The sequence below is a fragment of the Daucus carota genome, chromosome 5 (assembly GCF_001625215.2).
Source record: "Daucus carota subsp. sativus chromosome 5, DH1 v3.0, whole genome shotgun sequence".
NCBI lineage: Eukaryota > Viridiplantae > Streptophyta > Magnoliopsida > Apiales > Apiaceae > Daucus > Daucus carota.
The window spans coordinates 37,105,135-37,380,158 of NC_030385.2; the positions used below are offsets into that span (position 1 = coordinate 37,105,135).

The 275,024-nt window shown below is 34.9% G+C and overlaps 29 protein-coding genes, 4 long non-coding RNA genes and 1 other non-coding gene across 109 annotated transcripts; 19 read left to right on the top strand and 15 right to left on the bottom strand.

Annotated features, from left to right (window-relative positions):
- Nucleotides 1-2,239: 2,239 nt before the first annotated feature.
- Nucleotides 2,240-4,578, top strand: LOC108220874 (DNA-directed RNA polymerase subunit 10-like protein). The gene is made up of 4 exons (XM_017394754.2): nucleotides 2,240-2,394; nucleotides 2,519-2,577; nucleotides 3,663-3,757; nucleotides 4,310-4,578. Exons 1-4 carry the CDS (start codon nucleotides 2,359-2,361, stop codon nucleotides 4,333-4,335), a joined length of 216 nt encoding a protein of 71 aa, XP_017250243.1. The 5' UTR covers nucleotides 2,240-2,358; the 3' UTR covers nucleotides 4,336-4,578.
- Nucleotides 4,579-5,063: 485 nt separating this feature from the next.
- On the bottom strand, nucleotides 5,064-8,182 carry LOC108221952 (RPM1-interacting protein 4). Its single transcript, XM_017395823.2, has 4 exons — nucleotides 7,991-8,182; nucleotides 6,040-6,579; nucleotides 5,508-5,702; nucleotides 5,064-5,405 (listed from the first exon to the last, which is right to left on the bottom strand). The coding sequence occupies exons 1-4, from the start codon at nucleotides 7,994-7,996 to the stop codon at nucleotides 5,352-5,354; spliced, it is 795 nt and encodes a 264-aa protein (XP_017251312.1). The 5' UTR covers nucleotides 7,997-8,182; the 3' UTR covers nucleotides 5,064-5,351.
- A 6,484-nt stretch (nucleotides 8,183-14,666) lies between these two features.
- Nucleotides 14,667-19,905, top strand: LOC108220659 (probable methionine--tRNA ligase). Of its 4 annotated transcripts, none has more exons than XM_017394483.2 (15): nucleotides 14,669-14,955; nucleotides 15,089-15,190; nucleotides 15,514-15,658; nucleotides 16,507-16,660; nucleotides 16,798-16,953; nucleotides 17,083-17,313; nucleotides 17,410-17,553; nucleotides 17,661-17,751; nucleotides 17,854-17,960; nucleotides 18,075-18,189; nucleotides 18,469-18,587; nucleotides 18,678-18,743; nucleotides 18,849-18,977; nucleotides 19,403-19,546; nucleotides 19,649-19,905. In XM_017394483.2, exons 1-15 carry the CDS (start codon nucleotides 14,805-14,807, stop codon nucleotides 19,715-19,717), a joined length of 1,923 nt encoding a protein of 640 aa, XP_017249972.1. In that variant the 5' UTR covers nucleotides 14,669-14,804; the 3' UTR covers nucleotides 19,718-19,905. The 4 variants fall into 4 exon arrangements, with proteins under 4 accessions (XP_017249974.1, XP_017249972.1, XP_017249973.1 ...); XM_017394484.2 differs by having other exon boundaries at nucleotides 15,092-15,190; XM_017394486.2 differs by having other exon boundaries at nucleotides 14,840-14,955; nucleotides 15,061-15,190.
- Nucleotides 19,906-20,580: 675 nt separating this feature from the next.
- LOC108221699 (uncharacterized) lies at nucleotides 20,581-21,522 on the top strand. Its single transcript, XR_010292506.1, has 3 exons — nucleotides 20,581-20,739; nucleotides 21,140-21,234; nucleotides 21,479-21,522. It is a non-coding gene; the product is annotated as an uncharacterized LOC108221699 (long non-coding RNA).
- Nucleotides 21,523-23,241: 1,719 nt separating this feature from the next.
- Nucleotides 23,242-23,314, bottom strand: TRNAR-CCU (transfer RNA arginine (anticodon CCU)). Its single transcript has one exon. It is a non-coding gene; the product is annotated as a tRNA-Arg (tRNA).
- Nucleotides 23,315-30,092: 6,778 nt separating this feature from the next.
- On the top strand, nucleotides 30,093-33,058 carry LOC108223289 (trans-cinnamate 4-monooxygenase). The gene is made up of 4 exons (XM_017397459.2): nucleotides 30,093-30,519; nucleotides 30,840-31,290; nucleotides 31,822-31,955; nucleotides 32,322-33,058. The coding sequence occupies exons 1-4, from the start codon at nucleotides 30,183-30,185 to the stop codon at nucleotides 32,918-32,920; spliced, it is 1,521 nt and encodes a 506-aa protein (XP_017252948.1). The 5' UTR covers nucleotides 30,093-30,182; the 3' UTR covers nucleotides 32,921-33,058.
- A 1,418-nt stretch (nucleotides 33,059-34,476) lies between these two features.
- LOC108221700 (uncharacterized) lies at nucleotides 34,477-47,897 on the bottom strand. 10 transcript variants are annotated; one of them, XM_064094340.1, is made up of 20 exons: nucleotides 46,903-47,897; nucleotides 46,211-46,270; nucleotides 45,329-45,351; nucleotides 45,007-45,188; nucleotides 44,505-44,615; nucleotides 44,349-44,379; nucleotides 43,430-43,515; nucleotides 42,925-43,020; nucleotides 42,330-42,384; nucleotides 41,644-41,746; nucleotides 39,181-39,394; nucleotides 38,539-38,704; nucleotides 38,417-38,454; nucleotides 37,301-37,373; nucleotides 37,120-37,224; nucleotides 36,971-36,996; nucleotides 35,965-36,844; nucleotides 35,803-35,873; nucleotides 35,266-35,426; nucleotides 34,477-34,724 (listed from the first exon to the last, which is right to left on the bottom strand). In XM_064094340.1, exons 2-20 carry the CDS (start codon nucleotides 46,250-46,252, stop codon nucleotides 34,716-34,718), a joined length of 2,472 nt encoding a protein of 823 aa, XP_063950410.1. In that variant the 5' UTR covers nucleotides 46,253-46,270; nucleotides 46,903-47,897; the 3' UTR covers nucleotides 34,477-34,715. The 10 variants fall into 10 exon arrangements, with proteins under 10 accessions (XP_063950410.1, XP_063950409.1, XP_063950411.1 ...); XM_064094339.1 differs by having other exon boundaries at nucleotides 39,181-39,388; nucleotides 44,505-44,621; XM_064094341.1 differs by having other exon boundaries at nucleotides 39,181-39,388; nucleotides 41,644-41,743; nucleotides 44,505-44,621; nucleotides 46,903-47,896.
- LOC135152938 (uncharacterized) lies at nucleotides 34,603-36,143 on the top strand. The gene is made up of 2 exons (XR_010292287.1): nucleotides 34,603-34,743; nucleotides 35,285-36,143. It is a non-coding gene; the product is annotated as an uncharacterized LOC135152938 (long non-coding RNA).
- Nucleotides 47,898-49,085: 1,188 nt separating the features above from the next.
- On the top strand, nucleotides 49,086-79,217 carry LOC108222846 (E3 ubiquitin-protein ligase listerin). Of its 3 annotated transcripts, none has more exons than XM_017396778.2 (16): nucleotides 49,086-49,260; nucleotides 49,355-49,469; nucleotides 53,530-53,592; nucleotides 54,368-54,445; nucleotides 55,883-55,974; nucleotides 56,600-56,702; nucleotides 58,290-58,442; nucleotides 60,819-61,435; nucleotides 62,080-62,581; nucleotides 62,813-63,339; nucleotides 64,368-65,055; nucleotides 65,856-66,558; nucleotides 67,231-68,273; nucleotides 68,349-68,801; nucleotides 69,019-69,249; nucleotides 78,631-79,217. In XM_017396778.2, the coding sequence occupies exons 1-16, from the start codon at nucleotides 49,205-49,207 to the stop codon at nucleotides 78,856-78,858; spliced, it is 5,652 nt and encodes a 1,883-aa protein (XP_017252267.1). In that variant the 5' UTR covers nucleotides 49,086-49,204; the 3' UTR covers nucleotides 78,859-79,217. The 3 variants fall into 3 exon arrangements, with proteins under 3 accessions (XP_017252267.1, XP_017252266.1, XP_017252269.1); XM_017396777.2 differs by having other exon boundaries at nucleotides 49,088-49,260; nucleotides 55,868-55,974; XM_017396780.2 differs by lacking the exons at nucleotides 49,086-49,260; nucleotides 49,355-49,469 and adding an exon at nucleotides 51,952-53,132 and having other exon boundaries at nucleotides 55,868-55,974.
- A 1,988-nt stretch (nucleotides 79,218-81,205) lies between these two features.
- LOC108221972 (uncharacterized) lies at nucleotides 81,206-86,873 on the top strand. 4 transcript variants are annotated; one of them, XM_017395842.2, is made up of 8 exons: nucleotides 81,209-83,117; nucleotides 83,207-83,282; nucleotides 83,582-84,542; nucleotides 84,624-84,794; nucleotides 84,912-85,016; nucleotides 85,188-85,376; nucleotides 85,864-86,028; nucleotides 86,213-86,873. In XM_017395842.2, the coding sequence occupies exons 3-8, from the start codon at nucleotides 84,348-84,350 to the stop codon at nucleotides 86,525-86,527; spliced, it is 1,140 nt and encodes a 379-aa protein (XP_017251331.1). In that variant the 5' UTR covers nucleotides 81,209-83,117; nucleotides 83,207-83,282; nucleotides 83,582-84,347; the 3' UTR covers nucleotides 86,528-86,873. The 4 variants fall into 4 exon arrangements, with proteins under 4 accessions (XP_063949525.1, XP_063949524.1, XP_017251331.1 ...); XM_064093455.1 differs by having other exon boundaries at nucleotides 81,206-83,481; XM_064093454.1 differs by having other exon boundaries at nucleotides 81,207-83,117; nucleotides 83,207-84,542.
- On the top strand, nucleotides 81,457-82,116 carry LOC108221701 (uncharacterized). The gene has a single exon (XM_017395563.1). It carries the CDS (start codon nucleotides 81,457-81,459, stop codon nucleotides 82,114-82,116), a length of 660 nt encoding a protein of 219 aa, XP_017251052.1.
- Nucleotides 86,874-87,077: 204 nt separating the features above from the next.
- On the bottom strand, nucleotides 87,078-90,729 carry LOC108220399 (uncharacterized). 2 transcript variants are annotated; one of them, XM_017394155.2, is made up of 9 exons: nucleotides 90,149-90,729; nucleotides 89,798-90,043; nucleotides 89,574-89,650; nucleotides 89,299-89,464; nucleotides 88,964-89,052; nucleotides 88,685-88,849; nucleotides 88,456-88,533; nucleotides 87,671-87,774; nucleotides 87,078-87,506 (listed from the first exon to the last, which is right to left on the bottom strand). In XM_017394155.2, the coding sequence occupies exons 1-9, from the start codon at nucleotides 90,339-90,341 to the stop codon at nucleotides 87,401-87,403; spliced, it is 1,224 nt and encodes a 407-aa protein (XP_017249644.1). In that variant the 5' UTR covers nucleotides 90,342-90,729; the 3' UTR covers nucleotides 87,078-87,400. The 2 variants fall into 2 exon arrangements, with proteins under 2 accessions (XP_017249644.1, XP_017249643.1); XM_017394154.2 differs by having other exon boundaries at nucleotides 89,798-90,728.
- A 3,118-nt stretch (nucleotides 90,730-93,847) lies between these two features.
- LOC108223030 (receptor-like protein kinase FERONIA) lies at nucleotides 93,848-97,421 on the bottom strand. The gene is made up of 2 exons (XM_017397075.2): nucleotides 97,154-97,421; nucleotides 93,848-96,868 (listed from the first exon to the last, which is right to left on the bottom strand). The coding sequence occupies exon 2, from the start codon at nucleotides 96,790-96,792 to the stop codon at nucleotides 94,123-94,125; it is 2,670 nt and encodes an 889-aa protein (XP_017252564.1). The 5' UTR covers nucleotides 96,793-96,868; nucleotides 97,154-97,421; the 3' UTR covers nucleotides 93,848-94,122.
- A 21,507-nt stretch (nucleotides 97,422-118,928) lies between these two features.
- On the top strand, nucleotides 118,929-123,887 carry LOC108220698 (protein DETOXIFICATION 53). Of its 2 annotated transcripts, XM_064094782.1 has the most exons (3): nucleotides 118,929-119,369; nucleotides 122,493-123,495; nucleotides 123,595-123,887. In XM_064094782.1, the coding sequence occupies exons 1-3, from the start codon at nucleotides 119,187-119,189 to the stop codon at nucleotides 123,882-123,884; spliced, it is 1,476 nt and encodes a 491-aa protein (XP_063950852.1). In that variant the 5' UTR covers nucleotides 118,929-119,186; the 3' UTR covers nucleotides 123,885-123,887. The 2 variants fall into 2 exon arrangements, with proteins under 2 accessions (XP_063950852.1, XP_017250030.1); XM_017394541.2 differs by having other exon boundaries at nucleotides 122,493-123,887.
- LOC108220699 (protein MAIN-LIKE 1) lies at nucleotides 123,738-128,871 on the bottom strand. 3 transcript variants are annotated; one of them, XM_017394542.2, is made up of 8 exons: nucleotides 128,608-128,866; nucleotides 127,018-127,632; nucleotides 126,659-126,799; nucleotides 126,332-126,460; nucleotides 125,957-126,190; nucleotides 125,587-125,875; nucleotides 125,388-125,467; nucleotides 123,738-123,880 (listed from the first exon to the last, which is right to left on the bottom strand). In XM_017394542.2, the coding sequence occupies exons 1-7, from the start codon at nucleotides 128,656-128,658 to the stop codon at nucleotides 125,460-125,462; spliced, it is 1,467 nt and encodes a 488-aa protein (XP_017250031.1). In that variant the 5' UTR covers nucleotides 128,659-128,866; the 3' UTR covers nucleotides 123,738-123,880; nucleotides 125,388-125,459. The 3 variants fall into 3 exon arrangements, with proteins under 3 accessions (XP_017250031.1, XP_017250034.1, XP_017250032.1); XM_017394543.2 differs by lacking the exon at nucleotides 123,738-123,880 and adding an exon at nucleotides 124,138-125,164; XM_017394545.2 differs by lacking the exon at nucleotides 126,332-126,460 and having other exon boundaries at nucleotides 128,608-128,871.
- A 32,529-nt stretch (nucleotides 128,872-161,400) lies between these two features.
- LOC108223826 (uncharacterized) lies at nucleotides 161,401-169,610 on the top strand. Of its 31 annotated transcripts, none has more exons than XR_010292455.1 (11): nucleotides 161,401-161,621; nucleotides 161,709-162,652; nucleotides 162,759-163,039; nucleotides 163,644-163,741; nucleotides 164,653-164,724; nucleotides 165,467-165,572; nucleotides 165,978-166,089; nucleotides 167,430-167,517; nucleotides 167,690-167,818; nucleotides 168,445-168,617; nucleotides 169,200-169,457. XR_010292455.1 is itself a non-coding variant. In XM_064094565.1 (7 exons), the coding sequence occupies exons 2-7, from the start codon at nucleotides 162,576-162,578 to the stop codon at nucleotides 165,709-165,711; spliced, it is 666 nt and encodes a 221-aa protein (XP_063950635.1). In that variant the 5' UTR covers nucleotides 161,401-161,621; nucleotides 161,709-162,575; the 3' UTR covers nucleotides 165,712-165,971. The 31 variants fall into 31 exon arrangements, 3 of the variants coding, with proteins under 3 accessions (XP_063950635.1, XP_063950638.1, XP_063950637.1); XR_010292456.1 differs by having other exon boundaries at nucleotides 165,978-166,079; XR_010292458.1 differs by having other exon boundaries at nucleotides 165,985-166,089.
- A 3,916-nt stretch (nucleotides 169,611-173,526) lies between these two features.
- Nucleotides 173,527-174,685, top strand: LOC108220812 (RING-H2 finger protein ATL74). The gene has a single exon (XM_017394672.2). The coding sequence runs from the start codon at nucleotides 173,927-173,929 to the stop codon at nucleotides 174,503-174,505; it is 579 nt and encodes a 192-aa protein (XP_017250161.1). The 5' UTR covers nucleotides 173,527-173,926; the 3' UTR covers nucleotides 174,506-174,685.
- Nucleotides 174,686-174,916: 231 nt separating this feature from the next.
- Nucleotides 174,917-178,025, top strand: LOC135152690 (uncharacterized). The gene is made up of 3 exons (XR_010292088.1): nucleotides 174,917-176,669; nucleotides 176,778-176,856; nucleotides 177,299-178,025. It is a non-coding gene; the product is annotated as an uncharacterized LOC135152690 (long non-coding RNA).
- Nucleotides 178,026-178,863: 838 nt separating this feature from the next.
- LOC108220360 (transcription repressor OFP1) lies at nucleotides 178,864-180,342 on the bottom strand. Its single transcript, XM_017394104.2, has one exon. It carries the CDS (start codon nucleotides 180,105-180,107, stop codon nucleotides 179,004-179,006), a length of 1,104 nt encoding a protein of 367 aa, XP_017249593.1. The 5' UTR covers nucleotides 180,108-180,342; the 3' UTR covers nucleotides 178,864-179,003.
- A 3,388-nt stretch (nucleotides 180,343-183,730) lies between these two features.
- Nucleotides 183,731-186,405, bottom strand: LOC108220433 (uncharacterized). Of its 16 annotated transcripts, none has more exons than XM_017394204.2 (7): nucleotides 186,271-186,405; nucleotides 185,717-185,841; nucleotides 185,585-185,635; nucleotides 185,310-185,497; nucleotides 184,580-184,777; nucleotides 184,327-184,386; nucleotides 183,731-184,121 (listed from the first exon to the last, which is right to left on the bottom strand). In XM_017394204.2, the coding sequence occupies exons 4-7, from the start codon at nucleotides 185,358-185,360 to the stop codon at nucleotides 183,999-184,001; spliced, it is 432 nt and encodes a 143-aa protein (XP_017249693.1). In that variant the 5' UTR covers nucleotides 185,361-185,497; nucleotides 185,585-185,635; nucleotides 185,717-185,841; nucleotides 186,271-186,405; the 3' UTR covers nucleotides 183,731-183,998. The 16 variants fall into 16 exon arrangements, with proteins under 16 accessions (XP_017249693.1, XP_063949505.1, XP_063949502.1 ...); XM_064093435.1 differs by having other exon boundaries at nucleotides 185,585-185,651; XM_064093432.1 differs by having other exon boundaries at nucleotides 186,166-186,316.
- Nucleotides 186,406-190,557: 4,152 nt separating this feature from the next.
- Nucleotides 190,558-191,055, top strand: LOC108222089 (uncharacterized). Its single transcript, XM_017395983.2, has one exon. It carries the CDS (start codon nucleotides 190,558-190,560, stop codon nucleotides 191,053-191,055), a length of 498 nt encoding a protein of 165 aa, XP_017251472.1.
- Nucleotides 191,056-194,142: 3,087 nt separating this feature from the next.
- On the top strand, nucleotides 194,143-198,101 carry LOC108223001 (alpha-ketoglutarate-dependent dioxygenase abh1). Of its 3 annotated transcripts, none has more exons than XM_017397028.2 (4): nucleotides 194,143-194,402; nucleotides 196,652-197,109; nucleotides 197,247-197,588; nucleotides 197,730-198,101. In XM_017397028.2, exons 2-4 carry the CDS (start codon nucleotides 196,993-196,995, stop codon nucleotides 198,003-198,005), a joined length of 735 nt encoding a protein of 244 aa, XP_017252517.1. In that variant the 5' UTR covers nucleotides 194,143-194,402; nucleotides 196,652-196,992; the 3' UTR covers nucleotides 198,006-198,101. The 3 variants fall into 3 exon arrangements, with proteins under 3 accessions (XP_017252517.1, XP_017252518.1, XP_017252516.1); XM_017397029.2 differs by having other exon boundaries at nucleotides 196,686-197,109; XM_017397027.2 differs by having other exon boundaries at nucleotides 194,143-197,109.
- A 211-nt stretch (nucleotides 198,102-198,312) lies between these two features.
- On the bottom strand, nucleotides 198,313-204,975 carry LOC108223000 (TOM1-like protein 6). 2 transcript variants are annotated; one of them, XM_017397025.2, is made up of 9 exons: nucleotides 204,600-204,975; nucleotides 204,034-204,112; nucleotides 203,566-203,664; nucleotides 202,081-202,194; nucleotides 200,909-201,072; nucleotides 200,710-200,791; nucleotides 200,553-200,638; nucleotides 200,086-200,364; nucleotides 198,313-199,784 (listed from the first exon to the last, which is right to left on the bottom strand). In XM_017397025.2, the coding sequence occupies exons 1-9, from the start codon at nucleotides 204,740-204,742 to the stop codon at nucleotides 198,653-198,655; spliced, it is 2,178 nt and encodes a 725-aa protein (XP_017252514.1). In that variant the 5' UTR covers nucleotides 204,743-204,975; the 3' UTR covers nucleotides 198,313-198,652. The 2 variants fall into 2 exon arrangements, with proteins under 2 accessions (XP_017252514.1, XP_017252515.1); XM_017397026.2 differs by lacking the exon at nucleotides 204,600-204,975 and adding an exon at nucleotides 204,205-204,409.
- Nucleotides 204,976-208,761: 3,786 nt separating this feature from the next.
- On the bottom strand, nucleotides 208,762-209,428 carry LOC108221703 (senescence associated gene 20). Its single transcript, XM_017395565.2, has one exon. The coding sequence runs from the start codon at nucleotides 209,345-209,347 to the stop codon at nucleotides 208,877-208,879; it is 471 nt and encodes a 156-aa protein (XP_017251054.1). The 5' UTR covers nucleotides 209,348-209,428; the 3' UTR covers nucleotides 208,762-208,876.
- Nucleotides 209,429-211,085: 1,657 nt separating this feature from the next.
- LOC108220970 (short-chain dehydrogenase reductase 2a) lies at nucleotides 211,086-212,857 on the bottom strand. Of its 3 annotated transcripts, XM_064094768.1 has the most exons (4): nucleotides 212,674-212,857; nucleotides 211,807-212,565; nucleotides 211,563-211,615; nucleotides 211,086-211,476 (listed from the first exon to the last, which is right to left on the bottom strand). In XM_064094768.1, exons 1-4 carry the CDS (start codon nucleotides 212,757-212,759, stop codon nucleotides 211,442-211,444), a joined length of 933 nt encoding a protein of 310 aa, XP_063950838.1. In that variant the 5' UTR covers nucleotides 212,760-212,857; the 3' UTR covers nucleotides 211,086-211,441. The 3 variants fall into 3 exon arrangements, with proteins under 3 accessions (XP_063950838.1, XP_017250361.1, XP_017250362.1); XM_017394872.2 differs by lacking the exon at nucleotides 211,563-211,615 and having other exon boundaries at nucleotides 211,086-211,562; XM_017394873.2 differs by lacking the exon at nucleotides 211,086-211,476 and having other exon boundaries at nucleotides 211,605-212,565; nucleotides 212,674-212,856.
- Nucleotides 212,858-219,279: 6,422 nt separating this feature from the next.
- LOC108220590 (uncharacterized) lies at nucleotides 219,280-225,834 on the top strand. Its single transcript, XM_017394392.2, has 4 exons — nucleotides 219,280-219,609; nucleotides 221,568-221,637; nucleotides 221,743-221,823; nucleotides 225,513-225,834. Exons 1-3 carry the CDS (start codon nucleotides 219,427-219,429, stop codon nucleotides 221,790-221,792), a joined length of 303 nt encoding a protein of 100 aa, XP_017249881.1. The 5' UTR covers nucleotides 219,280-219,426; the 3' UTR covers nucleotides 221,793-221,823; nucleotides 225,513-225,834.
- Nucleotides 225,835-226,602: 768 nt separating this feature from the next.
- On the top strand, nucleotides 226,603-231,792 carry LOC108223788 (F-box/LRR-repeat protein 3). Its single transcript, XM_017398209.2, has 8 exons — nucleotides 226,603-228,415; nucleotides 228,802-228,927; nucleotides 229,204-229,302; nucleotides 229,386-229,779; nucleotides 229,863-229,992; nucleotides 230,444-230,738; nucleotides 230,828-231,079; nucleotides 231,322-231,792. The coding sequence occupies exons 1-8, from the start codon at nucleotides 227,771-227,773 to the stop codon at nucleotides 231,370-231,372; spliced, it is 1,992 nt and encodes a 663-aa protein (XP_017253698.1). The 5' UTR covers nucleotides 226,603-227,770; the 3' UTR covers nucleotides 231,373-231,792.
- A 73-nt stretch (nucleotides 231,793-231,865) lies between these two features.
- On the bottom strand, nucleotides 231,866-233,291 carry LOC108221078 (CASP-like protein 4B1). Its single transcript, XM_017394979.2, has 3 exons — nucleotides 232,548-233,291; nucleotides 232,316-232,451; nucleotides 231,866-232,200 (listed from the first exon to the last, which is right to left on the bottom strand). The coding sequence occupies exons 1-3, from the start codon at nucleotides 232,979-232,981 to the stop codon at nucleotides 232,009-232,011; spliced, it is 762 nt and encodes a 253-aa protein (XP_017250468.2). The 5' UTR covers nucleotides 232,982-233,291; the 3' UTR covers nucleotides 231,866-232,008.
- LOC108221077 (probable protein phosphatase 2C 65) lies at nucleotides 232,756-235,943 on the top strand. Of its 2 annotated transcripts, none has more exons than XM_017394978.2 (6): nucleotides 232,756-232,890; nucleotides 233,836-234,075; nucleotides 234,284-234,592; nucleotides 234,689-234,806; nucleotides 234,905-235,128; nucleotides 235,284-235,943. In XM_017394978.2, the coding sequence occupies exons 2-6, from the start codon at nucleotides 233,857-233,859 to the stop codon at nucleotides 235,740-235,742; spliced, it is 1,329 nt and encodes a 442-aa protein (XP_017250467.1). In that variant the 5' UTR covers nucleotides 232,756-232,890; nucleotides 233,836-233,856; the 3' UTR covers nucleotides 235,743-235,943. The 2 variants fall into 2 exon arrangements, with proteins under 2 accessions (XP_017250467.1, XP_017250466.1); XM_017394977.2 differs by lacking the exon at nucleotides 232,756-232,890 and adding an exon at nucleotides 233,315-233,656.
- An 89-nt stretch (nucleotides 235,944-236,032) lies between these two features.
- LOC108222477 (aldose reductase) lies at nucleotides 236,033-238,992 on the bottom strand. Its single transcript, XM_017396399.2, has 8 exons — nucleotides 238,805-238,992; nucleotides 238,611-238,661; nucleotides 237,762-237,835; nucleotides 237,327-237,414; nucleotides 237,031-237,237; nucleotides 236,864-236,935; nucleotides 236,447-236,686; nucleotides 236,033-236,297 (listed from the first exon to the last, which is right to left on the bottom strand). The coding sequence occupies exons 1-8, from the start codon at nucleotides 238,937-238,939 to the stop codon at nucleotides 236,208-236,210; spliced, it is 957 nt and encodes a 318-aa protein (XP_017251888.1). The 5' UTR covers nucleotides 238,940-238,992; the 3' UTR covers nucleotides 236,033-236,207.
- Nucleotides 238,993-241,724: 2,732 nt separating this feature from the next.
- On the bottom strand, nucleotides 241,725-244,307 carry LOC108219868 (patellin-6). Its single transcript, XM_017393420.2, has 4 exons — nucleotides 243,274-244,307; nucleotides 243,027-243,151; nucleotides 242,760-242,901; nucleotides 241,725-242,236 (listed from the first exon to the last, which is right to left on the bottom strand). The coding sequence occupies exons 1-4, from the start codon at nucleotides 244,003-244,005 to the stop codon at nucleotides 241,973-241,975; spliced, it is 1,263 nt and encodes a 420-aa protein (XP_017248909.1). The 5' UTR covers nucleotides 244,006-244,307; the 3' UTR covers nucleotides 241,725-241,972.
- Nucleotides 244,308-256,846: 12,539 nt separating this feature from the next.
- LOC108223676 (uncharacterized) lies at nucleotides 256,847-263,768 on the top strand. Of its 4 annotated transcripts, none has more exons than XM_017398046.2 (11): nucleotides 256,847-257,033; nucleotides 258,437-258,616; nucleotides 258,799-258,977; nucleotides 260,204-260,770; nucleotides 260,876-260,953; nucleotides 261,424-261,748; nucleotides 261,833-262,032; nucleotides 262,390-262,466; nucleotides 262,867-262,968; nucleotides 263,214-263,400; nucleotides 263,495-263,768. In XM_017398046.2, the coding sequence occupies exons 2-11, from the start codon at nucleotides 258,445-258,447 to the stop codon at nucleotides 263,582-263,584; spliced, it is 1,977 nt and encodes a 658-aa protein (XP_017253535.1). In that variant the 5' UTR covers nucleotides 256,847-257,033; nucleotides 258,437-258,444; the 3' UTR covers nucleotides 263,585-263,768. The 4 variants fall into 4 exon arrangements, with proteins under 4 accessions (XP_017253535.1, XP_017253536.1, XP_063949753.1 ...); XM_017398047.2 differs by having other exon boundaries at nucleotides 256,862-257,136; XM_064093683.1 differs by lacking the exon at nucleotides 256,847-257,033 and adding an exon at nucleotides 257,662-257,861.
- Nucleotides 263,769-266,232: 2,464 nt separating this feature from the next.
- LOC108219812 (PRA1 family protein B4) lies at nucleotides 266,233-267,262 on the top strand. Its single transcript, XM_017393338.2, has one exon. It carries the CDS (start codon nucleotides 266,403-266,405, stop codon nucleotides 267,057-267,059), a length of 657 nt encoding a protein of 218 aa, XP_017248827.1. The 5' UTR covers nucleotides 266,233-266,402; the 3' UTR covers nucleotides 267,060-267,262.
- Nucleotides 267,263-272,662: 5,400 nt separating this feature from the next.
- On the bottom strand, nucleotides 272,663-273,278 carry LOC108222380 (uncharacterized). Its single transcript, XR_001806959.2, has 2 exons — nucleotides 272,941-273,278; nucleotides 272,663-272,816 (listed from the first exon to the last, which is right to left on the bottom strand). It is a non-coding gene; the product is annotated as an uncharacterized LOC108222380 (long non-coding RNA).
- Between the last annotated feature and the right edge of the window lie 1,746 nt (nucleotides 273,279-275,024).

The following is a 275,024-nucleotide window of genomic DNA, read 5'->3' on the forward strand; positions in this document are numbered from 1 at the left end:
CAGATGCTTCTGCATACCAGAACAAGTGCATTCAAAATTGGGATGACATATGTACTTTATTTGCCTCCGATAGAGCCACTGGTGATGGTGCAGAGCAGTTTGAGGAGTCAGCTACTGCCATGGAGCTAGAAAATGACATTAGCACTGCTGAGACGGGTTCGGGAGAATCAAACAAGAGACAGAAAAGAGATCGGTTAGCTGATGCTGTTACCAGTTTTGCAGAGTCATTTAAAGAATATGTGAGCAAAGCAAAAGAGCCTCCAAGACCCACGTGCAAAGAAATATATGAGGTCGTATCTGAAGTTATTGGTATTACGGATGATCAAGCTATGAGGGCTGTCAAGAGATTCGTGAATGGCAAAGTTGATGAGTTTGAAATGCTTAAAAATTTGCCGGATAATGAGAAAAAGCGAAGCTGGATCATGTTGCTTATTAGTGACTCATAGTATTTAGGCGTATTTTTAAAATTGTGTAAAAGACTATTTCATTGAATAGTACTAATTTGATGTATTTTTAATTTGAAGTTTCAAATGAAATTCTAGTAATTCCCAAACACCATTGGAATTTGAAATTCAGGATTTGAAATTCTTGTACTTACCAAACAGGATATTTGAATTTGAAATTCTGGATTTGAAATCTAGGAATTAAAATTCATTATTTGAAATGAAATATATGAATCCAAACGCACTCTTAGGGAATTTATCGGAAATATGACTTCAAACAAACAATTTACAAAAATACGGTCCCAAAAATTTCATTGTGTTTTTACTCTTTTACTTACAGTTTTGTTGTTCCAGTTTTACTGAACTACTATGTTTTATTTCTTCTCCTCATCTTCGGGAGGATACACCATACCATGTCAAGGTCTTATTCTCACATCTTTATTTTCATCCAGAGTCTTAGTTTCCTCCTCGTCTTCAGCCGGCAACGCTCCGCCGTCGATCTTGTCTTGAAATATCGTCGATTGGCCATACCTTTCTATTCTCAATTTTGAGATCTTTAGTCCTCGATTTGTGACTTTCTATGGCGGTTGAAGATGGATATATCTTGAATATGGCGGGCGAGGTAAACGGAGTGTCGTTGGAGACGTTGATGGTGCAGAGTTGATGGAGATGGTGGAGATGTCGTAGAGATGAAGTTAGTGGTAAAGGAGTGTGGTTGTTTTTAATTGATTTTGATATTGTTTTTAATTGATTTTGTGGTTATTTCTGTGATATTAGTATTTGCCTCGTAGAGACACTCATTTTTCGACTTTTGCAACCACTTGCAATTAGATGTAACTTTCAACCGAGTTTTTCAAAATTGCATTTGTAGTTGCATATATAGTTGCTAGCAGTTGCAGTTACAGATATAGTTGCATATGCAGCCACCGTTTTTTTTGCAAAAATTTTCAGGAACATAGTATTTTTGCAATTTGTTTTAAAAAATGATAGTATTTTTGCAAATTTTTTTTAAAACTTGGTTATTTATGAAAAAACCCACAAATTTATTAATTAAAAACATCAATACCATCGGTATTATTAAAATTATGAAATGATTGATTTTGATATAAATTCTCGATTTACCATCAATAATTTCAAGTCTATGCAAATAAAAAATAATATTTGTATTTGATTCATGCACCAATTTGCTAACCTGCAAATTATCTCCCTCAAGACCAATTTAGAAAAAGTATAAATTACTTATATTCATATCTACTCTTATGAAAGAAAACTTCCAAAAGTTCAACAATCTGTTAATCACTACTATTTCAAAAAAAAAATGTTAATCTGATAAAATATATATCACACAACACTGATTATCATGCTTATTTATTTTAAATAATGTTTTTCTAAAAAACCCAACATCTTTTTGAAGAATGAATATTATTACATTTGTCATTTTAATGCTTTAATAAATATTATTTAAAAGAGTATAAAAATAATTGGTATAATACCAGAAATAAAAATTATTATTTTGAAAAACCCATCAAGATTATAAAATCTATCAAAAGAATTCTTTTTTCTAAATTTCTTTTTTTTATACATAATTATTATTGTATAAGGATATTGATAAAATAAATTCAAAGTTTCACAATCCATACTCCTCTGCTGAGTTAATAAATATGCTAAGATGAATTTTTGTCTATAAAATATAAACATCAAATAATTTTTAAACTAAAAATAACATGAATAAATTGTTTCTTTTTTTAACTTGACAAATGTAGAAAATGATTTTGTCTTGGGCCGGCATCTTCGCAGATACTGGGCTCGATCACTCTCTCAGGCCTGTATAACCCATTTATATGCATAAATATAGGGCACCTGTTTCTCAGTAAGACGCGAGAAGCAAAGCTATTAGGAGAATTATAAGAAGAAGATGATTATACCAGTTCGTTGTTTCACCTGTGGCAAGGTACTCGTAAATATTGGTACTTTTTTGTTTTGATTTTCGATTATGTTTCATTACCCTATTTTAATTAGGGTTTATAATGTTTATAATTAGGGTTTTAATGAAAGTTTGTTACTTTGGATTACAGGTGATTGGAAACAAATGGGATACGTATCTTGATCTTCTCCAGGCTGATTATGAAGAAGGGTTAGTCTCCTTTACAACTTTTCACAAGTTTATGTGATTGTGTATACGCGTGTGTTGTTTTTATCTTGAAGGTGTTTATAAATGTTTATATGCGTGTATTGTTTATAAATGTACGTATATATAAAGTATATATGTTTTGTGCTGAGTGCTAATAGTAAGTGGTGTTTTTAAACAATGGTTTGGGAATTATGGTCTTATTTATGGTAATTGTTCGGGCTTTCAACTTCTGTGGTTACTGAATTATGGACATGCATCGTGCTTTTTATCCTGTTTTTTTTTGGCAATTGTCATTTTTTCCCCTTTCCAACCACAATAGCATAAGTTTTCAAATTGCAATAATGATGTTAAAATGTTAGTTTTTGTAATCATGTTTATCATTATGAGCTAGTGGTGGAAGTATAGCGTTTAGTTTGCATTAACTTGGATGGAATAAAATGAGGAGAGGATGGAAAGGGAAATAATAAAGAAGTTTTATGTAGAAAGAAGAAAGCATGAGACAATAGTGACTAAATATGAGTGAGTTTAATTCTCTTATGATGAATGTTGTAGGGAAACAACTTGAAGAAGTGGAATGAGCATTCCTTGCAGAATATGTGGGTTAAATTTGTAGTTCAAATAGTTGGGATGGAATTATTGAAGTAATGAAAATTATAGACATTTTCTCTAATCACCCTACAAATTTCATTCCATTCCATCCAAGTGAAGGGTCCTTTATATTGATAAAGAATAGAGCTGAGAATTGAATTTTGGTGGTTGAGATGGAAGTTTTTTGGAAAATTCATGAGATAATTGGAGATAAGAGCTAACAAAAGGAAAATTAGTAATAAAGGGAGCAGAGTTTCCAGGAGCCAATAAGGTGTAATACAGCACTGCCTTGTTTTCTACAAGTGTATACTGCTGTATGGATGATGAATCACATTTTGCCTTTTCTTTTTGCAATTTTCTTTTTACTTGGTTTCTTTTCTTTACCATATCGAAGAATGTCAAGACTCAAGATCAACATATGTGAAAGCCCAAGCTAATTATGCACTTTGTCGAGATGTGTAGATGCGGTCAGTAGTTTATTTTTCTTTTTTCTCTTTCAGAGATGCTCTTGATGCACTTGGTTTGGTTCGCTACTGCTGTAGGAGAATGCTGATGACTCATGTTGACCTCATTGAGAAGCTTCTGAACTACAATAGTAAGCTCCTTTTTTCTATATCTGACTGGGTATGCCAACCATGAGTTTGTTTATATCAGTTTTATGGGCCTCTATTACCATATTTTGCAAGATAGGCACCCATTCTTTTCTACATGTATAAATAATGTTGTTTGAGATTACCTGGGTGGCAGCAGCAGTTGAAACGCTCCCTCAAGGAAAGTGTTTCGTGAGTAGGGGGCAAATTTGGTAAACCTTATGATTTGGTGTGCCAAACGACTGATAATATTTCAAAATACAGAGAGCTAGACGCTGTATCTTTAATAGACTTTTGGCAAACTTTTAAAAGATAAATAAAAAATATATATAATATTTGTGATCAAGCTGGTGGCTCTGATTTACGATATATCTTTTCTTAGTGCAGTGAGCCTCTCATTCAGTTTCATGTAGTGACAACTGTTGTCTCGGTATTAGGAGTGGTTAGATGGGATAAGCCTCAATAGCTGCTGTTTATTTGATTTGTTATCATATTCTGTTAATTTGCACCTTCTGCTTGTTTTTTGGTTTATTTACTGACATGGAAATTTTTTGCAGCTCTAGAGAAATCCGAGGGAAGCTGAGCCTGAATTTCTGGTGGCAGTTGGATTCTGTGGAGCTTTTGAATTTGTGATGGAAAATATTGAAGGACTAACTAGTAACTGCTGCTGTAAAACTGTTATAAGATGATGCTTCTGTGACGATTGTGTAAACAATTTATGAAATATTTGAATATTGTGTGCTGGCCCGTTTATCTGAACATTTTCTTTTGTAGTTGATGTATGGAATTTTATACCCTTTGCTTGCAATGATAATGCAGTTGTCTATATGTTCTTCCGTACCTGACAATTGAGTATGATGCCATACCTCTATTATATGCATATTATTTTAGGTAAATTGCCAGATTTATTATATCCAATCTTAAGTAGTCTCCTGGGCTGTGTCTCAGAAGTGTGTTCTTCGAGTTATGTGATGGAAGTTGAATATCTATTTGATATAATATTCTCATGCCTCAACCTGTTCAAGAAATTGAGCTCATTTTCTCTTTTCCAGAAAAATTTAGCATTAGGTTTCTTGTCCTTATGGAAACTATGGTTATGGTATCAAGTTTTCTCGTGGAAAGTTGGAAACTATTGTCATATAAGGGGTTGAGGGATTCAAAGAGACAGAATTTTCCAGGCGAGGCCACCCAGCTCAAAAGCAATGATTAGAGAAAAAGTGTTTTCTATAGGAGCCGGGATGAGGTGCTTAATGTCGAACTATCAAATCATTAAACCATTGTAATTTATACAAGCTGCGTAAGGACGATATATGAAAGCATACAAAAACTCAAAAACTCATTTACTTGTTACCCACAGAGGGGTACAATCAAACGTAAGAAGGAAGGAAATATAAAAGCATACAAAAACTCATTTACTTGTTAACAGATAGAGGGGTCCTTGTCAGGGACGTTTTAACTGGCAGATGTTTTCCGACGGTTAAATAAATATCTAGTGTCCAGGATCAAACAAATATAATGGATGCAAAGTCTGCTTCCGTACACAGAAACTTCATTCACTGCAATTTAAGCGGAACAAACAGCTTGCTTGAAGCACATATTTCAGGAAACTGCTCTTGACTTTCTAAAGCATGGAAACCAGCTCCTCCAAGAGAACTGGAAAAAAAAATAATAATATAAATGTTTATGAGTAAGCACCATGCATCATTGCAAAGAACTGAAGTCATGTTTGTAGACTAGTTATCTTATGCAGTGAACCTTTTTTTTGTTGTAATTAATTTGCTTCCGTTTATCAGCATAAGCTCGTCCTGCAGGACCTGTGTTTGTGCCTGATACTGCGGTGGAGCTTGCGTTCCTTTCCTGCCGCACTTTGTTAAATTTTTCGGTGAAATTGTCGGAAGGGTTATATTCATCCCACTCACCAAAGCGTGGAACTGCAGCTCCTTTATCAGGCTGAAAATTGAAATAGGAAACAGAAGATCGATCATAAAGCTTGAATGGAAAAGAAAAAAAATCGATTAAGAATAATGAGTCTCTTTATTGGTATGATGGTGTTCAAGTATCAGAACTCAACTTCCCACAAATTGTTTATAGATAGTTCAGTACTACTTATATTTGGAGACACAAAAATCATTCTACAAGTCCCCAGGCTCTTTGAGATAAAGCCAGGGCAGAGATTTAGCTAAATTAAGCTATATAAAAAGCATATATAACTAATTATTAATAGAAATATTAGAATAATTTTTTGGTAGTTCTATTAAGACATCATCAAAATAAAGTGGAAACTTACGGATTCAACTCCTGTAGACACTGGCTTCATTCTGGATCTTTCAGTTGTCCCATGGCCACTATCATTTAAATGCTTACTTTCCCAAGAAGAACCACTACCTTTTCCAATTAGCTTTGCCTGGTATTGTGGATCGAGTGGTGATTGGTTGACACGGTGCTCTGATCCCGCATTTTGCTTTCTGGGTCGACCAGAACCTTGTAATGATCCATTGCCTATGCGGTTCTGATTTGTTGAACCAGTACCACCATTTTGACGGCCAACGTTATTATCACGTCGAGGACCACCACCACTTTCACTGCTTGAATGGATGTCAAGTGTTTTTGGTCTAACTGCTTTCCTACCTACTGGTTCTTTTGGTGCATTTTTAACTGCTGCAGGTGTCACTTGAGCTGTAGGGAACATGCCAGGATTCTGCATGGGGTCATTTGGATTTATCATCTTCGCACCATTTTTACCTTTCCTAGCCTTCTCAAAGTATACCGTGTAAGGAACATTATCCTCACTATCCCAGTTGCCGAACTTTGGTACAACTGGACGTTGCTGCAACCAACAAGATAGCAAGTTATCCTTCCAATTATTTAGTCCAAAAGGCTCTTGCTACTATTAAGAAATGATTGTCTGATAATCTTTGCCGAATGACATTGACTTAAACTGCGATATAGATCCTCTGCTATTCTTTATCCATGGCTATTTATGCGTTGGCTATGTATAATCAGATACTATTTGACAAGCATTTCAGAAATTATTGTAATGTACTCGTTGAGGCAAAAGTCAATGGTATCAGAAATGATTAAAATTTACACAGTCAAGGTGGGCAGCTAACGAATATAACCCATCTCCGAGGACTTGAGGTATATACCAGACCTCCCGTTCATTTAGGCCTCTAAACAAGTGACTTTTTAGTTTCTATGATATACAGAAAGGATGAAATTAAACGAAGCTTTAATCTGGGATTGTGCTAATTTTTTACTTGAAGATGAATTTTTCCTTCTATTTATCTTACTTTCTTTGTCTGCTATAGTGCTATTTCAGAACCTAAAGTTCAATATGACAAAAAATTAAGTTCTCTGTTTGAAGAATCCCCAATCCCCCTTGGTTTGCATTTGAAGAACTTCTTGAAGTCAAGTTCTTCGACATTGCCTACGCCCACACAAATCTATCAATTTCAACACTAAGAACAAGATAAAACAGATTACTGGGGATCTTGGACACAATTTTTATTCTTGTCAATCTACACATCCGCTAATACACTAAACAATCACTTTGACCTTCTCATAAATGACCCGGCGCATATGCAAAAACTTCTGCTCTCAGAAGATGCAATCAAATATCTCAGGGGCATACTTCTTGCCTTAATAGTTACTGATAGACTACTGATTCAAAAAATATATCTCCAATTCAGACAAACACAAGGCACAAATAGCTAGAGTCAGATGTCGAAACCAGTCACTACTTTAATAACTTTACGCCATATCAATTAGCCTAAAGCAGAGCTAGTAAATCTCAAGACACTCAAATTAACTAGTTCCTCTTTGCAACTAACAAGATCTATTTAGCACAAAAAAAAAAAAAAAAAAAAAAACTAACAAGATCTAAGACCAGAAGACCATATAGGCCTGATCGAAAAGAAATTTTCAAGAAACCTCCACGTTATTTGGCATTCCAAACTTACAACTCGAGTATGATCATGATCACCAAAATTCCAAACCAAACTTCAACATGACAAAATCAATGACTCCATACAGTAACTTTACAGTCACGATAACTCCGAATTAAACACGAATTAGTTGACATGCATTGACATAGTTAATACGTAATAGACTAATAGTAGTATACAAAATCACACAAAAACCTCAATGAATCAGAACAATCCCACGAAGCGACCTGGCATGCAAAGATTATATATTTCCCTTTGCATTGTATACTAAGCTGAAGTATAGAAATAACTTACTGCCATTTAGTTACACCAACTGAAATGAACAGAATCGGAGCTTCCACAAATGAGTTCTTCAAGAAAATCCAACGCTTTTGAGATGGAATCACCAGAAGTTGAACTTTGCTTAGGCTAAAAGACCACACACGCTTCTTTCACAAAGAATCAGAAGAGAGAGACAGAGTAAGAGGTTATGTAAAGAAATGAGCAATGACTAATGACCCGGTCCAGCAGCTTATATGTTGACTATTCGCCAACCTTTTTTTTCTCAAACACAGCAGTGCAGTTTACTTATTTTCGACTCGCTTGCCTCGTAATTTCTTTATTTTATACTACTTATAAGCTTCTTATTTGCTTGTTGCCGCTGGACATTTGCAATATATTACAAATAATAAACTTTTGTTTCAATGATATATCCCTTTTATAGCGAATACCAAAATTTTTGACAAAACAATTACTCCCTCTGTCCCATTTAATTGTATACGTTTCTTTTTAACTGCTCGACACGCATTTCAATGTTCTTATAAAATATAGTTCCGTAACTTATTTTTGAGATTTTTTTTTCTGTATAAAAATATAACATCCAAACTTTAATTTAGAAAAAGAAAATTTTTAAAAAAAAGTACACAACTACACTTTACAGGAGCATTAAAGTCCGTGCCGCGTCCCCGTCCCCCAATGTATAGGGACGGAGGGAGTATATCATTAAATTTATGGGATGTACTTATGTCTTTTTTAACTAAATAAAATATTGAGAGAATTGTTTAGACTCGTCCGTACAAATGGATGAAATTCGTTGACTACGACTCCCAGCTCCAGACAATTTTTGTATTGACTTTGAATTTTACAAACTTTGTGAGTGGAATTTATGGGTAGAAGAAGAGAATAAAACTTTCTAAGATCAAGCTTTAAATAAATGATATTTTTAGTATGTGCCATTAACACGCGTTAAGGATTATATTTTTTATCTAGCTAGTTCAAAATTTATGATTGAAAAATATTTTCATGCATACAGAAAAGTCATGATCATTAATGAAATAAGAGTCAATATAAATTTATCATCTAACTAAAAAGTATTTTAAGTACTCTAAATTATTGGCGTGTGTTCATCAATATATCTATACTATACTATAATAAGCCAACATGGGTATAATTTGTAGTCCTATGTTTTAGTTATATTTTTTGGTTTGGTACTCTCCTTTTGGTACTACAAGTCTACAAATGTGGAGTCAAACAGTTTCAAATACTAAAAACACTCCAAACAATACCTTATCATATAATATTTCATTAAAAAATTATAATGATGTTATAAATAAAATTATAAATAATAATTTTGAATATCTTTTTTTAACAAAAAGTTTTATATAACTCTTTTTAATTTTAACGTGTTCTATATCAATATAAACACCCCACATTACATAACTCTTTCTAATTCTAATCTTAAAATTTTTGTTGTCAAAAAAATCAAGATTACATAATTATGTTGAAATTCGATTGATTAGATTAGTGAATCTTTCAAATGTATTACAAGATCGTCTATGTTTGAAAAAAATATGACTATAATAAGTCAACATGGGTATAATTTGTAATCCTATGTTTTAGTTATATTTTTTGGTTTGTAACTACAAGTCTACAAATGTGGAGTCAAACAGTTTCAAATACTAAAAACACTTCAAACAATACCTTATCATATAATATTTCATTAAAAAATTATAATGATGTTATAAATAAAATTATAAATAATAATTTTGAATATCTTTTTGGGAAATCTACAAAACTACCTACCTTTTCTTTAATTATTTACAAATATACTACCTTCCAGAATTCTTTTTGAAAATACCTTTTCATAAAATCTTTTTTTCAAAAATACTGTTTGCAACTTTTGCAACCTCATCTGCAACTCCAGGCGGCGCCAGCCGTGTTGCAACCTCTTTTGCAACTTCATATGCAACCAAATTCCTGATTTCAAGTTCCAGTTTTCGAATGTCGTTTTCGACCTCATTTTCGGAATCGATATATATATATATATATATATATATATATATATATATATATATATATATATATATATATATATCGATTCCGAAAATGAGGTCGAAAACGACATTCGAAAACTGGAACTTGAAATCAGGATTTGTAATTGCATATATGGTTGCATATGGTTGTATTCAGTTGATTCTATTGTAATCTAACGGCCCCGCCAGGGGCACACCATACATCTGTTGTTACTTACAGTTTTCAGTTGCATTTAGTTGCAACTGAGGTTGCAAATGAAGTTTCAAAAGTTGCAACTGCAGTTGCAACTTTTGCAACTGCAGTTGCAACCTCAGTTGCAACTTTTGCAACCTCGTTGCAAAAGTTGCAACTGCAGTTGCAACTTTTGCAACTTCATTTGCAACCTCAGTTGCAACTTTTGCAACCTCATTTGCAACTTTTGCAACTTACAGTTTTCAGTTGAACTAGTTGCAATTGCAGTTGCAACTGTTGCAACTTTCCATTTTTATTTGCAACTTTTGCAACCTCATTTGCAACTTTTGCAACCTCATTTCCATTTTTATTTGCAACTTTTGCAACCTCATTTGCAACTTTTACGGCTGCGCCGCCCAAGGTTGCAAATGAGGTTGCAAAGGTTGCAAATCGTATTTTTGAAAAAAAAATTTTATGGAAAGGTATTTTTAAAAACAATGAAAAAGATGGTAGTATTTTTAAAAAAATAATTTTATAGATGGGTATTTTTAAAAAGATCCCTATCTTTTTTTAACAAAAAGTTTTATATAACTCTTTTTAACTTTAACGTGTTCTATATCAATATAAACACCACACATTACATAACTCTTTCTAATTCTAATCTTAAAATTTTTGTTGTCAAAAAAATCAAGATTACAGAATTATGTTGAAATTCGATTGATTAGATTATTGAATCTTTCAAATGTATTACAAGATCGTCTATGTTTGGAAAAGATATGAATTTTCTGATTTTTTAAATTTTTAAATCTACATGTACTAAATTCGAATTAAATGTATTATATATATATATATATAGGATATATATATATATATATATATATATATATATATATATATATATATATATATATATTTGTTAGGGTTTGTCAATTTTCAAGTAATCGAGAGAAAATATAGTCAGTTGAATAATATAATTTAATTAAATTCAATCTATTAATATTAAAATACTAATAAAATGACGTTAAAATTTAAATTATAAATAATAAATTAGGAACTACATATCCGCCCGTGCGAAACTATAATAAGCCAACATGGGTATAATTTGTAGTCCTATGTTTTAGTTACATTTTTTGGTTTGTAACTACAAGTCTACAAATGTGGAGTCAAACAGTTTCAAATACTAAAAACACTCCAAACAATACCTTATCATATAATATTTCATTAAAAAATTATAATGATGTTATAAATAAAATTATGAATAATAATTTTGATTATCTTTTTTTAACAAAAAGTTTTATATAACTATTTTTAACTTTAACGTGTTCTATATCAATATAAACACCACACATTACATAACTCTTTCTAATTCTAATCTTAAAATTTTTGTTGTCAAAAAAAACAAGATTACAGAATTATGTTGAAATTCGATTGATTAGATTACTGAATCTTTCAAATGTATTACAAGTCGTCTATGTTTGGAAAAGATATGAATTTTCTGATTTTTTTAATTTTTAAATCTACATGTACTAAATTCGAATTAAATGTATTATATATATATATATAGGATATATATATATATATATATATATATATATATATATATGTTAGGGTTTGTCAATTTTCAAGTAATCGAGAGAAAATATAGTCAGTTGAATAATATAATTTAATTAAATTCAATCTATTAATATTAAAATACTAATAAAATGACGTTAAAATTTAAATTATAAATAATAAATTAGGAACTACATATCCGCCCGTGCTTTGCACGGGAGTATTATATAATCCACTAAATACAAGGCGCATGGTCTAAGCATTATTTTTTATTTACATTTACATTCCACCAACATTTTATGTTGGTCAAATTCCAACGACAATAATAAACATGTATATTGTCTTACGACAATTAGCTGGAATATATTAACAATGCAGAAGTGTTAAAATAGTTTGTACCCAACACAACCGACGTGAGTTGCACTTTGGTTTCGAATATTTGACTATGTGCCGCCTGTAAATATATGTTGTGATTTGATTTATTCTTTGCAGATAAAACTACTTTCTAATTTATTCCATTGAAATATATCTGTAAAAATCAGAACTCAAATGAACTATCGAATTAGGATTTATCAGAATTTCGTTGTTGATAAATTGAAGATGTATAACTAAATCAAAATGTAATTGATCGGTAAAATATATCTTATGGATTAATTAATATTTTTAATAAATTGAGAATTTTCGGTCTAAATGATAAAGTGGACTGTACTTCTCATTTTCTGAATAGTTTTATTTTTACTTTCAGTGGCATAATGTTGCCATATGAATTATATATTTTTTTGACAGCACATATGAAATCCATATTCCTCATAATTAAATTTAATTGCTTACCCGTAGCATGTTAAGAGTCCTAGTTTTATTATTTATTTTTTTTGAAAATAAGAGTCCTAGTTTTATTTATTTATTTAATTTTTTTTTTGAAAATGAGAATAAATCTCAACGAGAATCGGCAATTCACCGTGATAATTCTTTCATTCAAGAAAGTTTATTATCTAACCGTCGGACATGCAAGATGACCGGGGAAATTTAGACAATAAAACTTTAATGTCCGAAAAAAAACCCGGCCTTCTTCGAAAAATCCTGAAAATAAAACAAGAGAAACAAAAAGAATATAAGTCGATATATTTAACAGATTACATCAAAATATTCCCACAATCATGATAACTCATGATTGAGACAATTAAGCTCTTAATTAAGGCATAATAATAAAATATTAATATCCTTAATTAAGACACAATTAACGCCCTCAAATAAGGCTCAATTAACGCCCTCAATAAAGAGGCACAATTTACGCCCTCAATAATTGAGACACAATTTACGCCCTCAATAAAGAGGCATAATTAACGAGGCACAATTACCGCCCTCAATTAAGGAATAATTAGCGCGCTTTCCTTTCTGAAACCGGGTCCCGTCCTGAAACCGGGTCCCGTCCTGAAACCGCCGTCACTGCCACCATCGGCCACCACCGCTATGCTATCGATCAAGATGCCTCGTCGTATACGAAGCGAACAACGAAGCGTATCATATGTAACATGAAAAATCGCCAAAAACAACAAAAACCAAACAAAACACATGGATTAAACAAACAAACAAATACACACAAACAAACAAGATTAAAATCAACACCTTTCGCAATTTCACTCAAAATCATGAGAAAAAGAAAGAATATTGTAAATAATTGTAATAGAAGGGCATACCATTTGAGCCATGAGGAACCCTATAGGATTTGAAAGTCGAAGCAGCATCATGTGACAAACCCATCTTCTTAATTACTCCTCTCTCTCTCGATCTTTTTATGCTAAACGCGGAGAGAAATTTTGATTGGTGTGATAGTTGTATACTATGCAGGGAGTCCACCATCAGTCGCCAAACATACTTAGTCATAGTTTTATTTTAATCTGCATTTAGTTTATATACTGTATCTCTATAAAAGCAACCTCAAAATCGGTGGTTACGTTTTTGTGTGATATTTTTTCGTTTCTAAACGATCTTTTTTGTGTGATGTCAGATGTGTACGGGATAATTAGGCCTGACAATTTGACACGTGACACGCTAACACGAAACGAAACGACACAAAAAAAATGGATATGGGTTTTGATTTTCGATACACGAAGCACGAAAGTACACGAACACAAAATTACACGATAGATTTCGTGTCGGATATGGGTTTTCATTTGGGGTACACGAAATACACGAAAGTACACGAAATATTTGTAGATAATATTTATTATATATATGTTATGATATATTAAATATATAATTGAGTAAAAAGTATATATTTATATGTATGTGTGGATATATATTGTAGATGCATTAACAAATTTATAGAGAATCGTATACATATATAAATATATCATTCACATTTAATAAATTTATAAAGGAAAATATATATTAAATCCATTTTTTGATTAAAAATATATTAATATTTTTATATATAATATACACGAAACGATTCGGATCGGATACGGGTTTCAAATTAGGTACACGAAATTAATAACGGGCGGATACGGGTTTCACCTTCGAGTACACGAAACACGAAAATACACGAAACGAAAGTATACGAAACGAAACGATTGCCACCCCTAGGGATAATATGACCCTGTTCGCTGACACTGCTTATGATAGTTTTTTATAAAAAAAACGGGGATTAGGCTTGTTTTGACTCATTTGCGTAAAAAATTAAAATTACTCGTAAAAAGTTGAGAACGTTAGTTTTTTTAGGATTTAATATTTTTAATCACTTATAAATCTTAATTCATATTTAACTTCTGTTTATTTTTTTATTTTGAGCGAGAAACACTTTTTTAAAATTCAACCGACAAATGTTATGCTTTCAAAACATACTCAACATAAAAAAAATGGCAACATTCGTGGACCCAAACCCAAAACCTCAACCGACCCGATAAAAGCTTTATAAAAGGGCCGGAATGAGCCGTAAAAGCCCAGAGACGCCGAGATAAGTGAAAGCAGAGCTCGTGATAAAACGGCCCCTTAGGTTTGAGTTGGTACGTGACAAAGCGTGCCAATTTTTTGGCTCCTTGTATCTAAGCTATTTGATCATATTCCCCTACAGAAAAAAAAAACAGTAATATAGATGAAATTTAGTAGATGCAAGGGGAATCACATTCCATTTGGCATTGGCAGAGTTGATAGATTGTGCCTAAAAAAAGAAGCTTTAATGGTTAGTGGAAACTCAACTTGCATGCTGATGCTGACTCAGACACTCAGTGTTCTCTGCTTCAGGAGTAAGTCTTATTTTTCCATTCATTTAATTTTAACAAGTGTAATATCAATATTCCACTATAGTTCAAGACTTCCCTTAGTTTCAAATTTCAAATAACTGTGATTAGAACACTTGCATGGAATTCTTGGTTGTAGAAGACATGAAGAAGGTACCTATTCCAGGGAAAAGAAACATGCTGATTACCAGTGCTTTGCCTTATGTCAATAATGTCCCTCATCTCGGCAACATCATTGGCTGTAAGTTTCACTCTTTGTTTTGCTTATATCCAATACCTTTATTTGGGAAATTTTTGAAAATTCAGTGATTTTATTTAATGGCTGTTAACAAAAATATGAACTTTCGCAAATGAAAGTAATTCTGGATTTTGGGATTTTGATTTTATGGATTGTTTGGAAAAAGGGAACCAGCAAAAGTTTAAAGACACAGAATTTTAATCTGTATGCTAAACAGTAGCCAGTTTGAAGATGTTCCTGTTTTGTAATACTAATATGTAGGAGTGAGATATCAATTTTTCAATAGTTTCTCCGAACTTGATAGTGTATGTTTTCTTCGTCTTCAGGTGTTCTTAGTGCTGATGTTTTTGCTCGCTTTTGCCGGCTCCGTGGCTACAATGTCCTATACATATGTGGGACTGATGAATATGGGACAGCTACAGAGACAAAAGCCATGGAAGAAGGTTTAACCCCAAAGGAGATATGCGAAAAGTACAAGTTCTTTCCTCGGCTCCTGTTCCAAATCAATTTATAATCAGCCTATTTTCTGTTAAAATTAATAATATTTATTTAAAAGCATACTATTAGCTACTTAGTACTCGGGAAAGAAAATATATTAGCTTAAATTATTAGCAAACATTGTTCGATTTGCCAGTCATAGTAAGATAAGAATCTTTATGATTATGTCATTTGTAAGGTAATGTGTTTAGGTTACATTCTGTCCCCTGGACTCTTCTTAACATTAAATACTCTGCAGTTTTAACTGGATGATAATCAAAACAGAATTTTCCTTTACAACATGTTTACAGTATCAAGGAGTTTGCAAAATGGCTAAATCATACTCCCTCCGTCCCCCTCAATTGTTTACATTGGAGGGGGACACGGAGACCAAAACAATGTATGAAAAATGAGTAAAGTTAGATGAAAAATGGGTAAAGTGGTGGGACCTACCAATATTTAATAGTAGATTTGAGATAGTGGAGGAAAGTAGTGGGTGTAATAGTAGTTTTTATTGTTAAATATGAGATAGTAGAAGAAGATAGTGGGTGTAATGATGGGAAAAACTTACTATTTATAGTAATGTAAAGAAATGAGAGGGACATTCCAAAATAGTAACTGTAAAGAAATGAGAGGGACAGAGGGAGTAAGGTGTTAGTAATTTAAAAAAAAGTTTACACTTGAATTATGTCAAAATACACTTTTCGTGGTTATAATTTACAAATATGCTCCTAACGATTTTTATTTCTGATGAGTAGTGCGCGTGCATTTGGTTGACAATTCAAATGATCGTGTAAGAGCTGATCCTTAACTTGTATGTAATGTTCGCTTATATAATGTAGATACCATGCTATACACAAAGATATATACAATTGGTTCGACATAAGCTTTGATGAATTTGGACGTACATCAACACCTCAGCAAACTGGAATCTGCCAAGCAATATTTACAAAATTGTTTAAAAATAGGTGGATTTCAGAAAATACGATGCAGCAGGTACATTATTATATTGTGCTAAAGCTTGTAACACATCCATGTATCTTTGTTGTTCTTTATTCCTGTTATTAAAAAGTTCATTTCATTGTGACATAATCTTTATCTCTGTATTTTATGATGTTTTCAAATCAATACAGCCCTTTTGTGACACTTGTCAACGCTTCTTAGCTGACCGGTTTGTCGAGGGTACCTGTCCAAAGCCAGATTGCAGTTATGATTCTGCTAGGGGAGATCAATGTGAAAAGTGTGGAAAACTATTGAATCCAGCTGAACTGAAGAACCCAAGATGCAAGGTAAATCACCTGATCAACCTTATGGCATTATCACATATCATAATGAGGATTAGATGTTGAAAGATTTTAATGTGTTGTTTGGCCATTCCAGCTATTTTATTATCATTCGTAAAAGTTGCTTTCCAACAGGTCTGTCGGGCTACTCCGCGAATCAGAGACACTGATCATTTGTTCCTAGAGCTGCCATTGCTGAAAGATATATTAGTCAAGTACATCAACAAGATGTCAGTTGAAGGATCCTGGAGTGAGAATGCTCTTAAGGCTACACAAGCATGGCTTAAAGAAGGACTTAAGCCTCGATGCATTACTAGAGACCTCAAGTGGGGAGTTCCAGTTCCCCATGAAAAATATGAAGATAAGGTTAGATCAAATAAACTTTTACCATTTCCTTGTTTTGATCTCATTTATCGTTATTAATTTGAAGAAATTTTAACATACATGATTAAATAATTATAGGTTTTTTATGTGTGGTATGATGCCCCTATTGGATATATATCAATTACTTCATGTCATACGAGTGAATGGGAAAAATGGTGGAAAAATCCTGAAAATGTCGAGCTGTATCAATTTATGGGGAAGGATAACGTACCATTTCACACTGTAAGATATTTCATCGCGGGCAATGCCTTTTGCAGGTGTGAGTATTCGTGTGTAGCTGATGTACACAAACTTAAGTTTATGGAAATATATACATGTCCCTTCTTCAGGTAATGTTTCCTTCTACACTTCTTGGAACCGGAGAAAATTGGACCTTAATGAAGAGCATTAGTGTGACAGAATATTTGAACTATGAATCAGGTGTTGGTTTTACGTAAATACTACACTATGGTTGTTGAACCAGACTACTGAGTTATTTGAAAGTCAATTACTCAATTAAATATTTGAATTATAATTGTGCAGGAAAGTTTTCAAAGAGTAAAGGGGTAGGAGTGTTTGGGAATGATGCTAAAGATACAAAAATTCCATCTGAGGTTTGGCGATATTACCTACTAACTAATAGGCCTGAGGTATGTTCATGTGTTTTTGTTACCCTACAAATGATGGTTAACTGTATTTCTATAATGATTTGCCAATAAGTGACTTGTTGATATAAAATATTTACATGTATATACTACAACTAGGCCTCAGATACACTATTTACATGGAAGGACTTGCAAGCAAAACTGAACTCAGAGTTGCTGAATAATCTGGGAAATTTTGTGAATCGAGTCTTGTCCTTCATTGCTAAGCCCAAAGGTTTGTCACGTGTTTTTTGCAATAATCTAGATGCATGTCATTCAAATGCTTCACCGCCAAAATTTAAAGATTATTAACATTAAATTACAAATGGTCTAAGAGCATTCCAGAGGAACTTTAAAGAGCTTGATGGAACAAACACCGTTTATAGAACTGTGATACTGACATGCGCTAAGATATCAATTAGACATTATCTTATGCCATTTCAACATTTATTTATATTGCATATATGCCTCGACTTGGTTACCAACTTATTAACTTTCTGCTATCCGTGGACAGGACGGGGATATGGGTCAATAGTCCCAGATGCTCCTGGTGCAGAAACTCATTGCCCGACAAAGGCACTTGCAGAAAGAGTTGGTAAATATGTTGAGCAATACATGGATGACATGGAGAAGGTAATAGTAAACCTTGAGTGATGAATTCTTGCTTGATTATAGCCAAATTAAAAGCAAGTGCTCATACAGCATTGTTTTGACGTGATCTAGATCAAATTAAAGCAAGGACTTAAAACTGGAATGAGCATATCAAGTGAAGGAAACGCTTATCTGCAAGTAAGTCTTTCTGTAAGCTGTTTTTTCATTTCAGCTATATGAGAAAAGTAATGATTATTTCTATCAATTTGAAACATCTACATATTTTCCAATCTGTGTATGTAGAATACTGAATTCTGGAAGCTGTACAAGGAAGATGAAAGTTCATGTGCAATTGTTATAAGAACATCAGTTGGGCTGGTCTATTTGATAGCATGCTTGTTAGAACCGTTTATGCCATCATTTACTATGGAGGTAACAAACCATCAAATCTTTCAGAGTTACATAAAAATCACCTCAATTAGCCTTGTCGCATTCCTGTGTAATATAATGGTGTTTAAGTGTACTAAATCGTATCCATTTTATCCCTCTGACTAGACAATCTCCCCTACATGCTTAAAATTCTTTTTTTCACAAGGCAGACAGGATTTAGACAAAGCCCTCGACTGATACTTACACACATGACTACGACCATAAAGACTCGATTTCAATATATTGTTAACAAATAGAAGAGAAGGGTATGCTGCAGGGACAGGCACTTAGAAGTTCACATGATTGCATCAATAAAGTCCACTTAAATTCTTAAGCGCGCCAGAGTTGACTTGACATTATAGTAATCTTCTTCAACTTGAGATTACTATAGTAATCTTCCTCAGAGATCTTTCTGAATGGTAATACAGGTATTCAAGCAGCTGAACTTGCCTCCTAAGAAAGTATTTTCACTTTCTGACAAAGATGGCGATTTAGGACAAGTGAGCAGACCATGGGAATTCTTGCCTGCTGGTCATGTTATCGGAACTCCTGCTCCTTTATTCAAAGAACTGGTACTAAAATGAATAAATCTATTTCATATTTCTTGCAAGGTTTGGTTGCTCTATTTCTGCATGTTCCATTAGCTATTATCTGTTAAACTTTTTTTTGTGTAGACAAATGAAGAAGTTGAGCATTTTAGCAGGAAATTTGCTGGATCTCAAGCTACCAGGGCTGCAACATAAATCTATGCCTTTGTGGACTGTGATAAATTGGTCATACTTTGTGTATTTGTCATCTTGCACATATTATTCTAGAACCATGAATTTCTTTTTTCCAAATTAGCCTGCTAATTATCAATGATTATACATCACTAGTTTGCATTTCACAATAGATTAATTAATCTCATAATATCAAGGGAGTGTTTTAGACATGATTCTGAAGCCGAAGATCTTCATACATGTTTCAAAAACATCTTTCTATATTAGTTTGCAGTCAGCACAATACATTACAACTATTTCTTTCGTCCCACTAATTTTTATAATTTTTTTTATCGCTTGACACGTATTTTAATACAGTTTTGTAACCTGTTTAAAAAAAAATCTCTTCAGTAAAAATTTAAATATAAAATTTTATTCATAACAAAAATCAAGATAACGTTTATAACTTTTAGTTCATCTAATCAAATTGATAAATTATAACGATTAAGTCTCAAATTGATTTGAATCATTATATTGAATTTTTAAATATATTTCTATCTAACATAGTATTAAAAATTTAAGGCTCAAATCAATCGAAAGTATAATATTACACGAAATAATTTATTAAAATTATATATCTATAATTATCGTCACGACTCACGACAAGCATCTATTTCATCAAAATTAATGGATAAAAAAATTATGTATGCGAAGCACCCACGTATTACTGGTAAATATAAATAAATATTTTACGAATATATTTATTTAGTAAAAGAATTAACCTACTTTTATATTTCATTATATTTTCGAGAGTGCCATCAGCAGGCCGAATTGTGAACCGTTGATATAAGGTCTCAAATGTCAAAATCCAACGGCCCAGAAAACACCGTGAGCAAGTACAAAATTGATTTGGTAATTGCAATTACAAAATAACAAAAATATACATCTTGCAGCTTCTCGATTCTTCTGCACGTTGTTATATATTTTCTCCATTATACGAACGCACCCATCTTCTTCATCTCTGCTATTGTTTTAGCTCCAGCTTTAATCTCTCTCTAATTCAACAGGTACTCTCTCTCTCTCTCCCAGTATATATTGTTTTTGATATATTGATCAATTTATTTTTTTCACAAATTGATTGTCTTTTATCTATGCAAATTTGTTACAGGCTCTTAAAGCTGTTGTAGATTGAGTTTTAATTCCGGGCTCTGTTCAAGAATCAAGAATGTCTCATATCCTTTATGATATGTTTCTTTCCTCTGATTTTAGATCACCCTTTTCTTTTTCGCAGAAAAAAAATAATTAGGGTTTAATTAGGGTTATAAAACAATTATGGGGAAAGATTGAATTTTTATCTTATTCATGAGCAAGATGGGAAGTTCTTGCTCATGATGAATTGAATTTGCGTTTAAATAATTGTGTATATGTGATTGTTTGGTCCTTAATTTTATTGCACGGGGAAATCAGAGGGACAGAGACCGTGAAAGGGCTCAAGCTAGAGCGGGCAACAAGGGCAAGCAAGTGAAAGATGATGGATTAACCCCTGAACAAAGAAGAGAGAGGTGAGAATTTGGTCTTGCCTTATACGTATGCACATTTGTTTATGATTGATTACAGAAATTTAAATTTCACGTAGATTTGTACCAGAGCCAAATTTTGTGTAGATATGTACTTGAACCTCGACTTCTCGTTGCTGGGAAGGGTATATTTTATTTTGTTCAAAACTTTTGTGTGTGGTTGTGTAGTTTCTGTGTGTTAGTAATGATGGTAATGTGGGCGGCTTGATGTGGTGGTTTGTGTGTGCAGGGATGCGAAGGCACTTCAAGAAAAGCTAGCGAAAAAGGCAGCACAAGGTGGAGGAAACAACAATGGAGGAGGTGATTTAGGTAAAATTAACAAGAAGAAATGAACAGGTGTATGACTTTGATGGATTGGACAATGTTGGATTTATAGATCAGATATGGGTTTGGGATGTGAAGGATCATAGTTTTGTGTTGTGCTAATTACATGTGATTGGGGTGTAACAAAAGGAGCTGTGTTTATTAACTTTGTACTCTAAACCCTTATTTGATATATCGAATTTTCTATGGTGTGCCCATGGGCACACAATAGTCACTAACTCCCATGAAAATACTAGCTTTTGATTGGTGGATGGATAATAAATGTTGATGGCCCCCCTGCATTTACACCAATTCCACCAATCAAAAGAAGCCATTTTCATGAGAGTTCGTGCTTATTGTGTGCCCTTGGGCACACATTAGAAAAACCGTTGATATATAATAATGCAACTTCCATGTTTACTAAATTCTTGTTTTAGATTAGTTGTGTTTTTTGTTTTCACTTTCCGTGCTTATAATGGTTTGTAGACTTTGTGTTCTCACTTTCTGGGTTTATAATGATTTGTAGACCTACTAATATGCTCTAGATGATTATTAACACAATGTACTGATGCCTTTATTTCTAATATGCAATCAACATTACAATGTCGCGATCAAAATAATATTGTCATAGAATATGTGGTCTTGGTTGGTGTGGGGGTTGATGTTAGGTTCTTGATTGGAATGTGGTTTTGGTTGGTGTGGGTGTTGATGTTAGGTTCCTCATTCAATTGTGTAAACAAGTCCATCCATTGAGTTGGATGCTAGGACTTGTAATACTAGAGTCCCTTTCAGTAATTATGGAGGCAAACAGTTCAAATAAGCTCGATTCAGGACAGAATTTAAACTTCAGGTCCAAACCAAAAAATTAGTCATTTGGTTTCTTGCCAGGTTCAAGTGCACTGAAATCATGATTTTGGTATGGAATGCATGTGCTACTAGTGCTACTAGCAAAGTTTAGATAAGAAGATACACATTGAATCTGGTAACAGCTAACTGAAAGAGAGAAAGCAAGGAAATGCTAGAATTGTAAGTGACAAACTAAGGTTCCATATAAAAAATGTAATTATATAAGAAGAAAGAAAATTGTATAAAATGAAATGACAGAGGAATTTGAAAGATTGCAAACTTTTTATATTAAAGGGTCGTAGAAAATAGAATGAATGAATAAATGGAATGAGCATTTCATGCAAATTTTTTATATCAAATGACTGTAGAAACTACGACAAGTAGATGGAAGAATCATTTTTTTTTCAAATATGTGAAATATTTGGTTTAATTAGCTTGAAATGAAATGGAAGAAATTTTATTTTTATAATTTCTCTTAAATAAGAATATATATGATTCTATTACCATCACGAAACGAAATGGAAGAAGGGATTATTTTCTCATTTTCCCTCAAATAAGAGTATAAATTTGGTTTTATTACCTTCAATTAACACAGAGTATCGTAATTTATGTCGAGGTAAACATACGATGAACAGACAATTTAGCATTCTTTTCAAATTGTGAGTTTTGAAAAATAAAAATTTGGCTTTATTACTTATTCAAATATAATATATAAGTATAAATTGAATTAATAAAATATTAAAATTACAAATATATTTTCATCCTTATTAAGATAAAAATATAGAATTTTCATTCCATTTTTATTTTTCTTATACATACACTCATACAAAAAATGTTTTCATACGCGCCAGGTAGGGGTCGAACCTACGACCTTCTGCTTAGGAAACAGACGCTCTATCCACTGAGCTACAGGCGCACAACAATATGTGGTACATTGCAATATAATCTATTAACCTTAAAGAACTCCAGAGATCAGAATGGTGAACTCGAAATTGCCCCGCCCAGCTTTATTCATACTCCTCGGGGCTCGTTTGGTTCGTGAGTTTCTGAAATCAGGTATGGGGTTTATTCTTTCCAAACCCATACCTAGTGTTTGATTGAGAAAAATAAAATTTGAAACTCATACCTAAAACCCCCAAGATATGGGTGTTTGATACCCAAGTGGGAAGGTGGGTATGAGATAGAGGTATGAGCTATATTCATTTTTTATTTTTTTGTCTCTCTTTAAGTAATGAAATTAATGTTTGATACAAAATTAAATCAATGATGTAAAAATATAAGACAATAATAATTTTATTAATATTTTTAATTAATATATATTAATAACTTATTTTTTAAAAAAGTTGCATATATTGATTTCAGCACTTAACCAAACACATGATATCATATATCATACCTTAAACCCATACTAGTTTAACCCGAATCCTCATTCCAACCCGATACCACTCCTCGAGCTAAACGATCCTTCAGTCTCAATTATTTGTTTATATATAATTATTTGTTTATATATAATTTGAGCATGGAGAAAAAGGGTAAAGTGGTCGGACCCATTGATATTTACTCCCTCCTTCCAATTATAATAGTCCATTTTGTACAAATCACACATATTTAAAAAATATTAAATGTGATATGTTGTTATCATTGTCAAACGTTGATTATACAAAAATACTACTAAATTTTCATTTATTTTGTTAAAAGTCAACATAATTTGCATTGTAAATCATGAAAATTGTGTGAAGTAAATGTAAAGAGTTGGATAGTGCGATGAGAAGGATACCGTAAGGAAATGGTTAGGAGAGAGGGTAACTGATCATATTTAGAAGTAAGAGATTTGGGTGTTTTAGTGGTTTGACCATTTTCAATCCCCTAATGTTAGTTTTTGATAATTGGCGGGGATTAAAATAGAAGTTTGGACTCAAAAAGCTAATTTTGAAGAGTTTCTTAGGTTGGAAGTTTTGGTATACGTCATAAAAAGCTCATCAAATACCTATTTATCAAACAGTTTTACAAAAAATCGTTTATTCAATACGCTAGTCAAAATATTTATTTCAATAACATCCGATAGTCAAAACATTTATTTCAATCAACAAATCAAAATATCTAATTCAATCCGCTAGCGCCTAAGCGCTAATTCCTAACAATACCATTCTTCAGAAAAAAGAAAAATATGCGACTGTCTATCAAGCCGGGGCGAATGTCTAAAGGAGACCTCTATTCTTAATTTTATGGGCTTTTTTTATTCATAACTACGTTTTCAATCTTATTTCCAAAAATACTACCTTATCCAATCTTATTTTCAAAAATACTACCTTCTCTAAAATATTTTCAAAAATACTGTGGTTGCATATGCAACCATATATGCAACTACAAATCCTGATTTCAAGTTTCAGATTTCAAATGTCATTTTCGACCTCATCGTTGGAGTCGATATATATATATATATATATATATATATATATATATATATATATATATATATATATATATATATATATATATATATATGCAACCTCATATGCAACTAAATGAAACTGAAAACTGTAAGTTCCAACTGAAGTATGGGTGCCCCTGGCGGGGCCATTAGATTGCAATAGAATCAACTGAATGCAACCTCATATTCAACTAAATGCAACCTCATATGCAACTAAATGCAACTGAAAACTGTAAGTTCCAACTGAAGTATGGGTGCCCCTGGCGGGGCCATTAGATTGCAATAGAATCAACTGAATGCAACCTCATATGCAACTAAATGCAACTGAAAACTGTAAGTTGCAACGGATGTATGGTGTGCCCCTGGCGGGGCCATTAGATTGCAATAGAATCAACTGAATACAACCATATGCAACTATATATGCAACTGAATTCCTGATTTCGAGTTCCAGTTTTCAAATGTCATTTTCGACCTCATATTTGGATCCATATATATATATATATATATATATATATATATATATATATATATATATCGACTCCAATGATGAGGTCGAAAATGACATTTGAAAACTGAAACTTGAAATCATGATTTGTAGTTGCATATATGGTTGCATATGCAACCACCGTATTTTTGGAAAATATTTTCAAAAAGGTAGTATTTTTGAAAATATTTTAGAGATTTGAAAATAAGATTGGATAAGGTAGTATTTTTGAAAATAAGATTGAAAAAACAATATACAAGATAATTCCCCTAATTTTAATCATCAATATTTATTATTATTCTAATTTTAGAACTTCGTTAAAATTGTTGAGGACACTATATTTAGGAATATACTAACTATTCATATTTTGTGAATGAAACTTTTTATACTCCTCACGATTATTTTATAGCCGTTTAAATTTTTTCCATAAACTCGGAGGAGCTTTGGGTTGATAGTTTTAAAAAAAGTTATTTAAATAAAATTACAATTGCTATATTTTTATTTTGAATAAAAGAAGTTTTAAATATACTAATGTTGTAGAGTCAAAACTTGGGAAAATTGGTATCCCGCCCCACCCTCTAAAAAAACCTTTAACATTTTTGTAGAGAGATCTAAGTTAACACTTCTGTTCATTTTGTTAGGAATCATGCTAATAGGGTAGCTCATGAATTTGCTCGTTTACCCTGGTTAGTTAATTGCCATACTGATTTTATGTCTCTCCCTTCTTGTTTGGAAGAGGCTGTTTGCGAGATTCTTTAGTTTAATGGAAATTTCCTTTCAAAAAAAAAAACATTATCTAATATCATTAAATTGCAATTTTTCCGGGTCTCATCTCTATACGTCATATTATCATGTGCTTATCGATTCAAAGTAATGGTATGTTAAATTTATATAAATTATAAAAACCAAGTGGTACTTTATTAAATTTATACTATCAATTATAAAATCAAGTGGTGTCATGACTTGACCAAGTGCTAAAGCTGCACTACGACAGCTGTAATTCGAGTCGGGCGCTCGCTCGGCTTGAACTCGTTTAAGTAAACTCGATTCGACTTGTTTAGTTAAAGGAGCCGAGCTCGGGCAAAAGTTCCGACGCATTTAATTAAACGAGCCGGATCGACTCGACTCATGAAATTAAACGAGCCGAGTTTGGGTAGAGGTTTAGGCTCGATTAAGTGTAAAATTAAATGAGCCGCTCTCCCGACTCGCTAAAACCGGCTCGTTTAGTTAAATGAGCCGGCCCGACTCGACTCGTGAAATTAAACGAGTCGAGTTCGGGTAGGGATTTAGGCTCGATTAGTTAAACGAGCCGGCTCAACTCGGCTCGATTAACTTCGACTCGAATTACGCCCGGCTCGAAACTCAGCTCGCTCGGTCCGAATTACACCCTTACAGGCTTACACACTACTATAGAAGTGGTTGCTGTATGAATGAATAAACTATTGCCCAAACTTTAATGCACGGTGGGAAGCCGGTGAGTTGTCAAAAATGGGTTATTGTGTGCGGTCGTGGTTTTACAATGTCCATAAGTCCACTGTCTATCTGTGCAAATTGGACCTGGCCAATGCAAACGTGTACAAATTGTTACTTTAGCAACCAGCTTGGTATATACAACATGTGTGTACCTGTCAAAACATAAATTAAGGTAATTGCTTAATTTCTTTATCTTAAGATGAGAGATAGTGGGATACTATTATTGTGTCTATTTATTATTATTTTCGTATATTGGTTTACAAAACTTTATTGAAAAAGTAGAAATTATTAATGTTAGATTAGATTTTAATAAATCAGACGGAATTAAAAAAATTCTTAGAGTTGCTATAGAAAGAAAAGTCAAAAGGTGGACTTTTGGGGAAAAGCCAAAACAAAATTAAACGAGGCACAGAAAAGGGTTAAAATATTGAGGTGAGTAGCCGTTTCATCTTACGTATATATAATGTGAACCACTTGATTGTGTTGGTTTTGGACTCACCAAACCCACTCTCCTCACGTCTTACCTACCCCATATTTCCTCCAAAATCCAACTAACATTTTTGTGATGCATATGATGTATTCATGTATGTAATTAATATATGCCACATCAAATTTCCTAAATTATATCTATACTAGTTGATAAACCGCGCGTTGCGGCGGCCTATTAAAATTATATCAATGATTTAATATTAATATTCGTAGAGTATAATAATTTTGTGGCTATTTATAAAGAGTATATTCATGATTTAATATTTGTAGAATAAAATAAATTTTATATTATAAAAATCTTGATGTAATACCAATACTAATATATAAAATTGCGAAATTGGATTATAATTCATGGTGAAAAAATGAAAATAAATTTCTACACGTAATTAACAATTTAAAACACGACGAATCTTAATTTTATTTGTGCTATTTTTTTTTTTTGAAAAGTAATCATGTTCTTACATTGTCAACTTCCTCAAAGTTTTTGGATTGATTGTGCATCCATGAAATAGCGGTCTATAACTACTCTTGCGTGTAACAACCTTTATTTTTTAATATTGTATAAACAACTTTGACTTAAAAGTTGTTTGAACGGAGTAAACAGATAATGCATGAATAATATTTTCTTGTATACAAAGTAAATCATATGAAAATTAACAACAAACATGTCCGATTAACAAAACAAATATTATAACAGAATAACCAACAAACATACATTACTAATAGTTAATTTATTGATATCATCCATCAATATCAAGTCAAGGCTATATTCTTCTCCCGTGTTTAGATTTGTCGACTTTCACATAGCGGTCTATACCTTTGCTTGCAACAACCTTTATTTTTTAATACCGTATAAACAACCTTCACTTATCGTTGCAGAAGAACAACATCACCGAGCTAGAAATCGAGCAAGAGAACTATCACCAGAGAGATGTAGGGTTGTGGTATTGAGAGAGAGAGTAGATGGTGTTTAGATGATCCAAAACTCTACAACCTATAACCTATAGGGGTATTTATAGGTGCGGAGTGACTTGTGTGCTACTCTTTCCCATAATTAAATAATCAGAAACAAAATCAGATTAAAACTTTCAAACTGTTATATTCCATAAATAATTTGAAACAAAATCAGATTTTGAAACTTGCTTCCAATATATCCAAAACTTGCTTCTAATATATCCGAAATTAAAAAAGGTAGTTATATCGCTTCCCCTTTATATAGAAACAAAATCAGATTAAAATTTTCAAGCTACTATATTTCATAAATAATCTGAAATAAAATCAGATTCTGAAATCGAAACGAAAAAAGGTAATTCTAATTTTTGATATTTTTTATCCAAAAATTCCAGAAAATCTTCTCGAAACTTGCTTCTAATATATCCGAAATTTAAAAAGGTAGTTTTTTTTGAAAAGGTAGTTATATCGCTTCTCCTTTATATAGAAACAAAATCAGATTAAAATTTTCAAGCTACTATATTTCATAAATAATCTGAAATAAAATCAGATTCTGAAACCGAAACTAAAAAAGGTAATTCTAATTTTTAATATTTTCCATCCAAAAATTCCAGAAAATTAGAAAAATAGAACGGAGCGATGTGAGATGCGCCACCTACACGCCCCTCGCTTCTCCTTTATATAAGTATATTGATTTTGTCTCAAAACTAACATTAACTCTTTGTTCAAGTGATTTTTTGCTATTAAATTAATATTAATAATTATTATATTATCTTGCAAGATTTAAATAAAAAAAATCAGAAGACTGATATTTTAATAATTTTTCATAAACTTAACATAATTAATAAATTTTAATAAACTATAGTTATTTTGATTTTGAGTAAAATGTGAGCTCTAAGTAGAAATGTAGGATATATTTATACACCAACTCATCGTAGAAAGCGTACCAAATCTGTTATATTATAAATATGAATATATTATAATAAAATTTAAATATTTATTTATACATCATTAACAAATTTTAAAAATAATATAAATTCTAGTTTAATATATAGGATTGTTCAAAGATAATATAAAAAATTTCCTTGTAGGAGAGAATACAACATTTTATATGATTTTAAAATATAATTTATTTATTTTTTTGACAGAATTTGCAGTTAAAATACATGAGAAAACCAACAATACTTTCAATTTATAAATAAATATGCATAAGTTATTCGATCTAAATCCCAAGATACAAACAAAACAAAAGAAAAACTACTCTCTCCGTCTCAATTTATAAGTCTCTTCTGTAAAAAAAATTTGTCCCAAAATACTTTTCCCTCTCTTTTTTCAATAGAAATTTATCTATATATTAATTGTGACCTTTTTGAAACTCAACATTATTCTCATTTCTCAATACACTAAATCCTTATATTTATTGTGATTTTTTTGAAACTCAACTCTATTCTCATTTATCAATGCACTAATTAATGTTAAATGAGATAAAATTATATCCAACCAACTTTTTTCTTAATATGTGTGTTTATTTCAAAATGGACCTATAAATTGAGACGGAGGAGTACTCAATTCCTAACAACAACAAAAAAAAAGACTTGTATAATGTGTGCCTGTAAGTGCGAAAATTTTTGTATTTAGATCTATGATGTATTTGCAGGGATCCACCACTTTTGAGAAATAAGAACAGTACAAAAAATTTCGTGCTTAGCATAGGCACGGCACACATTAAAAAATCGAAACGAAAATTCATAAGCCATACTACTATTATCATCTCTCTCTTTTGAAAATTAACGCCGTCTCACCAACTCCCTCCCTTACCTAACTCACCAATCTCCCAACTCTTCACATGTATATAAACACATCTCCCATCTACCACAGCATTCAGGAACATATAAACAAACACACATAAAAAAATATAGTAACTATTCATTCCCATCTCAAAACATAAAATAGCCAATGATGGATTTTCTCTTGTTGGAGAAGGCCCTGCTGGGCTTGTTTATTGCAACTATTGTAGCCATCACTATTTCTAAGCTGAGGGGGAAGAAGCTGAAGCTGCCTCCTGGGCCTCTACCAGTTCCTGTGTTTGGTAACTGGTTGCAAGTTGGGGATGATCTTAATCATAGGAACCTGGTGGACTATGCCAAGAAGTTCGGTGAAGTGTTTCTCTTACGTATGGGACAGAGGAACCTGGTGGTTGTGTCTTCCCCTGACTTGGCTAAAGATGTGTTGCATACTCAGGGTGTTGAGTTTGGATCACGCACTCGTAACGTTGTTTTCGATATCTTTACAGGTTTCTTACACAACACTTAATTTTATGGTTTTTCTAGTGTGTGATCACTTTTTAGTTAGGTTGCAGATTTTAATTTTATTAAAGACCTGCGTGTACAAAAATCTTCACCAATTAAAATTTTTCACTTAAGCAGTGAGAAAGAACCTTAATTTTATGAATTTATGTTTTTTGGTTATCTGTGATTAACCTATGATATAATTCAATGCTCCTTGTGAATTTTGTAATATGTTTGGTACACAGTGATTCGGGTTAGAACAATTTATAAATGGGAACAGAGAGATTGATTTATATTTAATGATTTTTGAAATTGAATTGCATAGGCAAGGGACAAGATATGGTGTTCACAGTGTATGGTGAGCATTGGAGGAAGATGAGGAGAATCATGACAGTTCCATTTTTCACCAACAAAGTTGTACAGCAGTACCGGTTCGGGTGGGAGGATGAGGCTGCCCGTGTTGTTGCTGATGTTAAGGCCAATCCGGAGGCGGCTACGAATGGGACTGTGTTGAGGAAGCGATTGCAGTTGCTCATGTATAACAATATGTACCGAATTATGTTTGATAGGAGGTTTGAGAGCGAAGATGATCCTTTGTTCTTGAAGCTTAAGGCATTGAATGGGGAGCGTAGTAGGCTTGCTCAGAGCTTTGATTACAATTACGGAGATTTTATCCCTATTCTTCGTCCTTTCTTGAGAGGCTATCTCAAACTCTGCCAGGAAATTAAGGACAAGAGGTTGAAGCTCTTTAAGGATTATTTCGTCGATGAGAGGAAGTAAGTTCTAGTAATTTACTATTACTGCACACACAACAATTTTCTTTTATATGTTAGTCATACAGCTTTGTTACTGCTAGAATGTTAAGTCTAATTTACCTTACAATTATTGTTTTGGGCTTAAGCTGTATATAGAATATGTACTTCTTGAAATCATTCCCGCATATAGCCCTTCCTGTCGGAACTTGTCTCAGTATTCCACAACTTAAGTATGCCCTGGTGTTCAGTGTTCACTCCTCATTATGAAACTGCAAAATTTAGAATTTTAGGCACCCACTGTCTCTCTAACAAGTCATTTAGAATACCAAAGATGTCTCTGTTTAGTCCGCAGATGATGCTTTTAGATAAAGGGGAGTAACCGCTCCAGATAAAATTGGTTCAAATACTGTGTTGGGTCTAACTTGCTATGCTCTTGTGAATAATTTAGTGTCTGGAAATCAATTTTAGCAAGTTCTACTACAACTTCTGCCTTACCATTCTTTACCAAATTATCGTAAATCTAATGTTTGTCTCTTTGTGAAAATGTTACAGGAAGTTTGAAAGCATTAAGAGAGTAGATAACAACAGCTTGAAGTGTGCCATGGATCACATCTTAGAAGCTCAGCAGAAAGGAGAGATCAACGAGGACAATGTCCTGTACATTGTTGAGAACATCAATGTTGCTGGTAAGTTTGCTTCTTTTGATATTAGAATTCTGTGTTTTCTCTTTGATGGTGTTTCCGAAAGAACTGGTTGATTTAGACAAGAAGTGCACACAAGGCAAAACAACACTTTACCCTCACTTATTCAAAGGTCGATGTTGTTACAAAAGCAGAGATGTACTTCCAATCCTATACAGTCAGAATATCATGATGAGCTATATGTATTTAAAATATTCCGTGTTTTAAGAGATTTTTACACATTGTCGACAACCCACTTGTTTACCACTTCAAGAAAGAAGCAACAGAGTTTCGTTATTTTTACTTGCATTATTTTGAAGCTATTCACTGATTTAATACTAATTAGTATCCATTCATTTTATACTATAACAGCAATTGAAACAACACTATGGTCAATTGAATGGGGAATTGCGGAACTAGTAAATCACCCTGAAATCCAGAAGAAGCTGAGGGATGAGATGGACTCCGTGCTTGGGGTTGGAGTGCAAATCTGTGAGCCAGACATCCACAAGCTCCCCTACCTTGAAGCTGTGATCAAAGAGACTCTTCGACTCAGAATGGCCATTCCTCTGTTAGTCCCTCACATGAACCTTCATGAAGCAAAGCTCGGGGGTTATGACATCCCGGCAGAGAGCAAAATCTTGGTGAATGCATGGTGGCTCGCCAACAATCCCGCTCAGTGGAAAAACCCGGAAGAGTTTAGGCCAGAGAGGTTCTTGGAAGAAGAAAGAAAAGTGGAGGCCAACGGAAATGATTTCAGGTACCTCCCATTCGGCGTTGGAAGGAGAAGCTGCCCTGGAATCATCCTTGCATTGCCTATTCTCGGTATCACAATCGGACGTTTGGTTCAGAATTTTGAGCTCTTGCCTCCTCCTGGACAGTCCAAGATCGACACAGCAGAGAAAGGAGGACAGTTCAGTCTACACATTTTGAAGCACTCCACCATTGTCTGCAAGCCAAGATCATTTTGATGATATTTGTTTCTTCTCAAGTTTACTTTTCGATTGTCAAACTGGGTGGCCTTGTTTAACATTTTGCTACAACTTCTTAATAATTTGTGTTGTAAAAATCTATGAATTTCTAAAGTGGATGTTTAATTAAAGTTACAACTGTCTCTCTATCTCCTTCACTCTCAAGCACAAATTGTTTAATTCGAGTAGATCTTTAATTAAGTTTTTGACACTTTAAGCATATCTAGTGGCAACTAGTATATTATTATGCGTTCTTTTCATGGAGTATATCTAGATATGTATGCCACGGAGAGCTGACAAGTTCAAAAGCTTTTTTTTTTTGCCTTTTCTTGTAGAGAATTAGACTATTCTAAATATGCAATCTAAGAGAGAATTAAACTATTTTAATATGCATTCTAGAAACTTAAGTGTGTAATTAGTCACCAACTAGCTACTGATGGTTAAGACAATGACTAATCGTAAAGTAAGTATAATGCAACTGTACAAGTGGTTGGGGTTTGGTGAGTTGTCAACTACAAGTGAGGGTAAAGTTTTATCTGGATTGACAGAGTCCGCCTTTCGATATCATCCATCTATTTTGAGAAAATAAAATAGTAGAGTACATTATGTCCTGTATCGTGAGTAAGACTTAGACGGCTTAGAATACACAGTTTTAAAAACTATCATTTCTTATACTGAAATTTCAATTTCGTTATGTTATGTGTATTCTCGTTTAAACATAATAAAAATGCGAGGAAAACGGTCATTTTATCAACATCTTCTTCCTCAAATCCAAATGATCATCTTCCTCTTAAATTCATACCACAATGAAAGTGGTATTTTATTAAGATAGCAAGTGATAATTTTTGAAGTTGAGTATGACACAGACACTGAGTAAATTTCTAATTATAATAGGTACTAAACGTTTCTATTTGATTGAATACTTATCCCCTTATTCTAAAATAATAATTACTTTAACATTTTATATTCCCTACGTCCCAAAATACTTTTTGCACCCACATGATTCCACACATTATTTTTCAAAATTTCTTTTTCTGAATAAAAAAATAGATATTAAATTTTTATTCACAAAAAAAAAATTAGAAAAATAATGTATCGAAATATGTTTTATTTACATCTCAAGTTACGTCAAAGAGACGCTTATTTTAGGACGTAGGGAGTATATAATTTCAGGTGAAAAACTATAATTAAAAACGATTTTTGATAAGAAAAAGTAGATAGATGAGAAACTGGTTGGCAAATTCAGAAAACTCTTTTTCGAATATTATTTTTAATTCAAAATTATTTTTATTATATTATTTTATATATTGTGCTCTATTATGGCCAATCTTATCCAGGCATCCAGAGTTCTAGTAAACGACAGATCATCATCTCCAGGGCCTTGGGTCAGCAAATCAAGTGATTCCTTGAGCTGGCTGCCTGCAATTTCCTGCAGAAACTTGCAAGTTCTCAGGGAACCAAGAGTTCAAGGGTTTTTAGACTTGGATCAGAAATTATTCTGCACTTGTGAGTTGTGACCCAGGATGAATATTATTATAATGTATTAATTGCCATACTCGAAGTAAATTGGCAACAAGTTAAAAAAATATAGTGGTCACAAGTGTGGCGCACAAGTTTGATTGCTGGTATCATACTATTCTAACACAGTAATTGATCGACTAAATTTACTCTGCCTTCGCCATTCTAGCAGTTGCCCGGCAGGGAGGGAACATAATGTTTCTGCAGTAGATTTCTCGATAGATAAGCTCAACTCATGAGCAATAACAGCTGAAAGTGCTCTTCTTTAGCAACTGCATCAGTTTTCCTGGAAGAAAAATTTAGAGGTTAGCCCTTTGTTTCCGAACATGTTTCTACCTTATTCCCTTGTTCCACACTAATCAGTAAGACAGAACATTCTAGATAACCATACTAGACATGCTATTTTCTGGTTGCTGCAAACTTATTTCTAAAAAATATCATTAAGCATTTCGGCATTCAGGAAACATATCCAATAATTTCCTAAATATTGCTTGACCTCAATTCACAGACTAGAAGAAAAGAAAATTAAGATTTCACAAAATTTACTCTCTCTTGAATAACTATTATGAAAACAAATACACAGAACAAAAACAGATTAGCCATTCTACCAGAAAAGTTACTTTCTCTTGAATAATAATGGTCGTTATTTTGCTGTTCTAACAGAAAAGTGTATATGTGAATCTATTGTCAAACCTAGTTTTGTTCTCACGGTGATAGCTGATAGGTTGGTAATGTAAATATATATGATTTGCGTGTCGAAGATAATTTGGAACATGTACATGCTTCAATAGAAGTCCCTTATCTATTATAAGTAAAGCAATGTGTACCTTGTTCCCAATCCCCCAGTTGGATGCTTCCTTTAGCACATGCACAGACAGAAGTTGAATTGCAAAGCTTTCAAGCACCATCCCCTGCGAAGATGAATCGGTGATGTTCTTTTTCTTCATACTCTCCATATTTCTCTCTTTGGGTACTGACTCTTCTATATCTGTGTATAAATGATAGAAGATACACTTAAAGTTGAACCACAACCACAAAAGGATTAATAATCACACTCACTCCATATATACAAAGACTAATGCTCCGTTTGGTTGGAATGATAGAATGAAAGTGTGGATATCATTTATAATAAAGTTTGTGCAGAAATTGACTGGAAAGGAGAATAAAGCAGATATAAATTATCAAAATGGTGGGTTTGACCTCTAGTTTAAATTGGTAGGAAAGAAAAAAAGGGGGAAGAAATGAAGATTTTGAATATTTATCCACAACATAGTATAAATTTCATTCCATTACTACCCAAGTTCATTCCTTCCAACCAAATGGAGCACAAGAGAACACAAAAGAAATATCAGAACAGTATCAACCTTCACATTTGTTTTGAGATAAATGAGTTTGGACATTCTTATGATAGCTGGAGACAGTATCATCCTCCTTCCTAAAATAGAAAAAGACTTGTATATATCAAGCTTACGGGTCAAAATGATGATTTAAAATTGTAAAAGAGTCCAAATGTCAATGAAGCTTACATTTGCCCCTCAAGATCACTCTCAGTACTGTCCGGTGCCTCCAAGATCTTAATTGATGATACATATTCTGCTTGTTCTGGAAAACATGTTTCTCTCAGACACTCCATTTCTTGACTTTTATCTTTTCCAACATTAAAATGACTGCAACTATCTCCAGCATCCAAGTCATCCCCAGCATTTTTATTCTCTGAGGACAAACAATTACTCCCATCACAAGCATCTTCGTGATGCTCAGGTTTGCCAGTACTGGGCTCTGAGAGTTCCAACTCATTTTGCCTATTTAGGCAATTTCTTTCACACTGTGGAATCTCATCCCGACAAACAATACCCCTGACAGGATACCTAGTATTACCTCCTACACCAAATACTGGAGATGAAGTTGACTTGACTGACCTGGAGCTAGTTTTGGTGAGGAAACTGGTTTCACTAGAGTGCTTACAATTTTTAGGTTTGCAGCATTCCAGTTTCTCCAAGCAAAAGGGAGAACGTTTAGCTTGAAAATCACCACAAGGACTTTCAGAAAATGATGTGGCATCGACTTGTATTTCGGGGACCGAATCTACATTATAAAGATCTTCATTCCATTGCTGGAAACTTGAGGGCTGACTATCTTCAAAACCTGAAGTTTGGCAAAAAGATCCCAAACCTGAAATTTTACTGCCAGTAACATCTTCATCCTCAAACAGCCATTTCTCATGTGGACCTTTTCTTTTCTGGAAATTCGCTGTTGGTATTGGACAATTTTCTGATTCCTGCTTTTTGCAGTCTAATTCATGGCAATATCTATTCCTCCTAACTGGGCTGCGATATTCTGAGCCATGTGCTCTAGTTTTTTTTCCCAATAAATCAAACTGCGGGATACCACTTGATTTGTACCAACCTGCAAAGAAAATAAAATGGGGAGATTGTTGGAAAAATTCTACAGATTTGATTAGTTGTGTGTGTGTGTGTGTGTGTGTTGGGGGGGAGGGGGGGGGGGGGGGGGGGGTCATGAGAAGATGCATACCTGAACTGGATGAGCAGAAATCTTCACTGTCGAAGTTTTTAAAAAGTTACACAAAAGAAATGAGATCAGCTCAAATGGCAAAAAAAATAATGAATCATATATAACTATGGAATAAAGCAAGTCACAGAAATGTTCATGAAAACTATAACCTCAGAAAACTCAGATTCTCTCTTTCATCTTCACTTTCAAAGGAAGACCAAGCTGGTTGGTTGATTACCGATCTAACAGAAGTAGTTCTCTGCAGATTTGGAAACCTGAGACATACAAATTCCATGAGACAACGTTGAAGTTACACATAATACACTATTACACTCCACAGAAGTGATTTACCAGGTTCCTTTTGGATTAGTAAAGTCAGGATGATTTTCAGGTAGTTGGTGCTTGGCATAAGGAGTTATTGGATCTGATTAGTCAGGAAGAGAAGAGAATAAATGTCAGAAGAGGGATGTACCAAAGTTATCCAAATACTATAATTATTGTTAGTAAAATGATAACTGATACAGTCATTACATGTATATGACATGTAATGGCGAAAAGTCACGTTATTTTCAGCTACTCCCAATCTCTAGATCTTAATAATAATTTTCACAAACAATTTCAACACAGATGTAACATGCATACTGGGGATGTATGTAACAGAGCTTCACCCTAATTCAATTTAGGGATTCTTTTCTATGAATAAATTTAATTTAGGCATTTGACTTAATTGAGTGAAGCTAACAGATAAAATTACGCATGCACTCCCCTATCCCACTTCTAGTCACCCAAATTTTGACCCAGATCAAACCTCATAATCAATTCATTCATTTAAAAAGGAAGAGGCAACTTTTCCTTTTTCATTTTTCTACTTTATTATTTGCCAAGTCACTGACTGGAAAAATAAAAATAAGGCTATGGACATAGGAATAGACACAGCTAATGCAAAAGCCTTCTGCACTGATATGAACTTATATTTATATAGCAAGAAGAGATGCTACGATATTCTACAATATGCAAACTGCATACACTGACAGTTTCTTGCCTCAAGTGGAAAGAAATAGAAGGTACAAGAGACTTGTTATAAACACTGAAAGACCAATAGTCAGTTATCATCTTGTCACTTGTAAATGAAAGAGCAAAAATTTTGCAACATACTGGACCTGAGCTTTCTTTTTCATTTAATGAGGAGGGAGTCAGGTGTACCCTCACTTCACCGGTGAGCTAACATTCTAAACAAGGATGTAAAGTAGAAAAAATATCACCCAAGGCTTCATACTTCCTAAGTTAGGTATAGATGTTTCCTTTTTGATATGCCAAATAATTTAGATGTTGCAACACTGTCTTTTTCTTTTTTACTAGAAAGTGAATTTTGCAACGGAGAAGATACAGAAATAACAAGAATTAGCAACTTAAACACTAATTTATAAATTAGAAATCAAAAGTTTCAAGTTTTCTGAAAGAACGCACCGAAGTTATCGAATATATGCATTCCCCCTGTGCACCCCCTGTACATGAATAGCAGCTTCATCTAGACGTGAAAGTGCATACATTTAATAAAAGGCAAATAGGGCAGAATTACTAACAGATACCTGCTCGTATTTATGCTAGTGCCTTGAAATGCAAAGTCATTCTCTACATGATTTTCGAAATTGAAATAATCTGGAGAGTTTGAATTTCTTTGATAAGGCCGGGTCTTCCAAGATGATTGACACTTCCTCTTAAAAAGGAAGTCATTGTCTGGTAAGGTACAGCTCTCTGGCAATAAAGGGAATGGTAAATAATGTCTGTAAGAGCTAACGGCCAATTCAGAAATTGACTTAAAGTATCTGCAATATTGTTATTAGCTGTTGCTTAATCAACAAACAAGAATATGCGCTTAATACACAAATGAGTAATGACCACTATGACCATAGAGATTATAGGTTAGAAAAAAAATCATTATCTATGATCTAGCACCTAGTTTGGCCTTGAACATGAATGAGATACTAGAAGTTTTACTGACATTCAAGGTCACTATTTTGATCATATTTTTGCAGGACAGAATTTGACACAGCAGGCTAGGTAAGTTGTGACACAGACATCACTCATGCAGAAGGCTTCACTTGTTCAATATTCTAAAACCAATAGAAATGAACTTTTATAATTCTCTGAGGAAGTAGAAATAGCTACAGGAGAAAATACATGACTTTATTTAACACATATTAATCAGTAGAAAGAAGTTTGAACTCTACCATCCCACATCTTATCATTTCCGTATTCATTGTTGAAGATGTATTCAGTTCCAACGATATTATTTGAATAGGAACCCTTATCGATAATCTGTAAGCGCCCTTTGCCTGTCACTTTCTCGTGTTCAAAGTAACTAAAGGAATCCATCATTAAGCTTGAAGGTAACTTGCTTCCATGGTACGAAATGTCATCATCTTCACCCATATAGTCCTGCATCTAAATCACAATAAACATGTAAAGAAAGCTTAAAAGAAGTAGCATAACCAGTCCGATAGGATATTATTAAGACAGCCAAATTGATTATAAGAAGATTAGCTTTTGCCTATATATCATTGGCTTTGTGTTTTATAATGTTCAACTGTAGAAATCATTAAAATCATGCATGCACCCAAGGCCGCTACATAAAACAGTAAAACAGAGTCCTGAGAATTAGTTATTTTACAGTTTATGTGATCTGGTGACAACACTGACATAAGAAAGGGTACTTATATGTTCTTATATGGTATGCATTAGCTCCAGCTGATAAGTACATAAAAACTTAATGTAGATTCTACATAAGCTAGATGTATATATGCAAGTGCAAGAATATTCCCAATAAAGTCAGTTAGTTACCATATAAGCAAGACAAATGAAAACAGTATGCCAAAAGAAACAACCAGTACACAGTCTTGAGAATTAATTATTTTACAGTTCATGTGATCAGTGATCTAGTGATAACACTGACATAAAAAAGGGTTCTTATATGTTCTAATATGTTACTCCCTCCGTCCCGGTGGGTAGTATGCGTTCACTGATTGCACGCAAAGTATAGTTTCATAATGTTTTTTTCAATTATTTTTTTTTTAATAAAAGTTCAAACATCAAACTTCTATTCAGTAAAAAAAATATTACGGAACTATACTTTAAAGGAGCTTTGAAAAACGTGACAAAAAGTAACGTATACAATTGAATGGGACAGAGGGAGTATGCGTTAGCTCCAGCTGATGAGTACATATAAACTTAATGCACAGTCCACATCAGTTAAATGTATATATCCAAGGGCAAGTATATCCCCATTAAAGTCAGGTAGCTGCCATATAAGCAGATGAATAGAAACATGATGCTCAATGAAACAATTATTACACACACTCCATTTACCTGAGTACTAGAATCTTATAAGACCCCTTTACTCTATTGATATACAAATGTGCAAGACCTAACTAACATCATCCTTTCACACAAAAGGGAATTCAATAATTATGATCATCCGGAGCCTAGAAGGACTATTTACAAGGAGCAAGCATCTGTTGGTCTCATAACTATTCGCATTATTCATAAGCTCTTTCCAAACTCTCCTACATTATCGCCTCTTCTACATGACAGATAATTACTTTTACATTAAAAAAAAAAAAATTCTAGTTGTAATATCGAATTTTTATTTCACTTAGTGCAATCCAGTTTCATTACTTCCCCAGAACTAGTCACATGTATACAAGTGAACTATTTTTCCAACCTTGCAATAATATTACGTTTTAGGTCTTACAACACTAAATAGCTTAAATCTAGTGCGACCCAATCAGGCAATAGTGATGAAATACCAAACACTAAAATTGTTTTGTAGATCAAACGTGTAAACATCACTGACCTGTTCAGTCCATCAAAAGATAAATTGTAGGACAATGGTAGCGCTACAGAAAAACCATTTAGAAAAGGAGGTTTTAGACAAAGCTTGCACTTCGCTGAATCATGAAAAAGGTTGAAATCATTCCTATTGACTTTCTTCTCTAATTATATTCTAAATCCCAAACACCTCAATTTTAGATTGATATTTCTCTTGCAATTAACAATCACGTACATGGCTAGCAAAAGAAGAAAGAAGCAACTATAGCTATACTTGACTAGCATAGCTGTGATGGAAAGATCTGCTGAAAGTTTGAGACAGCATGGTGCAAACGTCATAAATCCTTTTTCAAATCCCAGTTATATATAAACTGGATATCTACACTGAAACATAAGATAACAGTGTTACAAATTCCAGAACTATATAGTATATATAATAGAATTTCATGTAATTTTTTATTAATATAACCCAGCTCTTGGTACTAGTAATTTTCTAAAATTATTTTTAAAAAAAAAATTTGAGTAAATTTTAGTGTAATGATCTCTCCACAAGGTTAACATCCTATCGTTATTTAAAACAATACTTACTGAGACTCTTCTAAAGATAATAGAAAATTAAAGACTTTTGAGTTTCTAGCAGCAACATCAAAAATAAAGATTTATTTCTCTCGTGCAAAGTGCAGCTTTAACGTTTCCTAGAGTGTCTAGTGTTTGAGTAACATGCAAATAACACCCTTGCAAGATCATCCGTCATAGAAAAGTTTCCTAGTAATAAATGTTGCAACGAATTTGATGCATACTGAAAAGTAGCCACAGAATGGGGGGAGAAACTGTAATGTAAACAACGAATATTACATAGTACTCACCGCTTCTGCTCCAAAGTCATCCTGCCTGCTCATAAAGTTTTTAGCTGAATGAGTATTTTCTGTAACTCTTGATGACAATGAGCAACCATAGGGGAAGTCTCTGCTACACAATATTTTTAGAAGATCTCATTGATACATGAATTTGAGGTTTTTCAGCTAATAAATTTAGATCACTGCAACTAACAACAAAAGTAATTTAGATCTTAGAGTGAACTTTGGGAGATCTATAGTTCGCATCAAATATATGTATTGTCACCTCTTTGTAGGTGTAATTTTATTGCTCAGATATTACAACAAATCGTTCTTGGTTCACTAATAAGAAGAGACGTACGTGTGTGTGTGTGTGTGTGAGTGCACTTCCTATTTTTTTTTCATTTTTCCCAAAAGTGCCCTGCCCCAGTAGGCAATAATTACAGTGTTGTATTGTGTATAATACTTCATTTTTGGTTCAGAAGCTTTGCAGAATCATTGAGTATACTTATTTTGAATAAACGTTACTTTTCTTCTCAGCATCATATAGTATGCGGTGATCTAATAAATATGTATCCAAACAAACCGGCTATCAGAGCCAATGTCAACCATTGGCCGTCGGGCATATTTTCACAATACCCATATCAACAGATGAAGCAACAGAAGCAAGACTTGGTAAGTTGTAATACACATTTCTAATATCTCCACATATTTACCTGATAGGCCGGTGTGGTGAATGAACCGGTGTTTCCATTCCAACTTTACCTAGACCTTAAACCAAAAAACAGAGTTAGAATCTCATCCGTTAAAACCACTTGCAAGCATCTACAGTATTTCTACAAAGATGAGAAAAGCACAAATATAACAATCTTATTATCATGTTTTCTAGAAATTACAATCAAACCAACTGGAAAAAAAAGTGCATAGTATGCTGTTGAAGGCAATCAGAATCTAGAAGGCTAAGGCAATAATATTTAGAAACAAAGATTTTTTTTTTTATCAGAATTTTTTTCATTCAATACATAAGACCATCAGAATTTAGTTTAAGAATATTTATTTTCTTTTTGTCATAAGGTAGTTTAAGAAATATTTATTCCACTTGTACTAAGTTATATCTGGATTCTGGCTCATGGTGAGAGCATGCAGCAGCGGTTCTAATAAGTTTAAAAATCTAACTGATTTAAAATCATAGAATGGGCTCTGCTTTAGGAAAAGTGCACTTCGATTAATTTTTTAAGATAGTCTCAGAACCCTCAACACAGTCTCTGGAGGGACAAAAGCATCAAAGAAATCAACGATATGAAACTTTACCTTCGACGGAAAAAGCAACATGAGTTTCATGTAGCGAATCTCCTTCTAAATTGCTATTAGGTCCATCATCACCAAGTAAATCAAGAACAGATAGCCCTGGGTAAAGAAACAAATTATTTATATAATACTTTCCTAGGAATATTTGATACATATTTTACAAAACCAGTCATCAAATTTATGTAAAGAACCATACAGGGAAAAAAGAATTTCACTGATCAAAGTAACAACCAAGATAACAGAAAAGGATATAAACTGAAACAATTGAATATATAGTTATATATTATATATTCGTATAACTTGGATATTACTAAGTACCAACAGATGATCGGTCCAAATTTACAAGATCAGTCATCGAATTTGGTTGGACCAATTATAGCAGAAAACAGAATAGATAACCTGAACCAATTGTATGGTATATAAATTATATAGCTCAGACATAAATATATATATATACAAGAAGCTAGTAAAGTTCAGAATTAAATCTTCTGAGTTTCCTGGAACTCACGCAGGTCATTAGGCATCTCTAATGATTCGGCTTTTCCACTTCCACTTGAATCTTTGTCGTGACTGCCTTGAAAATTCATAGATGCCCTAAATGCAACAGATATAGTAAATTAGTAATTTTCAAAATCACAGCAAAGAGTAGAAAGAATATATGTCCTTACAATAAATGTTAGATATTTGACATATATGTTCTGCAGATCCACATAACTTTAAACGTATAATTACTAGTAAATTAAGGCTCTAGTAGAATGCCATTAAGAATTTGTTGAGTAGGAAACACAATGGAAAGTTGCTAACCAGAAGTGTGCAAAAGATTAGTGCATGCTGATGAGGATAAAGACAAAACTACCATTTTTACCGTTTTTTCGACGCAAATACCACTTTCTGCAAAAATGGCCAAAAATACCATCCTGATACGCATTTTGATATAGGGTAAAACTTGTTACACATTCCACAATAGGGTATCACTGTGTTACCCTTTCTCAGAATGGGTAACTAGCTAAACATTTTATTTTTTTGAACCCATTACGCATTCTGAAACAGGGTATCATGTGTTACCCATTCTCAGAATGGGTAACTAACTGGATAATTTTTTTTTATTTTCTTAAATAGAAATAGTTGAACGCATCCTGTGCATCATCACTTCCGGTTGTTCTTTTCTTGCACAAAATCTTCTAATTTGTGTTGATGATTAGAAAGGAGCAGCTTAAGCAGTGTACAAGTGGGGAAACATGGGTAGTTCAAGTCAGACTAGCAATACCCATTCTGTAATTGGGTAATGGGCTGGTAGTTTTGGCCACCAAATTGAAAAGTGGTATTTTGGTATAAATTTATGAGAAGTGTGGTAAATATGTCATTTTTTCTGCTGATGACCAAACAGTCTCACATGATGGACTTGTAGTACACTGTCAGACACTTGCCTTTCTGGGTCCACTGTCTTCAATTGGTAGGCTGGTGATGAATGATTTAACATGAACAAGCACACAACATCCCAACTTAGAACTTTCGGAGGAGAAGTAATAGTAGATAGCTCACTAGTCTCATTAAAGAATTGATGCTACTTTAAGGAAACGTACACTCTCCTCCACTTTCAGTCCGATCAGCTGAAGCTACTTGCGAAGTATGCATCTTTGGGAGCTCTGGTGTAGTCCGAGAGTCCAAAGTCAAAATGTTGCCATCCAAGATGTCTTTTGCTTACATGATTAAGATAAAAGGAATTCAGGTAAAACCTCTTTTAAGATTACAGTCTGTTGAACTATACTGACTGTATAATAACTCCATTAATAGTGGATAACAGGAAACTTCAAGAGCAAGGGATCCTTCATTAAATACATAAAATAACCAAATATGTTATCCTACATTATACCAACTTCTTAAAAAACTCAAGTTTCTACCGAGAGGGGGAGAGGGAGGGATCCATGGACAATGCTTTATCCCTTCTCAAAGAAGTGTGTATGCACTTTTCATGTGGAAAGAATAATATGAATCTTATTGTAGTGCTACCTATAAAAAGAGGTGCAAAATTATGTGAAGAGGCAGAAACTTTTAGTAAACATCAAAAGGATAGACTGCATATACCATCGTGGAAAGAAGATCTATGTTCCTGATCAACAGTTTTCAGATCTCTCAAACTAAGGATATCCAATGATTGACTATTTGTAGAACGTTGAGTGCATGTATTTGTTATGTCAGAAGAACCATCTTTCCAGGCTGACTCTTGGTGCTGCTGTTGCTTTCTTTGCTCAAAATACTGCTTTTGCCTAAAAAATCAAATAATTCAGGAATTACTGTCAGATGGGAGAAAATGAATCCTAAACTATTCCAAAACTTTAGACATAGAGAGAGCTTCTAGCATCAATTTTTCAGTTAAATAAAGACTAGAATAAAGGCATTTTGGTACCTCTTGTGCGTTGATTTCCTTGACTACAATTTCCTCATCCAAGTCAATTTAAGGATTGCATGGAAACAATGAAATGGAAGGATGATTAATCCATATATGAACCAAGAAATTAAACATGATCTCAGGAAATGCAGCATACAGCACTGTAATTTACAGTTCATACTGTTGCCTATGCACATTCTTTTAAGAAGATATTCGAAAAAGTGTGATTTATTGATTACTGAAATTATGAAATGAGTGATAAGGTAAAAGAATAAAAATAACTGCAAAAAGTGAAAGAAAGAAAAGTTCATATATTTTTCTAGCGTCTAGCCAACCAATCAAGCTGCGGCAGTTTGCTCTTAAAATGAAAAGGAAAAAATGCTTTGTATTCTGGAAATATTCTCATCCTAATTAGAAGCTTAAAATTGTTTAAAAAAATAAGCTAAGCGATACTGATGGTAGTAACGCCTAAAATATCCTCTGGGGTGTCTGCTCTCTTGCATACCAACCAGTCGGACAACTAAACTCCCATTCAGCCTCTGATATATTAAGGCTCTAAGGTCTCCATTTATTATTATATACGGTTAGTTTCATAATTGTCTCGCAAACAGGCCATAATGGTTACATAAGTTATTCTATTCTATTCATTATCTTTGTTTGTAGCCGTGTTGCTCACCAAACTAGTTACTGTAGATATTCTAAAGTTTCAACAAGTTTAGTTGTCCGAGCAGTAACTTGCTAGTTGCTAGTAGCCAAAACAAACATGAAAAAACAATAAAGAAACACATTGGCAGTAGAAAAACATGAACAGTATTTAAGGTTTAAAGCAATCGCTAAAATGCAATTTTAATTTGTTAACGATATAACAGCTCATAACAAAGAAAATCGTAGAAAGACTACCGCTGTCACTTTCCGTCTTGATCCTCCCATCCACTGCAACATTATGAGATATAAATTCCTCTGCAGCAAATAACAGTATGAACTGTAATTCTTCACCACATCTCTAGAGGAGCAAACAAAGAGCATAAAAATATGATATGCTCCTTATATATCATACATAGTAGTAAATTCGAAAATCATAGGGAACTGATGCTTTTAATCACAGTCATGCCTCTTTACTACCAGTGCTGCAATCTGTCACTGCATTTCTGAAGTTCACCTAGAAAATACGCCTTGACCTAAATTTATTGACAAAATCCAAAGGATAACAGCACCATTTCCGATACTCTAGCCATAATTTTTGTTGAAGAAAAATGTAGCAGATAACAAAAAATCGACAATTATATTGCAAAAAACACAAATGCAATGATGCTTAAAACTAGATAACATATTGATGCAGAAATATTTGAAATTATAATGTTCGGTGCAATTCCGAAATAATCATATTGCAGCACTAGCAGTAAAGAGTCATAATCACTAGTACAAGTCGAACCGTTGTTTATACCTAGCAATTTCTCAGTATAGACTCGGAATGTGCAATTAGATCCTAAACTCAGTTCTTTTACATTTTCATATACATGCATATATTTTGTTTTCGATTAGACAATTCATCGAACAGTATCAAGGCGCGACATAACTAGCGAATAACGCACCAAAATCAGGTTCCAGATCAATCAGCAATTACGGTGGAAATTTGAAATTTTAAAACAGCATTTACGCTCAAGATGATTGATATAAATTTAGGCTAGCGTACGGTTGAATAGCAAACTTGAATTGCAGTGAAACAGCATGAAAATGCGTCGGTTCAGTGTCTCCGAATATATTGTAAACAGGGGAGAACCTGGAGAAAAAAATGTAAAATTACCATAATTTTAACATAGTTGTATAAAAATATCCCGTTTTAAAATTATTCTCAAAATTATTATTTTTTTGATAATGAGTAACTAATTCATTCATATTTATTGTCTATGTCTATGGTTTTTTGGCGAGTCGATAACTAATGGTAATGTTGTCATCTATAGTTCTTTGACGAGTGATAATTGATGATAAAATGATAATGTTGATCATTATTTATGTTATATTGAGCGTGATATATAGACACTCTAGTACAAACTCATTATGGTAAAAATGTACAAATCAGTGATTATGACAATATTATTCGGTTATTATCAGTTTTTAATTCAAGAAATATATACATATATCTGATCACGTCACCATCATTATCACATCCAATCACCGCCACCATTCATTTTAATTTCTGGCTATCGCTTCCGATCACCAACGATTTCATCGATAGAAAGGCAATAACTGATCTATTCATAACTATATAAGGTGGAGCAGCGATGATGTTGGGGTGGGTGCGGCGTCAGGGATTGGCGATGACGAAGGAGGTGAGGCAACCATGAGTTGCAGTGATCTGGTAGCAGCAAAGCATACAATAGGTTGGTTGGATGGATTTGAATGGCCGATAATCATCAAATATAACTCCAGCAATCATTAAAATATACTCGTGGGTGGGGGTTTAGTGATTAGATTCAAATATTCCGTAATTGTTTATATATTTGTATCATAAATAGTTTATATATGAGTTCTGGCATATATACACACATACAAAATAACATGTCCAATATGTTATACTTATCTGGTATTTCAATTTGACAAAGGTGTGCCAATTATGTTCAAGAAGGAGAGGGTGTTAGATAATACCGAAGGCGGGGTCCACTCCATCGGAATCGAGAGATTAGAGTTGTCATGTGCTACAAGTAATACTAGTATAGCAATTCTCATGAACTGAATATTTGGGTGGAATTTAATTTCAAAAGTGGGTTTGGGTTTGAAAAAATTAGACCAATATAAAATAAAACTGTTATAATTCTTGTTTTTAAAGGTGTGTGATATGTGTGTGTATATTGCCACTACATAAGTCTGACCTTGTTGTTGGCATGCTCGTAAACAATTTTGTAGGTTGCTTGTAATTGATTTTCTAATATGTTTTTAATTGATTATGTGGTTATTTTGTGATATTAATCTTGGCCACAAGACAACTTATTTTTCGATCCTTATAACTGCTTGCAAGTTGCAACTTATTGTGTAACTAAATATAATTATAATAGATTTTCTTAAATTTGCATTTGTAGTTGCGTATGTGGTTGTTAGCAGTTATATATACGAGTGCAAATATAACTCTCTATTTTTGCATTTTTTAAAAAAATGATGATATTTTTATAATTTTTATTTGGAAATTATAACTTTTGCAAATTTTTGAAAAAATTACAATATTCTTACAAAAAACTTTATATACTTAGATATCGGAAAATAATGTAAAATACACCACACCGCTCTAATCTACTTGCGAAAAATTATATTCATTAACCGTTTTGAAACATAAATAAAAATTCATTTACGAGTGAAGTGGATACTCGTTAAATTATTTTCACCCTGTTTACCGATTAATAAATTGTCTCGCCGCTTTAAAATATACTCCCTCCGTCACTCTGATTTCTAATTTTCTATACACTTTTCTTTTCGGGATGTCCCATTTAATTCTACACATTTCAAAACTTTCCCAAAATAGTAATTTTTATAATATAAAAACCCCAACCACCCACTACTTCCATCTACTTTTTCAAATCTATCAATTAAATATGCATGGTCCCACCACTTTACCTACTTTTCTTTGTCTTTCTTATTACTTTACACTATTTTATACAATTTTTTTTAATCTTCGTATCGTATACATCTCATAGGAACGGAGGGAGTATAAAATATAAAAATAATAAAAATTAATTTAATAATATGCATATATCCACCACGACTCCACGAGCCTATATAATCCCTGTACATTTGATTCGGCCCGAGTTTTCTTCGATTTTGAAATTAAACCCTAGGTCTGCCTATTCGCAACAAAAGCATCTCGTTTTCTTCGATTCAGCTAGAAATTAGTAAATTATAACCATGGGGAAACAGAAAGGAGACGCAGCTAGAAGCAAGGCACGCCCCTCTAGCAGCAGGTACATTTAAATTCGTTCTCTTACTTGTGAGAATCAATTGAAATTGTATTGATTTATTGGCTTGTTTGTGTTAATATGTATTGATTGTTTTTAGTATGGCTGCTTCGCTTTTGCCAACTGCCGGTGCATCTGTTGGATTTGGAGGTTATGTAGGTGCCACACGGCTCGATACTTCTGCGTCGAATCAGCAAGCTGGGGTTCCTCTGGTGGTATGTCATTTTTCTAAATGTAATTGTAGTATTCGACAACAGTTAGTTAATCAGTCAAGCATAAATGCCTTCGTAAATCGTAAGTAAATATTTAACAGTTAAAACATACCGGATTTGATACTTTGTTTGCTAGTTTCTATTTGTCATATTCGAAATATTTTAGTTATTTCTTTAGGGTTTTAGTTTTTGCTATTTTGAAAAGAGAAGTGTAGATCATTTCACCTCTTTTATGTTCGTAACTGAGTTCAAATAGAAACTCACTTAAATGCATCATTCGGACATAGTATGAATCCTGATACAGAATGGCTAGAATTTTCTAATTTCTCCTTTAAGTGCTGAGGGTTTGTTCGATAAAACTTAAAGCTGAACAATTATCTGCTGATTTATCAAGTGCTTCTGAATCCTTATACCATATATATGAGAACGGTGTTGAATAAATAAGTTGCAAATATGCTGTCTAAAACATCTGGATCACGCTAATATACATCTTAGTCCCCAAAAAATAAGAACAAAATCTGGTCATAGCGAACACCAGCAGCAGACTCACGGAGCATGTACATGGTTTTATTGAGATCTAGAGTCTTAATTCCAGAAGTTGTTTTCTCTTTCTAATACCAACTGTGATTAAGTTTGAAATAAGTATCGTGAGAGTAATGTTTGCCCCTGAAACACGAGCTCCTCTACGTTGAATGATTTCAGATAATAAATGAGAACTTGGAGTGTTCATGAAAGCTTTAGTGGGCTTGCTGAAGATGAAGAGGAAGTCACAGGCAGCTCCTTCAAATGATTGATCTTGTGATTTTTAGTGGGCTCACTGAAGATGAAGAGGAAGTCGCATGCAGCTCCTTCAAATTATTGATCTTGTGATTTTCGATCGATAAGCTTTTTTGCGCAGTTCAACTCACTAGACAATCTCGACGCAGCATTAGAAACCTAGTAATTACTATATTACTTCGAGGAGGGAGGTATATGCAATAGACTTGAATTATCTTAACTATAATCATCCAACATAAGTTAACCAAGGGATGTCCTTTAATAGTTGAGAGGTTTTAGGAGTTTTCCTAGCAATTATCGGGTGCCATACCAGAGAAAAAGCGGTAGATGATTCTGGTTAATGGGCATACATGATTCCTTCTTTTAACCCTTCCGCTGAAATACTTTAGTCATCACTCGGTAGCTGTTCACATATGCTTTTAAGGCTAGATTTGAAATCTAGATATAATTTGCCTCATTTAACAGAAAAGAGCCGGAGATGTGAATTGTTGCTATTATAATAATGAGAAACTCAGAAGTAAGCTATGAAGCAAAATTTTTAGAGAGAAAACATAAAGTCCAGTTGAGAGAAATAAAGTGCCTTGAAGTTACATAGATAGATTATTTGAAGCTGGGAGTTTAGAGTAGCAAGTTAAAATAAATCAAATTTGAGTGCAATCCAACTGCTAAAATAACGTGTCTTAGATCTAAATACCGTATCAACTCTCCTGTCTTATTCATGAGGTGATCTGATTGCCGGCAAGGCTGACAACTAGACTAAGTTACAGGATACTATGAAGGCAAAACCTTCAGAGGTACAACATGAGAATGGTAATGGTATCAATATATCATGCTTCTTTGTGAGAAACATTTCTATCTCAAGCACTGCGGCACAAACCCGGATTTTTATGGTAAATTGTGATTTGAGCAAGGCAAAGATAGAGAAGCCACAAGTTATCAAAAAATATTAGGTGAACAGCATGAGAAAAGTGTTGAATGTTTGAGCCATGATATATAAGGGGTGTTAAAAGGAAGATCCATTCTCAAGCCGGATAAGATGGGAATATAGTATATTTCCATATATATATATATATATGTGCTCATGATCAAATAGAAATCACTCTTAAAATAAAAACTAAAAACCACTATTTACACTCTTGTAATTACTAAATGCACTCAACCAAAATACACCCACCTGGTGGCCACCTAGATCTGCCCCAATCAAATCTCACCCAGGCCAACAACACTACCACCCACCCACCGCCATCATCTGCAACAACCTTGTCTCTCCCTCTCCTCGTCATCACTATCTTCGCTCTCTCTCCACCATCACCAACTCCGTCTTCTCTCCGTCATCACCACCTCCGTCCTTTCCCTCCCCCTCCCCTGATCATTTTTCGACGATCTCTCTCCCTTAATCACGTGAACGTCTAGATTCTGTCATATATTATAATGTTGTTAAAGTTTTGATATACCCGTTGATATATTTACAAAAACTGATGATTTCTGCTGTACAAATTAGTGATATGCGCTTCAGAAATTAGTGATATTTACTTTAGAATTTAGTGATTTGTGCTGCAAAACTTGGTGAAAACTCCCAGAAATTGGGGAAATCTGCAGTTATGTACTTGTATTTGATTCTGGTGGCGGTGGTGGCGGTGGAGATGGTGGAGGTGGCGGTGGAGATGAAGGTGAGGACGACGGAGATGGAGGTGACGCAGCTGGAGGTGGAGGATAAGATGAAGAAGGAGAAGGTGGAGGTCGGTTGGATTCGTTGGTTGTGGATACGGTGGAGGCGGACATGGAGGGGGTGGCGGCATGAAGTTGCTGGAAGCGAAGATGGAGGCAGGCTGGGTTGAAGGAGAAGGTGGGGTTGTGAGAGAATTTAGTGATATTATCTTTAGAATTTAATGACATTCGAGCTGGGTTTTTAGTTTTTAGAATAAGGAGGTTTGTAGTGGAGTAATACTCTCTCTCTATATATATCATAGATAGGTGCACTAATTTTTGAATATACATGTTCTTAAGAGATAAAGATGATATGATTTAAAGGCTTGGAATTTGTTAGGCCATAGTAGCAGTGCCGTGGAAGGTGCAAATTTGAAAGAGCATGATATTTTACTAAAGGCGGGGATCTAAAAGATTACAATTAAGCACAATTGTTTTTGTTTGCGACAATCACAACTTAGTACAGATAAATTTAATGTTTAATTATATGTACTTATCTTGTTTAAACAAATTTGTTTCGGGTTTATATAGTTGAAAACATAGTAGTACAGGGAATAACTTTCATGACATAACTTAGCTCAAGTCAGACAAGTTCAGAAATATTGCTTAGGTGGATCCAGGGAAGCTGGGGATAAGCTATGGTTTGAAAATAAAATAAAATACATATACGGGTTTATTTTTCTGGAGAAATTAGATGGTCGCCACTAGTTTCTGTTTTTGGTCTTTTTAGCCGTTCTTCACGAAATCCCGACATTAAGTGTGTTTTTACTTCCCATTTCGGAACCTAAGCAAGACAGCAGCTTTGGGGCTTGAAAATCTTTTGGCTTAATGCTTGTAAGAATCTTAGTAATGGAAGTTATGATACTGCCTTTCGAGTGAACTGGATGGAATATGCAGGGCTGATAATGTACAATTACTGTAAGCTGCATTTGGAGTTGATCACTTAAACTATCATGTTACCACAGATTTTCTAAGAGTAGAAGCTATTCATTTGCAGAAGATCGTTCACATTGAGTTTTGGTATCCAGGAGCATTGCCCTTAGTTTCTACTGTATGCATTTACGTGTTTAATACAGGAGGTGCACTTGGTGTCAGCAGATTACTGACCTAGAAAAGGAGCAGTATAGGAGAAAGCAATGCAACTTGTGGACAGATTCAGTTACCTTTTCCCAGAATCACACGGTAGGATACCTCTTAGGCTATTGATCAACTGAAATTGTAGGGAAGATCTAAACCCTCTCCCATCTGACTTTACAAGCACTTTGTTAGGCCCTTCATTAGAGTAGAACATAATCAATGCTTTTGATTAAAGATTTCAAAATGAAGGATATCTTGATCTTGAATATCTGGAGGATTTGGAGTTATTTGTGCATTTTGTCAGTTACAAATCAAATTAGCAACTATGCTAATGTTAAAACTGACTCATATCATTTAATTTATGGCAAAACACAAGTTTACTTCTGCAGAAGACAAAACTTTTTGAAATGACATTTTTGTTCTCTAACTACTTCGATAAATTCAGTCAGAGGCTATATATGTTTATATAATCAAATTGAATGCTAGATGATTGAAACTGCAGGATATTGACAGTGAAGTGGCTCAACACCTGAGGAGGCTTGCGAGGAAAGACCCCACAACTAAGGTAATTTATGTGAATTTCTGGTGGAATTTCTTTTTCCTCGCAAGTCGATTTTTATAATAAGCTCATGCCTTCCGTTTTACATAGAAGAAGTCTTTTCTTTATATTTTTTGGATTTTGATTTATTATTAATGTTGTATGAAAGCGAGAACTTTCTGAGCTCCACATTTTATGTTAATATAAACAAGTTTTTGGGCTTTAGTGTCTACGGTCTACCTATTATGTGGGCCTTGTCTGGATTATTTGCCTCAAGTCTTCCCATGAGAAGGTGTATTTATTTTGTGACATCCTCAGAGAAACTAAATTATTTGATATGGGATGTGGGGAGTATTAAACATGATAGCAAACCTCAAACATCTTAGGTATTGACACACATCTACATGAAAAGGCTATGATCTTAAGTTGCAAGTACCTAGTGTAATCTACTTAATTTAGTTTTCATGTTTATCATCCACCAGTTTACAGTAATCAAGGTTTATCTGTCTATGCATGTACAAAATAAACCTGCTAATTTATAGTGGTCTTTAGGCTCATTCTACAAGTAGTTGGGATCGTTACAAGTTTAACCTGTGATCAACCGTAGATTCTGACATGTATATTCTTTGGATGGACACATTGTATCTTGGATTTGTAATTCCCGCAGCTTCTTCACCATGTTTGTTGTTCCTAAATATTGCATTTAAGTTAGCAGTCTTAAGTGAATCATATATGCATTCTATGTTGCATGTGTGTCAGGGACCTATGTTTTTTTTAAACTCTGACTTGCTTGCTTCCACAGCTTAAAGCATTAACCTCTCTTTCGAGGCTGATGCAGAAGAAATCTCCAGAGGAAGTGTCCCCGATTATTCCACAGTGGGTATGTTATACATAACTGCATTTGCTCCTGTGCTCAATATAATCCCATTATTCCATATAGAGTCTCATTGATCCTCAGAATCTGATATGACTTTTCTTATCACTGCAAGTATTATGATTGTATAGAGTCTCATTGATCCTCAGAATCTGGAATGAAAAAGATTCATGATAACTAGAACAGGAATTACTTTGGGGTCATAGTGTTTGTTGGGGTTTAACTATTCTACTAGGGGGGTTTTTTGGGCTTACCCTAAGAAACAGATTTCTATTCGGATTTTGGAGGTGTTATCCTTCTACTGTCTTCCCTTATCATTGCTTTCTGCTATACTCTTTCTACTCTAATAGACAAAAGTAGTAAAACTAGATTGTTCTTTTTTACATTGTTTTCTCGTTAGTATTTAGTATTTACATTCTTCTGAATCTTGTTTCCTATCTCTTCGTACTTCCTTTGTGTTAAATGATTTACCTATATGCTGCTTGTTTTAATTGCTATGTTATGGCGTTAATCATTTTAAATCAGGTTTTTACTTTACTTCTAATGATTTTGACTATTAATGAAGTCTAAAGATAAACTACTTACGTAGTAATTTTTTTAATTTCAGAACCAGTTGTATAAGGTACAACTTCAAACCTGCTTTTTTGACATGTTACAGTTTCTTTCTCACTTTGATACAACATTTTTTAATAGACCTGATTGCCATTATATTTATAGTATACAAACAATAACTTTGATATCATTATCGAAAATTGAAAGAAAACTACTTCCTTATCCTTGTAGAGGCAGATAGACTTTGGTCATATTACTTGATAGTGTAACTATTTCTAATTATGAGTAGGTATCTGCAAGCCTAGTAACCTGATGTGCAATGAGTAGACATAACTGTGACATTATGGTTGACTGTCCCTTCATCAGATCATGTTGTGGCGAGTCTTTCATTTATAACTATGCCTACATTATCTATGCACTACTCTTTGGTTCCTCGTATTTGTGGAGTATGTATAATCTGGTGCTGTAATGATGTCATGGCAGTTTCTTAGTGCAGTCATGGTTTTATTATTGTGTGCAGATATATTATTGCTAAGTAGTACTTGCACTAAGATATATTTGGTACATAAAAGTTATACCTGGTATTCCATGCCCCACAATGACGACATATAGGCACCATATCTCTATATAATTGTGAATGTCCTATTGAGCTGCAGTTGTGTAGCACCCTAACATGCATGCTATATGTGAAAGTGGGAATATATTATGGAAACATTATGAAAGCAAGAAGAGGCTTTATGTGAATGCGGTGCTCTGTACTGTACTTTAAGCAAGTTTTACATATATGATTCTTGTTATGTAGAAGGGACAACATGTGGAAATATCTACACTTAATCATCCATTTATCTGGAAATCGCTGACATATTAACCATACAGACACTTGTGATTCAGGCATTTGAATACAAAAAGCTGCTTCTAGACTATAATAGAGAGGTTCGCCGAGCAACTCATGACACCATGGCTAATCTTGTCACTGTTGTGGGGTTAGCTTTTTTTCTTTTGTATCTATATTATGTGGTAATAATGTGATCTTTGATTGAATTGCTTTTCGATACTGGCACATGACTGCACAAAGATGCCTTTTTTTTCTTCTGCTAACATACTTATATAATGCGAATGAGATTTTTTTTCCCCTTATAACTGAATTATTCATTTGTAATATTTAATTATCTATGTAGAGGCCAATTGGGGGCAACACAAATATTCTAAACTATTTCCTGTAATTTTATTATCTTTTGTACTTGCTAAGGTTCTTTCCGGGGGTACGTAAATGTGTATTCTGAATTGATACTTGCTCAACTTTTAGAAGACTTGCTAACAGGACACTGTTTTTTTTATAATGAGAAAACATAGGAACATCCATCTTACCCTGCTCAGTGTAAGTTTTGTGTAGTATTGTTTTAACTGCTTGCAACTGGTCCATGTTTGAAAGCTTATTTTTTTTTATTTTGATATAGGTGCTAAATAGAAAGTTTAGTGCATCAATCTACTGTTAATTCCTCTAAAAAATCTTGAAATACGCATCTCTTAGTATGCAAGTAAAGTATTGTCTTGGTCTCTTTGGTTTACGTGTCTGTGTTTTTGTATGTATATATATTATCTTTTCAGGAGAGGTTTAGCTCCACATCTGAAGTCTCTTATGGGACCATGGTGGTTGTCTCAGTTTGACCCTGTTAATGATGTTTCCCAAGCTGCAAAACAGTCGCTACAGGTTATTTGTTCTCTCTTTAACTGAAAGAGTAATGGTTCGTCTCCACCAAGGGGTATAATTTAAGTATCATAAGTAAAGCTATCAATGTAGTTGGGACTTGATTTGTGTTAAGGATTGAAATGCTTAGTCCCCTTAAGTGATATAATGGAACATTTAATCGTTCTTTTGCAGGATAATATTTTTTTTCCTATTAACCGATCAACTTTATATAGGATAGCCTCCATCCATGGAGAAAATTGCTTAAACTGTTTGCTTGGTGTAGCAGTTGCACCCTCTCATCAATCAGTATCAGCATCTGGTTAAAACCCATCAAAGCTGATCTTCGCATTCTCTTTTGACACAATATATGTGCTCAGGGACTATATTATTGGCCAGAAAGTACTGAGGTCTTTGGTGCATCTTCTTTCTTACATATCTGGTGCATCTTTTTTGTCTTTCTCCAGCATCAAATATAAATTTTGGAGCTTCTCCTGCAAAAACATGCCATCTGCGTGCCTAACATGTCAATCTGTATTTTGTATTTGTTCAAAGCATCAAACCATAGTTACTTGGCTCCCTTCTTTAGACGACACATGATCATCCTGATCTTTGTATGCTGGCACCAGAGTCTGATTATGAAAATAAACATAAAAAAACAGGCGTCAATTGTCTTCTTATAAAGTCCCTCTTTCCTCTCATCTCGCAAGTGACAGATGTCAAACTGCGTGATCTTTGAAGACTGGTGAACACAATTTCTATCCAAAAGTCAGCTCTTTGTGTCACCGTACCAAATCCATTTCCTCTCTTTTTCCCATATATCAGCTGCTCCTTGGTGGTTGTAAAAAATAGTAACATCAGAGATTAGATTTTCTGATGTGACAACAGATTTTTAACTCCTCTTCCTTACATTTTCCACATTTCTCAAGTAATAATCTTTATATTAATTCCCCATTTTTTTCAACTTTCTTTTACCCGTTACTTTCCCCCTACTTTTTATTATAAGTACAAAGCCTTTGGGTTTGAAATTAAAGAAAAGAGTGCAAGTCACAGTTGTTGAATAGATAGATACTTACACAGCATGTGTACTATAACCTTCGATGGGTGTTCCAAGAACGCAAATTTTTGGAGATTAAACTTGCCAATTCTAGCGTATCCTTGCAGTTTAATTGAATGTTAAAGAAATGCAGCGACTTTGTCGGGCGGTGCATATGAATCCTAGTTTTCGCTGTTAATTTAACTGGTTAAACAGTTATTATGCAACCAACTGAAGAAAATTTCTGGATAAATTTAGGATATATAATAGCACATTGATTTATTTACATAAAGATATTTTTTGTTCCAAGTCTTGTTTCCTGCTTTCAACCGTCAAATCAAAAGCATTGCCAATAAATTTCAAGCATAGTTATTTCTTTCTACTCGTCTGGCCATTTGCTTCCCTATCAAGCACAAATCACTGACAGTCTCGCAAGCTAGCATTATAAGTTTGACTAATTATATTAAAGCTCATTTTCTCTTCAACAATAGATTGCATTGTTTTTATACTTATTCGTGTACATATCTGTTAAAATGTTGTACACTAAAAGCTGGAAATCGTATAATATGAAACAGGCAGCGTTCCCAGCACAAGAAAAAAGGCTAGATGCTTTGGTGTTATGTACGGCTGAAGTTTTTATGTATTTAGACGATGTTCTTAAACTCACTCCAAAGACTATGTTTGATAAAGAAGTTGCTTCTGATGAGGCGGAAGAGATACACCATCAGGTTCGCTTAATAGATTCATAAACCTTCTTCATAATATTTTTACTTTGATGATCTTTGTTGTGCGAACTCCTTGCATCTATCTGTAAGATGAGTACTTGTTTCATGTTGTATAGGAAATAAATGTGTCAAATCTAGAGCCAAGTTTTAGTAATCAGAAGCTAGTGTTTACTTCAGTTTTATTTGAATATATTTCCTTCCGATTCGGGGTTGTGGAATATTTTATGGTGGCAACTAGTGCATTTGTGGGAATAGTTTCTTGTTCTGTGACAGCAGATCTGGGAAGAAAGAGTAACCATAGAATGAACCGTAGTATTAAGTGATTAGCTGATTAAAGGTATATTGGGAACAAGCTAAAGCTACCCAAGTAAGTTTAAACAGAAAGTGTACCAAGTTAATAGACAGTTGGACATAGTATTTTATGCATTCTTATTTGTTGGTACTTGCTAAACATTTGTTGGTACTTGCTAAACAATGTTGTCTTTAACAAATAAATTGGATGGACCTAAATAAATATGAATTGTTGTGGAATAATATCAAAAGGATCTTATAGTAACAAGTTGTTTCGAGGCCTTAGATTACATTGACAATTGGAGGTTGAAGTTCATGTTGAAACCAAACATTCTTAAACTACACAATATTCTATACAATCTTATTTTTTTATACTTGCAAAAAAATATTGTCCATGTTAATAAATTATATGAACATGAATGTTGGATGACTTTTAATGAATTAAAACCCAAAGGATAATTTAGTAACAAGTTGTCTCAAAAGATTACATCGATGACACAAGCTATAAACAGATCGGATCACCCTAAATCCATATCCTAATCCATTTGGTTTTATCGGATTCGGATCAGACCGGATCGACTTCATATTTTTGAAAGGCCAATGCATATCTGATCCATTTATATTATCAGATCGGATTTCGGATATTCATTTAATAATTATTTATTTATAATGTTGAATATAAAAAGTAAAAAATTTCAAATATATAATTTTGAAATATACTACTCCCTCCGTCCTAACCATTTCTTTACAGTTTCCTTTTTGGGATGTCTCATCCAATTCTTTACATTTCAAAATTTACTAAAAATAGTCAATGGGTCCCACCACTTTCCCACTTTTCCTCCCCTTTCACACTACTTTTACACCACTATCTCCTTTTTATACATTAAAAATCTACGGGTCCCGCGATTTCACCCACTTTTCTTTCATTTTTTCACTTCTTTTTTCATACTTCTTAACCTCCGTGTCTCAACCAAACGTAAAGGATTGGCTGGGACGGAGGGACTACTATATTAGTGACTAGAAGGTTATTGGTTATCGTCATTATTCAACTAAAGCAAATCATAAAAATATGAAAGTGATTTACAAAATCTAAAAATTTAAACTAAATAGATTTATAGATGGAGAAAAGTCTTTTCGGAGGAGTTTTATTTGAGTAATAAAATATTTTTCTTGATATTTATATGTAAGATATTAGAGGTATATGTGTAATTTGAGTTTAAGATACTCCCTTTGTCTCATTTTAGATGTCTCTTTTTCAAAAAAAAAATTGATTTCCTTAAATACTTGGTTTTTGCTTTTCCTAGCGTAATTTTTCAAATATTTTTATATCATTAATTTCTAGTTTTTGAGTGATTTGAACATAATAACGACTCAACTCAATTTAATAAAATATGAGAGGTAGTCAAAGAAAAAAATTATTTTTTCTCAACATAATAGACTTGTTTGACTTTTTAATAGTCAAATTGACCGAACTTTGGCCACACATAAAACCTCACTCTTTTATGGTTTTTAAAAATGAAAAATACAAAATGATTAGATCAAATATTCGTTTGAATGATATATACCCAAAAGTTTCATAGTTAAATAATATATGTAATTGTTGGGAAAAATTTGGTCAATGACCAAGTCAAGTTGAAACATGACTGTTATTCTAACATAGAGTCAATACCTAGCTAATTATTTTTCTAAATATGTGGTTTCTTAAAATAGACATCCAAAATAGGACGGAAGTAGTATATTTGGTATATAAGTATTAAATATTTTATAAATGTTAATTTTTTGTACAAAATAATGATTGTATGGGATCATAGACATATCAGATCGACCTAAATCCATACCCGATCCATTAAATAGTCTGATCACCCTAGTCGGATCCAATTATTTTTCAACGAATCAATATTCATTTAAACAGGCTCGGATAGGATATCCGATCCATTTACAGGCCCCACAGCCACACCCATATTGCTTCATGTCCTTCAATTTTCAATAATTAATGTAATGTAATTGGAGTATCAGCTCTTACTAGGGTACAAAGTATATATTGTTTGTGTTAAATATATTACCTATTTTTAACCAATTTTCTTGCAGGTGATTTCATCAGCACTACTTTCACTGGCGACCCTTATCGATGTTCTGTTGAGTCCTGAAGCAAAACATTCTTCAAAAGCTAAAGAAAAAACAATTTATTGTGCTCAAAAACTACTTGTTACTCATAAATGTTTTATCGGGTTCTTAAAATCAGCAAACCCTGCTACACGATCATCTACATATACCGTGTTGAGTAGTTACATAAAAAACATTCCCCAGGTTTTTGATGAAGAAAATATAAATAATATTTCCGGAAGTATATTTGGTGCTTTCCAGGAGAAAAATCCAGCTTGTCATTCAGCAATGTGGGATGCTGTATTACAGTATTTACAAAAGTTTCCAGATAGTTGGACTCCTATAAATCAGAAGAACGTACTAAATCAGCTAAGCAATTTTCTTAAGAACGGGTGTTTTGGGTCCCAGCAGGTTTCTTATCCAGTTTTAGTTCTACTTTTAGATTTTCTGCCTCCGAAGGCAATCCAGGGTGAGAAGTTCTTTCTCAATTTTTTCCAGAATCTTTGGGCAGGAAATAGTTTATCCCACTCCCTGAATGCATGGGTTGCACTTCTCTCAGCAATTAGAGAATGCTGCCTCTGGTTAATAAAGAATGCGTCAAGGTTGGATACATTATGCTTTCTTCCATTTATATATATCTCTTTCTTTTCTTTCTTGTATCTTTTTCCTGCTGAAATACACTTTTAACCCTGAAGTACTTGTATTACCATAATGTTATATTTTACCGTAGTGGTATTATTTAAATTTCGAAATTAGGCAGTCCACATCGACTAGAATAGCTCTATATATCTTTTCAACAAAAAAGGGCTGTAATCTGCAATTGTGCATTAAACTATTAAATCCTTGCATGCCAGCACTTATAATGTGTCATGTTCTGGCTTAAATTAACTTTATGTAGCTTTTAAGGTGAGCAATTTTTTTTTTTCTAGCTTTTAAACATGTATTGCTTCAGGCCTTGTGCTATTGGATCATGGTCCATCTAGCACAATATTATATGTTCACAAGTAATTATTTTTGTTCTGGAATCAACTAAATGTTCACAGAGTTCTGAGTTTTGCCCGGATAAGTGGGCAGACTAAAAAATGTTAATCAACCTAGAGGTTTTAGTTGTTCATGCTCCTGTAGTACGATGTGCTAAATTTTAGGTTTTGGAATAGCCCAAGAAAAACTATATATATGTAAATTTACTTTACATAATGTTAAAAGTTTTTTTGACTTATTCTGTGTGTCTTTCCTTTAATTCTAGATTTTGTGGTGATGGAGCAGATGCCATTAATCATTTCCAATATACTATCTTTGAAAAGATTTTTCTGAAGCTTTTTTGGCATGATTATCTGAACTTCATAAATGCAAACTATCCCGGAAGACTCATCTCCAGAGATTCCACGGAATTAGTCGGATCTATCAAGGACAATCCTGACAAAAACATTATTGAAGTTCTGGACAGAAACTATCCAAACTATCCAATGGGTTTTCAGGAAGAGTGGGGGAAATGCATAGTTGAAATTCTTTCAGGTTTATATTCATTAAAGATTGATCTTCTCGTGTCCTTTTGTGCAACATTTGAAGAGAACTGCATCTATATCTTTAAGCAAACAGCATCAAATAAAAGCCCTGGAAGTTTGGAACGAGTAAACCAGTTTTTGTTGCTGGTGGATGAACATGCAGCACAAAAAGGTGAGAGTTGGCCCTTAGATCATTTAGTGGGACCCATGCTAGCTAAGTCTTTGCCGCTCATCAAATCCCTCGTAAGCTGCTAAACTTTGAATTTTTCACAGCATGTTATTCTTCTACTTCCTAGTTTCTTACGTAAAATTATATTTCCCTGCGTGTGTCTGTTTATTGATTTAAATTGGGCCTGTGTGGAGTCTGAGAAGCTCTTTTTAGTATAGATCAAATTTTCTTGCTGTTTATAGCGTTTTCCAACGCCCCTAATTTGTAATGTAACCTTACTAATGGTTCATATGGTGTTACTTCAGGACTCTCCGAGTACCGTGTACCTTGTTGAGGCTGCAGTCTCCATATTTGGATCACGCCAGATAGTTCAAAAACTTCTTTCTGCTGACGAACATACTTGTGGTCATCAATCTAAAGCAAGCAGCAAAGAACTGGATTTGGATCAGTTTCTGCGATTTTTTGAAGAGAACTTTGTTGCCTGGTGCTTGCAGGAAAGTAGTTACTCTACAAGTGCTCGCTTAGATCTCCTTCTGGCATTGCTCGATAATGAATGTTTAACTCAGCAATGGGATGTTATTATAAGGCATGCAGCAAGTTTTAGTCATGTTGAATCTGGTACTCATACTCAGGATTCCAAGCACATTGCTGTGTTGGCCTTGCTTCTAGAGAAAACTAATCAGACAATTAAAAAGAGGAAACTGGGAGTAGAATTGATCAGTCATCCAGGACCGCAACCTGATTATTGGCATCATCAGCTTCTAGATGCAACTGCCATCACAGTTGCACGCTCATGTCCTCCTTTTGGAAGTTCCGACCCTCGATTTTTATGGCAAGTAAACTTTAGCTGTTTCTGATTGTTTTGCATTATTAATATGATTGGCATTAACGCTGTCTTCCAGAGTTTTATTTATGATACATAAGAAAAGAAAGAGAAAAGATTTAACTTCTTTAACTTGTTCCTGAGTGATATTTTGAGAAGGAATGAAAAGAAACCAAAACAGTTAGAAAAGATTTCCTTATATAGATGCCCAGAAAGTTTTTTCCTTACTTTTGTTAAGATTTAGAGAGAAGAGAATAATCAGTTTTCCATTCTTTTTTTCTTTCCCCTGAACTAGGGAACACAGGCTAAGCTGTTCTAAATAAAACCAAATAAATTGTGTTGAATCACTGATTTCTTAATCTATAATATATTGGTGCTGAATGAGCAAGTTCTTTTAAACAATTGTCTGCATAAAAATGTGTAGGGACTAATATTTACAAGTATAGTACTTCCCTGTAGTAATTCAAGTTCTTTAATTTAATATTGCAAGTTACTAATGTTATATTAAACCAGATAGAGATTGTTGGTTTACTATGAATTGTTCTTGAAATTCCAAAACCCACAGGTCTGGGCAAGTACCAGGCTTTAATGTTCTTCAAAATTATTCATTTCAGTTCTGGCATTGATTAATTGAATCTGAACTCTAAATTAAAATTTAATGTATAACCTATAGAAAGATTAGAAGTATTACCGTCAAGAGGTATCTTGAACAGACACCAGCCTCTTTCCGTCCCCAGTACTTTAATATTACTAGAGTTCCTGATTCTAGTAAGTAAATAATGGAGGTTATTTGTTCAATCAACACGATTATTTCAACTCCAATGACATATATTCAGGGACTCCGTAGCATCTAGTAAATGAGGAATGTATTAGAAGTAATGTATAAATTGATTTGTTATGTTGTTTTTTGTTGTTGGCAATTTAGAGCTAATGCAGATATGTTTCATTTTGCTAGAACAAGCTTTTAGATGTAAGTTCATCAGTTGATTTTTTATTTTTAAATCACCTGATCTTTTATTTTGTTTACAATGCCACAGTGCTGTTCTTGGTGATTCAATAGTGGGCGATCGAACCATCTTTGTGGCAAGAGATACATCATTCTTGATATATAATGAGCTTCTTAGGAAGCTGCTCTCATTTATCGGAGATTCTAGCTTTATATCTGTTAGGGATGTACGTAAATTGTTAATTGCTGAAGAATGTGATTTTAAACATGGATTTGAATCTTCAGAGGATGTGCTTGCAATGGCTCAATTCTCTTTAGATGTTCTTGAAGGTAGCTTCTTCGGCTTAAGTATTTTTACAGAGGAAAGTGAGCTAGTTTCAAGCATTTTAGCTGCTATCCTTGTGATTGATTTCGAAAGTAGCTTAGCAGCAGTATTTCGTGAGGAGCAAAATGATGAATCAAAGCAAGAACTCAATGCCAGACTAAGTTTCTGTCAGCGTGTGCATGCTTTTCGGTGCAAGGTAGAGAAACAGTTCTGCAGAAGCCTAAGCATTAATAACAAGAAGCGTTTAGAAAGTGTTTTGGTTCAATTCGTCATGGGTTCATTGTTTGAAGAAGTAATGTTAGAGATTGATCAGATTGCACTGTTATGCTGCGTCTGGATACTTGAAATTCTGGAAATTCTCTCTCAAGATCAAGCGGAGGAGCAATATATATTAGACCAGTTTTTAAATGAGGGTAATATTGGGTCTCTGCAGATCTTACCTGTAAATTTACAAGTAAGTTTCTTCAGCATGTGCAAACAAATTGTCTATTGATGTGAGTTGAATATGCAAGAGGACAACATCATCGAATAGCAGGGATATTTATCATATTTGTTAGTAGCTACTTAAGTTCTTTAAGATTTACATGTATTACTTGAGTTGGGTGTTGTATATCTAAGTTGCAGAGGCAGTTGCTTCTTTTAGGACAATGATCTTATTAACACACACACACACACACACTGCTGTTGCATGATCTGTAATACCTTATGATGGCAAATCAGACCGTCTGCAATTATTAAAGACATTTCAAAATGTCACTTCTTAATATGTATAAAGTTTACAACTTGAACAATGATTTTAAATGTCATGAGAAAATAAATGAAATTTTTTGAAGTATATGCTGTAAAATATGGCTTTCATATATTATTTATCAGTTGGGACTAAGTGCTTTACATATTCAACTGCTCAGTTTATACCTAATTCCTTTATTTCTACAACACTCACAGTCTCACACACACGCACACACAGAGATATATGTATATGTCTATAAGCACATGAAAGTGTCATAGTTTGTCATGTAGAGTGTTTCAGCATTGTTCCGTTGGTTTACTTTAGTTTGTAGTCCTTTCTGCATGTGGTTGTGCAGTTCTGTGTGTAGGGTAAGGTCGACGAATATTTTTCATTTTCTGCTACAACACTTATGGTGAGTATGGCTTTAATTTCTTGTGGCGTTTGTTTGGTTGAATATATAAAGATCATGAATATTGCTGGTTTTAAAATCAGGACTGCTGACTTGTGCTATGTTGATTGTGCAGGAACTCAAGAATCTAAAGTTTATTGCTCTAGTTGAACAACTCATAAACAAATTGGGTTTTGATAGAGTTTTTGCAGCGCAAATTTCACCAACTTTGCCTCAAAGTGTTGAACTGACCGTCAAAGTCATGTCACCTGAAACACATCACCAACGTGCGTGGCTTGCTGCCCAAATGTTATGCACGTGGAAATGGCCAGGTGGTAGTGTCTTGAGCTCGTTCTTTCCTCAGTTAACTGCCTACGCAGAGCATGATAATAATTCCTCGGGGGGTTATCTGTTGGATTCCATAGTTGACATTTTGCTTGATGGCGCTCTTTCCCAAGAAGGCATCTGTGAATCAAGTGCATGTGATGTATTGGCTGCTTCATGTGAAGAATTTGAGAGTATCAGTGAGCCCCATTTGAAAGCTCTTGTTTCGTTGTTTAACACCCTTTTTGAAAAGAATATATGGGGTGCAGAAAAGGCTGCATTTTACTTTAAAGTACTCGTGGATAGACTTTCCATTGGCGGATCAGTGAATCTGCATTGCTTAAAAATACTTCCCCCAATTATAGGTATCATTATAATCCCACAATGCATGTTTTGTGATGAATCCAGTGTTGGTGTCAAATCTGATTCTTTCGATGGCATTCAACTTCATAACACGGTTGAGGATTGGCTCCAAAAGACCTTGTCTTTGACTTCTTTAACTGCATGGCAAACAGGTACAAGAAATTCATGCGTTTTACTTGTAAATACAAAACCTTTTTTGTGATATTTCAAGAATGTTTACTAGCATGTGAAATCTCCAATAAAAATAACAAAGATGTAAAAGATAATCCTCTGCAAGTTTGTAACTGTGTATTGTCCTGCCTCATGCACGGTAAAGTTTAAGAAAGAAGAATGTATTGCAGTTTTGATAGAGAATCGTTGCAGAAGTGTGTCCAGTGGTATGTACAAGTACTGTTGGAAGAGTTAGAAAAACAAAGCAATTTATTTCAAGACTACTTAATTTATTAATCAATATCCATATTTGACGTAGATATGTTATCTACACTTTTTATGTTTGGTCATAGACTACCTAATTTATTAATTAGTATCCAGATTTTTTCCCTCTTGAAAGGTATGCTTTTGATGTTTCTGCGAAGTATAATGTTCGATACAATGCTGCATCATGAATGCATGCTTCCTACTGCAGTGTGGCCATTGTTTTATTTAGATGTCCAATTTAAAGCAGCTATCAGTAATTTCATGTGGAATTTGTAAACTACCTAGATGGAATTAACTTGAGTCCGTTCATTTATTCTACTCAGAAGTGTGACTCCAGCTTTATGGGCTGAATCTTTTTCTAATGCAAAATCTTACCTTGCCATCCCATTTATTTTATATTGTTGTAGATATGGACGACTGGCTTCAGCTAGTTATATCCTGTTACCCCTTGAAAAACGTTGGAGGAACTCGACCCTTGAAACCTGTGAGAGATATTAGCTCTGTGGAGAGAGCTCTCCTAGTTGAATTATTTAGAAAGCTGCGGCATATGGTTAGTGCGTCACCTGCAACAAAGAAGCTGCCAATGGTGCAGATGTCATTGTCAAAGTTAATAGTGGTTTTAGTGGGATACTGCTGGAATGAACTTAAAGAAGATGATTGGGAGTTTTTGTTGTATCAGTGTAGATTGTGGATTGAAGCATTGGTTGTGATGATGGAGGAGATGTCTGAGGATGTAGATGATGCCATCACAAATCAATCTGATTCTAACAACTTGGAAGTTATTATAGAGAAACTTAAGCAAGCTGTTTCACTTGTAAAACTTTCTGCTACGAAATATGCAAGGAACGCACTGGTCTCATTCTCTATCTTTTGTAGGCTTGTTAAACTACACATGACAGGAGATTTAGATGCCTCGACAACCTTAAAAAGTGATAAATGGGACCTCACTATGCACCGTATATACGAAGGTATACTTCGTATATTCTTTTCAACCGGTGTTGCAGAGGCCATTGCAAGTTCATATCATTATGAAGCTTCATTAATCATAGCTTCGGCTCGGCTTGTTCATCCTCACTTCTGGGAGCTAGTTGCCTCCCATGTTGTTGATTCCTCTCCACATTCTAGAGATAGAGCTGTTAAGTCAGTAGAAATGTGGGGGCTGAGTAAAGGACCCATAAGCTCATTGTATGCGATTCTGTTCTCCTCTAAACCAGTTTCTTGCCTACAGTTTGCTGCTTATGTCATGCTCTCATCTGACACTGTCTTACACATGGCTTTTGTCAAAGAGAACCCATCACCTCCAGTTGATGAAGGTACAACCGATACCCATGACAACACTCATCTTACGTCATCTTCAGAAGATAATGATCTCTTGAGAGAGGAAATTTCTTTCATGTTAATAGGATCACCCCGTGACATTCTTGATAGCGATTTGATGTCAGAAAAACGGGTAATTGTATTACAAAGTTTTCTCTCTCTTTCATTAGTTATTATTAGGCATATACTGATTTCTTCAACTTTACAGGTGAATGTGTTTCTTGCTTGGTCTTTGTTTCTTTCATATTTATTGTCCTTACCATCATCATCTCCGGCTAGAGAGCGATTGGTTCAACATATAAAAGATTTTGCTCATCCAGCTATATTAGATTGTCTCTTCCATCATATTCCTTTAGAGTCCTGTATGCCTCGTGGCCTCAAAAAGAAAGAACTCTCTGCTGTGTTATCAAGTATTGGACCTGCAGCAGCAAGTGCCATCACCACAGGGTCAGCTATGTCAGGTGTGGAATTGCTCTGGCCCTTGGGGCCAGAAACAATGGCAAAACTTGCTTGTACAGTATTTGGATTGATGCTTTGTATTCTTCCAGCTTATGTAAGGGAGTGGTTTGGTAATATACGCAATCGCTCTACATTAAATGCAGTAGAGTCTTTTACAAGAGTTTGGTGTAGTCCTCCCCTCATAACAAATGAGCTTTCTCAGGTGTGTGGCTTGGTTTGAATCTCGTAATCAACAAATCCCGATGTTCTATATTTAATATAACTTATAAGGTTTTGCTTGTTCTAACTAAATTGTTTTTGCAATCATTTGATTTTCAACAACAAAATCCTATTATATATAGAACTGCCCAAAGGGCATGTGAAGCATTCAATTTTGTGATGCCAATTATTCTTATTTACATTTTCATTCTTATTTGCAGATCAACAAGGCCAACTATTCTGATGAGAATTTTTCGGTGGTTGTAAACAAATCAGCGAATGAGGTGGTTGCTACCTATAAAAAGGATGAAACAGGAATGGATCTAGTAATTCGCCTTCCTGATTCCTACCCATTAAAATTGGTGATTGTTAACTGTACGAGGAGCCTTGGCATAAGTGAAGCAAAACAGAGGAAATGGGAGATGTCAATGATGTCATTCGTTCAAAACCAGGTATTTTATACCAGCCACTACTTCATTTCATCTATATCTTTTATAGATCATTAAGCTTCTATGCTTTGAGTAGAAATATAGACACTTCTTCAAAGAGAGAGGTACGAAGACTCCTTTTCTGGTTTCCAAATACCCTACTTTTATTGTCTGTAAATTGTATTGTTTTAGCATAACTTACTTTTTCCTTAAAATCTTTAAACTATTCCTCTAATATGTTATCAGTATCAAGTTGTGAACTAATTAGAATAATTGACAAATACACCGTCTTTATTAGTTTATTACAGTTGGTTACATTCACCTGTTCTAGAAGATTAAGGCCCCTAATGCCTACCTGATCCGCACATGTGTAGTCTGCTCCAATCAAACTATTTAATTTAAACCCTTTCTATAATTATTTTTAGAGCTCTACTCAATCTCATCTCTCCCTTAGCTTTCTTTCTTTCAATTCTGTCTGCTCTGCCTTTTGCGACACACACACACAAATATATATATATATATATATATATATATATAGGGTGAGGTTCAAATTAGAACCAATATTATAATTAGAACTTAGGACCACACACATCCATTAGATGAATATGATTTGAATGGCCATGATCAACCTAGCTATATAAATTACAAGCTATTTAAGATACCTTACCTTATATATAGATCATTATTACAAATCATAATAATCATTAACTATTTACTTAAAATAATAATTAATTAATATTTATGCATGCAAAATCAAACCTACAACAACATGTGATTCTCAATCAATTTTAATAATAAAATATCACAAAACACCAGTTTTTGTTGCAGTACAAAACACGAGATTCTGCTGCAGTAAATATCGAGCTCATATAATATTACAAAACACGAGATTCTGCTACATTACATTACTTGCTCATATAATATTATAAAACACGAGAATCCTGCTGCAGTATATATCTAACTCATATAATATTACAAAACAAGATATTCTGCTGCAGTACATAAAATAATAATAAATAAAACCAAAACATACACATTCCGGCTCTTCGTATGTTGGAGTTCTGTTGCAGTATATGTAGATAATAGTGTTACAAAATCAAATAGATATATTCGATTTATTCATATATCTCGATTCTGCAGCAGTATATAAATTAATCTGTATGTATATATCACTTTATCACACGAGATATATAATTTAAAAATCAAATATATTTTTTTTGTTAGGATGATCAAATATGGTTAGTTTCATTAAAATTAAGAATGTGCATTAATTTAATACATGTATATTTAAACCTATACTAATTTAAAACACATTTAGGTTACTTTCATCTAATGACTATTAACGTGGTTCTAAGTAACTAAGTTTAAGCGGTTCTATCTGGAACTTGACCCTATATATATATATATATATATATATATATATATATATATATATAGAGAGAGAGAGAGAGAGAGAGAGAGAGAGAGAGAGAGAGATGATAGTGATCAAATACACACCAATTCTTAAATACAAACTAAAAATTAGTTTCTCAATCACTGTTTACAACTACAGGAATCACTCGTTTATACTTAATTAATCATTATTTATACAGTGCAATCAACAATTTTTATTTTTCATAATTAAGAAAATCTACCTGTGTTAATTATTGGTGGTCGAATATTGATGATCAATTGTAGTTATAAGGTCCATGATGGTAATAAGTGATGAGAAGATGGGTGTGAAGGTGGTAATTAGTCATTAGTTGTGGTAAGTTAAAGTGGCAAGCGGCGGTGGCTATTAGTGATGGTAGGCAATGGTGGCAAGTCATAAAAGATGCTGGTAATGATGGTAGGAGGTCCATTATTGTAGTACGGGTGAATATGATGATCATATATGTTGTATATATATCTATGTATATATTTATAATTGAGATATATATTATAACTTAAGGGTTATGTTCCTCTTAGAACCCTTAGCCTAAGAACCCATGGAACTCTTACCCTTATTTCTAGTATTAATTAGGGTTCTACAATAGAACTACATATGCAAAAAAATCTTGTTTATTGTATTATATTTTAAAATTATTTTTGACACACACAACAATGCAAAAAACATTTATTTAGATTTAGATCCTAAAAATCTATTTAAAATTTAGAGTTCTGTAGCAAAATCTTAGTGGTTCTAAGGTTCTATTAAGAATTGGTTCTCTCTTGAGCGCGATCCTATAACTTATATATAAACGAGTGATTTCTATAGTTAAAAATAGTGATTAAAAATTGGTCAGGGACTGGTTTGTAATTTGGAGGCTAATTTGGTTTGTATTGGAGTAAGACTCTCTCTTTATACACACACACACACACACACACAGATATATATAATATATATATATATATATATATATATATATATATAGAGAGAGAGAGAGAGAGAGAGAGAGAGAGAGAGAGAGAGAGTCCTACTCCAATAGAAACCAAATTAGCCTAAAAACTAAAAACCAGTTTCTGGAAAGTTTTTTATCACTATTTTTAACTAAAGAAATCACTAATTTGTACATAACATATCACTAATTTGTATATAGCATATCTCACGAATATAAATATATATATGTACATATATGCAACGTATATGACCATCATCTTCACCCAAATCGTAATAATGGACCTCTTACCACCATTACCAGACGTTTCCATGACTTGCCACCATTGTCTATCATCACCAATAGTCACATACACTTTTCATCATAGCTTACAAAACTAACGACTACTTCCCATCATCATACAACTTCTCTTGCGGCTTCCTACCGCCAAGAACCTTCCTACGGATGAAATTGATCATCTATAATCGATTATCAATAGTTTAGATAAGTAGATTTTCTCAATTTTGATAATAAAAATCGCTGTTTACATACTATATAAAAACAGTGATTAGTGCAGTATAAATTAGTGGTACCCGTAGTTATAAATAGTGGTAGGGAAACTGGTTTCTAGTTTTTATTTTAAGAGTGGTTTCTATTTGATCATCAGCCTATATATATATATATATATATATATATATATATATATATATAGGGTCTTGCTCAAATGAGAACCCCAATTAATGTGAGATATGAGATCTAATCTCAGCCACACTTATTTATTCCCTAATTAAATCACAACCACACGTTTAAACTTTTATTTTACAATTCATTTCCTTCATTCTAACTCCCAACACCACCTAACATTGCCATCACGCACAGCCAGCCACCCCCCCCCAAAACCCGGATCTTCTCTCTCTCTCTCTCTCTCTCTCTCTCTCTCTCTCTCTCTCTCTCTCTCTCCCCGCTGTACGTCGCGACTCCGTCCCACCCGCGACTTCCAGCACCGCGGCGGTGGATCACCACCTCCTCATCTCTCTCGCGCCGCTGCGTCTTTTCTTCCGCCTCCCTCCTCCATCTTTTCCGGCGAACTCACACACGTATACACATACATACCTTCCTTCGTTTTATTTTCTTTTTATCTCCTCGATTGAAAATCAGATCTGAAAAACTCCATTGGTGTATAACAGGATTTGTAAACGGTGGTGGTTTAAGTTTCAGTGATTTCACTTTTGTTTTTTTATGATCTGGTGGTAATTTTGGTGATGGTAATTTGTATTTTAGTGATTCTAATTTTGGTGGTGATTTTCATTTTTTCAGCACTGATTTTATTTTTCCAGCAGTGATTTTATTTTGTAGTTGGTGGGTTTTCGGATTTAGGGGGTGGTGGTGGTTGTTTGTAGATGGTGGTGGTGTGGTGATTTTAATTTTCTGTTGTTGATTTTTGATTTTCTGGCGGTGATTTTTAGTTTTCCGATGGTGATTTTATATTTTCTGGTGGTGATTTTATGTTTGCCGGTGGTGATTTTATGGTGGTCGCCGGAGGTGGTGGTGGTTGCCGGAGGTGGTGGTGGTGGTCAGCAGTGGTTGAAAGTGATGGGTAGTTGAATTAAAAAATGATGAAATAATAAAATATTAAATGAATAGTGGGAGATGAATATAATGTATTTAAATGAGTGGCTGAGATTAGATCTCATATCTCACCATAAGAGTGGTTCTCATTTGAGCAAGACCCTATATATATATATATATATATATATATATATATATGCGTGTATACACACACACACACACATATACATACCTAAATTCATCGGGTTTCAGTTCGGTACACATAGGATCTAAGTCCAAAATATTGGGTTCGTTAATATCTACTTGGGTCGGAATGGATCGGATCAGATTGTTTTGCCATCCCTAAGTCCAACGGGAAAAAAGCGCCAGACGAGAAAAACCCTAAAATGAGTCGGTTTTCCGCTGGATGACACTGTAGCTCTCCTGCATATACATCAAAGAGCTAGGGTTAAACCATCCATCGTTTTTTTTCCACTGATAGTATGCCCTGACATTCGATTGTCAGGGACCCGGACCCATCTAAATGCTTGTTTATCTTAATCTAATGGATATGTATATGGGTAAAGTTCTAATTTGAAGATTGGACCTAATTTGAACCTAACCCTATATATATTATGTGTATTTAATGTTTAGTTGCGGGAACAAAAGCCAGATTTTTATCACAGGAGAGGGTTGCCTTTACCATCTATGTTTATCTATAACACCCCCTGTCCATGTGGGGCAATTTTTGTAAACACATGTTCTTTTGAAGGTCTTAGGTGGATTACGAAGCCCCAATTATAGAAAAGATATGAAGTGGTCTAGAAACAAATCAGAGATGATTTTGTATTATGAGAATATGGCAAGGACTTTGGATTTAATATTGGGTAATTATAATTTTTTTTTAATGTTTAGGAGTTACAGGAAAATCAGATCTGAAAAACTCCATTGGTGTATAACAGGATTTGTAAACGGTGGTGGTTTAAGTTTCAGTGATTTCACTTTTGTTTTTTTATGATCTGGTGGTAATTTTGGTGATGGTAATTTGTATTTTAGTGATTCTAATTTTGGTGGTGATTTTCATTTTTTCAGCACTGATTTTATTTTTCCAGCAGTGATTTTATTTTGTAGTTGGTGGGTTTTCGGATTTAGGGGGTGGTGGTGGTTGTTTGTAGATGGTGGTGGTGTGGTGATTTTAATTTTCTGTTGTTGATTTTTGATTTTCTGGCGGTGATTTTTAGTTTTCCGATGGTGATTTTATATTTTCTGGTGGTGATTTTATGTTTGCCGGTGGTGATTTTATGGTGGTCGCCGGAGGTGGTGGTGGTTGCCGGAGGTGGTGGTGGTGGTCAGCAGTGGTTGAAAGTGATGGGTAGTTGAATTAAAAAATGATGAAATAATAAAATATTAAATGAATAGTGGGAGATGAATATAATGTATTTAAATGAGTGGCTGAGATTAGATCTCATATCTCACCATAAGAGTGGTTCTCATTTGAGCAAGACCCTATATATATATATGCGTGTATACACACACACACACACATATACATACCTAAATTCATCGGGTTTCAGTTCGGTACACATAGGATCTAAGTCCAAAATATTGGGTTCGTTAATATCTACTTGGGTCGGAATGGATCGGATCAGATTGTTTTGCCATCCCTAAGTCCAACGGGAAAAAAGCGCCAGACGAGAAAAACCCTAAAATGAGTCGGTTTTCCGCTGGATGACACTGTAGCTCTCCTGCATATACATCAAAGAGCTAGGGTTAAACCATCCATCGTTTTTTTTCCACTGATAGTATGCCCTGACATTCGATTGTCAGGGACCCGGACCCATCTAAATGCTTGTTTATCTTAATCTAATGGATATGTATATGGGTAAAGTTCTAATTTGAAGATTGGACCTAATTTGAACCTAACCCTATATATATTATGTGTATTTAATGTTTAGTTGCGGGAACAAAAGCCAGATTTTTATCACAGGAGAGGGTTGCCTTTACCATCTATGTTTATCTATAACACCCCCTGTCCATGTGGGGCAATTTTTGTAAACACATGTTCTTTTGAAGGTCTTAGGTGGATTACGAAGCCCCAATTATAGAAAAGATATGAAGTGGTCTAGAAACAAATCAGAGATGATTTTGTATTATGAGAATATGGCAAGGACTTTGGATTTAATATTGGGTAATTATAATTTTTTTTTAATGTTTAGGAGTTACAGGAAAATCAGATCTGAAAAACTCCATTGGTGTATAACAGGATTTGTAAACGGTGGTGGTTTAAGTTTCAGTGATTTCACTTTTGTTTTTTTATGATCTGGTGGTAATTTTGGTGATGGTAATTTGTATTTTAGTGATTCTAATTTTGGTGGTGATTTTCATTTTTTCAGCACTGATTTTATTTTTCCAGCAGTGATTTTATTTTGTAGTTGGTGGGTTTTCGGATTTAGGGGGTGGTGGTGGTTGTTTGTAGATGGTGGTGGTGTGGTGATTTTAATTTTCTGTTGTTGATTTTTGATTTTCTGGCGGTGATTTTTAGTTTTCCGATGGTGATTTTATATTTTCTGGTGGTGATTTTATGTTTGCCGGTGGTGATTTTATGGTGGTCGCCGGAGGTGGTGGTGGTTGCCGGAGGTGGTGGTGGTGGTCAGCAGTGGTTGAAAGTGATGGGTAGTTGAATTAAAAAATGATGAAATAATAAAATATTAAATGAATAGTGGGAGATGAATATAATGTATTTAAATGAGTGGCTGAGATTAGATCTCATATCTCACCATAAGAGTGGTTCTCATTTGAGCAAGACCCTATATATATATATATATATATATATATATATATATATATATGCGTGTATACACACACACACACATATACATACCTAAATTCATCGGGTTTCAGTTCGGTACACATAGGATCTAAGTCCAAAATATTGGGTTCGTTAATATCTACTTGGGTCGGAATGGATCGGATCAGATTGTTTTGCCATCCCTAAGTCCAACGGGAAAAAAGCGCCAGACGAGAAAAACCCTAAAATGAGTCGGTTTTCCGCTGGATGACACTGTAGCTCTCCTGCATATACATCAAAGAGCTAGGGTTAAACCATCCATCGTTTTTTTTCCACTGATAGTATGCCCTGACATTCGATTGTCAGGGACCCGGACCCATCTAAATGCTTGTTTATCTTAATCTAATGGATATGTATATGGGTAAAGTTCTAATTTGAAGATTGGACCTAATTTGAACCTAACCCTATATATATTATGTGTATTTAATGTTTAGTTGCGGGAACAAAAGCCAGATTTTTATCACAGGAGAGGGTTGCCTTTACCATCTATGTTTATCTATAACACCCCCTGTCCATGTGGGGCAATTTTTGTAAACACATGTTCTTTTGAAGGTCTTAGGTGGATTACGAAGCCCCAATTATAGAAAAGATATGAAGTGGTCTAGAAACAAATCAGAGATGATTTTGTATTATGAGAATATGGCAAGGACTTTGGATTTAATATTGGGTAATTATAATTTTTTTTTAATGTTTAGGAGTTACAGGAAAATCAGATCTGAAAAACTCCATTGGTGTATAACAGGATTTGTAAACGGTGGTGGTTTAAGTTTCAGTGATTTCACTTTTGTTTTTTTATGATCTGGTGGTAATTTTGGTGATGGTAATTTGTATTTTAGTGATTCTAATTTTGGTGGTGATTTTCATTTTTTCAGCACTGATTTTATTTTTCCAGCAGTGATTTTATTTTGTAGTTGGTGGGTTTTCGGATTTAGGGGGTGGTGGTGGTTGTTTGTAGATGGTGGTGGTGTGGTGATTTTAATTTTCTGTTGTTGATTTTTGATTTTCTGGCGGTGATTTTTAGTTTTCCGATGGTGATTTTATATTTTCTGGTGGTGATTTTATGTTTGCCGGTGGTGATTTTATGGTGGTCGCCGGAGGTGGTGGTGGTTGCCGGAGGTGGTGGTGGTGGTCAGCAGTGGTTGAAAGTGATGGGTAGTTGAATTAAAAAATGATGAAATAATAAAATATTAAATGAATAGTGGGAGATGAATATAATGTATTTAAATGAGTGGCTGAGATTAGATCTCATATCTCACCATAAGAGTGGTTCTCATTTGAGCAAGACCCTATATATATATATATATATATATATATATATATATATATATATATATATATATATATATATATATATATATATGCGTGTATACACACACACACACATATACATACCTAAATTCATCGGGTTTCAGTTCGGTACACATAGGATCTAAGTCCAAAATATTGGGTTCGTTAATATCTACTTGGGTCGGAATGGATCGGATCAGATTGTTTTGCCATCCCTAAGTCCAACGGGAAAAAAGCGCCAGACGAGAAAAACCCTAAAATGAGTCGGTTTTCCGCTGGATGACACTGTAGCTCTCCTGCATATACATCAAAGAGCTAGGGTTAAACCATCCATCGTTTTTTTTCCACTGATAGTATGCCCTGACATTCGATTGTCAGGGACCCGGACCCATCTAAATGCTTGTTTATCTTAATCTAATGGATATGTATATGGGTAAAGTTCTAATTTGAAGATTGGACCTAATTTGAACCTAACCCTATATATATTATGTGTATTTAATGTTTAGTTGCGGGAACAAAAGCCAGATTTTTATCACAGGAGAGGGTTGCCTTTACCATCTATGTTTATCTATAACACCCCCTGTCCATGTGGGGCAATTTTTGTAAACACATGTTCTTTTGAAGGTCTTAGGTGGATTACGAAGCCCCAATTATAGAAAAGATATGAAGTGGTCTAGAAACAAATCAGAGATGATTTTGTATTATGAGAATATGGCAAGGACTTTGGATTTAATATTGGGTAATTATAATTTTTTTTTAATGTTTAGGAGTTACAGGAATAAAAGCCAGACTTTTGAGTTTGACAAGAATATTTTGTGGAGGCGGCATTAGTTTATAATAGATAAGAGTGTGTTTGATCTTGGTTCTTGTTTTTGTCATTCATTCAAGTTACTTAAATCATATTTGTTCTTCTTGAGTCAATATTTGTGAGCCTTCTATTTAACAATGTGTTATGTTACTTTATTCAATTTTTTTTGTTCAATAACCAGAAGAATGGCTAAAGTGAATATCTTTTTTTTAATATATGAATCTTTTAGGATATTTTTTTTGTAAATATTAAATTTCAAATCAAGCTAAATGTGCCCAGGCCGAGCTCAAACTCTTTTGCTTATTGAACGCATTTCCATGTTTAAGCTCCTGTTCATATAGTAAACGGACCGAGCTTTTTGTCTATACAAAAAAAAATGAAGAAAAAAAAGGATTGATGTATAATTTTTTTGATTTAGCCAAGAACTATTGTTGTTGTATAATTGTTTCCTCTATAGCTATCTTGTAATTAGCACATGCAGTGTGTGTTTCCCGTTGATATACCTCTTGTTTTGATTGGATTAGTCAGAATTCATAGATTTACCTGAATTTAGATACTAAACTATTCCTAAATGACAGAATGGAGCTTTGGCGGAAGCAATACGTATATGGAAGAGCAATTTTGACAAGGAATTTGAAGGTGTCGAGGAGTGCCCTATCTGTTACAGCGTTGTTCACACTTCTGACCATAACCTCCCTCGTCTTGCTTGTAGAACTTGCAAGCACAAGTTTCATTCAGCTTGTCTATACAAGTGGTTTTCAACTTCCCACAAGTCAACTTGCCCACTGTGCCAGTCTCCATTTTAATCTTTTGAGGAAGGATGGGAACTATGCAAGTGAGGAAATCCTTCATAATTTTGGCAGCAAAATACATATATGTTTCTTTATGTTTAGGCGGTACTGTGGGGGTGTGTAATGTGTACATGTCTTAGGATATAAACATATCATTACAATCGAGGGTAAATATGTTTGGCTCATTGAAATGTAGGATCAGTCTTCTGTTAATGAGATTTGATAGAAACCACATGTTACAGACCTGTGTTACAGATTTTGCACCCATTTAAGTTATTTTACATCAAAGTACCTGCTGAAACTGTCAGTTGATCCTAGTTCAACTGAACATTCTGGCAAACATAATATTCAAATATTGAAGAAATTTAGAATTACCCATGATTCGTCATCAATTGATGACCTATACTCATATTTGATTATGTATTCCTATTGTTTGGGTAAATTTGTATACGAGAATGCGAATGGGATATGAGAACGTATGCTATAGAAATTGGGGAATTGGTGTTGCTGAGACTGAAACATGAGTGTAGCCAGGCAAGCATTTCTCGGCTAATTAGTAAGTAATATTGATTCTAACTTCTGATGAAGGCTGTTTCATTTTCATCGGCTTGTCTGATCCATTTGTAGTTTTCTGAGTTAAATTTTGATTATATAACTAGTTTTATTGTGTGGCGATTGATACCTGTATATATTTATATAAGTTTATTTACTAATTTTTAGTCATGTTTAATAATGTAGTATACATTCATCAACACTTGTAATTATATATTTTATTGGGCCTTTGGGCATACTGATTATGAAAAATGTATTAAATTGCTCGTACAAGTAAGAAATTGGGGGAATATGCTAAAATCGTGGGATTCTTTTCTTTGCTTTGGGGATAGATTATGAGTAAAATGTTAAAATCACGGGATCCATTAGTTGGTGAAATGAAGGTGGTATGAAAAATTGAAAATAATGGGTTGACTAGTTTTTATAATACAGAGATTTATTATATTTAGAAAATTCTGAAATATTAAACTTGACAGAAAGGAATGGGATGAAAAGATTCTAATTATATCGCAACTAATATGTAACAATTGTGCCTTCAGTTTACCTCAATCAATTATGCTTTAACTGAGAAAAAGCTAATATAAAGATTTGATTCTTATTTTCATCGGATCACATATGTCGTAAAATTGAGTATCCATTTACGGTAGAAAAACTCGGGAAGAGAAAATTTGGTCTTTTTTAGAAAATAGTGTAAGGATAAAAATATTTATCTAATATAAATTGTTATTATGAAGTGTTTTTGATTTATAGAGGTAACTAATATTCATAATGTTCTATATATATATAATTTAAATTGAATTAAAACATTTTAATTGAATTATGCCATTTTTATTTTCATTCAAGTTCTGTAATTTAAATATTTGAGAAAATTCAGCATGTTATTTGATTAGATTATAATTTTTCTAAGTCAGAGTACATAAAGAAATTAAAATACTCTAGTAATAAAGAGGCAACCGGCAGGAGCTCAACCATGTTCCTGTGACTTGTGAGTATGATTCTTGGGCCGACCTTTCCCAGCCAATAGTTGAATGTGTATATATAGTATAATAAATACGTTCCCATTACAACGCAACACGGAGAGTGATAGAGAGAAAGAAACAAGCTGACACCACATTTCCCCAACCGAATCCGTGTTGTACACTTCATTAGCGTCGCTTCCTCCTTTCTCCATTATTTTGCTTTATACATACATATGCTTTCTCTTAATTTAAACATTAATTATTACTTAGTATAGAAATTTTAATTTAATATTTATTTACTCCAATCTTTCTAATGTTTTCTGTAAATTCAAGTTTACCCGCCTCAATAAATAAATAAAGATAAAGTGGACTACAATCTACAACGTACTTAGCACAATGTTGTAGAAAATGGAAATCAAACTGAATCGAAAAAATTGAAGTAAGATAATTATAAAATAATTAGATTAATTAAAATTTATTTAAGATTAATTAAGTCATTAAAATTTTAACTGATTTGACCCGTACTGAACATATTTTTATAACAATGCTTACGCAAGAAGTGCACTTAGAACCAAAATTCTGGCAAGTACCTCATCAGTCATCAGTCTGGCCACATGAGTGAATATTGTAAACAAAGATGTATGGCCCGTGAGCCGGACTCGAATATTCTGATGCCGTCTAGGTGAATTTAAAATAAATATTTTTGATTAAAATAGAAAAATGTAATAAAAATTAGAAGTAAGTTAAGACAATTAAGTGTCTGGGCAATAAGAAGAAATCTTAAAACAAAAGTTATCGAGTTTTTCTAAGTGCTTCTTGATTTTTTACACAAACGGTACAAATAGATGCTTCTCAGAAGCCCGACTTTTAAGCCGGAAACAAACACCCCCTCTAACCTAGTCCAGACAAACAAATCTCTCATAAATAATTTTCATGAATTATTGTTTTTACTTCTAGATATACTGGATATTTAATAGATATCGAAAATCTTAATGAGCTTCCCCACAGACTGTATAAATAAAAGCGAGCAGAACCTTTCACAACAGATATTATTATTGTCGACAGATCTTCAAGTTCCACCGTACCAGATATTGCTAGAGGAATGGAAGGAGGAGTCGAAGAAGGCTCAAACCCCAAGACTCACCCCACTCAAAACGACGCCGTCCCCCGCTCCTCCAAGCGAAAAACCTCGAAACGAAGACCAATCTGCATCTGCATCGCCACCACACTCGCCATCCTCATCCTCCTCATCCTAATCATCACCATCCTCGCCCTCACCGTCTACAAAGCCAAGCGCCCCGTCATCACCGTCTCCTCCGTCTCCCTCAACGACTTCGATTTCGACGTCGACTTGCCGCTCAAAATCCACCTCAACCTCAGCCTCGACGTTGACTTGACCGTCAAGAACCCCAACAAAGTCGCCTTCCGCTACACAAACACCTCCGCATTGCTCAAATTCGAGGACAACGTCATCGGCGAGGTCCCCTTGCCAGCTGGCAAGATCAAGGCCAGCGGATTTACGCCGTTGAATTTGACGCTCACGGTTATGGCCGATAGGCTGTTATCCGATTCGGATGTTTATTCGGACGTGTTTAAATCAGGCACGCTTCCGGTGTCGACGACGACGAGGATCAAAGGGCGTGTGAGGATATTGCATTTGTTTGATATTCATGTGGTTTCGTATAGTTATTGCGATATTAATATTGGTATTTTGAGTAGGAGTATACAGAATCAGACTTGTCAGTATAAGACCAAATTATGATTTTTATATTTATTGTTCATTTTTGTGAGGTCTTTTATAGTTATCTACTGTGTTTTGAGTGTTACATGATGATGATTATTGTTCTTTCTTGTTTCTTTGTGTGTCGTAAATTACACGAGTTAGCATAAGGACTTGATTGGATCGGATCATACATACTCCCTCCGTCCCAGTCAATAGTATACATTGGGGGACGGGGGCGCGGCACGGACTTTAATGCTTCAATATAGTATAGTTCTGTAAATTATTTTTAAAATTTTCTTTTTCTGTATAAAAGTATAACATTTATACTTTTATACAAAAAAAGAAAATCTTAAAAATAAATTGTACAACTATGTTTTATAAGTGTCTTAAAAAGCGTGTCGAGCAGTGAAAAAGAAACGTATACAATTGACTGGGACAGAGGGAGTATCATTTTTAGGAAACCTATTCTTCGGGAGGAATGTTCAAACGTGGTTACCAGATTACATTAGATAACAATGGTATTAACTGTATTATTCAGCTATGAAACTTTAAGCCATTAGTACATATGGCAAGTATTAGTAAGAAATTGAGAGAAGAAAAATTACCCTGTTACTTTGTTGTGTATTCATTCGTCTACTTCAAGTAGCAGTAGCCTTTAATTCCAGAGTTTCCAGATTATTTTCTTGCTAAATTTATATTGTCATCAGTCAGGTCTTTAAATCTGTTGAAGGAGGTTTTGAATGATTGGTTTTAGTTTGTAGTTGGGATTATTTTTTCCAATTATGAAAACTAACAACTCAATTGTCAAAATTGTGTTTACTTGCAACTTAAATGCTTGTTACTCAAAGTCAAGATTTATCAAACTTTAGCTTGTCACCATCACTTTCCACATTTTTTCTTTCCTCAGGTCACTTTCGTTGGATACATGCGTTCCCTAGTGTCTTTCTTGTTTTAGTACAGTAGTAGTACCTAAGCAGGCTTGCTGGGATTCTCGGCATAATGATGAAGCTTTGATTTCTTGAAATTTGAAAATTTGACGGGTATGTATGTTTGTCTGTCTTGTATTTCTGATTCTCAGATGAATTGTACCCTCAAATTTCGGAGAGTGATATTGTCTGTCTATGTTTAGGTGAACTGTTAGGTAAAGGCTCAGTCCTGTAGAGAGTGCTGTACTGCTCTCTTTCCCCAGCATTGTCTTCTTCGCTGTGAGTATAGTCTGAGTCTTTTTCATCCAGGTCATATAAGTTCCATTAGCTAAGCTCAACGCAGATAGGGTTGACATCAGTATGTATAATTGTGAATTGTTGCGAGAACAATTTTCCAGACCTCGAGTACACTTGTATAAATAATATACCAGTCATCCTCACCAAATTGAAAATTAAAGATGACATCTTTACTGCTTTGGTAACGACCACTGTCTTATAATTTGAAGATAACTTTGAGCTTCTCAGTGGTTAATATTGTGAAAATGTGATTGCCCCCCATCTGGGTGTTTCCCTTTCAGTTGAAGAACATGGCTTCATGGCTAGTGTTTCCGCGGTCAGTACTCTGTCTAGGGAAGCATGTACTGCAAGGTGCAAGCTGGGTTTACACGAAAGAGGCAAAGGAGCAGAAATCAGCACAATAGAAACAGCACAGTGGTTCGTGTACATCCGTTAGAAGGAAAGGAAGGCATGAAGAGGACAAGCTTGATAATCTTTTAGTTGTTGAACTAGCAGCACAGGCAGTTCAGTTGCCATGCCAGCAGCAACAGAGACAGAAAAAAAGATCGTCAACCAGGTCCGAGACAGACAGACATAACTGAACTACGACACAGAAGAGAAGATGATGACTACAAGTAGCCCAGCATTTCGCGAAACTGCTCCTAATGCTAGAAGAAGTATACAGTTCATAGGTTAAACCAAGAACAGTTTGAATTGCTTGTTAATTATTCAGATAATAATTTTAATTATATTAAGACGCGTTTATATAATGTTTTATAACTATAATAACCGTCAACTACGTTCACAATAACATATGATCAGTCTTGTGTGTCATATGTTGTTTCTCCATGGAAAAAGGAGATGTTAGCTAATTATAGCAAGAGCAAGTTGAGGTTCATTTGCAAACATCAATCTGTCTCTCTCTTACTCTGACTCTCTCTCTCTCTCTCTTCTCCTCCTTCCAATTCCTGGTGGTGCTATATTGTCTGGCGAACTGCTGCTGCTGTTGTTTTTTCATGGTGGTGGTGGTGGTGGTCGCGGTGAACGTGTAAATAGAGAACAAGGCGAATGGCATACAGAAGAAAGCAAGGGATAACGAGGGCGTCTACATTCAAGGAAGATTTAAACAATCCTCCTTTGTATAGAGACACAATAAGTAATGCTACCACCTCCTCATCTCCCTCTCCTTTCGTCAGTCCTCGGGCCATCAGATCTGCCTCTCGTCTCGGCTCTTCACACCATTCCCGATCATCTTCTCTGCCGGTACTATACAAACATATGTATCTGTTTACAAAAACTACTGCACTTTGTTCATAATCAACCCTAACTAGTGATATGTGATAGGGCCTTGGTACCTATGATTTTACGTCGCTGAAAACAACAAATGATCAAGATGTGCTCTGGGGGGTTCTGACAAGGAATGCTAGATCATTTCTTGATGAAAACAACATGTCTGATCAATTTGGGAGGCGTAATCAGAAGCCTTATACTCCTATTTATACTACAAATGACCAGGTGAATCATTTTTCTATTTTCTGTTATTAACATAAGCAATTTCATCACTGCCTTCTGTTTCTTTTACCATATCCTTATATATATGTTCCCGTCTCCCCCTTTCTTGTCGGATCTCAGTTTTATCACCCGCATAAACCAGTTGAGAGCTCGAGACCAATGGACAATACTGCTCTTCGGAAAGGCTTGGATGCACTCACATCCACCACTGGAAATGCCGTGGAGGTAAATTTTGGAAGCTGTTAGGTCACATGTTTCAAGAGATTTTCTTTAGCTGGAAGTTATTCATGTTTCTGTCATATTTCTAGTTGTTCCGTTGGGCTAACAGAGCTATCCACTTTTAGTTCCTGATGTCAGGAAACATAAACAGTGTCTTTCCTGGATCTCTGTTTACAGGAACGTCGAAGTATGGTGAAAAATAAAACTTCAGACATCCTTCCAGATACACGAAAATTGCAGATTAGAACAGGAACCAATCAAGATAAAAGTAGTCCTGCACCTGGTATGGCACTGCCAGAACCTCCGAACTCTGCAAAACCACGAATGCAGTCGAACCCGCAGACTCAACTCAAGGCATCTCGCGACGTAAGGTTTGCCAATGTGCAATTATGCTTCTAGCCCCAATCCCCATCCTATTTATAATCCAAATAATTCTGCATAGATCTATACTATACTGTTTTATTAAACCTAAACATGCACCCCGGGTCACATACTCAGGGAGTCAGGGTTACCTGATGCACCCTGTACGGTATGCCACTGCACCCCGTATCAGATACTCGGATACTCACTTTTAATCCCAACAATAAACTTTCTGATTACAATTCGTACCTAAATAAAAGGGACTGATGTTAATATTCACTTCTGCACAAATAAAACTTTTCAACTTTCTTGTTTTAGATACTTATGTTATGCATGTGAATTAAATGCAAGAAAGTCCAATACATGTATACCTGCATCTCCACACCTGTAACCTTGCTTCATAGCAAATCCTATATTCAGTCATCTTGAGAACCACCAGTTTTCTTCTCCTTGCTCGATAAAATGCATTATTAGGATTTAATTTGGCTTATAGGTGGCATTGGCGACAACTGCCAAGGCAAAGCTACTACTTCGAGAGCTAAAAACTGCCAAAGCAGATTTAGCCGATGCTAAACAACGGTGTTCTCAGCTAGAAGAAGAAAACAAAATCCTTCGAGAGGCTTATGGAAAGGATGATCATCCTGCAGATGATGAAATGGTATATGCAATACCTAAATGCTTTACAAATTATATTTTAGTGCTTGTTTATAGTATACTATATTACGAGGAGATGACAAAATGGTATGTATTTTGCATGATTCATTATGCTTGTCAGATGAGTTGTTAACTGATGTCTTGTGTTATCAATAATATTGAAGATGGTATCTACATTTCAATCTCAGATTCGTGTTCAGCTCGAGACTCTTTTGTCGGAAAAGGCTCGTTTGGTCCATGAGAATTCTGCATTTGCTCGTGAGAACCACCACTTAAGGGAAATTGTTGAATATCACCAACTCACAATGCAGGATCTTGAGTATCTTGATGAGGAAATCGACGAGGTTACAGAGAGTTACCCCCTACCTGATGTCTCCAGGATTTTCTCTGTACCCCCATCATCAAATGGATCCCCAGCTCCTGAGAAATCATCATCTAGAAGCTCTGCAGTTGTTGAGGAAGACTTGCTTGCTCCTCCCCCAGTGCAAACCAAATCTTCATAACCTAAAATGATTCCTGCTCCAGACTCAGCCCCGGCCTATCTTTAAAACTGAACAGAAGCAATTTTCCCGGACACCAAGCAATAGGAGATGTTCCAAAGAGTTAACCCTCACCCAAAAACTGCAACAGAGCGAAGTTGTTCTTTTTATCTGTAGAATTTAAGTTGTGTAGTGTAGTATATCTTCGGGGGGATGGAGTGTGCTTGACTTTTTTCAGCTGGTTCATCTTGAAAAAATCATGCAAGTAATGGTCTTTGTTAGCCTTGTATATCTGTAGTTTGTTCTTAAGATAAATTTTTTACGTCGATAATTAAAGAATAGAGACAGAAAGTCTTTCTCTCTTGCAGAATTCGAAATTTAAGGGGGTGTATTGAATCAGAATCTGAAAACCTTTGAAGGCTAATGAGTGCCTTTGTCAACTAATGCTTCTTTAAAAGCATAATCTTCAACAAGTGACAAATTCTTGTACTAACAGTTCATGAAATATATGAAACTCCTCTTATCTTTCATTTGTAAACACTTCTTAACAATTTTTCAACAAAGCCAGGGCCTCTGTACGAAATTAATATAGTGGATAGTAAAACTGAAGAAGTGTTTACAATCAGGATATAATTAACTGAAGCAAATTACAATCTCAAAGCACACTACCTATGGAATAACATATATACACACTTGACCTCATAATACAAGTACAAGGACTGACATTGACAGATAGCCTGACTCCTGCAATTTACTAAGCAAACTACAGTCGACTATCCGTGAAACTAAGAATATTTGTACAACATGTCGTGTGACTGCATGATGAAGTTTAGGAAGGAGTGATTCTAAGGAAGCCAACTGAAGGATAAAAAGTTCTTCAGGATCGGAAACTGGCAATCAGAAAAGTTGAAAAAATAGGCTTGTGGATCCATCGGCAAATGATCTAAGGTCTGAAGATTTCACCACAGCCCTGCATAGGGGACATGTTCTTTCTCTCTCAAACCTGGAAAAGAACAGTCCGGTTACACTACACAACCTTTAAAGATTGAAGGTACATTATCAAGTAACCACTCATTAGTACATTAGCATTATCATTACCAAGTAACATAAATATGTATATTATCATTTAAAGATTAAAGGTGCAGTTTACAAAGCTGTAAAACTAACCACTCAGACACACAGTCTTCGCAAAATATGTGTTTACAGCGTAGTAAGATTGGGGCAAGCATCTTTTCCTGACAGATAGCACACAAATCTCCAGCTGCACTGACCTGCATTCAGTATTAATAGTCAGCATAAATGCATCAATAAGTTGTCATTTTGCCTTCAAAAGCGGATTCTACAATTACACAAGTAAGGGTTAACAACCACTGTTTTCGATACCAAATAATAAAATTTCCTCCTCTCCTTCAAGTAAAGTTAAATATATGAGTGTTCATAACTTATGAGTAAAGTAAATCTAATCCTGTTTTGAAAAGAAAAAAAAAGAATTGTAGAGAAGTACTTAGATGGACCAAACAGAAGATTCATGTTATAGAAAAAGGTGATCAAGTTGATAAACCTGTTCTGAAAGGAAAAAAAGCTAGAGAGTGGTACTTTGATGGAGCAAACAGATGTACAGGTATAAGCTCGGCGGTTAAGGCTTAAGACGGAGGCCGTATGACCATTAGGGTAGATTCTCAGTGACTGCATATCAGTTATCTAATAGTCTAAGAACAACTATGTGGTCTTTAAAGTACATAGCATCCTCTGACAGGACTTGGTCGTAAATCATCTGCACCGTTTCCATAAGAACTGAAATGACATACTGCTTTGCAGCTATGATCTAGCATTAACAGATTGATAATGTATAAAGAATTGCAGTATTATACAGTAGTAAACTAGATAAGAAAGTAGCAATCAGTTTCTGGGAACCAGTATAGGTGGTCTTCTGCATCGACACAATAGCATACCTGGTCAGATGTTGCATTGGTTCCATACTTGATCTCTGTATGAGACAAAGCTTTTAAAGAAGCAAAGAAATTTTGAACCTGAAGAATACCATAGGAGGATGCAGTAAAAATTATACTTCAGTCATTTCCCAAATTGTTATTTTTCAGATTGAGTGTAATCCATCAAAGGGTGAAACAGTGTTAATAGAGAAGATCAGTCAATAATATTAACATACACAGAGAATCATACCTTCTCAGGAATTGATGTGAGTTTAAAAATCAAATACAGCCCAGTAATCAGAGATGAAAAGAGGCTTCCAAATTCCTTGTTATAAAAGAAACGATACCAAACTGGAGTGGGCAGTAGTGAACGGTATAGCAGCAGAGAATACTCAACAAGAGTTAGCAGTTGACCCTAAAAAACATTTGACAGTTAGAATGAAACTGGTTACATGCAGAGGTAAATGGCTGTGTGACCTTAGGTAATTTTACTTTTAGCATGTGGTTTTACTGGTCTATATCGCCTCACCTGTTCACGATAGTTTCTTCCACTGCTATTTTTGTAGTACATCAATATGCCACACTTAAAAACCATTGCTGCCTGACGGACCAACGTATCTGAAACAAAACAAAATTTCTGATATCATATCAAGTCAGCGACAGATAATAAGGTGTAGTAATAGATCGTTAAGGTTCTGAAATTATTATCATATACGATCCTATCTGTTGAACACTTGGACATATGAGATGCATCGCCACAAGGTGATCACAAGCTACGAAGTACCCAAACACTTGAACTTAATTAGAATGAACTGTATTAGTCTAACAGCAAAATCCTGATGTCTACAATAACATAAAACGCACCATTTACCACGATGATGAAAATAGCTTGCCAAAAGGGTGGTATAGCTTTTGGTGGAATCATGACTAACAAATGCAAAAGGTCAGTCAGATACCACCAATATACGCTTATCACATGAAGAGTGAACACAAGAGAGAGGCCAAAGAGAATTGAACGCCTCCTTTCTCCCTGCAGATCATAGCTAGGTGTAAGAGTACTATATCAGAATTTGACAGATTGGAGGACTTACAGTAAAAATGGTTCTCTGAATGTGGAGGCACACTAATAGCTACTGCACCTTTAGAGCTGTCTGCTTTTGTAGAATATCGTTTGACTTGAACATGAAGGCTGCAACCCAAATTGTAATAACAAAGCCTGCAAGTCATTTTGGTACAGTCAAAAACCAATAGCTTACTGTAAACAACCATGAGCATCTACATATAAACTTTTAGCTAGAGAACTTATTCGTGTTAAAAATATGTGAAAATCAGTTGCGTATTTCCAAAGAAAAGAAAAGAACACCTTGCAAATGCTGGCGAATGAATACAAGCAACAAAAGAAAAGAGAATGGAAGTAGTTGCTCCATCCACCTCGCGGCTTGCTGTAAATCATATCTCTGATAAAAAGCAGAATCTCTATTATGATAAAAGGGAGCAGCTGCAGCAGCAGCATTGCGTTCTGCATTATGACTTTCATCTGGAGACAGATGATCAGGCTCTGGGGATGAACTATGAGTCGGGGAATGTGTTTGATTCTCCTCCTGCTCACCTGTTGCACCAATAATTCTAATAGAAACCTCCTCCTGACTACTACTACTAATGTCGTGACTACTACTACTACTATTGCTACTAATGTTGTTATTGTTGTTGCTACCTGACCAAGATTCATGTAGGCCTTGCGCATCACTAGAATGTGGATGATCATGAGTGTGAAGAACACCGGAAAATTCTAAAAGTGACGAAAGGGGGGAATGTAAAAAATTGGAAGCAGTAGCAAACCCGAAGTTAGAAGACGACGAAGAAGAAGAAGAAGAAGGGCAGTCTGAATTACGAGGAGAGCTTTCCATAATCAGGCAGAGGTTATCCAATTAATCATGTAAACAAAAGCACATAATCAAGCAAATCAAACAATTAGGTGATAAAAGACGATACATTTATAAAATATTTGAATGGATAAAGAATTGGCTCCATGAGTACCAAACATTTTTTCAATGATAACAACAGAGAACTGGCTCTTCAGAAAGGAAGGAGCCTAACCACTTTTTTGTTATTTACATGTGATTGCAATATAATACACAAGTCAACAAATATTATTCACAGAAAAGAATATCAAACTATACCAAACTCGAGCCGAAAATAATTGTATCAATCATCAGGGATCATGTTTATGCATGAAGAAACGTGTATAGGATGGACGCGTTGATTATATGGAGGTGAAAGATAACGGTGATGACAGGGATGGAAGGAGCGAACCTATTGATTTTCTTTAGACAAGACAGAGAGCCTGCTCACAAATTTAGGGAGATACTCCTCCGTTTTAAAATATAGCACATACCTCTAAATCTTTTGTCCGTTTAGCTAAAATTATTATTTTTAAAATTTTTTTGTCTGAATTATAATATCAATCATATACTTTTATTCAAAAAAAGAAATTTTATAAAATAATGATTTTAACTATGCAGTCAAAGCACTTAGAATTATTTTAAAATTAGGATTTAGAATATTTTTTTAAAAAAATTCAGTTTATACAAGTTTCAAATAATTTCAAAATGATAATTTAATCTGAAGCCTTAATAAAGCAACAAATAAGTGAGCTATATTAATCTAGGCCTGTTACATCTGAACAATGGAAGTCATGAGATATCCGTGCAGTGGCGGATGCTAGAGCCCCCTAACCTCGAAAAAATAGTGTATATTTTTTATTCAGCCCCCGCTGAATTATTCATGTCAATATAATCTAGGTTACTTAGAGCGAGTTCAAGATATGCCTTACAACATGTCCTAAATCATAATTTAGGACATTTGATAAAAAATGGTTAATTCAACATAAGGCATGCTTAGTTGTGCCTAAAAAATAAGGCATTTGTTAGATCTTCTAATGTTTTAAGACACCAATAGGACATTGTTGGAGTACTCATTTGCTTCAAATGCCTTCAATTTTAATTTAGGACATCAATTTAAGGCACTCTTGGACTTGCTCTTGTAAGAGCAACTCCAATGCACCCACTCCTTACCTATATTTAGTCTACATGGACAATATTTGAGGATTGAGAACAAAAAACACAACTCCAACGCAACTCCCTATCCCTCATTTATTTTAGGTGAGAGAAATTTCAACCCCTTATTTGAGGGATGAAAAAGCAAACCCCTATATTCTCCATGTCATCACCAGCTCATATATCCTCTTGTTTTTCTGTCATTTACCATTGCAATTTCTCTCTCTATTTCAGTTGCATATGTGAATTTGAAATATAGGGGATCAATATAGGGAATACCATTGGAGCAAAACAACTTTTTGGTCCCCTATATTTTTGGTCACCTCTCTCTTCTTGCTATATCCTATATATTATAATAAATTCTTATACATACTCTCTTTCTCTCTTTGCTTTGGACTTTCTCTTAGTCTAAAGAGAGTCTGATTAACAAATACATTCAAACATACACTTTGAAAGAAATAGCGAATAGCCATGTCACTTGGAACCGGTTTCTTACGCTTTTTCGGAGGCCTACAACTATTATGTGGCGTAAAAAATCGCTATTCTATAAGTCAACTTTTTTTTTTCGACGCCGCTGCTTACTACTGTATTTATGTTAATGCACTCTGAGCAACGTTCTCTTTGAGACCTTTTTAATCGATCAATACTTGCAACCAATCCATTACAATTTCACTTACTTCCAAATTTGAGCCCCCTAAATTTTATTCCTGGTTCCGCCACTGTATCCGTGGTTTATTAAATTTAGTGCTATATTTGAAGGGTAGTGTGGTTGAATATTTTATGTTTATTAATTTTAGAAGAGCGATTAGGATTTGGATTTTTTTTTGTCCTATTAATTTTCGAGAGTAGCCGGAACTGGAGTCTGGTGTAGGAACCTTTCTTCATATTTTACCAGAAAGGGAATGACTGGTGTTCAACTCCCAAGTGGTTACGCGCAAAATGGAAGCATTAAATCAACTTCAAAAGTGTTGTATCTGAAAGTTTTTGCTGATTGCTGTACTGCCTTTTTCAAGGAAACTCATTAAAAACATGCGGTGCTTGCTTAAGCTGATGATCTGCATTTTACATGTATCTTTGATGTTTTTAGTCAACAAGTGACTATGAAAGGATTCCGCAACCAGATCACTAGTAGGAAATAAGTATTAATTTTTACTTATCTAAAGCCTAAAGGGGAAGACTATTAAGTGACAATAAAAGATTTTAAGTTTTTTTTTGAAAAAAAAAGTTTTCTCAAGAATATTTTTATGTCTTGAGATTTCTGCCATTTTGGGCCATTTCTGCTGAGCAAGTGGATAATATTACATATCATTTGGTCCTTGCTAACATGCCTTGTGCCTATTTGATAAAGAAGTGCTGAATATATAATATTCATTAAATCAAGGATATGGTTCCTTGACAGATGAGAGGTTTTTTGCAAGCTGTAACCAGCCATGAGCCAACAACCCTTCATAAGCGGAAGAAAGGGTGACCTAGAGAGACTGTTAATGCTTCGCTTACCTTCTTTTACCTATACAAACTTGAGATTTCGCTTCAGGATGCCTAGGGTTTGAGTTTGCACCAAGTTGATCGCTTCAATTACATTTACTTACCTTTAAGTTCAATCTACTTACATTTAAGCTTTCGACTCCTTGTACTTATTCCAGCCGCCCATCAAATGCCTAGTCTTATTAAGAAAATTTGAATCTTAATGCCAAAGCTGGCGGTGTGATTGCAACATAAGAAGTGTGTGGTCATGGTAGTTTGTGGTTAACAAGCTATGGAGGGTTTAAACTTACTCACAGTTCATCTCCAGTTGAGACTTGAGACTAAGTTGTCTCAGTTTGAGTCGATGCTTGTTATTTTATTTTTTTGCAATACTACTTTACATTCTGCAGTAAATCTGTGGATAAATTCAGTACTTTTGCTCTAATAGGCATGCATCGCTCAGATAGAGAGGTGATTCCTCAGAGAGTGCAGCTTAGGATTTTAGTATTTGTGTTACAAGGTTGTAAGGTGAGGCTGGAATAGATAAAATAAGCATTACCTAAAACACACGACTTTCTGGTGAGCCAACACAGCTCCATGTGGTGCCCTTCCTCTTCTTCCCCAACTCATATCTAGTCACACATAAGTTGTCAACTTTATAGCTGGCCGGCCGCACCACCTATTCAACTTACAGCTGTCTGAATCAAACAAATATCAGATTGCAAATTCATATCACAATTATAACTTAACAAAATTTTCTTTGTTTGGAACAGCCATATGCTGTTCCTACATATACAAACATGCCAACAAATACTTCTCTTATCTGCACCAAATATGGACTACTACAACAGATCATACAATTACAGCAGAAAATACATATTAACACCGTGATATTCAACTTCAAAATTAAATAATTTTAGATAGACAGATTGTGAGTCCTCATAAGAAACCAAGAAAAAGAATATTGTGTTTCACTTGAATGTAATAGTAGATACAAATTGCAGTACGTAATTGAGAAAAACCATATGAAGATATTTAAATTACTGTTTGGGTGAAATAATATATAAAACAAGGAGTGATTTTTACGGCTAACATGCCCTATTAAGCACAATGCCATACCGCCAATAAGTCATCAAGCCATAGCAAGTGTTAATAGGAATTAGTAAACTCAACGTCCTTTTGGGTTCATGATCTGAGAGAAAACAGCACTTGGCGTCAAGCCATCTGAGTCTTCACTTGCTAAGCTCTGGCCGCCAATGCTCATAGACATCCCGGTACTTCTTGAATCTGTTACATTTCCGTCAAAGCCCAGGGATGAATCAGGATCCTTCTTTCCTTTACTAATCACATCAAATGTTCCCTCTTCCATGTCCATGCCAACAAAACCTTTACCACTCTCCTCCGCACTCTCTTGAAGCTGCAGGGCAAACTCAAGGTTCCACAGGACATCACCCATTGATGGTCTGTCAATTCCCTGATCCCCTACACACTTGACCGCTGTCTCTGTTACCTTCTTTAAACACTCGGGAGCAATCTTCCCCTTTAGATATGGATCAATGATCTGATCAAGATTACCTTTCTGATAGCAATGGAAAGCCCACTCTGCCAAACTCACTTGCTCCTTTGGAAGTGTCGGGTTCAAAGCAGGACGGGCACACAAAATCTCGAACAGCACAACTCCGAATGAGTAAACATCGGATTTTTCAGTCAGTTGCTGCCGCCGGAAGTACTCCGGATCAAGATACCCAAAACTACCTTTCACTACTGTACTGACATGTGTGTGATCCAATGTAGGACCTGTTTTTGACAATCCAAAATCAGAAACCTTTGCAACCCACTTCTCATCCAAGAGGATGTTTGTTGTCTTAACATCACGGTGGATAATAGTATGTTTGGCACCAGTGTGAAGATAATGCAAACCACGAGCAGAACCAATGCAGATTTCAAGCCTCTGCTTCCATGGCAAAGGTGGCTTTTGAGTCTTGTAGAGGTGCTCACGGAGGGTTCCATAAGCCATATAATCATACACAAGGATCATTTCAGAGTTTTCTTCACAATAACCAATCAATGAAACTAGGTGCCTGTGTCGTAGTTTTGAGAGCAATTCAATCTCAGTCTGAAATTCGTGCACCCCTTGCCCGGATAGTGCATTACCACGCTTGATTGCAACCATAGTTGTACCACCATCAATCTCACCCTTGTACACTTTGCCAAACCCTCCTACACCAAGGATCAGTGCTTCATCAAAATTTTTAGTTGCAGCCTTGATCTCAGCAAAAGAAAAGTGTCGACAAAGGGTTGAAGGTAAGGAGGATGCATAGCTTCCTGTGGTAGTTGTCTTTGAGCCTGAGGAATGTGAATTTCCATAAAGCGAAAGAGGGAGCCACCCGGAGGGTCCATCACTTGCACTTGAATCCTTCCTCTGCCTATGCCGTCGAGCAAGAAAACAAACAAGTAAACCAACAATAAGTAATACAGCAATGGTACCCCCAATGCTGCCACCAATCACGGCGCTCTTATTTGAATCACCCGACCTAGATGAAGATCGACGTGGTGATGGATCAATTCTTTCTTGTTCTGGCGCTGGGATGGGATTGGGACCTGCAAGAATTCCAGTGGTACCATTTATCTTGAATATCTCAACCCCATTAAGAATTGCATCATTGTAATTAGATTTTGCTTTAAGATTTGGATGCAACGCAAGCCAGAGATCCTGCTGCGGAGGCCCAGCTGGAACCAGTACCACAAAATCCTTGTATATCGGAACTCCATTGCTTGTAGTCCAACCAACCACATCTGCATCACCGTCTGCAGTTTTATTATTAATTAAGATTTCAAATACCCTCTGGTTGATCTTGGTTACGTCTGCAGAAACCTCACAAAAATGAAGCCTAATAAGGTAATTAAATCCTGAATCAACTGAGAAGACCCAAGTTAAATTGTAACCAGCGTTAATGTGCTGGTCCGGACCCATAGTTCTAGCTGTTTTATAGATATCCACTGGCGCTACATAAGTTGGCATGTCTGATGGGTATTTAATCGTCATGTTTGAATCAGCAGTCTGCGAAACCCCGGATGCTGCCCCAAATATGTAAAGCATATCATCGTACCAGGACCTAAAGAGACCAGTATCACTTGAGGGAGAAATGGCATTTCCTCCAACATTAAGCCGATAAACATTCTCGATAGCAGTGAAATTATCAATGCTGAACTGGCTGTTTAGCCCCACTATACCGGCTTCATCAGTAGAATATATGTCAGGATGTGACACGACCTCAATACCATTCACAAATGCATAAGAGTCAGGAGTATCTGAAGCCGGAGTGAAGGTAATGTTGACCATTGTGGATGCAACATTTACAGAATACTCTTTGACAATAAAATCATAATTAAGAGCTTCAGTGGTTTGTGCTGCACTAAAGTTCTTGAGAAGGGTAAATTGGCCACAGGACACCGAGAAAATGGCTTTTGAGGCATTCAAACCTCCGTAAGATGCTGGATAGAAATGGAGGCGGACAAATTTTCTCCCAGAAGCCACAGGTATGCTGTAGGTGAACTCCGACTGGAACACTCGAGCAGTCATGTAAGGGATCTCAGGCACAGAGGGCCTCTGAGTGTCAGCAGGCGATGTCGAGGACTTGGCACCTGCCAGCACAAACTTTGACCCATTATCCGTGGTCCATTGTCGACCATCAACCGTCTCAGAAGGACCCCCACAGTTGACAAGATTATTATCAGCTGGGAGATAATCTGCAGCTGAAATCTCGCCTATAACACAGGCAAGCAATAGGAAACCGAGAACTAATCGAAAATCGTGAAACTGACTGGAACTCCTCATTAAAGACAGCTATCTATCTATATATCAATCAACAGAGAATAATGCTTCCAGAAAGAGAGAAAAACATATGGAGGGTCTGCAAATTGAGCAATAACAACAGATATCAATCTCAAAACATCTCGAAAGTCAATCAAGACTCGCATAAACCAAGACCTAAGGAATGCTCAAGTAAAGAGGCCATAGTACTAAGAAAATTCATCAATTAATAGATACAACACATACAACAGATTTAAAGCAAAAAAGTAAAAGACACTTGATTTAAGCAAGGAATGTATACCATAAACAAAACTAATAAGTAGATCTCCGAGAAATTGAAAGCAAATAAGGAAGGATTAAAGAGCTAGAAGTAAAGATAAATTACCTTCCAAAGGAGGGCAAGTAATGAGCAGATCCAACAAGTTAGAAATGATGCCACCTTTTGCTAAAAACCCACCCACCCCCTTGAAGTAGAGAGAACAGAGTCAAAGGGAGAGAGAAATATGAGAGAGAGAGAGAGAGAGAGAGAGATTTGGCAGGCACAATTGAATAAGTGTAAATTGTATGTATGAATGAAATCCTTAATAGGTACCAGTTGTCTGGTTTGGCACATGATAACTAGTGCTATGTTATTACATTTTTTTTTACGTGCGAACTGCGAAGTTACCATACTACTTCTAGTTTGAAGACATGAATTACCTGTAATGATGATTGTGATTGGCTATAGTACTGCCACCATTCACATTGTTAGCAATTTTATATTTTCGTAGTATTATTGATGACAGGAAAATGTGCTCTAATAATTATAACGAATGAATGAATAGAGTTAATGATAAAGATTATACAAATAACCATATTTTCAATATATGTTTTTTTTGTCGCATTATAACTATTTTTTTTTGTTGAATTAAATTTTTTTCTAAAATTTATTGGATAAATATATTAATATCAACAACTAGATAAATTTTAATTTTTGTTTTTGAACTCCGTGAAAAAGCAAACATACATGTGTATTCTGAATTAAACTTATTGTGTGTGCGACCAAAATATCGAAACTTCATAAGATATATATTATAATGAAGATATTCGTTTTCTTTAATATCCGATGAGCGGCTGATTAGCATGAAACAAACAAAAACTGATTTTACTGGAGAAAAAATTAAGTCAGACAAACTTTATTTAAAATCCTAGTACAACGAAGCAACGCGTTTGGGCTCTCCTGTACTCGTTAATCCAACTGTCTAGGTACTCACTTTATCCTTCGCACTCGGTTAGTGGGCCCAAACAGCTTCGCTTCATGGACTCACCGACCCATGATTGCTGCTATATAAAATACAGAGACCATAAAGAAGAAAATGTAAAAACGTAACAAGATGTAGCAAAATTCACAACTAGGGACGAAGCTACATAGGGCCAGAAGGGGCCATGGCCCCCCTAGGGTTTCCATAGTATTGTAATTTTTATTATATAATTTTGAAAAAAATTGTATTTTATCTATATATTTATATAAATATAAAAATTTGGCCCCCCTCAAAAAATATCTGTTCGCTTCTAAAAAATATTTAACATTGTAAAATAAAGTTTTAACTTAGATTTTTCTAATTTATTGTATTAGACCAAATTTAAAAATAAAAATAAACAAAAATATGGATATATATACAATTATACTAATTTAAAAGGAAAGATCGTAAAATGTGATATGTGATAAATATAAATGTCAATATGGTTCTTTTTTAAAAATAAGAATCTTTGGTGGAGGTCTTATCCAAAAAACTTATACCTCACTTCACTTCTTCATTTTCATAGAATAGTTAGTCCTCGTGCATTATAAATTTATTATTTAATATTAATATTGATCTACTCATCTTCAATTTAAATTCATCATCCAGGTAATATTTTTACTTATTTAAATTATAACTTGTCGTCTTCTAAATAAGTATAATATTTTTTTTAAGTATAATAAACATTTTTTTTGAAAAGGAGTAAGTATAATAAACATAATATTTAGTTTTTGAGATATTGTCAAAATACAATTTCATATAATGTGTGTTACCTGCTAATTAAAGATTACTATAACTTAGAGTTATTATGATGAGTTTCCTGACCATTTATACTTAAATATATTTAAAGAGAAATAGCTAAATATTTTTGTTGACACTATTATAAATTTGATTTCCTGATTTAAAAGAACGCAAAACTCTACTATAATTTTTTTACTAGTATTTTTGTATTTATTTTATAATGAATATTTTTGATGAAAAATTTTACTGTATGGAAGAAAATTTTTTTTGGCCCCCCTTACACACGTTTGCTGGCTTCGTCCCTGTTCACAACCGTAATGACGTCACACATGACAAAAAATTCACTCGTAATGACGGGATCATATTGAAAATATTAGAGAATTTTATCCGGTGTACATGATAAACAGGTTGAGAATGACAGTAAACCAAGTAGCTTTTTAAAAACAGTGATGCTATTCTCTCCCTCACACACCTTTTTTTAAAAAAAAATTTACATTACTCCACCAGTATTTTAAAACGCATATAAAATATAGTTTCGTAATTTTATTTTGAAATTTTTTTTTTTGATATAAAAATTTAGATAGTAAATATTTATTCAGAATAAGAAAAATTTCAAAATAATTTATCAAATTATATTTCATAAGAGTATTATAATGCATGACGAGCCCCCGTCCTCCAATACAAACAATTGAGGGTGACAGAGAAAGTATTATTTTGGTTTTCTTAAATTTCAAGGTTTAATTTTAATTAAAGCAAGTCCAATAGGTTACCTAAATGAGCTCCTACACTCATTTAGGTTACGTATGAAAAAAATGGCACTCCTAAATCACTAGCACATCCCCAAATCTACTGGCCATTATCTAAAAGGTAAACTCTAGTCACTATCTATTTAATATTTATGAATAACACATTCATTTCTCTCCTCTTTATTTATTTATTATTTTCCTCAAACTTATTATTAATATAATAATTGGAAATGAAAATAGAATTTATCATTAGAGTTAACACTAAAAATAGATTATCTAAATCATTAAGTTACCTAAATCATTAGGACTATGTGACTCATTATTTTATACGGTTAATAATGAGATAAGTAATTTATTGGACCGGCTAAACTTGTGCCAAAGAGGCAAAAGACATTAGACAAGACACTCAATCTCAACTGCGATCGGTAACAAAGTCCAACTAAAAGCCCAACAACATATGGGCTTCCAAGAGATGCTGCAAAAAATTGTGCCAAAAATGGCCCAAACCATCTTACAAAGAGTCGTGCATTTGATTGATTTTACAGGAGACTTTCAACGCCCTTCTTGAGCGTAGCGACTAGCGAGCATGATCCACTAAAATGAGTAAAATTAATCCTAACGGGCTTACTGAAATCTAAAGGCTAATTAGTCATTAGCAATGATTATCCCATTGCTAATCGAACATGACAAGAACTCAATGATCGTTGTTCACCAAATCTGTAACATGCCATCTCTCTTTTGATTACTGTCTTAATTCCTGTTTAATTTCATAGACAAAAACTGAAGTCAAAGGAATGGAATGCTAGCATTGTCGAGCCCGAGCCGTTCCCGATACTATTCAACTAATCAACTAATTATCTTAGTTTAATCTCCTAGTTATATACTCCCTCTGTTTTTTTTTATATGACGCTTTGACTTTTGGCACACACTTTTAAGTGCTTTGACCGGGTAGTTAAAAATACTATTTTTTAAATTTTTTTTTTCTGAATAATAATATATAATCAAAACTTTTATTCAGAAAAAGAAAATTTTAAAAATAATATTTTTAACTACTCGGTCAAAGCACTTAAAAGTGTGTGCCAAAAGTCAAAGCGTCATATAAAAAAAAACAGAGGGAGTATATTAATTTGTCCATTATATTCTCCTAAGAAACATCTCAAATCATTGCTATCTAAAAAAAAGACAATGTACTTGATGTTTGCCTAATTATCCTCAACTCAATGTCCGGATGCTGCTATTCAACTATACTGCAATAATAAACATGTATCATATATAAATGCCTCACCCGCACTCGAGATAACAAAGAGACCGTTTCCAGAAAATGACCCCGACACGATGGATACGAGTTCAAAAATCGGGCATCTTCACATCTCTCTGGTCCTATGAGAAACATTGATGCACGTCAAAAAAGTACTTGTATGGTTAAATTCATTGCTTCACGTCATACACACACAGAATCGCATTCACAGCACATATTATAAACATAACCAGTACTAGAAACTGCAGTTAATTGAAGTTAACCAAACAAACAGATCTAAAGCAGCAGCAAGCACATTAGCATAACTCCGGCCTGGTGTCCATGTGATGACACTATTATTGGTTAATTCGGCATCTTTGCCGGTTAATTTACAATGTTATCGATTAATTAACCAAGTAATTAATAATTAATAATATATAAAAAGTTGTCTTTCCACTGTCCTATACATTGTTTGATTAGAGTGGAGTGCTAAACATGCATGCATATCATTTATATATGTCTCCTTATTTATGGTAGGTTTTTCTTGTATTGAACGAGAAGCGTGTTTATATTAACTCTGTTCTGCATTAGAGTAGTATATAAGAAGTACTGCATTGTCATAAAGGCCGAGTCGGCGTTAGTTTAATCGCAAATTAGTTGCTTAAAAGGTGAGATTAACTAGAAAGGTACTACGTTAATTATAGCATCAAGCTTTGAACAAAAGTGATTAGGCATAAACTATATTTGTGGGCAGATGGGTTGATAATTGATCGCATAAGCAGCGAGGTGCGCAACGCACTATACATACACACCCCCAAATTTATTGGAATATACTTTCGTTAGATTCTTTCGATGGACCTCACAAAATATCGACGATTATACTTATTTGTCGAATCATGGATTTGAATCATTTGACACTCATATCCAACGATATGAAGATGTTCTTTCAGAAACGGCCTCTTAATTCTGAAGTCATTTTTCGGAAACAACTTCTTAATTCTGAAGAACGTCTTTCAAAAACAGTCTCTTTAACTCTTTTGATTAATTACCACATTCGTATGAAACATTTCAGAAATCTAAATGCTCAATTTTAACTTTGGATTAAATATAGCCGTACAATAAGTGTGTCTTTATTCCAACTTTAGGTCTGTAATGGTGCAACTGAAGTTGAAGAGGCAAGTAGGAAAAAACCCATGGACCACTTTTATGTATCGCGCGAGTAAGCTGATTTAAAGGTGACAAAAAAGACGGTAGATAAAAAGTATTCTAAAAGGTAACACACATATTTGGGGGTTTGCTGGTGGTCACCTGCATGAGCGGCCTTTTGACATGGCAAACTAAGGTAGCCAACTAATCACTTAAGAAATAACAAAAAAACGCGTATGCAACAGTGGCACGATTAAATCACTTATTAGTTACTAGTATTCAAAATTTAAAATTATTTAAAAATGAAAATGAATTTTTAATTATTCGCCTGAATTTAGTTTATTAGTGATTTATAACTTATTACATATAAACTAGTTTAAATCAAATATTGTAAATTACCTTTTAAGATGATTCCATATGTTTATCAAGTTAAATATCAAATTTAAAATAAATCAATGGAGTAATATTGAATTCCAACTTATAATTTATAAGTTAAAAATAATTAGAGCATCTCTAACAGGCTCCAAATCATTTTTTTTATAATATCACACATATGTGACTGCGAGTAAGTTAAAATTGATGATTTCTACACAGTTTTCTACACTTCTCTTTTTATATTTTAGTCTTATTTGAGATAAAAATGGCCATAAAACTGGTGAGGAGTAAATAGTTTAAACGTTATCTGTATTATATTATTAAAATCAAAATATTAAAATTTGGTCCATGCGTTGTTGGGTCATTGTTCTCATTAATTTATAATATATTTTATTCTAATACATCTGGATCTGGGACAAGGGATGATATACTCTAAAAGACTTGAACTATCCAACTATTTTCATTATTACAATAATGTTAGCATACATATCAAATCTAAAACCTTGTTAATTTTGAATTTACGATTTCTCTTAACATACAAAATAAGTTAATAAGACCATACTCTTTATCGCAAAAGTATTCACACTGTCCTGTTTACGGCTAGTTTATTTACAAATAAAATATAAAACCATGTATCAGTTCGATTCACTGCAGAGTGATCTAATCAAAAACTTATGTTGAATGGGAATCGACTAACTTCATAGTTTGTGTAATGAATACTATCTTTGTCGTCAAAGTGTCTAATCACTCAACTAATTACATCCCTTAGCTAGATTGTTAATAATTCATATATTGTCATGAGATAGGATGCACGGGAAAACTATACAGGTTCCTGGCTTTGTGCATGTGGCCCTGGTGTGTTTCAAAGTTGCAAATAAAAGAAACAGCAGCGCATGGGCATTTTACTTAACAAGTTGCATATACTGTAATATCGTGTTGGTGCCTGTCTTCCTAAGCTTCAACCATTTTCCTTTACTTGATTGGAAGCTCTGTAATGATGCATGTATCTATCTCATCTTTGTATCTTTAAGTATTAATAATAAATAATGTTTGTGTTTGGTGATTAACGATGAAATAAATAAATAACTAAAAAAAATATTAAAGATAGGAGTGAAGTTTTTTTAAAAAAAATAAGTGACTCCAAAATTATCGTAAAAATTTTTAAAAAAAATTGGATATATATACATGAGAGAATGTAAAAAAGCAAACCTTTTATTTTGTCAAATGAAGTATGACCAACGACTAAGAAGGTTAAGAAATGGAAGGAGGAAGGAGAAAAAATCAAATTTAGTTCAATTTCTTTCATATTCATTTTGTTAAAAGAGAGCGGTTGGTCATTTGAGCTTTGAATGGCTTTTACGGGTGGGATCAAATCAGTTAATTTCTTTTGATTTACTATTATTTTTTTAATTATACTTTTTATTTGGGTCTATTCTTCAAAATTTTAATTTTGTGATAAAACAATTGAGATGAGTCAATGACAAATTAGCCGGATACAATTTAGTTTTTGTTATATCCAATACCTACATTTATTTACGTTATGTAAGTAAGGATCGTATGAATTGATCTCAGATCAATGGTATGAGTGCAAAAAATTTTATCTTACTGATTTTAAATATTATCTTGGATATGTGTAATATTTGTCTTTTATTATTGGTTATATATGTCGTAATATGTTTAAATAATATATAAATATATGATAAATGTATAAAATTATATATTATACATGTAATATTATATATAAAATATTTTGGTCGGGTTCGAATATACTAGATAATTCAATCCGAATTTTTCAAATAAAAATTTAAAATCAGGCCCGAAATATAAAAATTCTGAATCTGGTTCGTAATATTGGAGCAGTTCAGGGTCGTGTCGTCACCTCTAAATCACACATTGGCCAGCTTCCAATCTTCCACCACTCGCGTAAATTCCCATGTCTGGAATTAATCCTACAGCAACTGTTAGAAGAATTACTGAAAGGGCATGCTGGTCATTGATCAAGATCATTGATTATTCTCCGGGTATGGACACATGTCGTGAAGCACCCAACATTGGCTCTCTGTGCAAACCGCATTGAAAGCAAATCTTGTGAATGAACTATAATAGTTTTCACGCACACGTGTCATATTATATTACTTCTGAATTTGCATGATGGAGATCAAGACATATTCCTGTTTATTTAGTTTATTTTGAATTGGAATTACCCCATACTCTGCATAATATTTTCTAGGAGTATCTACAACTGTTTTTGACTAATCATCAATATACTTATATAAACGAGAAGCGAGGAGCGTGTAGGTGGCGCCTCTCACATCACTCCGTTCTATTTTTTTAATTTTCTGCAATTTTTGGATGAAAAATATCAAAAATTAGAACTACCTTTTTTAGTTTCGGGTATATTAGAAGTAAGTTTCAGAATCTGATTTTGTTTCAGATTATTTATGGAATATAGTAGTTGAAAGTTTTAATCTGATTTTGTTTTAGATTATTTAATTATGGGAAAGAATAGCACAGAAGTCTCTCTACACATATAAATACTTCTATAGATTGTAGGGTTTTGGATCATCTAAACACAATATCCTCTCTCTCAATGCCACAACTCTACCTCTCTCTGGTGATAGTTGTCTTGCTTGATTTCTAACTCGGTGGTGCCGCTTTTTTGCAACGATAAATGAAGGCTGTTTATAGAGTATTAAAAATCAATATACTTATATAAACGAGAAGCGAGGAGCGTGTAGGTGGCGCCTCTCACATCACTCCGTTCTATTTTTTTAATTTTCTGCAATTTTTGGATGAAAAATATCAAAAATTAGAACTACCTTTTTTAGTTTCGGATATATTAGAAGTAAGTTTCAGAATCTGATTTTGTTTCAGATTATTTATGGAATATAGTAGTTGAAAGTTTTAATCTGATTTTGTTTTAGATTATTTAATTATGGGAAAGAATAGCACAGAAGTCTCTCTACACATATAAATACTTCTATAGATTGTAGGGTTTTGGATCATCTAAACACAATATCCTCTCTCTCAATGCCACAACTCTACCTCTCTCTGGTGATAGTTGTCTTGCTTGATTTCTAACTCGGTGATGCCGCTTTTTTGCAACGATAAATGAAGGCTGTTTATAGAGTATTAAAAAAATAAAGGTTGTTGCAAGTAGATCGCTATAGTCTTGCCATGATATTGATTGATGATATCAATAAATTAGCTATTAGTGATGTATGCTTGTTAGTTATTCTTTTATAATAATATTTGTTTTGTTCATCGGACATGTTTGTTGTTGTTAATTTTTATATGATTTACTTTGTATAGAGGAAAATATAGTGGAGAAGCGAGGGGCATGTAGGTGGCGCCTCTCAAATCGCTCAGATTTATTTTTCTAATTTTCTGGAATTTTTGGATAAAAATATCAAAAATTAGAACTACTTTTTTTAGTTTCGAGTATATTAGAAGCATTCAGAATCTGATTTTGTTTCACATTATTTACGGAATATAGTAGCTTGAAAGTTTTAATCTGATTTTGTTTCATATTATTTAATTATGGAAAAGAGTAGCACACAAGTCTCTCTGTACCTATAAATACCCCTATAGATCGTAAGGTTTTGGATTATCTAAACACAACCTCCTCTCTCTTAACACTACAACTTCACGGATTTAAGTTAGAAGTCGTTTGGTTGACAGGAATTTATCCGGCTATTCAAAATACCTGGGAAGTGATGACCTACCTGTTATGGATCAAAAATCGAGGGGTGAGCTTCGTGCTTTCTGACTGATCTCGCGAGTCGGAACTCAGACGGGTCCTCACGAGGTGCCTACGTATCTTCAGCGGGGTGAAGAATCAAGTCAAAAAACGTATTCTATTTTGGAGGGGTAGAGCCCTTTATATAGATGTCTCAGGGTTAGAGACTGATTAGAAGTAGGATCCCTGGTGTTAGAGTCCTAGTAGAAATAGGTATTTGAGTCAGAGATAGGATAGGACTGATCTCTGATCCTTATCTTGAGCTACTGGAGGTTATCTAGGACTCTAGATAGTTATCCACGAAATTCAGAGTTCTTGTAGAACTCTCGGAGTCCTGGACTCGTCACTCAGACTCCTAGTAGGACTAGGATTCGAGTTCTGGGCCCTGACCGGGCTGGGGGCTCGTGCCTTGAGTTTGGGCAGCCCATGTTTCTCAAACATGAATGCCCAACGGGCTTTTTATAACCTCAATCTGCTAGCCACGAATTTTGGGCGATAAACCCAGAATCCGGGCCTTATATTTTGGCCTTTAATCAGACCCGGGCTCAAAATCACCCAATAATTTTTAGGGCCAATTTCAGACCCATATCATTTGCCCCCCAACTTTGGATAAGTTTCATAGAAACTTTTCTAAAGTTTTAGAGCATTTTCAATCAATTCTCGAGCCTATTCTGAGTAAGGACAGCCATCTAGGCCGATTCTGGACCTTCCTTAGTCGATCCGAGGCATTTTGGGGGTACATCAAGTGTTCTGGGGCGCTTTTTAAGCGTTTTCCGGGCGCTTCCAGGGCGCTAGACCTCGCCCAGGTCGATTTAGGACGCTCAGGGCGTCCAGGTCGACGCTGGCGGCAACTCGGGCGCACCTAGGGCGCTCAGGGGCGCTCGACCTCGCTCAGGTCGATTTAGGGCGCTCAGGGCGTCCAGGTCGACGCTGGCGCGCAACTCGGGCGCACCTCGGGCGCTCAGGGGCGCTCGACCTCGCCCAGGTCGATTTAGGGCGGATTGGACGCCCAGGTCGATGCTGGCGCGCAGCTCGGGCGCTCATAGGCGCTCGACCTCGCCCAGGTCGACGCTCGCGCGCACCTTGGGCGCTTATGGGCGCTCACGGGCGTTAGGTGTTTTTTGACACCCAAGTTAGTTGTCGACCTCACCCAGGTCGATTTAGGGAATCCTTGGTGCCCAGGTCGACGCTGGTGAGGTCCTCAGGCGCACCTCGGGCGCTCTTGGCGCTCCTGGGGCGCTCATAGGGCGCTCCCATGGCGCTTCTAGGGCGCTCTCGGGCGTTAGGTGTTTTTTGACACCTAAGTCGATTGTCGACCTCACCCAGGTCGATTTAGGGCGTTTTGGGTGCCCAGGTCGACGGTGGTGAGGTCCTCAGGCGCACCTCGGGCGCTCTTGGCGCTCCTGGGGCGCTCATAGGGCGCTCCCAGGGCGCTTCTCGGGCGCTCTCGGGCGTTGGGGGTTTTTTTAACACCCAAGTCGATTGTCGACCTCACCCAGATCGATTTAGGGCATCCTTGGTGCCCAGGTCGACGCTGGTGAGGTCCTCAGGCGCACCTCGGGCGCTCTTGGCGCTCCTGGGGCGCTCATAGGGCGCTCCCAGGGCGCTTCTCGGGCGCTCTCGGGCGTCAGGTGTTTTTTAACACCTAAGTCGATTGTCGACCTCACCCAGGTCGATTTAGGGCATTTTAGGTGCCCAGGTCGACGGTGGTGAGGTCCTCAGGCGCACCTCGGGCGCTCTTGGCGCTCCTGGGGCGCTCATAGGGCGCTCCCCGGGCGCTTCTCGGGCGCTCTCGGGTGTTAGGTGTTTTTTAACACCTAAGTCGATTGTCGACCTCACCCAGGTCGATTTAGGGCATCCTTGGTGCCCAGGTCGACGCTGGTGAGGTCCTCAGGCGCACCTCGGGCGCTCTTGGCGCTCCTGGGGCCCTCATAGGGCGCTCCCAGGGCGCTTCTAGGGCGCTCTCGGGCGTTAGGTGTTTTTTGACACCTAAGTCGATTGTCGACCTCACCCAGGTCGATTTAGGGCGTTTTGGGTGCCCAGGTCGACGGTGGTGAGGTCCTCAGGCGCACCTCGGGCGCTCTTGGCGCTCCTAGGGCGCTCATAGGGCGCTCCCAGGGCGCTTCTCGGGCGCTCTCGGGCGTTAGGGGTTTTTTAACACCCAATGTTAATTGTCGACCTCACCCAGGTCGATTTAGGGCATCCTTGGTGCCCAGGTCGACGCTGGTGAGGTCCTCAGGCGCACCTCGGGCGCTCTTGGCGCTCCTGGGGCGCTCATAGGGCGCTCCCAGGGCGCTTCTCGGGCGCTCTCGGGCGTTAGGTGTTTTTTTTACACCCAGGACTTTTCTCGGGTCTACCCCATTATTCACGACTTAACTTATTTCTTGTTTTTGTTTTGCAGCTGCCACAAGAATCAGTGAGCAGAATGCGCCTCTCCAAGAGGAGACGGGTCGGATGAAGCGGCATAGGTTGGCTAAAGACCCTCGGGTCCCTCGGGAGTTGCCTGCCTTCCTTCAACCCCATTCGGCAGAAGGAGGATCATCTAGTCAGCCTCGGGCTTCCAATTCTGAAGCCTTTAAACCGGCCTGAGGTTTTCGAAGGACTGATTCGGTGCTGGGATCGACTGTTCATGCTTCTGATTGGTCCCTTCACTCTATTACCCCTGCCGACTACCAGGATGTGGTGCTACAGTCGGAGATCGAGGGGATTGATGGCTTTGGCTCTCAAGCCCTTGCTAGTGTGAGTGTTCTTACAAACTTATTGTTTAGGTTCTCCGAGTCTTTCTTAACCCGTTTATCTACTTGTCTCAGGCCAATGCTCAATTCCAGGCTGCCCTCCATCAGGCTAAAGCTTGGAAAAAACAAGCTGAGAGCCACAAGAAGGCTAAGGAATCCTTGGAGGAGGGCATGGAGGCCCTTCGAATCAAGGATGCGGAAAAAGACGAGATTGTGGCTAAGACTCAATCGGAGCTAGTGGAAGCTCGAAGCGAGCTAGCCGAGGCTCGAAAGGGAAAGAATGCTATCATCGACGACTATATGGACTCTGATGAGTTCAAGAATCTGCTGGAGAAGCACAATGAGACCACCTCTGCCGAGGATTAAAGTAACGGGTGGAATGAGGCTGTTCATTTCATTCATGAGGATCATCCAGACCTATTCCATCCTAAATGGGATTACCTCTGTCCCATGAGGATTGTTCTTGACTCTCCTAGTCCTATTGAAGAGGAAGTCGAAGATTTGGGTGTCATTGAAAAGCATCCGGCTGGGGAGTCCGGGTCTGCAGATAGCTCGGAGGCTGATTCCGAGTCTGATGAGTAGGATTTATTAAGGACCCTGCGTGGTCTACTTATTTAGACTTATCTAGCCTTAACTTGTAGTATTAGACTTGTCTAGTCTTAACTCGTAGTATCGGACTTATCAAGCCTTAGCTTGTAATTTTCACTCAATCAATGTTAATCGTAACTTATTTATGGTTGAATTCATGTTCCGGGTTGATCCGTTCATGGTAAGTAAACAAAAACTCAAGGAAAACATTAGAAGCATGAGATATGGAGCAATCCATAAGAAATTTTATTGAATCTATAGTAGAAGAGATAAACAACTAAAATCAACTAAGTTATAAACTAACTGGCATGGTCTATCTGACCTTATTCAATGGTCATCTACTTGCTAAGATAATCAAATATAATAAATCTTCAAGTTGGTGGCATGCCAACTCCTTGGAAACTCAACTCCATCCAGGGTCTGAAGCTTGTACGAGCCGCGACCAATAACATCCTTCACCTGATACGGACCTTCCCAGTTTGGGGCCATCTTTCCCTTGGGACCAACTCCTGAGGCCTCAGCTTTCCTTAGGACTAAATCCCCTTTTCTGAAGAATCGTTCCTTGACTCGGAGATTATAGTAATAGGAAGCTCGTTTTTGGCTCTCAACGATCCTGGCGTTAGCCTCATCACGGACCTCATCGATCATGTCGAGTGCGAGTCTCATTCCTTCCTCATTGGCTTCGGGCTCATACTGCTGGACCCTGGGGGAGGTATGAGTTATCTCAAGTGGCACCACGGCTTCAGCCCCGTAAGCTAACTGGAACGGGGTTGCTCCTGTGGAGACCTTGCAGGTTGTTCGATATGCCCATAGTATAGGGAGAATCTCTTCAGCCCAAGACCCATGCGCTTTCTCGACTCTTTTCTTTAGCCCATCAAGGATTATCCTGTTGGCTACTTCAGCTTGCCCATTGGCTTGAGGATGGGCAACCGAAGTGAATCGTAGCTCAATGCTATAGTCGTTACAGTATCCCACAAACTCTGGATTGTTGAACTGGGCTCCATTGTCAGTAACCAAGACTCAGGGTATGCCATACCTGCATATGACGTTTTCCCAGAAGAACTGAGCAACTTGCTTGGTGGTTATCTTGGCCAGGGGTTTGGCCTCAATCCACTTGGTAAAGTAGTCAATAGCCACTATCAAAAACTTCCTTTGAGCACTGGCGAGTGGAAACGGCCCTAGGATGTCCATCCCCCACATAGCAAAGGGAATCGGGGAGTTAATGGATGTCAGCATCTCTGGGGGCTGGCGCACAACAGGTGCAAATCTCTGACAACGATCGCATCTCTTAACATAATCCTTCGCATCCTTCAGCATATTTGGCCAGAAGAACCCAAGGCGAGTAATTTTGTGAGCCAAGGCTCTCCCGCCTAGGTGCTGGCCACAGATTCCTTCATGGACCTCTTTCAAGGCTTCCCGGGCCTCATCCGGCCTTAAACACTTCAAATAAGGTATAACAAAAGATTTCTTATAGAGAATCCCTTCAATGAGTGCATACTTTAAAGCTCTTACTTGTAGTTTTCGTGCTTCCCCAGCATCAGGTGGTAGATGTCCAGTTTCGAGATACGTTTTGACCTCATCGATCCAAGTGGCACCCGTGTCGATTGGGGCTACCAGCTTGGCATTGATACTTGGGGTTTTCAAAACCTGATAGTAAACACTTCCCGAGCACACCTCATTCTCTGAGGATGCAAACTGGGATAAGGCATCAGCCTTTGTATTCTCTTCCCTAGGTATATGTTCCACCAAACATTCTTTAAATTGCGTCATCTGGGCTTTCACAATCCTTAAGTATTTCAGCATTTTTTCTTCTCGTGCCTCAAATTCTCCATTAACCTGTGACACCACAAGTCTTGAGTCCCCACATACTTTCAGGTTTTTAACCCTCAGGGTTCTCGCCAATCCCAATCCAGCTATAAGGGCCTCATACTCAGCTTCATTGTTGGTAGTTGGAAAGTCTAACTTGATCGCGTACTCGACCGTGAAGCCATCCGGGCTTCGGAGCACCAGCCCTGCCCCACTATTTTTTGTTTTTGAAGCTCCGTCAAAAAATAGTAACCAATACTCTTTAGGTTTCTCCTCTTCTTTGGGTTCCTCTACCATACTCTCCTGCCCCCCGACTTCCTTGTTGTCAATGGTGCATTCAACGAGGAAGTCAGCCAGAGCTTGAGCCTTGATTGCCACCCGTGGTTTGTATCGAATTTCAAATTCCCCAAGCTCTACTGCCCATTTGATTAATCTCCCACTAGCCTTCGGGCTATGCATTATGTTCCTAAGGGGCTGGTCTGTCAAGACTTCAATTTTGTGAGCCTAGAAGTAAGGCCTCAGCTTTCTTGAAGCTGTAATCATGGCTAAGGCAAACTTCTCAATCACAGAATAGTTGAGCTCCGCTCCATGCAAAATCTTACTAACATAGTAGACGGGTTTCTGGATTTTTCGATCCTCACGAACCAAGACCGCACTCAGTGCTTTCTCAGAGACAGCCAAGTAGACATATAATGTTTCTCCATCCACGGGCTTTGATAAGAGTGGTGGCTCTGCCATGTACTTCTTCAAATGCTCAAAGGCCTCTTGGCTCTCACTTGTCCATTCAAAATCTTTAACTTTCTTCAAAGCCTTAAAGAAGGGCAAGCACTTATCCCCGGACTTCGAGATGAAACGTCCTAGTGCCGCGATTCTTCCTGTTAGCTTTTGAACATCCTTTATAGACTTAGGCGGCTCCATATCAAGGATGGCCTTTATCTTGTCGGGGTTGGCCTCAATCCCACGTTTTGAGACCATCAGACCCAAAAATTTTCCAGACCCAACTCCAAAGGCACACTTGGCTGGATTCAACATCATCTTATGTGTCCTCAGGACTTCAAAAGCCTCTCTCAGGTGTTCAAGGTGATCAGCTTTGTTCAAGCTCTTCACTAGCATATCATCAAAGACCTCCATGGTTTTTCCAATCAGATGTTTGAACATCTTATTTGCCAGGCGTTGATATGTGGCTCCTGCATTCTTTAAACCAAACGCCATAACCAAATAACAAAAGATACCAAAATCAGTGATGAATGATACCTTAGGAATGTCGTCCTTATTCATTCAGATCTGGTTGTATCCACTAAAGCCATCCATAAAGCTCAACATCTCGTGCCCAGCTGTAGCATCGATCAGAGTATCTATTCTTGGGAGAGGAAAACAGTCCTTAGGACAAGCATCATTCAAATCTGTGAAGTCTACACACATCCTCCACTTTCCATTAGCTTTCTTGACCATGACTGGGTTGGCTAGCCATTCTGGGAATTGGATTTCCTCTATAAAACCTGCTTCCAAAAGCTTATCGACCTCCTGTTTTATGGCTTCCTGCCTCTCAGGGGCAAAACTTCTCTTCTTTTGTTTCACGGGTTTTCTATCTGGGCTTACGTTAAGCGTGTGTGTCATAAAGAGGGGATCAATCCCTGGCATATCGGCTGCGGTCCAAGCAAACACATCCCGGTTGTTCCTCAAGAATTTCACAAATTCGGATTTCATATCCTCGGGGAGCGACGCCCCTACATAGGTCACCTTCTCGGGCTCATCTGGGTATAGGGAGAAGGGAACCAAGTCCTCAGCAGGCTTTCCTCTCCTTTCCTCTTCCTCTCGGACATCCAAGTCCTCAATTGGGAGAACTTGCCCCCCGGTCCCTCCAGATTTCAGAGCCCCCACATAACAACTTCTAGCCATTTTTTGATCTCCTATCTCTTCTCCCACCCCATTCTTGGTAGGGAATTTGATCTTCAAGTGGTAGGTGGATGGGATTGCTTTAAAAGCATGTATCCCAGTCCTCCCAAGGATAGCATTGTAGGTTGATGAAGCCTTAACGACCAAAAAATTCAGCATACATGTGGCCTGTCTAGGCTCGGTGCCCATTGTCACGGGTAGTTGGATCATACCTTCAATCTTTGTCTCCACGTTATTAAAGCCGTATATAGGCATATCTGAAGGTGTCAATTGCGAATCAGAATATCCCATCTTCTCATATGCATCATGAAATAAGATATCTACTGAGGCTCCACTGTCAACGAGTACCCTTTTTACAGAAGAGTTTCCAATCACCGGGGTGATTACCAAAGGATCATCATGGGGAAATTTAACTCTGTCAAGATCTAAATTGTCGAATGCTAAAGCAAACTCAATTTTTGCCCTCTTCGGGGGCTCTCCAACAATGTACATCACTTCACGAGCATAAGCTTTTCGTGAGTTACTAGATAGGCCTGCTGCGGTCGGTCCTCCAGAGATTACATTGATCACAGGCCCTCTAGGCTGGTTTCTCTTATTCCTATCATCGTTGTCTCTTCCACGGTTGTCATTGTCACGGGGATTCTTGTCCGTATCCCTAGTATACCTGGACAGCTTGCCTTTTCGGATCAAAAACTCGATCTCATCCTTCAACTGCCGACAATCATCGGTCTTATGTCCTGTATCCTTATGAAACCTGCAGTACAAGTCCTTGTTCCTCTTTTCGGGGTCAGTCCTGATAGGCTTCGGCCATCGAACACTTTCATCTTTCTCAATTTCCATCAGGATCTGACTCCTAGGGGCATTCAGCCTTGCATACTCAGTGAACCTCGGTCCTGCTTTCTTTTTGGTGGGGGACTTATCACCATCCCCTGTCTTTCAATACTTATTATCCGCGTTGTACTCGGTGTCGTTTCCACGTTTCTTTGGGTTCGAGGTCGGTCCCTGGTTATTCTGAGATTTCTTCAGGCTTTCCTCAGCCTTGATATACTTCCCGGCCCTCTCCTGGAGCTCATTCATATTTTCAGGGGCCCTCTTGGCTAGTGATCGGCGGAAATTATCATCCGTGGTTCCTTGCTGTAGGGCAATCATGGCTACTTTCTGGTCTAAATCCGGGACCTTGAGCGCCTCCTTAGTGAACCTATTCATATAGTCTCTGAGGGATTCGTTCCTGCCTTGATGAAGGTTCATCAACGAGGCTGAACTCTTAGCGTGGGTCTTGCTCCCAATAAACTGGCCTATGAAAGCTCGGCTCAAATCTCCAAACGAGGATATAGAGTTAGGGGGTAGTCGACTATACCAGTGTTGTGCCATCCCACTCAAAGTTTGGGGAAAGGCTCGACACTTAATGGCCTCCGTGACTGGTTGCAACAGCAATGCATTCATGAAAGTTCGTACATGATTCGCGGGGTCACCCGTTCCATCATACGCCTTAATTGTGGGCAACTTGAACTTTCGAGAAATCCTTGCTGCCATGATCTCCTCGGTGAATGGGGGGATCGGGTTATCTGGATCACCTGCAGCCAACAAGTGAATTCTATTCATACCTGCGTTCTGAGGGTTTTCAGTTTGTTGCCGAGGTTCGGGTGGTGGCTGCCTGGTCTGGTGTGCCGCCCTGTCTCTTCTCAACTGAGCTATCTCCTGTTCATAAGCTCGAATCCTGGCTTCGTACTCCTGGTCCGTGGGTCGACGGGACTCGGGGTTATTCGGCCTGGTGTTGTGCTGGGAGCCTCGGCTCTGGTTTCCGTCTCTCCTCCTTCGTGGGGGAATATCATAGTCCCTCTCCGAATCTTCAAACGAGTCGTCCGTATAAACTACATACTCATCTGTTGGTCCTCTTGTGGTCGTCACAACGGTTGAGTAATGAGTCCCATGATCAGTGGCTGTGGCCACAACATTAGTCATAGGGGGCAGCGTGCCAAAAATCATAGGAATCGAGGTTTGAGCAGCGGTGGTTGTGCCACTGCTAGCAAGGGTCAACGTGACTGGTGGTGTGGTGGTGATGGGATTTGAGGTTCCAGCGGTGACCTGAGACAAGGGTGGATCCTGGGTTGCGGTGTTGTCTCCGTTTGAAGGTGCATGAATTTCTGAGCGTAATCTGGTGGACACCATGGTTGTTGTCTTCTTCCCACAGACGGCGCCAAATGTTATGGATCAAAAATCGAGGGGTGAGCTTCGTGCTTTCTGACTGATCTCGCGAGTCGGAACTCAGACGGGTCCTCACGAGGTGCCTACGTATCTTCAGCGGGGTGAAGAATCAAGTCAAAAAACGTAGTTCTATTTTGGAGGGGTAGAGCCCTTTATATAGATGTCTCAGGGTTAGAGACTGATTAGAAGTAGGATCCCTGGTGTTAGAGTCCTAGTAGAAATAGGTATTTGAGTCAGAGATAGGATAGGACTGATCTCTGATCCTTATCTTGAGCTACTGGAGGTTATCTAGGACTCTAGATAGTTATCCACGAAATTCAGAGTTCTTGTAGAACTCTCGGAGTCCTGGACTCGTAACTCAGACTCCTAGTAGGACTAGGATTCGAGTTCTGGGCCCTGACCGGGCTGGGGGCTCGTGCCTTGAGTTTGGGCAGCCCATGTTTCTCAAACATGAATGCCCAACGGGCTTTTTATAACCTCAATCTGCTAGCCACGAATTTTGGGCGATAAACCCAGAATCCGGGCCTTATATTTTGGCCTTTAATCAGACCCGGGCTCAAAATCACCCAATAATTTTTAGGGCCAATTTCAGACCCATATCACTACCCAGTTGTTTGGTTTACCAAATACATGTGAAATATAATTCACCTGGAAGTTCTAATACCTACATTATACAGGAAGTAACTTACCCACTCCCTCCTTGGTAAGTCACACTTCCTGGATCAATTTAGATTTTATTTATATGTAATATACAAGTAAAAATACATAACCTATATCAAAATAATAAAATAATATATTAAATAATTATAATTACTTAATTTTTAACTATTATATCCTAATAAATTATTATTTTATACATAATAATAATAATAATAATTATTATTATTATTTATTTTATCCTAATAAATTATTATGTGTATGCATAATAATAATAATAGTTAGTTAACTAGATTTAATTTTTTATTATTATTATGTTTAACTGGGAATATTTTTGTTGAATTATACTTCTTCACCCTATAAAAATATTGAATATGTTCTTTTAGTTTAATAATTTTATATATGAATTTTTATATAAAATATATCGTAGAACAATATTATAATGAAAAAAAAGGAATTTAGAGAAAATATTATTCAATTTATTTTTGTGATAAATAAAAAGTTACAGTAATTATTTAAAATGTATTAAGCAATAAATTTTCAATTTAGTTAAACAATACCATGGAAGTACAAAATTCTCTTTCTTTCAACCAAACAAGTTTGCTGGACTTCCCAGGATGTTTCAGTGGAAGGGAAGTATAACTTTCTTAGGTAAGTTAATTCCCCAATGCAACCAAACAAGCACTTAGATATTTAAGTTAGGTATTTTTGTGCACAATCAATTCAAAAAAATTGGCGGAAGGTGACAATGTAAGAAAATGATTACTTTTCAAAAAAACACAAATAAAAGTAAGATTCGTCGTGTTTTAAATTGTTAATTACCTATTTAAATTTATTTTCATTTTTTCACCATGAATTATAGCTGAATTTTGCAATTTTATATATTAGTATTGGTATTACATCAAGATTTTTATAATACAAAATTTATTTTATCCTATAAATATTAATTTTGAAACATTAATATAGTTTTTATAAACAGTCACAAAATTATTACGAATATTAATATTAAATCACTAATATAATATTTATAGAACGTCGTAACGCGCGGCTTCTCAACTAGTAAAGTATCATTGCTTTCATAATATTTGTTACAATAATTGTAATATATTATCAAATATAACAAGATTGGCTAAACCTTTAGACATAAAAAATGTGCGGTCGGAGTGAATACTATTTTACATGAAAACTATAATTTTTTATTTATATTATTTATCCAATTTTAAATTTTTAACGAATGATTTAGGACATTGTAAATGCTCTAATAATGATATATGTTTCTGTATAAGGAGATCATCTCGATTAGTATTTCAAATTCTCCAAATCATTTATATTCGTTTGTATGCAATATCAGGAGACATATTAATCTATTAAAAAGTCACAAAATAAATTATAGGAGACCCATATTAACGTATAAGAACTCATGCAATTCAACAATTCAGTTTCAACGTCTCCAATTACATTAGCCGCAGTTTGTTATTTTGGTAAAGTATTGTATTTCAAATAAATATCACTATAATTGTTGGATAGCAGAACTTCCTTACGTGTCTTTTGATTAATTAATACGAAGAGATTAACCGTAAACTTTTAATAAGAATTTATCATGGGTGGAATGTTGTGATTTAAATAAATAATAAAGGAGTATAATTTATTGTAGCCGAAGTCATCGGACAAAAATGTTGTGAACACTAAATGTAATTAACCCAAAAAACCTTACAAAAACACGCTTGGTTACCTTCTTTTAGAGCATCTCCAACCATATAAAACCCTTGGCTAAAAGGTGAGTTGGCTTACTTAAAATAAAAAAATTTAGTCTAACAGCTCCAAAAACTCAACTCCAACCATGCTCACCTGTTGTCTATAAATTTAGCCAACCTCCTATGGATGGCTAAATTTGTCGAACCTCTACAGGTCTGTAAAATCTGTAGGAAGATTGTACATCATTTATTATCATATTGAACTGATATATTCTATTTTAACAATTTAAAATATTAATAACATACTATTTTTAAATTATAGCCAACCAATATAGCCAGTACCATTGAAGCAAAATGTCTTACAGGTTCAACAAATTTTACATAATGTCTTACAGGTCCAATTTAGCCAACGATTATAGCCAACGCCGTTGGAGATGCTCTTATATCATAATTATGTTTAATTTACAAAAGAACAATTTTAGGTATCTCAAAATAACTGAGAAATGTCATTAAATAATGAGTAAGATTTTCTGGAGGATAAGATTCGGAACACCTATTGTAGTCTCCAACAATTTGTTTTACAAAACAAAATATCTAAAAATTTAGTGGGAATTCGAATTTCTATATACACATAAATCATCCATCTAAATTAGTCGTCTGTTACATTATTTGGATCATAATTTGAGATACATAACATTATTTTATATATGTACAACAAGTGGCTGCTAATCACAATATTAGTTTAATTACTTACTGTGTGTGTCAGTTTGATGAATAGATGAAGCACTCAATGAGCAAGCGCATAAATTAAGTACTTTCAAAGCTAATAATAATAAAAAGCTATAATTTTATCACTCCAATATTAAACAAGCAGATGATCCATAGTAATTGATTGTTAAAACAATTTGTCCGTCATTTATTTATGATGAGAAGGAAAAAATCTGGAATGGATGTTTGAATCCCAAATGGGCTCATGACTCATTACATATAACAAATCTATTATATTTTTATTATAAAAAATCGTGAATAGTTTCCTGTAATAATCGATCGACAAGACTGAACCAAAAGTCCAAAACCAGAACTCGCGATAAGATGTACAATTATACTTGGGATATATGTCTCTGTCAAAAAAAAAAAAATTACCTGGGATATATGTCAACAAAGAGAAGGGAATAAATCAAATAAAAAGGGCCGTACATTCTCATAGAATAAAAAAGGTACTAAAAACCTAAAGTATATACAGAGTATGTGTACGCATCAAGTAATAATAATAGTAATGCTTTATAAATATACAAAGCCGAACGAATGCCTAGGGATGTGTATTTATTTACAACAAGTTCTTCCATGCTCCCATGCGTTGTTCCTCTTTGTTGTTTCAGTGCCACACACCACCAAACACACCCTTCAACTTTTTAAGGTTTCCATTCCTGCAGCTAATTAACACACACACGTACACACAGTGGGACACTCAATTGTGTGAACCCTGTATATTCGCCTCTAGATGTTAATCTTGAGATTAAGGCATCATCTAATCTTGTTAAACCCACAATATTGTCGTTGATCCGCTTTGTCCATGTGCGTTATGGATGAATCTCGAGGCGTTGCTAATAATGACACCGCTATTTTATCCAGTCAAGTACTTGGTATAGAGGCTGCTGCTTTTCAACAAGAAATTTCTAAACCAGCAGAAGATGACGATGAAGAAGCTCACAATAAACCTCTCTGTGGTGTTTTCCGTCGAGTCCTGCTCAATGAGGTTCGTTTTGTTTATCTTTTTTTACATGCCGCGTGTAAATAATAAGTTTGAGCGAGAATCGAATTCAGGACTCGAGAATTGTAGGCTAAGTTTGTGTTTATATTGATATATATCTTACCATCTCTTTTGACATGATTTAAGGAGAATAATTTATAATGATGTTGGATAAAGAACTTCCTAATCAGAATAGTCCAAGCAATGTGAAAATCTTGTTTCTAAAATCTCCACCTCTCCTGTTTATTGGAGTATAAATTACGCTCAAGAATTTGAAGTTAGCGGAAATAAAGAACATATATCTTTATACATGGTAATTATTGATTTAGTGATAATTCATAATAACATAAGTAAAAATTAGTATTCCCTTTATATATATCATATGATTGAAAAAATTATTAAACAGATAAAATATACATAATTTATTTTTATATATTATTTTCAGTTTTTTAAAATAAAAAATTAATTTTAGTCAAAAAATAATCATTTTAATCATCAAAAATAAACAATTAAAAAGTATGTATACAGTCATCAACGTTCTATACATTCTTTTGCTACAAGTACAAAAGGTTAGTGCAGGACACTATCTGTTTTGGTCCATGATGTGATTGTTAGATATACGAGGAGGTTTTGATTTTGACCAAAAATCAAGCATGTTTCGGAAGTTTTGATCGTCATTTCTGGAAACTCTTACTCGTCCTTTCGTTTTTATATGTCTGATTAAAGCATGTTCAACTTCAGCTGTGACCAAATCTTAACTTTCCTTCCCCATTTTGCATTTACCATTTCGAGTTCATGTGTTTCAATATTTTATAGGGTTGTTATTTTGTTTTATACTCCCTCGCTCAGTCCTGTTTTGCTTGGTTTCTATAAATTTCATCTTTCATTCAATGAAAATAAAAAAATTGTTAACAAAAAATTTATATTATTTTTAAATCTATCATATAAGTTATAAGTTATCATATTAATAACTAATAACAGTTTTTTGAATAAAAATAAAGAAATGAGGAAATATTATATATGAAAGTTGTAATAAAACACTTATTATATATGAAAGTTGTAATAAAACAGCTACTGCTGAGTTCCCTTATTTAGCGCAAGAAATTAATGTCTATCCTGGCAATTTTCTTCACCCGTATGCAGTATTACTTACGTTTGGTTCATGGAGAGTAGTTGCATATATATAAATATAGTTACAGATTGAGTGGATACAAAATTCTAGTATAGCTGATAGAACCAAGTACCAACCCTATAAGTTTTTTTTAAAGAATCGGCACACGATTGATGATATTTCATAAAGTCAATCTGTTTAAACTCATTTCTAAATTACCTCACATTTCTTTTCCTTCTTTTTTAGGAAAAAAACACATTTTTAAATTGCCACATTCCTAAATACGAAAGGGTTATCGAATTCAGATTTTTCAGTTATAAACACAATTATATGGGGTTCAACTCATTACTCATATGTTAGATCGAATTTTGTCAAAAATATTTTACTATTTTCACTATATATACTCTCGAAACATACTTATTCGCTAGTGTGTAATACTATATATTTATTAGTCAAATATTCATGTTAAACTGAATTTAAAACTATAATAAATAATACTTGTATATACTCTGTTCGTTCCTGATTAAATGTTTATCATAATTTTCTGTAAGTAAAATCAATTAATATTTGATTAAATATTAAAAATATTTATTTATTATTTTAGATACTCAAAATTATATTTTAAAATAGGTCAGATATAATTTTTCATAATATATCTTTTTTAATTTATATACAAATTTCCACTCAAAGGTCAATTAAACTAGCAAAGTGAGAATGATTGTATATTTATGTATATTATATTGTATAGATTGGAGCAGCCGTTGTAATAACAGTATTAACAACATTCGAGTAGCCTTTCTACTAACAGTGTTTGTCTGAGTGGATGTTGATGAATCTTAAGGTATTTCCATAAAAACAACTCCCACTAGATATCTTTTTCCACGTTCTTATTAAACACACATATTATAGTATAATATAACCATGTACTTGGTTAAATATGCATGTAATTAAATATCAGAGTCTGGACCATCTTTTCAGTGTTGGAAAAGATTCTCAGAAAGGTTTGCTCCCGGACCACAATGCTTCATCATAGTTGTTGCTACAGGACTTGCGAAAAGTTGACAAGAAAGATTAAAACTTCGCTTACTCTAATGCACTTTGATCAATTAGTAGTATCTTAAATATTTTAAGTTTGCTAGCTTTTGTGGTTAGGTGTAATCAATATTTTGATCCAACTTAGGAGGCGCTTAGTGCAGAGGTAGGATGATCAATAATATGCAGCAAAGACTAAGTTAAGCTTGAGTCGTAATTTGTGTAGACTTTAGATCAGAAATTAAAACTATTTCTATCTTGGGTCCAGGTCCCTAGCATATGTATGCTGGGACCTGTTAAAAAACATACAGGTTCCTGGCCGTTGGATGAATATCCAACGGCCAGAATTAAAACAAAATTTTAATATGTTCATCGTATTTTTAGCGCTGGACGGGACAAACCCATTTTTCCAACGTACAACGCTTTTTTAGCGCTGGACAGGGTTTCTCCTATCAAGCGCTAAAAAAGCGCTGGACATACTAAAACTTAGTTTTAATCCTGGCCGCCGCCGGATATTCATCCAACAGCCAGGAACCTATGCGTTTTTTAACAAGTCCCCAGCATATGTATACTAGGGACCTAGACCCTTCTATCTTTAAACTTAAAAATACCTACTTTTGCAATAAGTTAGAAATTGAATAAAAACCAGAAACAGAATAAAATTTGGAAATAAGTCAGAAACTGATTTAAAACCAGAAGTTAGTTTGATTTTTCAAAAAAAAAAAAATTTTGCAAAAGTTACTCATAAGTCATAAGTTACCAGTAAATCATTTTAACTTTAGGTTTAAATCATTAATAAGTTAAAAATATTTAAACAAACATTTTAAACTCTCAACTTATCACAATCAATTTAGTTCATAAGTCATAATTTTAAACTCGGCCAAACATGCTCACAACATCTCATGGTCTTTTAGTTTATAACAGTAGATAATAGATTATTACACCAGTGACAACTGAAATTACATTCTGTGTTTGTGGTGGTTTAGGTTGCAGAGGAAATGATAAGGCTGGGAAAAATATCATTTCCAGCGGCAATGACAACTCTATTTATGTTCTCCAAGTCCATAATATCGATGATGTACTTGGGTCACATGGGCAAAGTTGAGTTGGCTGGTGGCTCTCTTGCTATTAGTTTTGCTAACATAACTGGCTATTCTATCATGAAAGGCCTTTGCATGGGCATGGACCCTATTTGTTGCCAGGCTTATGGTGCCAAAAGATGGTCACTGGTTAGCCAAACTTACCTCAGAACTTTCCTCCTACTCTTGTTCACCACCATTCCCATCTCCTTGTTATGGCTAAATGTTGAGCTTCTGTTTAAATACTTGGGTCAGGACCGTGCCATTACCAAAGTCGCCAAAGTGTACCTGCTCTTCTCTCTTCCAGAACTTCTAGCCCATTGCAATCTGCATCCTTTGCGATCTTTTTTAAGGACACAAGGCTTGACTTCTCCGGCTACCATGGTTGCTACCATTGCTACACTCCTGCATTATCCAGCCACATACTTCCTTGTTACATATATGAATCTTGGTATAAAAGGGATTGCATTAGCTTCTGTCCTTCACGCCTATAACATGAACATTGGCTTGATCATCTATCTCATTGCGTCCAAAGTGTCTATAAAACCTTGGGTAGGGGCTACTGTGGTCTCAATGTTTCAAGGATGGCGTCCCCTGTTAAGCTTAGCAATACCAAGTGCTTGTTCTGTTTGCTTAGAGTGGTGGTGGTACGAGATCATCCTTTTCTTGAGTGGCTTGATGAGCAATCCGGAATCCAGTGTGGCTGCAATGGGAATCCTGATCCAGACAACTGGTACAATTTATGTATTCCCTTATGCTCTCAGCTTAGGCACCTCCCAGCGTGTTGGTTATGAGCTAGGCGCAGGACAGCCTGCACGTGCACGCTGGGCTGCAACAGTTGGTGTTGGTGTCGGGCTTACTTTAGGCTGCTCCATATTCGGATTAGCCATAGCATTAAGATCAGTTTGGGGTAAAATCTATACTAATGATCCACAAATTCTTGATTTAATTAAAATTGCACTTCCTTTATTGGGTATGGCTGAAATCGGGAATGCTCCACAAACTGCAGCAAGCGGAGCTCTCACAGGATCAGCACGTCCTAAAATGGGCATACGAATAAACCTGGCAGCATTCTATTTGATTGGTTTACCAGCAGTAGTAGTTATATCATTCAAGATGAAGATCGGTTTCAAAGGACTCTGGATGGGGCTGGTTCTGTCGCAAGCAGCGTGTCTGATAATGATGGTATACACATTGATGCAAACTGACTGGAAGCATCAAGCCAAGAGGGCTGAGGACCTAACTGTGGCTGCGGGACAAGGACACGATGAAGATACCGGAACAGATCTTGTTCCCTAGCAACCAATTAACACATCAATCACTTTAGCACAATTACTAATTACTTGAGATACAGTAGCAAAACCATTTATTTGTGTAAATCAATTTTATTAGTCATATAGGGGGAAGGGGGTAAATTAAAGTTTAATCAGGAAAACTTGTGCTTAAGGAAAAGATTAGTAGCAAAGAAGATAGCCAAAATTCAATCTTATTCTTTTAATGTTGAGATTGAGTGAAAAAAATGTATAGACTTTGTTTATTAACAATTATTATCATTATTAAATGTCATCGGGTTATTCCATTAATATTGAAGTGTACAAAAGTAGAGATCATAATATGAGTTAAAACCCCAATGTATAAAGTTGCATAATTCAGCTAATCCAAAATTGGAATGAATTCAGACTGAAATATATAAGAAATTAATCGATCAATAAGACAATAACTGAACTGATACCCTGATAGTGGTTTTTAAATTTAAATTTCTCTACTACTTAATCTGCTGTAAACATCACACCAGATGACTCACGAAACCAAATTTGTTGAAGGGTGTTTCTGTTACTCGTAGACTAGTTTCAAGTCTTGTTAACTGTTGTCCGCATCAGAAGAAAAAAAGGAGCTTCGTGGTTATCACAATGTCCACCTAGTCACTACTCACTACAAGAATAGATAGTTCAGGATTTCAGGCAAAAGATATGCTCGGCAACTCACATGGTGGCTGCATCCTACATTAAAGACCATTGAGATTGTTGTTTTGGGAGCGGGGTTGAATATGACACTCTATGTTTATGAGTTCAAAACCTTGAGAAAAACTAGTAGCGAAAACACAAACACAATTTAATATCAACAAAGAAGTTTTGTTAATTTGGTGTTTTTGATGTGTACTAAAATACTCTGAGACTTGAGAAATGCAGCTGCTTCAGCTTTCGTTCTCTATTTAAGAATATATAAAAAAAATTGCTTCTAACTTCTAAGTATGTTCAGATTAACAAGAAGATACAAGAGGTCCTACATGTACACAACTACACATACTATTAGCTTTTCAACAAGTATTTCCTCATCTAGAAAGACACTAAGAGTTAAGGTTTTATAAGAAGACTGTCCTCATATCCTACTGATAACCTGCTCCAGTTGCCAGACTAGAGATCTTCCACTCTAAAAAACTGAAGGTCCATTCCATATGAAAACCTTTTACAGAGATTACAAGGCCTTCTAAAATCTCCAAGACACTGATATCTTATATACCTCCATTCGGAGTTTCGCACATCCAAATATCAAGCAGATAACCACTACCTAGACAATACCTATATAATATTGACAGCATATATAATTAAATGTGGAAACAAAAGCAAATCATATTTTAAAATAGTATAAATTTGTAATACTAATAATTATAGACTCTTATTGGCTTTTGCATGTTCGAGCATGCATTCAAAAAAATGAAGAAAAACTATGCTGCATGAAGGACAAAAATGTAATTTGATTAAGAACTACAAAGTAATGTAAAAAGGCAACTGAGTAACTTACGCAATTGTCAGTCATTAAGAATCTGTACTGGAGCTACGTCAAATAAGGTGAGAAGTAAAAAATAGTCTTTCCTTAACTGCCTGCAAAAATCAATGCAAACACATGGACGAGTAGAACAATCAAAGAACTATTCCCTCTCAAGCAATTGTACAAAGTTGTTAATCACGCATAGTTGGTTGTTTCTTTTGTTTGCAGTTACCTGTGGTTTGTTCCTCAGTATTCGTGTGAAGTGAATCATCTATTACAAGCCTTTGCAGACGTTCCTCAAAACACAAAGCTGCTGAATGTGCTGAACGTAAATGAAGGTTCTCTTTTCTTAATTCCTCCACTTCCTTTCTCAACTCTGCATTCTGCTCATGTACATTTGAGTATACCAGAAGTTGTTTCTTCAAATATTTAATTTTATTAATGAGTTCAGCATTCTTCTTCAGTATATTATTTGAATCTTCCCGACCATGATCTGTACTATCCAAGATATCCTCCTCATCCTTCAGATTAGAAAAACTGACAGAGATTAACATTTTCTGATATAATATAAGAAGAAGAGGTCAATGAACAAGACTACTCACGCTAGAAAGAATTATCGTCGAAGTTACTTGTGCTACACATGAACTCTTTTCTTGCTCTTTCTTTTCCTCATGGTGTGATTGGTCACGCGATTTGGCACTATCTATTGAGACTATTGATGCCCTTGATTGCTTTGAAATACCTTCACAAGTCTCATCCACTAATTCCATATCTGATTCACTTCTCCTTTCAACCACCATGTGCTCAGATTCATATCTACTGCTAATGTGATTCCCCTGTTAACCGAAATAATGACTTCAAGTATATTATAACACATTGAGGCCATTTATATAGTCAACGCTGTATCAATTGTTCAATAGAAGGCTTAAATAATATTTTACATCAGAACTTAATTAGTGAGTTTAAAGAAGACTCACATTATGGACTGAAACATTCGGAAAAGGGGAATCTTGGATATTTATATCTACACTTTCAGGTCGTCTTGATATTTCTTGAATTATATCAATTTTAGACTCCTCGGAAGTGATTTTAAGTTCCCACACTACCTAATGAGGGAAAATTTGTTAGCAAACAACTTTGTAATGACAATCCCAATTTATGATCAACAAGCATTAAGTAATGAAAATGCTGAATCATGGTTGACAAAATATTATGCAGTTGACGACATTTATAAGTTCTGAAACCCACCATTCTTAGACATATAAAATACCTTAAAGAGACTACTCTATTTCATTGTAATTTACCTGATTAATGTTGAGTTCTTGAAACATTAAACTAAACCCTTCCCGCAATGAGGACTTAATATTTCCCCACCGGCATACACGAGGAAATGTGAAGACAGACAGTAGAGGCCGAGCAAGATCAATGTGCTCATAAGACCATACCTGAACATAATCACACATAAGTTAAATAATAAATAAGACTGCAAGTTAGACATAACATGTACATACAAGGTACTCCTAGGACTTCAAGAAAGAAACAGAATTGTTTGAGTATTGCTGGACCACAGAGCATCTAAGTTCTTACACAAGTTTATCAACAATTAATTTTAAAGCCTGGGAAGCAATTAAATGATATAAAGAAGAACTGTCGGAAGTCTTACTTGGAGAAATATAAGGCAGCCTCCTAGGCATTGTGCATTTGTCTCTTTCCTTTTATTTAACCAATATACCATATCCTCAAGAACAGCTGCTCCCCAAGCAAAACTACTTACTTTATCCAAATCATTGAGGAAATAGAGGTAACGCGAATCTACTTTACCGTTTGCGTTTGGAAAAAGAAATATGCCAAATGTATATAACAAAAATGACCTGATGAAATCTTCATTATCTGCTTCGCCAAGGGAGACAAGTCTATCCTCGATTGATGCTACTGAGATTCTCCTGTTCCATAGTGCAGCACCATATTCACTCTCTAACTTTATAAAAGGCGTATCTTCTTTAAGAACTACAGGTTCGCCTAACACACGTAATCCTAAAATCAGCGCCACGTCCTTTAGAGTCATCTTAATTTCTCCAGGAAGAAGAACAAAAGCTTGCTTCCTACAACTCCACCTATCCATTAACTCTACTAAAAGGTTTCTCCTTAGCATTTTATTACTTATGCGAAGTAGATTGCCAAATCCCATTCTTGTCACGGCATTTCTCTGATTAGCCGTCAGTTTGTGTACTCTTTTTACAAAGGCAGGCAAGGAAAATTTAGTATTAAAGTTCCTGGCCTGCGAAAAGAAGAATTTTCAAATCAAGAAACTTTTCAGTTATAGAATGACAATATGACATTCAAAAGAATCATGTATATGCTGACGATCAATATTCCACAATGAAAAAAATGTAGCAATATTTTGCTTTTTTTCCCCATTAAATTACTCCCTCCGTCCCTTTTTATCTGTCCATTTTGGAAAAAAAAACACATACCAAGGAATAATTGATTGTATGAACTTTTTCATTAAATACCTCTAATTAATATCTTGAAAATGGTGGAATACCCCTACTTTATGTCTTGAAAACATGAATTCAACCAAGTTTTAAATAAGTCAAGCCTTGAAAATTGAAATTATGGAGATATATTTGAAAAACTATCATTAAATTAGTTTTGAAAGTATAAATGGACAGATAAATAGGGACAAATTTTTACTTCTAAAGTGGACAGATAAATAGGGACGGAGGGAGTAAGTGATATTGGCATAATTAATTAATATAGAGGCTCTCCGTGCTCTAATTTATGGTAATTACTAATAATTAAGCTCGAGAAATAACCATTCATACGCATCATGTTTCTACACCTGCAATGCGTTATGCACTAGTGGAAACTAGAGATTAATGGGGAAAATATAGAGCTAATTTATTAATTTCCTAAATTTCATTCCCAAAATATTAATCTCTTCGTCCCAAATTAGTAGTCACTTTGACTTTTTACACGTATTTTAAGGTAAATCATGATCCAACAAAACATAACTAGTGTTTAATCACATTCCTACTTCCGCAATTTAGACTGCTGAGAAAAACAAGCACAGTATTTTGTACAGCGCATATAGGTTAGGTTAGGTAACACACCACACTTTCATGAGACAATACAAAACAACATTTCTCCCAAAAAATATAATAAGTTAATACCTCAAGCAAACTAAAAAATAGGGATGACCCAGAAGCGAAAATAGAGACACAAGATACATACAAGCTTGTAAATAAATCACCTCTTTTGGGAGAATGGAAGATCTTCTAGTCGATTTTCTCGGCGTATCCATCGCAAACCTTGCGTTTTGTAAAACCCCAGTCGAAGAAAGAAACAATGATATGATGTAAATTTGCTGAGTGTGTTTGTAGTGATGGGTGTGCTAGTGGAGATCAAGGAGCAGAGAGAGAAGATATTTGGTGTTTTTTTCGGATTTTGATATATATATATGTGGGGGAATATGAGAGGCTTGTTTCAGAAGCTTTGTGTATAATATAGGGCGCCAAATTGGATTTTTGGGTTTTCGAATATTTAAGTCGCGCCATGAAGTACGCTGTACAAGGAAGTGAATATATGGAACAAACTTTATTTAATTGTCTCGAAACTTTTCAGAAAATACGGCAACATTTTTCCTTTCAGGGAAAATACGGTAATTTTTTTTGCTTAAGTTCATCACTTCTTAGTTGTCCAACTTATTTATAAAATCTTATTATAAATACTAGCTTATAACCCGTGCAATGCACGGGCAGTTAACATATTTGTTATTTTATTATATATATTTTAAAGTTACCTAATTTTATTGTAAAAATAAAATTATGATAGAATAACATGGTTTAATAAATTTTTTACTTAACAGTTGGATAAATTCTTCATAGTTAAGTCCGTCAAATGGCTAATTGAAAATTAGGTCGAACATATATATTTTAATGAGAATGTTAAAATATTTTCTTTTACATGTTATAATTTAAGGTGGCCTATAAACTCAGATATAAACTAATCAATCAACCTTTGATATTTAGTTAATAATAATTAATAATATGGTATAAAACATACGCATGAACCAAATACCTCCCCATCATACTAACCTAAATTTGATGTTTTGGTTTAATTGATAATAAAAAATATACTATAACATGTTATAAATTTAAGAGCTCCGTGGGTCGAATACCAAACGATTCACCAAACTCAACTAACTGACCAACCAAGTGAATTTTTATTTTTGGCTTTAATAGTGTAATAATATATAGTATATGACAGATTTGTAATATTTCTTTTAATATGAGATCATTAGAGTATTTAAAAATAATGTTATTAATGTATTTTGGTTGAATAATATCACATGTTATTTATTAATAATTATCTTTAATGATATTATATTTTTATATATATGGCGCCCGTGTTGATTGTAAAAACTCGGTTTTTTTAGTTAGAAAATCTAAAAAAGATAAAGCGTTTTGATTAAAAAGACAATTACTATGTTGCTCGATATTATTTTAGAAGATTGATTTTTTTTTATCTAAAAAATATATAAAAGATAATTTATTTTAGTTAAAAAGAATAATTGGTTATATATATAGATAGGCCCGTACTTCGGCCCAAGTACCGACCGCCCGACCAATATAATAATACTCCCTCTATTTTTTATTATTTGACTTTTAGACTTTTGGCACACATCTTTACGTATAAATATGTCGCCCATGTCCGTATTAATTGTAAAAGATTAATTTTTTAGTTGGAAAATTTATAAAAAGATAATATATTTTAGTTAAAAAAGTAATTACCATGTTTCTCAATGTTATTTTAGAAGATTGAGTTTTTTAGTCAAAAATATAAAAAAGTAATATATTTCAATTAAAAGGATTATCTGGTTATATAGATAGGCCCCTACTATGGCCCAAATTAAAAAGAATAATTGGTTATATAGATAAACCCAGAATAATTGGTTATATAGATAGGCCCGTATTTTGACCCAAGTACTGACCTACCAAACTTTTAATGTTTCAGTTTTAAAAGGATTATTATTAATTGGTTATATAAATAGGCCCGTACTTTGACCCAAATTAAAAAGAATAATTATTTATATAAATAGGCCCAGAATAATTGGTTATATAGATAGGCCCGTATTTTGGCCCAAGTACCGACCGACCGACCAAACTTTTAATGTTTCGGCTTTAATAGTATAGTATATATATATATATATATATATATATATATATATATATTCTATTTAAAATATAATTTTCCGTGTTTAAAATTAAAATAAAATCTCAATTTTTGGAGAAAAAATGATCGATTTAATCATTAAAAGTAAAAAATACACTACGAAAAGAACAGAAAACATAAAGAAACCATCTGAAAAACATACTCAGTGAAGGTCTCAACTTCACCTCAAAGACAATAAGCATATCTTTATATTTATATAAAGGAGGTTCCCAGCAGGTGACGTGTCATGCTTGAGAGACCTTCTTTTCAATTCTCTTTTTTTCTGAATTTTAACAGTTTAATAATTAAATATTTTTTTTAAAGCTGGACAATATAAAGGGCAACTGAAAAGATAAATTGCCCCTTATTATATTTGTGTCTATTTAGTATCCCTTCTTCACCAGCCACGATCGCCGGGCGAAACTCATCGGACCAACGAAGCGCACTTGCACCAGTCTAGCCCTGAAGGTCGTCCTGGCATCACTCCGGAAAAAGAGAGTCCAAGAGGGTCGTCTCGCTCTCGCCACCCGCTCGATTCCAATCATTCTAGCTTCTGCGTAACTAGGGTTTAGCAATGGGTCTGTGAACATCACAAACGTCACCGTTTTGGACAATCCATCCCCCTTCCCAAACCCTTCCGCTTCGAAATCTCCTACGAGTGTCTCATCCCCCTCCAATATGGTAATTAACTGATTTTCAATTCATCAAAGAAAAAGCTGTTTATATTATTGGTTTGGATTGTAGATGATGGTTAATTAGAAGATCTGTTAGCTTACTGTGACTATAAGTAATTGAAATTGTTGTTGAGTTGCGATATCTGAGTAAGTTAGATACTTATACTGTTTAATTAGGTATATAGTGTTTATTAATTTGGTGATTCTTTGACGGGTGTTTCTGATTTTTGAGTTTCTTGGTGTCTCTGGCAGTCTGGCTTGTGGGTCTTTTTGTGTTCTTGAAATTTGCTTTTGAATGGATTTTGTGAAAGATCTTGGCTTTATTTATTTGTGGCGAATTTTTTGGATCCGGGTTTGCTTTGGAGTTGTGTAATTGTCAGTTTGGTGATTGATAGTACACGGGTTTCGTTAATTGAGCTGGTTGGAATTGATATTTGATGTGCTGGATGTAATTGAAATTGGTTATACAATGTTTGACACTGTTGCTTTTTTCCAAACAGAGGAAGCTTTTGGTGAAGCTATATGTCAAGCAGTGGGTCTTGGTTTGATCAAGTCTGGCAACAAAGTGTTCTCACCTTTAAGGTCTGGTGCACGTTCTTTAGTATCATGTTCATATGATTAACACTTTGTATTCTTCTAGAATATTAAAGAACAGGACACAACTGAATAGTCTTTTGGTGTACATAACTCAACTTTCAACTTAAACAAACAAAAAAAACAAAATGAGAACTCGCAATATGAGAAAAATAATTTGGAGAAATATAAGACATGTTAAATAAACTTATAAACCTCTTGAGATCCTCCTTCCTTTATATAGATACCGGAACCATTCATATTAACTGTGTATCTAACCTGCAAATTGTGATGAAGCAGAATCTGGATTCTTGTGGTGAAAGGACTACGTGATGATGTTAACGCATGAATATGAAGACCATGTTGATTATTGACCGTCTCCATAGCCCTGAAATGAAAAATATTAGATTAAAAAAAACATGGAAAAGAACAACAAAATCCTAACGAACAAAGAAAAATCTATTTAATTTGTCAATCCTAAACTTTAATATCCACCTTGAGTTTTTGATTACCATATTCACCTCTAGAGCTATTTTAATGTAAATTGATTTGTTGCCTTTCGCTCGTATCATTATAATTTGAAATAAGGAAGTAAAATGGCACGGTTATTATGACTGTGAACGATGTAATGTCAGCAAAACTGATTGTGCTACAAGTCTGATTGATTTTAGATTTCATGTTTTGTGCTCCCCCGCAATATGTGTCTGTTAGTCAGTATCTTAGATCTATATTGGCTTCCAATTATAAGATTTTACTTTAGAAAATCGACTCAACATTTTCTTTTTGCTCTCTGATGAGTTTGGTTTTGCATGTTTTTGGCTTAAGGCTAAGCATCAAGTGTCTATATGTGCATTGTGTAATAGAAGTTTATGCTCATTTGAACATAGGAGGCCTCTTTTAAACTACAAGATTCTGCTGCTCTGCTTCAGAATGGATCACAAGTATACAACACAATTAGTATCTCAGGCTCCTACAAAGGGTTAGTATCTTCAGGCACTATATTGGTTTCTTTAGTCTTTGTTTTGATTCTTTAAGTGTACTTCTAAACACATTATTGCTCTTGGTGCATTATCAAGATTGTGCCCTCTTCTATTAATGCATACAAATGTTTAACTGTTTTGACCTTTTGTTGTGCAGATAAATCATTTTCAGTCAAGTTTGTATAATTTATGTTCAAGTCAGAGTAGTCAACTTATTATGATATATAAAAGAAGGAAAAACATTTAGAGGTTTAGCCTAACTCATTTCCTTCTATTATCTGTTGCAAAGAACACAAGATTTCATGAATTATGGAGAAAATACGTCTTTGATGAATAAAATAGTCTTTTTCAAGATAAGTTGCTGGAATTGCCATTATTTAGCTTGTATCCTACTATAAAACATTACGTTATAAATTAGAAGTGGTCAGAACTTTCGGGTTCTTAGGTACATTTGATTTGTGGTTTTAGGATTTCTTTTCAAAAAAAGGCACGCACAATCTTTGTATATAAATATGTTTGCATATGGTATATGGACGGGAAGGTGATGCTTATTAATATGATATGCAAGAGAAAATTTTTGTAGTTCGCTACACTCTACACATTCGGTATAATTTCTAGTAGTTAGAAGTATTACTTGAAAATTATTGATCTTATAAGTTCATGTTTTCTCTTTAAACTTTGGACATAGCTTGCAGCAGAGACAGAATCTTCTCTGAAATTATTGATCTCATAAGTTCATGTTTTCTCTTTAGACTTTGGACATAGCTCGCTGCTGAAACATCTTACGGACATAAGCCAGAGGTACAATGATGCAGCTGTTGACAACAGAGTTCTAAAAGCTAATATCGAGACCATCACAGCTAAGGTATAGCTGAGCATCTTGCTTTTGACTGCAAGTTGAGGTCTGAAACCTACAACAGTACTCTATGTGGTTTCTCATGTTATTTATTAGTGCATACAAAGCTGCCTAAAAGGTTTCCTTTGCCATAAAAATTGTAAAGGCTTGTAGGTTGCATTGGAAGCTGTTTCTCTATTGTTTTTTTTTGGCATGTGTATTACAGGCGAAGATGGCTGAAGAGACTGTTGCCATCGTATTCTGGGGGCCCGTCTGACACATCAGCTGATACTATTCAAGATGTTCTAAAACAACACTTCTATCAGCCTGCTCCTATGAGTCACTTGCATGCTCAAGATCAGAGAGCCCAGAATGGTTTACTACTGGTTCCACCTGTAAATAATTCACAAAAGCATTCTGCATCAGGCATTGTTGAAGGAAACAAGATAGAAAGAACTTCTTCAATGCAGAGAGTGGCTAGCTTGGAGCATCTTCAGAAGGGTATCCGTGGAGTTGTAAGCTCATCTGAGACCCTGGCCAGTGGTAAGCAGTAGAAGGTAGCCAAGAGACCTTGAAATGTGAGGATTAGCCAGAGGGGGTATCCGTGGAGTTGTAAGCTCATCTGAGACCCTGGCCAGTGGTAAGCAGTAGAAGGTAGCCAAGAGACCTTGAAATGTGAGGATTAGCCAGAGGTGCTGGTGTGCTTCTATTTCAGCTACATCTGTTGATTCATAGTAATAGAAATCCTCTTATCTCATCATAAATTAATGCTCTGTTGTCTTGTGGATACAAAACTATTTCCCCAACTTGGACTATGTGTAGTTGCTGATAAGAATAGCATCTTCCTCAGATTAATGATTTGAACTCTTTTCCAGGGCTAGCTCTACTTACAGGCCATTTAGGCGACCGCCTAAGGCCCCCAAATTTTTGAGACCCCAAAAATTTAATATTATCTATATATATAAGTATTCTTATGTGGGAAAAAAAATGAAAAATGAAAATTAATATATAGATCCAGGAAAAAGATTGTGATATAAATAATAATTTATATATGATCGTTCTTTTCTTATAAAATAATAAATATAGTTAGTTGTATTTAGTTTTTGTGCTTACATAACGGTTGTTCTACTTATATCTGTAATCTAATAAATGTCAATTAATAATTATTTTCTTGAAAATGTAATGTAAATACATGTCGTTGTCAAATTATTTAATGCTATGTATATAGAAACAATGTGTTGGCTGCTAATAGAAAAAGTATTTTGAGATCGTTTTAGTCCTATGAAAAAATATTACGAAGAGAAGACCTGATTCTATCATATACTTCCTCCATTCCTTTTTATTAGTCGTTCTGACTTTGTGCACGTAATTTAAGATGTACAAAAAACATACTTGTACGTGTTATTTTTCAAATTTCCTTATAAAAGTCTAACATCTATATTTTTATTCAGAAAAAGAAAATTTGAAAAATAATGAATAGAAATACGTTTTTCTTACACCTCAAAATACGTACAAAAAGTCAAAGCGACTAATAAAAAGGAACGGAGGGAGTATTATTGATTGATTTTAATTTTACATGTAGTTGTATATATTAGGTAATTTTATTTTGTAATGTTTAAATGATGTATCAATATTTTTATTAATATAAAATTTACTTTTCGAAAAATTAAGGCCTCATTTTTTAGTTTCGCCTAAGGCCCCAAAAATGTCTTGAGCCGGCCCTGCTCTTTTCTTTGGGATTTCACTTTCAAGCTTTTACCCGGTCCTTTTAATTTGCTTAGTTGGGTAGGCATGCATGCATTTACATAAATTTTACTTTGCTAAAATATTTTACATTTTATAATTTTCTCACTAGCGCGAAGCGTGTTTTCCACTTTACAAAAAAAAAAAAATTTCTTATATTTCAACTAAAATTACAGGATAAAAGGATTCAAAAACTATAGATCATAAAAATCTTCTAGAATGTCTTATATTCTAACTTTTTCTCAATCGCGAGGAGCGTGTTTTTTTCACTAGTTCAACACAAAATAACACTGATTAGATTAAACAAATAAAATACTGTGGCTCAAACCAATCCATCATCAAATTATGGTAAACAATCTGTTTATCTGAAACCTCAGCATGTTAAAGGAACAGATTTTAAATATACAATTTGAAAGACTTTTGGTTTTTGTTCATTTTATTTTGAACTTTCATTTTTTATTGTTTATTAAGTAGGTGTTTGGCACGGGCTTATAAGCTCAGCTTCTGAATTATAAGTTAAAAGCACTTATTTGTACCGTTTGTGTAAGAAGTCAAGAAGTACTTAAAAAAAGCTACGATTACTAGTTTTTGTCTCACGGCTTCTACTTATTTCTCAAACACTTTTATCACTTATAAGTCTTAACTTGTTTCTAAATTCTACTTCATTTTTTTATTTTAAGCAATAAGCACTTATTTTAAAAAGTGATATCCATCAAAAAATCCATAAAAAAAAAAGTACATACAAAAAAAATCAAAGCAAAAAGTTGAAAAAAAGTTGATTTTGTTATTGATCGACTCGGTTCATTGACAACTCAAACTCGACTCGGTCGTTAACTGTTAGATATAATTGATGATTACTAATATTCTTAAAGTTTGTTTTAGAACAGGAATCATCAGAGTTTAATCTGGAAGCTGATCAGAGTTTAGTAAAGTCTGACAGAGTTTAGTAAAGTCTGACAGAGTTTGATAAAGTCTGACCAGAGTTTACATAGTCAAGATTCATCAGAGTTTACACGTGGAAAGAGCTCAGAAGCGGATATACTTCAAGGAAGGATAGAAGCGGAGGAGTGATTTACTGGCTATGGAAACTAAACAGAAAACTGGAGCAATCTTTGATTGATAGAATTCATAGCAGATTTATAGGATATCAAATCAGAGATTGATTTTGTTACTGTGTCTATATAAACACAGATTAGGGTTACTCTAGATGAGTTGAGTTATCAAGTATATTGTTAAGAACCCTAGCAGCTCTTAGTGATACATTATAAATCACTGAGAGAGTCTTTGTAACTATTAAAGCTTTGTGAATATAAGAGTTTATTACTTTCAATCTCTTATATTGTCTTACTGTGTTACAGATTGTGATCACTATATCAGATTATATAGTGAGTTTATAGGACCTAACAAGTGGTATCAGAGCCAGCTCTGTTAAGATTACTACAGTGAGATCTTAAACACAATCATGTCTGAAAAATCACAAGCTTCATCCTTTAGAGTTCCAATCCTTAAGGCATCTGAATATCCAGTCTGGAAAGAAAGAATGATAATATTCTTAGACTCTGTTGATCCAGAATACCTTGACAGGATCTTTGATGGACCACATATGCCCACCAAGCTCTCTGTTGGGATTGCAGATGAACCTCAGAAGATGGTCCCAAAAGAAAAGAAAGATTACACCCCTGAGGACATCTTGTCAATTGGTAAAGACTCTAAGGTAAAACACCTTCTGCACAGTGCCCTTGATAATGCAATGTCAAATAGGGTGATTGGGTGCAAAACTGCTAAACAAATCTGGGATGCTCTAGAAACCAGATGTCAGGGAACTCAGGCCATAAAGAAAAACAGAAAAACAATCCTTACACAGGAGTATGAGCACTTTGACTCAAAATCTGGTGAGTCCTTGACAGATCTGTATGACAGATTTGTCAAACTGTTGAATGACTTATCTCTGGTAAACAAGGAATATGATCTTGAAGACTCAAATCTCAAATTCCTTCTGGCTCTTCCTGAAAAATGGGATTTGAAAGTCACCACAATAAGAGACAATCTTGATCTTGGAGAAATGTCTCTTGATGATGTTTATGGAAGACTGAAGACTCATGAACTTGAAATGGAGCAAAGGAGCAAACGTCATGGAGGAAAATCAAAGTCTGTTGCTCTGAAAGTTCAAGAGGAAGCTGCTAAGAGCAAAGGAAAAGCTCATGTCACAAAGTCTGACATTGAGTCATCAAACTCTGATGACTTGTTATTTTACACCAACTATGAGAAAGATTGTAGAAGGGGGGGGGTTGAATACAATCTTTTACAAATTTAAAAGATTCAAGAACAATACACTAAGAACACAATAAACAGGAAAACACCAAGTATTAAAAATACGGGTGGATTGAATGATCCACCCGTGAGATTTTATATAGAAGAATCTGTGGATTGTTTTACAATTCGCACAGCTGCTGGTTCATCACTCAAAACAAGTTCTAACTCTCAGATTTTTCTCTCAAGTAATTTGAACAAGTTCAACTGATGCTACTAACTTGGTTATATACTCCAAGTTTTACAAAGCTTTTAGCTAGATTACAAAATGCACTCTAATCTAAAAACAATGCTGCACAACTTTGTCTTATGCATGCTTTCTGAGATGTCTTCATCTTTGACCATCATCTTGATTTGATCCAGATTGCACTGCATGAGATAAGTATGTTTCTGCTTCTTCTTTATTTTCCTAATTAGGCTTCCATGTCTATTTTAGTGTAATTCGATCCATGTGATTTGTCAAACTTAAGCTCTAGTCACTTTCAACTGCTCTTTGCTTCATCAGTTGAAAGATTCTGGTTGCTTTCAACTGCTATTGACTTTATCAGTTGAATGCCTGGCTCATCAGTTGAATGAATTACAAACTCCATCAGTTGAATGCTGTTCCAATCTCATCAGTTGAATTCCTCAGCATTATCCGTTGAATACTTTGTCTTCAGTTGAATGCTTGATTTTCATCAGTTGAAACATCATCCAGTCTTATCAGTTGAACAGTTACATCTCATCAGTTGAATATCCTTCACTTAGATAAAATTACATGGCATTGGATATTTACAATTAGCCATCCTATTCTACCCATCCGTTGATAATTCCCAAGGACAAGAAATGTAACAATTACAACTGAAATTTGATAAAGATTCTAAGTAAGACATGTTACAAAATGTTTATGTTATCATCAAAAATTATTGATTCCTAACAATCTCCCCCAATTTATGACTGGAGAAGATGCAGACATAAATTCTACACTTGATGATAACAAAACATTAATAAAATAAAATGCAGAATTTAAATACAAGAGTTAGAAAAGATTACAGATGATTATGCTCCTCTAGACTGAGCAGTTACTTGTTCCTAGAAGATCTTCTTCTTCTGGACTTAAGTTTTTCTTCAAGAATATTAATCTGCTTCTGAAAGATCCTGTAGAACCATTCTTCATCACTATCTTGTCTGTTGAGCTTGGATTGAAGAGTCTTCAGAGTATTCAAGCTAGCAACCTTGAGTTGATCTTTAGGTCTGAAAAATCTCCTAACACCTTGATTGTCCCTAAATTCCATGACTGGAGTAGGTTCATGATGAATTTTCTTTCCAGTGTAGGGAATTTTCAGCCTTCTTTGTAGACTAGCATCTGAGTTCCATTCCTTCCTGATCTCAAGGATTCTCTTTAGTACCATTTGCTTGGCAGGTGGTGTAAATCCTCCAGTCCTCTTCATAGATCCATATATTTTTGTTAGAGAACTGAATCCCTCAGAATCCAGAACTCTGTGAAGAGGCCAGATGACATCACCCTTGTTTTTGTAAGAGAATACCAATCTTTCAGGTAACTTTGAAGTTGCTTCTATTCCTCTCACTTCTTGAAGATCATCCAGCTCCAGCTCCAACTCAGAAATTTCTTCAATGTTAGCAATGATCAGATAGTCATCAGGATTTTCAGGTTCTTTTGGAGGTTTAGGAGGGTTAGCCATCCTCTTAGCCACAGACTTGACTTTCTTCTTTGGCTTGGAAGATTCTTGAACAAGAAAAGCTGGAATTGGGATATCTTCCAAGTCAATTGGCTCCTCCTTTGGCATTATTGGCTCATCATGGAAGTTGACATCTGGATGTACTACTGTGGTGTCCTTGATTGGAGAAGAAGGCTTTGAGATAGGCTTTTCTGGTACTTCTTCTCTTCTCTTGGCTGCCTCAGGCATCTTAGTCTTAGATTTGACTCTCTTTTTCTTTGGAGAAGATTCAAGAGGCAATCCTTTCTCATTTAAAAGCTCAGCTGTCAACTCCTCTTCCAGCTCAATAGCATACCTTTCATCCACCTCTATTTGGTTCAAAGAGAGTTGGGATTCAAACTCCTCTTTTTCACATTCTCTGGCCACCTCTTCAGCTTTTGCAAATGAGTAGTGAGGATGGCCAGTTCCAATAAACAGTTTCTGGCCTTCTCTGTGGATGATGGCAAAATGAGCTTTTAAGGCCACATCTGCACAATCTTTATAACTTTTGATTTCTTGGCCCAAAAGCTTGTATTCATTTTTGTCAGGCCTGGCTAGTGGAAAGTAGATTGAGCTTGAGTCTTTTCCAGGCCTGGAGTAACCACAATTGTTTGGAAACAGAATTGGCTTGAACTCATTCAAAAATGATGGCTCACCCTTTTCTGTCTTGGAGGGAATAACAATCTCAGGTGTAATTACCCTGAGAATTGTGGTTGTGGTTGGAAAAGAGATTTGAGCTGTGGTTGCTGTAGAAGATGTAGATGATTTCTTGCCCAGTTGAGCCACTCTCTTTGCAATGGAGTCCAATTCTTTCATCCTTTCAATCTTTTGCTTTTCCCTTTCAGTGTGGAAAAGAGGAGGAATTTGACTGATTAATTCTGCAGGAGTTGGTAATTCTTTCTCCCCCTTTTTGTTAGCAGCAAGTGTAAGGGATGGACTGGGAAGAGAAGCACCAGAGGCAAGAAGAAGATGTTGAAGGAGTCCAGTCTGAATTCTTTGATGCTGCAACATCTCATCCATTCTAGAGTTTAAGATATATACATTGCCTTCCAGAGCTTCTACTTGCTTTTCCAATTGCAGTTGTTTTTGCTCAGAACCATAAAGAGCTGATTTGACCTGAGCTGGAAGCTTTTCATCAATTTGTCTGGTCAGATCAGTCTTAACAGAGGCAATGAGAGAATTGAGATGCTCTATCTCTTTCTGAAAGTGGAGAGATTGATATTTGTGAAGCTTGAGGTTTTCCAGAGCTTGACTGGCAATGGTGGCAGAGATGGCTTGAGAGGAGGATGAGCTTCCAGGTTGTGATTGAAGAAGAGTGGAGGCTTGCCTTTCCAGCTCCATGCTAACAACAATTGCATTTGCAGATTGCATGGAGAGCCATGAAGGTAGAGAAGTTGTAGGTTGTTCACCAAGAGATTCCTCAAGAGCATCATTGAGGTCTTCATCACTATCATCATAATGAAATTCATCCCCAGCATTGGCAGGCAGAGCTGTGAGTGCCTCCTTTGCTCTAAGCATTGAAGATGTAGTGTGAATCAGATTGAGGTGCCTCTCAGCTGCTTGATTGTCCAATCTGGCAAAGTCTTGAATGGAGGACATCCCATGAGTAAAAGTCTCAGGGTCTAGTGAAACACCATCCAATATGGATCTGTATTCAGCTTGAAACTCTTGTTCACTAAACCCTTCATTGACACCTGCATTTCTCTCAATTTCTCTCTTTTCTTGCATCAAGGGCTCCCCTTGGCTCACCACACAACTCACCTCTCCCTCACTTACCCTTACTAAAGGGTCACTCTTATTCTCTCCTTTTTCCTGGCTAGAAGAAAATGCCAGACTCTCCACACCCTCTCCTTTTGCCAGCTCACTAGGCTGCCTCTCCACTCCATAGCTCACTCCACTCAATCCTAAAAGTGTTTGTGCTACCATGTGATCAACTGCTGTAGAAAGAGGTAAATTAATTGAAGTAGCAGCAGTTGTCAACTGATGAGAGACATCAGTTGAAACATGAGTAGAAGAGGCATTCAACTGATGAGCGCTGTTAAGCAGATCAGTTGAAGGACAAACACTTGTCAACTGATGAGGGAGATCAGTTGAAGAAAATAAAGAAATAGGTTTAGAAGCTGTGATAGTTGAGTCTGTGGTGATTGATTTTAAAGGAAAATCCACAGAACACACTGTCACAGAAGAAGGAAATGGAAGAGAAAGATCCAACAAATCATCAAAATGATGATGATCAATCTCAGATGGGGGCTTCTCCATGAAGTCCAAAGATGGAGAATTTACAAGTGTGGTGTGAATTAATTCCACATCCACAGAAGAGGTTGGGGATTGTGTTTGAGGAGTAGAAATGGTAAGATCACAAATATGGGTGATTTGTTGAGATGAAGAAGGGGGCTGTGACTCCACATTTATTGGAGTCACATCAATCTGACTTTGAGAAGTTAAAGGCATAAAATCCAGAATGGATGCCTGTGTGTGTGCAGAGTGCTTCAATTTTTCACTTCTCAGCTTCTTTCTCCCATAAGCTTTTATTGGTGAAGAAGTGGTGTCCCTCCCCCTTTTTGACTGTGTCCCTGGTTGAGGACTATTTTCAATAGCAACATCCTTTTGGGAGGATGCTGCTAGGGATGAGTTTAATTCCATATTAACATCTACAGTCTTTTGGGAGACTGCAGAGTGGCTTGGCTGGTTAACACACATCTCTCCATCCTTATTCTTAGGGCTTCTTTTATGTTCACCCTTTCCCTCCCCCTCACAACCTCCAATCACACTCCCCTCAGGTTTGTGTTTCTTGGATTTTACAACAGATGTCTTTTGGGAGGCATCTGAGGTTGGTTTAGAAGACTTGTTCTTAGAAGGTTTTGCCACTTGTGTGGACTGTTGATGGGCCTCTTCAACAGCCCTGATGGCAGAAAGCAAAGAAGGTGAGGGTTGAGAAAGAGTAGTAGGAAAGCCATGTACCTCTTTGTGCTTTCCAGCCTCCATTGTTGGCAGGTACACCACCTCCAAGGAAGGATATAAATTCATCCTAAAGAGGTCTTTAAAGACTCTCTTTTCCTGCACAAAACTGGGAAGCTTGGCTTCCTTGTTAGTAATAACTAGCTTATCATTGAGATGATTAGCTAGCATCATAAGAAATCTGACATAATAAATATTCCTAGGTCTATCAGTTTTATCACCTAGTTTCTCCCCAATTTCTTGGATCATCAAACCACCAAAGTTGAAATATTCATTAGTCAGGTACATGTAAAGCATTTGTAAAATCTGAGAAGTAAGAGCATTAAAATTACTGATTTTACCAGAAAATGCCTTAATAAAAGCATCACATAAATAGCTCCATTCTCTCCTAAGACCCCTCCTTTCTATTTTACCTAAGGCATCAGTTGGTAAAACATAATTCATAGCATAAAGTAAATTAACCAACTGAACATCACTAGGCAAAGATAAAACAGTATCTTCAGGAATCTTAAAGCATGCTTTCATAATATCAGCATTAACAGCATGAGTTTCATTTTTAATAGAGAAGGTTAGAGTTTCATTCTCACTATTAAACTCTGCAGAGGTCCACATCTCCTCCACTATTTCATGGTAAATGATGGGAGCTTCAGTCATAGCATAAGAGAGCTGGCTTGACTTGATGAACTCCATCATCCTGTGATACTCCTTCTCCTCCACAGCCTTGGTATCCACAAATGATGCAAAGTTGTTCTTCTCATAAATAAACCCACTTGGTGCAGTATACTTCTTCATTGGTGCCATTGCAGTTACAGAGAAAGCTTGAAGAGAAATTAGAACTTGTTTTTGCACAGAGAGAGAAGAGAGCTTTGAGAATTCGAAAGAGTGAGATGAAAAGAAATGAAAATGAATTAAAACACTTAAATACTTTCTCAGAAAATTGCTGTGATTGGCTGAGAAATTACCGTTGAGAAGAAATTACTCTTATTTATCTCTACAAAAATTACACACACGATCGTGTGTATAAAGTAGGTGAGAGACAAAAGAAGTTTCAACGGCTCAGATCTGATAATACTTTCAACGGATGAAATAAGCGCCTCTTTAAACTTCCTATTCAACTGATGAAGATCAGTTGAAGGCGTCCTCAACTGGTGTCATCAGTTGAATGAAAAACAACGCAAGAGGATATTGTTTCAAGCATCAGTTGAAACAATTTCACTAGTTCATCAGTTGAAATATTATAGACTTTTATCCAGAATTATAATTAATTTAATTTTGATAAATTAGAATTAATCAAATTCTGGCTGCCAAATTACAGAAAAATTCAGTCTAAATTAGGAGAAATTTAACATACCTAATTTACTTACCAACCTTGTGAATGTGGATTCATCAAGAGGCTTTGTGAAAATATCTGCAATCTGTTCTTCACTTGGAACAAAATGCATTTCAACAGTACCAGCCATCACATGTTCTCTTATGAAGTGGTATTTGATGTCAATGTGCTTGGTTCTTGAGTGTTGTACTGGATTTTCAGTTATAGCAATAGCACTGGTGTTGTCACAAAATATTGGGATTTTTGAGAGATTTAATCCATAATCAAGTAATTGATTTCTCATCCACAATAATTGTGCACAACAGCTTCCAGCTGCAATGTACTCAGCCTCAGCTGTAGAGGTTGATACAGAATTTTGCTTTTTGCTAAACCAAGAAATCAATCTGTCACCAAGAAATTGACAGGTGCCTGTTGTACTTTTTCTATCAATTTTGCATCCTGCAAAATCAGCATCTGAATATCCAATTAGATCAAATCCAGAGTCTTTAGGGTACCAAATACCAAGATTTGGTGTTCCCTTAAGATATCTGAATATTCTTTTTATAGCAATAAGATGTGATTCTTTAGGATCAGATTGAAATCTAGCACAGAGACATGTAGAAAACATAATATCTGGTCTACTAGCTGTCAAATATAAAAGAGAACCAACCATGCCTCTATAATTAGAGATGTCCACAGATTTCTCATTAGGACTTAATTCTAATTTAGTGGCTGTTGGCATGGGAGTCTTGGCTTCTTTGCAATCCAATAAATCAAACTTTTTAAGTAGATCATAAATGTACTTAGTTTGATTTATGAATATACCTTCCTTTACTTGTTTAACTTGTAAACCAAGAAAGTAGGTGAGCTCTCCCATCATGCTCATTTCATACTGACTTTTCATTAGATTAGCAAACTTCTTGCAAAGTTTCTCATCTGTAGAACCAAAGATTATATCATCTACATAAATTTGAACCAGAATAAAGGCACCATTTACATTTCTGTAAAATAGTGTTTTATCCACAGTTCCTCTGGAAAAATGATTGTCTAACAAGAATTGAGACAGAGTGTCATACCATGCCCTTGGTGCTTGCTTTAGTCCATAGAGTGCTTTTAATAACAAGTAAACATACTCTGGAAATTCTGGATCTTCAAAACCAGGAGGCTGACTGACATATATCTCCTCTTCCAGTTCACCATTTAGAAAAGCACTCTTGACATCCATTTGATAAACTTTAAAGTTTGCATGAGCAGCATAGGCTAGGAAGATTCTTATTGCTTCTAGTCTTGCAACTGGTGCAAAGGTCTCATCAAAATCAATTCCTTCAGACTGAGAATATCCCTTAGCAACAAGCCTTGCCTTGTTTCTGGTGACAACTCCATTCTCATCCACCTTGTTTCTGAATACCCACCTTGTTCCTACAATAGTTCTGTTTTTAGGTTTGGGTACCAGCTTCCATACATTGTTTCTCTCAAATTGATTTAATTCTTCTTGCATAGCAAGAACCCAATCAGCATCTTTGAGAGCATCTTCTATGACTTTAGGTTCATCCTGTGAAAGAAATGCACTGTACAAACACTCATCTTGAGTTGCTCTTCTTGTTTGTACAGATGCATTTGCATCTCCAATAATTAGCTCAAAAGGGTGATCCCTTGTCCACTTTCTTTGTGGTGGAAGTGATTGTCTTGATGATGTGGCTTCATTATTGAAGTTCAGGTTTCCATGTTGGAAAGCTCCCCCTAAATTTGACATCTCATTATTTCTAGACTGATTGAAACTTTGAGATATTCTTTCAACTGATGATCCTTGAGGTGTTTCAACTGATCCCTCCAATGTAGTTTCAACTGATGCTTCAGTTGAATTTCCAATTACAGTTGTTTCTTGCACCAGAGAGTCATCAGTTGGAATATTAATTCCAGGATTAATTCCAACATTTTGAATAATGTCATCATCATCATCACTGTCATACAGATCACCTTCACCTTCATTTTCAAATCTGAGATTATCATGAAATCCTTCATCTGAGAATCCTTGAATCTTCTTATCATCAAAAACCACATGGATTGATTCCATAACAATGTTGGTTCTCAGATTATATACTCTAAATGATTTTCCATCAGAGTATCCAACAAAAATAGCTTCATCTGCCTTGGCCTCAAATTTTCCAAGAGTTTCACCTTGATTTCTTAGAACATAACACTTGCATCCAAACACATGAAGAAAGCTAATTGTTGGCTTCTTTCCTTTGAAGAGTTGAAAGGGAGTTAGATTATGAGGTTTGGTAATTAGTGAAATGTTTTGAGTGAAGCAAGCAGTGTTCACAGCTTCAGCCCAAAAATAGGTTGGAAGTTGAGCTTCATTAATCATGGTTCTTGCAGCCTCAATAAGAGTTCTATTCTTCCTTTCAACAACACCATTTTGTTGTGGAGTTCTTGGTGCAGAGAACTCATGAATAATTCCCTCTTCTTCACAAAATTCTTTCATCACAGAGTTCTTGAATTCTGTCCCATTGTCACTTCTTATCCTTCCAATTTTGACATCTGGATTGTTGTTTAATGCCTTGATATGATTGATGATGATTTTCCCAGCTTCATCCTTAGAATGCAGGAAGAAAGTCCAAGTGAATTTTGAAAAATCATCAACAATCACTAGGCAATATTTCTTCTTTGAAATAGACATGATGTTGACTGGTCCAAACAAATCCATATGCAAGAGCTGAAGGGGTTTCACAATTGATGAAAGAGTCTTGCTTTTGAAAGAGCTTCTCTTTTGCTTTCCTAGCTGACAGGCTCCACAAAGTCCATCTTTTGAGAACTCCAGCTTTGGTAGACCTCTTACCAAGTCCTTCTTTACTAACTCATTCAAGGTTTTGAAATTTAGATGAGACAATCTCTTATGCCATAGCCAACTGTCATCTGAGCTTGCTTTGCTGAGAAGGCAAGTGATAGATTCAGACTTGACAGAATTGAAGTCAGCTACATACACATTTCCTTTTCTTTGTCCAATCAGAACCACATTGTTGTCATCTCCTTTGGTGACAACACAGGCTGCAGGAGTGAAATTGACTTTGTAACCTTTGTCACAGAGCTGACTGATGCTAAGCAAGTTGTGCTTAAGACCAGACACCAATGCAACTTCATCAATGATGACATTCTCTTTTGCAATCAAGCCATATCCCATAGTATATCCTTTGCTGTCATCTCCAAAGGTAATGCTAGGGCCAGCTTTCTCCACAAACTTTGTGAGCAGGGAGGAATCACCAGTCATGTGCCTGGAGCATCCACTATCCAAGTACCACAAATTCTTCTTGTGGTTTCCCTGCACACATTTTAGAAACAGATCAAGTTGATTTTGGTACCCAAATTGCTTTGGGTCCAGATTTGTTAGTCTTAGCAGCCTTTTCCACTTTCTCAACCTTTTCCTTGGATTGAATTGGTTCAATCTTTGGTTTTGGTTGAGAAGTTGGAATATCAACTCTGTTTTCAAACACAGGCCTTTGAGACATGCATAAATTGTTCATTCCATGCAAATTTGAATGAAATTGAGGCATGTTAAAGGCATTAAAATAAGGATTAAACATATATGGCATGTTAGGCTGAGAATAAGGATTGTGAGGCAATAAACCAGGCATCATATTCATAGCAGATAAATTCATGTGAGGAACAGATGTCATAGGAATAGGCAAAGACAAATTAGGAGCAATCACAGTTTTACAATTGGCAGATAAATGATTTACACTACCACACTTGCTGCAGGTTTTCCTAAGAGCACTAGCATTGGGAGTGTAATTGGTGTGCTTGTTAACTCCTATTTTGCCATTTCTATTTCCTTTCTTCTTTTTAGTCTCCTCAGATTTATGCTCACTAGTATCCAACTTCTTCTTGTTCTTGTTACTGGAATTAAGAGTGTTATTAATACTATCACTGGTCTCAGAAGAACTATTCTCACCTTTAACAAAATTCTTTTTAACAGGACCATATTTCTTGTTAAGCTTCTTGAGAACACTCTTGTCAACTGATGAGTTTTTGTTCAACTGATGACTCTCATCAGTTGAGACTTTGCCTTTCAACTGATGATCATCATCAGTATTCTCATCACCTGAACTGTTCTCAGATATCTCAAGCACTTTCTTACTCCTTTTCCACTCATTCTCTACAAAGGTCTCTCTACCTTGCATGTTGATGATATTGGTGGAAACATTCCTACCAGATTTCCATTTGGCAATAATCTCTTGTTCCTTATCAAGCTGCTTTCTTATGATCTCTTCTCTTTTCAGAACAACCAAGAGATCATCCTTGGCTGTCTGACACTCAATTTTCAGCTTCTCAAACTCAATAAATTGAGCTTCTAAAACACTGTTTCTATCACTAAGAAAGGTGTTAGCTTCCTTAATTCTACTATTTTCCTTAGTGAGAGATTTTAAAGAAACATGCAAATGATACAATTCTGTAGACATTTCATTAATGGTAGCATTGCATTCATCTTTAGTTAACTCAACTAGGTTTGTAGTGAATACCTGACTACTGCTTCCAGTGTTTTCTTCTTGATCTGTGGAGTTGGCCATTAGAGCTAGATTGACAAACTCCTCCTCTTCATCAGAATCATCTCCAGCTGCCCAATCATCCTTTGTGATGAATGCTCTTTCCTTTTGTTTGAGAAGTTCATAATATTTCTTTTTGTAGTCAATGTTTTCACTTGACTTCTTCTCAACTTTAGGCTTTCTGCACTCATTTGCAAAGTGACCTGCATTCCCACAATTGAAGCACTTGAATTTTGATCTGTCTACCATGCTTCTATCAGACTTGGGATTGCCTTTAAAAGATTTTGCAGAATTAAAATTCTTTTTGAATTTCAGTTTGGAGAATCTTCTTGACAGGAAGGCTAGATGTTCATCAATTCCATCACTTTCTTCACCAGAATCAGCTACTTCTTTCTCCTTTCTTCTTCCTTTGCTTGACTCTGAGCTCTCCTCTTTGACCAACTTCTCAGTTTCTTCAACTTGAGACTTTCCCTTGTCCTTGACAGTATCCTCCAGAGATGCAACCAGAGCCACAGATGAATGTCCTTTCTTTTGGCTTTTCTCAATTTCTTCATCTTGCTCCATTTCAAGCTCATAAGTTTTTAAGGTTCCATACAGTCTCTCCAGAGTATAGTCTTTAAACTCTTGTGTATTTCTGAGAGAGACTGTCATGGGCTTCCATTCTTTAGGAAGGGCTCTTAAGAACTTCAAGTTTGAGTCTTTAACTTGATATACTCTTCCAAAGAGCTTTAGACCATTTAACAGTTTTTGAAATCTGTTAAATGTATCACTCAAACTTTCACCAGCCTTGAAATGGAATGACTCATATTGTTGAATCAGAAGCTGCATTTTGTTCTCTCTCACTTGCTCATTTCCTTCACAGATGGTCCTGATGGTGTCCCAAACTTCTTTGGCACTTGTGCAGCTAATAACACTATCAATCATTTCTTGATCCAAACCATTGAACAGAAGGTTCATGGTTTTCTTGTCCTTGTGCACTTCTTCAGTATCTTCTTGAGAATATTCATGAATAGGTTTTGGAATCATCTTACCTACCATGTCTTCACCATCAGCTCCCATACTTGTGCAGACCTTCATGGGGACATGAGGTCCTTTTTCAATGCAGTTCACATAGCTTTCATCAATGGACAACAGATGCAGATGCATTCTCACTTTCCAGTGAAAATAGTTGTCTTTGTCAAGAACAGGAATCTTCACTCCAGCATCCTTCTTTCCCATCTTTCTCTAGCAGTGTTGATCTTTTTCCCTGTTTGTTGGGAACCTGGCTCTGATACCAATTGTTATTTTACACCAACTATGAGAAAGATTGTAGAAGGGGGGGGGGGGGTTGAATACAATCTTTTACAAATTTAAAAGATTCAAGAACAATACACTAAGAACACAATAAACAGGAAAACACCAAGTATTAAAAATACGGGTGGATTGAATGATCCACCCGTGAGATTTTATATAGAAGAATCTGTGGATTGTTTTACAATTCGCACAGCTGCTGGTTCATCACTCAAAACAAGTTCTAACTCTCAGATTTTTCTCTCAAGTAATTTGAACAAGTTCAACTGATGCTACTAACTTGGTTATATACTCCAAGTTTTACAAAGCTTTTAGCTAGATTACAAAATGCACTCTAATCTAAAAACAATGCTGCACAACTTTGTCTTATGCATGCTTTCTGAGATGTCTTCATCTTTGACCATCATCTTGATTTGATCCAGATTGCACTGCATGAGATAAGTATGTTTCTGCTTCTTCTTTATTTTCCTAATTAGGCTTCCATGTCTATTTTAGTGTAATTCGATCCATGTGATTTGTCAGACTTAAGCTCTAGTCACTTTCAACTGCTCTTTGCTTCATCAGTTGAAAGATTCTGGTTGCTTTCAACTGCTATTGACTTTATCAGTTGAATGCCTGGCTCATCAGTTGAATGAATTACAAACTCCATCAGTTGAATGCTGTTCCAATCTCATCAGTTGAATTCCTCAGCATTATCCGTTGAATACTTTGTCTTCAGTTGAATGCTTGATTTTCATCAGTTGAAACATCATCCAGTCTTATCAGTTGAACAGTTACATCTCATCAGTTGAATATCCTTCACTTAGATAAAATTACATGGCATTGGATATTTACAATTAGCCATCCTATTCTACCCATCCGTTGATAATTCCCAAGGACAAGAAATGTAACAATTACAACTGAAATTTGATAAAGATTCTAAGTAAGACATGTTACAAAATGTTTATGTTATCATCAAAAATTATTGATTCCTAACATGACTCAAACTCTGATGTTCCCTCAGACTCTGAAGAAAGTGATGATGAGATGATGCAGTTAGCAGCATTGATGGTGAAAAGCTTCAAGAAGTTGGCCTACAAAAAGTTCAACAAAGGCAAAAGTTTTTCAAGGAAAGACAGAAACTCTGACAGAGTTTATGACAAGAAGAACTTTAAGAAGAATGAGGGCAAAGAAGGAAAAGCTGGAAAAGCTGACAAGTATACCTGTTTCAACTGTGGTGAAAAGGGACACTTTGCATCTGAATGCAAGAAAGCCAAGAAGGAAAAAGAAAAGGCCTTTATCACCAAGAAAGGAAACTGGACAGATACATCTGATTCAGAAGAAGAAGTCAATTATGCTCTGATGGCAAACACTGACAACAACTCTGAATCTCCTGCTAAGGTACCTCATTCTACTCTTGCTTTTGATACTGAAGATATAACTGAGTTAAGATTGTTTCTTAAAACTTTGCATATCAGCTTTAGAGATCAGACTTTAGAAAATGAAAGATTAAAATCTGAAACTCTGAGTGTAAAGAAAAGGAATGATTTTCTAGAAAAAGAATTAGTTCAGATGTTGGAAGTTCAGAAAGAAAGAGATGATGCTGTCATTGTCAAAGATGAATTATTAAAGAGGTATGCATCTCTTCAATCAGAACTTGCTAAGGAAAGGGAAATCATTAAGACATGGACTAATTCAGGCAAAACTACTCAGGATATCTTAGGTAGTGGAAACTGGAAGAAGGGACTAGGTTACACTGATAACTCAGAAGCTGAGTCATCAAAAACAGAGTTTGTTAAAACTCAAAAACCTAAGGTTAAACCGGTTAAATTTGTTGCTGAATCCTCTAAGTCTAAACAGAATAGACCAAAATCAGAGATTAACAACAATTTAAAATCTGATAAGCCCAAACAGGTTAACATAGGACTGATGACTCAGAAACAGCTTAAACATAAGCTTAAAGGGGTAAAGTCTGATGACAAAAACAGAGAGCCTAGGAAAAATAGAAATGGCAAGATTGGAATAGACAAGAGTAATAACTACATGCCTATTCCAAATGCATCTAGGAAGACATGCCATAACTGTGGGAATACTAATCATCTTGCTAATTTTTGCAGGAAGAACAAGGACATTAACTCTTTACCTACAAAGTCTGGAGTTAGAAAAAGTAGTATTAGATATAAACCACAAGATCCATGTTTTCATTGTGGTAGTTTATGGCATTCTATTTATACTTGCAAAGAATATCATAGTTTGTATTATGATTATTATCAATTGAAACCTTCTTTAAAGATTAATAAAAACTCTGCAAGTACAAACTCTGTTTCTAGTACAAACTCTGTTGCAAAGTCTGTTAGCTCAAACTCTGATAATAATAAATATTCCGCTGCAAAAGCTAACAAACTTAATAAGGCCAAAGGATCCAAGCAAGTCTGGGTCCTTAAAACTAACAATTAGTGGTCTTTGTGATTGCAGGGCAACAGGAAGAATATTCTAGTCTTGGACAGTGGATGTTCAGGACACATGACTGGAAATAAGTCCCTGCTGTCAGAGTTTGTGGAGAAGGCTGGCCCAAGTGTTTCTTATGGAGATGGCAACATAGGAAGGACTCTGGGATATGGCAACATCAATCTTGGAAATGTCATCATATCAAATGTAGCTCTTGTTCAAGGGCTGAAACACAATTTACTCTCTGTCAGTCAGATCTGTGACAGAGGATATCATGTTGATTTCTATGGAAAACACAGTGAGATAGTAAGCAAGTCAACAGGCAAAGTGGCAGTGACTGCTCACAGACATGGGAATATTTATGAAATCCACTTGCCTACAAACTCTGAAGGAAAAGCAATTTGCTTGTCTACAAGGATCTCTGCAGAAGAAAGTTGGAAGTGGCATAAGAAGCTCTCACATCTGAATTTCAACTCTATAAATGAGCTCATAAAGAAAAAGCTTGTGAGAGGACTCCCTGAATCACTACTCACATCTGATGGATTATGTGATTCATGTCAAAAGGCCAAGCAGAGAAAGACATCCTTCAAGAGTAAGACTGAATTCTCAATAAAGAAACCATATCATCTTCTACATGTTGATCTATTTGGACCAGTTAATGTACCATCCATTGCAAGGAAGAAATATGCTCTTGTCATTGTTGATGAGTATACCAGATACACTTGGGTATATTTTCTTCACTCTAAAGATGAAACAGCCTTGCATCTGATGGATCATGTGACACAACTGGACCATGGATCTGAAGACAAAGTGAAAATCATTAGAAGTGATAATGGAACTGAGTTCAGAAATTCAACAATGGAAGAGTTCTGCAAAGAAAGAGGTGTAGTGCAACAATTCTCTGCACCTGGAACACCACATCAAAATGGTGTAGTTGAAAGGAAAAACAGGACTCTTATAGAAGCTGCCAGAACTATGCTTGATGAGGCTAAATTGCCTACTTATTTCTGGGCAGAAGCTGTTCAAACAGCTTGTTTCACTCAAAATGCAACCTTGATTAATAAGCATGGCAAGACCCCATATGAGATGGTGAAGAAAAAGAAGCCAAATCTGAAATATTTTCATATATTTGGGTGCAAATGCTTTGTCTTGAAGACTCATCCAGAACAGCTTACCAAGTTTGATTTAAAAGCTGATGAAGGCATTTTTGTAGGTTACCCTCTGATAACTAAGGCCTTCAGAGTCTACAATCTCAGAACCAAAGTGATCATGGAATCCATACATGTGTCATTTGATGACAAGAAAATTATTGGCTTAACAGATATGGATGATCATGAAAAACTGCATTTTGAAAATGAAGAAATATTCTCTGATTCGATAAACTCTGATGAACAGTCAAACTCTGACTGTGAACAAGATACAGCAAACTCTGATGAAAATTTACAAGTTCATGATGATGAAGCACTTGCTGAGGGGGAGCATCAGAATGTTTCAGACTCTTCCCAAGATTCCTCAGAGAATGCTGACTCAAACTCATCAGAGAATACTGATTCAAACTCTGATAGCACAAATGCAGGGGGAGCTACAGAGAATAATCAACAGAATCAAGAGAGCATGGATCAAGGGGGAGGATCCAATGATGAAAATGGTCAACTTCCACATGCTAGGAAGTGGACAAAATCTCACACACCTGATTTAATAATTGGAAATCCAGAAGCAGGTGTGCAAACAAGGACAGCTACAGCAAATGAGTGTTTACATCATTGCTTTCTGTCTCAAACTGAACCAAAGAAAGTGGAGGAAGCTCTTCAAGATGCTGACTGGATTCAAGCCATGCAAGAGGAGCTAAATGAGTTTGAGAGAAACAAAGTATGGACCCTAGTACCAAGACCTAAAGACAGATCCATAGTTGGTACAAAATGGGTGTTCAGAAACAAAACTGACAGTGAGGGTGTCATTACAAGGAATAAAGCAAGGCTTGTGGCAAAAGAGTATTCACAACAGGAAGGTATTGATTATGATGAGACATTTGCTCCAGTTGCAAGATTGGAGGCAATCAGAATCTTTCTGGCCTATGCTGCTCACAAGAAATTCAAGGTATTTCAGATGGATGTCAAAAGTGCTTTTCTAAATGGGAAACTGGATGAAGAGGTATATGTTGAACAACCTCCAGGCTTTGTGGATCCAAAGCATCCAGACTATGTCTATAGATTGGACAAGGCACTTTATGGACTAAAGCAGGCTCCAAGGGCATGGTATGAAACTCTGGCTCAATTTCTTCTTGAAAATGGATTTACTAGAGGTACCATAGATAAAACCTTATTTTATTTGAATCATGGTAATGATCTGCTTTTAGTTCAAATCTATGTTGATGACATTATTTTTGGCTCCACTAATGCTAAACTCTGTCAAAGATTTGCCAAGCTCATGCAGTCCAGATACCAAATGAGCATGATGGGGGAACTCAGTTATTTTCTGGGTTTACAAGTCAAACAGACTGAAGATGGGATTTTTATAAATCAAGCCAAGTATACCAGAAATCTTTTGAAGAAATTTGGTATGCAAGACAGTTCAGCTGCAACTACTCCTATGGCAACAGCAACAAAACTGGACAAAGATACTGGTGCATCAGTGGATATCACAAACTATAGAGGAATGATTGGATCTTTGCTTTATCTGACTGCAAGTAGACCAGACATTATGTATGCCACATGTCTATGTGCAAGATTTCAGGCAGATCCAAGAGAGCCTCATCTGATTGCAGTAAAGAGGATATTCAGATATCTCAAGGGAACCACATCATTGGGATTATGGTATCCTAGAGAATCAGATTTTAGTCTAATTGGATACTCTGATGCAGATTTTGCAGGTTGCAAAATTGACAGAAAAAGCACAAGTGGGAGTTGTCAATTTCTAGGAGGAAGACTAGTTTCTTGGTACAGCAAGAAGCAGAAGTCTATTTCAACATCAACAGCAGAGTCAGAGTATATAGCTGCAGGCAGCTGCTGTGCTCAGATTCTTTGGATGAAGAATCAACTGTTGGACTATGGGTTATCCTTTTCTAAAATTCCTATTTATTGTGATAACCAAAGTGCTATTGCTATGACAGGAAATCCAGTTCAACATTCTCTGACAAAGCACATCAGTATAAGATATCATTTTATAAGGGAGCATGTGGAGGAAGGAACCATTGAACTTCACTTTGTTCCCACAGAACAGCAGCTAGCAGACATATTCACCAAACCACTAAGTGAAGCAACCTTCACTAGACTGGTGAATGAGCTAGGAATGATATCAGGAACTGAGTAAACATACTGGTCAGATCTTTCAAATTACCATATGTATTGCTCACAAATTTGCCATGCTATACTCTGATTGTTAAAATCTGATGACATTCTCTGATGATATACTCTGTGTGCTATACTCTGATGATATTCTCTGATCGTCATTCTCTGACGATATACTCTGATGTTTGTAAACTCTGAATCTTGATTAATGATTTCATTTTTATTTCTCTGAGAAACAAACCTGTGAAGATACTATGAAGCATGATATGTATTAGTAATCATGAATCTCAGTTCAGTTCTTTAATCTTGATCTCAATTTTGTGCTACTACTTAACACTATATGCATATTGATATCATTGAGACTCTATTACTTCACATATCTTAATTATAAGTGAGACTGACTAATTTGCATTTTCTCTCAGTAAATTAGACAGTGATTATAAACTCTGATGATATGTATACCCCTGCAAATTAGCATGGTACTCCTTTGAGATCTTAGATGTCTATATGACAGTGACTGGGAAGACCCAAACACTTACTGGTATTAAGTAATTGTCAAGATTTTGTAATCTATGGTGACCAGTCACAATCTCTGATTACTGGAGAAATACTGTTGCAAAAATAATATTTAAAGGTCGTGATTCATTTGCACTGAAAAGCGTCCTTGAAAAAAAAAAAAAAAAAAAAAGGGGTTGGGTTATTTTCTATATTTCTCCATCAGAGTATATCTTTTGTCTATGTCTTGAGAGTTTAAATAAATTATTCTTGTCTACCTTATAATTACGAAATTGTGAAATTTCCTAGTCTCTGATTTAATATGTTAAATCACACACATATTGTCCCAAGCACATTATTGAGCTATGGATTTTGTGACAAACTCTGATTTTCTGATGAATGTTCTAAAAATCATGTCTTTATTCTGAGGTACTTAGAAATTTCTTTTCTTTGATGTAAATCTCAGAGTTTAAAATTCGAGAGATTTAATCTTGATTTTTAAATCTTGTACATTTCAGGAGTACAAATATTCAGAGAATATGAAGGGAGTATTTCAAACGGGTGTATTGTTAGTGGGTTTACCTCAAAAACATTTTAATAGGAGAACGTGTAATCAGCATTTATAACAGCCATGTTTTACTGCGCTCATGATTATTACTCTCTTTTCTCCATCCCACTAACTCTTATCTACCAGTTAAAATCTGACAGGTGTCCAAGTGAACAAAGAGACATGCGTGTACAGATACACAAAATCTGAAGGGTTTATCACATCAGATTTTATTGCTCATTATTCTCTTATACACTCAATCCCTACACACACTCTCTTCACAAACTCTTATTCTCTTCTCTCCGAAATTCAAATCTTCTCACATACATTTTCTCAAACACTTTTCTCTACTCACAAACTCTGTTCTAATGGCGACCTCAGCTTTTACTTTTGCAGGTGTTGAATTTGTTCCCAACAATCATGCTGCCATCCTTGACATCACTGATGTTCCAAGTGATTATCATCCTTTTCAGCAACTCTTAGCTCAAAGTGTCCTGGCCACAGCCCTTACCGCTCCTGCCAGACTCTCAGGAAGCCAAATCATAAATTTTTGGAGGACGGGTAAATATGATAATGGTGGTGCTGATGGATCTCCATCAATTGTATTTTCATATGAAGGGGAGGAGTATTTTGTTACTCCAGCCACAGTCAGAACAGCATTTAACCTGCCAGAGCATGCTGCGTACATTACAAATGGAGATGCTAATCTCAGAACAATGATGATTGATTTGGGGTACTACGACTCTTTGGATAAACTGGGTCAATTAAAGCGTCCAGGACTCAGGAAGGAGTGGAGTTTTTTCTTTGATTGCATTACCAGGGCTTTCCAGAAGAAATCTACAAACTGGGATGCTATTCCAATGGACATGCTGCAGATTGGGTATTCTCTGATCTATTCTACTAATTTCGATTTTGGTAGATTAGTGATTAGAAATATTGGTGAAAGAATGCATGAAAATCGTCAGATTATATATTTTTCAAGATTTTGCCAATTGTTGTTTAATGCCACTGTTGGAGAAGTGGCTTTTGAAGCTGCAGATGAGATGAAACCTTTTAAACTTCATAAAAGGGTTTTCAAAGATCTCATATCTAAAGATGAGAAGAGATCAGTACTCAGGCCTCTACAAATTCCAGCTCCATTAATAGCTAGGATGAATATGCCACCAGTACACCAACAACCGCAACCACAAACTCCAGTCTCTCCTACAAACCCCAAACAACCCAGAACTTCTGCATCTAAGTCAAAAAGGGCTGCAAAGTCTGATGCAGCCCCTTCTACTGCAAAAAGAACAAGAACCTCTGTTGCCACACATGTTCTGAAACCAAACACTGATGAGCAGACAAACACTGATGAGCCAGTAAACTCTGAGGCTCATTTAAACTCTGAGGCTCATTTAAACTCTGACCCTCAACTAAACTCTGAGACTCCTGTCCACTCTGAAGCTGCTACTCTTCCAAAGCAGAAAAGAAGAAGACTGGTTGCAGCTTATGACTATGATGATCTTGAACCTGCACATGCTGTAAACTCTGAACCTACTCCTACAACAGCCTCTGTGCCTGCTCAAGCCAGTCCTCAGAAGCCAGCCAGATTCAAGAAGAGGGCTCAAAAGCCTGCCAGAGCAAAAGTCCCAATCACTGAGATCACCGACTTCACAGTTGAGGAAGACCACACACCATCAACTCCAGTTGCTGAACATTCTCAAGCTCTGATGGTGCTTCCTATCCAAGCTGTTCCTCTCACATCTCCTACATCATCTACTTCATCCTCTGAAGTAGATGAAGAAATTATTTGCAAGGAGCCAACCACATCTGAAGCTGGAGCAAACATATCTGATCCCCATACTCCATTATCTGATCATGGACCCTCCATTCCAATTCCTACTTCTCCAATGAAAATTCCAGAGGGTGCCATAGTTCATGATACAGCTCCAGACAACTACAGGTCTGATGTAGTTGATGAATCTGACAGGGTAGCTATGGAAGCTCTACAGTCTCTTGCTCAGACTGGTGAAAAGTCTATCAAATCACAGTCTGAAGCTAAAGAAAAATCTGCTCAAGATACTGTGGAGAAAGTTGCTGATCCTGTTCCTGATGATGACAAAGCAAACTCTGATGCTGATACTGAGGATCATGATAGTTCAGATACTGATAAGGATGAACATGATGGAGTTCCTCTGACACAACAAAAGTGGGAGTCTACTAGCCAGTACAATGCAAGACTACAAACTCTGACTACAGACTCTGAGCCACTTCCCAGGGATCTTCAAGTTGATCCTCCAAATGAGGTCTGGGATAAACTCTGATTGAGCCATCAACATTCTCTGGAGCCAACTAAAGCTGAAGAATTCTTATCCATGGCAGAGAATAAAATTTCAAACTCTGATGTTCTGTCAAGCCTCAAAGGCACAATTCTTTATCTGAAGACATTTCATCCTGCTCATGCCCAGACATCTAAATCAATAGATGGTCTAAGAACAGAGGTGGCTAATGTCAAGGAGACAAATGAGTTGGAGAAGAAAAGAACTATAATACCTCTGAGAGATAATGTTCAGAAGCTGGTGTCTTCCCATGAATCTCTGGACAAGAGGATAACTATCATTGAATCAACTCAGGAGAAGATGTCCAAACAGCTTGAAGCCATTCAATCTTCACTTTCTCTGATCACATCCATACTGATTCCTGATGAGGATGATGTCAAAAAGGGGGAGAGAGTAGCTCAAGTCAAATGCAAGTCTACTACTCAAACTCTGAAGAGGAAGAAGAAGGATGATGATGATGATGCTGATGATTTCACAAAGCACAAGAGATTTCAAGCAGGGACTGGTGGAAGAGTTTCAAACTCTGACAGTCAGAAGCAATCTAAGCAAAGCACAAAGTCTGCTCCAACACATAATTTCACATCTGGATCTAAGCAAAGACCAGTGATTGGATCAGACAAACCCATGACTGATGAAGAGCTTGCTAGATTGATCTTTGAACAAGAAAATCCAGAAGCTAATTTGGATTTGGAGTTGATTGCTGCAGAGGAAGCTGAGCTGAAAAAGGAACATGTTGAAGCTATAAACTCTGGAAAGATCCAAAAGCCTGCAAAGTCAACTGCCAAACCAAAAGAAAAGGGGATATTGATTAAGGAATCTACTGTTGCTGATCAGAGTTTACCAGTCAAAAAGGTATACTCTGAAGATGAATATACTTCCAAGGGCAAAAGCAAAGTAGATGAACATCTGGAGAAAGGCTGGGATAAGAAGAAATATACAACCTCTGACAAGGAATATTAACCTCTGACAAAGCTCAAGTTAATAAGGATGCAAAGACAGACACAACCTCTGACAAAGCTCAAGCTGTGTTTAAACCAACAACTACTCCACTGGCTGGATTTGCAAAGCCTACTCTGATGACTGAGATAAGCTTTGAAAAGGGCTCAATTCAACCAATCTCTCATCGTAAGGCAGGAAGAGATAAAGGAGGGCTGGGATCCAAATATGAAAAATTTGATCAGAATATAGGATCAAGACCAGATGACCCCTCATCTCTCTGTGCTCCCAAGACTGGAGTATTGCAAGACAAAATGGATAAATTAGATTCAGTCCAGTTGGTGAAGAATGACAGAGGAGATAATGTTCTTATCTACTTCATGTCTGATGGAACAGTGTTTAGAGTACTTGAAGCAGATCTCTATGCTAAACACTGGGAAGAATTGAGATATGTCTCACACATATTTCTTGTAAAGAACAAGTCATGCCAACACATCTCCAACCTGCTCAAGGATCAAATCAGAAGAAAGATGGGTATTACAGGAAACAAAAATGCTGGACCTTTCATTCCTAAATACTTCAATCATAAGGGACAGCTGGTTGAGATGAAGAGAAATTCAGCAAAGATTGAAACAATAGGTGGAATCAGAACTCTTGCATTTAATGAAGAGTCTGATAAAGCTTACAATATCAGGCTGGATAGAGACTTGAAGAAGAACAAGATTTATGATCTCAGAGCTGCAATTTATCAAACTGGAGTTTCAGATCCAGAGCTGAGAGAGATCAAGAGACAAATGACTACAGTGCTTGAAGAAGCTGAAAGAGAACTCCTCAGAGGGTATCTACAGACAGCAAATGGTGTCTATGCAGCTAAGGAGTAAAGTATCTGTAAGTTTTTAAAAGTTTTCTGTTATATAGTTAAACTCTGTTGCATTTGACTTAAATGTTTTGACATCATCAATTATCTGTTAACTTGCACATAATGTATTTATGCACAAGTTGGGGGAGATTGTTAGATATAATTGATGATTACTAATATTCTTAAAGTTTGTTTTAGAACAGGAATCATCAGAGTTTAATCTGGAAGCTGATCAGAGTTTAGTAAAGTCTGACAGAGTTTAGTAAAGTCTGACAGAGTTTGATAAAGTCTGACCAGAGTTTACATAGTCAAGATTCATCAGAGTTTACACGTGGAAAGAGCTCAGAAGCGGATATACTTCAAGGAAGGATAGAAGCGGAGGAGTGATTTACTGGCTATGGAAACTAAACAGAAAACTGGAGCAATCTTTGATTGATAGAATTCATAGCAGATTTATAGGATATCAAATCAGAGATTGATTTTGTTACTGTGTCTATATAAACACAGATTAGGGTTACTCTAGATGAGTTGAGTTATCAAGTATATTGTTAAGAACCCTAGCAGCTCTTAGTGATACATTATAAATCACTGAGAGAGTCTTTGTAACTATTAAAGCTTTGTGAATATAAGAGTTTATTACTTTCAATCTCTTATATTGTCTTACTGTGTTACAGATTGTGATCACTATATCAGATTATATAGTGAGTTTATAGGACCTAACATTAACGAACTCGAGTTCGAACCAAGAAAAAAGGATAGTTAAGATAATCGAGTTTGGCTCGACTCGGTAAAAAAAACTCGATTCGAACTCAGTAAAATTCGACCCGGCACGGTTCGGTTACAATGCTATCAACCTATATTCAAATCTATCACTGATCATATATATTTATACTCTACAAAATTATAGCAAATTTATTATTATCATTTTATAACAATATATTTATAAATAAATATATAGATGATAATAAATTATTTTTTCTTAGCCAATTAGTGTAATCAATTTATTGTTGCACAATATATTACAAGCTAGATAACTTTTAATCTACTTTATATATATTATAGCAGAACAGGTACTTGTCAAACCTGCATCCTGAGCAAATAAATTACCTGATTCCGAAGCAAGAATATAGCCTCCAAGCCTGTCCGAGCCTAGATTCGCCAGCCCAAAAATCCAGCCTGCCCAATTCTGATATCTCCTCCTAAGCAAACCTCGTCGACTATCAGCCTTTCCCAGCGTCAGCTCGACGCTGCACAAGACTAGCATACTACAATAGGTTCGTTCCAGGAATCTGATATATTCTGCAACACGTCGTCTGAATTATCTGTGTTTCTCATCTCTATTATTGGTCTGTACAATCCAGAATTGAAAGCACCTGTTATTTGCCATTGCTTTGCACAGTCTTTGAATTCAAGCGCTTGGGGTTGTGATCGGCCATATCAATTGTGACGGTTCGTAAGTATATACCTTTTCTTGATTTGTGGGTTGAGCCAGTATTATATGCACTTGTACTCCTGCAGGTTATATTTTGGGTGTTTGATGCAAGTGATGATCGGGTTTGGTTTGGTTGTGAAAATGTCTTCCGCTGGTATCATTATATATAAAGGTCGTCAAAAATCAGACCCAATATTGCACACACTCTTGTTTGGTCATAGATATTTTTGTGTTCTGCCTTAATTTATTGTCAAGATATTGGTGGTGTTTGATGCGAGTGATCATTGTTTTTAGTTTGGTATTGAGAGTTTTTCCGCTGGTATAGTTATAGAGGTTGTCAATCTGGAAGTGGTTTTGGTTAAGCATGTTGATGGTAAAAATGAGAAATCAGAGGTCTCATCACTTGTCCCCTTCTCTCCTATTGTCTTTAAGTCCACCATTTTTTACAATTTGGGGTCTCCTGCCTGCAATTTAGTGTTGCTTATAACGAATGCCCACTAAATTTTAACTTACAAGGTTCCTAATTTGCAAACACCTTTTCATGTGTAAGATAGGTTCTCTATGAGTTCCAAGAGAATTGATGTCTATCTCACACATATGTGTAACCTTTTACAGGGTTATTAATGGTCCTTCTTAACAGGATTGATGCTGTTGGTGGCCTCAGGGGCTAAGCTAGAGTAATTCTCTGAAATTCTAAAAGTCATTTTGGATTAATCACTATTGGTTAACCGCCATTGCTCATGTAACTTGTGTATTCCCTTTCTGGTCTGATCGATGATCCCACCAAGCTCCCAAAATGGAATTTTGTTGGATCTTGGATTTCGCCAATCTCTTACATTTGTTCTGCTTACTACCATTTTTATGCATTGCAAGGTTCGTGCCTTCCTGAATGCATACCTTGTTGTTGCACAGCTTTTTTCTTTGTGCTACCTGTAATTATCAGATTATATAGGCCAAAAAAATCAGTTTGAAATTACAGTTATACCCATGATATGCTGGACGATCAGTGTTCTCAATCATATTGGATGGAATTCCTTCAGCTGTTGATTATTCTTGTACAGCCTATTGGATCGTCTCAGTTTTTGATTGCATCGTCAAGGTATATATGTCTTCTCCGGTTGGCGCTTACACTACCTTGTATATCTGTACACACTGGTGTCCTTGTTCGATGCACCAGGTGTTTGAGTATGAATACCCAGAGGATCAAAATAAAGTTAGATTTCCAGAATTTGCTTAGACCTTCGTGCGCACTAACCATTGGTACTCTATTTACATTGTTTTGTGCTGCACTTCTAATACCTTATTACTGTCACCATTTTTCAGGATAGTATTGCTTGTATATTTTTATTTGTGGGATCATTTGTTAGCTGAAGGATTTTAAGTTGTATGCAATCTAATGTGCGGGGATGGGATTATGACCAGGTTATTTATAAGTCGTTAAAGCTGTTTGAAAGCGACTGAACTTTTAGATAGATGCATCCTTGGGGTTTTATAATTGTGTTGGCTTATATTGATATTGACAGATATGTGAAAGAAGATACAAACTATCTGCTGTAGATCTATAATCTGATGAAATAGAGCTTTCTCATTTTCTACTGAATTTGAGACTTCTGATATCTCTTTTATCGAAACAAGATGTCAATCTATCTTTTATGAGCTTCATGTAGTTGTTTGTAATTTTGCAGAGGAGTTCATTATTTCTGAGGTTAGTACGCTTATGTGTTCTAATCAGTATACAAATATGAGATTGCTTTGCAGAATATGAACAAGATATATATCAATAGTGCAGCAGCATAAAGCCTTTATCGACCAAAATGTTTTGTCAGGTTACTATTTAGTTCATCCTTGAAATTACTGTTTCCAGATGATTACAAGAATGAAGGGGATGTGCTACACTGCTACCAGATGAAATCTAAATCAGGACATGCTAATAAAAATGGTCCTCTCATTACTATTATCAAGGTAATTGTCATGTTATATATTACTACATATATGGTTTCCTGTTCCTAGCGATTACATGTTTAGAGCCTTGGTGGAAATTAACATATTTTATTATTATTGGTGTCCAAAGATAGAGTAGATGATCTCATTATAACTTCTCCAGTTGTACATAGTAGAAATAATAAGACCAATTACCATCTCACTAGGATATTAGTAACATAACAAAAAGAAATTGGTAGTTTAGTTTGCTTAAAAGTTCTTCTACCAATAATATACGCTCGATAACCTCTATCTTCTCACCTCCAAAGTCTATTTCTGATTATCTGTATAAAGTATAATGTTAGAGAAGGCTGGAGCCTTTCTGCCAAGCTGGGACTTGCTCATCTTTTCTTGAAAATAAAACGTCGCTAATTATCACGGTTTCGTCTTCATTCCCTGATCTTGTCAGGAATACAATATATTTACATTTTATGGGTCTTTTTATTAATTTCTTTAGATGATTGCATGTGCCAATATAGGGATCACAATTGCTTCCTCATGTGTTTCTTTATCTGATGTCAACCACTTCTTGGTGAGGTAGGTTGAAAAGAAAATTCACTTAAAAACTGAAAACTATATCTGATGGTTATTAAAGTAATGCAATATTAATATATGGTATATGCTGGTTAGCTTGTGATTATAGGCATGTCCTTTGCTATTTTAATGCATTTATACTTATTCTTGTTTAAGGTGCATATATGCATGATCTTTACAAACTCTAATGCAGTATATGTGAAGAACGTGTGGATAATGTATATAACTTGAATAGAAGCCACTGAGTTGGGGTTTTCTATGTTATGTTTAATTGGGTACGGGTCCATTATTTAATGTTACTTCTTCGGTTAAATATTTGTAAAGACTGTGACTGAGAGCTTTGAACTCACATCTCAAAGCTTAGATCGACAAAGCTTTGTATCTTCTTCCGATCAGAACTCCTCTATCATGTCGGTGCCAATTCTTCTGAGGTAAAACCCAAATTCTTTTTTTCCTCCTCCTGATTGTTTGGTCATCAGGTTTATTATTTTTGGGGTCTTGAATATCTCTTGCACTTGCCTTTTAATTTGATATGGGGTGTGTGAAAATTAGCTTTCTTGATGTTTAGGAGTCTGTTTAAAAGGAATGAATTGCTCAGATCTTAGTTTGCCGTATATGGAGGCTCCCACAGTGTCACTCTAGGTTAGATTATGAATTGAGGTGGTAACCGCTTTCAGGGTTCTATCAGCTTGCCCTGCAATTTGATTTGGGGTTAATAAGGGTAAAATGTTAGCATGTGATGGCTTTACGTGTACGTGTATGCAGTGGCATGCGCTTAAATATGAGTTTAATAGTTCTTGAATGATTTGATCGAGTGAGTTCCAAGTTCTGCTACTCCTACAAATATTTATATTCATATCACACAGTGTGTTACTCTTTTGTGGAGAATTTTATATAATAGCAGTTCAAATTCTTTCCAACTCCGCAATTTTGTTTTTGCATAGGTAGTTTCTTTTTGTTTGTGTTAATTTATCAGTCCTCAAGCAATATAAGTATCCATTCAGAAGGGGTAACCACATATTGGTAAGTCAAGTTCACTTTATTTTGTCTAAACCATTTTAATGTTAACTTGCACAAAAGAAATTATAATGAAAAACAAACAACCTGGTTTGGACTTGTAGTGTACAAGATTAACTGGTGAAGCCAATAATTATCGGTCCATTTCCTATACAGGTCATGTGCGATACCTACACACCAGCTCATGAACCAATTCTTGCAAACAAGAGATGTAATGCGGCTAAGATTTTGAGCCACCCTGATTTGCAGCTGAAGTTCCTTGGTATGCTTTTAAATTCTCAGTTTTCCATATTTATCTTTAACAGTCTAAACTGAAATTCTTATTTTCCAGGATTTGTATTTGTTCTAAAAATGTTACTTTTATAATAGGTTCGGTATTGAACAAGAATACACCCTATTGAAGAAAGAGGTCAACTGCTTTAATTTGTGCCAGCCTAAAATCTAAATAGTTATTTCTGCCGATTAGCTTAGTCTAAAATATAAATATTGTATATTTACCAACTTACAGTCTAAGATTCAACACTCATATGCCTAAGCTATATTTTGAAGAATGTTACAACACTCATACTCCTACGCTATATTTTGAAGATAGCTTACCATTGCTTTTTACCTGTCTAACTCTTCCTTTTGTTTGGTATTTTATTTGTTGGCACCTGCAAAATTGGAGAGTTTAGAATCATTTCGTGTGAAGCAGGAGTGAGGAGCTAAACACAAGCTATAAAAATTGCAGCTCAACTTTCCAAGGGATTCCTCCGCCCCACTCTTACCTGTTAGTAAAGGTCTTATAAAACCTTTTTTCTTATAACACAAAACCAAATAGACTGGGAAGACCGTGATAATTTTTCTGCGCTCTTTTATTGAAAAAATAATGCCAAGAGGCAGTTGATTAATAACTCAGTTCTAGACTTTTAGCTCTTGATTTGGATTAGTGTTGGCCAATGAGGCTTAGATACCATGCTCTGAATGGGTTACACCGCTGTTCACTTCTAAGAGGGTGTTGTACTTGCATTAACTGAAAATACTTCACTTGGAAGGTTAATATGCTTGTAATAGTTAGTATTTATGTCTCACTTTTTCCCACTTTATAGTACTTGTAAAAGTAGAGTATATAAATTCTTGAAGCTCTGACCCATCTCAAATTCTTGAAGAAATCTCCTTGAGTTAGGTATTTTATATACAAGATCAACCCATTACTATAAATTCTGTATCTTATATGTAATGCCTCAACTTTTATTGTTCAAGTAATCCCAGTTTAGAGCTTGTATGAGAATGCATGTTGTACTTTTTGCTTGTGAATCTCTGCTATAGTAGTTCAATCAAGATTCTAAGGGTTTAATGCTTTTGTGCTTTAAATTCTTTGTTTTTCTGTCTTTTTGTTGTTGGCTTGTGATTATGATTTATGGGTCTTTGTTTTTGTTATTATTGATGTTATTTACTAGCCCGCGTGGATATTTTTTATGTTGAATATGCTCTGGGAAGTGGAATTGTTTATGAGTTGTTTCTTGTTTTGTATATAGTTTTTGAATATTCACATGAAGGGACTGAGAACTGATATAATGTCTCAATTTTATAATATGACTTTGACTTAATTTTGGATCTGATGATTGATATAATTGTACCATAACAATGACTTGTGAAAAGATTTGGTGAATTTGAGTGGACCTTGGCTGTCCCGATTAGTTGATGAAGTTGTCACAAACTTGTGTGATGTTAATTTTAATTTTTACTGATGCGCTATGAAGTTGGAGTTTGTACGGTATATGTTTTACATGATCATGTTTAGACAAGCGGTGTTGCAGAATAGTGTTGATCTGCTACTTCTCCCTATTATTAATCTATGATGTTGCCACTATGAAAATAAAATTATTTTAGTTGGATTAAATTTCAAAGGTTCAAACGGTTAGCATTTGGTGCAAAATTTCAAATTTCTATGTTGTTGGCAAATACCTCTGACTTGTTGATAACACAAAGGGAGGATGCAACACTTCCACCAATCATGAGTTGGTTATCGTCCCGAATTTTTTAAATTCTCAGTCTTCCATATTTATCTTTAAGGCCAAGCTGAAATTCTTATTTTCCAGGGCTTGTGTTTGTTCTAAAAATGTCATTTTTGTAATAGGTTCGGTATTGAGCAAGAATACACCCTGTTGAAGAAAGAGGTCAACTGGCCTATTGGGTGGCCTATCGAAGGATGTCTAGGACGGCAGGTTAGCTTATATTTATCTTTAGGTTCAATATCTTGTATGCTTCTATCAATAAATTGCCACAGTCCTTAAATTGTCATGATCCCTGTATGCTACAATTAAATTAAACTAATGAAAAATTCCTATCTTTAGGTAGATTTTGCTAATTCTTAGTTTAATTATGTGGTTACATCAGGGTCCTTACAACTGTGGTATTGGTGCTGATAAAGCTTTTGGACGGGACATAGTTGATGCTCATTACAAAGCATGTCTATAGGCTGGTATTAACATAAGCGGCATAAATGGGGAGCTTATGCCTGGACAGGTAAATTTAACCTCTTGCAACCTTGTTGCTTCTCTAACACTCCAGCCTAAAGGTTAGAACTTCTATCAGCAACTATAAAACTGAACTGGTAAATTGCCACAGCTTTCTTTCACACACTAAAACCTTTCCCTTAACAACGGCGCTGAACACTTCTAATGGATTGTCAAAATATTATAGCACTTTAATCTAATCTAAGAAAAGTTCGGCACAAAAAGACCCATTCAGGGATTTAGAACCAAATCAAACCACCACAGTTATTGGTATGTATTCATTTTTGCTACTATTTTCAGTTCAAATTGAAAAGGAACCCTATTGTCAGTTGTCAGGGACAAGGGCAGATCCTCTATTTAGCAAAATTGCAGTCTCTTCTTCCTCAGACCTACCAGTTACGTAATGATTTGAGCCAAACAAATTATCTGATACTATTTATATCCCTGAACCCAAAATTCAGTGGGTGGTGAAACTTAAGGAAAAAAATAACCCCCACATAACTTAAACATTTTTACCTTGCAAACAATGTGAGGATTCCTACCGCAAGTGGTTTATTAGTACCACTGTGTGATGTAGTAAAATTGGCAATATCATCTTATTTCTTATGTGATAGATATAAATCTTTTTCAATTCAGATATTGCTTCTGATCTTCGCGCCAAGTGGTGGGATAACAGCCGTTCATCCATGGCGAAAGAATACATAAACATCTTCAGTGGGATCAACTAAAACATCTGCTTCAATCTGGAAAGGAGAAGGTGCATGTTTCCTTGGTAATACAATCTTTTCATGGTCAGGCCAGAGTGAGAGGTGAGAATCCAGAATGATAATATTATTTCACAATATTTTAAGATATGTTATAAAATAAATTATAACTTTTTATAAGTTATTGTTAAAAAAGAAATTTCGAATGAAATTTTAATATTTAAACATTTATACAAAAAGATTTTTCTAAAAACCAATTATTAATGAAATTATATTTTATACACATTTTAAAATATGTGTCAAATAATGGGAAATTTTTTTAAAAAAATGGGAGGGACGTAACACACACACACACACTAAATTATACCTATCCTAATTTTATATACCTTAAAGGGACAAGAAAATGTTAGAAAAAGAAAACGTAAATGTGAGTGAAGGTATTTGAATATGATCCATAATACTACTTAAGGTCTCATTACCACTAAACTAAATAAATATCATAAACAAATTATAGTAGGTTGGATAGTAGCTGTACATTCACATACCAACTATGTGTCACACTTATTTAGAAGAAAATGATTATAATTTATTTACAAATTTTATCTGGTTCTGAAGGCCTGAGTTATGCATAAACCAAGAACTGTTGTGGATACAATATGACATGTTTGTACCTTGATGTATGTCCAGGAAAAATATCTGCTGGTCTGTTTCTGTCTGAGCACATGCAAACCTCCACCTCGACAAGACTCCATAACTACAAATGACAATTAATCTGAAACAAACTATGTGTAAAGTAGGCAGAAAAGGAAGGTCCGTAATCTTCAATATTCTCAGTACGCGAAATGAAGTTCTGTTACTGTTATATTCCAAGGGGCACAAAGAAGTGTCCTCAAGTTCAATTTCAAAAGATTTAAAAGCAACACATAACATGTTTTTGTTTTGCCTTTTCCTGGGGACCACTGATCAGTTCCACTGAAGGAATGTGCTCACACTTCATCTTAAAATGAAATCCAGGGTAATAGCAGGTTGGTTCATAACAACCTAACAATGTTGCTACAACATAGCAGTTTTGGCAGAGGTGCGCCTTTCTTCTGAGCATACTTTGTATTGGGTACATGGGGAAATTTCACAAATCTTCGGCATAATTTAAAAAAAATGGAATAAACAATATTTCGTCGACTGTAACACACGAACATTTTAGACTAGCGCCCCGTGCCTTGCACGGGCTATTATGCTAGTATTAAAAGTAAATCTCAAGCTATATGATACATATTGATGGTTATTATCATAAAGTGTTTATTACCGTTTATATAAAATTTGCACTGTAATATTAGTTTTAAATTAATTTTTTCTTTAAATATTTTTTACTTAATTCAATATATTTTTGACGTTGTGATATACAAAACTTTGTTCAAATATCACACTCCGTAGAAACTGGTGTCATTTTTAAATGTGTTATAAGTAGGATTGAGAAAAAACCGAATTGGAATCGAAAAATCGAACCGAACCGTATAAGTTCGGTCTGGTTCGGTTCCACTTTTTTATAATTTCGGTCTATTTGATTTTTCGTCCGGATCGAATTAAATTTCAATTTGGTCAAATCAGTTTTAAAAAAATTCGATTCTGAACCAAACCGACCGAATGTTCAGTCTTAAATACAATTAACAAACGGACACCAAGTCTGGGCTCCTCTTATAGACGTCGGGCCATTATGAATTCAAGCAAGACCCTTGCTGAATTAAGTAAACCCTCCCATCATTATGGGCGACATAGTTGCATTTAAATAGAGCCAACTTTTGTGAAATCTGGGTCCAAGAAGCTTGATAGCTTGACCTGGAGTGGTCAAGACCCTAGTGTGTGATAAAATATACAGAAATTTTCATGCGTCAATGATCATTTTTTATTTGCATCATAATTTTCATATTTAACAATCTTTATAATATATAGTTGACATCCTTTATCTAAAAAAAAAAATTAATTGTTAGTGTGTTACTCTCACTAAAATCACTAGGAAGACCCGAATATATATAAGATTTTCTTCCAATTTTTTTTTATTAGATGAATGACTTTTATTGATTTCAATTTTATCAATAATGATGGACCACGTATATGAACAAAAAAATTTACCAATTAAAATCATCGAAATAAAAAGTACTGGTGCCCACACTTTTTACTAAGATGATAAATTTTGATACGAAATTATCACATACTCCCTCCGTCCCATTTAATTTTATAATATAAAAACCCCACTCACCCACTACTTTCAACTACTTTTCCAAATATATCAATTATATATTGATGGGTCCCACTACTTTACCCATTTTTCTTTCTCTTTCTTCCTACATTACATTACTTTATACACTTTTCTTAGTATTCGTGCCCAATCCATATGTATACAATTCCGAGAGACGGAGGGAGTAATTAAAATGTGCTCGTCAGTGCACTCCAACATACCTACAAGTCTACAATGTAAAATTTACTCCCTCCGTCTCTAAATACTTTTCTTGTTTGTAGTTTTCACGTTTGCCAACACACACTTTTGATTGTTAATATCTTCAATTTCTTATTAGCATTAAATATAAAAACTTCACTGTATTAAAGTACTCGTGAATACGAATCCAACAAGATCACTCACGACTATATTTAGTCTTATAAATTAAATGTAAATTAGTAATCTGTCTCATGTTATGAACAGTACCGATATCACAAATAAGAAATGAAAAAAGAAACGGAAGGAATAACAAAGAGATCGATATATTATTAACTTGTAAAATATCAACATCGCATGATTACATTTGGACTAGTTTTACCGGTGTCCAATTTAAGAAAAAGACTGGACTGATTGATTAGTCAATACAAACCGAACCATTATCAGCTAAGAATACATGCACATCTTTTGACTAATGCCTACTTCCTCCCACCCGTTTTTCTTTTTTCTTAAAACTTTGAATATAGTTTCCTCGCACGATATTTTTTGCACGATATTTTTAAGTGTTATACCGAGCTGGTTGATATCATATTTGTAGACGAAAGACAAATTTTAAACCAGGAACATCAATATTTGGTGTAGTCCACCTCCACCACATGAAATACATACTACTCCATCTGTCACTGTCCCTTTCATCTGTTCACAATAATTTTTTGACACGTTTCTTAAAACTTATTTTGAAGTATAATTTCATAATATATTTTTAAAATTATTTTTCTTAAATAAAAATTTGATATTTAAACTTTCATTCAAAACAAGAATTTTCTTTTTAAAAAAAATATAAAACTATACTTCATGAGAGTCTCAAAATACATGCAAACAGTGAACATAAACAACTCCTCGAGGAAGTATAAGTCTGTAAGTAAACAACATAGTCATTTCATGCAAAGCTAGTGAAGGAACGGTAAGTGACCAATTTTTTGTACTCAAGAGTGTTTTGGTGTCCATATTTAACACGAGAATCGGGTGTGTTAAGGAGTCGAACTCAAGTATTCTATCAACTTGAATTTTAATATTAAATATAAATTTTTTAATAACTAATTCAATTTCTAAAATGCAAAAACTTTATATTAATGACAATTTTAACAAAAATCGTTATTTATGTTTCTTATTATTATTATATAATTAAATTCAAAATTTATTAATAATAGGGTAATATAAAAATTGTGGAAAATAATGTACAAAAGTTGAGAAGTAAATATTTAATCATAAAAAATAACTGAGTAATGAATTAGTCATTATCTATTTATAAAAATAAAAAATGAATCCTAAATATCATATTTTTCAAAATTATAATATAATGTGTTAGAAGATTTTCTTGACTACGATACAAAATCCTAACATGACTGACAAGAAAGCGGAATTATCAATATCTTAAAATAAAAGAGGAGGTGACTACGGTTTGATCATGGTCCCGTTTCTTCCAAATTATATTGTACAACGACCGTTCATTTTGTTCAACTTGGAACCAATCCAAAAGGTTCCAAAACTTCTTACATAAGTAATCAATTGTACAAGTTAAGTACAGTACAAAAACTTATCAAAAACCAAAAAAATCTCAAAGATTGATTGAAATACAAAGAATTTGATAAGTGCTAGATATGGTTGATGTGGTCTGATTCTTGGAGAATCGGCAGAAGCTAGAAAACCTCTTACCATACCAGCAAAAAGGCTGATAGCAATTGCTTTAGGGGTCGTTTGGTTCATGGGTATGTGGAATCAGGTATGGGGTTTGTCCATTCCAAACCCATACCTGGTGTTTGGTTGGTGAAAATATAATCTCAAACCCATACCTTAAACCCCCAAGGTATGAGTTTTTGATACCTAGGTGGGGAGGTGGGTATAAGATGGGGGTATGGGTATTCATTTTTGATTTTTTTTTGTCTCTATTTAAGTAATCAAATATTAATGTTTTATACAAAATTAAATCAATGATGCAAAAATATATAACAATAATAATTTTATTAATTTTTTCAATTAATATAAATTAATAACTTATTTTTTACAAATATTGCATATATTGATTCCAGCACTCAACCAAACACATGATATCAGATATGATACCTCAAACCTATACCAGCTTAACCCGATTCCTCATTTCGAACCAAACGACCCCTTATAGGTATAAAAAAAAGTTGGGTATATGCCACTTGGCTCCAAAAGTGATCAACTCTTAAAGATTTTTGTGCACCAGTACCTATCAACTTCATTTTCCTTTTTTCTTGATCAACATAATTACACTGATCTTTTCATATCAGAAGGTAATCCCCACCAACTAAAATAATTGTAACTACAAATTCCACAATCACTCTTATGTGTGACTTGTTTTTTTTACCTATATACAGCTGGAGATAACTTTTTATAAGTGTGTGTTGAAAAAGAGTTGATTTTGGACTAGGTACTGAGATTTTATAATTAATTAATACTAATCCGGGATTTAATGATGGTTGTTTAGCCAGAGCTGTCATAGTTCTAAATCTTAGTTGCACCTTTTATTGATTTTAAAGAATCTGCTGGCACTGAAGCATCTATATAAATATCTTCAGCAGGGCATAACTGCAGAACAAGAATACAGCTCAATTCACTTCTATATACATCTATCTCTTTCTGTTAACAAATTTTCAGCACACAGTTTTGTTGTTTTATATACTTTGTTAGGTTTTGGATCGATAAGTTTCGTAGTGTCACAAGGAAAAGGACCATTTCTTGACTTAAAAGCTCGAATATTGCAGCCCGGAAAAATTCCCTGATCCTTTGAACAAGTTACCATTTCTTCTTCTTATCCAACACCCAAAAGAAAGATGCCCTTGAATGTCTTTTTCTAGCTGGAATCTTCACAACACAATATTAGCTTCACCTCAAAACACGAGGGGAACCGAAAACATCAAAAAATTTCTCTTTTGTCTGTGAAAAATCTCCGAAAAAAATGGTTCATGCACGCCGCCTTCTTGTTGGTGCTGAGCAAAGCATGGCACCAGCCAGTGGCAATTATACTGAACAAAAGCATTACATCAACGAGGTGAAATTCGACACGAATATGGTGGTGATACTGGCTGTTTTACTATGTGCGCTATTATGTGCGCTGGGACTGAACTCAATTATTCGTTTCGTGCTACGTTGTACTCATAGGTTTGGCACTGAGACACCGCAACAAGCTGCAGCTCGGCTGGCTACTACAGGAGTAAAAAAGCGGACTCTCAGAAAAATTCCGATAGCAATTTATGGATCAGAAGTGAAGTTATCAGCCACCGAGTGTCCTATTTGTCTAGCGGAATTTTTAGAAGGAGAGAAAGTTCGAGTTCTGCCAAAGTGCAACCACGGTTTTCATGTCAAGTGCATAGACACTTGGCTGGAGTCCCATTCATCGTGCCCGAATTGTCGTCATTCGTTGCTTGAGCGTTCAACGTCGCGTGTTGCTGATGAAAGTTCTGTGGTCCAGCCTCCGGAAAATAACAGCTCCGGCCAGCAGCAACCTAGTGCTCTTACTGTAGTGACACAAGTATAAGGATTTAACGTGTGTGACAACATTATATATAAGTAATCTAGACACTTGAGTTGAGTGTAGGAGTTCAATTGTTCAAAGCCTCAATGAAAATTAATTGTGGCTGTTTCAGATGACATAGTAGTGCAGAGGAGGATCATAGTGTCTTGATTAATAATATCAACACGAGATTATTTCACTCCAGTTTTAATTTCTTCATTTTAGTTCATTTGTTTAAAATTTAAGTGTTACGATATACTCTCTCTGTTTTGAAATATAAGTCGTTTGACTTTTTTGCACGTATTTCTAAGTCTTTTGACCACATGCTAAAAATTATTATTTTCGAAATTTTCTTTTTTTGAATAAAAATATGTGATCGATACTATTATTCAGAAAAGGAAAATTCCAAAAATAATAATTTTAAGCATGCGGTCAAAAAACTTAAAAATACGTGCAAAAAAGTCAAACGACCTATATTTCAAAACGGATGGAGTAATTATTAACAATATTGAATTAGTCTACTATTAATCTAGACACTTGCTATTTTTTTGCTAATTAAAAGGTAATGTCTTCCTCCTGGTCCAAACCAGACACCTCGAAACCATCTGCTTATCAGTGTTGGCACCTGGTTACAGGATAGTGGTTTTTGGTGATGTTACTTGGTCAAAGCTTAACAGAACACATGACTGGAAGCTTATGTGTGCATGCCTTGTAAATTATTGGGAGAATGACAAAGCCCAGAGGCCAGATTTTAAGTTGTTCTTGTTCACTTCCCCTGTTTTTTTCCAGAAGGTTCAGAATACCAAGCCATGTGCCACACAGCAGTGCTGTGGCCGTCTCCTATTCAAGTATTCAACTATGCAAGTAATGCTCGACTTCTGAAATTATTTTGGGGCCATCTACTGCACTCTCGGGCGCAATTACTTGTCTATTACTCGTTTTCGCCACAGGGTTACTCGTCTGATCACTGCACAAAACGTTGCTGAAATAGTCCGAGAAATGTGTGGGCATGGCCTATTACTTATTACCTATCCCAGGTTTCCCATATGCGCCATACTGTGCTACTTTGGTCCTTGTAAAACTTCTCTCGATTATGGCACTTTGTTGGTCTGCTGTAAACTGTTTACCAAGGCAGATTACCACTTTAAGCAGTTCCGCACTTGGCTAGCTTTCAGGAGTGAAAATGCTATAAAATTAACAAGAATTGGAAGATTAGAGAGCAACACACTGCAAAATTTAGTTAGGTTCTGGGGAAAAAAAATCTATCTATACTGTGCTATAATAACAAAAATGGGTTAGGATCAGGTTAAAAAGAAAAATGCTACATGCACATAATTGGATACAGAAATATTCACTCACAGAATGAGTATGTGTCAACTTGTGATTGAAATGGGCCCTCTGCACATGCATTAATAGCACCAATTAAAACTCTCCACCTAGATTGCCATGTCATTTTGTGTAAAATTATGTACCCAATTTTGTGCATGTAGCACTACTCGGTTAAAAATTTGCTGTTTGTTGATAATTTTATATATTTACATAATTTGATTTATAATATAAAAATTAATACCTTTAATATGATTTGATGGTGAAATCTATGATTCTATGACAGCCAAAAATTGAAAATTTTTAAATTCATCAAGTAATTTTTCAGGAACAAAAGCTGCTCTTGATTTAATGCCGGAGCCTTAAGTTGTTAACAACTACGGTGCAGCACCAACAACATATATCTTAAATTTTTTTATAATTTACATACAATGTTTTATATTAATCATGGTGCAATGTTTTAGAATAAAAAATTAAAATTAACTAATAAATTTTATAAACGATGATTACTTTTTCATCCACCTATGTAATGTTATTATCGAAATTTACAAAGTTTGTTTGAACATGCATGTTTTGAGGCAGAGGTGTAGTAAATATTTGATTTTATCTTCTGATTCTTTGCATGAATATGGGCTCATTGCTGCTGCCGCATAATTTAGTTCTAACTGAGATACTGACGCGAGTACCTATTGAATCTCTTTTATGTTTCCTCTCTGTTTGTAAATTATGGAAGCTTACAATTATCGACCCCTCGTTAGTAAAATCTCATATGAATCGCACTTCCCAAAACCCCACTGATGAAAATCAAACGTTGATTGGTGCCTTTGCATCTGGCAAAGCCTATATTCTGAAAGTAACAGAGGTAACACACCCGATTTTGGTTCTGACCTTGTTTTCTTTTTTGTTCTCAATCAATTTTTTTTAGATTTACTGCTTGCTTAATTTCACGTGGTTTAAGCTATATATGTAGGTAATGGACGTGGTATATTTTTCCTATGATATTACAAGTGCTGATACCTTCTCGGAAATGGTGAAGGAACTAGAGATTGGTTCAGCTGATTCTGGTATCAGGTATGGGTTTTGTTCATTTCAAACCCATACCTGGTGTTTGGTTGTCTATTTTTATAATCTGATATCCATACCTCCCACCTGGAATCAGATTTGATACCCTAGAGGGAGGTGGGTATGAGAGACGGGTATGAGGTATCAAATGAAAATTTTATTAATAATTTTTATTTATAGTTAAAGACCATCTCAAAACACATAAATTAAATATGATATTTTTTAATTTGAATATACTTATTTTTATTTACTATTAATTAATAATATTAGTAATTATTAATTATTTATTTTCATTTCAGTACATAAATTATTTATTTTCATTCCAGTACTAAACCAAACACAAGATATCAAGAATGATTCCTCAACCCCATACCAGCTTAACCCGATTCCTGATTCCAAACCCATACCGTCTCATGAACCAAACGACAGCTGATAGGGATTCAAGTGAAAATCACAGATGAAGATGTGGAACTTCCAACTTGGTTCAAAACTTCCTATTTAAATTGCACAGAGGTTCAATTGCAACGGAAGCGATGACGGAGATTGTACTGTACCATCCTCCACCCTTTCTATTCCCTCTTCCAAATTATTTCATGTTTCTCTTTAACTAGTGATTGGACTTAAGGTCACTGCAATTTGTTTTTCAACTTTACTAGTTAGAATTGAATCGATTTCTTCTTCATCTGAGTTGATTGTATTGAATGTTTGAGCGAACCTCAATTGTAAAAATGCTACACATAAACCTAATGTATTTGATCTAAAAGCAGAACTTTGATCAGTTGGATGTGTGTTGGCTAAACAGTAAGTCCAGTATGTATAATTTTTTAATAAAGAAAACTAGTACTCCAGTACGTATACAAAGGTTGCTCCAATAAACTTTTTAGTAGGCAATCTTTTAAGTTTAATTAATATCGTTATGTTTTTCGTAAATTCTGGTAACTACGTTTAAGGATGCAGCCTGACAAAACTTGTAAATCTGTACAAGCAGGCAGCCGCACTATAATTAGACGTTCAGATAATTGCAGCCAGCTTATTCTAGAAAAAAAAACCATAAAGGCATGGAATAACTTGAGTATGGCAAAGCAGTTCCAAGCTTTAACAATAATCCAAGACAAAGAATAGACAAGCAACAACTAAATGTATAAATTATCATTGTCTGCATATAGTAAGATTTTCTTTTTACTAGTAAGAATTGTGTGTGTCTCTAGCATTTCTCTTGGGGCATATATTACTACTTTATTTTGCTTTCTTAAAGCCCCAACCATCACCGGATTTCACGCAATTTGTCTGGTCGCCCAAACATTTCTTTATGGTTTCGTTGAATGTTAGAAGGTTAGTCCCTTGTTGCGGCTAAGTGATGAGCCTGACCGACACATAATTAAATGCTATACAGTTGATATATTAACCATTGTGGCTAAGTAATCTCAGATTCTTCATCCTTCTATTCCGAAGTGAGAGTATAATTAATAGGTTTGCAGTTTATGCAATAAAATTCCAATCAATACCACGATGTTACCTACAATAGTATTACCTCAGATATATCCTTTTCCTAATATTTTAAGATTTTAGGAGAACTGTTAATTTTCACGACTTTTGCTAAATTCAACTTTCAAGTTTATGACTGGTTTGCAGCTTCTTTACATTGACTGAAATGAAAAGAACTGAAGATAGTGACTGGAGAAAAACCAGAAAAATGCTAAAATCTGAAAAATGCTGTCAAGAGAGTAAAGAGTCCTTTTCCGGACAGAAGTTTTGTCAGTCATCTCTGCACGTGTGAAGAGCAAAGCATTCTGGTCCCTTTTGAATTTGTGTACCATATTCCCCATTCTCTGTGTATTGATGTTCTCCTTATCTTCGGCTAGCATTTCTGTGAATAGATTTTTAATAAGTGTTATGATAACTCTGATTAATATGCAATTCTTTTGAACCTTGTTCTACTCTTAAAATCCACCACAATAATTACTAACTGTTATTAGGAAACAAAGAAACACCCATCTTTAACTGCATAGTTTTATTATAATTACAGTTGAAGATTTTATGTACAATTTTACAGAAAAGCTGAAACCTCAGATACTGATTAAGTGAACATGAAGAAGCCTTAAGCAAAGACTCTTATTCTTATACCTAGATATATCTAAGAATCTCTGGTTATATGCTTCATATCAGCAATCTCAAACCATACTTGCTTGAATGCTTTGATGATGAGGCCATGATATTGATCAGAATTGAGTGATAGATAACATGCAAGAAGATCTTCCAAGTCTTTTGTTGTTCTTATATTGTTCTCAGTTATCATCTCCATCATTGAATCCTTAAAATCTTTGTGAGGGTCTTGAGTTGTCTTCACAACTGCAAAACTCTCCGCCAAGCTCCTCCTTGCTCCGCCAAGTGATGCACTTTTTCGGTGATGGCCTTGAAGAAATCTTTTGCTTGCTGTTCTTGGAGAATCAGTCTTCAGTTTCACACCTGTCGAGTTAGTATTGAATGACAACTTTTTAACAGAATTTACACTCTTTTGCTCTTTGTAAAAAGAGTGTGAAATGCTTTCATCATTTGTAGCTGAGATCATCCTGATCTTGGACACTTCTTCATCATTTTTCTTAACTTTGTTGATCTTGGTAATAATGGGCTTGAGCTCAAACTGCAGAATTGGATCAAAGTTTTCACATTTAGAATCTTTGCTCATCGTCATGCCAATGGGAATGTCACTTTTGGCTCTGCAGTGACAAGAAGACACCATTTTATGAAATGGCTTGTCTTCCTTTTCTGACCACAATTCAGGAAAAACAGAATAATCATCCTCAGAATAGCTGCTTTCGACAAGAGGATCATTCTGGCAATCCTCATGGCTGGCTCTGCAGCTACAATCAGTAGAAACTGGGGCGCTTAAAAGGAGCCTCGGGGATGTTGATCTGATTGATCGCCTCTTCTTCCTGTTACTGCCTCTCTTTCTTGATGACCTTCTTGGTGAGTCTGAATGTTGAGAAGCCGAATTTTTATCTGGAGTTGGTGGAAGGTCTCTTGTGATATGGTAAGACTTTCTTTGCGATGCGGCCGCAGCCCCTCCAGAAGATGATGATAATGATGAGTAGTATGCTGGAGACTTGGTTTTGGCATGATTATTTTTCTTGAGTTTTTGCATGGAGTTTGGGCTCTTGGTTGTCCTGGTAGAGTATTTGAGCTTGTAAAACCAGGCATTTGGAATCATGTCTGACAACTTGAACTTATATTTGCCCATCAAAACTCCCTGTTTTGTGAGGGCTGAATTGAGTTGGAGAATATAGACACTGCTCTCTGTCTCTTTTGTGTAATTTTCTCCAAGAGCTGGGAGTATCTTTGTAAGATGGAGGATGAACTTTATGGTCTTTTATGGGGCAGGGGTGGGGTCACAATGGAAGAAAACTTTGACAAGGAAGCAAAAGATGAAAAGAGAATGGTGGATCTCAAGTGCGGGAGAGGCTTCATCTTTTTAACCCAGTGAAATTCGGATTCTAGTAATGCATGATAATGTTGTCACGCTTTTGATCCAAAAAATCATGCACGGTAAGAAAAAGAAACGGCTCTGTCTTCTCTTTCCAAGTCATGCACGGTAAAAAAGGAAACGATTCTGTCTTTCTAAAAAGACTAATCATGTAACTCGTTACTCGTTTATCTTCCATCTCCATCTCGATCTAATCGTGCGGTATATGTCAAATTGCAACAGCAATGATTATTATTTTCGTAGAGATAAAAAAGCAGTGATTACTGCTGTGATGATCAAACATGCACCAAATCTATCTTTAATGAACTTAATAAATTGGTAATTAGCTGGAATCCTGAAAACTTTATGGAAAATAATTATTCTCCATTCAATAAAAATAATGTGTAAAGAAAGGCCCCATGAAGCACAGTTTGATTCCTTCTCATTTACAATGACCCAACTGGACTCTTTCTTTTTCTCCTTTTCTGCTTCCTGAGATTGAGCTTAATGTACAGAAAGCTCTTATTATACAACTGTGAAACTTACTATTATTTCTCCTAATCAAACAGTGCTGTCATATTCTAAGCAAATGGAGACCTGCCAGTTCCTCTTATAATTTAGCTGATTGGCTTGTGTTTAACTCTGGATATGACCATTGGTCTTGTTTTAACTGTTGCAAGAATGTCTTCTTTCTTTAGTGATACATGATCATCTATCTTTACTCTCCCCACTCCACCCCCTCCCCAGAATATATATGTTTTACTATTTCTGTAGGCCAATTACATATGTAGGAGTTGATATTTCAGTGCCTAAATTTTCATCTCAATTAATGTGTTAAACAGTTGTACACATGTTCTACGCGATTACAAGATAGGGGTGCTCACTGGATCTGGTTACACTTTCGGATTTAGTGAAATTTTCTTATACGTAGCTCCCATGTACTCTTAAAAATCTGCAAAATTTGCTTCAAGCTTCTGCAGAAAATATTTCAGATCCAAATTTTATGATATCCTGGTTCCAGAGCTAGCTCTATGTGATAGAGATTAAGGTATCGTTTATAAAAGTTGGCGAAACTGACAATCTTCTGGCGCTTAATCATTTCAAGTTAATAATGAAGGAATGACTACTAGTACATGATAGTGAAATGACTAGAGACTCTAAACAATCCGAACACCTAAAAGATGAATAGCTTTATATTCTTTCACACCGCATACACTGATTGATAGTAATGTAGATAAGGCGGTGATGTTCAACCTTGCTTCTGCGACAAGTTGTTCGGATGATGAGATAAATGTTGTTGAAATATAACATAAGATCCGTTTGGGCCTTCGTCTAACACCTTAAGATTTTAGATGAACCGGTTCTCAATATGATATCATATCTCTGGTTTGAAGGCCCAAAAATGGTTTTGACGTCTTAGACAGTTGATTTTTGGTATCAAGCGAGATTACAAAAATTAAGCTGTGAATTAGTTGAAGTAATAACAAGAATGGAAAAGGTAATGATTAAGGACTTGAAGAAAAAGTATCCAGTATGTGACTTGGACGCTAATGGAATGTTGCTTTCATCATTTTCACAAATGGTTATTTGCACAGAGAAATTGTCGACTATAAATGCAAATTCCTTTTCAAACTCATAATGTTAAACGACTTCCTACTGGCTCTCGAAAACTATACGAAATTGCATTTGCATGTCCAAACAAATTGGTTAAAGGGCTTGCACGTCTACCCCAGTCTTCAATTTAATGGAAACTCCGTATACTTGTTTATTTTTTAGTTGTCAAGCTATTTTCTGGTCCCCAAAAGATCCAAGCTCTAGATATGCAAATCCACCTTTTGTTTTATGCCCCAGCACAATACATGTGATCTACAATAGCAGAGTACTTGAAACTGTGATTTTAATTCCAATTTCCAAACCAAGCTTTAGACTTCATCTCAAACTTAAGTCCAAGTTGTAAATTTTTCTGTCGAACGTAGTCGAGTGTTGCAGTGCAAACAGAATCAGATGGCTATAGAAAATGGCTGCTTTGTGTAAACAAGGCTAGTCATAGTTTAAGGTTCAGATTTGATCATAAAACTCAAAACACAGAGTTTGCTTAAATCCTGGTAATCGATTGGTCCCCTAGTTATCGAGTTGGAACATAACTCGTATAAGTCAGAGGTGCAGTCTGGTCTATTCGCACGTACTATGGGGACCAAACAATATACACATTTTTATTGTAAATTTACACGCAATGAATCTGATAGCGAAACCTTTGTCTGCAAGGAAAGCAGCGGTGGATTGGTACAGTAACAGTTTGTTTAGTGGTGTCTGAAGTGCATCATGATTCACATGCTTGCTTTTATGATTATAAATCAGTTGCTCAGAACAGAATGAGATAACAAAGGCTTTAAACTTACAATTACTAGTGCACAATAGGTTTCTAAATTAGTGAAGTGCCTGGTTGAGGGTGTTGGCTGGTTCGCGTTGCCTTGTGAGACTTATTGTCCGTCTTAGTGTAGTGTAGGTGATGCAGAAGTTAATCTTGGGGTTGTCGTATAATTGTTAATGCTGAAGGAAATTATAACTTTATTGGAGCAAGTAGGGAACCGACCAGAAATTAAGGTGCGCGGATTGGTTAAAACTGAAACATAACCTGGAATAGGTTGTCTGATGGTCCCAAATCAACTAAGTTCTTGAATGTCACATGCAAAATGACTAGTGGAGTTGGACTCGTTGTGTACAATCTAGTACCTCTATTGCGAATGGTGTGAGTGGTGCTGGTTATAATGGATCTACCTAGCCAGCTTGTTCATATTTACCAAGCCACGAGCTCCAACATATGATAACTGCCTGTATGCTTGGAAGCCGTACCACCAAAATGTGCTTCTGAATACTCGCGACAAAGTATAATCTTTGTTCAGCTTGTGCCAATGCATGACTCGACAACGTGCCATCACAAGGTACAGGACACGGACGAGAGGCTTAATTTGGAACAACATATGCACTGACCTCCATATCGGCATGAATATAGGTCATAGACTCATATTAGAAGATTATTGTCTTTGAGATGATTTTGAGGCCACACATTTTTCGATGAATTCAGTGCTTGAATCTACTTCTGGAATAATTCAAGTTCAGCAGAATACCAAGAACTGCTATTCTGATAAGTTAAGGAATTTGTCGTTCATCAATTCCAGTTCTCAGAAAACTGAAATCACGAACCCAGGTTACCTATTAATTGGAACATTTGGAGTCTGTTGCATCATCCAATTCTTTTATCTTCCATTTCGAATTTTCTAGATATACCTTTTGACTGTAAGTGGATTTTATGTCAAATTTTAGAGCCAAGTCTGAAACAATTAGATTTGCAGTATATGTGTGTAACAGTGTCATATTTTTCTCCAAAATAGCTTTACAAGTACAAAAATGATACACAATCTTGTTTCAAAATACATGAGAAAATATTTAAGTAGTACAACATAATTATCTCTATGATATGGATATATTATCATGAACTTTGCATCTGATATATAATTTACAAATTGCCAGCTTTCAAGTTTTTCTACATGATATATTCACATGCAAAACTAAAAAAGCAGTCAAAATGGATCATCTGGCTGATTATCATGAGCAAATTTGGTCATCCTGTTTTTTGCATTTTTAAGATGCAGAAAGCCTGATCGTTGCTCACTTCACATCTGCTTTGGGGGAATTACATGCATGGAGGATGGTACATATGTCATTTGATTCTATCAAGTGTTCTGCGTTTAGAAGAATCATAGGACCATATTCGAAGACTATTCTCTTACACTGCAAAAGATAACGAAATGATAATCAGATGATTTTGAAAAAGAAAATGTGAATAAGGTATAAGATGATGCAGGCACATATGAGCTGGGAAATATTTCAGAATTCTAAAAAGCCTGGAAAAATTATTTAATAAATGTTTCAGGGATGCTTTTACATGGAAAAAAAAAAAACCAACACAAGTCAACAAATTATAGATTATTTCAACCTTTTTCTCATAGCCCTTCACAGCTTGACATGCTTTCAAGAGTACTTCGATTATATCCAACTGCAAGAAAATCAAAACGAGGGATGTTTTAATAATAAGCTTCTAAGAGTGATCATATACCGATATACTTGTAGAGATAACTAAAAGACACATATACTGGCTATCAACAAGCTCAAAGTTGGCAAATAATAGCTTTTTAAATTCCTTACAACAGATTTGAAAATACTCAAGTGCATTGATTGCAGAAACATACCTCAGTATCAGGATCTTTCAATTTTATCAAAGCTTCTGCAATGGTATACTGGCAAAGGTCACAACTGTTTTTAGGAATATGCTGAGATATGAGAGCTATTTGCTTGCAGAGGCCCATTTCCCGACAAAAATCTCTTGGTTGTATGGAGGAAATCTCCACAAAGAAAAGAGGAATATAATGATGTACCAATACAAGGCACTGCCAGAAGACAGACCAAACAACAAAGAAATTTAGGGTCAGAATAAAAAGTTTCTCCATTTTGTACCAAGATAAAGTTATATCTAATCTGCATTTTGGTTTGAAAAATGCACTAATTGCATCACCATTCCTGCCAAATTCTCACTTATATGGATCTTTATTTGAATTTTCGGCAACAGCTTTATATCATGTTAAAATATAATAAAGAAAAAGGGACTTCTTTGCAGACTGTGAGATAAAATTCTAGCATTCACATGAAGGAAAATATCTCAGAGGTTAATATGTTATGCCCTGAGCATTCTGACCCCTGAATAAACTCTTATAGGCAGAATACAACAGTGGCTTCTATAATCAATTATTGGTTCTAGGAGAAGTCCCCCAAATTGTGACTGTTTTAATACATGAAATTGTTAAGAACATTGTGCACACATGACAACTAAGCTCATTTTTGCTGAGAACTTGATAACCTAACAAGTCTATAATGTGGTTTTCCAAAAACAAAAATAGTGTTTGCATCTACCAGTCAAATTACCTCTTTCTTAAACATATGCAACTTCGAGCAAGAGAAGTAAAGTATGTCCATGATCTCTGCTTGTGTTTTGTTTGCATTAAGGTAAGTCAGTGCATCAGCAGTAAATTCTTCACACAATTTACAAACATCCCGTTTCTTGTCTAATTCTTTGTCATTTTCCGTGTCAAGGTTATTTACCTGAAAAAATTCTGCAATTAAGCCTTCGTGAGTGTTTCTGTTTAACAAAATTGGACAAAGAACTCTGACTTGAATCAAGAACTGTCTTAAGTATTGACCTTTTTTCCCAACTTAATTATAGGTACTTGTCAGAAATTAGGCAGGGCACCCTATGGATTAAAGCAACTAATAACAATCAGTTTTTCAAATTCAGATATCAGAAAGAATAACAAAAGTGAATCTGAAATTACCTGAATTCAAAGAAATCTGATCAGTTACTCTAGTTAAGATACTACTGGTCTGCAATTCTCTACAATTACCAGACCAACTACTTCCCAAGATGAAGAGGAACACTAGCCCAGCTCACACACCCATGCTGCAAGAACTAATAATCAGTCAACGATAAGAGGGGAACACAAAGCATAAAATATCAAAGAAACTTCAAAATTTCTAATGAAACAACTTTAACTGATTGCCATAACGTCCTACTAGTGCTACGGTGAAGATCAGTAATAGGTCGCATCTAATCCTCAGAAATTCCTGATTTCAATCACGCAATAGTTTATTCGTTCATGTCATTTATGCCCCTTCTGCTTATTTTGACCTAATGATTTAGATACATGGAGATCATATCTAGCAGTAATTGTGAAAAAGAAGCTTCATAATTCAATGATCTGAAGCAAGCACATAATACACATACAATTTGGCTGCAGAAAAAGCTCTCGATGTTCCACTTTTTGACAAAGTTGATAACAGAGAGTACAAATCCTGAAAATCAAGTTACTAAAAAGTGAAAAGAGAATACCTTATGTTACAGTTGCTGCGGATTCTATAAGTAATATGATATGATGGTCTTTCAGAGGACGATGGAGGAAGAAAAAAGAAAGATTAATGAACTTTTCTATATAAAAAATGGGTCCAGGTCCCTGGCAGCCGTATGCCAGGGACCGGTTATATAACCCACTGTTTCCTGGCCGTTGGATGCATATCCAGCGGCCAGGATCGTATTAAATTTTTAGTATGTCCAGCGCTTTTTTAGCGTTGGACGGGGATTCCTCGTCCAGCGCTAAAAAAGCGCTGGACATGGGAATCCCCGTCCAGCGCTAAAAAAGCGCTGGACATATTAAAATTGTAGTATGATCCTGGCCGCTGGATATGCATCCAACGGTCGAGAAACTGGTTGTTGTTTAACGTGTCCACAGCAGCCGGCTGTTGTGGACCGTTACCCATAAAAAATAATAGGATTTGGAGTTGGAGTGGATAAAAAGATACAAATTAAAAATGAGGTCGTTGAAGCATGTTAGGTGCAGTTTGAACGCTAGTTAGAGGTATATTCTCCGATTGATTTTATTGTTAGTCTGCCAGACATGAGCCAACCAGTCATCAAAAACACCAAAATTTCAGTCGTATGACTGACTATAAACCAGAGTTGCACAAAATATGCCGATTTATAATCAATTATATCATGACATTTGATATTCAAATGTTTCTGGTTCGACTTTTTTAGAGGTCAGCCTGATTTGATACAGTTCTGGACTCTGAGAATGTGCTCAAGATCGTTTTTGACTTCAAACTTAAACCTATATTCAAAAATGAGTTCAGATTTACTAACTTGTTTTATATTTCAGGACCAAATGGAAACAAACTTATAATAACATAATTTTTTTTTTTTTTGATAATGAGAATAAATCTCAACGAATATGACTCGGCAATTCACCGTGATAATTCTTTCATTCAAGAAAGCTTATTATCTAACCGTCGGACATGCAAGATGACCGGGGAAATTTAGACAATAAAACTTTAATGTCCGAAAAGAAAACCGGTCTTCTTTCAAGAATCCTGAAAATTAAACAAGGAAAACAAGAAAAATATAAGTCAATATATAAAACAGATTATATCAAATATTTCCACAATCATGATAACTCATAACTGAGACAATTAAACTCTCAATTAAGGCACAATTAATAAAATATTAACGTCCTTAATTAAGACACAATTAACACCCTTAATTAAGGCTTAATTAACGCCATCAATTAGGAGGCACAATTTACGCCCTCAATGGCACAATTAAGGCCCTCATTAAGAGGCACAATAAAACGTCCTCAATTAAGGCACAATTAACGCCTTCCTTTTTGAAAACGGATCCCGTACTGATCCCGAAGCCTCTGTCGCCGCCATCCTCGGCCACCACCGCTATGCTATCTCTCTCGTACATGACCGCTTCGATCAAAATTGAGAAAAGAGTATACCAAGAATAAGCATGAGCAGATTCATGACTGCGTCGAGAGCTGGAGGAGTGATTTTATTCGGGAGTCCAAAACAGATTTAACATAACTAAATCCAAAAAACTAAACAAACACATCAAAATTGCCAAGAACAAGCATTCTATACCCAAACAAGGTGCAGTTTAAAATACATACATAGCCAAAAATCAAGAACTATAAAGAACTAACACACAATCTATTACCTAGGATTATCAAAAACAGAAAAACAAAATGCAAAATCAAAGGGTGTCCAAGATCTGACACAAAAACAAGTCTTGACACTGAAGGGAACCAAAATCAATGAGATTAATCTCTCTAAAAGAAGAAGAGATCGTAAATAATAATAAAAAATAATTTACATTTGTAGTGCAATAGGAGCAGATAAAAAGAGGAACGGACTCACCGGGCAGGCTTCAGACTATAATATGATGGCTGATCGGATGATGGAGACGATGGGAAAATCGATCAACGAATCCCGAAAATCATAGTTGGAAAGATGAGTCAGTTGTTTTTGATTGTGAGTGAGAGAGAGGATACGATACCATACACAAAGTCTCAGTTTTATAATAACATAACTTTGATATCAGAAAAACAAAATATTTACTAATTCACTTAGCATAGCAGCAGATTACTCGTGATTACCAGTTTTGATTTAATTATATGAATTTATGTTGTGTCATGGAAGAAAAGTTGTTCCGTCTATCCTCAGTTGTGAAGTAGTGATCAATTTCAACTTATCTACGCCATGTTCTTCCTGCATATCATTTTTTTAGTCTTCTGAGACTTTACTGGTTTTCACTTCTTTAACTTCCTCTACCTCTCTATCCTCTTTAATGTCAGTTTTTTATACATTAGCTTTATCCCAGTGAGTCAGTGACAATGTATTCTCAACAACTAAACAATAACAATCCACAAAAGAACAATTCGAACGAATAATTAAAAATAATAGTAAAACCCGACATTGTGAATATTCGATTGGGCTGGACTCCTGTCAATCAGTGTCAATGATTATTTATTACGAGACAAGAGAATGAATCACAAACAGGAAATGATTTCCCAAATTATTCCTACTTAACTTCTGAAATGATACTACTCCAACATAAAATGACCCACCTGGCTAGAACTTTGGTTTTCACTATTGGGCTTGCAGTATTGGACTATTGGAAACGAGGTGGGGTCTTTTCCTTAACAGTCAGCACAGCATATCATATCGACTTGTAGTACAATTTAAGTGTGTTTTTATTTTTGAAAAAATCTAATCAATCTGATTTAATGCAGTTTAAGGCCCGTGGAATTCATCAGGTCTGTCTTCCATTATAATTAGCAAACTCAAAAGCTCAGCTTAAGAGTCAAGACCAGACCTCTCCCTCTCCAGTCTTGTCATTTTTCGGATTTGTACTGTAAAATGTTATCTCCGACACAACTTGAAACCTGAATCGAATCCAAAGTCTTTTGTGATACAGTTTAAGTAAAGAAATGCAAAGATCAAAATGCTGTCAAAAATGCTTTGTACGAATAAAACTAGGCGCAAGGCGTCAAGGGCAAAACACACAGATACACAATGAATGAAGTGATCCAGACCCCTCCACTGTGTTAAATTCAGACACACAATGATATGCACACACTTTAATTCAATGGACATTCATTATGAAGAGGGGCCGTGGGAGAACGGTACTATGGACCACAGCAATAGTGTACACCATACGAACATGTCACCCCCGTTTTAATTTCCCTAACCAACTAGGCAACCACCCATGTGCAGAGCTTCTTAACTTTCCATGTTTTTTGCTTACATTTTATCTGCAATTTATTTATTACATCTCATTTATCAACTTCATCATATCAATCTGAATAAAAGAACAACATATAAGTCGATACATACTACTAGTACTGATCTAAATATGAAATGAAGGAATGTTAAAACTAAACGACTTATTACTGGTTCTTGAGATGCTAAAATTAGTCATTGTTGTGTCTTAACTTAGTTGCCATATCAACACGTACTTGTAGTTGTAGGTAGGGTTCGTCGTGAATGGTCATTATCATGAATGTGAAACAAATTTAAAAATTCAAAGTACCATTTTATAATTATAGCGATGTTAGGATATTGCTGCACTTTTTCTACTTGGTTCTGCAATGGCCTGCACTAGTATTCCTGCTTACCTACCCTCGACATCATATGTGCTCATTATAATTTGTTAAAAAGAAAATATCAGTACTTACAGGTGTGCTTTTAAGATGAAGTAATAATTAAGAGGCATCACAAGGTTAATTACACTGGTCCCCAACATCAGCAGCTGATTCTAATATTTGAAGACCATCTGCGATTGTAGCGTAGATTAGCCCTTCCTGATTCCGCCACTTACTGTTGTGTAGTATGCAGTATATATGTCGTGGCCAGTGTCGCCAACTGATCAATAGTGAACATCGTATATAAATTACTAGCTAAGCTAGGCTCCTCTGGCAAATCAGTAACTTGATTCATATTAAGCAACATTTAGAATTTAAATTCTATATTTTTAACTGCTGTAGTTATTAAAATTAATATCAGATATACCTATTACTATCATGATCCCTTGCACAGTCCATGTAGAATGACCCACACTCTCTGTCACCAAAGGGCTAATACAGTCAATTACTCTTGTAGAGGAACCGAGGAAGAACGAAGAAATACTGAAATCAAAAGAATAAAATACGAGAGGAATATTATTTTAATATCATTATTAGTTACTTAAATGCATGAATAAGTTATCAACAAGCCCCCAACCCTCTCATTATATATCTTAGATCACTAAGGTACACAACTTTGTCTCGAAACCAAATTGAAGATGTTGAGAACAAGCCAGCCAGATTATCAACTCAAACAAGATGACAAGCTGTTCACCAAGCTTGTCTCCAAAGAAACCTCCATTGCAAATCCATCTTTCAGAGGTGTCTCAGTGGCTGTTCCTTTCAACTGGGAAACTCAGCCCGGAACTCCCAAGCACAAACTCTTCCCTGACCACTCTTCTCTTCCCCCTACTCTCACTCCCCCTCCTTCTTACTACTTCCAAAACTCTACAAGTTCTTCGAAAAAGCACTCCAAGGCCAAACTACTCAACATTCTGTTCCTCAGGATGATTCATCTCAGGAAAGGTACTACTCAGATCACAATGTCACCTACTAGTCCATCCCCGTCTTCTTCGTCGTTGTCATCTTCATCGATAGAGTCCAAGGTTAACAGCAAACGAAAGCGGCTTTTAAGCATGGGATCAGTGTTGGATGATGATTTTCATGTCTCTGTTCCGCGATCTGTGTCCAAGTCATTGTTGTGTTTCAGATCATGATTGAGTTGTAAAGGTAATGATTCGAGAGGGAATCAGAACTACATGTTGATGATCTCAACTCATGAAAATGAATAGAAATATTGTCGTCTTAATTTGTGTTGGAGAGTGTAGTACGTAGTAATATCTGTGGTAGACTAGTAGGTACGTAGTAAGCTTTCATGTTCAAGGATTCCACAGTGAAAGTCAACTACGTGCCAAGAATGCAAGGTATCTCACCTGTAATCTATGCAAGCATATAAATATTGCACCTCTTCAAACAATTTCTCCTTTCTAAATTAATATTTCATTACACGGATGACAGATTAGGAGGAGACGTTAATATCATGTGTCTGTTTGTCTGTTTGTTTATGAGAAGGAGGAGTTTAAAAGTAACTTATGTTTTTTTGTTAGTTTTTGTTTTATAACTTCTAGTTTTTTTCCAAATAATTTAAATTTATAAGTCTTAACTTACTTTTATATAATGCCGGTAAGGTACCTTTGTTCTTTGTTTCCAAGTATAGACATAGTTTATCAATCGGATAAGGAAAGAGGAAAGAGGGCTACTACCTCCTTTTGTCCCGAGATCTATATAAATAATAAATTATGCGACACTAATCTCGATCGATCTGTACAAAATTATTTATATAGCCCTGTTCTAAATTCTATTGGTATACTCGCTCTATTGATCCAGAGGAAGGAAGGTTCTCCTTGTATTCAATACTCCTGCAGTTACATGTACCTCATCAGTACAATTCAGTCATCTGCACAACCACCTGTATGGCTGTATGCACCTAGCTGCTGCTGTTTTGTGCAATGTGTATAACCTTTTCTTTTTCTTTATAAAACAGTGACTATTGCCCTCTTTGTGAATATAATATAATATATTTGTTTTCTATCTTTCTTTTATAATATTAAATCATATTCAAAATTAGATACTTCAGATCATAATTGACATCTCCAAGCTTTGAGAGCTAAATACAGAGATTTCTTCAAAAATAAGTTTTCTATTGAATGGACTGCGAAACGATAGGCTTTCTAATTTTTGTTTTAGGGGTCATTTGTTAAATCTGAATAGTATTTTTTGAACGAATGAAATTCTGAACCAATAACAAATCTCGACGATAAAGAGATGATGTTGTTTGTTAGTGCAGCTTTTATTTTTTCTGAATGACACCACTTATTACTTTAAATTATTTATTTAAATGTTTGGATAAAAGATTATTATTATTTATTCTGATAATTGTGCATTATTTAATCGGTTCATTTATTTTCTAGAATCTCAACACAAAATTTTATACATAAATTAACTTATTTATTTGTAATTATCTTACATTACTTTCGTGTGAATTAAATAAATTATTTCAATAAGTGCATGTAATTTATGAAAAATGATATATATGTATTAGTAAAAAAATTTATTTAAGCAATTATGAATATTGATTATAACCTCAAAAGATTATATATGTAAACTTATGAAAATAGTCACAGACAGATTCTAGCAACAAAAGCCCGTATCACGACTGGATGGTTCAGTTAAATATTTTAACATCTTTCGTCCAGATGAATTTGGGGGTCGTCCAGATAAATGATGTTTTGAACAAACGATCAGGATGATTAAAACTCACTCATTCAGTCCAACTTGACTCGTTCACCTCATATTTAATACAGTTTTGCTATCTCAGGAAGCAAGAATAATCAGAAATGAAATCAAACGTAATCATAAATAAGACATGAGTATCTGGATATCTACTTTCTCTCGCAGGAAATAAATATATATATTTTATTTTATAATTTATGTAACTCATATTATTCTCACGCTTGCTTGAAATTTACGGAGATATATATAATGTGATTTGCCACCATATATATGTTAGTTCATAAATTGTATATTTGAAATTCTTATAAAAAAAATACATGAAATAGATTCTTAAATCATATAAATCAAAGTCAAATGACGTGAGATATAAATGATCAAAGTTCAATCATAAAATATATTACACTGATTTTAACTCAATTTACATGATTCAAATGTCTATCTATGTATTCTTCTAATAAATATTTTAAATATATAATTTGTTATATAATTTGAAATCAATTTTATTAAACATGAGGATATTATTATATGTGAAAAAATAAAAGAATTATCACAAATGAAAATAAAAAAATGTGATATTACTATTCACAAAAACCGAATATAGAGTATTATCATACTATAGAGCAGATAATATGAATAAAAAGTTAAAATAAAACTTAAAATTTAATGCATTTTTTGTCTCCAAATAGGTCAAACAAAAAAAAGGGTATATTCAATTGCGATTTAAAAAAAATAAATATTCGTGAAATTAGAAGATATTTAACTCATATTTTAAAAAATGTATCACGATGTTGGGGTATTCAATTGAGATTTTAAATTATATCACAAAATTTGGTGGTATTCAATTAGAATATTAAATTATACTTAGAAATCAAATGATATTAATTGAGATAGTTTAAAATCCATCAAAATGAAATTCAAGTGCCGAAGGATTTCATAGATTGTTTAGTGTATTTTAAAAATTTTACTCCTCCTTCTGTCCCATTGGATTGTATACAGTTTCCTTTTTGGGACGTACCATCAATTGTATACATACCAAAAATAATAAGTTTTTATAATATAAAAACTTAACTACACCCATTACTTTCTTCCACTACACCCACTTTATAACTTAAATATTAGTAAGTCCCGCCACTTTACTCACACTAAACTCATTTTACACATTAAATATTAATCGGACCCACCACTTCACCCACTTTTCTTACTTTTCATCACTAAATTACATTTTTTCTTAACCTCCGTGTCACTCGTGTACTACTCACCGGTGAGTAAAATTTTGAACGGTTTTTCTATGGTGTGCCCAAGGGCACACACTAAGCACTAAAACTTATAAATTTGGGAGATTTTGATTGGCTTACACTCTTTAATAATGATGGCCCCCCTTGCATTTACAACAACCACACCAATCAAATCCCTCCAATTTTATAAATGTTAGTGCTTAGCATGTGCCCTTGGGCACACACTAGACAAACCCAATTTTGAAATATTTTCCTTAAATCCAAGAGAATCTATGTCGACTCCATAATATTTCAACGAAATCCACAGAGTCAAAATCAAAATCTGATCCAATTCATTAAAATCCCAGTATTCGAGTAGCAAATCGGCACACCACAGGAAAGCAGCAATGAAGTAGTAACTCAAGCGCTTCTGCTTCTTAATCTTGAATTGGTTTATACAGTGCAAGCCAAAGTATGTTTAAAAGAAATGACACCATTAAGACTTTGTTTAGTGCCGTAGACATCAAACATCTCCACCGGGCAAACTTCAATCGCAGGTTTTAAAACTTCTCTCACACTTGTCAATTACCGTCTTATAATTCCTTTTACAAAAGATGCTCGCTAATTAAATAATCATTTCCTTGTCTCAACCCCTTAAGCTAGCTCGTTGTTAGAACTTCTCTCACATGTATCTGCACCCTGCCTCTTTTACCATCGATGTAGAATAACCCAGCAAAGTTGAGCATGCGAAACAATGTTGTGCACAATAACTGATGGAATGTAATGATCCTTAGATTGGTCGCCTAGCATGGTATCAGATTTCAGTCTCGTGGGAGACTAAACTCAATATTTTTATATTTATTAAGGACACAACAAATTATGCCCAAATATGGGTGTGCGTGAATCCAAAACGGGTTTTCGAGTGAGGAGAAGTGTTAGAATATAATGATCCTTGTAAAAAGCTTTTTCTTAATACCTTGAGGTTTCATGAGAATGCAGAGGCACATTTTAAGAGCAAGTCCAAAAGATCTCATGTTCCTAAGTTATAATTAGATGAATAGAAGAAAAATTGTGCTCCAACAATTATCCTTAAGAGCAAGTCCAAGAGATGTCTTATATGATGTCTTAAGTAGTAATTTAGGACATTTGATAAAACAAGTTGATCCAACAATATCCCAATGTCTCAGGGATGCCTTATATCACTAGGACAACCTCTTGCCTTATTTTGAAGGCATTTCTTTCCTTGCCATATCCCATATTTTATAAAAAATTATTATACAGACTATTTTCTCTTTCTGCTTTGTATTGTCCTTTAATTAATGAAAGAAAATATTTAAAAATAAAATATTAAATATATAGTGAGGATTGTTGGAGTTGAAGTTAGTTAGATATGTCCTAGACTACTAAGACATAATTTGTTATATTATATTTAAGGTTTGAACTGGGACATTGTTGGACTTGCTCTAAATTAGGACAAGTCCAATAGTGTCCTAGTGCGGATCCTGGTGATTTGTGATCACTATTTTATATGTCAGCTCAATAACAATCGCTATATTCAGTACTCATCATCATCATCATCATCATATTTGAACTAGTAAATGAGAAGTAGAGGAGATAAAAAAAATGTAGGGATATTAAAATAGTGGGAATCAAGAGTGTAAAAATGAAGAAAATTAAATTTTTTATTCTAGAAAAACAGATAGATAATGGCTAGTGGTTACATAAAAATAGGGGATGACCAATAATTTCGAGGATGTCATAGTGATATAGGGAATCACTGTGATACTTTTGGAACACCATTTTATGTCACATTCCCTATATCTGAGCTTAGGAGCTCATACAGGTAATATTGTTGGACTTGGTTTAAGGAAGCTATCTCTTGTCTTAAACTTATAGTTCATAATAAAATATTGCAAACGCCTCACTTTCTCTCTATTGTACATTGATTGAAGTACTTTTAATAATAAAATATCAAATAAGGAATAAGAATAGAAGGAACATTCTTGGAGATAAAACTAGTTGTCTATGTCCTAAGTCACTGGGTTCCATTAGTCTATTTAGTATTTATATTTAAGAAATGAGATGGGATACCATTGGACTTCCAACAATGGTAAACAATCTTGGCTTAATACGCTGGTGCTAAAAAATCAAAAGCCGTGCATGGTCATTAAGCAGTCGCGCAAGTTTCAAATGTGTCATACTGTCATTTGTGTGGTATTTTGAGTTTCAATTTGGGATTATTGTATTGCAGACCGATGTTTCAGATATCGTGTTATTGGGCATTTATTACAGCAGTAAACAGCTAGCATGATGTGGTTTTTTTTTGTGTAAATGTATAATTTCCTGGGCTGTAATACAACATTGAGGAACATTATAAATTGGCATAGTAATAGTTGTTTTCTTGCTTATATGTTGCATCTATGTTATGCAAAATGCTCCAGGATTCAAGTTCTTTATGTTGCTTTATGATGATCTAAATCGGAGATATGTACTGTTGATGGTTGGTATTGTTAAGCTTCTTTCTTTTCAATTCATGATTTGCCTCAGTCTCAATGCTTATTATCTGTTACTTGTAGTCTTGTAGGGTTTCTTTTCTTTTTGGAAACTTTACTTGTAGTCTTTATAGTTACAAATCTATAGTGCGCCCAGAAAAGTCTATGTTGGTGATGAAATTCCAGTCTTAAATGTAATATATTGTTAACTAAGTAAAGGCTTTTGTGATGTGATTAATTTCGCTGCTTTTGTTAGATAATTAGATGAATAGCTAATAACTCATATGTTGATTTTGAAACTACGGACGATAAAGAAACTTCCTCCATGCTTATTTTTAAATCAAAAAGGAGGACCAGGGTTGACTTGAAAACCCAGGCTGAGAAGAAGTCCTCTTCGAAATCAGTGGTTGCTGCAAATTCTTATAGCCAAGAGGATTAAAAGTCCCTTTCAATAAGTGATCTGGAGAAACATCCGACTCGTCCAAAGAGACTTCAGGATGAGGATCCAGAGCCAAAAAAACACGTGAGGCGGTATGTGCCTCCAGCAAGCAGTAATCCAAAGTTTACGAGCGCAAAACAATCAACAGGTCATGCTGAGAAGCAAACTGTCATCAGCCCATTTGATATTTGTACCTGTTATAGCAGAAAACCTTTGATGGGTGAAACCATTATACCTGCAAGGAACATCGGAAACCACATTAATACTGTAACAAGAGAGATATTGCAGCCTGGAATGGTTCTTCTTACAAACTACATCTCCTTGCCTGAACAGGTACTGTCAGGCATATCTTAAAACTTCCAAGTTATATTTTAGTGTATTATGCATAGATGACCATATATTTTTGTCTTATAGTTTAATTTCCTAAAATCTTATGATGCTGACTCCTTTTTTATTTTTAATTGTTGTAGGTGAACATCATCAGTAGGTGCCGTGAATTAGGCCTTGGTCCAGGGGGATTTCACCAACCTGGTTACCAAGATGGAGCAAAACTCCGCCTACAAACGATGTGTCTTGGTAAAAGGTGGGATCCTGAGACAAAATATGAAGAGCATGCTCTAGGCAATGTCCCTAAAACACTTGGTATTCCTGATGAATTTGTTTTATTAGTCAAGAAAGCACTTACTGATGCTCAGCTCCTGATCAAGAAGAATGAGAAATTGAGGGATGTAGAGGAGATGCTTCCTGGGATGTCTCCTGACGTATGCATAGTCAACTTTTATACAACTAATGGAAAACTTGGTCTCCATCAGGTTAGAACTTATTTGGCTACTTATTATCATCATAATCATCATCATATTTTGAATAAAATTAACTAGTGAAATATTCAATGGTTTGCTTATAATGGATGAAAAGAAATGTGTTCCACTATAAAATCTATCTTTACGGTTCAGGATCGTGATGAAAGTAAAGACAGCCTTCGCAAAGGTCTGCCTGTTGTTTCCTTCTCTGTTGGGGACTCGGCAGAATTCTTATATGGAGATGAACGGGATATTAGCAAGGCTGAGAGCATATTGCTAAAATCAGGAGATGTGTTGATATTCGGTGGCAAGTCTCGACACATATATCATGGTGTTACATCTATCAACCCAAATACAGCTCCTCGAGCTTTGTTGAAGGAGACAAACCTCCGTCCCGGTCGTCTTAATCTTACTTTCAGGCAGTTCTGATGAACTGTTAAGCTGTCCTGTTGCAACCCTGCCTTATGTAATTGCAGTGTCTGCAAGTATGAACTTAAATACAAGTTAATAGTGCATTCCTCGTAATTTGAGTCAATTTCGTTCAAAATATCAAAATCCAAACGCAAAACGTCAAATTATTACACAAATTCCGGAGGTGGACTTGCAAAGTACTCATACTAATGCACGCATGCTCAATTTTACTCTACTTTCGTAACCCTGTGCATTGTGCAGGTTTCATTCTACATTACCAAAATGCAAATCACTAGAGTAAATTCAGTACAGACGAATACGACCATTTCCACAACCAAGCATGGAGACTGGATTAAAATGTTATAGAAATATCTTCAACATATAACAAAGTACAAGTTCCACCCACAATCAAATGTCATACTATTTGTACAGTTCTCCGTCAGCGAATACTAATTATATAAAACCAAGTCACCATACAAAACAATGCCTCCGAAATATTAAGCTAAAAACACAGGAAGTTGGCCACTCTTATCTACCAGATCGGGTTGCTGCAACCCGATGTTGAAAAGCAAACAATAAAAGGTAATACCTATCGTTACACCATATTGACGATGTTCACATTGCAAACAAACGAGATAGCTGCTGTAGGAAGAGGATAATACATATCACTTCCATCCACCTCCCATACTTTGAGTAGTTCCTGATAAACTCGGGGATGTGTTGTTTGTCTTGGACCTTCCATCTCCATTTCCAAGCACATTTAGATCCTCAAACAATCTGTATGTAGGAACAAAGGTTTTTTGTCCTCCTGCAGAAGCATTGCCTGTTGGCCCCAAGCTCGATTGTCCGTCCCTAGCAATATTTGACCCATTAGCCGAGTTTACATGTTGCAATGATCCAGCACCTTGCATAGGCCTATAAGCTGTCGTATTTACTTGTTGTCTTGGATTTGTGTAATAACCAGGAGTTGCTGCCCATGGTGGGGGAGGATAGGCAGAAGAATATTGGGAAGATTGAGCTTGTGGTTGTTGTGGTTTCCCTTGTGTTTGAAATTGGGTTTGTTGAGGTTGCCTTTGTGTTTGAAATTGTGGTTGTTGAGGTTGACCATGTGTTTGGTATTGTGGTTGTTGAGGTTGACTATGTGTTTGGTATTGTGGTTGTTGAGGTTGACTATGTGTTTGATACTGTGCTTGTTGAGGTTGACCTTGACCAGGTGGATAGCCAGGAGAAAACTGGGGAGACTGAGCCTGTGCTTGATATTGAGGTTGACCCAGTGGATAGCCAGGAGAAAACTGGGAAGACTGAAATTGAGGTTGTTGAGTTTGACCAGTTGGATAGCCAGAAGAAAACTGGGGAGACTGAACTTGTGGTTGATATTGTGCTTGCCTGGGTTGACCCTGAGCCTGAGATGGTGGTTGCTGCTGAGGTAGAGGCTGTTGATGGAGCTGTGCTTGTTGCTGAATCTGAGGCTGGGGCTGAGCCCATGGAGCAACATAACTGCTAAAGGCTACCTTCCCCTGGTTCCCAGTATATGTTTGCGGGGCATAGGGGCTTCCTTGGCCATTAGGTGAAACAGGTGCTTGCTGCATGTTTTGCGTAGTAGATGAATCCGGAGCGGGAGGAGGAGTGTCAGTAGTTGACAAGGCGAGGCTCAAAAAGTCAATCATGTCTTGCTCCTTTGTGGTCTTTACAGGAACAGGAGGATCAGATACAACCAATGCATTGCTCAATGAAGGTTCAGTTTCACTAGCTCCAGCAAATGTGCTTTGTGATGTGGCTGACTGAGTTTTAGAATGCCTGAAGTAATAAAACATATAATCATCAAACTATTCTGTATATTTCATACATGATACTAAAACAAAAGCTTTGCATATTTGTCTGTTTAAAATTACTGTAACTATTCTGTATGTTTTCTAATCAATAGTTATTCATATATACATGTTCGTGTCATGCATATAAATATGCTTTCATCTGTTACTAGAGAACAATGACATGTAAAGTTTAGACGAAGTATAAGAAAAGAATTTTATGATAAAGATCCAAGTGGTACACATTTCATTGCACTGCATTGTATGATTGTGAAACGTGTTAGACTAACCTTCTAGCTAATTGCGCAAATTCATCTTCTTCTTCCTCTTCTTCAGCAGCAGCATTTATCACCACAGTTGAAGGTGCAGAGGGTGCAGCAGGTGGAGAAGAGCTAAATTTTTTACCGTCGTCGACTTTGAGGCTGGAACTAGGTACTTCGGTTAACTGAGGTTTAGGGCTCATCACTTGAGCTGGCAACGGGAGCCCAGCAGCTATGGCATCATGTTTAGCAAGCTCATTTTGTATGCAATCATTTAATTCCAGTCCTTTGGCTAGAAGTTCTTCGTCACTGCCAGTACCAAAATAAATTTATTCAGATATAATTGTGTCAAGTAAGAGCAGCATTTAAACATTTTAATTGTAATTGAGAACTAGAAAGCCTTTTCCAGCTTCCATGGTGTAATAAAGATGAACAAATAAAGGGCCAGAAACGAGTTGGAATATCAAACAACAGATAATATAACGATAGGAACTTGCCTAGTAGTAGTCAACATCTGCATTAACTTCTTATGATTGGAACGGCACCGCTCAACTAGATCAACAATCACTTCATCCTTTATGGCCTATAAGCAAATAGAGAGATAATATTAAGCAACCTAAAAACGTAAGTAAACGGAAAGTATGCTGTACATACCATGCGGTCATTTGGATCCACAGCCTGCAGCATGGCAGATAAAAGATCCAGAACTTCTTGCATTGAATTTATGCTTGACAAACTTAAGTTAAAAAAAACAAAATTAGAAAGAGGTAGGGTATAGTGTTTAAAACAAAATTAGAAAGTGGGGTATAGCACAGCGGAGTATTCGCAACATGTATAATGAGTTAATAGTTACCTTAAAGTTTCTATTTCAGATGCCATAGCTTCATCAAGCCTTGTTGAAGAATTGCTTGGCATCCCATAACCTGCATGTGCATGTCCAACTGTTGAATGTGTTACAGGAGGCGTAAAAATCAGGGCTGAATCAGATGCACGTTGGGGAAATTCAACACCACCACGCTGCCACAATTAACACATACAAAATTAGTCATCATATGGAACATCCTCTGTATATACCTTTTGGCTAAAACAGATGGAAATAAATTCTTCAGACTGCCTTGTTACTAACAAATCAGTAAGGAAATTAATTTTATTTAAACCATATGGAAGATGCTTCATTCTATGGGAAAAGAACTGAAAGAGTGATAATTGAGAGTAGAGAGTGGTCATAATTGGTGTCAAGAGGAGTATAAAACTAGAAGCTGGACTATATATTAACTTTAGTACCGGAATTAAATTTTTAGTTGGTCACCTAACATGGTAATGGGGCTCCGCATACTGAGTGGTCGCAAGTTCAAGTCCCCTTACCCCCAATAATCTAAAAAATGCAACTTGAAAACTAAGTTTATGCTTATGGGCTCCTAATGACATACTCTTCAGTCCCGAGAGCGAGGGAAAAGTTAAAAAAGATATAAGATCCATTTAATGACTTGCCAAATTCCTCATGTCAAAAGGAGATTTCCACAAAAACTGTCATTTTCAGTAGTTCTCTCTTTAACACAAAACATGGAAATCATGCATCTAGATATTAACTGTTAAGAATACTTCACATGTGTTAGGCTCAAATTCTAACACTTCATTTATAATAGTGTAGATGCCAAATTTACTCAAGTTGGATCTAGCAAGACAGCAAAGACCAAATTATTTCCATAGACTTAATTTGGACACTTGTGTTGATATGTAGATCAGAAACTGGGCTCACAGTGGTTCACCCTTTAGCACAAGAGAACTCTGACATACATAATACAAATCAGATATAGGGTTTTAGGAGAGATATTAGCAATTGCAATACAGGATCCATTCCAGAGCTTTTCGTAAGTTTACAACTTACTATCTCTCATGATTGACCAAACTTATATTAGACTGAACTAAAGTGTTTGATAGTTTTAGAGTTAGAATTCAGAGTTTCCCAGCAAAAAATAAGTGTCAACCATGCAATTAACTGTAATCACACATAAATTCACCAACCCTTAGTTCTTCGTATGCCCAGTAATATTGAGGATATCTTCCTCCAGCTCCACCAAATGCTTGTTGCCAAGAGTCCAGCAACACCAAGATCTTCTCCCTGACACTCATGTTTGTCTGCAAAAACCATTCACAAATTTATTTATTAATTTTATGGTACGGATATAGCAAATATCAGGTATACCATATATATACAGTAAACAAATTTATATGAAGGCGAATATGACCAAGGTGGCGAACAATAGGGTATCGGTCTGCCTTGTTGACTCTTGACAAGGTTGACAAGGACCCGACGATAATTAGACCTCTGACATGGACAGTATCAAAATCACTCCAAAGTACGCAGCTCTGCTCAATAAATTATATCCCAATCACTACCAAGTACCCCAAGTGGGCTCATTTATAGAGAAAGAGAAACAATGGGGAGGCATTTAATTCCATTCTTTAGGCCTCAGTATATATTACTGAAAAGAATCATCACAACACGCCTACTCAATTGGAATTAAGAAAATTCTGCCATACTTCGTATTTTATACATAGAATTGATTAATGGTATTGGTTGTTGACATGTTTACAGACATTTTTGTGTTTAGAATGTTCAACCTTTATTTATTTTAGTTCTAACATTTTGAAGATAGTTGTGCAAAAAATAAGTTAAGTTTATTTTTGTGTTATTAATAGGTTAAATTATTTTGTCTTAATATTTGAAATTAGTACTCTATTAGTATAAATAATAAGGAATATTACTTCGCACTTTTACTAACAGTATGTTTTTCTTGCTTAGTCATATGATCAGACAGTTATCGTCGTCTTAAATTCTTAATAGATCTTACAGAATCTATTGTTTCTACGGCAGTACTAACAACCAAATTACCCTCTTGTGCTTATCTTATATAGAAAATATAATCCTCTATAACTTTCTAAATAACTAGACCCTAAATATAAGAATTATATGTATCAAGTTTCTCTACACTACATCTACAGTCTTAAATTAATTAACAACACATGAAAATTTCCCTTTGTTTTAGCCCCTTTCCCATCATTTTCTTCATAAAATTTCAACGATGATAAAGCTTTTGCCGCTAAAATAACATAGTTCAGCTTGATTGCCCTCCATATAATCACTACATCCTTACATCGGAGTTCAAGAGATGAGGCATATCTTGGCTTTTCATATATTCATTCAAATAGCTTGCAGTCATTTTATCAAGCCAAGCAGACAAATAGTATGCTGAGATGCATATATACTTATCACAAATTATCGCACACAAAAGGTTGACTGTTTAAGGAAAGAGATCAAACCGGAGATGCTTTGTACCTACATACAAAACTAGAAATACAGCTAAATAAAAAGACTAATGGTAAAGAAGAGAAGAAAAACTCAAGTGATTAGCAAAAGAGATTATTGGAGCCTAAACATCTTAAAAACATATAGTTGATGGAAAATATCAAGCAACTTCTTGCTTGTCAATGTAATGGGAAACTTGCCTTCTTCTTTACAATCTTAATCATGTCCTGCAGTATATTCCTCTCGACAATTTGGGAATGCACAGGATCACCACAGTTCTTCACCATTGTCTCCAAAAGCTAAATCGCATACAAAAAAGTATTAGAAACTACTAGTGACACGGACATGTTCTGTGTTGTAGTGATCTAAATCACTGTGGATCAGAAATTAGCGTGTTATAAAGGCAGTGCATCTAAATATGTAATACGGTTGGTGACCAGTTACATGTATGTAGAACCTCAAATCTCCTCAGCTGTCTCGCTCTTAATTAATAGACCAAGTATATATCAAATTATCCTGGGAATTGACTTATAACTCATTTTATAAACCATGGTATTACTTTTAGATACTAGTGAACAGCAAAGAAATTGTTGCCCAATAGCACAACAGATACGCGTTAGTAAAGGATTGCTAAACGACACAGTATTGAATGCATTCAGGAAAGATACCGTCAAGGCAAGTAGGTGAACATGAGAATTCTTGTGTTGCAACCTTTTCTTCAAAGCTTTGACAATATCTTTTGCTAGCCTGTCAAGGTTACAACATCAACATATTATTACACAATTCAATCGTAGCTGCGGTCACATATCCGACAATCAAATCAGCAATTTAAAAAATACCAAATTCGAACAACACAATTCCGGTCAGGACAAAATTATCACCAATTCTCATCACCATCAACAAACCCAATAAGCAACACACTCAACCCTGTCTATATATATACATATAACATAAATCCAAAAGATTCAATTATCATCAAGAACCAATTCATCTATATATATACACATAACATCAATTATCATCAAGAACCAAGAAAAAAATTAAAAACCCAATTCAAAGCATGCATGCACACACACATACGCATCTCTGTATCCACACATATCAACCACAAAGCAATACCCATGTATAAAAAAACCCAACTTTTCTTGTTCTTGTTTATTTTTTCTTGAAAAGTCAATATAAAAATCAATTACACACAAGAAAAAAAAAGGGGAAATTGGTGTAAAGTACAAACCAATGATTGAGATTGATGGCATCACAAATATCAATATTCAAGGTCCAATCTGGGCCGTTAAGAAATTCACTTGTAGCTTTCTCAACACGAACAGAAGCTGAATTTGCAGAAGATGAGGACGCAGCAGATGGATACATCATCATCTCTCCTCAAAATAAAATACCCAGAAACAAAATCTTGATTTATGTTCAATATATAGATATATAGATACAAGGCTGTGTGTATAGGTGTAAAGACAAGAGTTACTATGGTCTGGATGGATAATCAAGAACACAAGATTACTAGGAAGAGAGAAAGAAAGAGGACTTTTGTTTCCAGTTTCCCAGAAAAATAGAAAAGGAGCTTAAAAAGACAAATTGATATAAATAAAGCTGTTTAATAAATTCTTCATGGAAATTAAATTAGTAGAGTATTGAACAATAGAGGGCGGTTTTTTACTTTCTGTTTTTATGTTACTAGCCTTTAACCCGTGCGAAGTACGGGCGGATGTATAGTTCATAAGTTATTATTTATAATTTAAATTTTAACATCATTTTATTAGTATTTTAGTATTAATGGATTGAATTTTAATTAAATTATATTATTCAACTGACTATATTTTCTCCCGATTACTTGAAAATGGTCAAACCCTAATATGTGTGTGTGTGTTAGGATTTTAGTACATTTAATCTGAATTTAGTATACGTAGATTTAAAAATAAAAAAAAAATCAGAAAAATCAAATCTTTTCCAAACATAGCCGATCGTGTAATACTTTTGAAAAATTCAGTAATCTAATCAATCGAATTTCAACGTAATTTTGTAATCTTGGTTTTTTTGACAACAAATAACTTTTTTTTTTGAAAGAGACAACAAATAACTTTTAAAATTAGAGTTAGAAAGGGTTATGTAATGGTTCGTGTCTATATTGAAATAGAACACGTTAAAATTAAAAAGAGTTATATGAAGGTTCTTATTAAAAAAAGATATTCAAAATTGTATATTTATAATTTTATTTATAACATCATTATAATTTTTTTAATGAAATATTATATGATAATGAATTGTTATCAGTGTTTTTATTATTTGAAACTGTTTAACAATATAATACAAATAGACTTCACATTTGTAGACTTCTGGTACCAAAAACAGAGTACTAAACCTAAATATAATAGACTCCACATTTGTAGACAAAAAATAATAGACTCCACATTTGTAGACTTGTAGTACCAAAAGGAGAGTACCAAACCAAAAAATATAACTAAAAAGTTGGACTACAAATTATACCATGTTGGCTTATTATAGTATAGTAATGGTATAGATTCTTCTCAAATTTCTATACGACTCTAGGCCTCAATTTTTCCTAGTTTTGGCTGTGTATCGAATTGAACATAGAGTCCAGTACTCAGCTTTGTTTGGTAAATTTTCTTGAGCCAAGTTATTAAATTTACTAGCTTATTTACTTCTGATATTTATTATTTTGTTATTTATATTTTAATATATATAGTATTAAATCTTTATATAGTATATATGTGATCTATAATATATTATATATATGATTGTTAAAATGAATATTTAAGTTTAATATGAGAATTTAACTTTATAAATAAATATAAGAAACAAGTTTTATCATATTTTTTTAATAATAAATATATTATAAGAAAATTATTCATAAATTTGAGTCAAGTATAACGAAATCAAGTTTTAATATATTATTATTTAATAATAAATATTAAATATTAAATATTAGAGAAAACAAATTATGTATATGAGCTTTGTATTGCAAATATTGCTTACAATTTGTGTTAAATTGAGATGTATATCAGGTTTTCAGAATTTAGTTTCTCAATATCAAATTGATATACATAAAAAAATTTCAATAATTTCATTCGAGAACGGTGATTATATCATAAAAATTAGAAGTTGATTCAAAGCTTAATACTTAACATGATATTAATATAAATTTAGTTATTTAAATTTACTGTCCTGATCTGATTTATCTAATTTATAAATTGAAACATCGTGCGAGAGATATTATGTATTATTACCATAGAAAGGAAATTTTCTCCGTAGAGGTTGTGCACAAGCTTTAGTGATGCTGAAATGATGATGTGCAAGCAATGTAGTGCCGATTATTAGGTTGACAACGAAACATGCGCCTACTATTGTAGACCAAATGCTATTTTTAGGATATAATTATCAATAATTTCGAGATTAATGGCCCGGGTATGGTGTTTGCTTTAAATTATTTGCCACGATTATTCATGTAATTACCCACTAATTAGGTTTTGGTGCTGGTTGCTATCCACTGATAAAGAACTGATTCTATTTGAGCCATGCCTTTTCTGTTATAGGTAAAATAAAGACTTTTCTTTTTTACTTTAGAATATAACACTCTGTAAAATCATTAATCAATTCTTTGTGCTATTATTATAAGACTTGTAGTTTCGGTCGAAGCCAATTGTTTTGTCTTAGAATCACTTCAAAACATATGCACGACTTTGACTACTACAGTATTAAAATATAGGCACGACTTTGACTGTTGACCATTCTCGAAGGCTTGTATTGCTATGTTTTTTTCCTGGCAAAGAACGAAAGAATAGTCTGCTAGAATAATTTGTTCAATGTATAAAAATATCAGATATTTAAGTAATACTTCGCAGACGGCTTTAATTATTTCTCTACATAACTAATCAGGAGTTCATTTAATAAAAATAGTGTTCATGTTTTAGTTTTTTTAACAAGAAAGAATCTTTCAATGACCAACCAAATCAGAGGTCAGAATTGAGTGTATACTATCACGAGTGCTATTAGCGAAAATACACAACCTCGCCATGAAGAAAGGCACCGTTTATAGATCACTTGGATGGCATGGACGTGAGAGAATATATTTATTTTTATTATTTTAATAATCTCATTCCAATTATTTTAAAAAAAAATCAAACTCACCACCTATTTTAAATGGAATGTTCAGTCCACTTTTCATGAAGTTTCTATATAATCTTCATCATAAACGATAGACTTACTCATATTTCATTGTTATTTTCTTGTACTTTTTTTTTTTCTAAAAATTTGTTTATAATTTGTTATTTCATTTTCTTCTATCTAAATTAACGCAATAGAAGAACCCTGTTAAGTGAAGAAATTAAACACTTGCAATTTGAAATCACAAGTCTAATTTATGTAGATGGCATTTGAGCTGAGGTCTGTGAAGCTTGAGCAGCCATCGACGATCAGTTTCCACAAGGATATGAGACCATTTATTCCTCTTAATCCAAATTAAAACCTCATCATGCTCGTGATCTCTACAAACTTTGGTCGTGCACGACCGGATCACTTGGCCATCACAATATCGAGTAGAGCTCTAATTCGAGTCGGGCGGCTCGCGAGCTCGCCCGGCTCGAACTCGTTTAACTAGACTCGACTTGGTTCGTTTAGTTAAATGAGCCGAATTCAGGCAAAAATTTTGGCTCGTTTAATTAAACGAGCCGGCTCGGCTCGACTCGTGAAATTAAACGAGTTGAGTTCGGGTAGAGGTTGAGCCTCGATTAAGTGTAAAATTAAACGAGCGAGAGTTGAGTTCGGGTAGAGGTTGAGCCTCGATTAAGTGTAAAATTAAACGAGCCAGCTCGCTCGACTCGATAAAATCGGCTCGTTTAGCTAAACGAGCGGGCTCGGCTCGACTCGTGAAATTAAACGAGTCGAGTTCGGGCAAGGATTTAGGCTCGATTAGTTAACCGAGCTGGTTCAGCTCGGCTCGAACGTCCGGTTCAAAACTCGACTCGCTCGGTCTGAATTACACCCCTAATATCCTAATATCGAGACATATTTTCAGTTTAAAAAATTGCTCCATCAACATTAATCTTAATCATATCATGTTAGGGACGTACAGGCTTTGTCCAACCCATTTAAGAGCGGGATTGATCACCATGACGATCACATAAAATAGAATTAGAATCGAGAAAAAGAAAATCAAACCATGAGTTCATTTGCTGGCATCCGCTCCATATTAGATAAAAGATTATAATTATTCTCTGACAATTTTTTTTTCTTCTTTTAGAAAGACGGAGATTCTTTTTCTTTCTTTTTAAGTAGAAATGGAGCTTCTATTTGAAACAAGTGAACTCTCTATGGAGATCATACGAACGACATGCAAAAAAAAAAAAATTAAAATGACGACCATGTCATCAAAGGCAATATATTTCAGTCTGTTTTCGTGTTCCACCGATTTAATTTGGTTCTTATTCAAGCAGTTCTGAACAAAGAGTAACCCCGATATTAAGACATGTACATATGAATTCACATGGCTAGCACAAGTGCTGGCAAGGATCGCTTGAAGAGGTCCCTGGGCTGGCTTCGCCACAGGGTCGAACTCGAGCCACGGCGTCGAACCATCCTACTCAATGGTCGCAACTCTCTGACAGTGAGCCAAGTGTTGAAATACTCCCTGAACTGAGTGATTGCACCATTGTTCAAGCTCCACACATGCACCCAATACACACTTGCACCTTCATAGCCTTCAACAATCACACGATCACCAATACCACTAATACTGCGAGGCTCGAATTCGAACTCATTATAAGTTGATTCTCCCGTGAGCACCCGCATCATGTGATGACAATTCGGCGGTCCATGGAACCACCATTCCAGGTCATTTCCCACAACTTCGGTGACTTTTTTAGTGTCGCCGCTCGCCAATGCCTTGTAAAGTCCATCGACGGTCGCCACATTTATTTTCTCCGAATCGGATACCGGCGACATAGCATCCATTCGGGAAAATAAATTAGTTGATTACGGAAGGCCGAATGTCAAAATTGTGCATGTCAGTGATCTATTTATAGTTAAAAATACAAGATGAGGAGCGTACGAATAGACCCAACTCTTGTTTATATTTGATGTGCGATTCATTTAATAATCATGCAATATCTTAGCTAGCCAGTTGAATTACACCTTGGTTGCTGGAGAAAACATATATAGGCTAAACACAAATGACAAATACTTATATTGTCATATATTGTGTGCAGGAGCACGTAGCTATCGGGAGAATAAATTAGAGAGAGATTTTAAAAGGAAACACAGTTTTTTGCTCGGCGACAAATCGATTTCGAGACTAGTGGTTATGAGCGGTTGATAAATCCAAAATTAAATTGCAAATTCTACGTAACGGCCAGATTAATTGGCGTAGATTGGTTGTAATCGCACTTCTTAAGTGAGAGTGATTTGTGACTAGTTATTCTTGTTTCACTTATAACACCTAGAAGGCCAGAGGAATACTTGAGTTTATTCTTTAGCATCTGCCCTTAGTGTTCTGCATATTCATTCGGTATTAATGTTGAATGACGTGTTTTGTGTATTGGTGCCGAAGGTTTATATTATTACAGGCGAATCTGCTTTCCATAATAATTTGGTTGGCTCGGTCCGGATAGAAATCCACTTGATTTTCGGTAGGATTCTCCTGCTTTGTTGGATCCATCTGATGGTCATTGTTTTACTCTCCAATTTTCATAGAGTTAACCGTTAGTCCGTTACTACTAGGTTCGGCATCTTACGGTAATCAAAAAGTGAATTTTGATGTTGATTAGAACTTATATTATAATGATAACTTTAAAATAATATCAATTATTCAAGAGTGAATTTTGATGTTGATTAGAACTTATATTATAATGATAACTTTAAAATAATATCAATTATTCAAGAGCCTGTTTTTAAATGTTGTTTGAAAAATTGGTATGTTGTGAGAAAAAATGTTGTAATTGTTTGATGTGTTTTTATATATTTGGCATAACTATAACTTAAAAAACATAATATTTTTGATGAGTTCTGGTAGTGAAATTTATAATAATTTCTCATAAAAAGTGAAAACAACATAATTCCAAACAATACTAAACAACTTTTAATAAAAAAATTGTTGTTGCTACAACATTGTCAAATAATATCTAGATATAACTATATTTCACTCATTCAATTTTTTTATACTGTTTTATACTCTGTTTTGTTTGTTAATATTATTTTAAATATTGAATTTTTTATTTACATCCTTATTTGTCACTCATAATAAGATTTTATATTTGCCATCAACTAAAATACTTTATTATTTTACATTCTTCTTTAAGATTATATAAAAAAATTACTTGAATACTATATTATAGATAAATCATCGTTTTTAGCATATCAGGTGGACTTGCTCTTTATCACTCTGGTAGGAGGTAAGTTTATACAGTAGTTGTCATGAATCATGAATATCATGGAACATCGTTTCATGTAAATTATTGTGTAGCTTGCAGAGTATTAATGTTACACATCCTTATTTCCAGTTTCTACTTATCGGCCTTTTTGTTGGTTTTTCGTCAAATGAAATTGTATGATCACGATATTTCTTTAAACTCTTACACAAAATAACCAAGTACGGACGAGATCATGTTGGAAGTTCCGAAAACTGTTTTAGCATTAAGAAATTATATGTTGGCTAGAGTGTTTTGCCAAGATATAATATGTAAACCTCATAACAAGAAGAAAAGGAGATAATTTTTAATTTCGCAATAAGGGGGCAAAAAAAAAAAAAAAAAGAGGCAGTTTATAACCATTCGGTTATGGTAAATCTAATGTGAACTTTGAAACCAGTATCTTTGCCAGTTGGCTATGTTGGAGTAGAAAAAACATCACGACCAACTCTGTTTGACTTTGTTTGTCCTTGACAGCTAGCTGATTCGTTCCTCAAGTTGTTACTAGTCCAAGGTCAACTGGTTCACCATTTTCAAATGAATAAACTCCACTTTCTCCGATATTCATTTTTCAAACTGCCCGACTGTCTTTCCAACCAAAAGTACTGTACTCCCCTTCGTATATACAATAATGCCTTAGTTTTCAACCTTCCCATGAGTCTACCCAACATGGCCTCTCTAACACCACAACACCATTGTACTTGAGAAAATTAATTATTGAAAATGATATCAAGCTCAGTCTCACGAGAGATTCAGATTCAAACCTGCACTTGAGAGGACTATTATGAATGCTCTTGACCATAAGATCCTATAATAACTGCGATTTGAACTGAATGATCATTAATAAATCATCAACTACATGCTACACTTGATTACAAAATAATTAATCCAATGAAAAAAATTGATGAACCACCTGATCTACCACCACTATCTCACTACTACAAACCAACACAATTCCTGGAAGAAGTAACTCCCCCATCTACAACAAGATTATGACCACTAACATACCTCGATTCATCACTCGCAAGATAAAGAGCTGCCTCCGCTATATCTCTCGCTCTCAAAGTCGGACCCTTCAAATTAGCCAACCCCTTCACAAACTCCTCCATCTCCTCCACTTGTTTCTCACTCGGCCCCGTCCCGAAATTCATCCCCATCTCCTCATCCTCATCGTCATGACTCCATGCACCCACGAGCATCGACGTCGCCACTCCAAACGGAGAAATACAATTCACCCGAATCCCATACCTCCCCAATTCACACGCGGTATTCTTCGTCAATCCAACAATAGCATGTTTCGAAGCGGTGTAGGCGTGAGGGCCGAGACCTCCCATCACCCCCGCAACGCTAGCTGTCGATATAATGCAGCCTCCGCCTCGGGGAATCATCACGCGGGCCGCATGCTTCATCCCCAAGGCAACGCCTCTCACGTTCACGTTCATCACGTGATCGAATTCTTCTATATCGAAATTAACGATGCTCTTGTGCTTGGATTGGTTTCCAAGCACTCCGGCGTTGTTGAAAATGATATCGAGACGCCCGTATCGGGTGATGGTGGAGTCAATCAAGTTCGCGATATCTTCTTCGATGCTGACGTTACAATGTACGTAAGTAGCCGAATGCGGTAGCGTATCGGCGAGAGCGTTTCCGAGAGTATCCTCGACATCGGCTATGATGACTTTAGCACCGTGTTTGGCGAAGAGTCTCACGGTTGCCTCGCCGATACCTTTAGCACCTCCCGTCACAATTGCTACCTTTCCTTCCAACCTATACAAGAAATTTAAAATTATTTCGAGAAATTTAAAATTGAAGCAAAATATTTAGTTTAATATGCGGCGAGTTTATGCCGTTTTTCTTTGTAGTGTAAGTACGTACCTTTTGTGAGATCTCTGGGAATAGCTATCCATTCTCGAAAGACGAATGTCTTGAAGTGTTTTCTCCGGCACGACTTGAGCAGTCATGTTTAGACTTATAAGCAAAATATGTAGATGTGTATATGTTTATAATGTATAAACACAAAGAGGGAGATTTGAAGAAGCGATGGTGTTGATAAGAGAGGGCAGAGGTATATATAGTGAAGGCGGTGGGGTTAACAAATGAATTTTTAAATCTTCCTGGACTACAAGGAAGAGCAAGTTTGACCATTGAAGTGAAACTTTTGCGCACACGTCTGCGAAACTGAGACCGAGATGTGAATATATGATGCACACGGAATTGTTTTCTACCCTGCCTGGTCCGTGCATGCGAATGCCATATTCTTCGTTTTACCAAAAGGTTGGTTTGTCCGAATCTTAAATTAATCATCGAGTTTATATTATATATATTTATATATATTATAAATAACTTAATTCAAATTTAGAAATAGATACAAAATAGAAATTATAAAATTCATATTTTTCTTTTCATGGTTTTTCCAATACAATTCAACTTCAACCTAATTTAATAACCTATCGAACTTACTTTTATTAATATATTCTAATATCTCATAACTCATTTATAATATAATTCATCTAAATAAAAAAAGAAAAATCTTTAAAATAAGTTACAAAACTACAATTTTAAAAAGTATTAAAACCTGTATCGCGTCCCCGTACCCCCAATGTATACTATTGGCTGGGATAGAGGGAGTAATAATACTCATTTTTGAATTAGGATTTCTTTTATAACCTATTTATTTAGTTTATTAATCTCATATAGTCAAGTTTGCTTCCAATTTATTTAAAATTTGTGAAAATTAAATATATTTTGGTAATAATAATGTTCTAGTAAAGCGATATATATATATATCTATATCAACTTCAACTGATCACTTGATTGTCACTTCATGAAATATGAAAATATAAATTATTGAATAATATCATCTATTTAACGTTTGTTAGATTCGATTGTTTATATACTACGTTTATTCAATTCTACTCCCTCCATCCCATTTTAAGTGTCCATTTTGCCAAAAAAAATTTTCCCAAAATATGTGTCATACTCTTTAACCCATGTAAATTTTTACTACTTCCAATATAGTATTAAATACAACCAACAACCCTTTCCTAAATTCATTAATGCATTCATGTTGGTAATATGAATGTATAGTATAATTTGAAGTGAAGAAAGGTCAAATACACGGTATTCAAGTAGGAGTGATGCTATACGTAATTAATATTTATAAAAACCAAGGTGAATAGATGTGTGAAGATAATGATAAAAACATCACATTAATTGTTTCTTAAGATGTGTGAAATTTGCAAAGTGGACACTTAAAATGGGATGGAGGGAGTATTATTTTTTAAAATATTATATGGATTTTCACAAATGGACTTAAAAACATTACTCCCTCCGTCCGAGCTATTTGTATACAAATGGTTGGGACACAGAGACCAAAAAATTATGTAAGAAATGAGTAAAATTGGATGAAAAGTGGGTATAGCGGTGGGACCCATTTATATTTAATAATAGATTTGACTTTTGGATAGTTAAGGAAAATAGTGGGTGTAATAGTGTTTATATTATTATAGAATGGAAATAGTGGAAGAAAGAAATTGGTGTAATAATATTTTATATTATAAAAGTTTAATACTTTTGGAATATATATAATTGGTGGGATGTCCAAAAAAGGAAATTATATACAATTCACCGGGACGGAGAGAGTACTGGATGTATGCGTAAAGTTGATTAGAGAGCATTCCGAAATGAGTACCCTGTAAAATCAGAGCAACCACAAATAACATGTTAAATCAATCATTGATATCTTCTCATCGGAGACAAAGATGAATCCCTTCACCCAGGACTTCAGCTGATGGACAAAATTTGATGGAGCCTAAACAGTTTATAAACAAAGTCAAAGACTTTCTAGAGTATTTAACTCTAATGCAAATCTTGTGGTAAATAAAATAAGTTTGTGTAACTGCTTCCTCTAGGCTCAAATACTAAGAAGCCTATGCCAAATATTTAATTATTTATACATAAAAAAACCAGTATTATCTGGCTTCACGTATACTCTCACCCGAATTAAGATCTCCCCTGGATTTTTAGAATTTTTTGCTTCACCATTGGATATTGTTTAATAAGCTAGATTCTCGTGCTTCTGTGCTACAGACTGGATCCCTGTTTGTACTGAGCGAGTTTGTTGAAAAGAAGGACGTGTCTATTTATTTATGCATTGACAGAGAGCGTATTTGAAAAAAACTTGTTGCTAGAGAGAATTTGCTGGATTGTTGCATGCATTCAGACGCTATCTAAAATACGATCTCGCGTTCCACATGGGTGAGTAATCAGAATATCGATGTTGAGATTTGGAGTATATAATGCAGTTGGATATGTACATATCTCCTACTTAGTTGGACCTGCAACAAGGAGGGAGTACATAAATTTATACGGCTTGATTTGGACTACAACTGTCTTGCCAAATTAATAATCGTTTGGAGTTGAATTTTTGATGAAATGATGGAGTCTCGCATTTGTTTAAGGCCATTTGTGGTGACTTTGCATGATAGTACATAGATCTAAAATATAATTAACTTTTTTCTATCAATTAATTTCGATAAATCCAAGTTGATATTTAGCTAAGGCGGCAATTTTTTTTAATAAGTTCAATGTCACACATTCACGTAACTAAATACAGACAATTTCTGTAAATTTGAGGTATCAAATTTGATATTTTTTATTATTATGATATTATCGTTATTGGCAGTGTTCTAAAAGTCGGCGATTAATCGGGATTAATCGCCGATTAATCGCTGTTCGGTCGGCCACCGTCTCGATTAAGCGTTAATCGGTGAAAAAATCGTTTTTTGTGAAAATCGGGATTAATCGGTCAAAAGTCGGGATTAATCGGAAAAAGTCGGTCAAAAATCGGTGAATTTAAAAAAATTAAAAATAAAAAATAAAAAAATCTTAAAATTCTAAAATTTAATTTTAAATAAAACAAAAGGCACGGAAATGACAAAACACATAAATTAAAGTTGTTTTATTACCTTTCACTCTTTCAATATTAACTTTAAACTCTAATTACATAAATTTGCAATATCTTCCTTCGCAGATTCAATCAAATTATGTATATAAAGGCATGTTTTGTGTTATAAAAAATCATTAATCTTTTGATTTTATATGACTATAAATTTATACTATATATAATTATATTAATATATATTATTTAAAAAATAATATTAAATTGATTACGATTAATGATCCGATTAATCACTCCGATTAATCTCCGATTATCCGATTAATCGCTAGACGGTGCCTTCACCGATTAAGTCCGATTCCCGCTTTTTACAACACTGGTTATTGGTAGTTATTTACTCTTACGTTGAATGTGATTAATGACCACTTTTGTGGCTAATATTATTATCTAGAAGGAAAATGTATCCCAAGAATTTTCTCAAAATTTTTTCATTTCACTTGTCATCTTTTTATTGGATATTCAGTCATTAAATAGACATGGTTTTACTTAAACTATATTTGTGTGCAGTGGCGGAACCAGGAGTAATAGTTAGGGGGGCTGAAATATTTTTTCATCTGTACTTGCATAAATAGCTTACTCGATATATATCATCATACTATCATGCATCTCTCATCCTATCACGCTAATAAGTCTTGATCGTTTTATAGCAGAAAAATTTCTCTCAACAATAGCAATGACAACAGGTAAAACTAGAGCTAACTCAACCAGAAGATAAACTAAGAGATAAGCAGTATGTCCGTGTGTCTTAACCGTCATGACATAAAGATTTCTTATACTTTGAAGTCCGGATTAATCTTTATCCGCTCTCACATCATAGATAAACTTGTCTAACTCATTTGATAACAACTCCAGGTCTAGTAAAGAGATATCCTTTGGATAAAATTGTGCAAGGCAAAAAATTAATTCCTAGGATCCAAAGAGCAAATATAAAATAGTAGCTCTATGTTAGGCTAGTGTCAATTAATTCCTATAAAATTAATTCCTAGGATCCAAAGAGCAAATCATTAGTAATTGCGAAGAAAACTTTCATCAAAAGAACTCTAGGGTAGTGTCAATGTGTGCATATGACTTATGAGAGGCTGAGAGCATGTCCAAAAGATTATTCATATGGGCTCTTTAGCCTAAATTTGAAGAATATAGAGATGAAATGAACTCTAACAAACTCCTAGCAGATATAGATAGAGAGCGCATGTAGGGAATATTGTTGGAGATATTATGTAATTTACTTCTTAAATAGTTAAGAGTTGATTGTTTATATTATTTTTAGAGAAAAGTTAAGGAGTTTGTATAAAATATTTCTCTATGACATTTATAATTCAGCGGGGGCTAAAAAAAATTATACTAACATCACACTAATTCAGCAGGGGCTGAAAAAAAATATACATTGTTTTTTCGAGGTTAGGGGGGCTCTAGCATCCCCTCTGGTTCCGCCACTGTTTGTGTGTTAGAGTGCTAGACAATTGATTTTACATTAAGGTACATTGACAACTGTTTTCGTCGGTCCTCACTCCTCACCACTTGCGTCTAGCAGTAAATTAGTAATCCTGCTGCGTCCTCCTTTGTGTTTGTGAATAGAGGGAAGAAGCAAGGAAGGAAACTATTGAATGAATCTTTATAAGATTCGGGAGCCGTTTGAGCACGGTTGGATAGCTCAGTGGTTAAGAGCTTATCCTCTGTCGTCTCAGGTCCTGGTTCGACCCTGGCTCACCTCGAGAGTTTCGTAGAACAGATACTCATTTGTAAGAGCAACTCCAATGCACACCAGCTCATATCTCCTCTTATTTTTCTGTTATTTATTAGTGCAATCTTTCTCTCTTCTTGAGTTGTATATATAGATTTAAAATACAGGGGAATTGCATTGGGCTTGCTCTAAGAGGGGTGTATTGGATTGAGATTTTAAAGCATTTTTTTGCATTCATGAAATCCGAGGGTATTCGATTGGGATTGTTTGAAATCCATTAAAATCTTGAGGTATTCAATTGGGATTTCAAATTATGCTATAAAATTTGGTGGTATTCAATTGGGATTTTAAATTATGCTTTAAAATCCGATGGTATTCAATTGGCATTGTTTAAAATCCATTAAAATCTGATGATATTCAAATGCTGATGGATTTTTTTTCATTTCATAAAATGATGGATTTTGTGGTATTCTTCAGTGTGTTTTAAGTTTTTTGAAATCCCACCAAAATCAATGGGATTTTGAAGCATTGTACCTAAATCCCATCAACTCTACGACATTTTATCAAGAATCAGCACAAAATCAAAATCTCATACAATCCATTAAAATCTATAGACCAAAAACAATCTATTAAAATCCCAATCGAATACACCCCGTAAGGCTATAAGCCATATTTGTAAAAAAAAAAAAGGTGATTTCTTTCTTAAAGTAAGTGAATCAGAAGTTAGAAGTAAATAAGTTAAGAAAGTGTTTGGAAAAAAACACAAACTCTGAGAGGGAAGTTAGCATTCTCATCTTCTTGAAAAAGCTTCTACTTATTTACACAAATAAAATAAGAAAAACAGAAGTCAGAAAATAGTTTCGCCTCCTCCAAAACAAACAGCACGTCAGTAATAGTACGTACTCCGTGTGGAAGTCGTACTTTTAAGGTTGAACAGAAAGCAAAAATTTATGAGTATGAGTTAGAGTACTACTATATTCTGAGTCAATATTCCACGGTCAATGTTCACATTTAAGGATTCCGATCAAGACTTTTGCCTCTGTTTTTCCCGGAATTCATACATGTACCTGCCTTAACTCCTGTGGGCCGTGGCTTCTTTGCTCCTTCTCCAGCTTTGCCTCCTTTGTGGATCTCATAGCTATAAATCTTTTTCCTGTTTCCATACCAGTATCCACATACTTCAATTTTTAATATTTGATTAATTTTTTATAAATTAGATCAAGTTATCTAAGTATATATTTGGAATTAATTCGAATATTTTGAAAAAAAATTAAAATTACTAAACAGATTCAAAAACTCTGAGTTTTTACGGATTATCATAACGAATTCAAATATGTATCATGTTAAAAAAATCATTTACACCCAATCCAAATTCGATAAAATAAATAGATACTCCTCCCGTCTAATTCAATTGTATACGTTATTTTTTGACATGTTTTTTAAGATTCTTTTAAAATAATGTTGCATAATATTTTTTAAATTATTTTTTTCTTAATGATACTTAACTTTTATCAAAATTTTTTTTAACAGAGTGAACGTACACAATTCAATTCAGCGAGCAATACAGGTTTACACCCCTCCAAATCCGATCCATTAACCCGGATATGACAGCGACTGTAGTTCGGTAATCATGAACTAACACCTGGCAAGTAGGCCAATATTATATATTGGCCCAACGCCCTAATCTACCAAGGCCCACACACTAGATACATCATTGACTCTTTACAACCCTTAAATCAGTAACCAGATTTCCCATTGTACTTGGCCTGTATCTGAGGTGGACATGGCCCATCAAGAAGCCCCACAAGAATTTAAAATTGTGTTCTACTATACAACTAGAACCAGAATCACGTCACCAAACACAGACAAACAACAAAAGACAAAACTCAACTCAGCTTTGCTTTCCTCGGCTTCCCGAGTTGTATGTAGTATTGTATCTACAGCTTCAAAAGTGGTAGACAAGCATTAGGGTCAGACCCATATAGAAAGAATGGGAGAGAGTAGTAGTAGCAGTGAGAGGAAGAGCTTGGCTCTGTCTCAGGTTGTCTCAGATTGTGTGAGACGTTGGTTTCAAGAAACACTTAAAGAAGCAAAATCAGGGGATCTTTCTATGCAAGTCTTGGTTTCTCAGATGTATAATACTGGTTATGGTGTTCCTATGGATGCCCAGAAGGTCTATTTTATATCCTCAGTTTCAAAATTAAATTATTTATTCACATATGGTTCTTGGTCGTGTCAATTTGCCTTCTGTTTTCTATTTGCTGATGCTTATTGGTAGGTGGTTTATATATTCATATATATGTAGTTATGTACTTCGAAATGATATGGGTTGATTGTGATGGGAATATGTGATATGCTAGTAACTTTTTACCCTTTTCTGTTGTTATGGTTCTCTATAATTGAGTATGAAAACAACACACTATAGTTTTGAGAAGTTAGGGCTGTATCAAGATTGTGCGTTTCTCAACATACTATAGTTTAAAGATGTTAATGCACAGTTGTACCTCATAGGGGAGGGGTGAATAGGCATTGATAGCTGACCAAATGAGACCTATGTTACGACTTATGTGGACTCGGCTAAAAGTGTCCCACATCTATACGTGTTCTGTTGTCGGACTAGGCAATTGAAAATTTTACATGTTTTTGGCCTAAAATAAGTGTAGGAGGGTCCATACCCATGTACGAGTGTCCGACATTGGTACTCGGAGGCAAGATGAAGAGTCGGGATAACATAGAATGAGGCTATTTAGGATAGTTTATACTGTATTACCTAACAAACCCAACAATCTTCCCCTGCATAGATCGGGCTCGAGATTAACTGAATTTTGCCTCTATCGCATGTGACCTGCCCATGATGCAAGTGCCCTCCTAGCTTTTTACAGGTCCATTCTGGAAGCCCATATCATAAAAACCTAAGCTCTTATACCCACTTGTTTGGGTGCACAAACGTACTTTGACTCCACAATAGACTGAGTGATTACGGGTCAAGTCCACTCAGATATGATTTTTAGAAACCTCATAAAGGGTCTCATTCCTAGTGGAGAATCCAACCCTTTTTCACAACCTAAAAGTTAGAAACCACACAGTCATAAAGATTCAAATGAAATTTGAACCTTTCATAGCTATATAAACTTTCATAGCTAAAAGTCTATAACCAGCTTTATCTAAGTTGCATAATAAAATTTGAGTTTAGGATTCATAATATTGAACCTATATATACAATAAGTTAATAAAAGTTTATCCCATAATCTTTTACTATGGTTGCTTTACTATGATTCAATGTTCGTTAACAATGCTATGGAAAATGCACAAGCTCGAATAGGGATCATTAGTGCATCGACCTTAGAGGTTTCTATAAATTCCGGACTTATACGCAATTAATTGGTCCAATAAAATATTCTCGATGTTTCATTATATAACTATTTTCGATAAAATAAAAGAATTGCGTAGATTCTACAGTATGTAATCTACATAATCTTAAATGATACAGTTTTTACAGCACATACTATTTATATTTCTGAAGAAATCAAATATATTATTTGAATTAATATGACAACTAGAGTTTAGATCATGACTTGCCTTGGTGTGTGGAAAATTAATCTTGAAATGAATTGTCACGTGCCGAATACAGTTATAAAAATAAATCATGATTCCTCTTTATTTTCCCTTCCCCGATCCCCTGTTTCCATTTTCTTTAATGAACTCTATATTTATGTTTTTAGATCTCTCTTCTTTTTTTCTTTTTGAATTTAGCTGGTCTCTTTTTTCTTTTATTCTGTCTCTTTTCTTCTGTATTATGCTTTTTTGTTTGTTACTTAATCATTTGACCTCCTCGATTTTTCATAAAAGCAAGCTGAACCTATAATTAAAGTCTTTTTTCCCACTTACTTGAAGGTTTTTATTTACTTGTTGACAACCTTGAACTCATTAAAAACATCAAGTCAAGAATGTTAATATTTTCTTTAACTATTTTGGATATATAAATCAAATTTCGAAAAAGTACCAGATATTACAGATATAATTTCTGCGCCTTCTTATCACTGCAATAAGTTTTGCGCTATTTTAAGTCCTTACTTTCTTTTACTCTCAAGAATATTGTTAGTTATAATATTTTTATACTCTGTTAATCAGGCAAAATTATGGATGACAAGAGCTTCTAGAGTTAGATCTTCAGTTTGGAAAGTTAGCAATAAGCGCCCTGGTAATCTTAATATCTTCCTCTGTAATATTGCCAGTACATGGCCGCACATACATGGTTATATGTTTGTTTGTAAAGTGTTTAACCACCTTTGACTGTACTTTTCAGGTTACAATGCAAGTGATTCTGATTCCGAAGATTTGTTAGAGGATTCTTGAGCACTATTGAGCACAAAATCCTTTTCATGAAGTAAGTTAAGTTTTCACCTTAGAGTAGGCTATTGAAGTACATTTACTTCATTTGCTCTTTGTTTCCTTATAATTTTATTCTTTTGCCTCGACATGTCCGTGTCCATGCGGCTTTGGTATTTTCATCGCCAATTTGCAAACAAAACTGTGAATTGTGTTGCCGTTCTCACTAGACAGCTGACACACTTTACTTTATTAGGTTCAATGCAGTATTATGGGTTTTGATATTGTAGAATCACATGTAGGAAGACTATATTGATGTGTCTGTGTCTTGTCAAATATCTTATATTGCTCTCTTTTGCGCTAACAAGTGTCCAAGTAAAAGCTTCTCCAGGATTCCTTTAAATGCTTTTTGTAAAACATAAGTCTTCTCTTATGTTTGCTCGTCATAAAATATTCATTGTGGAAGAGCGAGAAGGCCTCATCATGTCCTCTTAAGTCTTAAAATCATGAGATATTGAGATATGCTGATGCAGTTTTATACATTTTCATTATGAGTGTTTTGTCAATAGGACTGTGTACTAGAAAAACAGTATATGCACTTAGAGTATGATACGTTTAGGAAAGGTTTTGGAAACGCTTTTTCTGGCTTGGCGCTTGTCGCTTTTTGAAGAACATGAGTTTGAAATTGGAGAACACAACAATACAAAATTCGATTGAAGAGTGGATTTTGCTTAGATTTCAATCATCCCACTTCAAATCAGCCAATTTTTATATACATATACATATACAATATATATACTATACATACATAGGCTAGTGACCTATAAATTATTGAGAAAACACACCCTCACCTAATCACATCTAACAATTAAGAGTAGTTTACATATGTATATAATTCTCAAGATTGAAGCTGTCTCATAATTTACATTATATATGTGTGTGTAAAATGTGTGTATATAATTATCAAATTCATGATTTCTTGTAAAAGACTAAAAGTGAATCAACCTAGATCTGATATGACATCATATCTGGCGCACATATGGCAAAAACTAATGAATTCTGTTAAAAGTCGAATATTTAACAGTTGTGAATTTGTTTCGGTATTCAGTGGTGCGATTGCAAGTTATGATTAATCTAGTAATGTGATTGTAAGCTTTTTCTCTTGGTAAGCTACTTGTAAGATAGTGTTCGCTTCATTGATAAAATGGAGCATTAACCCCATATGGAAAGCACACACAAAAAAAAAGTTTATGTTACAATTATAATAGAAGTCAAATACTTTCCAAAAAAAAAAAACTGTAGAATTGTAGTGTAAGAGAAGTCTTGGGCTTTAGTAATAGAATTGTTAAAATAGACATAAAAAGAATACATATATAGAAATATGTGGTTAAAATGACACTATATGTGAAAATCCTTGTGTAAATTAAAAAATATAAGTAAACAGGAAAAAGACGTATATAGAATTTCATTATAATAGGATTTTAAATAATTTGAGTGGGGGTCGGGGGGGGGGGGGGGGGGGGGGGGGAACCTGTATAGGTTAATAGGAGTCTCGGTCTGTAATAATAAGATATAATAAATATATATATATATATACACATACATACATATATATATATATATAGGGTCCTACTCTGGTACAAACCATCTTAGCGTACAAACTACAAACTAAAATTAAAAAGTCTCTAAATCAAATCGAAATATAGCACATATGGTATGGAAATTGATCGTTGCGAGATGAACAAAAATACAGTGAAGTCGGATTTCAAAAAAAGTTCACCGATTAACGGGAAAATTCAAATTAAAAACGGAGGGGAATCTGCGGATCATGTGTGACAGGGTGTATATTAACTGGTGTTTGGTTGCCCCTGCGGGGCCATTGGATTAGATTCATCCAAGGGCTTATATTGAGTTTGTAGTTTGTACACTAACTTAGTTTGTATTTGAGCACTTCCCTATATATATATATATAAAAAGAAAATATAGATAGAATTATATGGTTAGGAATTTAGGGTGAAACCAGATTTGGTACTGTGAGGCACTGTTAAAAGAGGGTTTAGCTTGCTAAAACGAGTATAGATTCATCTTGAATTTGCAAATATGATAGTTTTAAGAAGTTTCGGTCCATCTAGACATGTAAACGCTTGTACAGGCTAGTAGCATGATCTACAATGCTGCTGATCTGTTATTGGCTTATTGCCACGCTCAATAACTTAGATAGTCACAGTATTGGACCATTTCCTATTTATTGAAGACTATATATATCTGCTATCAGGCTAAATTTGTGGGAAAACCTATGAGTTGAGGCTCAGAAGAATAATAAGAAAGGCATTTCTCACACCAAAGACTAAACACCGTCAATAATAGTTTAATAAGCACATCTAATAAATGTCTAGCATGTAGAGTATTACTTGCTTGAACTAAATACATCAATTATGGGAGAGAGGCTGTGAGTAAATGTGGTGGAATGTGCAACTGTCCTGTTTTTCCTATATATTGGTTACTGCTTTATGTGCGGGAGTAATTTACTTGCTATTTCTATCACTGATAAGCTTCTTGCAGTGTACTGTGACACTTTCTCTATATTTGACATATTAGCCTGTTGTAGTCCATATAATACACCATCATTATTAGTCATGATTTTTTTGTAATATTTTAATCTCTTAAGACTCAAATCGTGCACGTTAAAGAAACATGAATTCAGGCACTGACAATGACTCAAATAATACCCAAAGAATGAAGATGTGGTTTTAGCAGCAGACTCGTATGCTTCTATGAGTATAGGCGACTTTTTTGCAGTTTAACCTTGAGGGCTGTCCTGCATATTCCTCCAGGATTTAATTGGTGCTTGTAATTATTCATTCTACACTCTGTCCTTATTCAGTTAGTGGCTAGCTGACATGCATAAGAATATTAGTTTAATCTTGAGATATTTTTATCAACTAAATCCATACAGAAAATATGACTAAAATAGTACTTACATGACATTGCATTTGCCGTGAACATTTAGTCATTGTTTTCTAAAGGGATTCCAGTTGCCACTATCCGAAAACCTAAATGTGTGTAGTTTTAAAATAAGTTTCGGATTGTGGATGATTTGGCAATGCATAGCAGCGTGCCTTATAAAAGCTCGGTAAAGCCACAGTTGTGTTTGTGTCATCTATGCAAGTGACTGGTCTGAAACCCTTGACAAGAAAACAAAAAAATCTGTCAAGAGTCATTCTGTAAGTCAATGTCAGTGTAAAGTTCACTCAGAACAGTTGAAACATTATCTGTCTAAACGTGTAGTAGTAAATTTTAAAGAGTGTATTCAAGCATTAAATGAGCTACCTATATGTTGAGGCCTTGAGGGCTTTGATTGTGCTGCAACAAATGCATGATGGTAGGAAAGAACTGGACCAGTTGCCTACATACGTGGCGATACTAATAACTTCTTGTGTTGCATTTGCTACCTGTGAGACTCATCATACCGCCAGAGTACCTGGTATACAAGGGACACAATAGAAGAACATAATCTTGAACAATGTCTATTGTCTCCACCTAGCATAACAGCTATGCTAATAATCGAATTTGCTGATGGTGACTTGGACTTCTATTCTTATATTTGAAATTGTCAAAATGTCTGTAAGCTTAAATTGTTAAGTTGGGATTATGATTTGAGCAACGAGAAAAATAAACTTAATTGTGTTCACAGGTTTTGGGTGCCCTTGATAGTTTTGATCTCATCACTCTTTGAATGATTTGCAGGTCTTTGCTGCATTCTCAACAATCGGATCAATCCTGCCAGTAAAGAAAGACCTTGAATTCTTGATACTTGTCTTTAGAAGTTCGTTGTTTTATCAGATAAGTAGAATTTCCTTTCCATCTCAATGCTGTCACTGAATTAATGTAAAGGGTGTTTCCCCACTAATAGAGTTGGGAATTCTGGAACAGGTACACAACAGGTGACATCGATCAGTGATTAGAAATCTTATTAAAAATATTTCTCAATTTGCTACACGGCTCACATATTGCTGATATTAATTGGGCGGTTTATGTGTATACATGAGGTTTATTATTATTATTATTATTAGTGTGAGCGGAACTAATCATATCAACAGGATTTGAGGAAAATTTTGAAAATATAGTTTTGGTTATGTATTTATAATCACCTTTCTTTTACAGACTATAAAGTAATTCATTAATATAAGATCATATAGTATTTACAAAAGTAATGAAGATTAAACGGAACATAAGAAATAAACCAAATCGCCTTGTAGAAATGAATAATGCACGAATCATCATGCATCAGATTATTCCAATTCCCGCTGTCAAAAAAAAAAAGAAGAAGATTATTCCAATTCCCCATTTATTCCCCTGACATGTGATTAGATAATTTAGATGATAAATCTATGTCACAGAAATTGTTTACGGTGAGATTTGTTTAAACAACACTCTCATCCGTAAGCATCAGAAATTGAGGAAACGCCCATGATAGCGCGGAAATTTATATTCATCCATAAAATATTTACACAGGAAAACGATGAATGAAACAGAGAAGATGCCGTCCCCAAAAATAGCCCACCAGAGTATTGCTGACTGGGAAAATTGTTTGTTAAATTTAAAAGTCATTTTTTCAAATAATAGTAGTTTTTATTTATTTTTTCTCAGATTTTTTCAAGTTTTATGAAAAACTGTCATGTATTTCATCAAAATAATTTTCTATTTTATAACTCAAAATATGTAAGAATTAAAGAAATTAATAAATAATTATCTTATTTATATAATAAATATTTTTTTTAATATTTATAAAAGAACACTTTTTTAACAGCTTTTTTTTTTTAATAGCACACACCCCAAACGAAACCTTACAACCAAACAATATATTACTATTTTTAGTCAAATTTGCGTTGCCTTTACAAAGTATTGTGAACCACCCACCATATGCTCACAGGCTACAGCTCACAGCTCACCACACACAACATAAAAATAATATATGTGCTTGTACGTATATACTCATTACCACGCACATATATCACATAAAGTCAATTCCGTTCTTATCAGGTACAACCAGGACGACCATTTAGACCAATTAATAAGTACGGCCCTGCGTCACCCATTACAATTCCGCAACATTTCTATCTATATATATATTTTTCCTTTTGTCTAAATTTCTCAGCATATTATTTTATTCTTATTCTTTTTATAATATAGCAATAGCACTAAACCAAACTAAAGTTTATATATTATTATACTTTACTTTATTACCTAATATGCGTGCGATCTTTACCTAAATTCTTTGATGCAGAATACCAATTTTTAGAATACTTTATCTTTCAAATTGCTATTTATTTATTAAAATTTAAGTATTTTATTTAATTAAAACATATAAAAATACGTAAAAGGGAGGGTTCGTACATGCCGCACTCAGTTATGTCCTTCCTCACATAATTTCTCCACCAAATGAAAGGAGTCTTCGTTGTGAGTTGTGACCCATGTCCCCATGACAATGACCTACCCTTTTTCCAATTATACCCCTATATCCCTCTATATTTACAAGTTATACCATTCATTGCTGTACTTATGTGTACTATCTTATCATCATTATTACCTCAATGCCCTTTTAATTAAATTAATACCCTCTTTTTTGTTCTTGTGAAGATTCTAAAAGAGGGCAATATTGTAATTTTAGTCAAGAAATCATGATTTGACCAAACATTGAGGAAAAGCAAGAGGGGCAGAATGGTGATTTTATATTCTTCTTCCTCCCTCACTCAGTTATCAGCTCCACAAATCTGTAGTCTTCTCCTGTGAACTGTTACTTCACAATAAACCTTACATCTCTCTACCTAAATTTCGAAGCTCTTATAATATATTAACACACATATCACCTCTTCGATAATTAACAAATTTGGAGTCATATATACATATACAGTTGAGTTCTATTTATATCTTTGTGTTCTTAGATTACACAATTTGAACATCTGGGCCACTTCAAAACCCATAAAGACTTAAACTTTGAAGCAATGAAGAGGCAAAGAGCAAGCCCAGAATCAAATCTTGATTTTTTTGGTTCTGTTTCTGAGGAACTCGTTTTCTTGATTCTTGATCATTTACAAGACAGCCCATTTGACTCAAAGTCCTTCTCTCTTGTCTGCAAATCATTTCACAAGCTTGAATCTTTACACAGAAAGACCCTTAAGCCTCTTCATTCAAAGCATCTTCCCAAGATTTTGAATAGATATCCTTGCATTACTGATCTTGATTTGTCTCTATGTCCACGTATCACTGATGAATCTCTCATGGGTATAGCTTTAATTTACAAGAAAATGTTGAGGTCAATCAATCTTTCAAGATCAAAGTCTTTTACTCATCTGGGCTTGTCCAGTTTGGTCAAGAATTGCAGTAGTTTGGTTGATATTGATTTGTCTAATGCTGAGGATTTGAAAGACTCGAGCTTGGCTGCTTTAGCTGAGGCCAAGAATTTAGAGAGGCTGTGTTTGGCTAGGTGTAAATTGATTACTGATATAGGGATTGGATGTGTTGCTGTTGGGTGTAGGAATTTGAGGTTTCTTAGCTTGAGATGGTGTTTGGGTGTTGGGGATTTAGGGGTTGGTTTGATTGCTGTTAAGTGTAAGGAGATGCAGAGCTTGGATTTATCTTACTTGCCGGTAATTAATGATTTTAGTTCTTTAGCTTATGAATGTTTTTGTGTGTGTTAAACTTTATTAGTATCATGCTTAGTAATGGGTCACCTTATGTGTATATTTAGATGCAATTATCATATCAAGATGTTGTTACCTATGTTCTGTCGGATTCGGTGATATTGCACAAATAGTAATTCTATGTTTGTTAAGAGAAGATCAGTGAAAGTTTTATATATGCGTAAAAAATGAGCTTGTGATTAAAATTATAATAAGAAAAAGTTGGATCGAAGGATATATACTTATGTGCTAAACTACTGCCAGTATCTAATACGTCATTATGTAAGTAAAATATCATGTCTGTCCGATCTTGATATTCTGTAATAGTGGTCGCTTTTTTCCTTCTGTTGCAGATCACAGAGAAATGCCTCCAGCAAGTTGTGAAATTAGAACATCTGGAGCATTTGGTTTTAGAAGGATGCATCGCAATTGATGACGACAGCCTTGCAGACCTTCAACTTGGATTCAAAGCAATTAAGGTAAGCTTATTAGTAAAAAGGGCTTCATTTACTTGCGCTATTGCCAACATGAATTAATTGCACAACAAATTAATAATTGGAAGCTGAACCAGGCATGATATAGCTCAAGCGACAAGTTTCGTTACATGTATTTCAATTTCAATTTCAATCATATATATGATGTGTTTTACTATATGTACTTTTCTATTACTCTAGATATTATGGGAACATCCTAGATATAATCTATTTGCCAATTCTCTTGACTGTTTGTTAAGACATCTTTGTTTTCTGTGACAGAACCTGAATATATCAAGCTGTGAGAATGTAAGTCATGTTGGTTTGAAGTCGCTCATCATTGAACCTTTACAACAGCTGAATTTAGCTTATGGCTCTCCCGTAAGTTTTTAAACTCTTTATCTTTTACTGTAGGAGTAATTGATTTATTCTCAGCTTATACATTTGTTTGGTTGGTGGTTCAGGTGACTCTTGCTCTTGCAAAGAGTTTGCAAAAATGTTCCACGCTGCAGTCAGTCAAATTAGATGGTTGTCAGATTACACCTTGTGGACTTAAAGCCATTGGAAATTGGTGTGCTTCACTGAAGGAACTAAGTTTAAGTAAATGCATGGGAGTGACAGATGAAGGTCTCTCATCTATTGTAACAACACACAAAGACATAAGGAAACTAGACATTACATGCTGCCGCAAAATAACTCACAGATCCATTGTCCAAATCACAAATTCTTGCTCCTCCCTTACCTCATTCAGGATGGAGTCATGCACCCTAGTTCCAAGAGAATCTTTTGTTTTGATTGGACAGCGTTGCCATTTTCTCGAGGAACTTGACCTTACAGATAATGAAGTCGATGATGAAGGTTGGGCTTTTGTTTATTGCAGTGAATGACACATTGAAGCATATGCATTTTGGCAGAGTGCTCATTTTATATGTCTTTTGCAGGGTTGAAATCCATCTCAAGGTGTTCAAAACTGTCCAGCTTAAAGCTAGGAATATGTCTCAACATAACTGATTATGGGCTTTCACATATTGGCATGAGTTGCTCAAAACTTACAGAACTTGATTTATACAGGTTATCACTTGCAGCCATAATTTTCACAGGTTAATATTTACTTTAGTCACTAGTCTGTACCATTGTTAGTAATATATAAAATCCAATCTACCATTTTTAAAATCGAAAGACTTGTGATGATATGACAATGGATCTGTAGTATATATTTTATCACTGCAAATCGTCTTCATTTGAAACTTGTATAACATATCTTCAAGTTTGAAAAACTAACATAACTACACTAAGCAAAGCTGTCAGAGAGAGGCATTCTTTACGCCAAGAAAGAGACCAGAAAAGTTTTTTCATTGCAAATTTATAATGTGAATTCACTATACCCCTCAGCACGTTGTATGATTCATTATAGTTGTGTTTTTTTTTTTGAACAGAATTCACTTTCACGCGGATTCATACAGTTGTTTTGGTTACTCTATCTTTACCTAATTGATTTAAATCACCTCTATTTTCATTTCAGGTGTGCTGCAATAACAGATAAGGGCATCTTAGCAATTTCTGATGGCTGTAGTAATCTTCGAATGATTAATATAGCCTATTGTAATGATATCACAGACATCTCCTTGATATCAATGTCTAAGTGTTCAAAGATGCACACCTTTGAAAGTCGAGGATGCCCTCTTATTACATCTTTAGGTCTAGCAGCTCTAGCTGTGGGATGCAAACAACTCACAAAGCTAGACCTAAAGAAGTGTTACCGTATTGATGACTTGGGAATGGTTCCGCTTGCTCACTTCTGTCAAAACTTGCGACAGGTAAACGTGTTCACCAGTCTGGTCCACACAAGACCTGCTTTAGAAAATAATCCTGCAATCCAACAATTGTTTTATTTGTATACTTGCAGATAAATTTGTCATACAGTTCTGTTACTGATGTTGGGCTCTTGACATTAGCGAGCTTAAGCTGTCTGCAAAGCTTAACCATATTACATGTCAAGGGTTTGACCCCAAGTAGATTAAGTGCTGCACTCCTGGCATGTGGAGGGCTGACAAAAGTGAAGCTCCATGCATCCATCAACTCATTGTTACCACTACCTTTCTTTAGATATCTAGAAGCCCGTGGATGTTCCTTCCAGTGGAGAGATAAAGAATTCCAGGTATATCTTTCTTTCACTGGCATAACTTTCATTTATCCCCTGACTTTGGTTCCTTGATGAGAAGGTTGACTTGATTGATGGCTCAAATGATATAAATCCACGTAAAATATTCCAAAGAAATCACTTGTATGCATTTATTGTGGGGCCATGTTCTGTGAATAATGAATTGGAGGACCTATACTCTATTTAAAGCGCAAGGACGGTATTAGTAACTTCTGAAACTTTTCGTATATGGTTGACAGGCTGAGCTGGACCCAAAGTGTTGGAAACTAGTACGAGATGACACGGAATAGAAGTTTCTAAGCTTTGGTAAAAGACCAATCCAACTCTTATTTGCTGCACACAGACTACTAAAATGATAGACAGCCAACTTTTTAAGCCCTAATCAGCTGAGCTGTTACTGTTGACGTGCCCAAGACAGAAGAAAGGTACAAGGTTCTACATTTTCCAAGTCCTAGGTGAATTGTAGCGATAAGATAAAAAACAGAGGAATATTTCTTCTTAGCGGCTTTCATGTAACAGATCCTGTTAAATTTTGGAATGAGTTTTCTTTTCCTATAGCATCTAGGACTAAGCTTTAAATATGAGGTGTAAATGGAGCTCGGAAGTATGGCTACTTACATACTCTTAATATGTAATGACTTTGAGTGGAATGAATGATGATGTATGTATGTATAATTTGTTTTCTTGGTTATAAACATCTTTTGTATAAATGGATTCCTCAGAAGTGTATATACATCCTACATCAATCGATCAAATTAGGCTGTACAAAGCGACATCATGCAATGTGTATGAGATCAATATATCATATCTGTCAAATATAACAATTGTAGGATACAAGGGAGCTCATACTTGAGAGCATTGTACATAAGACATACAAAGTGTAGGCAATGTATCTGCCAAAAAGCAGTTGAGAAGAAATGACATGTTTAGATATAAGAATAGGTACAGAGTTTGTATCCAGATACAAGGGCTGCAAGTGCAAGTGCGAAGAATGCCAAGAAAGCCATGCTAATGGCTGAAGATGAGGAGTCTGTGAATATCGTGTCTGATCCTTCTCTCATCCTGTTTGTCAATGGCACTGCCGCGGATGCTGCTGACATCAACAGGTACGCCATAATCTGCATTTTTATAAGTGAAATGATATCAAAATGTGCTAGCCAGAGTTAAACAACTGCTTCAACAAGACGCTACTCGTCTTGAAACGACAAACAAACGTGTATATATTCTATGAACCTGATCACCAATGAAATTAAGGACCACCAGCATTCGAGGAGAAAGATATTCTTTCCCAGTACGAAGCTCCTGAACTTGTCTGGCAACTTGTGCTCCTGTATACAGTGTCGACAAGATAGCTATCGCAAGAAGGTACCTGTAATGTACTTAACAGATCAATACATATGCAACAATCATTCATCCATGTATCTACAATTGATACATATGAGATTGAATAGAGAGGGAGAATTACTGATATTCTTCATAATTGTCAAAGTTCTCCCAACCGCCATGTTTATTACAGGCCATGACAAGGAATGAAACCAAAGAAAACAACAAGGCGATTCCTCGTAACGCCCATGACGCTCTCTTCAACTTATCATCTCTATTCCACTTGTTCACAATCGCCGCCACCCCAAATCCATCATGTACTGCTCTCTGGTTCTCGAGATCAGCAGACACCGGTGCTGGACCAGCTGCCTGAGCCTGCATCGGTTGCGATGCACCAGCCTTTTCCTGAGGCGCCTCTTCTAAATTCGACATCAGCTTGTTGCTCAAACACAATACACTCTCATTGATCAAACAAAACACTCCTGGTAAGAATTTATTGATTGCAAGTTTCTTTAGTAAGCAATAATTAAATGCAAATGTGGTGATGATCCTGTAATTGCAGTTGTAAGCTGGCATGCGTCCAAGGTAACAAATGTTGGTAAATAAATGGTCAGAAAAAAATATCTAAGTGTATATATAGAATTAAATGAGAGGCTCTGATGCATAATTAGTTGGCTATACGTACTAACTAACTTCGGTTGATGCGGTCATAGGTTGTCTGCCTACCAGTACAATGTTCTATATATAAGTTGAATCAAGAATTATTAGCTTTTTATAAAAATTATTTACAATCAATTTAACATTAATATTGCATAACTGTCATTGGTAAACAAAATATAGCAAAATTTTGTTTTGTTTAATTATATTTTAGCCCTCACACTTAGAATTTTCTAGACTACTCAGACCACTTGGATCCTAGATATGATCAAGCATATGTAACAGGAGAGCATAAATTAGTATATGTTTGAGAATTTGAGATTATTTGACATAAGTTAGAGATGGGTGTCATATAATCAAAAGCTATAAATAATACAAAGAAATGAGAATTAGCAAAGCAAATAGAAATGAGGGAGAGAAATGTATTTACCTTAGAAAGGGGAAGAGAAAAAACAGGAAAGAGATAGGCCATTTTGAAAACAAAGAATTTGTTGTCATGGCCTATCTGTTACCTAATGAATCTCTCTTTTGACCCTTCAATTTTGATTCCAGTTGCATGATCAACATTTCCATGATCTAAACATAAAGATATAGGTACAAGATTTGTATGTTTACTGCTTGTCCATAATTTTGTATTTTTCGAATAGTTGTGATCTTCATTTCTTGTAGCAAGAAATCCTCAAATTAGCTGCCTTTTTTCGAAAATATTAAATTTTGGCTGGTGAATCCATCTGGGGTCTTATTGTTTTTGAAATTTGTTTTGCTGTCCTCAGACACCAATAAATCTGAGGAAAATGGGTGCATGTTGTTCATGTCAAATTGGAGTTGAAAGAGTTGATGGGTACCCGGTTGGGAACCACAAATTGGGAAAAAGAGAGATTCATGGTGACAGTGATGTTGCCTATGGAGACTATGGGGCAAGAGTGAGGGTAAAAGGGTCCTCTAAATATGTGTCCATGTTTTCTCAACAAGGTACAAAGGGAAATAATCAAGATGCTATGACAGTGTGGGAGGTAATGTCACATTATCAATCTCTTTTCATAATGTAGCAATCCATGTGTATTTCTGTATTCACTATATTGTGGAGAAAAGAGGTTCAAGTTTTAAGGATCTGTCAATAGTCGAGGTTTTTATTAGAGAATGTATGATCAGGACAAATATAATACGGAATATCTATGGCGAATTTTTGATGTTCTTTTTGATTTTTTTTCCTTCTCCCAGAACTTTGTAGGTCATAAAGATGCAACATTTTGTGGTGTGTTTGATGGACATGGTCCGGTAGGTCACAAAGTGGCACAGAATGTGCGCGATAATTTACCCTCAAAGCTTTCATCAACTTTGAAGCGAACCATAATCAATGATCTTAGCAGCAATAACTCTGATGTTAACGATGTTCAACATGATCCTCTCTATAATTCGGTTAAGCAAAGTATAATTCAGTCCTTTAGAGGTATGGATGAGGATCTTGACATTCATGATGTAATTGACACCTTTTCTAGTGGCACAACAGCAGTGACGGCGCTCAGAAAGGTATGAGTTAGTATCTGCGCAATCCTTAGTGATGAGGTCTAGAGTGCATATATTGGTGAATTTTGTCATTTATTTTTTTTGTTTTGAATCTTCCAGGGTAGGCATTTATTGGTTGCAAACTTGGGGGATTCTCGTGCAGTTCTTTGCACAAGAGACAACAAAGATGAAATGATCCCTGTCCAACTCACCGTGGACTTGAAACCAAATCTTCCAGGTAGGTTTAGTAACTTCACCTTTTCAATTTGATCAAGAATGAAATACTTATGTCAGAATTTCAGATGTTATGCGTTGAGGCAAGTATACTGTTTTCAGGTGAATTTGAGAGAATTACGAAGTGTAATGGTAGAGTTTTTGCAAGGGAAAAGGAATCAAGTGTGCATCGAGTATGGTTGCCTGATCAAGATACTCCTGGCCTTGCCATGGCAAGGGCTTTCGGAGATTTTTGCTTGAAAGATTTCGGGTTGATATCAGTTCCTGAAATCTATTACAGAAAGCTCACAGCAAAGGATGAATTCGTGGTCCTTGCAACAGATGGAGTGAGTGTAGCAGTCTTTATAGCTACTTGAGCATGTCAAATTGATTTAGATAGTATTTTATGTCCAATAATTACTGAAAAGCTAATTTAGAATGTAATGACATGCAGTTGTTCCATTAATAGTCTTCTGATGTTTTAATCTGTGTTTTGCCTCAGGTATGGGATGTACTATCGAATGAGGATGTAATTCGGATAGTTTCCTCAGCGAGTAAGCGATCCATTGCAGCAAGATTACTAGTGGCACACGCTGTTCGCGCATGGAGGATCAAATACCCAAGAGCCAAAATTGACGACTGTGCTGCTGTATGCTTGTTCTTCAAACGTGAGGTACCTCAGTTTACCAGATCTTCGTCGGAGAAGACTCAACTGAGTTTAAATAATTCAGAACTTAGTCCCAATGCTGAACATGGCGACTCGGCGACTGAGGATGGACTTGAAACTGTATTAGATGTTGAATTGCCAAGAAGAAGGGAACCGAAACCTCGTCATCATCTAGCACCTATTCTTGAAGAAAATTATGCTACTCAGGGTTATTATGCTTCTGCAGAAACTCATCAAGATGGCCTCAATCATCGGAGACCAACAAGGGATCATTTCACTGAACAACTGGTTTAGTCTCTTTAAATGTGATCAATGTGGATATGAGTAAACATTAGATTAGTGACACCCATGTCTATGAAGCTAAGAAATGTTGTGTTCTACACCGTTATAGTACCAGAAAAAACACACAGCACCAGGAGGGCTGCAACAAGGAAAAAGATAATTAGACCTTTTTGAGAATATAAAATCAATCGTTTTTTCCTTTTGTGAAGAACAGTACTGCCTATAATTTCTCCTCCAGTTCCCTCGATTATCCAAACAATAAAAAGCACAAAACTGTCTAAGAAGAGTACATAGAACATACTCTGTTTATCATTCAACCAGCAAAGTGTTTTTACACACAAACGAGTGATACAAAGAGCGAATGACCACATCGACAGCTTTAAAAGTGCTAAGACTTTAATTTTATAAAGCATCATGAAAAAGCTAGGATAGAACACTACAGTATTAAACAGCCTGTTCTTCCAGCATGAGAACAGACTAGTCCTCGTGATCCCAAACATCTGCTACGCTCCGAAAAGGCCCTTCAGCCTTGTTCACAAAGAGTTCTTCACCATCTAATACTCGTTTCTGGCAATCAAAAGAAATCATAGTTAGACATCATATACTCTGGCAATCAAAAGAAATCGTAGTTAGACATCATACTTGCGGCTTGTGCACATGTGACAACATCGACCATATTTTATCCACAGACGACGAAGGTATTATACAAGATTCACCTGATCGGTTATGTGGCAAAGAGCCTGGAAGTCCTGTTCTGGGATTTCCCAATCAAAAACCATTATGTTTTCTTTAATCCTATCGGGATTGCCCGACTTGGGTATCACACTGGTTCCTCTCTGAATAGCCCACTTCACAAGAACCTGCCCTGGACTCTTGTTCAACTTCCCTGCTATCATTTGCACGAGAGGATCATGGATGAGATCTCGTCCTTCTTGTGAACCCAATGGTGAGTATGCCTAGACAATTAAGAAGTGTAAAAAAGTTTCTGATTTCATACCGGCAATTCAGCATTGATATAGCCAGGGCCCAATAACATCATTTTGTTCTCAAATGTCAAAACCCATGCCTAAAATCGGCTGTTTCAAAACCATCAAATAGAATTTATAAATTAAAATACATCTCAGTTATCTTACAGTCACATGAATCCCATTCCTCTTGCATGCCTCAAGGATCTTATCATTTCTCCAGCCTGGGTGCATCTCCATCTGTAGTAGCAAAAAATATCAACATACTATATCCAGGAGTTTTTTCTCGATAACTTCGAGCCAAATGAATATGCATTGTTTGAGTTCATGTTCACCTGGCATACTGAAGGCATAATTTGTGCAAAGCTTAGTAGCTTATTGAGTTTACTTAAAGTAAAATTGCAGATACCGATATCCCTAACAAGTTTATCTTTTACAAGATTCTCCATTTCTCTCCACACCCCTTCCATGTCAAAATCCAAAATGTCCCCGGCTTTTGGAGGTCGGTCAGCACCTTCTTTCAAGCGAAAAGGCCAATGTATCTGAATTTGGAATAATATTATTATTTAAAATATCTATAACAAATCGCTAAGTTGACACAAACTAATAAATCGGCAGGATTATACGTTACCAAGTACAGGTCAAGGTAATCAAGTTTCAGTTCTTGAAGTGTATTCATCAGCGCTGGACGGACTCTATCCGGTGATAACTCGGTGCACCTATAAATTTATATATTTCAATTGAACATACCAATCATGTAATAATAACCAAGCTTTCGCCTTTCAAAATGATTCGGAGAAAAGACTAAGCCAGCAAAGCAAAGGAAGTGGTTCCATTTTTTTTATATAAATGTAAGAACAATATTATTAAATATCAATAGCATTAGGAAAAACAGTCGTATGCTTTTCATGTCATCTAATTTTTTGTTGCAAGCTTATAAGAAACACTCCGTATAATTCATTAAAGACTGCCAGGATCATGATAGGTTATAAACTATAAAGCATTCTTTGACGTTGGAAGTATAGAAGTTCACAAACATAAGCTGTATAATCAAAAACATACTAACCATATTTTAGATGTGACAAATAGATCCTTCCTTTCAATTCCTGCTTGCAGGGCAGCCTGGATAGAATGTCCCACCTAAAAAGTCGAAAGCAAATTTGTTAGCAGGAAGACATTGTTTCTTTGCTAATATATTAAGTTTTAGTAATATTACACCTAAACATTTATCGGACCAGTTCAGTACAATAATTATGATAATTAGTATGAAATAGACTTTAAGTTTAGTAGGATATGATCAATTTTTCCAAATCCGAAAATATTTAGGTGCTTCTTGCATGATAGTTTGGCAGTGAAGATAGTGTATCAAGGCATCAAACAATTTATCATAAGAGTGTATACAAAAATGGTGCTAAAAGTGATGTTATTTCTATAAACTAAGTGCACGCGCGCGCACAAAAAAAAAAACTACACTGCAGTGCAATTCGAAACATGGATGCAATATGATAGACGTTGCTACAACCACACATAAGCATGCACTCGGAAAAATGGAGAAATTTGAATAATTAATGGTGGCGAGATATAATTAAGAATTAAACATTATGTGGGTGCAATATAGCTAAATTTAGATCTATTCATGTCATTATAAGATTATGCATTAAATTAACATCAAATATCACTTGTAGCATCACCATTGAACATGCTCTAATGCATTCCGGAGTAGAATTAAGTGCCCCTTATACGATTAAATAAAATAACAAGCAGTTGAGTGTTTTTCTTCTTGCAACCACTTATGTATTATCAAGCTAAATCACATTTGGAATTGGACCATAGCATTATATGTTTCAGATTTGCAAAAGAACAGCCTATCTATCAACAAGAACAAATTGCAATAACTTGAGTGGTGGAAAAGAACCTCCTCTTGAACTCCATACTGCCAAGCAGTATCAATGTGTCTGTAGCCAGCCTGTAGCAAGCATTCAATATATCAAACAGCAGCTTCAAAATGTTGTCTCTAGACTACTTCAATTTAAGCTGCTTTTGTTTATAGTCTTCCTGCTGTTCAATCTACTCTATATTTTTTAAGTAAGAACTAAAAGACATGAAAACCTGAAGAATAGCGGTGAAGACAGAATCAGAAGCTTGAGAACCTGCACGCCAAGTCCCTAAACCAACGGCTGGTATCCTGTGCCCACTCCGCAGCCCGAACCCCTTTTCTTCTCTGCTCACTTTCAGCTGCGCCATTTTTCTTCTCAACTGTCTACAAACTTTTTTTTGGTTCGATATTTTAAATAATTCGAGAGCTCTCTTTGGATATATTGTTTGTATAATGAGATACTACGCTGTTGCATTTGCATGTCTGCCACGTAACTCCTTCGTGTCACCAATTTGCTTCAGCTCCGTGACACGCTGACACGTTGCTACATCTCTTCTCACATTATTTGATCTAGACCATGTTTGGCGATCCCGGATTTTAAATTTTTTAGGGAAATCTACAAAACTACCTACCTTTTCTTTTATTGTTTTCAAAAATACTACCTTCCAGAATTATTTTTAAAAATACCTTTTCATAAAAAAAAAAATTCAAAAATACTGTTTGCAACTTTTGCAACCTCATTTGCAACTACAAGCGGCGCCAGCCGTGTTGCAACCTGATTTCGAGTTCCAGTTTTCAAATGTCATTTTCGACCTCATTTTCGGAATCGATATATATATATATATACATATATATATATATCGATTCCGAAAATGAGGTCGAAAATGACATTTGAAAACTGGAACTCGAAATCAGGATTTGTAATTGCATATATGGTTGCATATGGTTGTATTCAGTTGCATATGGTTGCATTCAGTTGATTCTATTGTAATCTAATGGCCCCGCCAGGGGCACACCAAACATCTGTTGTTACTTACAGTTTTCAGTTGCATTTAGTTGCAACTGAGGTTGCAAAAGTTGCAACTGCAGTTGCAACCTCATTTGCAACTATATATAATTTTCAGTTGTATTTAGTTGCAACTGAGGTTGCAAATGAAGTTGCAACTGCAGTTGCAAAAGTTGCAACTGCAGTTGCAACTTCATTTGCAACCCCATTTGCAACTTTTGCAACCTCATTTGCAACTTACAGTTTTCAGTTGAACTAGTTGCAATTGCAGTTGCAACAGTTGCAACTTTCCATTTTTATTTGCAACTTTTGCAACCTCATTTGCAACTTTTGCAACCTCATTTGCAACTTTTACGGCTGCGCCGCCCAAGGTTGCAAATGAGGTTGCAAAAGTTGCAAATTGTATTTTTGAAAAAAAAAATTTATGAAAAGGTATTTTTAAAAACAATGAAAAAGATGGTAGTATTTTTAAAAAACTAATTTTACAGATGGGTATTTTTAAAAAGATCCCAATTTTTTACTCTTACTTTTAAAATATTTTTATTTAAAATAAAAGAAACTAATTTACCTTTTCGAGCAACTTAGTTTTTTATATTCTTTAATAATAATTAATTTCATATCAAATAACCAATCTATCAAATTTTATTTTTTTATTTTATTAATCAAATTATCTATAATACAAAATTATCCAATCAAGTAATTAAGCTACGGAAGGTATCCACTTATTAATAAGTAACATGCAAAATAAATTATCTTGAACTCAATTAAACGAACATCTAGGAGATCCAAGTTTTTTTCCTCCGACCGAATCAACGAACTCGTCAAATTAAATGAGTTCATCTAGTTCTAAGTTCCGCATATGCCTGAATTAACGAGCAAACCAGCCTCTTCATTTGAATAATTTCCATTACAGTTTTATTTCAGCAGCTCTCTGGCCTCTTCATTTGAATAATTTCTCGGACAGTTTTATTTCAGCAGCTCCTCTGGTGAGACATAAAATTCAAGTATTGGTACACTTTGGGAAGAGGAATCACAAACGTAAAGGCAACAACAATGAGTACAGTAGTCACCAGTATTTCACATACAGTGGTCACCAAAATTATGCGTACAATCAAGCCAAAGATTTTAAACAAGTACTTTGCTCTCCAAAATTAAATATGTATGTGTACACATAAATCATAATTATTTAAAGTTAAAATCATACCAAACAAAACATATCATACGTGCATCGTACACGACGGAACAGCCCTATGCTTGTACAGTTTATACAGTACTAGTATAACAAGTAGTACTGCACCTGTCATTCTTGTTTCACACTTCAAGTTATTCGTACGCTTGCCCATTCTCATCATCTTTTTCGTTGTCTTTGTTTTTTATATGATGCATCCATCTCCATCAACAATATTTTTCTGTGCACAGCCAATAAGAATCTCATGTTCAAATCCTTTCTCATGAGGCTCACCCATAGCTCTTATCTGCTGTTTCAATATTTCCATGAAATCGATAATTGAAAACCTACGAATTCACTGGTTATCGGAGATTTTTTGGATAAATCAAATTTTTTTAGTCAAAATAGAGAGTGTAGTTAGATGAAATTTTTTTAATAAATCAAGAATGTTTAGAAGACTGATTGATATATAAAAATAAGGACTTTTTTCCTATAAATAGAAATAAAGAACTATTTAAAGATAATAATAATAATACATTCTAATATTTCTTGTAATAATGTGTTCTCGCACACATGTAACATGACACAAGGTGTAATCATTTTAACAAGACAAGGAGTGCTCGTTCCTCAAGAATGAATGGCAAAGTAAAAAGGGAAAGGTCATGTTCAAATACCATCATGTCTGATTTCCCTACACAAGACTTTTGGCAAAAGTTGCCGCAAAGAAACTGATCAAATCTCCACAATTATTTGACAACACAGCCTCTATTCATGATCAATAACAACCTTCCAAAACCCAACCCAGCCTCCAGTCAATTTTATCATCTCACACTTTCCTTTTCTCTCTTTTTTCCATATCCCAAAAAAAGCAAGCTCTACACCTCTTTATCGTGCATACAGTTGTGTAGACAATTCTATGTAGACATACATGTGACTCTTTTTTCCTTCACCAGAACATTACTTGAGTGAGCATAAAAAATGAGAACAAAAACAATCCAAATTTGATCCACTTCTTTTCATAATACAACACATTAGCTTTACTAATAAGATCACAACAAGTTATTCATTACATTTTAGTATCACAAGGCCACAACTCAAGTGTAGCAATAGAGGTAAGAGTAAGAAATATTATACCAACACATACATATAACTTGAGACTCTTCAAAATTAGGGGGCAAACTAATACTTAGACGAAATGACCAGGTTAAGATATAGTCAATCCAAACATTAAAATGCAGAGGTAGATTTTCGGACAATGTATCGATAGGCAGCAACCTTCTTCTTGCGAGAGGATGTGTTGTCGACCGACAACACCATTTTTCCGGCTTCTTTTGCTGTGTACAAGTTGTGCACAGCCTCCTCAGCAGCAGCTATCTTCCTGGGCTTCTCAACAGCAATGGTGTAGCCTCCTTCAGCAATGGGTACAAACTCGGCACAGTATTCTAGTTCCCAACCTCCCACCACAATGTCCCATGTTATAGTTGCACCAGCCTTTTATATACATACCAGAATCAGAACACAATATGTAGACACTACAATGCAGTTTATATATACGAAAGCTTTTAACAAGTCACTATATAGAAATCAGTAAGAAACCAGACCATGCATGCTGCATCAATAACTTGTAACAAGCCACTGTATAAAAAATGGTAAGAAACCAATTGTAAGGAAATGAATACCAAAGAAGTGATTGAGATGGTAATTCCCCCCAAACCAAATTTTACTACATAACAATAGTTCTGCATTCTTTAACTTTGTTTGTGTGTATATGTGGTCCTTTATAATTATTACATATCATTTCTATGTTGCAATACTTTCATTGCAGTTCAAATTTACACAGATTACTAGTCAATAAAGAAATTATGCTTTACTCTGTAGCAGATTAAAGAACATAGTGATTAATGAATAGCAGCGTGATCAAGAAATTCCTTATGGGCTAACAGATAACTTTAGACTTTAGAGGTGTGCAAACTTTAAGCAAGAAAGTGAGAGCTAACAAATTTAAATTAATGACCTCAATTCCCTCTATTTGAATGTTCACTTTCTCTCCTCCTTTCACAGTAAACTCAGATGCTGGTTTTGAAGGACCATTCTCCGATCCACCGAGTCGACTCAGTCCTCCGTATTGAACCGGAATATTCTCTGGCCTAATGAACCTGAACAGCAAATCCCCAGTTAAATTGGCCCAAAATTAGCTTATACATTTAAGGGTAACAGTCTACAGATTTACAAGCAACATTAAAGATTCAGTAACCAAAAACATAACAGATCAAAAGCTTACTTGTAAAGAGTCTCTGCAACATTTCCTTCCTTAGAGATTACAAACTTGCTCTTAGTTCTCTGAGTTAAAAATGGACTAAACACAGAATACAACACACTGAAGTACCATGGCACATTGATAAATATCTGAAAAATCATACAGCATTTCAGTTTAAAATAAGTGAAAATCCCAGATCAACAAAATCATCAATCAAAACACACCCAAACAGATATTAATTACACATCAATTAAGCAAAAAAATTGAGTACCTTTCTAGCAACCATTTCAGGATAATTATCTTGAAAAAGAGAAAGAATGTGATTAGAAGCCACCCTTAGCTCTCTTTTAGGCATGTCTTTAAGATCAGTGACTTGAATTATAGAGTTAATCCCACCAGGCTTGAAATGCAGCAACTTGATCCCTCTTTCAAGAACTTGAACCCTCCACCTCAAAAACTTCTCCAACTTGAAATCATCTCCAAAGGTTTTTTCATACATTTCTTTGTCTTTAAAAACCCCATAAGCATTATAACAAACAGGATGGCCTTCTTTATCATACCCATTCATGTAAGCAACCACCCCTTCAAGCTCTTTAAAGCCCAAGTCTTGTTCAACTATCCCATCTGCCTCAAAATCTTTCCTCCATTCCAAACATTTTAGTAACATTTGGAGTGAGTCTTGAACTCTAAAATCTCTAGCTCTCAAGAACTTGAGGAGAATCACATCAGCCTTTTCATCACCACTTAAGAGTGAAATACCCCACATTGAAACTGCCTCATGAGAGGCCTTGAGCTTCTCTTTAAGCTCTTGAAGTGACTTTTTCTCTGAGGGCTTTAAGTGAGTGAGGAAGTAAGTGTCTTCTTTAAAGGAAGGTGATCTCAGTGTAGTTGCTTCCATAAAAGAAGCAACGAGGCTTTTCTTGAAGGGCTTTGGGGAAGCTTCGGAGAGTGGGGTTTGGAGGGTTGGTAGAAATGGTGAAGATGAGGACTCCATTTGTGACATTTTTGAGAAATGTTGTGCAAGAGATCAGAAGTTTGGATGCAGAGAGTGGCTAAAAGGGTAGGCTAGGCTAGGTGAGATGAAACAAAAAGAGAGGCTTTGATATGGACTGAAGAATGGGATGAGAGTAACAGAAGAAACATTGACAAAAGTGCAGAGAGAGAGAGGAGAGAAAAGAAGGGAGAGGAGAATGGGGACTTGTTGTTGTACTTAATTACAGTATTTTCTTGGAGGTTGAGGTGACATGATTATTGATTACTGTGTATAGTCTAGCACTAGCTTCTCTGTAGCTATAGCCGCGAAACCAGTTTCAAACCTGCTTTCTGTGACACTATTATACTCACCCCTCTCGCCAATTATGGGGCCGTTTGGCTGAGCTTAAAATAAGTGCTTTTTGCTTAATATAAAAAAGTGAAGTAGAAGTCAGAAGCAAGTTAAGACTTATAAGTGATTAAACTGTTCGGGAAATAAGCAGAAGTCCTGAAACAAAAGCTAGCAATCCTAACTTCTTTTAAGTGCTTCTTAACTTTTTAAACAAACGGTACAAATAAGTGCTTATAATTTATAAGCCCAGAAGTCGACTTATATGGGGCAACCAAACACCACCTATATAAGCCCGGCTTGAGTTACGGTTTATGAAAGTAACGTGATTTATGGTTCTTCGGTTTAACGTTATTTGTATTTTGGGTTCATAATTTCCAATTTTTTATTTTGATAATTTTGATTTATTAATAATTTATGATTTTATTAAAAAATAATCATAATTTGATTAATAGATAATTTATGTTTTTGAGTAATTTTTATAAAAAAAAATTAAAAAAATTTAGTCAATGAAAAATATCTCAAATTAATATTGGCTTAGGTCAATTTCTGATTTTCTGGTTTATATATGACTTTGAGTCGGCTTTTGATTTACTAAAAAAAACATATTTTGCCAAGTTGAAAACAGTTTTAATAACCTGTTTAGCAAAATACATTAATAGTTTTTCTAAACGTTACATATTATTGTAATTTTGGTGGATAAGAATGTTAGGCAGGTGTTTAATATTTATTATATTAAATAAATCAAGATTTATTTCATAGAACAGTAGAATTTCGTTCATTTCTTTTCGAAGATTATCACTTATTTCCGAAAAATAAAGGGAGCCGTTTGGGTGAGTTTAAAATTAGTGTTTTTTGCTTAAAATCAATCATCAATCAATATACTTATATAAAGGAGAAGCGAGGGGCGTGTATGTGGCGCCTCTCACATCGCTTCGTTTTATTTTTCTAATTTTCTGGAATTTTTGGATGAAAAATATCAAAAATTAGAACTACCTTTTTTAGTTTCGGATATATTAGAAACAAGTTTTAGAATCTGATTTTGTTTCAGATTATTTATGTAATATAGTAGATTGAAAATTTTAATCTGATTTTGTTTCTATATAAAGGAGGAGCGAGGTGCGTGTGGGTGGCGCCTCTTACATCGTTACCTTTTTTAGTTTCGGATATATTAGAAGCAAGTTTCAGAATCTGATTTTGTTTCAGATTATTTATGGAATATAGTAGATTGAAAATTTTAATCTGATTTTTGTTTCTATATAAAGAAGAAGTGAGGGGCGTGTAGGTGGCGCCTCTCACATTGTTCCGTTCTAATTTTATAATTTTCTGGAATTTTCGGATGAAAAATATCAAAAATTAGAACTACTTTTTTTAGTTTCGGATATATCAGAAGCAAGTTTCAGAATTTGATTTTGTTTCAGATTATTTATGCAATATAACACCTTGAAAGTTTTAATCTGATTTTGTTTCAAATTATTTAATTATGGGAAAGAGTAGCACACAAGTCTCTCTGCACCTATAAATGCCCCTATAGATTGTAGGGTTTTGGATCATTTAAACACAACCTACTCTCTCTTAATATCACAACCCTACCTCTATCTGGTGATGGTTCTCTTGCTCGATTCCTAACTTGGTGATGCCGTTCTTCTGCAACGATAAGAGAAGGTTGTTTATACGGTATTAAAAAAAAAAATAAAGGTTGTTGTAAGCAAAAGTAGTTATAGACCACTATGTGGGAGTCGACAAATCCAAACACAGGAGAAGAATATAGTCTTGACATTATATTGATGGATGATATCAATAAATTAACTCTTAGTGATGTATGGTTCTTAGTTATTCTTTTATAATATTTGTTTTGTTCATCGAACATGTTTGTTATTGTTAATTTTTATATGATTTACTTTGTACACAAGAAAAAATTATTCATGCATTATCTGTTTGCTCCGTTCAAGCTACTTTTAAGCGAAGACTGTTCATACAATATTAAAAAATAGTGGTTGTTACAAGTAAGGGTAGTTATAGACGGTTATCTCACGGATTTAAGTTAGATGTTTTTGTGCACAATCAATTCAAAAATATTAGAGGAAGGTGACAATTAAGATTCGTCGTGCTTTAAATTGTTAATTACGTGTAGAAATTTATTTTCATTTTTTTCAACATGAATTATAGTCCAATTTTGCAATTTTATATATTAGTATTGGTATTATATCAAGATTTTTATAATATAAAATTTATTTTATCCTATAAATATTAATTTTTAATCATTAATATACTTTTTATAGACAGCCACAAAATTATTGCATTCTACATATATTAATATCGAATCATTAATATAATTTTTATAGGTCGCCGCAACGCGCGGCTTCTCAGCTAGTAAATAAGTGGAGTAGAAGTTAGAAGCAAGATAATACTTAAAAGTGATCAAAGTGTTTGGGAAATAAGTAGAAACCCTGAAACAAAAACTAGCATTCCTAGTTTTTTATAAGTGTTTCTTGATTTATTACACAAACAGTACAAATAAGTGCTCCTAACTTATAATGCAGAAGCTGGATTTATAAGTCTGAAACAAACACGCACCTAGTCAAACGACTACTAAATCTCGACTTTAAACCTGGAGAGTCTAAGTGGGTGTTTGGCACGGTCTTATAAGCCTGGCTTCTGAATTATAAGTTAGAAGCACTTATTTGTACTGTTTGTGTAAGAAGTCAAGAAGTACTTAAAAAAGCTACGATTACTAGCTTTTGTCTCACGGCTTCTGCTTATTTCCCAAACACTTTTATCACTTATAAGTCTTAACTTGCTTCTAACTTCTACTTCACTTTTTTATTTTAAGCAATAAGCACTTTTATATTGAATTCGAAATTATTATACAGCAGACAAAGTCGAGTAGTTTGATCTTTTTTTAATATTTTTTTATCGTCTTAACATGAGTTCCTTAAAAATCAAATGGAGTCCAGAGAAGTGATCCCCCATTTGACTGCTCCTATTATTCAGGCTTTAACGTGATTTATGTGATAAACTGAAACTCCCTATCCCCTAAAAATTTTAGAGGAGAGAAAACACATCCCCTTATTTGAGAGAGCAAAAAGCCAATCCCTATAATACCACATCATCAATATTACTTATGATATAACATATATTTACTCCAACTCTATCTATTCGCACATATATTACCTTAAATATTAAATAAATTCTAATTTTTAAGTTATAGGTAACAAGTATAGGTAATACCAATGGAGTAAAACAACTTTTTGCTTACCTATATTTTAGGTAACCATTATTTTATTATATTTTAGGTAATCAATATAGGGATTACCCTGACCACAACCCTCTCTGTCTCGCTCTCCCTTCTCCCTCTCCCTCTCCCTCTCTCTCTCTCTCATCTCTCATCTCTCTCTCCCCCTCACCCTCTCATATTTCTCTGTCTCTCTAATTATGTTTGTATATTTTCTGCATATTATGTATAATCATTTTTGGGTTTGGAATATTATGATAATCTTGATTGTTATAATGGTTTTTCTGACAACCCAAATGGGTCCTTTTGTGCATCGGTGGTCAACGACGGTCCTTTCTCGTCACAATTCCGCTTCGATGGTGATTTTTGGACTTTATTTTAAAATCGGTAATATCTTTCCTTTTATTTTTAAATCAAATCATCTCCGTCTCTTTAAAAGGTACGTCTTTTCCTATGTTTGTTGTGTGTTTTTCGCTTGTTTTGTTGGCTTTTATATTTTATTATGATTGTAGATGTACATTATTGCATGTTTATTTCTCTTCTCTTCTGATATAGAAGTTGTATAGGGTTTTTTCGGTGATCAAATTCATTTGTAACTTCGTTGGAACTTGTTCGGATTAGGCTGTGAATTTTGTTGAGTGTAGTAGTCTATATTTTTCTAACTTGATTTATCCTAGCCGGATTTGATGTGGTTGTCGGTCACAATATTAGTCGAAAACGAGGTGTGTTTTAGTTTTTATGTGTTCTTTGTGTTCTTTGTGTTCTTCGTAGTTCTTGATTTGTTGATGTGTTTCGTGTGTATTTGATCTCCTACATTATAAATTTTAGTTTTCAAATTTGTTTTTAGCTGCATGTACGAATAAATTATTGATTTTTATGATTTGTATATGTATTATTTTAATTATGGTATAAATTTATATATTGTGCATGTATATATGTTAGTGTGCAATAATTTTGGGTAGGAAGAAATTAAATACTTCAGTTATACATAAGGTATTAAATTTCATGTAAATGCGATTTATATTTACCCAAATTAGGGATTAATTGATTCCATTCATGTTTTTTGAAAAATTGTGTGTTTGGTAAGTGTTTATGTGCATTTATTCCGCTTAATTAGCATATTAAATTTGTTAATTTATTAATATTTATGAATATTTATTGGGTGTCATAATTGATGGCTTTTATTAGGTCTTGATAACGTTCAAGGAGTTGTACCAATTTTGGTGGCCATAATTGGTGGCATATATTTTTGGACCAATATTGGTTGGCATGATTATCTTCCTATTGTCCTAAATGAATATTTTGCGGTTAATTTTGTTCTTGGATTAATAATTTGAATTTATTAATTCTTATACTTTGTGATGTTATGATAACCCTTTTATTGACTAATTAGATAATTAAATAATTAATTTACGTTGATCGGGATATAAATATGATTTAATTTGTAATTTCCCTCTTTTCCTAACAAAAAACTTTAATTTTTGTTTATGTATTTTTGTTCCCACAAGTAAATATCAATATGTATTACGATTTCTTTATATTGCGTGTCTAACCAAAGTTCTTACTTTGGTTAGACATTATCACTTTTCATATTTGTATCGTATTTTTATTAGTTCTAAAATTTTTATTTTTGAATAAATTGTTATATTATTATATTTATTTTTGTCAGGATTTATATATCATAATTGGGTTTATTTTCCCCAAAATAATTTTTTTCTTTAATTTATCATTCTTATGTTTGTTTTTGCTTGGTTTGTTTTTCAGGATCTTGGAGAGAGACCTTACGGGTTTTCTTATCAGACTTTAAAGTCTTATTATCTAAACGTCCGGAGATATCTTTGCGTATCTTTCGGTTAGATGATAAACTTTATTGGATGAATGTAATCCCTGATGCGGCTATTGTATCTATGATACAACTCATCTACGAGTATGTAGATCCTGACAAAAAAAAAATATAGGGATTACCCTTGGAGATGCTCTAAAATGTCTATTTAGATAATTTTAACTTATTAATGACATATGGGTTATTACAAATAGGGTATTTATCAAGTATACCTCTTTTTAACATTTTAATTGCAATAATACAATGTTCTCCCAAAAATTGCATATTTACTATTTTTTCCAAAATCCTACAATCTATTTGCATATATACGGTCTTCCCGTCTCTCCCCTTCTTCCTAATTCTCAGTCTCTCTCCCCTCCCTCTATCTTCTACCTATGTCTCTCCTACATCTCCCCGCTCTTTTCACTCTTCACCTTCTCCTCATCATCTCCCCATCATCGAGCTTCTCCTTCACAACTTGAATGAGCGAACTCGCTTCATCAACAACCGAATCACTATCAGAAAGCTTCAATTTGCACCGCAGGGTGATAGACTCACAGGTAAGGCTGTCTTCGTCGACGGTGCCGACTAGGGCTGTCAAAAAAGTGTGAAAAATCCGATATCCGTCCGAAAAATCCGCATTCGTATCCGAGATAAAGCGGATATTATCCGTATCCGAGACAAAGCGGATATTATCCGCATCCGAATCCGACAATTCCGGATACGGATACGGATATAGGCATATTCGTATCCGATAATATCCGCATCCGAAATTAAATATATATGATATTAAATATTATATATTATTAATATTATTCAATAACTATATAATGTGTGTATTTATATATGTATACATAAAATAATATATTTATATAAATTTTGTATAATTTTAAAATATTATAGACATATATCATAATTTTATTTGAGTTTAATATTTTAAAGACAACAAATTTATATTGAAAGATTAATAAGAATTAAATTTTGAATTAATATAAACCTTCTTTAATGATTTTAAATTTTTTACTCAGTTTTTAAAAATTATTTTTTTGTTTTTACTATTTTTTTATGATTTTTTAGAAATTTTAATAGAAAAATAAAAATTCTGATTAAAAATCAGATTCGGATCCGGATATTATCCGAATCCGGATAGTATACGTCGGATCCGGATTCGGATATCATCCTTTAAAAAATTTCGGATTCGGATACGGATACGGATATGGATTTTCGGATTCGGATCCGGATCCGGATACAGGCAGATCCGTATCCGAATTATCCGTTTGACACCCCTAGTGCCGACTGGGATTATGCAAAGTTACGACGAGGTGTCGCAACCGCGAGGAAAAAGGGGGAGAAAGCTTATGGAATGATTGGGGTTTGGCTTTCGGGAAGGGATTCAATTGAAATTTTTTGTGTGTGTTGTATTGTTTGCATATGATGGGTCGATTATGAGGAGACTGAGCTTGTGTTTATGTGTTGAGGAGGTGGAGTATACCCGGTGTATGTTTATTTTTAGTTGGTTTTTGAGTGATTTCTAATTTGTTGTTTTAGTTGTTTTTTGGGTTGCAATGTTTGGTCCCGCATGGGCACTTATTTTTCGACTTTTGCAACCACTTGCAACTTATTATGCAACTAAACGTAATTTTCAAAAGATTTTTTCAAAATTGCATTTGTGGTTTCATATATGGTTGCTACAGTTGCAGATAAGGTTGCATATGCAACCACCGTATTTTTGCAATTTTTTTTTGAAAGATAGTATTTTTGCAATTTGTTTTGAAAAATGATAGTATTTTTGCAAAAATTCTTTTAGACTTAGGTATTTTTGAGAAAAGCCCTTAAAAATATAGTAATAAAAATAAAAGTGATTTATGAATAACTTATGATTTAAAAGTAATTTTTATAAAAAAAAGTTCAAAAAAATTGAGTCACTAAAAAAATTACCTCGAGAACGAACTTCTGATTTTAAGTCCGTTCATGGCTTTTTTGACTTTAAGCTGACTCCTAACTTATCACACAAACAAAAAATTTTCAGTTTGAAATCAAAAATCCTGAGAATTTAAACCCAAATAAATAGACATTTTTCAGTTTAAAGTTAGAAATAACTTAGTAACCGGAATTTAAGCCAGTCAAACAGGTTCCTTCCTAGAGCCTATTTGCTTCCACCAAAAGCCGGGGCTTAAGCTGTTTCTGACTTTAATCGGGAAAAATTATTATTATTTTTTTTTTTGAAAATGAGAATAAATCTCAACGAGAATCGGCAATTCACCGTGATAATTCTTTCATTCAAGAAAGCTTATTATCTAACCGTCAGACATGCAAGATGACCGGGGAAATTTAGACAATAAAACTTTAATGTCCAAAAAGAAAACCGGCCTTCTTCCAAGAATCCTGAAAATAAAACAAGAGAAACAAAAATAATATAAGTTGATATATTTAACAGATTACATCAAAATATTCCCACAATCATGATAACTAATGATTGAGACAATTAAGCTCTTAAGGCATAATAATAAAATATTAATATCCTTAATTAAGACACAATTAACGCCCTCAAATAAGGCTCAATTAACGCCCTCAATAAAGAGGCACAATTTACGCCCTCAATAATTGATGCACAATTTACGCCCTCAATAAAGAGGCATAATTAACGAGGCACAATTACCACCCTCAATTAAGGCACAATTAGCGCGCTTTCCTTTCTGAAACCGGATCCCGTCCTGAAACCGCCGTCACCGCCACCATCGGCCACCACCGCTATGCTATCGATCAAGTTGCCTCGTCGTATGCGAAGCGAACAACGAAGCGTATCACATGTAACACAAAAAATCGCCAAAAACACCAAAAACCAAACAAAACACAGGGATTAAACAAACAAACAAATACACACAAACAAACAAGATTAAAATCAACATCTTTCGCAATTCCACTCAAAATCATGAGAAAAAGAAAGAATATTGTAAATAATTGTAATAGAAGGGCATACCAGTTGAGCCATGAGGAACCCCATAGGATTTGAAAGTCGGAGAGCATCATGTGACAAACCCGTCTTCTTAATTGCCCTTCTCTCCCGATCTTTTTCTCTTCACGCAGAACAAGATATAAGATGTTATATCAAGCTTTATTAGGCTGGGCAATAGTTGCTCGGGTGCCAGAGGATTGAATAGAAGGGAGATTTCGTAAGCACAGAATCTGTCAAGATGCAAATCTCTTGCGTGCATATTGACAACAGTTTTTTTAAAGTTGAATATACGAGAGAATCTTAATTTGCCTAGTGCTGTGTAATCGGGAAAAAATTTATTTGTGTAATAAGTTAGAATTCGATAACTTAAATTTATTTTTCGGTAACTTAAATTTGTTGAATCTTTTTTTTTTTATAAAAATTAACCATAAGTCATAAATTATCCATAAATTACTTTTATTTTATTGTTTTAATTTTCATAACCCATAAGTCATTAATAAATCAAAATTACCCGAACAGAAATTTTAAACTCCCAGTTTATCAAATGAGTCATAAACCTTAAGTTTTTTTTATCAAAGTCACTTTAAGTCATAAACCATAAGCTCAGCCAAACGGGCTCCTAGGCATGTAAGGATTTTTTCCCGGGATGAAATCCAATATTCTCTCTGTTTTTTAATATATGACGTTTGACTTTTTGACACATACTTTTAAGTATTTTGACCGGGTAGTTAAAAGTATTATTTTCGAAAAAAAATTTCTAAATAAAAATATATAATCAAAATTTAATTCACAAAAAAAAACTAATTAAAAATAATAATTTTACTACCTGGTCAACCCAGCTAAAGATACGTGCCCAAGTTAAAAGTATCATATAAAAAACAAAGAGAATATGTTTTTTTACCCCTCAAATTACGTGTCAAAAGTCAAATCGACTCTTATTATGAGATAGAGGGAGTAATAGATTTAATAAGTTTTTTTTAATATTTATTGATGAGATTGACGCAAATACATAAACATTTATATATAATTATGATTTTGAAAGACTAGTTAAAATACTCCCTCCATCCCAATTTAGATGAGCTTTTTGCTAATTTCACACATATTAAAGAGTATTAAATGATAGTTCTATTTTTCATCTCTACCCATATTTATTGTGTAGACTTTTGATAATAGTACTAGTTGGTAGATTGGAAATAAAAAAGACAAGGTAAAATTGGAAGATTATTGATAAATATGCATTGAAAATAGAGAGACTCAATTATTTTAGAATAAAAAATTTTCTCAAAAAGATAAATCTAATTTGGGATGGAGGGAGTACATCATAATCATAAAAGTTAGCGACATTTCCACCATCAGAAGAACCGATGAGATATTGAGTGCGAGATGGGAATTTAAAAAAGGTTACGCGTTGAGAAAACCGTGACGGTGGGCGGGGCCGAAGCAGCACTAGGTAAAAACAAGTCCGTGAGTCACCGGCATGTTTAAAGTTCTTTTACAAAGTTTTACTCTCATTTCCTCAATTCTGTGTGGGGCCTATCGGGCCAGTGCTGCTGAAACACGCTTCCCTTTTTCTCATCCTCCATATCCCTGCTTTTCAGCTTCACAATATTCTTAGCCGGTAACAGCATCTCCAACGCTAAAGATGAAACTGTTAGCTAAAAACATCATTAGCTAAAAAAAATTTGAGCCGGTAAAGAATTTTGCTCCAATGGGTATTAGGTAAAACCATTAGTTATATTCAAAATACTATTTTAAATATTAATTATAAATATACAATAAAATAATTTATTTAGTTTTTATTCTATATTATTGAAAAAATAATAATATCTTTAATAGATAATGATCAATTATAATATTTAACATTTTTATATTATTATATTATAATTTTAAAAATTTTGATTGAAAATAAAGTAACATTTTCACATAACAATATTATTTGTAAAAACAATAAATAATACATCTATACTTGCAATAATAATAATAATAATAATACCTTAAATATTTCAATTTAAATATTATAAAAATGATTTAGGTAGAATGTTATATGCTTTAAATAAAAATAAAATAAAATTTAGAAGGGTAAGAATAAAAGTTAGTGCTAAAGATTTTAAGCTAATTATCTTTTGATAAAATGGGTTTGAAAGAATTAAAATAAAAGGTTAATTAATTATTTATTTAATATAGGTGAAAATAAAAAATATAACTAATAAAAACATATATACCGATACTATTATAATAATAAAAACTTAAAAAAACTAATTAACAAAAATTACTTGTATCATGTAAAACATTTACTAATTTTCTTTGTTAAAAATTCATAATTAACGTTAAATAACTATATAAGTTATTATATTGGTTTTATTATATTATTTTTATTATATTATTTATTTGTTATAAATATTTTTACACTTAACAATACATTAGATTAAATTATAAAATTATAAAGTTATACAAATATATATAATAGAATTATAATATTATAATACATATATAATATAATATTGACATATAGGTTGGAACAAGTTTAAATTTTTTTGAGTTAAATTTTAAAAGAAAATGACGTGGATATGATATAGATGACAGACTTTGGTTCAGCAAATGTAGCGTGCTTAATTCTCGGTATCTAAAAATATTGCTAACAGGTCTCTGCGTTGGAGTGATGTTTTTTTTACATATTAGGTTTATGGACTGACACATAGACTTTAAAGCTAACAGGGGACGTGCGTTGGAGATGCTCTAATTATGTATTTAACCCCTTGTTTTTTTTTTCTCTAATTGATTAGACACGCACACATGTGGAGTCGAACTCTCGACCTCCCGCAAGGGTACAAGAGTTCCACCACCACACCAACACTTTATTGGCATAATTTCTTTTTTTACCCCTTGTTATCGTTAAAAATGATCGTGTAATGTAATTTTGAATGATTCAAATTGCGCCTTATTATTTTATCTTTTGTAAACAGTTTGCACCTCTTCCATTAAATATATATAAATTCGTGCTGTTAATGTTAAAAATCGATTGTCAATTGATAGTCGGTTTGTAATTTTAATTTTACGCTAAATGATATTGTACCAATTTTACGCTAAATGATATTGTACCAAATCATGTATATACATCAAACATAAGTGCCTCTAGATTGATTACCACCACGTGGTGAGAAATTTTACGATTTTCGAGTGGCTAAAGATGACCCTTGGTGATTTGAAGTTTCAAAGATAGCCACCAGTGATTGCTTATTTGATAATTTTTTTAACCTTCTTCTTGAATATCCTTTGTTGATCATATTGTTCACTGGGTAGACTTGTGTTTGATGGGTATAATTTAGTTCATAATCAATGATTAGCGTTTTCCCGTTATTATAGGGCTGATCTTTCGCACCAACAATCAAACTTCTTCTGAAAACAAAAATACATATATTGTTATATAAGGATTTCGTGGTGTAAGCGACGCGACTAGAACATCGATGGTGGCCGAACATGATGGCGGTGACGGCTGCTGTTTCGAGGTCAGTATCAGATTCATGAATCGGTTTAAGGAAGGCGTTAATTGTGCCTTGATTGAGGATTTTTTTGTGTCTTAATTGAAGGAGTTAATTGTGCCTTAATTGAGGCCGTTAATGTTTTGTTAATTGTGCCTTAATCAAGGGCGTAATTGTTTCAATAAGGAGTCATCATGATTGTGGGAATATGTTGACCACCAGAGTCAATTATGTGCCGCTTTGTTGGCTTGTTTTAATTATTGGATATATTATCTTTTAGTTTTTTATAATATATAATCTGTTATATATATCGACTTATATTTTTCTTATTTCTTTGGTTTATATTTTCAGGATGTTTGGTAGATTACGGATTTTTCTTTTCAGACGTTAATGTTTTATTGTCTAAATTCTCCCGGTCATCTTGCATGTCCGAGGTTAGATGATAAGTTTTCTTGAATAAAAGAATTTTCACGGTAAATTGCCGAATCATATTTGTTGAGATTCATTCTCATTATAAAAAAATGTTAAAAATCGACGCTCGACTCAACAGTAAAGCAAAATAAGCACTCACTTAGAGTCCCCACACAAACAGCAATACTAAAATTTTAAAACCTCTTTATATATACACGTATATACTTCTTCAACAATTTTCTATAATTTTTTCAATATCTTTCATATAATTTTCCCCCAAATTATATAATTTTTTTATATGATACATTAGAAAGTTGAGTATATATATCTGTATATATAAAGGGTTTTAAAAATTCGGGGTCTTTGTATGTGTAGGGGCTTAAACGACCGTTTTTTTAGTCACTAAATTAGGTTCGGATGACACAATAAGTTTCTAAAGACACAATAAGTTGAGTGATAAAAAAATCTATTTTCCATAAAAAAATAACTATATCATTTATCGAATTCTATGTCATTTATTATAAACGATATATTTAATTTATAATAATTTAAAATATTAATTAATAATATAACATTTTTAAAATATAATAAATCAATAGCGAGCAACAAATTTTTAATGAGGTCTCCAACCTCGAATCTAAATCCCAATCTTTACAGAGGGTTTTTCTTTCCACCTTTTCTGGGCAGTGGGCAATAATAAAGGACTCCTCCGTGTTGCCTCGTACACACAGAAGAGGGGGAAGAGTTTAATCATTTCAGCAGTTCTTTTTTCTTTTTCTTTTTAATTTTTACTACCGATCAATGAAGGTATCTCTCTCTCTCTCTCACGCGCGCGCGCGCACACACACAGTCTATTGGTTGAGTGGCTGATTGATTTCGTGATTATTCAAGGTTTAATATGTATCGAGAAGTAAGAATAAATGTCTAGTTGTTATTTAAGTAAGAATAAGTGTCTAGTTGTTATTTAAGTGATTACATTAGCCGCTGTTTGTGTTGTGTAATTGTGTTGTTATCTCCAAGTGTGATTGTAGCCCTAATATATTGTTTTTAATTAATGTGATTACTGCATACAATATAAACCTGATGCGTGTATCCTTTGATTCACTTTTCGAGATTGTGTTTGTTTATATCCGTGTCAAGCAATTGGTGCTTTGTTGCTCCATGCTTGTTAGCCGGGTTAGGTGGTTGTAATTTTTACTCGATGCTTCATATGAATAGAATATAGGTGATTAGTGTTTTTATGTATGTATATGTGCGTCGAATGTATGTAGTCAGGTGCCTATGATATCATCCAGGGCACGAGAAGGTTGTCATATATGTACTTGATCAGTTCTATGATGGAATTAGATGTTTAGGTTGTGCTCACTTGAGATGAATACAATGGAGGAGGAACAGAATAATCATTCCATTCATTTGTCTCTTTAAGTAAGAAGCAATCGGAATGGAGTGAGAATAATATATCGTTTCATTATTTTTTTTAAATTATAATATTTCAAAAAGATTGAAATGCTTAACTTTGTGATTGATATGATGCTATCTTCTAGAAAGTGTTGTGTTTAAAAGGGATGGACTTATCCCACATGTTTGGAATGGAATGGAATTCAACAATTCAAATGGAATGGAAGAATGAGTGTGGTAATGGTTCATTCCATTCCTTGACCCAACCAAATAACCTCAATTTTCATTCCGCCCAGATTTGTAATTCTCCTGCTGACATTCATTCCATTTCGGTGAAGCGTACACAGCCTTATTGTTTTTATATATGTGCATGTTTTCTGTTTTCTCATGTATATGTGTTGAATGTATACAAATAATTTCTTAGGGCTGTGGAAGGTTGTATATTTATTTTATCCTTTATAGAGATAGATTGATAGAATATAGATGACCAGTGATTGCATGTGTACATATATATTTTCTGTTTTAACATGTGTGCCTAATGTATGTAAATACATGCCTACAAATTGCAATTGTTCCTATGGCTCTGTAACTGAAAGGTTGTTCTACAATTTACTTGATCCTTTATTGAGATGGATATAGATGGTTTTCCAATTTTTTCATTAGTGTGCATAGTATGTATAATTATGTGCCTATACTTGTGTCTTGGCATTTGGAAGGCTTTTTGTCCTCACTTTTTTGTTGTATCATTGCTGCAACGTAATTCTATTCGTGTTTACTGTTTTGTTAAATTCTCACGGTTGTCCATATGGCAGTAAGGAAGATGGGTGCTGGGAGGAAAACACAGACTTTCGTTCTCAATGACAACAAAATTCCCATACTGAACCAGGCACCCTACTCAGGTTTTAGGAATTTGGGGAAAAGCCAGCTTGGTGGTGTTATTTTTGGTTGCAAGAATGCAACTCTTAAAGAATGCCTCAATAATCAACTCTTTGGTCAGTCCTTTTCTCTATGAAGTCCAGTCAAAATAATTGTGTGTATACTTTTTGCTTATAAACCTTCTGGAGTAGTTGCAGAAAAAATGAACATAATACTTTGAGGCCTTAACTTTCTACTTAGCAGATTATGATATTGTTTTCTTATGTTTTCAACATCTGATGCCAGAAACTCTTCTCAGGTTTACCAGCTCCTCACATGTCATATGTTAAGAACATCGATCCTGGCTTGCCGCTGTTTTTATTCAATTACAGTACTCGAAGGCTTCATGGCATTTTTGAAGCTGCTAGCCCTGGAAAACTGAACATTAATCAATATGGATGGACTGATGGTTTAGTAAAAACATCATATCCTGCTCAGGTACATACCTATATATATATATACACATATATATATACATACATACATACCTATATATATATATAGGGCATTGCTCAAAACTGAACACCCTTAAAAGAAGAACAAAGAAGAACACTTTGGAATCGAACATAGAATCTCATCTAAAACTTGAATTACATTCTAACTTTAAGCTAATTAACAATATATTTTGAATAATAATAGTATCTAGCATGTTTAACAACAATTATGGATTAAAAATAACATGATCCTATGTGATATTAATCATGTAAAGAATATATACATGATTCTATTCTGGATTCTGTTTTGGATTCTGTTCTGGATTCTATAATATTTCATATTAATAATTTGGATAGATTTGGATGTTAGATTTCATATATTAAGTTTAGTTAGTGCTTAACTATGTAATTATAATCATAACAAATCATTTTTTATGAAAGAAAAAGTGTTATGAAAGTGTTCTGTGTTGTTCTTTTTTTAAAGTGTTTTGTGTGGAGTGCAACCCATTATATATATATATATATATATATATATATATATAACATTCTGTTAATTTTTATTAGAACTTAGTGTTTTGGCACTGGAGTGCACAAGAGACTATTTGCCGCGTCTTTAAGTAATTTCCATGTTACTTCCTTGCTAAAATGGAAAGAGGGAGGGAAAGAGAGAAACGGATAAAAAGTTACTTGAAAGCGCGGGGTACTTAAAAGTTGGTAAATATGTATTCAAAAGCGGGGTGTATTTGGAAGTTTTTAAATTTGAAATAAGATTTGAAACATTGGAGACATGGTGCTATTTTAGCAACAATCACTTTTTTGTGCTAAATTATAGCAATAGGTCCATCTATTTTTTTTTTTTTGCCATAGGTCCATCTATTTTAGCACAACCATTGTACATGTTCTAAAGTGTGCTGGCAGTTATTTGTCCAAAATATTACCAGATATGATAAGGCCGGAAGTAATCTACTTGAAATCCAACATGTCGATAAGATATCAGAGTTCTATTTACCTTTTTGGTGTAGATTTGGAATTGAGGACCTGGGTTAGGCTTTGGAATTAGATTTACCTTTCACAGGGAGCCTAAATAACTGTCAGGTTGCTAGCGTGACCCGCTTGAACTTGTCAGTACTACAACAACTACAGATGCAACTTTTTAGTTATTTTTATTTCGAGTTCTTTTCTAGTTCTGTCAATTTCAGTCTCTTAATTTCTGCTACTTAATGAATGTAGGTCCAGGTCCGTTTGCGTGTTCAATGCCAGTCATTGCATGAAGAGCAGTTCAAGCCTATAATTGTGGACAATTACTTTAAATCTAACCATTTCTGGTTTGAGCTGGACCATGCTCAAACAGATAGGTTAATATCTTTGCTATCGTCCGTTGTTATTGCTCCAAACACATCTGCACTACAACTCACCAAAGAAAGGAAAATTCCCTTAACTTCACAATGGAGGGAAAAGGGGAATGAAGGTTTTGACACTGCAGTTTCAAATGTTGATGTTGCTCATTCCTCTAGCTCAGATGGAAGTCCGGATGATTTGGTTGTTGACTGTAACCACTCATTTGAAGCTTACTCGGATAGGAGGACCATAGAGGAAAGTGAAAAGGACATTATGTACATGAAACTAAAAGAAATGGCCTTTAAAAGATTAGACCCGTCATTATCAGTTGAAGATAATGTGGTTACAGATGGTGAGAACTCGGAGCATGAGGGTTTGCTGAAGAAACAAGCAATATCCGAAGAGAAACTTGAAATTACATCAGTCAAGTCACAAGATGATCTCTCCGGCCTAGCTCAGGTAATTGATGTCTTCTTATACATTATCTCTGTCCTCTCAAATAGGGATAGGTTTTGACTTCTATCATGTAAATAGCTTTATAATTGTGCTTTTGTTTATATGCAGTTGACAAAGAGGGTGGAAGAGTTAACTGCTTTTAAAACAGAGCAAAGTCAGAAGATGGAATATCTACAGCAGAAGCTGGTAATTTTTTTTGTCATTTGTTACATCCAGATGGTCATTGCTGTTTTATACTTGCATTAAAGTGCTGCTTGGCAGATTCAATTGGATCTCTAAGAATTTAGGCTTTTCTTTAAAAACATGTTTAAGTCTGAGGAACAGAGATGCATTTACATGATATTTCAATTCTTACCCATGTTTTCTACAAGTAATGCATCTCCTTAGGCTTCTAAAAGTGCCATGTCTCAGACTTCTTTTATTATGTTAGTAAACTAATGACAGTTTGTACTGTGTTACTATTAGCTTAAAGTATTCACTATTCGTTATTATCTACACTATGACAGTGTACCCGGTCTCCTTGATACTCTACAATATATTTTTCATCCATAGTTTTACTTTAAGTATTTTTTTTTTAACTATAGTCAATCAAGCAGCCACAATGTTTTCATTTCTTTCATGTCGAATAATTATTGGTATCTCACTTTGTACGTCAGGTACACGCGGAAACAGAAATTAAATGCCTGAAAGATCGGTGTTTGGTTCTGGAATCTAGATCCAATACTTATGTAGCTAAGGGGGATAACACAGCTAGCGAAGCTTTTACCGAGCTTGATCCAGATATTAACGAATTCATGTATTTGATTGGAGGATATGATGGACTCCAGTGGTTATCAGCTTTAGATACCTACTCACCTTTACTGGATACTGTAAAGTCTCTACAGCCAATGAACTGTGCACGTGCCTACGCATCTGTTGCAAGATTCAATGACGAGATATATGTATTTGGTGGTGGAAATTGTTCTGTGTGGTATGAGACAGGTTGTTGCTTGTAATTGTTGCTTAATATCTGCACTTTTCCGATACTCAAGTGTGTGTCACTAACTTTAGTCCTCGAACCTTTAGTTGAATCGTATCACCCAGCACGCAAAACATGGACTTCACGCCCCTCCCTGAATAGGGTGAAGGGAAGTTTGGCTGGTGCTACTGTAAACAACAAACTCTTCGCTCTTGGTGGTGGGAATGGGCATGAAAGTTATTCCGATGTTGAAATGTTGGATCTAGATGTTGGACGCTGGATTCCTACGCGGTCCATGATTCATAAGGTAATTGTTTTATATCTGTAGCTGTGTTGATAGTAGGTCACTGCCCTTTGATATATCTGTAGCTGTGTTGTTAGTAGGTCACTGCAGTCTCTTTGATAAATACTTTAGTGTGTGATGAGAAAGATAAAATACAAGATTTTGCTAATCGAATAAGTTGCCCCCCCTCCCTTCTAACACACACACAATCAAAAGATTCTACCGGTGAGTGACAATGAACTGCACTCTATTCCCGTGACTATGAACTCTTGGGTATATCTTTGGATGCCAAATCGCTGGTGAGTTGAATAGTCAATTAGTCACTCATTTCTCTTTTTTTCCCTTTCTAAATATATATCTGTTACACTTTCATTTGTGCAGCGATTTGCTTTCGCTGCAGTAGAACATAATGGAGCTATCTATGCTGTTGGTGGATTTGATGGAACACGTTACTTGGAGTAAGATAAAAGTCACCTTTAAAATTGTTCCTCTTGACATGCTCCTGCACAAATAATGCATTTGTTCATGTCTGTATGTATCTTCTTTTACATTATCAACTAATGTGGTGCCAGTTGCATCTTATCTTAAGTTAATGTTAGACTTTAGCATTAGTTATCTTGAGTGTATGTTGTCTTATAAATAAAAAGGACACTTGTGCCAAGCTTTCACTGTCGGGATAAACCAATAAACTTCACAGTAGACAGTAGTCGTTTACTTATTTCGGGGGGGGGGGGGGGGGGGGGGGGGTCCTAGTACAAAGAGGCCTGCTACTCATGACTTAAGCACTAACTGAATGTCTCTGTTTCTCCATTAAATAACATATATTATTAATTTTCATCACAATGTCTATTTTCTCAGATCTGTTGAAAGATTTGACCCCAGGGAACATACGTGGACCAGTATTGCAAGCATGAAAACTCAGAGGGGTTGTCATTCTTTAACTGTTTTAAATGAAAAATTGTAAGTTGATAATAGTTTTTAAAGTTATTTCTGCTGTTGATTAGTTATTTAGTCTCTAATTTGTTCTAAAATTACAATATTCTAGACTTCTGCCAGTTAAAGTGCAAGATAACATAATTGCGTTTATGAAAGGAATAATAAAAATATCTCTATACATTAGTTAGTTGGAAGAAATGTTTTCCAGGTGAAATTATGTTCATAAATCTTAGCACCTTTGTGATTGTAATATGTAAATTTAACTGCAGATATGCTTTGGGTGGTTATGATGGCAAGGAAATGGTCAGTAGTTTGGAAATATTTGATCCACGGGCTGGGGCGTGGATGACTGGTGAGCCTATGAACCAACAAAGGGGATATGCTGCTGCTGCAGTATTGAAGGATTCTATGTATATCATAGGAGGACTCGACTGCAGAGAAAATATTGTAGAGACAGTAAGTTTCAATGCGGGATCTTGAATCATTTACAAAAACCCTAAATACTGTTGCTTAAATATCATATCTTCCTCTTGCTTATTTGGCAACACAGATTGAATGCTACAAGGAGGGTCAGGGCTGGCAATTAACAAACCTAAAAGCAATTGGGAGAAGGTGCTTTGCCTCTGCTATTGTTTTATAGTATGATTACAACCGACTTGATGAGTTTGTAGTAAAGAGACGGTTTTTTTTTTTTGTTTTGAGCATGAGGTAATGATCTGTCTGGATCGTCTTTTGTGATAAGAGGGTAATTAACTTGGTATCTATTTACTACCAAGACATTTCAACAGTTCTAAATATGTTTATTAGGAAAATTGATTTTGCAAGATTACGAGAAATAGATTAAAAGGAATAAGCAAGTGTGGTCTTAAAAGTTAGAATTGATTATAGTTTATAGTTCTTAATTTTGGTTTAAACACATACAAGTATGTATATTTTCTGTGTGACAGTTTGCACTCTAAATTCCATATTTCCTGAGCACGGTTGGATAGCTCAGTGGTTAAAAACTTATCCCCTGGCTCACCCCGAGAGTTTCGTAGAACAGATACTCATTTGTAAGTAGGGATGGGCATCGGGTCACTTCGGGTCGGAGATCGCTATAACCGGTCCCGATCCCCGAATCCTAACCTAATCCCCATCCCCGGCCCGATCCCCATCGGGGATTATTTTTCGATCCCCATCCCCGGCCCGATCGGGATTCGGGGATACCCGCGGGGATTCGGGGATTTTTAATTTAAACCAAAATTTTCAATTAAATACTTAAATTCATAATTATGATTAGTTTTTAATATGTCTTACCTCATTATTTTAATTTATCTTCAATGATTTAATTATGACTTTTTTAATTTAAGACTTATTTTAATAAAATTAAATATTAACATTTATTTCAATAAATTTGATTATATTAAATATATAATTATAATCTATATAATATATAAACAAGTGATGACTAAAGTTGCACCTAAAGAGGTATATAAACATATTAATAAATAATTATAATATATATATATATATATGTATATAATATAATATAATATAATAATCGGGTCGGAGATCGGGCCGACAATCGGGGAAAATCGGGTCGGGGATCGGGGATCGGGCCGGGGGAATGTGAAAAACCGTACCCGACCCGATCCCCGATATTTTTTTAAAGTCGTCCCCGTTCCCCGGCCCGTACCCGAAAAAATCCTCGAATCCCCGCATCATTCGGTGCGGGGATCGGGTCGGGATCGGGCGGGTCGGGATTAATGCCCATCTCTATTTGTAAGGCTATAAGCCATATTAGTCAAAAAAAATTCCATATTTCCTAGCATTTTGTAATCTCAATCCTTTTTAAGTTTATAATTATTGTTTTAACATTATCTATTTGTAATTTTATGGCTCTATTTTTCCAGGTTCAAGACATCTATTTCTAGAAATATTATAAAAATGTGTATTTTTCCGTTCATCCAAATACCACTTTTCATACTTTTCGGACTTTTTTCTTTAATTGTTTTTTTTATCTGAGTTATAATTGGGTCAACTTGAAAAAAAATAAGCATTTTTATTTTTTTATTTATGAATGATGACTTATTTATGAAAAGTAAGGGAATACAAAAATGAGAATAAAAATAGAAATAGATAACGTTAATGCAAAGTTTAAACGAAAGAGAAGGTTGGGTTATAAAATGCAATAGATTATGCAATTGGTAGTAGAAGTTGATGATAATTTATATTTACGGATGATGACTTGAACAGACTCGAACGTTAATTAGCATGAAACCGGTCAATTGATTTTTAACGATGAAATATGGGTGCCCGTGGACATGAATGTCATATTAAAAATGGATAACAAAAATTATCTCACGTATCATTAAAAGATCGATATTTGATAGTAATAGTTGCAGTTAAGTTTCTTGAATATAAATTTGGGTCAATACTCATTTTATTCCAATTTTCTGGGTGTCGTATACTCTTTTTTTTGAAACCATCCGAAAGATAAATAAAACAGTTTAGCAAAAACAGAACAGAACACAATAGAATACAATAAAATTTCAGAATTCATATATTCTGATGGGGATAAATATCAAGTTGGTGACTCGTTTCGTCCAAATGTATCAATTGAGTAACTGATTCCTAAATTGACTCAAATGAGCCACTCATTAGAAAAATTTGTATCAAAAATATCACTCTATCGTTAGTCGAAATTTTGAAAATACTATATATGGAGTTTCGCACAATTTTTTTGAATGGTATTACATCTAAATGAAATATTCCGAGTTCTAGTATTTTAGATAATATTTTTAAATTTTTAAAAATTTATCTCCTATTTATTTTTATTTAAATCAAATAAAACAATCAAAAAATTAAAAATAAATAGTTGATAAAATTTTAAAAATCTAAAAATATTAGCAAAAATAGTAGGACTCGGAATCTTTCATTTGGATGTAATACCATTCATAAAAAATGTGTGAAACTCGATATATAATATTTTCAACATTTTGACTAACGATAGAGTAATATTTTTGATACAAATTTTTCTAATGAGTGTCTAATTTGAGTCAATTTGGAAATCAGTCACTCAATTGATACATTTGGACGAAACGAATCATCAACTTGATATTTATCCCGATGGTGTATTTATGTACTCCGTGTAACATATATTACGCGTTTTGTCAACGTCCAAATTACTTCGAAACGAAGAATGGCAAACATTTATGAGCTGTCACAATCCGATTGGCCTAAACGCACCAAGAAATTGCCTTGTAGATCCACCGACGAAGCAACAACAAGAAAATTAAAAAATAAAAAAAAAATCATAAATCATCTCAAAAATCGCCACACCTTCTGCTACATCTACAACTCAAAGTCTCAAACCCCTCTTGCCCAATCTCTCACAAATCTCAACAAACAAAACAAACTCCCACACAACCTATACACACAAACTCGTGTACGTATAGATCAGATCACAATTAACGGCCATGTCTTCTCAATCGCAACCAGCAATACTTCCGATCACGAATCCCCAGACCACCGCTGTCGAGTCACAAGCTCCGGTGACCACGCCGGCGTTCCGAGCGTTCATCTCCAACATCTCCGAGACCGTCCGTACCGGCCTTGCCGCGCGTCGCCCCTGGTCGGAGCTCGTGGACCGCTCGGCGTTCTCGAAGCCGGACTCGATCTCCGACGCCACCACTCGGATCCGCAAGAACTACACCTACTTCAAGGTGAACTATCTCTCCGTGGTCGCGGTCGTGCTCGCGGTCTCTCTCTTGACGAATCCGTTCTCTCTCATCATCCTCCTCGGCTTGCTCGCGTCGTGGCTGTTCTTGTACCTGTTCAGGCCGTCGGATCAGCCGCTTGTTGTGTTTAACCGTACGTTCTCCGATCGCGAGACTCTAGGGCTTTTGATCCTGTCGACGATCGTTGTGGTGTTCCTGACCAGCGTTGGATCGATTTTGATCTCCGCGTTGATGATTGGAGTGGCAATTGTGTGTGCGCACGGTGCGTTTAGAGCGCCGGAGGATTTGTTTTTGGATGAGCAGGGTGAGCAGAATAGTTCGTTCCTGTCGTTCATTTCCGGTGCTGCTAACAATGCTGCTGCTTCCGCTGCTCCGATTATCGCGACTCGTGGTTGAGGATATGGAGATCTAGTTGTGTAATTGCGGTAAAATGCAATGCAGTTACTTTTTCATGGTTTATATACATGTTATGTAGGTTAATTGAGTATATCTTTTGTTTTTTTGGTGATGGAATGAACTTATCCTGGTGGTGGTGGTGTATTTGTGAATTGCACAATTTCAGTCTTATGATAATACCTTAATCAATATTTGGCTCGTAATTGTTGGCAAGTCACTAATTTTTAAATTGCAATTGTATGTTATGCCAATGGTGAGATTTGTATTCATTTATTTGGTACATTGATTTATTTTTAACAATGTTGTTGTTTAAAGATTTCATAAATGCCCAGTGAATAATCTGTATCATTAAAGTATAACTTCACAGCTTATTGACCAGACTTTTGGTGTCGGTTTTTTGTTCGGACTTTGAAACTTTTGGTTTCTTGTGTTAGATGTTGATTGCTTACTAGTTTGTATGTCAACTAGTTATGTTCTGTAGCACTTATGTGAATGCAAGTGCAGCTAATGTTGCTAATTTTTGATACCTCTGTGTTTCTTTTAAAAAATTAATTGGTTCACTTATCTATATATTTATTTGGTATGGCGAGAAGTGGAGAACCGGCTTCTTCCGGTGGTCCATTGGAGACTTGGATTATTTGTGAATTACTTGGGGCAAGTCCAACAGTATTCTAGTCTAATCACTATAGTTATTATAAAATAATGGATCCTAAAGGATTGTAGTGAAATAAAACCATTATTTTGTGTGTCAATTCCAACAAAAATCCTAATTTCCATTCCTCATTATTTTCATTTTAATATATTTGAATTGATAAACGGGAAATAGTGAGGACAAAAGTTGTAGGAAGTATCTAGTATGAAATAGTAGGAACCAAGAGTGTAGAAAGGGAGGAAATGAATTTTTTTATTTAAAAAATGAACTGGAGAATGACTAGTGGTTATCTAAAAATAGGGCATGACTACTGATTTGAGTATGTTCTAATGATTTACTGATTTTGAGTATGTTCTAATGGCTTAGGGAATCACTAGGATACTGTTGCAGCCGCATTTTACGTCATATTCCTTATATTTGAGCTTAGGGGCTCATTTAGGAAAGTTGTTGGACTTGCTCTTAGTTCAGATTTATGCTGATACTTGATTTAATATTTGTTTTCTAATTGTTTGCAAGTCATCGATTTACAATATGCAAATTACTTGTATATGTAGTGACCCTATTTGATTATGTATTTACTTTAATATAAGTAGAACTTGTATAGTACAATGGAATATAAAGACATACTCCTACTTCATATATATTTGATATGGATCAATTTTGGCATCTTGAGTTAATTTATATGGAAAAAGGGAAGAAAGTCAAAATTGTGAACAAAAAAATATGCCAACAAAAATCAAGCAGTGTGAAAGGCGGAGAATCACTCTGCTTATATATGCCAACAAAAATAGGACTCTGAGGCTTCTTTTTTTCTAGTAAGGATCACTAGTTTTTGATAATTTCCCTTGAGAAATGAAGAAATTCTTTTGCTTGTTTTCTTCGTTTATACAACTTTTGTATAAATTTTTGAATTTTTTGTCTATACAACTGCTGTGATCGATGCAATATGTTTGATGTTGTGCAACTCCTTGCGCATTTTGCCATGTTCCTGTAGGGTTTATCTCCTCTCCCCTGTCACTTTTCTGTAAATCCTCCAAATCCTATGTGTGTTAACTGTTAAGGAGTGTTGCAATTGAGGAATGGTAGCATTTGCAGAAAGAGTACTTGTATCATTGTATGTGTAATCAGCAATTGAGTTTAATGAAGAGGCATTTGAGCTCCTTCATATATGGTGGGGGTTTTAAGCGGACAGATTTTCCAAATGTATCATTTTGGTTCCATGAAACTTCCGCAGATATATGAAATGGTTGCCGGGAACTCCTGAAATTGGCAACTTTGGCATGGCCAGAATACTCTGGAGCAGTCACAGCCTCAAAATGTATCCATGTACCAAAACTGGAAACCATGTCATGCATTCTACACATTTTTTCTCAAGGGCCGTGAGTTGGATAAAATCAGTTAACACCAATCGACTCTTATCCTTTTTCACATGCCCTGCTGCTCATGGTTCTGGTCTCTTTTTTTTACTAGCCTTTCTCGTCAGTTTATACTGATATTAATTTGTTCTTATTAAATATATAAAGCATGTTTAGGTTAAATAAGTATATTAGTGTAATTTTGGTCAAGAAAGAAAAGTTTTGGTGGCAGTGTTGATGGTGTAATGACTTGGGCACTTCGGTTTACTGGTAACACTTGATTGAATATTTTCCTTTTTATTAAAAAGTTGCAAACTGCTATTAATATCACCGTGCAGGTGCAGTGCACTAGAGATAGTAGATCACTTGTACTAAGCTCAATAGATCTGACTACCTGGAATGTGTGAAAGAAAATTTTAGGAGCATCTGTTAATCCGGCAGCAGACCTAAATATAGGTGCTTTATAATATTAACATGGTTTGAGAGTTGGGTTGTTCTAACCAGAAACATCCAGGTATTTTACATGCAAATTTTTTGTGGCGTCTCAGTAACACTTTTGACATGACGATGATAATATATATACTTGTGGGTAATGTAGGGTGATGATCGATCAAGAATTCTAGACTTTGAAATAGTTTTTAAAGGAGAAAAAAATACCTTGTACGGGGGCCTTTTGCAGTGTGGTAAATTAATGATGAAGTATAATCTAGACATGACGAAAAGTGATGATGAAAGTGTGAATTTGGCAGCAGGAGATGCAGATAAGTTTGAGAAGCTTTAGATGAAAGTTTTTTATGTATGAATGCAATGTGAAACAAGAAGACACTGTGATCTCTAGTCAGTTGAGATTGTATGATGAAGATCCCTCTTATGATAGACCATAGAAATTTTGATGTTGCAAGAGTCCTCATCATGGCCTAGAACAGGAATACTAGACTGGAACTATAGGAGTTTGCATGTATGTACTTCTAATCTTGATTTCTCATATTTAGAAATTGATACTTTTGGTATGGATTAGGTTTTATTTTTTGAAGAATTTGATTCACAGATGTATTGTCATACGAAGTGTGCGTGAAATCAAAAAGAAAAAGGGTAATATACGTTGAAATCGCAGGTGTGTTCAAATTAATAATAGGGTCTACTGAAAGCATCAATTCTTTACAGTGTTTAACCACATGATTATTCATCTGAGAGCCTGATACTTATGGTTTCCCACGCAGTTTTTATTTTCTTGTTCATGATTATTCACACTGGGAACTTGAAATATACATTGTTTGCATCTAGAGTTTTTAATTTTGTTCATTGTCGAAAATAGACAGGAATTGTATCAAAACTGTACATGTTCCCTGTAATAACTAGGGCTTAATGACCTTTTAACCATCAAAGTTTGGAGGGTTGTTCCGAGTCGGCCTCGATGTTTCAACTCGTTCGATTCAACCCTCCAAGTTTCCCGAATGTACCTTTTAACCCTTATACCGGTATGATTGAAAAAAACGGTATAAATCGGAGGGTAAAGTAGACAAATCCTAATATGAGTAAACTTTGGGCATAAGGGTTAAAAGGTACAACCCTCCAAACTTTGAGGGCTAAAAGGTCGTTAAGCAAAGTTTTATGTATAAAGTTAGACGACATGTATGCTAGTAATTAAGCAGAATATTAGCAGTTTTGTAGGTACGCACTATGTTCTGGGGAAGCCACAATATTCCTTTCGGCTTGCTTTTGGTATCTGATCAGTTGGCATGTATGACTGAACCAAAAAAATAGATATGAAACATACAGAAAAGTTATTAATATTAAGGGTTCAGGTCCCTGGCATACGTATGTCAGGGACGGGTTAAACAACGTGCAACCTTCTAGCCGTTGGATGAATATCCATCTCTGCAAGTGTGGAATGTTTCATTGAGTAGCTTTCAATCTAACTAATGCCTCTGGTTTTGGTAGTACACTTATTGTTGGTCCCAGAACATTGCTTGCTTCTGTTATTTCGGCTAAAGTTTTTCGTAGACCAAGTTTTTTGGGTTGGTTTTCAGTTTTCATCCTATTATCAAACATAGCAGACTTAATCCTTCCCAAAGATATGTTGTAGGTTGTTTGATATATTGTGTCTAGTTTGTTTATATTCAATTCCTGGGTGCATGGCTGAATATTCATGGATGATACTGTGTTGGCAAGGAGTGTACCTGGGAAATGAACTCTTCCATTTTCTTCACAATGTTGGGGTTTCTATTTGCGACTTTCTAGCATTTTAGGAACTGATTTGATTTTTTTGTGATTTTTCCAAAGGCTATGCTTGAAAATTTTGTGTTAGGTCAGGGCTAGCTGTGTTTCGTTTGGTAGCATTAGGGTCGATTCAGGTACATGCCTGATTTCGTAATTAGTATCAATTTATCTTGCATTTGATCAGACGTGTGAGGGAGACGATTACTGCAGGTTTTATGTTTAGAGGGCTTGTAAGCTAGATTCTTTGGCTCAAGCTATGTCTAAACTTCTATCATCTTTTAGCACCTAAACAGCCTTGTTAAATGGCATGGCCTACTGTGGTTGTGTTCCGGTTTGTTCTGGAAGTTGTACAACAGATCTGGGAAGCTAACATCATTCGTGGGATCTCCATTAACAAAGCTGGCAAAAAAAAAAAGCAGAAAAAAGCCAAGGATTTCGAGAAAATGTGCAGCCATTGTAATAAGAGGAATAGATGTGTTTGAATGCATGAGGCGAAGAAGCAAATATAAGTGTTTACCTTTTAACCCTCAAAGTTTGGAGGGTTGTACCTTTTAACCCTTATGCCCTCAAAGTTTACCCACATTAGGATTTGTCTACTTTACCCTCCGATATATACTGTTTTTTTCAATCATACCGGTATAAGGGTTAAAAGGTACATTCGGGAAACTTGGAGGGTCGAATCGAACGAGTTAAAACATCGAGGCTGACTCGGAACAACCCTCCAAACTTTGAGGGTTAAAAGGTTATTAAGCCTAATAACTAGAGCTACCCAAAAGCATTGCATTCTGACACTGTGAGACTTCAAAATAAATCTCTGCTTCGTAAAAACGATCATATATACCAGTCTGTATATCAGTTGCTTCCACTCTTGCTAATCAAACTGGATTTGCTGAATCGCGATCAATCCAATGAAGCTCGATGTGCTTGTTACTCTGCAAAACATCGGTCCAATCCCAGATCTCAGAACCGGAGAACTGACACAAGAAAAAGGCCGGCTGTTAAGTCGGCATAGAAAATACCCATATACTCCTGACTCATACCATTGACATGTTCCAATATGGGAAATCTAGGATTTGCTTGTCTCCTAACTCATCCTAAATCCATCCTCATATGTTTGGCAACAAGTAGTTTACAAAGAATATGCTACATGTGTACAAAGTGTTGTTGTAAGCTGTAACTCTTTTGTGCACACTTTATGCTCAGAATAGTTCTTGTACAACTACTCACAAGAACTATTCATAGATTCCCTGACTGGACTTGCAGTCTTTCAGTGATTCAAATTTTGAGATAACTGAGAAAAATTCCAAACCTGTGATCCATCTACCAAAGAACAAAAGGAATCTGTCTATGGCTGTACCTGTTAAAACTCACATATATATAAAAAGAAGAAGATTGCATTCACAGAATAGAAACTACCATTTCATTGGATTTCACATTTGTTAGGCTTGCATACTTGTCTCTTTATTAGTTTTTACCTTCTCCTCATTGTCTTGTACCTCCAAACAATCAACTTGAGTCTTGCTAGCTTCACTGGTCAATAACAACAAAATTTGTAAAGTGTTATTAATCATATTACTGTCACTAATCAAATTATGCAAGTAAGCAATATATTTTCTCTGTCTCTAAAAATTTATATCATGTATCTGATATGTACCAGTGCACAAGACTCTCGTAGCAACACGTGCCGAGGAAGATCTAGATACATGCAGCATTGTGAATGTAGGATTTGTTCAAGTAATGTGGAGAGCAGCAGAGTATGAAAATTCCATGAAACTCAGGATGGATAGCGCAACGTATAGTGATTACACATCAACACACATACAAAAGGGAACACACATGCAGAAAGACCCAGTGGCGCTATCCCTCCTGAGCTTAACAGATTTTGTCATACATTTTATCAAACGAAATGAAATGAAATGAAAATAAACAGAGCAATAATGTGTGAGCTGATATTGGAAGTAAAGAGAGAAGAGGGGGCTGTATTTATAGGTGCTGCTGCTGCCTTTTGCCTGCTCTTTGTGCTTTTTAGTTTTTATTGAGGGATTACTCTTGGAAGTTCCAAACGATGTCGCTTTGCTTAACCAAGTTTTGACTAAGGCCTTTGTCTTCAACAAGTGTTACGATCAGTATTACAGAAATCGGGAATCGGACCTAATCGGTTGAGCTACCGATTCAAGGATTAATCGAAAATCGGGGATTAATCGGAGTTAAAATTGGGTTTATTTTAATATTAAAATATTATTTAATATTTAGTTATTATTATATTAGCTATTTAGTAACTAATATATTTACTATATCCATAAACTCTATAATTATTCATATTTAAAGTAATATAGTATTTTAATTTTAATAATTTATCACATATACTTCAATTATGAAATATATATAAGGATTAATCGGATTTCAAAAATCGGATCGGTGGCCGACCTTGCAGGGGATTAATCGGGTATTTATCGGTTAAATCGGGGATTTCTAGAACACCGGTTATAATCAACGAGCAGGATTTCTTTAACTTCTTTAATAAATGTTTGTGTGTATAGAAAGTTCAGGTTAAAATTTAAAAATTAGAGACCCCTCCATCTCAATTTAAAAGACCATTTTGTTAATTCTGAATGATATTTTTAAAAAAATTATTAATAAATATATTGTTAAAAATGCTCCACTAATTTGTTATCTAAATTGGGATCGGAAGAGTATTAGACATTACATAATCCTCTGATCAAATCTTAAATAATTGTTGAATTAAGTAATTCTTAAATACTTAAATAATATTGGCAGGTCAAAATATATTTTAAGAGGCAGAAGAACGTATAATTTTTTTTAAAGAGTATGAAACATTGACAGCTAGCAAAATAAGTGTAACTTGCCGACTACGGCGCATTTGGTTTTAGAACTTGAAATACGGGACGGTGTTGGCTGGTAACATGTACCTCATGCATGATTACCGATGCTTGCTTTGGTTACAATTACAATTTCAAATGTACTAAAGTAGTGAATATAATTTTTTTTTTCATAAAGTAGTGAATATAATTACTAAAATATTGAACAACAAAGTCTCTATTTGACATCTCTTTAATAAAATATTGTTAATCTTTTCCAACTTCTCGTACAAAATTCAAACATCAAATTATAACTCATTCGAAATGGAAGCCTTTTACCGTGTCAAATCATACCCGAATTGTCATTCAAGTCTCCAATTGGAGGCCAATTTTTTTATGTAAGTGGTGATTTAGGTTTTCGTGGTTAACATAAGTTTGGTTGAAATAATTGAAAATAAAGTTGGATGATATTTTCTGAATTCGTACTACGTTATGGGCAAGGGGTTAATGTGAGTTCCAATAAGTCAAAGTCAAAACTGTTTAGAAGTAAGCAAAGTGGAGCATTATAAGGTTGTGTGAATTGAGAATGGTGTTGAGACATGATTAAACATTCTCCTCGACATGATATTCGCTTTGATGACATTCAAAAGATTGGGAGACAAAGAAGCTTCTCGTATCAACTTATATCACTTCCATCCATCAATACTTGAATGCTAATTTCAGTCAAGTTGCCCTGAATTAACAATTTTTATTTGTTTATTACTATTTTAAGGTGTTTGGATTGACTAAAATAAAAATAAAAATGCACTATATATATTGGAGAAGTTTTTTTTTTTTTTTTTTGACAAAATATATATTGGAGAAGTTAATCACAAGTGAAAAGTAAATTATAATTTATGTGTTCATATAATTTTTTGGT

What these genes read in the sequence shown, in the direction of transcription:
- LOC108220874 (XM_017394754.2), top strand. Translation starts at nt 2,359, where the DNA reads ATGATTATACCAGTTCGTTGTTTCACCTGTGGCAAG. An exon ending in GTTGTTTCACCTGTGGCAAG is followed by an intron (nt 2,395 to 2,518) that starts GTACTCGTAAAT and finishes TTTGGATTACAG; the next exon opens with GTGATTGGAAACAAATGGGA. An exon ending in GAAGCTTCTGAACTACAATA is followed by an intron (nt 3,758 to 4,309) that starts GTAAGCTCCTTT and finishes AATTTTTTGCAG; the next exon opens with CTCTAGAGAAATCCGAGGGA.
- LOC108221952 (XM_017395823.2), bottom strand. An exon ending in TGTCTACAGGAGTTGAATCC is followed by an intron (nt 5,703 to 6,039) that starts GTAAGTTTCCAC and finishes TTCAATTTTCAG; the next exon opens with CCTGATAAAGGAGCTGCAGT. An exon ending in TTAATTACAACAAAAAAAAG is followed by an intron (nt 5,406 to 5,507) that starts GTTCACTGCATA and finishes TTTTTTTTCCAG; the next exon opens with TTCTCTTGGAGGAGCTGGTT.
- LOC108220659 (XM_017394483.2), top strand. Translation starts at nt 14,805, where the DNA reads ATGAAATTTAGTAGATGCAAGGGGAATCACATTCCATTTGGCATTGGC. An exon ending in TGAAGAACCCAAGATGCAAG is followed by an intron (nt 16,954 to 17,082) that starts GTAAATCACCTG and finishes GCTTTCCAACAG; the next exon opens with GTCTGTCGGGCTACTCCGCG. An exon ending in CTCCTTTATTCAAAGAACTG is followed by an intron (nt 19,547 to 19,648) that starts GTACTAAAATGA and finishes TTTTTTGTGTAG; the next exon opens with ACAAATGAAGAAGTTGAGCA.
- LOC108223289 (XM_017397459.2), top strand. Translation starts at nt 30,183, where the DNA reads ATGATGGATTTTCTCTTGTTGGAGAAGGCCCTGCTGGGCTTGTTTATT. An exon ending in TGTTTTCGATATCTTTACAG is followed by an intron (nt 30,520 to 30,839) that starts GTTTCTTACACA and finishes TGAATTGCATAG; the next exon opens with GCAAGGGACAAGATATGGTG. An exon ending in TATTTCGTCGATGAGAGGAA is followed by an intron (nt 31,291 to 31,821) that starts GTAAGTTCTAGT and finishes AAAATGTTACAG; the next exon opens with GAAGTTTGAAAGCATTAAGA.
- LOC108221700 (XM_064094337.1), bottom strand. Translation starts at nt 46,252, where the DNA reads ATGTTGCAGTGGATGGGAGGATCAAGACGGAAAGTGACAGCG. An exon ending in CAAGACGGAAAGTGACAGCG is followed by an intron (nt 45,352 to 46,210) that starts GTAGTCTTTCTA and finishes AGGAAATTGTAG; the next exon opens with TCAAGGAAATCAACGCACAA. An exon ending in TGTTGCTTTTTCCGTCGAAG is followed by an intron (nt 42,385 to 42,924) that starts GTAAAGTTTCAT and finishes TTTTGGTTTAAG; the next exon opens with GTCTAGGTAAAGTTGGAATG.
- LOC108222846 (XM_017396777.2), top strand. Translation starts at nt 49,205, where the DNA reads ATGGGGAAACAGAAAGGAGACGCAGCTAGAAGCAAGGCACGCCCCTCT. An exon ending in GCACGCCCCTCTAGCAGCAG is followed by an intron (nt 49,261 to 49,354) that starts GTACATTTAAAT and finishes GATTGTTTTTAG; the next exon opens with TATGGCTGCTTCGCTTTTGC. An exon ending in CGGAAGAGATACACCATCAG is followed by an intron (nt 58,443 to 60,818) that starts GTTCGCTTAATA and finishes ATTTTCTTGCAG; the next exon opens with GTGATTTCATCAGCACTACT.
- LOC108221701 (XM_017395563.1), top strand. Translation starts at nt 81,457, where the DNA reads ATGGAAGGAGGAGTCGAAGAAGGCTCAAACCCCAAGACTCACCCCACT.
- LOC108221972 (XM_064093455.1), top strand. Translation starts at nt 84,348, where the DNA reads ATGGCATACAGAAGAAAGCAAGGGATAACGAGGGCGTCTACATTCAAG. An exon ending in CCACTGGAAATGCCGTGGAG is followed by an intron (nt 85,017 to 85,187) that starts GTAAATTTTGGA and finishes CTCTGTTTACAG; the next exon opens with GAACGTCGAAGTATGGTGAA. An exon ending in ATCCTGCAGATGATGAAATG is followed by an intron (nt 86,029 to 86,212) that starts GTATATGCAATA and finishes TTTCAATCTCAG; the next exon opens with ATTCGTGTTCAGCTCGAGAC.
- LOC108220399 (XM_017394154.2), bottom strand. Translation starts at nt 90,341, where the DNA reads ATGGAAAGCTCTCCTCGTAATTCAGACTGCCCTTCTTCTTCTTCTTCT. An exon ending in CATTCGCCAGCATTTGCAAG is followed by an intron (nt 89,651 to 89,797) that starts GTGTTCTTTTCT and finishes AATGACTTGCAG; the next exon opens with GCTTTGTTATTACAATTTGG. An exon ending in CCAATGCAACATCTGACCAG is followed by an intron (nt 87,775 to 88,455) that starts GTATGCTATTGT and finishes TACTGAATGCAG; the next exon opens with GTCAGTGCAGCTGGAGATTT.
- LOC108223030 (XM_017397075.2), bottom strand. Translation starts at nt 96,792, where the DNA reads ATGAGGAGTTCCAGTCAGTTTCACGATTTTCGATTAGTTCTCGGTTTC.
- LOC108220698 (XM_017394541.2), top strand. Translation starts at nt 119,187, where the DNA reads ATGTGCGTTATGGATGAATCTCGAGGCGTTGCTAATAATGACACCGCT. An exon ending in GTCGAGTCCTGCTCAATGAG is followed by an intron (nt 119,370 to 122,492) that starts GTTCGTTTTGTT and finishes GTGGTGGTTTAG; the next exon opens with GTTGCAGAGGAAATGATAAG.
- LOC108220699 (XM_017394542.2), bottom strand. Translation starts at nt 128,658, where the DNA reads ATGGATACGCCGAGAAAATCGACTAGAAGATCTTCCATTCTCCCAAAA. An exon ending in GCTGCCTTATATTTCTCCAA is followed by an intron (nt 126,800 to 127,017) that starts GTAAGACTTCCG and finishes GATTATGTTCAG; the next exon opens with GTATGGTCTTATGAGCACAT. An exon ending in CGACGATAATTCTTTCTAGC is followed by an intron (nt 125,876 to 125,956) that starts GTGAGTAGTCTT and finishes TCTAATCTGAAG; the next exon opens with GATGAGGAGGATATCTTGGA.
- LOC108223826 (XM_064094565.1), top strand. Translation starts at nt 162,576, where the DNA reads ATGGAATTTTGTTGGATCTTGGATTTCGCCAATCTCTTACATTTGTTC. An exon ending in TTCGTGCGCACTAACCATTG is followed by an intron (nt 163,040 to 163,643) that starts GTACTCTATTTA and finishes TACTGTTTCCAG; the next exon opens with ATGATTACAAGAATGAAGGG. An exon ending in CTCTCATTACTATTATCAAG is followed by an intron (nt 163,742 to 164,652) that starts GTAATTGTCATG and finishes CACATCTCAAAG; the next exon opens with CTTAGATCGACAAAGCTTTG.
- LOC108220812 (XM_017394672.2), top strand. Translation starts at nt 173,927, where the DNA reads ATGGTTCATGCACGCCGCCTTCTTGTTGGTGCTGAGCAAAGCATGGCA.
- LOC108220360 (XM_017394104.2), bottom strand. Translation starts at nt 180,107, where the DNA reads ATGGGCAAATATAAGTTCAAGTTGTCAGACATGATTCCAAATGCCTGG.
- LOC108220433 (XM_017394205.2), bottom strand. Translation starts at nt 185,360, where the DNA reads ATGGACATACTTTACTTCTCTTGCTCGAAGTTGCATATGTTTAAGAAA. An exon ending in TGCATATGTTTAAGAAAGAG is followed by an intron (nt 184,778 to 185,309) that starts GTAATTTGACTG and finishes GTCTTCTGGCAG; the next exon opens with TGCCTTGTATTGGTACATCA. An exon ending in TGAAGGGCTATGAGAAAAAG is followed by an intron (nt 184,122 to 184,326) that starts GTTGAAATAATC and finishes TATCTTTTGCAG; the next exon opens with TGTAAGAGAATAGTCTTCGA.
- LOC108222089 (XM_017395983.2), top strand. Translation starts at nt 190,558, where the DNA reads ATGTTGAGAACAAGCCAGCCAGATTATCAACTCAAACAAGATGACAAG.
- LOC108223001 (XM_017397027.2), top strand. Translation starts at nt 196,993, where the DNA reads ATGGGTGAAACCATTATACCTGCAAGGAACATCGGAAACCACATTAAT. An exon ending in ACATCTCCTTGCCTGAACAG is followed by an intron (nt 197,110 to 197,246) that starts GTACTGTCAGGC and finishes TAATTGTTGTAG; the next exon opens with GTGAACATCATCAGTAGGTG. An exon ending in GAAAACTTGGTCTCCATCAG is followed by an intron (nt 197,589 to 197,729) that starts GTTAGAACTTAT and finishes TTTACGGTTCAG; the next exon opens with GATCGTGATGAAAGTAAAGA.
- LOC108223000 (XM_017397025.2), bottom strand. Translation starts at nt 204,742, where the DNA reads ATGATGATGTATCCATCTGCTGCGTCCTCATCTTCTGCAAATTCAGCT. An exon ending in TTCACCTACTTGCCTTGACG is followed by an intron (nt 203,665 to 204,033) that starts GTATCTTTCCTG and finishes TATGCGATTTAG; the next exon opens with CTTTTGGAGACAATGGTGAA. An exon ending in GGGCATACGAAGAACTAAGG is followed by an intron (nt 201,073 to 202,080) that starts GTTGGTGAATTT and finishes TAATTGTGGCAG; the next exon opens with CGTGGTGGTGTTGAATTTCC.
- LOC108221703 (XM_017395565.2), bottom strand. Translation starts at nt 209,347, where the DNA reads ATGGATGCTATGTCGCCGGTATCCGATTCGGAGAAAATAAATGTGGCG.
- LOC108220970 (XM_017394872.2), bottom strand. Translation starts at nt 212,759, where the DNA reads ATGACTGCTCAAGTCGTGCCGGAGAAAACACTTCAAGACATTCGTCTT. An exon ending in TCCCAGAGATCTCACAAAAG is followed by an intron (nt 212,566 to 212,673) that starts GTACGTACTTAC and finishes TTTCTTGTATAG; the next exon opens with GTTGGAAGGAAAGGTAGCAA. An exon ending in CTTGCGAGTGATGAATCGAG is followed by an intron (nt 211,563 to 211,806) that starts GTATGTTAGTGG and finishes TCTCAAGTGCAG; the next exon opens with GTTTGAATCTGAATCTCTCG.
- LOC108220590 (XM_017394392.2), top strand. Translation starts at nt 219,427, where the DNA reads ATGGGAGAGAGTAGTAGTAGCAGTGAGAGGAAGAGCTTGGCTCTGTCT. An exon ending in TTCCTATGGATGCCCAGAAG is followed by an intron (nt 219,610 to 221,567) that starts GTCTATTTTATA and finishes TCTGTTAATCAG; the next exon opens with GCAAAATTATGGATGACAAG. An exon ending in AGTTAGCAATAAGCGCCCTG is followed by an intron (nt 221,638 to 221,742) that starts GTAATCTTAATA and finishes TGTACTTTTCAG; the next exon opens with GTTACAATGCAAGTGATTCT.
- LOC108223788 (XM_017398209.2), top strand. Translation starts at nt 227,771, where the DNA reads ATGAAGAGGCAAAGAGCAAGCCCAGAATCAAATCTTGATTTTTTTGGT. An exon ending in ATTTAGCTTATGGCTCTCCC is followed by an intron (nt 229,303 to 229,385) that starts GTAAGTTTTTAA and finishes TTGGTGGTTCAG; the next exon opens with GTGACTCTTGCTCTTGCAAA. An exon ending in TCTGTCAAAACTTGCGACAG is followed by an intron (nt 230,739 to 230,827) that starts GTAAACGTGTTC and finishes GTATACTTGCAG; the next exon opens with ATAAATTTGTCATACAGTTC.
- LOC108221078 (XM_017394979.2), bottom strand. Translation starts at nt 232,981, where the DNA reads ATGCCAGCTTACAACTGCAATTACAGGATCATCACCACATTTGCATTT. An exon ending in GACAATTATGAAGAATATCA is followed by an intron (nt 232,452 to 232,547) that starts GTAATTCTCCCT and finishes AGTACATTACAG; the next exon opens with GTACCTTCTTGCGATAGCTA. An exon ending in TTAATTTCATTGGTGATCAG is followed by an intron (nt 232,201 to 232,315) that starts GTTCATAGAATA and finishes ATAAAAATGCAG; the next exon opens with ATTATGGCGTACCTGTTGAT.
- LOC108221077 (XM_017394978.2), top strand. Translation starts at nt 233,857, where the DNA reads ATGGGTGCATGTTGTTCATGTCAAATTGGAGTTGAAAGAGTTGATGGG. An exon ending in CAGTGACGGCGCTCAGAAAG is followed by an intron (nt 234,593 to 234,688) that starts GTATGAGTTAGT and finishes TGAATCTTCCAG; the next exon opens with GGTAGGCATTTATTGGTTGC. An exon ending in CTTGAAACCAAATCTTCCAG is followed by an intron (nt 234,807 to 234,904) that starts GTAGGTTTAGTA and finishes TACTGTTTTCAG; the next exon opens with GTGAATTTGAGAGAATTACG.
- LOC108222477 (XM_017396399.2), bottom strand. Translation starts at nt 238,939, where the DNA reads ATGGCGCAGCTGAAAGTGAGCAGAGAAGAAAAGGGGTTCGGGCTGCGG. An exon ending in ATTACCTTGACCTGTACTTG is followed by an intron (nt 237,238 to 237,326) that starts GTAACGTATAAT and finishes TTCCAAATTCAG; the next exon opens with ATACATTGGCCTTTTCGCTT. An exon ending in TTTGCCACATAACCGATCAG is followed by an intron (nt 236,298 to 236,446) that starts GTGAATCTTGTA and finishes TTTGATTGCCAG; the next exon opens with AAACGAGTATTAGATGGTGA.
- LOC108219868 (XM_017393420.2), bottom strand. Translation starts at nt 244,005, where the DNA reads ATGTCACAAATGGAGTCCTCATCTTCACCATTTCTACCAACCCTCCAA. An exon ending in GTTGCAGAGACTCTTTACAA is followed by an intron (nt 242,902 to 243,026) that starts GTAAGCTTTTGA and finishes TTTGCTGTTCAG; the next exon opens with GTTCATTAGGCCAGAGAATA. An exon ending in TTCAAATAGAGGGAATTGAG is followed by an intron (nt 242,237 to 242,759) that starts GTCATTAATTTA and finishes TGTATATAAAAG; the next exon opens with GCTGGTGCAACTATAACATG.
- LOC108223676 (XM_064093683.1), top strand. Translation starts at nt 257,792, where the DNA reads ATGGACTTATCCCACATGTTTGGAATGGAATGGAATTCAACAATTCAA. An exon ending in AAACATCATATCCTGCTCAG is followed by an intron (nt 258,978 to 260,203) that starts GTACATACCTAT and finishes TAATGAATGTAG; the next exon opens with GTCCAGGTCCGTTTGCGTGT. An exon ending in GAGAAAATATTGTAGAGACA is followed by an intron (nt 263,401 to 263,494) that starts GTAAGTTTCAAT and finishes TTGGCAACACAG; the next exon opens with ATTGAATGCTACAAGGAGGG.
- LOC108219812 (XM_017393338.2), top strand. Translation starts at nt 266,403, where the DNA reads ATGTCTTCTCAATCGCAACCAGCAATACTTCCGATCACGAATCCCCAG.